Source organism: Sitophilus oryzae, unplaced genomic scaffold (assembly GCF_002938485.1).
Source record: "Sitophilus oryzae breed Bouriz unplaced genomic scaffold, Soryzae_2.0 scaffold_1576_pilon_pilon, whole genome shotgun sequence".
Lineage (NCBI taxonomy): Eukaryota > Metazoa > Arthropoda > Insecta > Coleoptera > Curculionidae > Sitophilus > Sitophilus oryzae.
Genome location: NW_022146254.1, coordinates 15,774,807 through 16,002,268, shown reverse-complemented (window position 1 = coordinate 16,002,268; position 227,462 = coordinate 15,774,807). Strand labels below are relative to the sequence as shown.

At 33.0% G+C, this 227,462-nt stretch overlaps 13 protein-coding genes across 17 annotated transcripts; 5 read left to right on the top strand and 8 right to left on the bottom strand.

Annotated features, from left to right (window-relative positions):
* Positions 1-1,079: 1,079 nt before the first annotated feature.
* On the top strand, positions 1,080-2,164 carry LOC115879336 (prefoldin subunit 5). Its single transcript, XM_030896111.1, has 4 exons — positions 1,080-1,284; positions 1,388-1,522; positions 1,597-1,671; positions 1,728-2,164. Exons 1-4 carry the CDS (start codon positions 1,183-1,185, stop codon positions 1,890-1,892), a joined length of 477 nt encoding a protein of 158 aa, XP_030751971.1. The 5' UTR covers positions 1,080-1,182; the 3' UTR covers positions 1,893-2,164.
* Positions 2,165-2,239: 75 nt separating this feature from the next.
* On the bottom strand, positions 2,240-26,870 carry LOC115879335. 2 transcript variants are annotated; one of them, XM_030896108.1, is made up of 5 exons: positions 26,682-26,870; positions 22,243-22,591; positions 15,894-16,034; positions 5,621-5,773; positions 2,240-2,380 (listed from the first exon to the last, which is right to left on the bottom strand). In XM_030896108.1, exons 2-5 carry the CDS (start codon positions 22,588-22,590, stop codon positions 2,258-2,260), a joined length of 765 nt encoding a protein of 254 aa, XP_030751968.1. In that variant the 5' UTR covers position 22,591; positions 26,682-26,870; the 3' UTR covers positions 2,240-2,257. The 2 variants fall into 2 exon arrangements, with proteins under 2 accessions (XP_030751968.1, XP_030751970.1); XM_030896110.1 differs by lacking the exon at positions 15,894-16,034.
* Positions 23,867-24,283, top strand: LOC115879189. Its single transcript, XM_030895881.1, has one exon. It carries the CDS (start codon positions 23,867-23,869, stop codon positions 24,281-24,283), a length of 417 nt encoding a protein of 138 aa, XP_030751741.1.
* Positions 26,871-30,504: 3,634 nt separating the features above from the next.
* LOC115879188 (lactosylceramide 4-alpha-galactosyltransferase-like) lies at positions 30,505-43,918 on the bottom strand. Its single transcript, XM_030895880.1, has 5 exons — positions 43,840-43,918; positions 35,785-36,084; positions 34,774-34,960; positions 34,287-34,529; positions 30,505-30,925 (listed from the first exon to the last, which is right to left on the bottom strand). The coding sequence occupies exons 1-5, from the start codon at positions 43,916-43,918 to the stop codon at positions 30,628-30,630; spliced, it is 1,107 nt and encodes a 368-aa protein (XP_030751740.1). The 3' UTR covers positions 30,505-30,627.
* An 18,727-nt stretch (positions 43,919-62,645) lies between these two features.
* LOC115879393 (glutathione S-transferase 1-like) lies at positions 62,646-78,116 on the bottom strand. The gene is made up of 6 exons (XM_030896214.1): positions 78,029-78,116; positions 75,442-75,613; positions 75,116-75,174; positions 73,391-73,532; positions 68,482-68,646; positions 62,646-62,896 (listed from the first exon to the last, which is right to left on the bottom strand). Exons 2-6 carry the CDS (start codon positions 75,595-75,597, stop codon positions 62,738-62,740), a joined length of 681 nt encoding a protein of 226 aa, XP_030752074.1. The 5' UTR covers positions 75,598-75,613; positions 78,029-78,116; the 3' UTR covers positions 62,646-62,737.
* A 3,868-nt stretch (positions 78,117-81,984) lies between these two features.
* Positions 81,985-82,995, bottom strand: LOC115879259 (S-phase kinase-associated protein 2-like). Its single transcript, XM_030895971.1, has one exon. The coding sequence runs from the start codon at positions 82,912-82,914 to the stop codon at positions 82,129-82,131; it is 786 nt and encodes a 261-aa protein (XP_030751831.1). The 5' UTR covers positions 82,915-82,995; the 3' UTR covers positions 81,985-82,128.
* A 1,627-nt stretch (positions 82,996-84,622) lies between these two features.
* Positions 84,623-85,440, top strand: LOC115879187. The gene is made up of 2 exons (XM_030895878.1): positions 84,623-84,759; positions 85,074-85,440. Exons 1-2 carry the CDS (start codon positions 84,725-84,727, stop codon positions 85,438-85,440), a joined length of 402 nt encoding a protein of 133 aa, XP_030751738.1. The 5' UTR covers positions 84,623-84,724.
* Positions 85,441-89,408: 3,968 nt separating this feature from the next.
* On the bottom strand, positions 89,409-110,791 carry LOC115879186 (lactosylceramide 4-alpha-galactosyltransferase-like). The gene is made up of 4 exons (XM_030895877.1): positions 110,499-110,791; positions 102,193-102,359; positions 96,192-96,451; positions 89,409-89,826 (listed from the first exon to the last, which is right to left on the bottom strand). Exons 1-4 carry the CDS (start codon positions 110,677-110,679, stop codon positions 89,526-89,528), a joined length of 909 nt encoding a protein of 302 aa, XP_030751737.1. The 5' UTR covers positions 110,680-110,791; the 3' UTR covers positions 89,409-89,525.
* Positions 110,792-117,039: 6,248 nt separating this feature from the next.
* On the top strand, positions 117,040-150,054 carry LOC115879248 (lactosylceramide 4-alpha-galactosyltransferase-like). The gene is made up of 5 exons (XM_030895956.1): positions 117,040-117,432; positions 117,573-117,734; positions 133,517-133,703; positions 139,835-140,077; positions 149,708-150,054. Exons 1-5 carry the CDS (start codon positions 117,249-117,251, stop codon positions 150,003-150,005), a joined length of 1,074 nt encoding a protein of 357 aa, XP_030751816.1. The 5' UTR covers positions 117,040-117,248; the 3' UTR covers positions 150,006-150,054.
* A 5,274-nt stretch (positions 150,055-155,328) lies between these two features.
* On the bottom strand, positions 155,329-168,848 carry LOC115879227 (lactosylceramide 4-alpha-galactosyltransferase-like). Its single transcript, XM_030895928.1, has 5 exons — positions 168,560-168,848; positions 168,347-168,508; positions 164,848-165,034; positions 162,704-162,946; positions 155,329-159,778 (listed from the first exon to the last, which is right to left on the bottom strand). The coding sequence occupies exons 1-5, from the start codon at positions 168,738-168,740 to the stop codon at positions 159,481-159,483; spliced, it is 1,071 nt and encodes a 356-aa protein (XP_030751788.1). The 5' UTR covers positions 168,741-168,848; the 3' UTR covers positions 155,329-159,480.
* A 339-nt stretch (positions 168,849-169,187) lies between these two features.
* On the top strand, positions 169,188-219,370 carry LOC115879086. Of its 2 annotated transcripts, none has more exons than XM_030895735.1 (3): positions 169,188-169,351; positions 215,375-215,947; positions 219,137-219,370. In XM_030895735.1, exons 2-3 carry the CDS (start codon positions 215,392-215,394, stop codon positions 219,289-219,291), a joined length of 711 nt encoding a protein of 236 aa, XP_030751595.1. In that variant the 5' UTR covers positions 169,188-169,351; positions 215,375-215,391; the 3' UTR covers positions 219,292-219,370. The 2 variants fall into 2 exon arrangements, with proteins under 2 accessions (XP_030751595.1, XP_030751594.1); XM_030895734.1 differs by having other exon boundaries at positions 215,375-215,994; positions 218,564-219,370.
* On the bottom strand, positions 180,665-200,255 carry LOC115879082 (lactosylceramide 4-alpha-galactosyltransferase-like). Of its 3 annotated transcripts, XM_030895729.1 has the most exons (6): positions 200,025-200,255; positions 193,804-193,965; positions 189,598-189,784; positions 189,192-189,302; positions 188,739-188,981; positions 180,665-181,043 (listed from the first exon to the last, which is right to left on the bottom strand). In XM_030895729.1, the coding sequence occupies exons 1-6, from the start codon at positions 200,215-200,217 to the stop codon at positions 180,746-180,748; spliced, it is 1,194 nt and encodes a 397-aa protein (XP_030751589.1). In that variant the 5' UTR covers positions 200,218-200,255; the 3' UTR covers positions 180,665-180,745. The 3 variants fall into 3 exon arrangements, with proteins under 3 accessions (XP_030751589.1, XP_030751590.1, XP_030751591.1); XM_030895730.1 differs by lacking the exon at positions 189,192-189,302; XM_030895731.1 differs by lacking the exon at positions 193,804-193,965.
* On the bottom strand, positions 206,040-211,818 carry LOC115879084 (lactosylceramide 4-alpha-galactosyltransferase-like). Its single transcript, XM_030895732.1, has 5 exons — positions 211,578-211,818; positions 211,356-211,517; positions 210,367-210,553; positions 209,877-210,119; positions 206,040-206,506 (listed from the first exon to the last, which is right to left on the bottom strand). The coding sequence occupies exons 1-5, from the start codon at positions 211,795-211,797 to the stop codon at positions 206,209-206,211; spliced, it is 1,110 nt and encodes a 369-aa protein (XP_030751592.1). The 5' UTR covers positions 211,798-211,818; the 3' UTR covers positions 206,040-206,208.
* Positions 219,371-227,462: the final 8,092 nt, after the last annotated feature.

The window sequence follows — 227,462 nt, the reverse complement described above, 5'->3', positions numbered from 1 at the left end:
TGCAGCAAATATGGGCTTCAAGGTCAGCCACCGGATCCAAACCTTTACCGACTATTCAATACTCTAGAACCAAAGAGCAGGGTTCGGAAGTAGTTAATTAAGACGTAATTTACCTGATTAACTACGTGTAGTTTTTCTTCAGAAACTACGTTTTTTCCCGTTCATAAACTACATGAAAACTACGTTAGTAAACTATGTATTGATATTATGAATAATTTTCCTTTGTATGAGGTGTAATAGAGATAATATGATGTAAATATTATATTTAACGCCATATTTCTTCTGTTTCCTTAAATACATTATGTGTTTTTAAAGCTTCAACTTAAACCTCACCTCAAACCTTTGATATTTGAAAGTTACATACATAGGTTAGATAAACTACACCCTCTACATAAACTACATTAGCTACATGTAATGTAGTTTATGTAGTTTTTTAAAGTAACATGTAGTTTTCCGAACCCTGCATGTAATGCAGTTTATGTAGTTTTTGAAAGTAACATGTAGTTTTTCGAACCCTGCCAAAGAGCAGATAAGATTATCTACTCTTTGCTAGAACTTATTTCACAACCCTCACGCTCTGCCCTAGATTCTGTTCTGTGGATTCTGTCACCTCCAAGGCCAAGCGTGGCCAAGCTCTCTAAAGCCCCGTTCTCAGAACTGCGACTGTCGCCAGCGACACGACAAAAGAACCAATCAGATTTGTACAAAATTTAAACAGCTGTCAATTTTAAATTTAGTACAGCTCCCATTGGTCGTTTGAAGTGTCAATCAGTGTCGCTGTTGACACGACGCAGTTCTGAGAACGGGGCTTAAAGCCCCGTTCTCAGAACAACGTCGTGTCGCGGGCGACAGAGTTTGACATTTCAAACAACCAATGGGAGCTGTACTAAATTTAAAATTGACAGCTGTTTGAATTTTGTACAAATCTGATTTGGTTTGGTTGGCTCAGAACTGCGACTGTCGCCAGCGACACGACAAAAGAACCAATCAGATTTGTACAAAATTCAAACAGCTGTCAATTTTAAATTTAGTACAGCTCCCATTGGTCGTTTGAAGTGTCAGTCAGTGTCGCTGTCGACACGACGCAGTTCTGAGAACGGGGCTTAACTGTCAGCTCAGTCTGTCAAATTTGCCTTAATTTTTTAGTGTAGTTTATAATTTATAATTGAAAATTTAAGAAAAATGGCACAAATATCTGATGTGGAACAACCTTATATGAAACAAATTGATTTAACCACTTTAAATCTTCAACAACTTTATACATTGAAGCAACAGCTAGATCAGGTATGTAATATCGCTCTTGTTAACCTAGTTTCAAATTTTAGTCAGATATTTTCCTTATATGGTAAACTTACATAGCTTGTACGGTTTTTACTTGTATTTACAGGAACTCAGTTTATTTGAAGAATCTCTAACATCGTTAAAATTGGCTCAAAACAAATTTCTAACATCAAACGAAACATTACAGAACATAGACTCTGATTCAGAGGGAAAAGATATATTAGTTCCCTTAACTGGATCTGTATCCTTTTACAAAATTTTACTTAAGATATTATGTGAATTTTATTTTGTATGTTTTTCTTAATAATTGAATAGATGTATGTTCCAGGTAAATTGGTAGATACAAATAATGTAATCATTGATATAGGTACAAGATATTATGTAGAGAAAGTAAGGTAGTCTGCAATAATTATTTAATTATATCATTAAGTTGTGCGTTTCTTTAGGATATAGCAGCAGCGAAAGATTACTTTCAAAGAAAAGTCAAATTTGTAACAGAGCAAATGGAAAAAATTCAAGTTTTAGGTCTAAAGAAAAGTAAGATACGCGATACAATTGTGGAAATAGTAGAAATGAAGTTGAGTGAAGAAAACAACAGCACCAGAGCTTAGTGTTCTTACAGTTTTGAATATTTTTTTGGCAGAATTTCTAATCATGTATAGTGGTTAGAAGTTAATTATTAATTTCTTAAAACTTAATTTTATTAATTTCTTTTAATTTTACTAAAATGTGATTTGTTGCAGGTAATAAATTTGTAAAGACAGTTTTAGCTATAAACATTATTATTTATTTTTTAAATACAAGTTACATTTCTTATATTGCACTTTATGTAGGATGTAATATTTGTATTAAAATCATGTTTGCAATAAAAAAATATATACAATTTCAGTCATTTTTTTGTAGTTATATGTACTATTAGAAGTAGAAAATACTAATAATATGATTTAAAGGCGCTATAAAGCTTCATATTTTCAATTTAGTGTTGTCCTACTGCCCTCTGTAGTCTTTGGTATTTTCCTATGGCATCTTGAACCAAGGCAGCTGCCGATGCAATCTTTTCTGGGGTCATCAAAGATCTTACAGTGTCCTTATTCAAGGCCTAGAAAACAATTTTGAAAATGTATTCAAACTTATTCCTATAAAGATTAATTATAGTATTGTTGGTTGCCTATGATGATAAGCTTATTGTACAGGGTGGGTCAAATTCGACGCTTTTAAATGGAAACACCCTTTTCTATAGGAGATAGACAAAAACTAATATCGGTGTCTGGAGCTCAATTTTTGTCAAAAACATGATGATGAAAACCGCATATCGATATCTGTTACCGTTTCGGAGTTACGGGGTGTTTTTCAAAAATATGCATTTTTAACAAATCGCTGTAACTTTTTTGCTATGGAACATTTTGTATTTTTATGAAAACATTTTCAAGGCACCTTTTTACTTAGAATTTAATGGTTTAAGTATATTTTTTTTTAAATTAATAATTTAAGAATTATCAATAAAAAATTTGATTTTTTATATGGGACACCCTGTATATTTTTAATTTATTGAAAAGAATTTAAAATTACCTTTCCAAAAATATAACACACGTGATATTTTGCTCGATTCCTCTTCGAGATATAGATTATATAAAAATTCGCCCGCTTTAAATAATTAGGCTTTGCACCGGCTGTAATGCAAAAAATTCTAGCTGTGAGCATCAATTAAAACGGAAATAATATTTGCTATGAGAGATGCAGAATTTTATAAAAATTTAAAATATATTTAACCAACATCAACACATTTAAACTATATCTAATAACAATAAAAATAAATAGCAAACCAAGACATGAGATTTTGCTACAGGTGTTCGACATATCGACCGTCTTTTGTTATGGACAGACGGGGCAGTTTTTGAACATTTCTCGCGGAATTCATTAACTCAGTCGGGGTGAAAGATACCCTTTCATAACTGCTAAGTATTTCTAATTCTTGTCTAGATTATACGGAAGAATAAGGAACCTTTATTCTTCCGCAAATATATCCATAGGATTAGATCCATGGGCACTATGTCAGGCGGGCTCGACGGCCAACGGCTGGGATCTTGGTTAGCTATTCAATTATTCTTGAAATTTGCTGCAAAAATTTGCTGATAACTTCAGCGTTCAAAGGCGGTGCGTCGTCTTGCTGGAAAAATATGTTTTCGAGTTCCATTAAGGGCATATCATCAATAAGGAGTCCAAAGCCTACTAGTTAAAAGTGGCCAACTTTTGAAAATTCTGTATTTCGAAGGGGACAAAATATCAAGTGTGCTATATTTTTGGAAAGGTAATTTTAAATTCTTTTCAGTTAATTAAAAATATAAGGGGTGTCCCAAATAAAAAATCATTTTTTCTGTTGATAACTCCTAAATTATTAATTTTAAAAAAATTATACTTAAACCATTAAATTCTACGTACAAAGGTGCTTTGGAAATGTTTTCATAGAAATACAAAATTTTCCATAGCAAAAAAGTTACAGCGATTTGCTAAAAATGCACATTTTTGAAAAACACCCCGTAACTCCGAAACGGTAACAGATATTGATGTGCGGTTTTCACCATCATGTTTTTGATGAAAATTGAGCTCCAGACACCGATATAAGTTTTCGTCTATCTCCTATAGAAAACGGTGTTTCCATTTAAAAGCGTCGAATTTGACCCACCCTGTACTCTAGTAAAATCACAGTCTGTTCATTAGACAGCCACTCGACTTAAGATAATTAACATGGAACTCTGCGTACCTACCTAGATATTCGCATATCTTATGTTATACTATAACGACTTATGCCGGGACTCCATTAGGCCACACGCCACGCGACGACACGTTTTCCCTGCACACGTGTTGCAACGTGGGGAAGAGTGTACATATATGAGATGTGGGACAGACGAATCGCCCATCACACGTGTGATAGCGTGGGGTGGCGTGTTGCCTAGTGTGTACTCAATACACGTAATTAAATGGAAAACATAAGCACAGATCTTCATGACGTGGGGTGGCATGGCGTGGCATGTGGCGTAATGGGGTCCCGGCATTATGCTCTGACTGCCTGCATGTGTACAAGGCCTAGAAATAGGCCTAAAAATAGGCCTAGCGGCGTAGCTAATATTCAAAAACTAGCGAAGTCATCTGAAGGGCATTTAATGATTAGACTGTGGTAATTTTAATAGCAGAATTTTATCATTTTATCATATTTTAAGCCACTATAATAAAATATAATAATAGTGGCATATACCGGGTGCGTTTCATAAGTGGCTCACTTCCATAACTTTTTTATTTTTTCAGATAAAAAACGAGATTTGTTATGTTATACTTTATGACATAAATTAGGATTGATTGACGTATTCAATTGCTTTCGGTCACTTCCTGTTTCACCGGAAATCACTACAACTTTTGATTGAACGTATTTGTTTACCTTATTCGATAGAAAATGACACTCTGAATAGAATAACATATCACATGTCAACTTTTGACATATTCGCATATGGTTTATTTCAAATTGTAACGTGCGGTTCATAACGACAATTATTTTACTAGAAAGATCAAATGTTTGGTACAAAATTATTCGTAAAAAAATGCTTTTTCTAAATATGCTAATAAACCACCCTTGTTCCATTTGAAAGCATTGAGATACGATTAAAAATACGATTTTGGCATCTTCTAACCAGCCAGATAAGACACGAAAAACATTAAACCATCAAAATCTATTTTTCTAAGGCTCTTTGATAAAATTAATTATTATTAGTATTTTTAACACAGAAAATTGAAATTTAAAACATTTTTTTTTTAAATGAAAATGTCAAAGATGACATATTACATGTCTATTCAGAGTAAAGTAAAAAAATCTATCGTATAAAGTAAAAAAATACCGAGGGTGTCATCTAAAAATCAAAAGTTGTACTCATTTCCGGTGAAACAGGAAGTGACCGAAAACAATTTTAGGCGTCAATCAATCCTAATTTATGTCATATACTAACATACCAAATCTCGTTTTTTTATCTGAAAAAATAAAAAAGTTTAATTGAATAAGGGTGAGCCACTTTTAAGACGCACCCGGTATAACAATTAATTACCCTTTATTTTTAACCCTTAAATTCTTTTGCAGTTGTTTTGAAACATCTTGAATAAAGGAAGTAGACATATTTAAAAGACTACAAAAAATACCATAAGATAGAGAAAAAAAAAACGGCGTCGGAGATGGCATAGAAATAAATAAGATCGCTATAATTTTACATGTAAAATTCTATCAATAATGTCAACGATCGTCATTTTACAGCCAACCGGACGCCGTTTTTTCGATTATGCGGTAGAATTTTCTTACTTTAAAGTCGTATCCGTTGAACGTTATAGTGCAAATAGGGGTTAAACTACACACGATCGTAGTAAATATACCACCAATCACTAACAAAGCTGCTCCTGCTATAGCAAATAAACCTACTTTAGCGAATAATTTTAATCCAGCCTGTAATGCAGCCTGCAAAGAAATAAAAATTTATTGTAAATGTTTTGAAAATCAAATAAAAGTGTCCAAAAAAGACCAAAATAGAAAATATTACAAATTTCGAAAGAAATGTTACACAATATACACTGATTGGAAAAAGATAAAAATTACCGGTACTTACTTCAAATAAATACTAGGAAAATACACAAGTATATATATTTAAAAAATTGACTTGTATTATATAATTGTATATAATATTATTTTATATTAATAATTGACTGGAATTATATACAGGGTGTTTCAAAACAAATGTGAAAAACTTCAGTGGGTGGTTCCTCGCTAAAAATAAAGGGTAGTTTGCTTTATAAACGTTGGGTCAAAAGTCAACCATTAGGGAGATATCGCGGTACAAAGATGGCGGAAAAATAATGTTTTTATTTTTTATCTTGAAAACTAAAAGAGATAGACTAATGACATTTTACGGAAGGATTACTGTTATGAAAACATACATTCCGGTAATTTTTTCATTTTTTTAAAATCAGTGGAAGAGGTTGAAATAAACTACCCCTATCATTCTTATTAACGAAATTTAAAGAAAAATCTTATTAAACACATGCAAAAAAATTAATTTCGATAGTTTAGTTTGTTAACTTTTTAATCTCTTCTGTTTTTTGGATAAAACTCACCGATTTGAAATTAAAAAATAAAATGTAAAGCATTGCCTGTCAGGACAAAAAACATTTTCACATAAAGAAAAAAGGCTTCGGAATAATTAATTGATCGTAAGATAATAACGTATTGCAGTACTCAGTAGAGTGTAATGTCAGATAAAATAATATTAGAAACATCCTAAAAAGTGACAGCGGTCAACTAGATTTTTTCCTAAAAAAATTACAGCAGCTCACTTGATTCTTTATTTAAAAATGTTTTTTGTCCTGACATGTAATGCTTTACATTTTATTTTTTAATTTCAAATCGGTGAGTTTTATCAAAAAAACACAAGAGATAAAAAAGTTCCTAAATAAACTAAACTATCCAAATTAATTTTGTATGTGTTTGATAAGATTTTTCTTTAAATTTCGTTAACAAGAATGATAGGGGTAGTTTATTTCAACCCCTTCCACTTATTTTAAAAAAGTGAAAAAATTACCAGAAAGTGTATTTTCATAACAGTAATGCTTCCATAAAATTTCATTAGTCTATCTCTTTTCGTTTTCAAGATAAACAATAAAAACATTATTTTTCCGCCATCTTTGTACTACAATATCTCCCTAATGGTTGACTTTTGACCCAATGTTTATAAAGCAAACTAGCTTTTATTTTGAACAAGGAATCAACCCCTGAAGTTTTTCGCATTTGTTTTGAAACACCCTGTATATGTATATCTGATACCAATTAAACTTTTAGTTGCGTAATCGAAGGCATGATTTTTAAATCCATTGTTGCCAACCATTGATATATTCGGCGCCGAATTTAAATTTTTCGCTGGGGATTCAAGTAGTAGTTCTGTTGTAAAAAATGTCAAGTTGCCACATTTATTTATTTATTACCTGACATTGTCATTCATTTTGGCATTTTAATTTTGTATTACGAGTTTTTGGTTTAAATAAATAGTGATACTTTAAACTTAAAAATGTTTACTAGCAGACCTTGCAGTCAAACATTGTTCTTTTTAGAACCTCTTTTAGTGCGAAGCGTATGAGATAGCTTAATAGCCGTAAAAACTCATTGCAACTTTATTAGAATATTTTGAACGGGAAAACAATTGCCCTTTATGTCCCCTAAGTGCTGTTAAGCAGGTGAGTTTTGTTGATGTTAATAATAACTGTTTATATATTTATAATTTATTTCTGTTTCCTAAAATATTTTGATTCAAAGAAAATATGTAAAAGTGGGCAATGCCGTGCCGGTCAAGCTTAATCACGTGACTAAAAGTTTATTTGACATGAACCATATAAATACCTTGGTGGCGGGTTCATTACAGGAAAATATCTGGGTATTTTGCCGCTGAAACAAAAAACTAAACAATAAAAAGTTATTTTTGTAAAATGCCACTGGCCACTGGGTTAGAATTCAAAGCAAACTAGCTTCGTCCAGCTTCTCAGTGGCTTGCTTAGTCTCGTAATCAAAATGGCCTAAGCAACAAAAAACTGTAAATGTTTTCACGAGTGTATATAGGGTGATTCACAGTAAGTGAAATCAAAGATGGTAGGTAGATGGAGCACCTTATGAAAAAAATCCGAAATTTCCTAAAAATCCGGTCAACGGTTCTCTAAACGTTTAACCTACACTACCATCGCCGTGTGAATCACCCTGTAGAGAAAAACTAATCAAATTGTCTAAATCTATTTATGTACATCATTTTGTATTTGTTAATTTCCTGATTCAGCAGTAAAATACCAAAATATTTTTCTATAACAATTATTATAATACAGTTTATATGAAATTTGTAACATTTTAGAAATGAGTGGTTGATAATGGAATATTAATACAGGGTGACCCATCGAAAACGTTCCGCAAGGTATAACTACCAGGGTAATTCTTTTTTTCAGAAACTTCAAAAACACGTCAATTTTGTTTGTGAGCGGGACAACTTTTGCCCCAAAAATGATTGCAAAATCTTCAACACTCTAAGCGGGGGTGTCATCCCCTAATTTTTTTCTAATGGGAAGGGGGGTCAAGTGGTACCGCAGTGAAAAGGGCTTTCTATTCTCTAAACTTTCCGGCTTCGTTTTTGAAAATCGGTCTAGTTATTGAGAAAATATGAAGGATTGAAATTTAAAAAGTTTATTTAAATATTTATCAGAGTAAATGATAAGGATAAATTTCTTTGACCAATTTGCTGTTTTTTCTTATTATTTCTAGATGTTTACGCATTTTTTCACTTGCAACAAGGTTGAACGATCAGGTGCGGTACTTGCTAGATAGCTGTTCTGTGACTTATACGTTGAAGTTCTTCTCAATATCGTTAAATTTTTTAACAATTATTATGGTGTACTCACTTGCAGAAAAAGTGGAAATAATCGAACTTTATTTTAAAAATAATGAATGTGGCAATCGGGTTGCGCAGATATTCAATGAACGCCATCCTGACAACCACCTTTATGGCAAAATTGTTTGCGAGTTAATAGCAAAGTGTCCAAAAGATATTAAAAAAAAACGGAAGTTCCACCCGTACAAAATTCTGTTGGTACAAGAACTCAACGAAGACGATTTTGATCGTCGCTTGCAATTTTGTGAAACTATGAGTGAACGAGTGGCGAATGATAATAATTTTCTATTTAATGTGTGTTTTTTGGATGAATGTACTTTCTTTTTGAACGGTGTAGTTAATCGCAGGGCCGTATCTAGACCAAAATTTCGGGGGGGGTTGCCGGGGGGGGGTACAAAATCGCTTTGGGCTACACTCAAATCTTAATTGAAAATAAAATTTTAAAAAAAGTAACAGGTAAAAATATTAATCTTAAAGGATAAACTGGTCTTTTCCCTGGAAAAACGATTGACTACCTCTTCGATATCGATATTTATTTCTCTATGTCCGCTTAATAGAGCAAGTCCTGTCAATCGCTCTTGACCTGTAGAGTTACGTAGGAAGTCCTTCAATCGTCTTATGCCGCAACCGCACATGCGGCATTTAGCGAACTCCTAGCGCTCGTCAACTACCGAATAGTGATGGTGAACGAATACTAGAACTGATCCCAGAATCTAATCCCTGACGCTCGGATCAGGTACCTGATCCCAAACGAGAAAATGAATCGGCCGAAAACTAGTACGCAACCGTAAACCGCAAAGACCGATCCAGGCTATCGGCACTGATACTGATACTGATACCTGATACCATTGATCCCCGTCGAGATGATACAGACGCACAACTGTACCGACTGTATGTAGTCGGACTCGATACTTGATTCCTGATTCTTTTTTCGCAGCGATTATCATCGGCGGACGGTATCAAAATGAGTTGAATAATAGTAACTGATCCGGGATTAGTATCGGTTGGATCAAAACATTTCATCTTTTTATTAGATTACTTTAAAGGCCAACTGAGTACATTAAATTTTAAGTGGATTTATTTTTTCGACATTCATATGGGAAGAAGATAATAATTAAACTAACTAATCAGACATGTTAAGTAATTCTTAGTACATACAATTCTTGATAATTTATGTAGGTATACTATAGTTTAAAAAAATGTTTTTTTTTGAATACCTAAATAAAACGTTTTCTTTTCCTAAATAAACGATTAGACTCAGAAAATGTTTAATAACTGGTTATTTCTTTAAAAATACTAAGGGCCACTACTATGTATGTTATTAATTTTTTAAAACTGCTTTCTCTATCTTCAAATTCAAATCTGACAAAGATAATAAGAGTTCTGATAGTGAGACGATAATGAATTTTGGAATATGATTTTAAGTTAAGATTTAGTTTTTAATGTTTTTGGTAAAACAGAACATTTAGTTTTTTTAACTTTAACAATTTTAAGGTTTTGAGAGGAATATCTTATTTTATTATTATTTTTAGTAAAGAATAAAATATAATTATAATTTTTATTATTCATATTTGTTTTTTTTTGCAGACCTTTGAAAAAATAACAGTGAAAATTTTTTTTTTAAAAAAAAATTTTTCGAGGTGTTAAAACACTAAGGTATAATCTTTTCATGATAAGGTACTGAGGAAATTGAAACCAGAAAAATTTGTTTATAAGGACTTTTTTATTTATATTTGGGAAACTAAACAAGTATAAAAATAAACTAACAAAAACGTAAGCTAGGAATGCATATTTCGCAGAAAACAACATAGATATATAAAAATCAGAACAAAAGACAACAATAAATAATACTAAACAACATGAAAAACAAGATAGTTAATTCAATATTTAATGAAATCGAGGCTATAGAGTGAATAATAATATTAATTAATTATATATATATATATATATATATATATATATATATATATATATATATATATATATATATATATATATATATATATATATATATATATATATATATATATATATATATATATATATATATATATATATATATATATATATATATATATATATATATATATATATATATATATATATATATATATATATATATATATATATATATATATATATATATATATATATATATATATATATATATATATATGTACTCTAAGGAAAAAACAAAATATAATATATTGTATAAATAGGAATAGATATATTTATAAATATCATTTAATTGGAAAATTGCAGTTTATATGTATTTAGAAATAAAAGTTGACTGAATTTTTTATGTGACATTCGGTTTCTGCGCTCTTGTAATAAATATTCTGCCTTCGAAAATATTCTTTCACAAGGAACTGAACTACCAAGGGTACAACATTTGTGCTTAACAATTTCACTAAGGTAAGGATAGTTGTAGTGGTTATTTTTCCACCAATCGAGAGGGTTACAGTTGCGATCTAAGATATCATCTTCCAAATATCGTTGCATCTCGATGATTGCGCGGCTTGATGCTGATGATGATTTAGGTCTGTTTTTAATCACATTTTTATCAATACAGTCCCAGAGTGTAAAAGTATTGGAACTGGATTCCTTCAAAGAGCTTTCAGAGCTTTTTTGGGGAGGTTGATTTGAATGTTGAAGGTTTTCCACATTATTCCTTTTGTTTATAATTTCTGTAAGCAGACTTATAAACTAATTTTTTAACGTTTTCTACGGCGTCGTCATGCTTAAATGGGTATATTTTAAACCTTGGATCTAAAAATGTTGCAAGAGCTAAGGTATTGCTGTATTCTACATTTCCTAGCCGATTTCGCAAACCATCTTCCAAGCTCTGTATCACAGTTTTGTTGAATTTAGAATGTTCTCAGGTCTTCATTCTCTCACAAATATTTAACAGACCACGTTGTAAAACAATCACAAGTGCAGCAGATATATAATTTTGTCCACTAATATTTTGGTAGCTTCGTCAAAATGTTTTAAAACATCACAGAGTTCTTTTAGTAGAGTCCATTCGTCAGCATCCAAATGTGGCAAACGAGCATCTAACAAACCCAAGTTACGGATCTTAGCGGATCTTGGAGTTCTACAAATCTTAGAATCATATGGAATGTAGAATTCCATCTAGTAATAACATCCTGTATTAACATTTTGGAGGATCAATACCAAATTGCTTCTGAAAGTTTTTTAATTTAGTGTTAGCAACGGTGCTTCTCCGAAAATGTGCTACAATATTTTTTACTTTGTCCAAAACGTCTGTCACTAATTTTAGAGAATCCTGTACGATTAAATTAAGTGTGTGGGCGAAACAACCAAAATATTTCAGACCTAACTCATTAGTTATTGCACTTTTAATATTTCTTGCATTGTCTGATACGACCAAAATAACTTTTTTCTCTAATTGCCAATCTTTTAAAACATCTCTGAATCTAGAAGCTAAATTTAGGGTAGTGTGGTTTTCTTCTAGTAAATCACAACTTAATAATATAGAGGACATTTTAAAATTATTGTCAATGTAATGACCGGTTATTGCCATATGTCCTTCATTTTTACAGATGTCCAACAGTCAGTAGTTAGGCAAATATTAACAACCTTTTTAATTTCTTCTTTTGCCCTTTCGTAACACTTTTCATATTCCAAAGGGATAAGAGTGTTTGAAATAGTTTGCCGAGTTGGTAAGCTATATGATGGATTTAAATGATTAACAAAATTTCTAAATCCGCGATCTTCAACTACACTAAACGGTTGGTAATCGAATATAAAAAGTCCTAACAGTTCATTGTCTATCTTGTGTTTCGCAGTTGTAGAAATTTTTCTTGGGATATACGATGTAAGAGTTTCTTGTTTTCTTTTAAGAATTTGCTGTTTAGAAGGCCCAGCCATAGGTTCAATTACCTCTGTTGCGAAATTCCCATCCGATGATGTTGATTCAGATGCCCCCTGTTCATTGTTGGTTTCATTTCATTTCCCGAATTTAAAACAGTCTCACTTTCAACACTACATTTGCCTTGGACAATTTTTATATTGGGATGTTGTTTAAAAAAATGTTTTTTTAAATTTGAAACAGAGTATTTGTATCCAATTTTCGTTTTACACACATCACATTGGGCAGTTTTTTTTTCGTCGCGTATCGAAAAATAAAGCCATATTGGACTTCGTTTCGACATTTTAGCTATTCACGTTCGTATACTTCTTCAAAAACAGAAACAAAAAAAACAAGTAACAAGATGAACGCACTAGAAAACGTATTTCGAATTTAAGAACTGACAGTATAATAGGTGTCGGAGATATATTTTGTTTTTATAAGTGAGGTAGCATCCCCCTCAAGCAAAAAAAAATGTTTGGAGTGCAAACAAAAACTAATTATATTCGCAGCACAGTGGTTTGATACTATGTGTAAAGTTTAAGGGCTATTCTATTATAATATTATACTTTTGCATAAAATATAACAAATTAATAAAAATTAACAATATTTATTTATTAAAAAAAATTATTTAAATAAATAAATACAATTAGAATAATTAGATTGTGAATAATAATAATTAGATTGTAAATGAAAATGAAAACATTTTTAACGTCGTAATTTTTTTACGACGTTAAAAAACGGTTTAACGTAACGAAATTAGTTAAAAATCAACAAATGAAAAAAAAAAAAAATTAAAATTGACAGTATTTTTTTTTTTTTTCGGCAACCTATTTTATATAAAAGTTCGAGAAATCAACGCTCATACGAATGCTTTTATTTTAAAATTGGCTGCGAAGAAAAATTTAAAACTTATTTAATTCATCTTAGTATGCCTATATAGAAATTAAAAAAATAATATTTGTTACTTTTGACAATAAATTTCAATACAAATATTTTCACGAAATTCAAATGCTATCAGTAGCAGTCATATTATATACCCTCAGGGGGGCATATCGTCTAGCGCCAGGGGCAGATACAGGAATTTATTTTAGGGGGGCCAAATAAAAAGTACTGTAGAATATGCTTTTTAGAACACCATTTTTAACCCAAAAGCCTAATATTTAACCCAATTTAGAGATTTTAGGGGGCCTTGGCCCCATGGGCCCTCTGTATACGCCACTGTCTAGCGCCGACTTAAAAACTGAAGAAAAAAAGAAAATATATATATATATATATATATATATATATATATATATATATATATATATATATATATATATATATATATATATATATATATCATATATATATATACATCACATCACCAGCGTTCGGTAGTACCGAACGCTCGTGATCGGACTTCGCCTTTCCATCCACACATGCGCGCTCTGATAGCAACAACATAGAAATAAGCGCTCGTTCTCGTAGCCGATCGAGTCGCCGAACTCCGACTTCCTCATCCACACACATAGGAAGTCGGCGAAGCCCCGATCGGAGATCGCCGAATACCGCATGCGCGGTTGCGGCATTAGGGTTGAAAAAGACCTTTCTGGTGTAGCTGTTGACGCTGGTAGAGTTGCTAGGATCATTAATAAAATGTATATATTTGGAAATATACACTGGTTACAGTCCGATTATCGTTTCGATGACGTTTTTAGGTCGGTCGACTGCAGGTAGCTGCTTCCATTTTGCCGTCACAAGTCTAGTTGTGCCGCTAAAGTGTCATAGCCCAAGTTCTTTGTCTAATAGCAGAACAATAACAAACGTTAATCACGTTAATGACCAGCAAAATTCACAACATTCAAAATCTTGTCCTTGTCTTTTGCTGTTTTAAACACTTGAATGTTGAAAGTCGAAAATCGAAAATAACATTTGCTTTCAAAGTGGAAAACTGAGGTTAGGGTGTATAATGTATATTCATCAATGACTAAAAAATACAAGGACAAATAGCACCCGAGACCAAACTGTGACCATTCTTCCAAACAGTGCCGTGGCACATATTTTACTTAACATTGCCGCTTGAAGGGATATTTATATTTTTGATATTATATGTTTTCACTACGCCTATGGTGTATCGGGTGGTATCATACTAATTAATTACGAAAAAAACGTATTAAAATGTTAACAAAAGGTACATAACTAGTATCGACGTATAGTACATATCAAGTACATATAATAGAAAAATAATTATCGAATTCAATAAAAAAAAGCTAAAAAGGTGTAGGGGACTGTTTATTTCCCTATAAAACGTAACTTCTGGCTCTTTCTTATCATTGCGCCTTTTACACTTGAAAGCTGAACAAATTACCATTGTAATAAAGTTTATACAAAGTTCACTACACACAACCAACTATTAAAAATCGCTAAAATTGTCGCTGATGACCAGCTGATGATTCATTCGTTATGTCTAAAAAGTTGGCGTCTAAGGTCACAAATTCTGCTGCAGCCCGTATATGGGCGTTCATGTCCTTGTATTCTTTAGTCATTGATATTCATCCATCTTCTTCTTCTTTTTTGTTTCGTTCTTACTTACTTAATAATCATTACTTTTTAAAAATTTTCGGCCATAATTTCGGGGGGGGGGGGTTTGAACCCCCAAAACACCCCCCCAGATACGGCCCTGGTTAATCGGCACAACTGGTCGGTACTGGGCTGAAGACAACCCCAGGGTTTTTCACGAGGTGCACACACAAAACCCTCATAAATTGAACGGTTGGACTGGTATTTTTGGAAATTCTATTGTGAGTAAGTTTAACGATATTGAGAAGAACTTCAACGCACAAGTCACAGAACAGCTATCTAGCAACTATACCGCACCTCATCGTTCAATCTTGTGGCAAGTGAAAAATGTGTAAACATCTAGAAATAATAAGAAAAAACCTCAAATTGGTCGAAAGAATTTATCCTTATTCTTTACTCTGATAAATGTTTCAATAACTTTTCAAATTTCAATCCTTCATATTTTCTCAATGATTCGACGGATTTTTGAAAAACGAGGCAGGGAAATATAAAGAATAGAAAGGTCTTTTCATTGCGGTGCCACACGAAAGGGGGTCATTTCCCATTTGAAAAATGTTGGGGGATGATACCCCCGCTTAGAGGATTGAAGATTTCGCAATCATTTTTGGGGCAAAAGTTGTCCCCCCCACAAACAATTTTTGGATTTAAAAAAAAAGAATACCCTGGCCGTTATGCCTTGCGGAACGTTTTCGATGGGCCACCCTGTATTATTTACGTTTAATTACCTTAGTAAGAAGAACGGAAGTTTCGTCTGTTATTAAAACGTCACGAAGTTCCAAAATCAGATTAAAAACTTTAATTAATTTTAATACGAAATATCTTATGAGAAAATACAGAAAGAGATTACGGATAATTTCAAATCCCATCTAAAAAATGCAACGATTAAAAAAATCAACAGCATTCAATAATGGCTGTACTTAAACTGCCGTTAAACGGTAGCTTACTAAAATACCGTTAATAGGTATGACGTCGTTGATATGACGCACTTGACGGCTTTATGAAATATAGGAATTCTATAAGGACTAACCAACGCTATCCACCCCACCAAATAACCAACTTAACCAACGCAACTAACCTCGACACTGATAAAAAAATTTAAAAGACAAATATAAATTAGGAAAAACCAACAAACCCCACCAAATAACTAACTAACCAATGAATTAACACCCTCCAAATAACCACGCTAACCAACCCGCCAAATAACTAAACCAATCCAACCAAAAAGAGTGAAACCAATGCAATAAGATCACGCTATAAGCAAAAAAAAATATAAAAAAGTCTTGGTCAGCGTGAGATTTGAACCCCGGACCATTCGCTCACGAACCAAGTTCAAGTTTCAAAGCATTTATTGAGAATGTCTCCTTAAATACAATAAAAAGGTGCTATATACAATATATACAATAAATAAAATAACATGATAAGATGGTATGTTGTTCTTCTGACGAAGCACTCAACCACCTAAGCGAACCCTGTGAACAGGGGGGCCGGTGTTTGCCCTAGGTAGCTCTTTTATTGACCGGGCGAGGACTGCATGTTCCGCTTTTGCTCACACATGCATTGGGAGTATAGAGGCAATGCCGACGTGTTTTACTTTAATAAATATGTTGGTTACTTAAATCAGATCCGTAGAATCGGAGGAAAAAACTCTTAAAAAACCTTCGTAATTCGCTCACGAACCGATAGCCTCAGCCACGGAGCCACAGGTGCTCTTGCAATATGCTTATGGCTAGGCATTACTTTCCGCCGACATGAACGACGTCACAGTATCTACTGTGGTATCTATTAAAGGCATTTTAGTAGGCTACCGTTTAACGGCTGTTTAAGTACATCGTTCAATAATTCTGCCAAATATGTATATACAGGGTGGCGCCTCTCATACGCCGCGGAAGCTCCAAGGAGAACGGTAGTTTATATCGAAATGAAATTTTAGCTATATAATATATATAGTTATACAGGGTGTCCCCAAAAAAAGTTACACATCAAAGTTGTGTTTTTTCTAATGGAACACCCTATATATTAATTGATTTTCGGATTCTAGGAAAAAAATAAAGGTGAGTTTTATTAACCTAGTTTTATACCTAAATCTAAGGATTTTGGCATATTTCACATTTTGTGATAATGAAGAGTAAATTTTAAATTTCGATAACAGCTACCTAAATTATTTTAGTTGACCTTGTATAGCCTGATATTTAATTACAGTAACCATTGTACGTTAAACCAAATTAAAATTTGACCCGAAAATGTATACAGGGTGAGACAAAATTAATATGGAACATTAGTCACTGTTAAAAGCAAGTTACTCCTTTATTTCACATGGAACACTCAGTATATTTTTTCGGTGTTCAATGGGGTATTTATATATCTTCAAAATATTATTAAGGTTGCCTACCCTTCAGACAAAGATTTTCCTAGATATTTTAATTTTTATGATTTTGCGTCAGTAGATCTTTATTATTTGAAAAAATCTAGGTGGCTGTGAAATACCTTTTGTTCATTTAACAAAAATTAAAGATTGTGTAGTACAATACTCAACAGTAATAAAAAGTTACACGTAGGGACTTTGTTTTCTTAAAAATGAAAATTAATTTAAAAAACACATGTTTTGAATAAAACGTTTACATGAATTTTTCTATCAATAAATTTCATAGACTTGGTTATCAAACCGTGTTCCTGTAGATTACTTAAATACCTACAAATTTTCTAAAAAAATAAAAATTAACACATTTTTTGAACACAACAAAATAATATTAACTAAACAAAACTAGAAAACGTCATTTTTACTGCATCACAAGCAAATAAAAATTAATACTTAGCCAAGAGTCATAATTCAGGATTTCTCTGGAGGTGCTCAGCAGCACCTGGGGGGGGGGCACCCCCGGGCTCTCCTGTAGTTACGCCAATGGTTCTACCTCGAAAAGCAGCTAGAGTAAACGCCACGAATGTTTGGGAGTGATTCATCGCTTGATGAAGTTAGAATCGACACGCGCGCTATCATTTTTACATTAAAAACGTAAATTTTTACCGCAGACGTAGGTTTTAAAGGCCCGGTCTAATCATCTGCCTGCGCTCCTCCTACTTATTCTAAAATGTTAGCGTGATTGACAAAGACGATACTATATCGCGTTTCTTTGATTGATTCGTTTTTGTGCGTCAGTCCATTGGTGTGCTTGCAGTGCGACCAATGGGGTATTCCATTTTATATTTATAACCAAATATATGTTTTGACAAGACTTTGACAGTTAAAACAACAAATTACAACAGATTATATATTGATTATTATATGACTTGAAAGACCACGGCACTGGAATTAAGTTTTATGTGACCTTGAACAGATTAGTTCACATGGTAGTGACCGATGAATCACTCCCAAACATTCGTGGCGTTTACTATACAATAATTTCTCTCATGTTGTCGACAATAGTTGGTTGAGTTTTTTAAACACTGTCTTTAACATATTCCCATAAAAAATAGATAAAATCAGGAGCATTTAAGTATTCTATTAATTGAAATTGCAACTAATAGAATCATATCAATTCTTTCTGATGTAGGATAAGTTTGCATTTTCGGCAAATTTCTGAGAAATTTTTTTGTTTTCACTGACACAAAATGATAACTAGTGTTAAAGTTGGACTAATTAGACAGCTATGTTGAAGTAACGTCAGACATATCACAGCCACCTAAATTTTATCAAATAATAAAGATCTACTCAAATCAAATCATGTAAATAAAAATATCTAGGAAAATCTTCGTTTAAGGGGTAGGCAACCTTAATAGTAATTTGAAGAGACATGAATTTTCCATTGAATATCGGAATAATATACTGGGTGTTCCATTTAAAATAAAAGAGTAACATGCTTTTAAAGGTGACCAATGTTCAATATTTATTCTCATCTCACCGTGTATAACTTTTTGGATCAAGTTTTAATTTTATTGTAATTTAAAAATTTTTCTTTATTTCTAGAAAATGTTAAATATGTCAAAAAACTTACAGTTAATAACTTACAGTCATAAAGTTCTCTTATAAAACTCAATTTTATTTTTCTCCCAGAATCCGAAAATCAATTAATATATAGGGTGTTCCATTAAAAAAAATACAGCTTTATTATGTAACTTTTTTGGGGACACCCTATAGAAATAGAACTCTTTATATTTTTAAAAAGTGCTCTGAACTAACCTACATATGCTTCGAAAATTTCATTTCTTTATAAGCTCCCGTTCTCCTTGGAGCCTCCACGGCGTATGAGAGGCGCCACCCTGTACAGGGTGGTCCGAATTGAATTCGTGAAGCTTTGACAACATAGTCGGCAGATAAAAATGAGTAGAAAAGTTCGTATAAATATATGCCCTACAATGCTGAGTTCGGAGATATAGGGTACATAGAAGTTTGATTTTTATTTACGATTTTTTCCAACTTGCCAACTGAAATGACGTCAATATTTGGATGAAAATTGTGTGTCTGGGAGTTTTTTGACATGAGTAATTTGATTTTGATATCAATATGACTTACTTACTTGTAGAGGGCCTCACCTACATATTTTTTAATTGGTTTGAAGAGTAATAAGTTTTCGTCCGTACCTGTATAAAACTACTGAGTAAAAAAATATACATTTACGACTTTTTTTACGTAAAAAAGGTCTCTTGGTAAAAATCGCTACGAGTAAAGGTACATTCAGGCTGAGAGCGTCGAGCGTCGCGTCGCGTTTGCGTCGCGTCCGCGTGTCGAAATGGAATCAATTCACTTTACTTAAATTAGACCGTTCAGGCAGACAGCGTCGCTTTTGGCATTGCGCTAGCGTCCGCTGAGCGTCGGGGTTCGAGTTTAATGGGGCGGACGCGACGCTAACGCGACGCGACGCTCGACGCTCTCGGCCTGAATGTACCTTAATGCTCTCGAGATTTTTGGAATCAAAATTATCAATACTTGTCATCATTGACTTAAATTAAACATGATGTTGACTATTATAAATAGTTATTAGACTGAAATCACAAATTTCAAATGTTTTAGTGCGAAAAGTTCAACAGAAATTGTTTTATCATCATTTTTTCGCAGAAAAATTTATGATTAGTTTAAAAAAATAATAATTTACCAAATTTATTATTTCAGTCATATCTACTTAACGTAGGTATTTATTTTTTGTCAATAATGACATGTTATTGACTATTTCTAATCTAGATATCTTGAGAACGGTTGCTCGCAGCGATTTTTACCAAGAGACATTTTTTACGTAAGTGGCCACGGAAATGCATATTTTTTCACTCAGTAATTTTATACAAGTACGGCCGAAAAGTTATTACTCTCCAAAACAGTTAAAACATATGCAGGAGGCGCCCCCTGCAAATAGGAGTCATACTGGCATCAAAATCAAATTTCTCTTGTCAAAAAAACACACATTAATTTTCATCCAATAAACGGCCTTAGTTCAGAAATAAAAAGTGAAAATAAAATTTCTACACCCTGTATCTCATAAACTAAGAATTTTACGATATAAATTTATACGAACATGTTTACCTATTTTTATCCGCAGAATATGCTGCCGAAGTTTCCCGAATACAATTCAGACCACCCTGTATATCACCGTACTTAATTACTATACTATAGTCTATACGGAAGTATAGATGTATCTATTATTTATGTATCTATTTATTTTAACCTGTATGGTCTATACAGAGAAGACCAGGCTACTAGTAACATAGTAAGTTGCAGGACGAATTTACGTTTACCCGTTTTGCGTTCGTACTCGAGAGTCACTGCCGGCTAGTCGGCTGGTCAGGCAGTACGCAGTTGCAGTTGTGCTTGGACGGATCGGTCGTGACAGACTAGGAATATGACGCGAGGAGTGCCGTGTATTTATTATTTTCATTTTAAGTGTTTACCGTGACTTAAGGTAACATTTAAAATAAAAATACTTAAATATTTATTATTTGAGTGTGATTACAAGCCAAAACTAAAAATAAATAAATTCTCTAAACCCCAAAAAAAACTATAATATTACTCTAAATAAAAAAAAAGTTATAACAAGTGTTCAAAAAGACCACCTTCTTATGCTAGACAGAAGCCTATGCGGTCCTAAAATCCCCGTCTGACATTGGCTAACATATTAGGGCTAATAGTTTGGAAAGCCTCTCGTAGTTTTACTTGAAGCTCATCCAGATTATTAGCCCTATTATACACTTTGGATTTTACATAACCCCACAAAAAGAAATCATTGGGAGAAAGATCTGGTGATCTAGCGGGCCACAAAGTAGTTCCATGTCCACTAATTAAACGGTTGGGAAAAGTATTGTTCAAAAAAATATCCTTGAACAATACGGGCATTGTGCAGGGCCACCACCTGAGCAATATGATTACTTGAAAACGTGGGATTTTGATCCGCGGTAGCACAAACGAACACTTGCCTTAACTCCTCTTCTTCATTAATCAACACATCAGGCTTTTTGTGTTTTTGTGGGGACACGCACCCATGTGTTTCAAAATTATTAATAACTCTTGATATAGTAGATAAAGATGGAATTGGTCTGTTTACAAAAGTTTGTGAAAAAATTGTTTGTATATCCCGATAAGACCTATTTTGGAAATACCATTTTACAATTTGAATTTTCTCACGAACTTCATAAACATCATTATTTTACTTAAAAAATAAATTTTACACGATAACTGTCGCGAGAATCTACGTATTCGTTTTGGCTATTAAAACATGAATAAATACAAATTCTGAAACATTCTTATCACATATCGACCTATTTTTATTTTACAGCATTTTTTCGCCTGCTTTTTATCCGGCGGACGGGTATACACTAATTCGTCCGGTTCTGCCTATGTTACTACTACGGTGGTCCGGTCTGTATAGATGATCCTTATACAGGTACTGACTCAAAAAGATGTATATCGGGTTTTGAATTTGAGATTTTCATTCGGATTTATCTGTAAACTATACGGACAATAGTTGGTTTGTTAATTTGAAAAATAATTTTATGAATATACAAGGTGATTTAAATATATATTTAAAGTAAAGTTTTCACTAATCACTATCCTAGAAAGTTTAGATACCCTGTATAATAAATAAAATAGCTTACCTGTGCTACAGGTAGTACCGAAGATAAATACGTGCCGCTATTTTGAACCTGCTGATTGGTCTCCATTACCGAATTAGGGTTGATACCTGGGTAAAAGTACCCTCCGGTATAAATAGGATAAACCGGCTGGGGCATGTACCCTTGTACAGGGTGTTGGGTGTTTTGGGTGGCCAGTGAGTTTTGCAGGGAGTTTTCCGGCACATCTACTTCTTTCTTTTCAACGTTGCTGTTGTCATTTTTAAACGGATCCGTTGGTGGGGTACTTGACAGTATTTCTAGCGTTTCAGCGTTAAATTCTCTAATGAGGAATGTGATGATTAACGTGAGGTAAAGTACGAGATTCTCCATGCTGAAATTAATGAATATTGTGTAGTTTTAATGATGTAAATAGTTCGGTAAATAGTTAAAATAATATTATGCATTCTGATCCCAGATATTTGGAAACTGTCCGGGACAAAAATGTATTTCATATGTTCCTCAGAAATTTTTATTATGTATACAGGGTGGCCCAGAGACCCGGAAAAGTTGCAATCCAGTTTTCTATTTGAAATTTTCACTATAACCTATTTTACACAGTATGCAAGCAAGTGTATAGCTCACATATAAAAATATATTTTTATACACTCAAATGCAAAAAAAAACGCAACGGAGAAATTTTTGGTTAAATTTAAAGTGTCATATTTTTGTTATTTTTAGCTCTATTTTCATGAATTTTTTAGCAAGCTGTATATAATTATATCAACTTTAATTCGTAAAGTCAGTTTTTTATAAACTTTTGTATTTGATAAATTATACAGGGTTAAACGAGAGGTTGTTTTTTACCTTAACTTTAAAACACCCTGTGCAAAAATTTCGTGTGTAAATTTTCCTAAAATATAATTTTACGGTCAGAACCATGCCTCCTGAGCGTTTTGTTTTTTGGAACATGCCTTGGTTAATTTTTAAGAGTGAAATGAACTTGCCACCAACAATTTGCAATTTTTTCAATTATCTTTTTGAAGTTATTTTTCACTATGACAAGGTGGCTTTGGTGATTATTGTGAACTATATACTACTATATGAACTGCCCATCATGTTCGACGTTTGGGAAATACGTGGCAGGAGATTTAGAGGTCGCGAAGCAGTGCCAACTTCATTAAATAAACTTCGCTTGGTCCTTAAAGAAGAATGGGAAAACATATCGCAATACGATATATGCAGCCTCAATGAAAGTATGAACAACTCTATGGTATGAATGGACGTATACAGACAGTTGTACTGTTTGACCAGCGGATCTGAAGCTACGGAAGGAATGCGAGAAAAAAAAATCGACATTGCCACGTTTATCTATAAAATTGCAAAATTGCCAGACATGAACTATAAATTTAATATATTTTTATTATATATAATGTGTTTAGCATATATTCTGACGTATATTACTAAGGAATTTTAACGTAGGTTGTTTACAACTGCGTTCCCCTGCCGATACCCGTAGCTACAGATCCGTTGGTCACACTATAGCAGCTAACGGAGAGGGGCAATACAAAGTACTATGGTATTTTTACAATTTTTTTCTGTTTATATAATTGAGTATTGATTCACTAGATGTTTGTTGAGTATATAGATACACTAGATTGGCCAAACAATGGTAGAATCGGTCTTATGCTATGGGAGTGAGATATGGGCCCTAAGAGAAGAAGATAAACGGAGAATATTGGCTGTAGAGATGGATTACTTACGTAGAAGCGCTAGAGTGTCCAGATTACAAAGAGTGAGAAACGAGGAAATCAGAAACAGAACATCGGCACAAGAAACAGTAATTCAACGAATAGAGAAAAGAGGTTTGAGATGGTTTGGTCATCTAATGAGGATGGAGGACACAAGATGGCCAAAACGTGTATTCAAATGGTCACCCACTGGAAGAAACAAAAGGGGACGCCCGCGTCGATCCTGGAACGATGGTATACGACAGGCGATGAGAGATCGGAATATCGAAGAAGATCTCGTGTACGACAGAGATGGCTGGCGATTGAGACTGGGAAGGCAACATTTAGTTGTATAATCTGTATAGTACAGTAACTGTATTTTTATAGATTAATCCCAAATATATATATACAGGTGTCTCAGATTTTAATCGGGAAATTTTAATAGACTATAGAACTTGCAAAATAAAACAAAAGTTCATATCAACTTGTAAGATTTAAAGCTTCCTTTTCGAGATACAGGGTGTTAAAATTACTTAAAAAAGAAAAAATATTAAGATATTTGAAAAACTATTTAATCGATTTTGATATAACTTGACCCGTTTATAATACTTACTATGGGACTTAATTTGATGTAATTAGATTTAAGCCTTTTTAAGTTTAATGGCCAGGGGCGGCGGTGGGGCATCACTGTTAAATTATTTTAAAAAAATAGGCAAGCCACTGCTTTTTAGAAGTTTAATATTATTTTGGATTTAGTAATTAAAAATATTATTTTCTTGTCTCCTGACTTTTTTTGCCTATCTTGCTTACTTCTTGCGAAAAAAGTTAAATACATTTATTCACTCCACCCTCGACAATAAATTAAATAATAATGGTTAGTTACAACAATTACAATAATTGTTCGAATTGTAATAATAACCACTAACATCAACGCATTTTCTGCAACGACCAACTACGGAATGTACTGCGCTTGAAATCTGGACCGGATTTTCATCATTGATTGCGTTTTGGATTCTAAAATTTATTTTTCGAAACTAAAGTTCCAAAAAAAGTCGTAATATATCTACAAATTCATTTACCCACTAGTAGATATAAAAAGCATTTTTGGTAAACTCTGTCTCAAATAGTTTCTGAAAAATAAAATTAATTTTCTTAAAAAGGTCCGAATAAATTTATATCTCCGAAACTAAAGTTCCAAGAAAAGTCGTAATATATCTACAAATTCATTTACCCACTAGTGTTAACTGCTGTTTCATACACCTTTGCTTTTATTATCCCCCACAAATAAAAATCCAAAGGGGTAAGGTCTGGGGACCTAGGTAGCCAAGCGACTGGCCCTAAACGACCAATCCAGCGCTCGTGGTTATCAATTCGAACAATTGTTGTAATTGTTGTAACTAACCATTATTATTTAATTTATTGTCCAGGGTGGAGTGAATAAATGAATTTAATTTTTTTCGCAAGAAGTAAGCAAGATAGACAAAAAAGTCAGGAGACAAAAAAACAATATTTTTAATTACTAAATCCAAAAATAATATGAAACTTTTAAAAAAGCAGTGGCGTGCCTATTTTTTCCTTTAAAATAATTTAACAGTGTTGCACCACCGCCGCCCCTGGCCATTAATCTCGAAAAGGTAGCTTTAAATTTTACAAGTTGATATGAACTTTTTGTTTTATTTTTGCAAGTTCTATCGTCTATTAAATTTTCCCGATTAAAATCTGAGACACCCTGTATATACACTAGACGTATTCTTTAATATCGTTAATTCTGTTATCGTTATAAATGTTTATTAAAACCACGACTGTATCGTTAGCCATTAACGTTTTTTTTTTAAATTTAGTATAGAGTATCCAATGTAGCGTAATGTGACGTTACGACATGGTCATCAAAACCATCTCATCATATAAAAAAAATTACATCAAAAAGTAATGACAATTGAAAAAATTGCAAATTGATTGTGATCAGTTCATTTCGCTTTTAAAAATTAACCAAAACTTGTATTGACTTGAATTAAAAAACAAAATGCTCAGGAGTCATGGTTCTGACCGTAAAATTATATTTTAGGAAAATTTTTACACGAAATTATTGCACAGGGTGTTTTAAAGTTAGCATAAAAAACAACCCCTTTGATTAGCCCGGTATAATATGCCAAATACTAAAGTTTATAAAAGACTTAGTTTACGAATTAAAGTTGATATTATAATTATATAGAGTTTTCTAAAAAATTCATGAAAATAGGGCTAATAATAACAAAAATGTAACAGTTTAAATTTGAGCAAAATTTTCTTCGTTGCGTTTTTTTTTGCATCATGATTGGAATGAAATTTGGAGAGTAAAAGTTACTATGAATATACAAAAAAATAATGGTATTTAAGATAATTACAAAAGGCCTATTCTTTAAATTTTTAAGAGTAACTTTAAAACTATGCATTTCCGCACCCATGTTTGTAGGAACTTTTTTTTATATTTTAAGTTCAAATTAAATAAGTCAAGTTAAATAACTCAGTTATTTTAAATTTATTTTAAAAATGGCAAATAGAAAATATTTATGTTTCATTTGTCTTATTCTATTATCCCTTAAAATACCTACACTTATTTAAGAGACACCCGGTACAGAATAATTGATGGCTCTTCTAATTTAATTTAAAAAAAAATAAGATAAATAATACTAGTTAGAGAATATGTGATTTTTTGAATAATTTAAATGATGCTGTTAAAAATATTTCTACAAAATACTTAATTAAATATCTTACCTTTTAGTTTTGCTTGTGGCTAGTACTCAAAGACACCCGAAGAACAACTGAAACTGACCATCCGCAAAATACCCCACGAAATATTTTGCCGAAATAATCTTTACAATTCTCGAAATCACTTAACTTTACAACTTAGTAACTTCCTGGGTACGTCCCTTTCCCTGATAAAATGTTTTATCATACTACCTGTCATTTTATTGACTAGAAAGACTGTCATGTTTCTAGAAAACAGATTTCTCAGTCAAAAAGTCGTTGAGAAACGTTTCAAAAGTTAAGCACTGATGATAACACAGATAACACCAGAATACTATGTTACCTGTGATGGTAAGTAAATTTTAGATCGTTTTTTTTTAAGAAATATAGGGTGTCCACATCTAAAGATGATATTACCCAAGTAGCATTTTCACGACTTGCGACCACATGTTTACTAAACACAACGTTGGATTAGTTACAAAAAATAGTTAGCTCCCTACCATGGGTATTAAAATAAATTTAAACGTTTTTATAACGTTGTGCCGACGTTGGACTAGTGCTACAGCAAATTAGAAGCTTCTGCGACGTCGAATAAACGTTGTGCTTTCTTCTTTGAAATTCTTGACATAACGGTAGCCTTTCTCGACGAAAAGTGAATAATCTGAACTGCGGCAGTACAATGTGTTGCATCGTGTGTACAAAAAATGGCTGTACTGCAAGCCGTACGATTTTCTTTACGATCTGCAGTTCAACGCGCAGTACGATAAATCGTTACGTGTGTAGGCCGTTTTAGGCTTATAGAGCTATTATCTTATATACAGGGTGGTCCGAACTGTATTCCGGAAACTTCGGCAACATATTCTGCAGATAAAAATAAGTAAAAAAGTTCGTATAAATGTATGTCCTAAAATGCTTATTGTCGGAGATACAGGGTGTAGAAGTTTCATTTTTATTTCGATTTTTTCCTTAATAATTTCTGAAGTAACGTCAATATTTGGATGAAAATTGCGGTCTGGGAGTTTTTTGACATGAGAAATTTAATTTTGATATCAATATGACTCCTACTAGTGGAGGGCGCCACCTACATATTTTTTAAACTGGTTTGAAGAGTAATAACTTTTCGTCTGTACCTGTATAAAACTACTAAGTAAAAAAATACACATTTACGACGTTTTTTACGTGAAAAAGGTCTTTTGGTAAAAACCGCTACGAGTAATGGTTTTCGAGATATTTGGAATAGAAATTATCAATGCCTGTCATCATTGACATAAATTAAACATGTTGACTAAATAGTTATCAGACTCAAATCATAAATTTGAAATGTTTTTTTGTGCCAAATGTTCAACAGAAACTGTTTTATCATCATTTTTTGCAGAAAAATTTATGATTAATTTAAAAAATTAAAAATAACCCAAATTTATTATTTCAGAGAAATAACTATCTACTCAACGTGTTTATTTTTCGTCTATTTCCATGCTAAATATCTTAAGAACGGTTGCTCGTAGCGATTTTTACAAAGAGATATTTTTTACGTAAAAAATCATGATGAGATGTATATTTTTTCACTCGGTAGTTTTATACAGGTACGGACAAACATTTATTACGCTTCAAAACAGTTAAAACACACGTAGGTGGCGCCCTCTACTAGTAGGAGTCATATTGACATCAAAATCAAATTTATCATGTCAAAAAACTCCCAGACATCAATTTTCGTCCAAATATTGACGTTATTTTAGAAATTATTTAGAAAAAATCGAAATAAAAATGAAACTTCTACACCCTGTATCTCTGAAACTAAGCATTTTAAGACATACATTTATACGAACTTTTTTACTTATTTTTATCTGCAGAATATACTGCCAAAGTTTCCGAAATACAGTGCGGACCACCCTGTATACAGGGTTGTTCACCATATACGACACCGAGTATTGTAGTTAAACGACTAGATTTTTACAAATTGTAAGTTTTGGGTTCGTTGAAGGACTATTAGAGCTACAATTTAAAAATATTTTTAGAAGATGTCGCAAATATATAAAAAATATCAAAGTTGAATTTTTTTAAATGGAACACCCTATATATTATTACATTTTTAGTTTCTACGATTAAAATAAAGGTAAATTTGATTAAGGTTTATTACACTTAAACCTTACCGTTTTTGAAATATTTTCAATTTTGTAAAATTGCAGTATAAATTTTAAGCAGTATAAAAATTAAGCTTCATTTCTCCGAGGCTATCAAAGTTTTTAATACTAAATACTTACTGAAGTTTATTTATTGATCAGTTATTGTGTTACAATAATAAAAACTTTACTACCTTATACAGAGTGTCTAAAAATGTATTTTAAATAATTACTAGCTTTAAACGACGATAACTTGTTTAATTTAAATGGAACACTCTGTATATTTTATGAGAATCACATGCACAATTTAATTGTCTATCAAACTGTATTATACCATTTTTTACCCATCTCTTCAAGTTTCCGTAGAAAATGCATTTTCTTGTAATTTAGAACTCATTTATCAATTTACCCATGGAATACTGACATTTTAGATTATTTTTAAAGATGTACTAAATTTTTAAAGAGTACAGATACTAATATTTTCGATATAGTTCGTTTATTTCATTAAAAAATAAAAAAAACTGTTTAAATATTTGCTAAAGAGGACCAATTAATATGATTCCAGTATTCAAACTACATTAATTGACTGTTTGCGTTGATTAATAATAATTGCTCCAAATACTAAAAAACTGAATTATGTAAGTGTATTAGACAGTGTGGTAAAAAGTAACACCTTAAAAATGATATTTAATTTTTTGACAAATGCTTATTTATAACAGAGACGTTCATTTTCATAACTTATTATTATATTGATTTCTGATTCAAATCCACATTTATTTAGAGTAATTTATTAACGAACACAATTAAGTATGTAGTTAATTAGTATTAGGGCGGAAATACTGGTGGTACACTCTTTTATAAAGATTTAAATAGTTTTCTTTTTGTATACAAATGGGCTAGTAATATTATCGTTTTACTAAAAACGATAATATATTTTACTAAAAACGATAATATTACTAGCCTGTACATTTTGTACATTTGTTGTTTTAAAAACAATCTAAAACGTAAATATTCTATGGGTATATTGATAAATGAGGTCTAAATTATAAGAAAATGCATTTTTTACGAAAACTTGAAGGAATAGGTAAGAAGTGTTATAATACAATTTGATAGACAATTAAATTGTACATCTGATTCTCATAAAATATACAGGGTGTTCTATTTAAAGTAAATAAGTTATTGCCGTTTAAAGCTAGTAGATAATTATTTAAAATTTTTAGGCACTCTGTATAAGGTAGTATAATTTTTAATATTGCAACACAATAACTGATCAATAAATAAACTTCAGTAAATATTTATTATTAAAAACTTTGATATCCTCGGAGAAATGAAGCCTTAAAATTTATACTGCAATTTCGCAAAATTGAAAATATTTCAAAAACGGTAAGGTTTAAGTGTAATAAACCTTAATCAAATATACCTTCATTTTAATCGTAAAAACTAAAAATGCAATAATATACAGGGTGTTCCATTTAAAAAAATACAACCTTGATATTTTTTATTTATTTGGGACACTCTGTATCTTGTAAAAATATTTTTAAATTGTAGCTCTAATAGTCCTTCAACGAACCCAAAACTTACAATTTGTAAAAATCTAATCGTTTAGCTACAATACTCCGTGTCGCATGTGGTGAACAACCCTGTATAAAACCTTTGATAAAACTTGTTTTAAAAAATATAAAAAATTGAATAACAAAAACGTTTATTTTAAATAAATAGTACATAAATTACACAAGTTATACACAATAAATATTTTCATTAACAGTGCAGATCATTTCTGTATTTATCCTCAGTTTTTTTGTAAACAAATACTTTACCATAAATCAAATCAATAAAATTAAAACAAAATTTCATTAAAAATATCTCTTTAAATGCCGAACTGTTCCCGGACAGTACTTTCTGGCAAAGTCCAAATAAGGTACATCGTCGTCAATAGGAATTTTCGCGTGGTAACTGAGTTTATTCCATACGTGTATGAGATAACTGTCTTGCGTTTTTTCCTTAACGTTGGCGAGTTCGCTATTGTTGAAAAACTGTTCCCACGTATGGAACGGAATGGCATAAAAAGCTTCTGGTGGATATATGTGGAAATCTTGGCAGGACTGGCCGATAAAGTCCTTAAAGTCTGCATTGCATAATCTGTTGCCTAAACTAAAATAAAATATTTAATTAATAATATTTGTTTAATTTTATACAGGGTGACGCCTCCCATACGACGCGGATGCTCCAAGGAGAACTGTAGTTTATATCGAAATGAAATTTTGGGAGTTTAACGATATTGGAAGAACTTCAACGCACAAGTCACAGAACAGCTATCTAGCAACTGCCGCACCTGATTGTTCAACCTTGTGGCAAGTGAAAAAATGCGTAAACATCTAGAAATAATAAGAAAAAACAGCAAATTGGTCGAAGGAATTTATCGTTATCATTTACTCTGATAAATGTTTAAATAAACTTTTCAAATTTCAATCCTTCATATTTTCTCAATGACTCGACCGATTTTCAAAAACGAAGCGGGAAAGAATAGAGAATAAAAAGCCCTTTTCATTGCGGTACCACTTGACCCCCCTTCCCATTTCAAAAAAGTTGGGGGATGACACCCCTGCTTAAAGGGTTGAAGATTTTGCAATCATTTTTGGGGCAAACGTTGTCCCCCTCATAAACAAAGTTAACGTGTTTTTGAATTTTTGAATTTTCTGAAAAAAATTACCCTGGCCGTTATGCCTAGCGGAACATTTTCGATGGGCCACCCTGTATATCATATCGTCCTATTGCTGCCAAAAGTAACTAACTAACATTTTTCCTAACAACCAAATTCAATCACTAACTATGTTTTGAAGCGGAGAATCGATTGCAAAAGTCATTAACTACGATTTCTGGCTATTTATGTTTTATTTTAATACCGAATAGTTACTAACTATAACATCTTTATGCAATGCAATTCATCTTTAGACGCATTTTTCTCGGAAGTAATAAAAAGTAAGTTAGTGACTTTTGGCAGCAATGGGACGATATAATATATCGTGGAGTGTTCGATGTGGGCACTTCCAACAGCCACATTCATTTCTCCCATGTTGTCGACAATAGTTGGTAGAGTTTTGTAAACACTGTCTTTAACACATATCACCATAAAAAAAAGTTCACACTACAAAATCAGGAGCATTTAAGTATTCTATTAATTGGTTAATGCACAATGCATTCACCAACTAATAGAATCATATCGCTTTTCTCTGGCGTATGATAAGTATCCATTTTCGGCAAATTTCTGATAATTTGTGTTTTGTTTCAACTAAGTTTATTTTTATATATAGCAATAATATTCCCCACCATGTTATACGGAAGCAAAACCTGGGTGCCGCGCCGTACCGCCGGCACATAAACGCATTAAACAAGTTACAACAGATACATCTTAGACAACTCTTAAGAATCAAATGGTACCACCATGTTTCTAACGTATCGGTCCTTGAAAAAGCTACCTGCGAGAGCACTAAAGTCATGATTACTGAATCCCGCTTAAGATGGGCTTGTCACGTATGCAGGATGCAAGAAAACCGCCTACCAAAATCTCTTTTTTACGGTGAGCTTGGTTAAGGTAAGAGGAAACTGGGTGGACAACTCAAAAGGTACAAATATATTTTCCACGAAGGAGTATATGAAAAGTTTATGAAAAAGGCAACAAAATAATGAGGTTTTTAATGTCCCCAGTGCGAAAGAGAGATAACATCACGAATTGGACTTTTCAATCACAGAAAAGTTCTTAAAAGAAAACATCCTGCGTAACCATATTCTGATGCGTCAAATACTCATTAGCGAGTAATGGCAGTAGTACCGCATGATCGAAAAAAAACGGCGTCAGCGATGGCTATGAAATGAAGATCGCTGTCATTTTATATGTAAACTAGCGGTACCAGCGACTTCGTTCGCGTCGAATTAATCATTTGTAATGGTGATGATAAAACAAAGCAAGAATTTCCATTAACTTACAAACTGGATAAAAATTTTCTCACATTTATGTCAGAATGAGAAAAAACAATATGGCGATATTATTATATAACTTGGTAATATTTGAGGGGTAGTTTCATTTCGTTGGAATTTGACTTTCGAAAAATCCGTTTGCCAAAAATAAGCTTTTTACGTCAAGCAGTTTAAGCAGAATCGTGGTTAAGAAATTACCCAACTTTTTGGAATACCTTGTATGATTTTTTAAAATATTTCGTAATATGTAAAAAAACCAAATAAATTATGCTTGTCCAAGCGTTTTCCCAAAAATCTATCCGTTTTTAAATAACAAATATTGTAATATTTGAGGGGCGTTTTCACCCTCTTGGAATTTGAGATTCGAGAAACCCCTCCTTATCGAACCTCTACACCCCACAGTCAATCTGTTTACTAAAAATCAGCTTTAAACGTCAAGCAGTTTAAGCAGAATCGTGATTACTCAATGGTCATATTTTATGAAACACCCTGTATAAATTTATAAAAATCTTAAAATATGTAAAACAACAAAATAAATTATACGTGTTTAAGAGTTTTTCCGAAAACTCACCGGTGTTTAAATAAAAAATATTTTAATATTTGAGGGATTAGTTTCACCCCCTTAGAATTCGAGTTTCGAAAAATCCCTTCTTATCGAACCTCTACACCCTAAAGTCAATCTGTTTTCCAAAAATCAGCTTTTTGCGTCAAGCGCTTTAAGCAGGATCGTGATTAATCAATGACCAGATTTTTCGAAACACCCTGTATACATTTTTAAAAAATCATAAAATTTGTAAAAAAGAAAATAAAATATACGTGTTTAAGCGTTTTTCGGAAACTTGACCGTTTTTAAATAAAAATATTGTAATATTTGAGGGTGGTTTCACCCTCTTGAACTGGAATTTCGAAAAAATCCCGTCTTATCGAACCTCTACACCCTAGAATCAACCTGTATGCCAAAATTGAGCTTCTTACGTTGAGTGGTTTGAGCAGGATCGTGATTAATCAGTATGTCAGTCACTTAAGGATTTTATATATCAGTATAGATTTATATGGGAAATGTCATCGATAGTCATTTCCCAGCCAACTGGATGCCGTGTTTTTTCGATCATACGGTAGTAGTAGTATTTGGGAGAGTACCATGCATTAGCGCCAATCCACTGGTATAATACACGATAGACGGTGGCGCCTCTCATTCAACGCTGAGGGCGGAGGCTCTAAGGAGAACGACAGTTTGTATTGACATGAAATTTTGTGAGCATATTAAGATTAATTTAGTGCACTTTTTTAAATTATAAAGAGTTCTAGTATATGGTGTCTCTAAAAAAAGTTACACATCTAAGTACAATGTTTTTTTGTAATGGAATACTGGAATAATATACTGCGTGTTCCATTTAAAATAAAGGAGTAACCTGCTCTTAAATGTGACCAATGTTCAATATTAATTTTACCTGACCCTGTATAACTTTTTGGGTCAAGTTTTAATTTGATTTAGAGTACAATGTTTTTAACTTCATTTTCTCCTAAAATTGCTTACTTCGTGACAACCAAAGGCCCATTTGCACTCCACGCATCCCCGTCAAAGTTTTCAGCCAAGTCATGAACGCAAGAGTTAACATACTGATGTCCTATCCCTTTACTGCTAAATCCCATCACGCCACTGGCTATGTAATTTGAGTCTTCCGCACCAGCAAAGTTTTGCTCCAGAGAGTCCAAGTTTTTCGTTACTATCACGTCGAGATCAATGTATATTCCTCCATATTTCCATAGAGTTAAATATCTGAAAGTTGAATAAGAAACTAAATTTATTACACTGAAATGTTTCACTATCATATTTTTCTACAAAATTCTTCCATACATGTCGGTTATATTCCCCAGTTTTAACCAAAAGGCAGGATTAAAAACGTTACTTTGAAAATTAAAAAGTTTTAAATATTTTTATTGTAATTCTTCGCTTTCTTTTTGTAGCTGTATATTTTGCTGTATTATAATAGAGTTGTTCTTTATACATATAATTTAGTTACCTTAAAATGTCACTCATATGCGGTAAAATATATTTTGAACGATATATTTTCTCGCTAGTCCAGAGCTTTTCAACTGGCGTTCCTTGAACGAACTTTTTCATATTGAGATATTGCAATTTTATATTAGGGTAAGCCATTAAGTTCTTGATTAGTTCATCCGATTGGGTATGGTCATCTCGAAACATACCTAAATAATAAATGCTTAATTATTTTAATATTTAACAATATCTATGAAATATCGATTAAATGTCAGTAATAAATAGGTTGATACGGTCATATTAGCTGGCAAAGTTCTACACATTCAGAACATGATGGACTGCATTGTTGAACATAACATAACTGTCATAACTAAACATATGTTGACTAAACTAAAATTGTTGTATTTTCCAAAACACCGAAATATGCACTCCTCAGAATTAACAACAAGGTGGTAGGTCCATAAAATATCTAGGAGCCCTCGTTAACAATGCTTGCAATCCCAAAACTGAGATTTTGGCAAAGATCGAACAAGTCAGATGTACATTTGCTTCTATGAAAACTCTCTTTTCCAGCCGAGCTCTATCTTATTGTTTTTGGTCTTCCACCAATTCCAGTGTCCAAAAACATGCCATTTAAAAGTCAGAAGTTGTAGTCATTTCCGGTGAAACACGAAGTGACCAAAAACAATTGAATACGTCAATCAATCTTAATTTATGTCATATATTAACATACCAAATCTCGTTTTTTTTATCTGATAAAATAACGTTAGTTATAGGGGTTTTGGGACATGAGTAGGTATACCTACTCTTGATTCAAGAAAATATATTTATCAGTGTAAACATTGAGTATAAGTGTATCATTACAGTGACACGGAAAATTATAATATGATTTTTTCTCAATACCTATTTTTTAGTTGTATAGCAAATATAAAATTTAAAAAGAATATCTATTGTATGTCTGTAACTGTATTGGAACAGTATCAGAACAATCTATTTTCCCTTTAACTATAATAAAGGATACTTAAACACTTACCAGGGGATGCATAAAGTAGATAAACCGTTTTATTTGGGTTCATTCTAGCTGCACTTTCAACAGCACATGCTTGCCGACTCCTTATTAAGATTTTTCCTCGATTATAAGAATTACAAGACGTTTCCAAAAAGAAAATCGACGTATCTTTCACTATTTTATCGTTAAAACTTATTTTTAAAAGAACCAGTGGCCAAAAATTACACGACTTCAATCTCTTACCTTTCACGCTGGGAAGTGTATCGTACACAGATAGAAAATGGCAATAGAGGTCATGTTTAGGCACGAAATATTTATGAGTAACTTTTAAAAAAAAATCTATAGACCTGATATAAATGATAGACTGAAATACGATAAACAGGAATAACGAACAAAATAAGATTTTTATACGAAATATCATAGTTTGTTTGTTGCGGAGATATACATTATTTTTTAAACTGCATAATGGTTACTGAAGCTCTGAAGTTTTACGCATATGCTGTTATCTGCTAGAATATAGATTAAAAAGGCATGAACTTTATCAATTCTTTTTAAAATCGATTGCAAAAGAAAAAACAACAATTAACTGATAATATTGTACACACAATAACAAAATGACCCAATACGAAAAAAATGCTGTTGAGGATGTCACTATTCATTTCTTCATTTCTAACTTTAATTTTTATATTTTAATTATTACATGATAACTTACTTTAAATATTACATGATAGCCGAGTACTCGGCCGAGTATTACTGTAAAGATGAAAAAATAATGCCAACCAATCAGCGGAAATGTGTAGATAATTGTCTCCTATTTAACCCTTCAAAACTCCCATTCGATCTCAGGGACGGAAGTTTGAAAGAAAACGCCGCCATCTTGGATTTTTTCGTTTTTTAAATATATATTTTTATAATATCTTCAAGTTTTTTCGAAAAAATCAAAATAAAAAAAAATGTTTTTTGTAGAGAATTCAATTTCCACTTCTTATAATTTTCTTCTTAAGTAAATATTAACGGAGATAGAGCTATTTTTTAGATTGTCAAAAATTAATTTTAGTTGGTCAGCTGGTGCATCATCTGTTGATTGGATATATACTTATTTTGAACCTTTTCCCACCCATACTGCAAAGGATTTAACTTGTTACCTATTCATTCTTGGATCTAAAAAGCAGAACTTCACATTTCCAATAATTTATTGTATCTTTACCGTTAAGAGGGTAAGTAGCTAAATTATAGATAGACTTAATGGCTTATCTTGATGCAATTCTTGCAGTATATAGAGTGTATCTCAGATGATTAAAACTTTTTATATAGCTTGATACAGTTTTAAAACACAATTTAATCTTCGAACCCTAATAAAAGGGAACGAAAATGAAGTTCATGATGACATCATAGCAAATTTTGTTGTAGTTATAAGAACATATAGGAACACAATTTTTTCCAATCCTTATTTTTATTTTATAATGCTTAAATTTATACTTGAACATCTTTTTCAAAATAAAGTCCCATAACTATCGGGGAATTTCGGTCACCAGCACCTTGAGTCGGCTTTATGGAAGGATACTGAGGAACCTAATTGAAGAGGAATACTCCAGCTACGAAGAAGAAGAGCAGAATGGTTTCAGAGGCGGAAAATCATGTACAGATAATATATTTGCATTGGAAACAGATAATCGAGAAGAAATCTGCAATGAACCAGGAAGTTCACATAACATTTATCGACCTACAAAAAGCCAATGATACAGTGCCAATAATAATGTTATGGGAAGTATTTCACGAATCCAGAATTAACGCAGCTCTGATAAAAGCTGTACAAAATCTTTACCATGGAGAAAAATCACAAATAAAAACGGCAAACGGTCTCTCAGAGGAAACTGCTATCACTAAAGGACTCCGACAGGGTTGCTGTGTATCCCCAACATTATTTAAAATCTACATTGCTAAGGCCTTACATTTATGAAAATAAAATGTCACGGAATGGGTATAGAACTAAATGACATATGCTTATACACCTTGCAATTTGCAGACAACCAGGCCATAATTGCAAATGACAAAGATGACATGGAATGGTGCGAAAAATAATTGAAGAATATTCTAAATGGGATCTCACAGTAAATACCGAAAAACGAAATACCTTCCAATAGGAGCAAATACAGAAAATCTTATTTTGGACAATAATATGGAAATTAATGTATGTGGAGAATACACGTACCTGGGTTCTATATTTACAGGAGATGGAACGGACGATAGAGAAATAAACAACAGAGTAATACAGGCACGAAGTGTTATCAGATGCATAAATGGGATTCTATGGAGCACTGAAATTACAAAGGACAGGAAATTTAATATATACGAGACATTAGTTAAAAAGCGAGATTACTCTGGATGTGAAACATGGCGACTCACTGAAAGGAATAAAAGGAAATTAGACAACAGAAATGGACGCCATTAGAGCAATGAGAATTTCACGAAAGGATAGAATCAGAAATGAAGACATTAGACTACAGATGGGAATAGAAGGAACAATAATGAGTGATATAGAACAAAAACAATTACTATGGTACAGCCACGTTCAGAGAATGCAAAACGAGGGAATTCCAAAACAAGTATGTCATTGGATACCACCTGGTAAACGAAAGAGAGGACGTCCCAAGAAAACATGGATGGAAGGAATCAGAAGATCAATGAGCGAGAAAAATCTGACTGAAGATCAATGGGAAAATCGCACAAGGTGGATGGAAGTTAGGCCCGAATGTACTTATATATATATATATATATATATATATATATATATATATATATATATATATATATATATATATACTCTTCTATACTCTCTATATATGAAGATCATTTACTGTACATATCAATAAGGCAATTGAAAAAGCAGAAAGAACAGCAGCTGCGCTAGCTAGACTCATGCCCAATCTAGGTGGGCCCAGAGGATCAAAAAGACGCGTACTTATGAGTGTGATCCATTCCCAACTTCTATACGCTGCACCAGCATGGCAGACGGCAACAAACAATAAGACGCTTATGAACCGACTTGCAAGAGTTCAGAGATCGGCTTGTATTAGGATTACCTCATCCTATCGTTCGGTATCCAGAGAGGCAGTTGGTGTTATAGCCGGAGTTCCTCCAGCTAGAAATTTTAATTAAAGAAAGATCAGAAGGTATACCGCAGCTTATGTAGAACTGAGGCACGTGAAAGATCACTGGAGAGATGGCAGGAAAAATGGAGTGCAGGAAAATATGGACGATGGACATATAAACTCATCCTAATAGTCTCGACAAATGGATTGCAAAGACCTTATGGGGAACAGACTATTTTTGACACAAGCTTGCATTGACGGGAAACGATTTGTTTTAAAAAAATACCTCTTTTGAAAGAAGAGGAGTACTGGTAGCAACTGCAATTATTGTAATGAAATCGACGATGTTGAACACACCATGTTTCACTGTCCAAGGTGGTCGACAGAACGAAACATACAATAAAGACAGGAGAAAAGTATTCACCGCAAATAATATGATAGAGAGTCTAATCGAATGCGAAACAACTTGGAAACATGCCTATGATACAATTAGAAAGATAATAGAACAGAAGGAAAAAAGACAAGAGTGAATATGCTCTAATTTCCTTGTGATGCCTATCTGTGATATATACTATTTATCTGTGATGAATGCTTACCTATCTGTGATACGGTAATATATATACCTATAGAGTTTTATACGTGCTACGTTATGTTGAACATGTACTATCAAATTGGTGTTTGATTTTGTTTTGTGTTGTCGTTTAAGTTATTACTGGAATTTCAACTATAGCGTGACTCCACCATAGGACATATGGAATGTGGAGGAGAGAGAGGCGGGGCGTATCGAAGAAATGCGAGAGCGGATTCCGATACGTTTTTCTGCGCCTTCGCTTCAAAGGGAAGTTTTTAGTCGGTAGGCGGACTTGTTCGAATCCGACACACGCCGGCTATCAGAACACCAGGTCGGTATGGTCTTTTGAAGATTTTTTACCCCTCCGAAAAAAAAAAATATATGAAGATCAATGAGCGAGAGAAATCTGACCGAAGATCGATGGGAAAATCGCACAAGGTGGATGGAAGTTAGGCCCGAATGTATATATATATATATATATATATATATATATATATATATATATATATATATATATATATATACTATATATATATATATATATATATATATATATATATATACTCTTATATATATATATATATATATATATACTATATATATTTTTTATTTTTGTAAAAATAAACCGTATTATCTTTAATGAAAATACACTTTTAATCGCCAAATACGTATTATAATTGATTGGTTCAATAAAAGGGGCGGAAAATTATTTCTAATAGATAAACTAAAAATAAAAATAGCTCTACAAAACCATTTCTTTATTTTTTTGAAAACAAACTTATACAAACGGAAATGTGTTGAAAAAAAACGGAAAAATTCAAGATAAGTAGCGGCCGTTTTTAACTTCTTCCACTAAGGAAAGAATAGGACTTTTGAGGAGTTAAACAGGAGGTAATTATCTACACATTCCGGATGAGATTAGTTGGTTACTAATTCTTTCCACCTTAAGGTTTGATTCCTCACTATACCTTCCGTTTCTATTCCATATCCAATCCATATCCGTTCGGTATTTTTTTATTGTATTGGCGCTATACATGCTTCCGTTCATATCAGTTCCATACTTGTTATTGTCCCCTGCAATTTATATCATTACGAAAGTTTTATTTTAAAAATTTGTCTTCTGAAAAAGGTAATAGATTTTTTTATAGTAAATCTTCTGAAAAAGGTAATAGATTTAATTAAAAAGTGGAAGAATAAATAAATATCAGCAAAATTTTAACAAAGCTGGTACAAATGTAAGAACTTGACAACTCTGTTTCTGATACGCTTCAGTCCGTCCATAAAATGTATGGAAGAAAGGATATGGAACGGAAGGAAACGGAACGGATAGTGTGCATTGTCTATTCATTTACATGATATAATATATATTTTATGTAATTGCTTGTCAAAAACTGCTTTTCTGTAGCTACTTTTTTAAGTATTTAATGGGTGCCGAAAATGGGTATATAAATATTAGTGAATAATCCAATTTTCGGCAGATATGCCGATAATTGGTTATACGCATTGAACTGTATTTGGGTTGATTTTGTCTTTAGCCCTTAACGTACCAAAAGAAGTGTTTGGTCATTCTATGGAATATAAAGCCACAAGATTTTACACCAATTTTTGGCACCCTTTTTTATTAAATTAAACCTAACTTTTGATATAATAGTAGTGCCGAAAATACATACACTCACGTGCCGATAATTAGAAATCTATTTTTTCAGATTTAAATTACACGACAATGGAAATGGAAAAGAAAAACGGATTCTCTATTCTGTGGAAGACCTAAATAAAGCTGTTAACGCCATTCGATCTGGAATGCCATTTAAAGCAGCTAGTAAGATATTTAAAGTACCCAGGTCGACCCTACAAGACAAAGTTAAAGGCAGAACGGCTTTAGAGAAGAAATGTGGACCAGAAACCATACTAACAAAGAAGAAAAAAATGTATTGGCATGGCTATTTCGGATTGCAGCCCGTGGATTTCCTGCAACAAAAACAATGTTGTTAGATAGTGTTCAGCTGTTGGTTAAAGAACTGAATAGGCCGAATAATTTCACATACAATAGGCCTGGACGTAAATGATACGAATTGTTTCTTAGAAGGCATCAGGAACTGGCTCCAAGGATTTCTCAAAACCTTTCATCTGCAAGAAACAGCCTTACAGAAAATCGCATTCGTCAGTGGTTCATAGAAGTAGGGGCCTTCTTAGAGGAGTCAAACTATCTTCGTATAACTGATGACCCTCGTCGCGTATTCAATTGCGACGAAACGGCTTTTTTCCTCAGTCCCAAAGGACCAAACCAAACCAAAGGAGACAAGGTTTTAGTTAGAAAGGGTGATAGAACAGTTTACTCATTTGTAAGTAATAGTGAGAAGGAGTGTCTAACGACTTTGGTAACTTGTAGTGCCTCCGGTCAAATTTTACCATCAATGATCGTTTTTAATTAAAAAGAGTTCTCAAATCAATTGCCGAAAAAGTACCAGAACATTGGGGTATCGGAAAGTCAGAAAATGGATGGCTGACCGGTGAAACATTTTTTGAGTACGTCGCATGCAAATATATTTCATCCTTGGCTAGTCGCCCAAAAAGTTCAGTTCCCCGTTATTTTGTTTTTGGGCGGACTTGGGGCGGACATATACCAAATACAAATATTTGACGTTTAGTTTAAAAAAAAACGTATTTTATTTTATTTTTATATTTTGTAAGAGGCCAAGATATTTACCATATTTTATTAAAGACTAAAAATAAAATGCCATTTTTAGCAGTTATATCATAAATAAAATAAAAAAAAAAAAAAAAAAATACCAAAAACAAACAACCCCGACGACTGCTTGCGTACGACGCTGCTCAAATGTTTCACCGTCGGCGGCTTTCAATACTGTGTTGAGCCGCTGCATTAAAGCGATCGTGTGGCGTGACGGAAGAAGCGCAGGTACCAAGCACTATTGCACCTGATGGCAAACATTCTATCACCTTTAAACGCTTATGCTGGTCCGCTGAAGACTGAAAAAAGCAAGACTCGTCTGGTGAAATACGCGACGAGAGTCATCGGTGCCTACGAAGATGGACTGACTCGCCACTGACGAATGCGATTTTCTCTTCTTACGGAAATGAAAGGTTTTGAAATCGCAGACTGCTTCACAAGCTGCCGACCATCCGGGTAACCGGTGAAACCAGCCGATATTCGGTGCCATCTAACAACATTGATTTTGTTACGAGCTAATCAACAACCATGCCAACCGCCCCGCCGCTATTGGTATGATTTCTGGTCCACATTCTCTGAAAACAGATTCTGCTGCTGGCAAGTAGCGCAGCACTGGCGTTAACTGCACCTTCCCGACAATAGTGTGATTAAATCTGAAAAAAACTGAATTTCAATTATCGGCGATATCGAGATTGGGACTAGTCTAATAAAGAACAAAATTGATGTGTGGCTATATTCCATAGAATGACAAGCTGCTCTTTTGTTACGTTAAGCCGCTAAGGCTCAACACCCAAGCCAGCTGCGGCTGTCGAGGTGGATTGTTCACTGTATTATACCCATTTTTCGCCAGTAAATACTTAAAAAGTAACTACGAAAAAACGGTTTTTGTTGGCAACCCATAAAGCCATGACCCTTAATAAATAACAAATGAATAAGGACAATACACACTGTCGTTCCCTTCGGATCCATTTGACGTGAACGTATCAGGCTGAGTTGACAGCACTGATTAAGGCACGGTGTTTGTTATTTCACTTTTTGGTGGAAATCTATTGCCCCACTAGCACAAAGAATCTGTTCCCTCGAGAGACACAGAGGTACAAGGTAAGGCTTTAAACAATGTAGGTATTGCAATGCTGAGGAGTTGATACGGAACAGGCCGATATAGCCAATACAAAAGAGCCGAACAGGTGGATATCGGAGATAGAGCCGGAGAGACATGGTGAAGGTGGAGGGGTGTGTCCAGCTGTCTCGTCGGAATGTGTGGTACCTCCTGTTGCTCCTCAAGTATTCTTTTCCCCGGTCAGGCCAAAAGGCGACCGCTTCATATCTTGATTTTCCTGCGACAATTTGAAAAAACAGAGAACATTTCAACTAGGCTATTTTGTTCCACCCCCAGTTTATCTGACCAGAAACTCATTTTCCACCCAATCAATCTATATTTACAAAGCATTTTATAAAGACCCAATATATATACTTTATATATATATATATATATATATATATATATATATATATATATATATATATATATATATATATATAACCTGCTTCTTCTCTTCTTATATGCTGCTCATAACAACATATATATATAACAACATATATATATATATATATATATATACTACATTCGGGCTAACTTCCGTCACATTCCGGTATTCTTCGGAATAATTTTTCGTCGATCTTCATATATTTTTTTTTCGGAGAGTAAAAAACTTCGAAGACCATACCGTCGAAATCCGCAAGCTTTTCCCCTTGAAGGCGCGAAGCAATCGAATCCTCATTACGCCGCTGTCTCCTCACGTCCATATGTCCTATGATGAGTCACGCTAATTCCAGTAGCAACGCAAACAGAAATCAAAACACTAATTTGATAGTACATGTTCAACATAACGTAGCACGCTGTAAAATCTATGGTATATGACCAATATTATATCGTAGACTCATCACGAATAAATGAGCTTATATATCACCGGGCCGTCACAGAGAAGCGTAAACGCATATTCCCTTCTTGTCTTTCGCTGCATTCAACCATCCAGCAGCTCGCTGTTTCGAACATTTCTGGGCTTCTCTATCTTCGTATTTGCGGTGAGCAACCGCTGCGGGCTGGATTGCGGCCACGAACGAAGGCGCCGGTGTTGGCATCGTCATTTCGACCAATATTGCGGTTATACCAGCCCTGTCTTTCAAAAGTATTTTAAAACGGCCGCCGATAAGCCTGGTCTGATTCCCCATAACGCTGTCGGGCAGAAGATGGCATCGTCGCATTTTCCTGCGCTCACCTCCGGTGATCTTTCATACTCGGATAGATGATCTTTCTTTTAGATTAAGGGCTGTTGGAAGGAACCGGCTATAAGCGCAACTGCTGCTAATCTGTACAAGCCGTCTCTGAAACTAGTCATTCGCCAGCATCTTGTGTTTGTTGCCATGCTGTGCAGCAGTTGAGATGGATCACCTCATAGCTCGTCTTTGATCTCTGGGCCACTGAGCAGGCATCAGGCACGGCTATTCTTTTCTGCTTTCAATTGCTGACTGTCTGATGTGATGTCATATATGTATGTATATGTAATATGTAGCCTTGTAGCCAATATGTAGCCAGCCATGCTCTCGGGCCTTCCATCACCTGTGCAGTGATCCGGTCAGGCTGCTCGCTGTTCTATTCACTCAATGTCTTTCGTTCAGGTAATCAATGTTTGCTCACTATACGGGAGGCGATGACCATGTGTTACATTTGCTATCACTCGTGCCTATTCCATCTCAGCAATGGCTTCGTTTCATTATCGCTGGTAATACTCATTGCTGCTTCTAATGGCGATCCATTTCTGACGATGCTCTGGTCGCATTCCTCGGTGAAGTCGCCATGTTTCATCCATGAAGTAATCTGCGCAACTAATGATAGCGATCGCTGCCTTCATCTGTTGTTTGTTTCTGTCGTCATTCCATCTCCTGAAATATAGAACTTGGTACGATAATGATCCACATACGATACGCTGTGTCGATAAGATTTTGTTCTCTGACGGAAGGTGACTCGTTACGTGACTGTGGATGTTCTTCGGTGACCCACTGCTATTCATCTTTGTCGTTACTGACCATGACCACTGATTCATCTTACTGAAACGAAGATATAACATATGTCGATATACTAAAATGACATTTAAATAACCGGAACGCAAGCTAATGTTGAGGTTACAGCAACCCGGAAGTGTGACTGCTGTCGGCGTTTCGTTGCCGTTCTCCATGGTAAGGAACACGACGCGGCTTATCGGGGAGGCTGCAGATGATTCTGGTTCGTGAGCTCCCCGCTGTATTGACGCTGTATCGTGACTGTGACTGCGGTTCGTGCGGACTGGCACCGTGCAGCCATTATCTGCGCATGCATCTGAAACCGTTGTAACTGCTGAGCAGACATTTCTCAACATTGGGTTCACTCGGTATCAGCAAAACTGAAACTCAGGCAAACGAACCGACAGGATCGCTGACACGAAAGACAAACAAGTAACAAATTTCGTTAAAATGAGTTGAAAAAACCTCAGTTCCTCTCCATGTTCTCAACTACAACAAATCATGAACTTCGTTTTCGACAAATTTGTTTTAAAACTGTCAGCTTATAAAGTTTTAATCATCTGAGGCCCCCTCCACTGCTGCAGGTAAATCGAAAGCAATCTATCTGAACAGCTGCCCTAGCAACGGCTGAAATACAACCAGAGTATTGAATCTTCAGTTCTGCGTCAAGCATAATGGGCTGAAGTCGCCCGTAGTGAGGACTGCTCAATCGGCAGTGATGCACCAGCGACAACAAAATGGGCACGACAATCTAAAAAAGCTGGCTCTATCTCATTAATATTGCCAAGAAAGAAAATTATGGAAGGAAATGAATATGGAAAAAAAATAAAAAAAAATTTTCGAAAAAATACTATACAGTTTGTTCCATTAAAAAAACGAAAAAAATATGCAGCGTATCTAACTCGTCAGAGGTTAATAGGAGACAGTGTGCATTCCGCTTGAGATGGTTGGTTACTGTTTCGTCTTACTCGGCCGAGGGGGCATGTAATGACTAGAAATGAGATATCAGCCAATAATTAAAATATAAAATTAAAGTTAAAATGAAAGAGGAGCTATCCTCTAACAGCTTCATGTGCGTCTATGACCAGCTGTATTATCAGTTAGTATTATTTTTCTTTACAGCTCATTACAAAAAAATTGATAATGATAGCCATCTACTGCCAGACTATTTGCTTTGCTGTACTTCAGCGGGCCCAAAAAAACAATAATATATCTCCTGGCTACTTTTAAACTATATTCGTATATATCTTTATTTTGACGTGTTTATCATCATCTCGTTGCTGTAGTCTTTAAAAAAGCCTCGTGCTAAACTACCATTATCTGTGACCACTCAGCGTAAAGCCAGAAGTCGTATTTTGGCCGCTATTCTTTAAAGCAAGTTTGCAGAACGATAAAGCTAGTGAAGGTCGTCGATTTTCTTTATAATCGAGGAAAAGATGCAATAAGGGTCGGCAAGCATGCTGTTGGGCGGCTGAGCAAGCGCTTTGTTTATCCTGGTAGGCGGTATCGCTATTATAGTTAAAGGAAAATAGACGTTCTGTTCAATACGATTACGAAACATACAATAGATATTCTTTAGAACACATATTTGCTGCTACAACTTAAAAATGAGCCGAAGATAAATCATGATGATGCGTGATACCAATGTTTTGACAAATATAACGCAGCGATCCCAGTATGCCTACTCGTCCCAAAACAACGTTGACAGCTCGGGTAAAAAGCAATAGCTGTTAACTATATGACCGTAGACCCGATCCGACGTATTCAACGTTTTTTGCTAAATGTTCACCGAAGTAACAGCTCTGACTTTAAGCGTAATGTTTTGGTTGCTGGAGCAGTGGAAGACAAAAGCTGGCAGAAACTCGGCTGAAAAAAGTTTTCGCCAAAGCGCAAATATCTGATGATCGTCTTTACCAAATCTCGGTTTATTACTGCGTGTGGCGAAGCTCAAATGGACCTACCACTGCTGTTGATGCAAATTTTGTGTTTTAAGCTGAGCCCCAGATTTAGTCAACATATCTTTGGTGCCGGTATGTTATGTTCAACAATGTTCTGGCTGCCAATATCACTGTATCATCCTCATATCGGATATTATTAAATAATAAATATTAAAATAATTAAGCATTGTGTTTTTATTTTGCTATAAAAAAAAAAAAAAAAAAAAAAAAAAAATAAAATTGCAATATCTCAATATTCGTTCAGAACGCCAGCTCTGGACTAACGAAAATATGCTGTCGTTACGCATTATTTAAACTAAAGTACATCTTAACATTAAAAACTCTGTACGGCAAACTCTACAGCCCCACAAAAGCAATCCCAATAAAAAAATATTTAAAACTTTCTTCAAGTAACGACCGCAACTCTGCTGCTATTAAACGGGAGATAACTTCGACATGCTATGGAAAAGGCCCGCGGCAAGATGGTCTTCCATTCCCGGTATGTAATTTCGCTGTCAGCTGTGGAATGGAAGGAGACGATCTCGACGTGGGCAAACTTGGACTCTGGAGCAAGACGCGGAAGACTCAGAATACATAATATGGTAGCGGTAAGTTCCTCATTATGTTAACTTTCTTGCGTTCATGTTGCAACTGACGAATACTGAAACAATTACGGAAAATAAAAACTGTGTACTCTAAATCAGAATGAAAAAGGCAGAATCAGGCAAAATGGCATTGGGCTGATGATTTTCCTTTTAAATGGAACACCCAATATGGCGGTATTCGACCACAAACGTGCGAATGTGTGGCTTTGGGAGCACCAGCAAACTGTGCTCTGCGTGATAAAGCTCTTCCAGAACTTCCGCCCTCGGCGGTGGATGGCGCTGTGCATGGTGCTCTCTGAGCGCTGCTACCGCTTGTGATCGAAAAAGGCGCGGCCAGGCGGGAAGGCTGTCGATGAGCATTTCCCCATATAATCTGCTGATATAAAATCGCGGGAGCGACATACTGTTGGCACGATCTGCTAAAACCGCTCGGCGCTCAAATATTTTGAGACGGTAGAATGAAAATTCGATAATTTGAGATTTCCCTTCCAGTTCAGAGAATGAGAACACCCTCAAATATTACAATATTTTTTTATTTAAACAGTTTTTTTATTTTTTTAACAGTTAATAAGTATTGTAATATTTGAAGTTTTGTTTCACCCCCTTGGATTTGGAATTTCGAAAAATCTGGTCGGTGGTATCACGTCTGCTGCGCGACACAAAAAACGATTTTGAAGCTGCTGGGAATGTAGAAAGGCCGACAAAGAGACATGGGGGGCTGGCTGTCCAGCTATTTTTATTTAAACACCGGCGAGTTTCAGGCTTCGCCATATATTGTTTGTTCGGTACCACATATTTTAAGATTTTAAGAACTATACGGAGTGTTTCATAAAATATGACTGTTGAGTAATCCGATTCTCTTCAAACTTGCTTGACGTTAAGCGACTGATGACAGGTCCAATGAGGTGTGAAGGTTGTCTCGAATCAGGAAGGAGGTGAAGCACCTCATATTACAATATTTGTTATTTAAGATGGGAAAACGCTGGTTTAAGCACTTGGGAACATGTTTGAGAGACAAGGCATCCTTGGAGGCTGTTCCAAAGATTGCGTAGTACCACGATTCTACTTGAGATCAAAACTGACCTGGCAAACCAGGCCTCAAGCTACCAGGGTCCTGTAACTGTCGCCATGTGGCCACTGCCTCATGCTGATATAAATGTGAAAAAGAGGTACATCCAATTGTTAATGAAAGAGAATTCTTTAACACTATCATCACCATTACAAATGTTCGACGCGAACATCGCTGGTACTGAACAACGGCGATGCTGTTTCGCCTCATGCAGTACTACCTGCCCACTGTCAGCTGACTGACACACATCAGAAATATGGGCCACACTGAGATATTTACACTTTTCTGTATGTGAATTCTAAATGATGTCCTCTGCACTGAATAAACTTCGTGCTTGTTGCCTTTCATAAACTTTCATACTCGCTTCGTGGAAGCTGTACTGCGTTGTCACAATCTCTTACCTTAACCAACTGCCGTAAAGACACAGTAGGCATTTCTTGCATCACACACCATGCAATGTTTAATGTAATCACTTTAGTGCTCACAGGCTGGACCATTAGAAAGTATGGTGACCTCTGATTCTTAGAAGCCATCTAGATGTCTGTTGTGGCTTTGTTTAATAGACATTTGGCAGAACTGCTTCCGCCTAACCCATCGGTGGCTGGCCTTGCTATAAAAATAGGCAGGCTAAAAAACTCGAGACACCGAACACCTTATACGCCGAGCGATATATTCTGTATTGGTGAATGCGTGTGCATTAACAATTAATAGGAGCGCAAATGCTCTGATTTTTTATGGTGATAACTCTGTTAAAAGACGGTGGAACTCTACAGCAATGTCGGCAACATGGGAAAAATGAAGTGCCTATCGTCCCCATGCCTGCTCGTACGGCCACTTCGAAATATAAAGGTATAGTTAGTAACTGACTGGTAAAGCAAAACATAAATAACCGAAATAAGTTATTTTGCAATCGATTGCTCACTCAAGCTGAAAGTGATTGGTACTGGTGATGCACGGCAGCAATAAGATGATATATTTGAGGCCCATCGCTTCCTCTTGAGCCGCAAAAACACGTTTATGAGGACAACGTTGCTAAACTCAGCCTGGCGTATTTCAAATGGAAAATGTACGAAAAAGAGCACTCCGGCTTCATTTCTCGGCTGGAAACGAGATTAGTAGCTAACTAAACATTTATCCGAAAATATTTCGACAATGCTGTTTTGACCTTCTAGATGTTTACGCGACCCACCACTTGCCACAGGCGATCGGGTACGGTAATTGGGCCTTTATTCGGTGACTTTCCTTCACGGATGAGAGTTCAGCGTTAAACTCCCAAAATTTCGATATAGGCGGTTCTCGGGCGTCGCCTGCTGGAAACAGGTATTATTAATTAAATATTTTGGGCAACGAAACCAACCAAATGCAGGCTGGGGCATCGCCAGTCCTGGGCTGCTCCATCCGCCGGAAAGCTTTCATTCCATTCCATGCGTGAACGATTTCAGCTGTGCGCCAACATTCAAACTGGACAGTATCTCGCTCACGCGTAACTCCGGACCCACTGCGAAATTGTGTTGACAATATTGAACTTTTTTTTTTTTTTTTTTTAGATATTTTAATGAAATTTTGGGCACAGCTATGATTTGGAATATTTGTTTGGCTTGAGAGTGCATCTGAAATGATCTGCACTGATATGAAAATATTTGTGTGAGGCCCAGCCCTATTGTTAAAATAAGCCATTATTCAATTTTTATATTTTTAAAACAAGTTTATCAACTGCTGGACCCAATTCACCATGCGACGGAATGACAACTAACTAAACGATTAGATTTACAAGAATTGTAAGTTTTGGAGTTCGTTCGAACTATTAAACACAATTAAAAACTGACACACAGGCTGAAGTGTCCCAAATAAAATATCAGGTTGTGACACAAATCTTGTAATTAACACTGTAATTAACATTTTTCTAAAAAAAAATTAAAATAATTATATTTGATTTTTTTTTTTTTTTTTTTTTATTTTGCTAATATTTTTCAATTTTGCTGATTACATTCAACACAGGCTTCATTTTTCCGAGGATATCAAGTTTTTATTGAAGTATTTATGGAAGTTTATTTATTGATTTTTTTTTTTTTTTTTTTTTTTTTTAAATATTTTTAAACTGTTGCCTAAAGGATTTTTAAAATAATTAATTTTTTTTTTTATTTATAACTTATTTACTTTAAATAAAAAAAAAACACCCTGTACATATTTAAAGGAATCAGATGTACAATTTATTGTCTATCAAATTAATGGTTCTTGGTAAAAATCGCTACGAGTAAAAAGGTACATTCAGGCTGAGAGCGTCGAGCGTCGCGTCGCGTTTGCGTAGCGTCCGCGTGTCGAAATGGAATCAATTCACTTTACTTAAATTAGACCGTTCAGGCAGATAGCGTCGCGTTTGGCGTTGCGCTAGCGTCCGTTGAGCGTCGGGGTTCGAGTTTAATGGGGCGGACGCGACGCTAACGCGACGCGACGCTCGACGCTCTCGGCCTGAATCAGCGCGTAGCCTCTCTCGAGATTTTTGAGTCAAAATTATCAATACTTGTCATCATTGACTTAAATTAAACATGATGTTGACTATTATAAATAGTTATTAGACTGAAATCACAAATTTCAAATGTTTTAGTGCCAAAACTTCAACAAAATTTTTTTCATCATTTTTTTCGCAGAAAAATTTATGATTAGTTTAAAAAATAATAATTTTACCAAATTTATTATTTCAGTCATATCTACTTAATAGGTATTTATTTTTGTCAATAATGACATGTTATTGACTATTTCTAATCTAAATCTTGAGAACGGTTGCTCGCGGCGATTTTTACCAAGGGCATTTTTTACGTAAGTGGCCACGGAAATGCATATTTTTTCACTCAGTACATACAAGTACGGCCGAAAAGTTATTACTCTCCAAACAGTTAAAACATATGCAGGAGGCGCCCCCTGCAAATAGGAATATACTGGCATCAAAATCAAATTTCTTGTCAAAAAACACACATTAATTTTCATCCAATAAACGGCCTTAGTTGAAATAAAGTGAAAATAATTTCACATATCTCATAAACTAAAATTTTACGATATAAATTTATACGAACATGTTTACCTATTTTTATCCGCAGAATATGCTGCCGAAGTTTCCCGAATACAATTCAGACCACCTGTATATCACCGTACTTAATTACTATACTATAGTCTATACGGAAGTATAGATGTATCTATTATTTATGTATCTATTTATTTTAACCTGTATGGTCTATACAGAGAAGACCAGACTACTAGTAACATAGCAAGTTGCAGGACGAATTTACGTTTACCGTTTTGCGTTCGTACTCGAGAGTCACTGCCAGCTAGTCGGCTGGTCAGGCAGTACGAAGTTGCAGTTTGCAGTTGTGCTTGGACGGATCGGTCGTGACAGACTAGGAATATGACGCGAGGAGTGCCGTGTATTTATTATTTTTGTTTAAAGTGTTTACCGTGACTTAAGGTAACATTTAAAATAAAAATACTCGTATTATTTGAGTGTGATTACAAGCTAAAACTAAAAATAAATAAATTCTCTAAACCCCAAAAAACATAATATTACTCTAAATAAAAAAAAGTTATAACAAGTGTTCAAAAGACCACCTTCTTATGCTAGACAGAAGCCTATGCGGTCCTAAAATCCCCGTCTGACATTGGCTAACATAATAGGGCTAATAGTTTGGAAAGCCTCTCGTAGTTTTACTTGAAGCTCATCAAGATTATTAGCACTATTATCTACTGGTTATAACCCTAAAAAAGAAATCATTGGGAGAAAGATCTGGTGATCTAGCGGGCCACAAAGTAGTTCCATGTCCACTAATTAAACGGTTGGGAAAAGTATTGTTCAAAAAATATCCTTGAACAATACGGGCATTGTGCAGGGCCACCACCTGAGCAATATGATTACTTGACAACGTGGGATTTTGATCCGCGGTAGCACAAATGAACACTTGCTCTTGTTGTTCATTAATCAACACATCAGGCTTTTGTGTTTTTGTGGGAAAACGCACTCATGTGTTTCAAAATTATTAATAACTCTTGATAGTAGATAAAGATGGAATTGGTCTATTTACAAAAGTTTGTGAAAAAATTGTTTGTATATCGCGATAAGACTATTTTGATACCATTTACATTGATTTTCTGCGAACTTCATAAACATGTTGCCAAAAATAAATTTTACACGATAACTGTCGCGAGAATCTACGTATTCGTTTTGGCTTTACGCGAAAACATGAATAAATACAAATTCTGAGACTTTCTTATCACATATCGACCTATTTTTATTTTACAGCATTTTTTCGCCTGCTTTTTATCCGGCGGACAGGTATACACTAATTCGTCCGGTTCTGCCTATGTTACTACTACGGTGGTCCGGTCTGTATAGATGATCCTTATACAGGTACTGACTCAAAAAGATGTATATCGGGTTTTGAATTTGAGATTTTCATTCGGATTTATCTGTAAACTATACGGACAATAGTTGGTTTGTTAATTTGAAAAAATTTTATGAATATACAAGGTGATTTAAAATATATATTTAAAGTAAAGTTTTCACTAATCACTATCCTAGAAAGTTTAGATACCCTGTATAATAAATAAAATAGCTTACCTGTGCTACAGGTAGTACCGAAGATAAATACGTGCCGCTATTTTGAACCTGCTGATTGGTCTCCATTACCGAATTAGGGTTGATACCTGGGTAAAAGTACCCTCCGGTATAAATAGGATAAACCGGCTGGGGCATGTACCCTTGTACAGGGTGTTGGGTGTTTTGGGTGGCCAGTGAGTTTTGCAGGGAGTTTTCCGGCACATCTACTTCTTTCTTTTCAACGTTGCTGTTGTCATTTTTAAACGGATCCGTTGGCGGGGTACTTGACAGTATTTCTAGCGTTTCAGCGTTAAATTCTCTAATGAGGAATGTGATGATTAACGTGAGGTAAAGTACGGGATTCTCCATGCTGAAATTAATGAATATTGTGTAGTTTTAATGATGTAAATAGTTCGGTAAATAGTTAAAATAATATTATGCATTCTGATCCCAGATATTTGGAAACAGTCCGGGACAAAAATGTATTTCATATGTTCCTCAGAAATTTTTATTATGTATACAGGGTGGCCCAGAGACCCGGAAAAGTTGCAATCCAGTTTTCTATTCGAAATTTTCACTATAACCTATTTTACACAGTATGCAAGCAAGTGTATAGCTCACATATAAAAATATATTTGTATACCTCATTAAAAAAAAAAACGCAACGGAGAAATTTTGGTTAAATTTAAAGTGTCATATTTTTGTTATTTTTAGCTCTATTTTCATAGATTTTTAGCAAGCTGTATATAATTAATTCGTAAGTTTTATAACTTGTGTTGTCATACAAGGTTAAACGAGAGGTTGTTTTACCTTAACTTTAAAACATTTTTTTTTAACTTATAATTTCTGTGTAAATTTTCTAAATATAATTTATGAATAAAACTTAATAACAATAATTTAAATTTTTTGGAACATGCCTTGGTTAATTTTAAGAGTGAAATGAACTTGCCAGCAACAATTTGCAATTTTTTCAATTATCTTTTCTTTTGAAGTTATTTTTCACTATGACAAGGTGGCTTTGGAGATTATTGTGAACTATATACTACTGAACTGTATCATGTTCGACGTTTGGGAAATACGTGGCAGGAGATTTAGAAGTCGCGAAGCAGTACCAGCTTCATTAAATAAACTTCGCTTGGTCTTTAAAGAAGAATGGGAAAACATATCGCAATGCAGCCTCAATGAAAGTATGAACAACTCTATGGTATGAATGGACGTATACAGACAGTTGTGCACTGTTTGACCAACGGATCTGAAGCTACGGAAGGAATGCGAAAAAAAAAAAAAAAAAAAAAAAAAATTATATATAAAATTGCAAAATTGCCAGACATGAACTATAAATTTAATATATTTTTATTATATATAATGACGTATATTACTAAGGAATTTTAACGTAGGTCATATTGTTCGATATGTTTTATTTAATAACTTATATCTTTCATTCTGTATAATCTGCTTATTATGAAAGTTAAAGATTTTTCAACGATATCATTGGCAAACCGGCATCGCCGCGCATGGCCGCCTATTCATCGAACATGATTGGCGAGAGTACGTCACAGGATTTGTTACCACGCGGTTGCCATGGCTTTTACGCCTTTCCTATTCGCTTGCTTTATCCCAACTTCACGGTCTCTTCTGAAAAGAGTAGGAGTATTGAATACTATTGAAATATCCAGTGGCGGTGTCATTCTTTTGATAATTATTACTTTATTTTGTTATTTTTATACCGGTTATCCCTCTTTTATTCCTATATTTTTCGTATATTTGATAGTTAAATTTATGTTTTATTGTTTTGTTATCTTGTTATAATGTTTTTCGTTCGTAGTTTTTAATTATTAATATCCAAAATTTGATCGTATATTTGTGTTTAAAGTGAATAAATTTGTTAAGGGTAAGACTCTACATAGCCAGACAAGAGAAATAATAGCCAATTTATATAGGTAAGTAGAATAATAATAATATAATTAGAATATTAAAATTAAATATTGGCGAAAATGAAAAGCACACATTTTACCTAAATATTTTAGCTTAACTAAAATAAATATAAATAAACGTGGATGAAATCTCATTTGGTTTATTACCTTGTGTTCATAGTAGGGTTTGCGACGAAGAAGCCACAGAGAGTTCACTTAAGTTGCCGCTTAAACGTAAACTTGAGCGGATACCTTGAGCTTTTATACCGGAGTTAGCGTATCGTCTATAAAAATTCACACAGAGAAGGTGAAAGGCTGAAACTAACCCCGATAAAATGATATCCAGCCCTGGAAAAAACGACCACGTGAGACTGTTGAAACACGACGACTTTTTCCAAGTGGTCAGGAATATGATAAATAGATTTTATCTCGAATTCAAACTCGTCCCACAATTAGAAAGCTTTTGCAAAATTGCAGGAAGAATCAAATTTTCCTTTGGCAGGGGAACGCTAAGGGGTTATTAAAAATCAAATGAATTTTTTGGCGTAAATGTCAAAATAACAGATAAATATTAATGGAGCGGCCCATTAAATTGCAGAGATATAGACGCGAAATTCGAAAATATATATAGCCAAGTATTATCTATTTGGATGAAACATATGGGTCGACAATGACCTAACCTTTAAAAGTGCTGGCGGAGCGATACCTTATCTGGTGTAATAGGCAATATTGGATCTGGGTGGTAAAATTATGTTTTGTTTGCGCTTCCAAAGTTAACTATTTTTCAAGATTTTTTGCTGGAAATAGTTATATCTAAAATTATGTATTATAGAAAAAAATATAGTTAGTACAGGTATATAAATAAATATACCTCAAGACTCAGTCTTGATCATCTGCTGATAGCAGACATGGTTAGCGAAACGTGCGTCCAGTGTAAATTAAAAGTGTTTGGGTGTATTGTACTGATTTAGTGTTTTTATTTTGCTGTGTAACACCAAGGTTCCAACCCCAGCTGTAATTATTTCTTCTATTATATTAACAACACATAATAATGATTCAAATTTAAGGGAGCTTTAATAAAAGCTTTTAGTGTGTTTATCTGCTAACTCAACAGTAACGATTCAAACAGCATAAAGTTTTTTGAAAAAATTATTAATCTGAATATTATATTTATGATACACATTATTTTCATAAAACACCGTACGCCCATGCCTATTTTATGAATGAAATTGGGCGTGTTTTGTTTACAACTGCGTTCCCCTGCCGATACCCCGTAGCTACAGATCCGTTGGTCACACTATAGCAGCTAACGGAGGGGGCAATACAAAGTACTATGGTATTTTTTACAATTTTTTTTCTGTTTATATAATTGAGTATTGATTCACTAGATGTTTGTTGAGTATATAGATACACTAGATTGGCCAAACAATGGTAGAATCGGTCTTATGCTATGGGAGTGAGATATGGGCCCTAAGAGAAGAAGATAAACGGAGAGTATTGGCTGTAGAGATAGATTACTTACGTAGAAGCGCTAGAGTGTCCAGATTACAAAGAGTGACAAACGAGGAAATTAGAAACAGAACATCGGCACAAGAAACAGGAATTCAACGAATAGAGAAAAGAGGTTTGAGATGGTTTGGTCATCTAAATGAGGATGAAGGACACAAGATGGCCAAAACGTGTATTCAAATGATCACCTACTGGAAGAAACAAAAGGGGACGCGCGCGTCGGTCCTGGAACGATGGTATACGACAGGCGATGAGAGATCGGAATATCGAAGAAGATCTCGTGTACGACACAGATGGCTGGCGATTGAGACTGGGAAGGCAACATTTAGTTGTATAATCTGTATAGTACAGTAACTGTATTTTTATAAGATTAATCCCAAATATATATATACAGGGTGTCTCAGATTTTAATCGGGAAAATTTAATAGACTATAGAACTTGCAAAAATAAAACAAGTTCATATCAACTTGTAAGATTTAAAGCTTCCTTTTCGAGATACAGGGTGTTAAAATTACTTAAAAAAGAAAAAAATATTAAGATATTTGAAAAACTATTTAATCGATTTTGATATAACTTGACCCGTTTATAATACTTACATGGGACTTAATTTGATGTAATTAGATTTAAGCCTTTTTAAGTTTAATGGCCAGGGGCGGCGGTGGGGCATCACTGTTAAATTATTTTAAAAAAAAAATAGGCAAGCCACTGCTTTTTTAGAAGTTTAATATTATTTTTGGATTTAGTAATTAAAAATATTATTTTCTTGTCTCCTGACTTTTTTTGCCTATCTTGCTTGCTTCTTGCGAAAAAAGTTAAATACATTTATTCACTCCACCCTGGACAATAAATTAAATAATAATGGTTAGTTACAACAATTACAATAATTGTTCGAATTGTAATAATAACCACTAACATCAACGCATTTTCTGCAACGACAAACTACGGAATGTACTGCGCTTGAAATCTGGACCGGATTTTCATCATTGATTGCGTTTTGGATTCTAAAAATTTATTTTTCCGAAACTAAAGTTCCAAAAAAAGTCGTAATATATCTACAAATTCATTTACCCACTAGTAGATATAAAAAGCATTTTTGGTAAACTCTGTCTCAAATAGTTTCTGAAAAATAAAATTATTTTTTTTAAAAAGGTCCGATTAAATTAATATCTCCGAAACTAAAGTTCCAAAAAAATTCGTAATATATTGTTACGTTTTTCGTCGGTTCCGTGTGGATAGAAAGTCACAATTTATTTAAACACTATTTATTTAACACTAATTAACAAAAATAATAACGATAAAAGTCTTATAGAACTATTTACAAACGATTTATAACTACGAATTTATTTTGAATTTTAGCGCGTCAGCTGTATATTTATAACTGCCCCCTGTAGGCCACCGCCGCCGGCTTTTATACCGACAGGTAAAGAACTCTAGAATTGTCCATAGATCGTTAGGTGCGTAGAGAAGGTTTTCGAATGTTCTCGTATGTACTAGTCCATTCCAGTGGGACTCGATTCTTCTCGAACGAATGAATCATTGCGGTGTCTATGCGATGTTAAGGTCATCCGAGGGCGGGCCATATTGTGAGGTTAGGTCGAGTCCACACCGGCCCGCAACAATATCTACAAATTCATTTACCCACTAGTGTTAACTGCTGTTTCATACACCTTTGCTTTTATTATCCCCCACAAATAAAAATCCAAAGGGGTAAAGTCTGGGACCTAGGTAGCCAAGACTGGCCCTAAACGACCAATCCAGCGCTCGTGGTTATCAATTCGAACAATTGTTGTAATTGTTGTAACTAACCATTATTATTTAATTTATTGTCCAGGGTGGAGTGAATAAATGAATTTAATTTTTTTCGCAAGAAGTAAGCAAGATAGACAAAAAAGTCAGGAGACAAAAAAATAATATTTTTAATTACTAAATCCAAAAATAATATTAAACTTCTAAAAAAGCAGTGGCGTGCCTATTTTTTCCTTTAAAATAATTTAACAGTGTTGCACCACCGCCGCCCCTGGCCATTAAACTTATATCTAATTACATCAAATTAAGTCCCATAGTAACTATTATAAACGGGTCAAGTTATATCAAAATCCATTAAATATAGTTTTTCAAATATCTTATTTTTTTTATTTTTTAAGTAACTTTAACACCCTGTATCTCGAAAAGGAATCTTTAAATCTTAAAAGTTGATATGAACTTTTTGTTTTATTTTTGCAAGTTCTATCGTCTATTAAATTTTCCCGATTAAAATCTGAGACACCCTGTATATACACAAGATGTATTCTTTAATATCGTTAATTCTGTTATCGTTATAAATATTTATTAAAACCACGACTGTATCGTTAGCCTTTAACGTTTTTTTTTTAAATTTAGTATAGAGTATCCAATGCAGCGTAATGTGACGTTACGACATGGTCATCAAAACCATCTCGTCATATTAAAAAATTACATCAAAAAGTAATGACAATTGAAAAAATTGCAAATTGATTGTGATCAGTTCATTTCGCTTTTAAAAATTAACCAAAGCGTGTATTGACTTGAATTAAAAAACAAAATGCTCAGGAGTCATGGTTCTGACCGTAAAATTATATTTTAGGAAAATTTTTACACGAAATTATTGCACAGGGTGTTTTAAAGTTAGCATAAAAAACAACCCCTTTGATTAGCCCGGTATATATGCCAAATACTAAAGTTTATAAAAGACTTAGTTTACGAATTAAAGTTGATATTATAATTATATACAGTTTTCTAAAAAATTCATTAAAATAGGGCTAATAATAACAAAAATGTAACACTTTAAATTTGAACAACATTTTCTTCGTTGCGTTTTTTTTGCATCATGATTGGAATGAAATTTGGAGAGTAAAAGTTACTATGAATATACAAAAAAATCTACAAAAAAATAATGGTATTTAAGATAATTACAAAAGGCCTATTCTTTAAATTTTTAAGAGTAACTTTAAAACTATGCATTTCCGCACCCATGTTTGTAGGAACTTTTTTTTATATTTTAAGTTCAAATTAAATAAGTCAAGTTAAATAACTCAGTTATTTTAAATTTATTTTAAAAATGGCAAATAGAAAATAGTTATGTTTCATTTGTCTTATTCTATTATCCCTTAAAATACCTACACTTATTTAAGAGACACCCGGTACAGAATAATTGATCGCTCTTCTAATTTAATTTAAAAAAAAAATAAGATAAATAATACGTTAGAGAATATGTGATTTTTTGAATAATTTAAATGATGCTGTTAAAAATATTTCTACAAAATACTTAATTAAATATCTTACCTTTTAGTTTTGCTTGTGGCTAGTACTGAAAGACACCTGAAGAACAACTGAAACTGACCATCCGCAAAATACCCCACGAAATATTTTGCCGAAATAATCTTTAAAAATTCTCGAAATCACTTAACTTTACAACTTAGTAACTTCCTGGGTACGTACCTTTCCCTGATAAAATGTTTTATCATACTACCTGTCATTTTATTGACTAGAAAGACTGTCATGTTTCTAGAAAACAGATTTCTCAAGTCAAAAAGTCGTTGAGAAACGTTTCAAAAGTTAAGCACTGATGATAACACAGATAACACCAGAATACTATGTTACCTCTGATGGTAAGTAAATTTTAGATCGTTTTTTTTAAGAAATATAGGGTGTCCGCATCTAAAGATGATATTAAATTGATATTCCAAGTTGATACTATATTATATATGACGCCACGAATAGTTTCTGCAATGATCTGATGATGAGTTTCTGCATTTTTAATTTAAATTTTATTTTTAATTTGTTTTTTTCTTTACTTTTCTTCTTTTTATTTTAAACATCAGGCCTCCTTGAGAAAAATTGTCGTCTTCTTTTAACCTAAAAACAATACGGGAGAATTCTTTCAAAAATAAAAATTTATAATGGAGGATACCAGCGCAAAAACGGCCTAATCCACAAAATCGCAAATTTGAAGTGAATGATATTTATTTTATTAAATTCATTTTGTATCTAAATAAAAATAAAAGTTTTAATTTACTGTTGCTTCAAGTTGCTTCATTAATAGTTTTCATGCAATTATTAATATTGGCCTAATATACATTTTTTTTAGTATCAACAGTTATTATATCTAGAACGGAGATTTTTTGCACATCATTGTTTCACAATGCCATCTATCAATTAAAAATATTTTCAATGTGGTAGCAACTTTCTTATTTTAAATGGGGACCCCAATTTTTTATTACATACTTAAATTCTCTGTAAAATTTTATGAATTTTGATATCAAACACTTTATACCTAACATTAACCGTTTTTGAGAAAAAAATATTTAAAATTTTTGTAGGAAAAACTGCCTGCAAAAAAATGTGTATAGCCTAAATGTCAAATTTAGTGATTACTAGAGCTACTGTGACATAAAGAAAAGATATTTCGCTATCTATTTCAAAAATTAAATTGTTTGAATGTCATATACTATTGGCCGTAGCGCCGTAGCTGTCATGGAATTATGAGGTTAAAAAATTATGATAAATCATTTTGGAAATCCACTTTTTTATTTTATTAGAGAAATAGATTTTCAATTCGTTACTTTTTGATTATACCCCACATTCCTCACATCGTTTTATATACCCTAAATATATTTATATACCCTTTATATACCATAAATTGTTTTTAAGTTATGTAAAATTTAGTTTTAAAGCGTAATTTTTCTTGATTTTATCCACAAAACATCCCCCTTTAGAACTTCGTCTATCATGTTAAGAAATGAAAGTAAATAATAAAGCGCCTCTCGTGTTTGTTCGCACTCAAAAAATTTCAATTAATGCCTGTATATATTTTAAATATATTTTTTAAATTTACATTTTTTTAATTGTAAATTAATATATTACATTTAAATGGAATATATTACATAACAATTATGTCAATTACAGGATTACAAGCTTGTTTTCTAACATTTTTTAAATAAAACGAATTATAAAATTTCAATATATGTATATTTGTCATAGGTATGAAAAAAGTAAAATATAAAATGGACAAACGCTTACTTACATTGCAATAAAACTTCCACTCTTAGTTTTGCAATCCAAACGCAGTATTTCTATTTCACAAATAAAAATATCCGACAACACTAAAATCACTGAAACTTCCGCGGCTGACAACGAAAACTGAAAAATATAACGGCACTTTTTGTTTTGGACCTGCATATCAACATTACGCTCTACTATTATGTATTTGTTGTTGAAATAATATAAAATATCTAATTATAACTTGTAAATTTTAATATCTTAACATGCTTTTAACTACTTTTGACAATAACTAACTTTTTGTTATCAAGATGACATTTTAGACGGCAACTGACATATATGACCCGTCATAATATTTAAATCTTAAATATGTATGTAATATTATTTAAATTACTATAATGCAACTTTATACCGTATGATCGAATAAAAACGGCGCCAGCGATGGCTATGAAATGAAGATTTAAAATGCCAATTTAAATTAAGAATGTTGCTATCAACTTTCGGTATTTCCGGAAGTGCCGCCATATTAAAACTATTTTTAATTGATAGATCTCCTTGTGAAACAATGATGTGCAAAAACTCTCCGATCTAGATGTTGTAGTTCTCTAGAAACTTCTAATGCACGCTAGCTTGAGACAGCCTGTATACTTATATATAAGTTTTAGTTCATTAGGTCTTAATATTGTTCGAAAATTAAACTAGTAGCGTTATTGTCACTAAACTTTATTCCAAGTTTTCTCAAAACAAGCTTTTTGGGGTTGGGCGGTTTTTACGCTGGTAGTCTCAATTTATGGTTTGGTAGGAATAATATACACAAACAAAAATAATTTTGGGTAATTTATAGAAAGTGCCTTTATTTGAAAATAGATTTTACCAACTATAAATAAACAAGTGATTATCATGTTTATAAACATGAAAAAACTTTTTTCGTTCATTTAATACTTGATAATTTAGTCTTGTACATCTGACCAAAGGCCGATGCTCCCGCCTGATTGACTTCTTCGAATCCATATTCTTCCATGGATTTCTTACACCGCTGGTACCACATCCATATGTTCGGGTAAGATCTTAAATCTACGCTGCCGGCTGCCTAAAAAATACATATTAAAACATTAATATCAATAAAAGTTATCATGGCTTTGTTATCTGCAGTAGAATATAAAAAAAAATAAAAAAAAATAAAAGACATGGAAAAAGAACTCAAACTAAGTTGGCGTGATTGTTAAAACTTATAGAAATATAAGTAGTCCCCCCTATATGTAATTGAAATCTTTGTAAAAGTACAGTGTAATCGAAAAAAAAACAGCGTCAAAGACGGCTCGGAAATGACACTCGATGAAAATATTGACGAGGTCAATCTCTAGACGTTATATAGTAAAAAATTGACATAAACCTTGTTAAAAATTAACACTAATAATTATAGAAAGATTAAAAAAGGATATAACCCCCCCCCCCGTTTTCAGGCACACAAATCTATTTCTAGACTCGGAGACAGTGAAGATTTTCGGTACCTACTTATTTTCCCAGTCAGCAAACCGATAGATTTACTCGGTATTTTATTCTAAGCAAATTTCATATACAGGGTGGTCCAAACTACATTCCGGAAACTTATTCTGCAGATAAAAATAAGTGAAAAGTTCGTATAAATGTATGTTCTAAAATGCTTAGTTTCGGAGATACAGGATGTAGAAGTTTCATTTTAATTTCGATTTTGTCCAAGTAATTTGTGAAGTAACGTCAATATTTGGATGAAAATTGGTGTTTGACTATTTTTTCACACGAGAAATTTTATTTTGATATCGATATGACTCCTACTTGTATCCACCTACATATTATTTAACTGGTTTGAAAAGTAATCACTTTTCTTCCGTACCTGTATAAAACTACTGCCGGGTGCGAAGGTATCTTGGTAAAAATCGCTACGAATAATGGTTCTCGAGATATTTGGAATCTAAATTATCAATACCTGTCATCACTGACGTAAATTAAACATAATGACTAAATAGTTATTAGCAGGGGCGGGAAAGTGAAATAGCAAAAGCGGTTCCACCGTTTCCATGGAAATCTCAAATAAAATAGTTCCAGCCCTAGCCACTAGGTGGTAGTGCAATTAATTTTTAGGTTAAGAAGTTGCTACTAGTTATTGCCAGATGGCGTTAAATCATAATTTTTTTGTAGTTTCCATAGTTTCCAACGTCCATTTGTCATATTATTGTCAAATACTCAAAAATATTGTCGTTGTCCTTAGCGCCGATCATAATATTATCAAATAAGTGATTAACATAGATAAATGCAAGATTTTATGACGTCACGCTAGTTAGATATAACGGATTAATAAATATGTTGTAGAATTACATGGAAAACATAATTATTCCTCAGATTTTTTGGTTTGTATTTTTAAAAATGATATAGTTTAAATGAAATATACATAATATACAGTTAATAACTTTACAAGCATATATACCTATTTATAGTAATAAATGCTTTGGCAAATAAACTATAGACCATACAAATGCAGCAAATGTTTTTACAATGTACAAATAATGTATGGAATTTTTATGGCAAGATAATGGGTAAAATCTTAAATATATTTTTAAATTTTGGGGTTTGAAAATCAGTCTAATTTAACAAAAACATTTAATATCTACTAATAGTGATGTATTATTATTTGCATTCACGGGTATATGTATATATTTTGCAAGAGTATCAATGTTCGAAAATTATATTTACAAATAATACAATATTATCTAAAAAGGCACGTCAGCGATGGCTATGAAATGAAGATCGCTGGCATTTTATATGTTAAATTATTCTAAAATTTTTGATTTTCTTGGGATTTTTTAGGTTCAGGAGAAAAACGCTGATTAAGTTTTTTCATTTGGGTTTTCATTATTTTTATTTGGTTTAAAAACGTTTCGGCTAACTATAGCCTTCACAGTGTTGTGTGTCATATAGGAAAAATAGTGTCGAATATAATCCAAAAATTACATATACAATGTAATTCACCTCATAATGTTTACCACCAATTAATAAACTAATATAAACTTATCAAAAAGAAGATGACCACATATTTTTAAATTATTATTATTCTTAACACTAAAATTATCTACATTGACTATGGGTACGCAGTATTAAACATTATGTGCGTGGTGTGAATATTTGATATGCAATTTTTGGATTATATTCGACACTATTTTTTCATATGAAACACAACACTGATGGAAAACTACAATGTTAACCAGACCATTCCACAAATAAATAAAATAATGAAAAAACAAATGAAAAATCAATCAACGATTTTTCTAACTAAATTAAGAAAATCAAAAAATTTAAATATTTAGAATCAAAGTTCAAGAATATCAAATTTTCCAAGATTGTAAAATTCTAGTTAATTATTTATGTGTACAGTTATTTAGGGAATGTCATTTGATGTTCATTTCAAACCAACTAGACGCCGATTTTTCGATGATACACGGTATAATTCTTACGTAAAAGATGCTAAAATAACATTAGACCAGTCAAAACAAAGAAATATGAATTTCTTAGTATTTTTTTTTAGTAACACCTTTATTGTTAAAACTTAATTTTGTATTATGCAAATATACCAATTTTATTGTTATTTTATTCATATTGTATTCAGCCATGCTTAAAATATTTGATATTTATTTGGTATTATAAATAATCAATACTATTCATTAAAAATTACTGAACAAATATATGTTATGCTTAACTTGTACATTATATATTATCAAACAAAGGAAACACATTCTTCTTTTTAAACTGTGTATCAGTCTTGTCTTTACAAAATCTTTCTTTTAAAATTTGAACTCAAAATAATAATCTTTTTCATGATCCTCTAATACACACATATTCTTCTTCCCTAGATCCCATGAAAATACCTACTTACGTGTTTGAATCTATCGAAGCTGAACCAGCAACACTTGAGAGTGGGGAGATTCCACAATAAGGAATAGTATAAACATAATTGTCCAGTTTTCATTAGCCACCATCATGGGAGAATATTATTTTTAAATTTATTAAAGATATTTTCAATAAAATTCTCTTTGATTTATAACTCGTAAATTCCACTTTTCTTTGCTCTTCCGGACACTTTAGGCTGCCTAGTATAATAACTTATCCTTAGTAACTATCCTTTCCAACCAGGAACACAACAACAAAGATGAGGCATGTGCAACCAAACATACCTCCCACTTAAGCTTTGTATTGATGTAAGATAGTTTAGGAGTCTTAAAAACACACACAAAAAATCACGATAGAGGTAAAAATGTATGGGCACTTTTAGGGTTAAATCACTTACACTGCTGGTGCGAAGGGATCTTTGGTAAAATCACTACGAATAATGGTTCAGATATTTGGAATTCTAAATTATCAATACCTGTCATCACTGACGTAAATTAAACATATACTAAATAGTTATTAGCATGGGGCAGGGAAAGTGAAATAGCAAAAGCGGTTCCACCCCGTTTCTATTAAAAATCTCAAATAAAATAGTTCCAGCCCTCCAGCCACTAAAGGTGGTAGTGCAATTAATTTTTAGGTTAAGAAGTTGCTACAAGTTATTGCCAGATGGCGTTAAATCAGAATTTTTTTGTAGTTTCCATAGTTTCCAACGGCCATTGTCATATTATTGTCAAATTCTCAAAAAATATTGTCGTTGTCATAGCGCCAATCATAATATTATCAAATAAATGATTACCAAAACGCATAGATAAATGCAACAAGTTTAGATTGGAAAGCCCGTAAAAATTTTAGGTCGCGAAATTATTTTGGGTCGCGACCGTTATACGCGATCTGGCGCTGCTATAGAGGTAGCTAAGAACAACGACAAACAAAAACAGAAATAATTTTCTCTTATCAAAGTCAGAATCTTCAAAAATCATAATAATCTTTCAAAATCTAAACCGCTCTCATTAAAGAAATTCCGAAAAGTGTTTATATAGCGTCTATTTTCAAAGTAATTATTGCTATCTTGTGAGTTCAATTCAAGTTTTATTTACTCCAACAGGTGATAATTGTGAAAAAGTGGCATTAAAAACTTAAAAAGCTGTGGTGTGAACTGTGAACTGCAAAAACCATCGTGGATCGTGGCATAACATCGATTTCCAATGTTTCATAGGTATTTCATACATGCGTCCTTATATAAAATAAAGTTTCTTGTATGCAACACACTGTATTTTATTTATAAAATTTAACGAAAATAATAATAAATTTGAATAAACAATATTTGGCGATATAATTCCGGAAAAAGCCGAACCGCTCCGAAATTTTCAAAAGTTTTGGGTCGCGACCGTTGCAAGAATAGCGCCAAATAGTGTTTACATTGTCCTTATGGGCACTTTCCAATCTAAACTTGTTTCATTTATCTATGGTGATTAAATTGGCGTTTACTATATCAAAACGTTTTTCAAACTATAATTTGTTATATGTGTTTTAATTAGACAATTCCTTTGTTTGTGGCTCTAAAAATATAATGTAAGTCTTTTATTTTTGCCATCATTTAAGTACCTATTTATATTTACTCCATTTACAAAACTTTGGGCGTATTACGTTGGTCTTGTTTTATTATAATAAACGATGTTTAAATATTGGACTTATAAATAAGAACTTTAAATAATAAATAATATTTCACTAATTCAATAATATTTTATTTAATAATTGTATAAATTATACTGTTAAATCTTAATTTTTACACATCACAACGATACTGGTTATTAGTATTGTTGAATTACCAGTTAACTGAATAATCGCATTAAATACATCCAAATGGTAATTTAATATTGTAAAAAAGCAAAATTGTTGTAAATCACTTGCCAGGACAGCCCGGCCGGCTTCTTTGTTGGCAAAATGGCCGCGGTATCATGATTTAAGCAATGTGAGTGACAAAGAAAGCCAATGCCTGGCAGATGTTGCTTTCTTTGTCGTTGGTCCTGGCACGTTTAAATTTGACTGTTGCCTGTTTTCCCATACAAGTGACACCCCCGTGTTTGAAATGTTTTTGTGCCAAAAGTTCAAGAGAAACTGTTTTATCATCATTTTTCGAAGAAACATTTATGATCAATTTAAAAAAATAAAAAGTTCAGTCAAATAACTATCTATTCAACATGTTTATTTTTTGTCAATAATGACATGTATTGATTATTTCTGTTCTAAATGTCTTGAGGACGATTCTTCGTAGTGATATTTACCAAGAGACATTTTTATACGTAAAAAATCACGGAAATGTATATTTTTTCACTCAGTTTTTTTATACGGGTACGGACGAAAAGTTATTACTCTTCGAAACAGTTAAAACACATGTAGGTGGCGCCCTCTAAAAATAAGAGTCATATAGACATCAAAATCAAATTTCTCATGTCAAAAAACTCCCAAAGACCATTTTTCATCCAAATATTGACGTCAGTTCTTCAGAAATTATTTGGAAAATATCGAAATAAAAATTAAACTTTGTATCCACCCTGTATCTCCGAAACTAATCATTTTAGGACATACATTTATACGAACTTTTTTACTTATTTTTATTTGCAGAATATGCTGCCGAAATTTCTGGAATACAGTTCAGAAAACCCCAGCATTACAGCAACCTAACCTGTAGAGGTGGTTAAATTAAGGACCCACGGAATCTGTAACCCCATAGATAATGTGACTTATACTTACGTCGATGGTTGTTATGAGAGTAATGTTAGCGAAATCGGCTACAGTTAGTGTGGGACCAGCTACGTACATTTGGTTATCTAAAAAACCGTTCAGGTGTTCCAAAACCTCTTTGAGTTTTTTAAGACCTTCTTCTGATGGTAGTACTCCATGAAACATAGTAGGGACCTGTAATTTCATATTTCATATAGGTAGGACATTTCTATTGGACAAAGATCAGTGGTCTTTTGTGGAGTGTCTTTACAATTTTTTTTATTATTGACATTCTCAGAAAATTGAATCCTTTATAATTTTTGTTTCTTGTTCTAAAATGGTTAATCCTGTTTATACTTTTCCAAATTTCCAAATATCTACAGGGTGTCCCACTGAAGATGGATACAAGCCAATATCTTGATTGTCAGCGGCGCTTATTACGGCAGTGAGGCCGTGCGAAAGATAAAACCAGTTTGTTAGAGCGCACCAGACGGCAGCTTAATGGGATTTGATATGCTGAAGAGCAAACTGGCTACCCTTAGAACAGTATTTATTTCAAATCTGATAAATTATATTGAATCCTCCTTACCTAAGATACTTAAGTTTTAATTTTTATAAATATTGATACAGGGTCTGTCATTAAAATAAGACATTTTTATTTTTATTATAATTTTTCTAGGTACTTACGACGCCAATGGATAAACAACTGGTTTATTATCAATAACCAATTACCAATTAATAATCGATTTAAGTTTTCAGATAGCTTCCATAATAATTAAGATACGATACAAAAAAACTAAATATTTTCAATTTATTTTGTTTACTTTAAAAAATTGTTTTTTTAGTTTGCTAATACAAATGAATAAAATGAGCTACAAAATAATTCAAAAACCCTGTTTTCAATGGAATCTGAAATATGATTTTTATTCGTTTTATTGAGGAATATTTAAAAAAATCCATATAGTTATTTAAAACAATCACTATTAACTTTGGAAAATATGCTCTAAACAAAGATTTATAAAACTATAACGTACTAAAAGTCATCATCTTCGACCAAACTTAAATGGATTATAAATTGATAATTAGATATAATTGGTTATTGATAATAATCCAGTTGTTTATCCAGTGGCGTCGTAAGTACTTAAAAAAATAATAAAATTAAAAATGTCTTATTTTAATGACACACCCTGTATCAATATTTATAAAAATTAGAACTTAAGTATCTTAGGTAAGGAGGATTCAACATAATTTATCAGATTTGAAATAAATACCTATAAGGGTAGTTTACTCTTGACTCGAAAAATATCAAACCCCATTAAAACGTACGTCTATGAGGTATCGCATTTCTTACCCTGGGCAAAATGTACGTCTTATAGCCATACAGCCTCCTGCCAAAAATGAAAAAGATCGCTCAACATACAATCAAGATATTCGCTTGTATCCATCCTAAGTGGGACACCCTGTATATAAAAATGAAAATATGGTTGAATTCAGGGGCCGGAAAGTGAAATAGCAAAAGCGGTTCCACCGTTTCCACGGAAATTTCAAATAAAATAGTTCCAGCCTCGGGCGCTAGGTGGTAGTGCAATTAATTTTTAGATTAAGAAGCTGCTACTAGTTATTGCCAGATGGCGTTCAATCAGATTTTTTTTGTAGTTTCCATAGTTTCCAACGGCCATTGTCATACTATTGTCAAATTCTCAAAAAATATTGTCGTTGTCATAGCGCCAATCATAATATTATCAAAAATGATTATCAAAACGTTTTTCAAACTATAATTTGTTATATGTGTTTTTATTAAACAATTCCGTTTGTTTGTGGCCCTAAAAATATAATGTAAGTCTTTTATTTTTGCCATCATTTAAGTACCTATTTATATTTACTCAATTTACAAAACTTTGGGCGTATTACGTTGGTCTTGTTTTATTATAATAAACGATGTTTAAATATTTGACTTATAAATAAAAACTTTAAATAATAAATAATATTTACACATGTTTGGCTTTAATTTTATTTAATAATTGTAAAAATTATACTGTTAAATCTTATTTTTTACACATCACAAAAATACTTGTTATTAGTATTGTTGAATTCGTGTAAAAAATAAGATTTAATAATCAAATTTAATTATTTTAGAGTAAAATTCAATAAATCCTCTCATTTAAAAAGCCCGCGCTTTGGTCCATTTAAAACAAGCCCTACTCAATAGACGGCGCCACTTCTGTAGGACCATTTTTCAGTAGGGGAGAGCGGGTACAGTTGTAACAGTTTTTAGAAATTTATTTTTCAAAAATAGAATGAGAAATTTCGCGAAGTATACTTATTATCTTTAGATAGCCTAGACATTTATCATCAAAATGCACATAAGAAATCGAAGGTATATTCACCTATGTAGTCTTAAAAAAGGCAACAGTGGTGTGATGACATGTGTTACAATTGTACCCCGCGGTGGTACAGTTGTAACATAGAGGAGGGACAAATGTAACGTGTTTAGTATATTGATTTTTCATCTGAAGCAAATAAAATTTTAGCTCCTAGAATCTGACAAACGTTAAGATATGATTTGGATGCATTCAAATAATAATAATTGCTAGAAAATGAATGCCAACTTTTATTTACAATATGTGAAAAAACTGGTGCAGACAACAATCTTCAAAAGTTATACCTATTCTATAGAATTTTTTCTAAGAATAATTCTAACCTAGTCACAATCGTAGATTTTTCCAAACAGCGTTCTAAAAAAAACTAATGCGCCTATAAAAAATACAATATTAAAAACAAGATAATTAAAAACTTTAAAAAAATATCAACTTGCGAATTTCCCTTTTTTCCAAAAATGCTTTTTCTTGTTCGGGGGATAAAATTCGAGTATGTGGATTGTAACCACTTTAGGAGTTTCACCAGCTTGTATTTTTTTTAAATAACGGAAAAGTGTTACATGACAGAGGTCCAAACTTCTAGCAACTTGTCGAAATCCAAGATTTTCGTTCACAACCAAATCCGCAGCTCTTTTTATAAGTTGTTTTGTAGGTCCCTTATCACTATTAATTATTTTTACTTAGGCATGTTAATTAAAAAAATGAGTACATCTAACGAAACAATGGGTAGGTATCACTGTAACATGTTACAGAAGTACCCTTTGCAATTGTTACAATTGTACCGAACTGACAACCCTGCACTTTTATTGAAATTAAAAAACTAGAGCAAAATTCTACCTTTTAAACTGAACATATGTTAAATATACATGCATAGGGCTACAAAAGTATATACTATTGACTGTAAACTATCAGATATGATAGTTATTTAAGAACTGATAAAATGGCTTAAGTTTTGCTTTTGTGTCGATAAATAGATATAGCTCTATTGTTATGTCACTGCACCATTGCAAAAGTCTCAACTGTCGTCAGATTGTACTGAGTCTTGAATTTGAATAACTGACCAGGTGCCATAATAATGTATTGGAATTTAAAAAAGTTATGGTACCTGTTACATTTGTACCGCGTTACAATTGTACCCGCTCTCCCCTATGGCAGAGTCCATTCTTTTTCTAGCTAGGTATATTCTTTGGTTGAATTTTTTGAAAGCCCTAAGACTCAGAAGGCATTTCTATGGTAATATAAGTTCGATTTCATTCTTTGATAGTTGGTTATTATTAATTTTGAAAGACGTCATATTTTTTACCGTTGTTGAAGTATCACATTTTCTGATAACTATTATCACTCTTTCCGTAGCATTGAACTAAATAAATTTTGTGCTTTTTTAACATTTTAAAAGAGCAGAAATATGACGTTAATTAAAATTCTATCAATAACAACCTATCAAAGAAGGAAAACGAAATTATTTTACCATAGAAACGCGTTTTGATTTTTAGGACTTTTTTTTATTTTCTCTAAAGCGGTATGGAACTTTGGAAAGGTATAAACTAGATTAAGCATTTTAGAACAAGCAAAATTTTTACTGAAGAATACACTTTTTTAAAAGGTCACTGATAAAAAGGGGTTTCCTCTTGAAAATACAATCCGGGGACATACTTACAGTACAGGGTGTTCCTTAATGACATGCTAATATTTAAGGAAGCGATTCTTGGACCTATTTTAAGAAAAAGACTTCATATAAATATCTGTCCTAAACATCTTAACTTTTTTTTTAAGATACAGGGTGGTAAAATTTTCTTTTTTTTTTCAAAATATCTCTATGTTATATTTGACAAACGTCTTCCATGCATCAAAATGCATGTTTTGATACACAAAAAAAAATTATTTCTTAATTTCCTTTCAACCGACTTCCACACAACAGTCACTGCATCAGATTTACAGCGATTTTACCCTGATGTAAACTGATTTTATTTTTTTTAAGCAAAAATTATGGGTCGGACGAAAAAAAAACAAGAAATAGAAAATTAAAAAAATTAGAAATTAATGGAAATTTTTAAAATAATTTTTATTCCAGGAGAAGTCAGTAGTGTACCACTTTTTTCTCCAAAAATATTCAATGTAAAACCTGTATGGACGGCATTGGTTGAAATAAATAAAATCCTTTGTACACCAAAAAAGATATTTTGATGTATAGAAAATGCGTATCAAGTTTCATAAAGATTACTATAATAAAATCAGAGTTATTGTGAAAAAAAGTTTTTTTTAGAAAATGTTACCACCCTGTATCTCAGAGATTAAGAGGTTTAGGACATACATTCATATGAAGTTTTTCTCTTATAATAGGACCAAGAATCACCCCCTTAAATATTAGCACGTCATTAAGGAACACCCTGTATAATGCATAAAATAAATGACTGATTCAGTATTATAAATCTATTTTTTAATTTTTTCAAATATCAGATGTATTTATGTTAATTATTATCTCTCTATTTAAATATTTTACTCTCCAAAAATGTAATTCTCCTAAAAAAAGAGATAGGTATTTGAAAATGTTTTATACTTACGTGATATTCAGCAAATCTCGGAAATAGATAGCACGCGCTAAAGTAACATCTTAAATTTACAATGGCTCCTTTCTTGGGATCTTTAGGAAATAAGCTGTCGTCTTTTCCATATACATCCACCAAATATTTCATTATAACGTGACTAAAAATAAATTTATTTTTGAACATTTGGTACAGACAGTGTTTTCTATCTCAATATTTATAATCCCATAGTCACTCACCCCAACCCAACGCATCGCGTCAATGCGTCGATGCATTGGGTTGGTTGACGAATTTCCAAACGAACTAACGAATGGCATCAATGAACCGCATCATACTCACTATGCGTGCATGGGCGCATGGACGCTTCAGATCAACGCATTGGGTCATAGATTATAGAGAGTATAGGGCTTTAGTCTGAACACACACTTTTTGCTAAGTATGTGAACATTATTGTTATAACTAAAACTAAACAAGTAATGGATGTTAATTATCTATTAATAACTTTAAAGGTGTCCATTCACATAGAGTTTGCCGGCAGTTCTAGGACTATACTGCCTGAACCCACAAATAGAAAAAATCCTCCCAGAATCGCAAACGGATTTTCGCACCAACCGCGGTACCGTCGATTCCATATTCCCCATCCGGCAACTACAGGAAAAAGTAAAAGAGCAGCAGTCTAAAGTTTACGTTGCATTCATCGATCTAACAAAAGCCTTCGACTCTGTGAACAGAGATGCACTTTGGACAATTATGAAAAAGTTCGGAGTACCCATCAAATTTCTTACAGTGTGTAAAAGCCTCCATAACAACAACAAATCAAGAGTGTCATATCATGGTTCACTGAGCGATCCCTTCCTAACAAACACAGGCGTTAGGCAGGGATGTGTCTTAGCGCCTCTCCTATTCAATATATTCATGGCAGCGCTCTTCCATCATAAAATATAAACAATAGTAAAAAAAATCATAAAAATATACATAACAATTTTATGATTTGAAATATCCGACCTTAGTGCGGTCCTGGTTATATTACTACAGCGTTCCTGTTCACGTGCTTGCCTCATGTCTCTGTTTACGTTTGGTGCATCTTGGGGTTGAATTTACTATAGTTACAAATACGTTACAGCAATTGCAAGAAATGTTGAACACATATACATGGGCATACGAGGCCTTGGGACTTATGCTGAATATAGATAAAACTAAAATCATGTGCACTCCCCCGGAAGATCACAACAATGCAATAAAAATTGGAGATGAGCTGTTGGAATATGTAGCGGAATTCAATTACCTCGGCAGTTTGATTTCGGAAAAGGCCAATATCGACTCTGAAATTCCGCACAGGATTAGCAGCGCCTCAAGAGCATGCTGGAAATTAAAAGACAGGGTTTTCTACCATCATGACTTGAGCACAAAAACGAAACTTGTGATAACTCGTAAACGAGCTAATCAAAAATATGTAAAGTTATTCTTTTGAATGTGGGTTTTAGTGCTCTTCAATTAACCTAAATAGAATTATTCTCTAAAATAATTAGGGAAGCCAATAATTGACCCCATTAAAATTTACATGGGATTTCCTATGTCCCGTCCGACGATGCAACACCCGGTATACAATTCTCTAGACATATTTTATTGAAACATTTTATACATTATTTCTAATTCATAATAATGGTCTACTTAGAAAAATAGATAATTTATTGATTTTAGATACATGTGTTTCCATTATATATAATACGTATTTTCTATTACCTCTCATATAAAGTAAAGCCATTATCCTCAATAACAGGTATGGTATGCAAAGGATTCAGCTGGAATAAAAGGCTCAAATTATTAACTAACTTTATTTTACTTTTTTTAAAGTCTATCCAACAAGAACATACTCGGTAGTTGCTATCTCTCATTTTAATTCAAAATTAAATATAACTTTTGTCATCTTTTGGATGTCGTGTGTCCAAATCTTTTCTGTATTGTTGGATAGACTTTAATAATATTTGGTATTATAAAAATAGGTATATTTTTTATTGCCATTGCTTTAATCAGCGTATTTTTTTACTCAAGAAAAAAATATATCTTACCTTTAAAAATTCGGGCTTCATATGTTCACCATTTGGCAAAACGACAGTTTTGACATTGTGCTTCAAACCGAGAGCTTTTATGAGCATCAGAGCTGCCCTCGATGGAGCACTTGGAGGGAAATAGTAGATATCTATAGGTTCGTTGCTTCCCGACATTTTTAAATTGATCACCCTGTAAATAAACTTTAGTTGTATTACCTGTCATAAATTGATCCTGACAAAAAAATATGTACTTTTTTTAAGAAAAAACCTATAAACATAAGCTCTTCATTAGCTCTATATTATCCGGTACGGATATAAATATCATGAACGTAATATGTTGCATGTTTTACTTTAATATTATCGATATGATAGTTAAACACATGCTATATTTTAAGCTACATTTCTAATTTAATTAAATATGACTTCCATGCTTAGGTGTACATGTAGATATATATCTTGCAAAGTGTCTATCCTTCATTTCGTTACTGGAAAGTAAAACACGCAATTCAGTAATGGTATATTTAAACAATTAATCATAATATTGTTTACTTAGTAATATTGTATAATATTGTGAACATTAGACAACTATAGGCTTGGTCCATTCCCCGACGGTGCTGCCGCAATCGGAGAATATCGTAAACAACTGATATATACAAATACACGGGTTTATACATATAGCGAGTATACGAAAAATTGTATTACTGTCACAGTGCATTTTAATTGAAAATTATAATCGGTGTTCTGTTACAGTATATTATGACGATCGATTTCCAAGCCAACTTTGATACCGTTTTTCTTTCGATCGTTGAGATAATATTATGCAAAACCGATAGGTGCATTGTTCATTTTTATATAAATTTATAATAAGATATTTGAAATCATTTAATATTAAACCAATTTGTAACGACCTTGCAGGAAAATTTGCTGTATATTTTTTTAATTTTAACCTGTATCGAAAGAGAAATCAATGAGAAAACAGCTCATTGTTTGAAATAGCTTAAATATTTCATGAGAAAATAAAATCGATATCTTAAAATTACTGCAATAATTTTTAATAAATTCTTAGAATAGATACTTTTCTTCTTTTTCGTCTTTTTAAATTTAGTGTTGGTTCAAATGAACTTATCAATCATTTTGATTTTTTTCTTCATACAATTCATTTATTTTTTATACTGATTAAAATTGAATCTAGAATACCATGGAAAAAAAAACGACGTCAGGGGTAGCTGGCAAATAAAGATTGCTGTCATTTTGTGTGTAAAATTATACAGTGAATGTCATCGATCGTCATTTCCAAGCTAACGTTACTTTGCTAACTTCCAAGCTAACTTGTCGCCGTTTTTTTATGTATTTGGTAATAAATTTTTAAGCTTCATTCAGAACATCAGAATTAGTGGAATAAATTAGTGGTTTCAATAATTGTATTATAAGTTTGTTCCTCTAATAATTTCAATCTAAGTATTTAGTACGTCAAAATTAGTAATTTAGTAGTAGGTAGGTAATAATAATACCTACCTAGTAATTTTCAACTAAGAGCAGTAGAAAAAAGCCTCACCTTTCACCTTGAAAATTTGTAATTTTCTTGATATAGCGTATTTTACTTTATCTCATAAAATAAAGTGGTGAGGGAAGTTCAAACTTGCTTTTATTAAAATAAGGATACCTTTGGTTTGGTTATTTAAACACACTAGGGTTCCTTTAAAAAAGCAAGAAATAAACTAGAAATTAGTGGTTTCAATTATACTTTATACTTAAAAATTTACGATCATTCACCCCCGATGTCTAAAAAGATATAATTAAAATTAATAGAATATCCTAGCAACAGCTTGCGGTAATCAGTCTCGTCAGTATTCACCGAGAAAGCTTAATAATTAGTTTATAAAACAATAAACTTCATTTCTAACTCTTAATTAGTGGAAAGGTGAATATTTTGTTAACTTTTTCTACTAAATGAAAATTACTACCACTAATTTTGACGTTGACTGTATTGACAAAAGCACTGTCGTATGTAAGAGCCTTAAATCATTCCAACTTACTTTGGAAGTACTGTACCTATAATTTTTAAAATGGCGTAGGAAAAGGCATTGAAAGAAGTTATACAGGGTAAATCTTAAATAAGTGCAAATATTTTCAGAGCTGGTAGATCTCGATAAAAAAATACGTTTTCTCTATACCATTTTTTAGATAGGTCCAAAATAACGGAGATATTTTACATAGAAAATAAAAAAAATATATTTTTAGCTCAAATTTTGACAACCACTGGATCTCTTCTGTTTTTTTTTCGAGTAAATTTAATCTACTATAGGTATATATATTGCGATTTTATAAAGATAATATTTTTTTTAAGGATTTTTTTTAAATTTTGAATTTTTTGAAAAAAATATTATCAATTGTCATTTTAAAAGCAACTTTGTCTAAAAGAATATTTACTAAACATAAATTTATATAAAAATGATTAATTTAGTAAAAATAAATAATTTACTTCATGCCATTGACAAATTTTAAAATCTTCACTTTTTCTAAGCAAGTTCATATTTTGTTTCATCAAATTATTAGGCATTTCGAAAAATTATATATTATGCAAAAATATTTAAAACATACTTACCCGTTATTTAAGGGTGCTATGCCCTCGTTTTCTATACAATTACCCAGATTGAAAAAAACGATTTCTTGCGTTTTGAAAGCGTCGTAACACTCATAGAGTCGATTTCATTATGTAGCTGCTTGTATTGTTTATTGCGGTTTTTTACATAGATGTTAAAAGATATAGAGTCTATCTATTCGCTGGCGCTGCCTTGAAAACTCTATTTCTTGATTTTTTGTTATAGATATATTCATTAGGTATTATATATTTATAATTATAAGTTGATTTTCGGATTCCAGAAAAAAAAATTAAGGTGAGTTTCATTAAAGAAGCATATGCCTAAAATGTATGAATTTTGACGTATATTTCCAATTTTGTGAAAATGATGAATACATTTTAAATTTCAATAACAGCTACCTAAATTCTAATTTACCCTGTATTTAGCCCGATATTTAATTTTAATAACTATTGTATGTTAAACCAAATTAAAATTTGACCCGAAAAATTATATACAGGGTGAGACAAAATTAATATTGAACATTGGTCAGTTTTAAAAGCAAGTTACTTCTTTATTTTAAATGGAACCCCCAGTATATTATTCCAGTGCTCAATGGAGAATTCATATATTTTCAAAATATTATTAAGGTTGCATATACCTCAGACAAAGATTTTCCTAGATATTTTCATAAACTTTCGTAAAAATCATCTTTATTTTTCTGCTAGAATCCGAAAATCAATTAATATATAGGGTGTTCCATTACAAAAAATACGACTTTGATGTGTAACTTCTGTTGGGGACACCCTGTAGAACACTCTATATTTTAAAAAGTGCTCTAAATTAACCTGCGTATGCTCACAAAATTTCATTTTAATACAAATTGTTGTTCTCCTTGAAGCCTTTAACAATAAAATATAAATTATAATTTACAAGTCAAAGCTAACAACATATTTTTTAGTTCTAACTTCGAACTAAAAATAAAAATTTTGGATCTTATCAATAACGAATTGATCTCTAGCTGTCTGAACTCGTTTAATATTTCTATAGAAACCAAAATCCAAACAAAACTGTCTATTTTCTTTTCCGATCTTTATAGTTTTTCTTTGCGATATTCATTTATTGGATCATTAACATTTGTGGGGTATATAACAGGCGGAACTTTTTTATTTACAGCTAATATTAATTATATGGGCGTATCATTTCTGGTTTTTTTTGTGGTTAGTTTCCTGATTCTTTTTGGTCTATTATTAATTATTAAATTAAGGAAATTACCAAATCAAAACTTATATTAGATATAAATCGATTTCTAATTAATTACCTTAAAAAATATTGAATTTGTATTATCTTCTCTTGTAGTACTAGAACGAAATATTTCATTCATTCTCATGAAAAATTATTTTCAATATTTTTTTGATAAGAGCATATATTTATTATGATATTATCATGATAGCCCAAAAATAAAGGATCAATCTTGAATAAACCAAAATATTCATATCCAAAATGTTTTCAAGATTTACATCCCAAACAAAGATATTTGTATCTGACAAAAAATGAAACGTCAATATACCTTTATTCAATTTTCACAATACTCTAAACGTTACTGTAACTGCAACAATAAGTTACCTCTAGATTTCTTATTTATACTAAATAGATCACACAACCATTTACGCTGTCAGGTACTTGAAGAGCTTTATTTATCTATGATCCGTTTAAATGTGTTTTGATTATGGTACTCCACACCTGATGAACTATTAAATGAGGTGGAGTACCTCCAACGTTGAAAAGGCGACTATCAACAATTAGTTCAGTTTTCGATCCAGCGCTCAGCGTCGACAGATAGTAGTGTTTCCGAGTTGCGATAGCTTCCAGCAAGGCTTTTATCTGATTCTCACTGATCGGTCCGGAATATGAGCACTTGGTGAACCTGGCGTACTTCTTTCTGGCAGCTAAAAGCTTAAAGAACTTGGTAGATTTGATTCTAGTTTCTGCAAACACGAAATTGTTTAGACTTTCGCATTTATTCAGTGTTTGACAAAGCCTGTCGGGGGCCAGGGGCGGCAAAGCTAAATGTGCCCCAACAATTCTGCACTATTTTGCAATCGAGGTGAATATTTGATGAATGATTGATGAATAATGGTTCACAAATCATTTATATACTGTACTAATTTTTAAAAAGTAAAGGATATTATATATAACCATATATATATAATATATATATTATATATATACTATATATCTATATATATATATATATATATATATATATATATATATATATATATATATATATATATATGAAATGAACAAAATTCTTACAGCTTTAGTGTATATTAATAAATAATATTTTCTTGCCTTTAGCTGTGTATTTTTCTAATTTCGAAAAATCGAAAGTTAAACGATTAAAACGCTTTGGTAATATATTTCGATGAGAATTTTTTGATAGATCGTTATATTTCATTTTGATTAACGTCATATTTTTTTATGTTAAGAATATCACATTTTCCGATAACACAAATCCTTTCCGTAGCATTTAACTAAATAAATTTTGTGTCTGGTTTAACATTTTAAGTCAATGAAAAATTATAACTTTTATTAAAATTTGTCAATAATAATCTATCAAAAATTATCACAAAGTTATATTACCATAGAAAGGCGTTTTATTTTTATTAGTTCTAAAAATTCAACTACATTTTCATGTTTTTTTATTTTTCTCTAAAACGGTATGGAAATTTGGAAAAGTATAAACAGGAATTACCATTTTAGAACAAGCAAAAATTTTTATGAATTTAATCCGCGGACATACTGTAGATATAAATATGTTATTCATCGGCAGTGCCGTTTTTACGTAGGGACCCGACGTGCGACGGGCCCCGACCAAAGAATTAAGGGCCCCCCAGCTTCAAAAAGGTATCAGAAACGATAACATCATTTTTTTAAAGCTTATAATAATACATTTAAATTGAAAAACGAATGCAATTTGACGTAATAAAACAATCCCCGAAAATCGCGGTATACTCCTATATAGGTCCAAGAATAAATAATAATTATTCGAATATAAAAAATAATAATTATTCGATATTCTAAACAATGAAAATTACCCCTTGATTTAATTTCGTAAATAGGAAAATGCCATTGACAATTACTGGGGCCTAATAATTGATAATTAATAATAATTATCTGCTTCCATTTATACTGTGTTTAGTTTGCGTATACTTATGGTTTGCATACTCTAACTACAAATTGCTGTATAACTACTGAACACATATTGGCCTGTTTGCCAGTTGAATAAAAAATTACTTATTAAGATTTGGAGCCCCCCTAGAAGAAGGGGCTCGGGGCGGACCGCCCCTTCCGCCCCCCCCCCCTTTTTCCGCCACTGCATTTATTAACTAGTTTGTAAAAGGCTTTCGCCTGGATAACGTTTGATTTTTCGTTGCCCCAACAATTTTTCACTATTATCATTTGCAATCGCGGCGTACCTATATTTCGAAATCTTGTTGATAATAAAGTTCATATCATTTCTGTTCAAAAACGCCTTTTTAAGTAAAGGAGCGTATTCCAACCATCCAGACAAACTGTTGGTAGGGATACTATTATCTGCCGATATTGTTTTCCATAAAGTTGGTGTATAAACTACTCTATGCTATCTAGAGCACACGCAGCTCACGCTGTCAAACAGTTCTTGGTGGGATAAGAATGAGAAAATGTGCACGAGTATTTCGTCGGGTATGAGCAGCGTGTAATCGAGTAATCTTGGTTTCTTCAATGGAACTGGACTTACAGAAATGATCTCTCGTTTTATAAACGATTAAGGGCGCTTTTGACATCGATTTATATGAGAACTCATCGCGGAGTGATCTTTTTTTAATAGAAACTGATGAAAATTTGGCAAGAATAGGAACTAAATAGATTACACAAAACATATTTGTAGATTTTTACCTAAAACGCTATTTGCGTCTGGTTGAAAATGAAAAGTCAATGAAATATTATACCTTTATTCAATTTTCACAATACTCTAAACGTTACTGTAACTGCAACAAAAGGTTACCTCTAGATTTCCTATTTATACTAAATAGATTACACAACCATTTACGCTGTCAGGTACTTGAAGAGGTTTATTTATCTATGATCCGTTTAAATGTGTTTTCATTATGGTACTCCACACCTGACGAACTATTAAATGAGGCGGAGTACCTCCAACGTTGAAAAGGCGACTATCAACAATTAGTCCAGTTTTCGATCCAGCGCCCAGCGTCGACAGATAGTAGTGTTTCCGAGTTGCGATAGCTTCCAGCAAGGCTTTTATCTGATTCTCACTGATCGGTCCGGAATATGAGCACTTGGTAAACCTGGCGTACTTTTTTCTAGCAGCTAGAAGCTTAAAGAACTTGGTAGATTTGATTCTAGTTTCTGCAAACACAAAATTGTTCAGACTTTCGCATTTATTAACTAGTTTGTACAAAGCTTTCGCTTGGATAACGTTTGATTTATCGTTGCCCCAACAATTTTTCACTATTATCGTTTGCAATCGAGGTGTATATTTCGAAATCTTGTTGATAATAAAGTTCATATCATTTCTGTTCAAAAACGACGCTTTTTTAAGTAAAGGAGCGTGTTCCAACCATCCACACAAACTGTTTGTCGGGATACTATTATCAGCCGAAATTGTTTTCCATAACGTGGGCGTACAAACTACTCTAAACCATCTGGAGCACACGCATTTCACGCTATCAAACAGTTCTTGGTGGGATAAGAATGAGAAAATGTGCACGAGTATTTCGTCGGGTATGAGCAGCGTGTAATTGAGTAGTAATCTTGGTTTCTTCAATGGAACTGGACTTACGGAAATGTTCTCTCTGTTTTTCAATGATCGAAGGCGTTTCTGACGTCGATTTCTATGAGAACTCATCGCCGTGTGATATTTTTTTAATAGGAACTGACAAGAATTTGGCAAAAAAAGAAACGATCGTGAACTAAAATGATTGTGTCAATGTCAGTGAAAAAGTTTAGGGTTAATTGTCGGGTAAGGTCGGGATTGGTGTACAGAGATAAAAATAAGCAATTAGTTAATAAAGACCTCGTCGGCTTATCTACCTCGTATGCTACTGTCAAACTTTGAATAAAAAGATTGCTATCCATGTATTCGACGATTCATTTGACACATTTGAATTTGATTTGAAATTTTGTGGATTTGTCAGTCTTTACTGAGCTTATTTTGTTATTTATTATTTATTCTACTACTGATAGTTGTTTAAAGGTAGTAAATCTAGAAGGAAATTGTAGCAGAACACTATTGCAATTTATCGAAAAAGACTGTAAAATAGTTGTTTGTGTAGTGTGCGGATGTGTAGATCTCGGTCAAAAATCGAGGGAAAACATGGAATAACTTTGCACTAGTAAGTGGCTATATAATATACATAGGTGTAGTAAACCGATGACTTATGAAATTCACTTAAAATTAACTAATTGTATATATATATATATATATTTATTTTGAATTTTTACTTTTATTTACTACTTGTCAAATATTAGATGCCAAAGAATTTAGATACGTCAATTTGACTTACCTGTTTCATAGCGTATCGGATGTTTGTGTTAATAAATAATTATTATAATTTATCTATTTTTATTATAATTATATATTTTTATAAAAAAATTAATAACTACCAACCCAACTAGCAAATATAGTTCCCAGTCCTTTTTAAAATGTCACTGCCCCTAAAGCATAATTCCTAGGCCCACTCTGCCACTTAAAATGTTACTCAATAAGGAATAGTCACTTTGAAGTATATTTCGAGAGTGACCGGTTAGTGCCTACCTACCATAAAAGTGGAAAATAAACACCCCGATTGCAAGTCGCAAACATGTAATTTAAAGAAGTGGCTGCTTACTATCCGAATCTTCGAATATGAGACCATAAAAGACCAAAAACTTTATAGTAACTTTTCAAAGTAGGGGTTACCAACAAGTGCTACCATAATGCCTCCATTAAGTTTTTGTTACTTTATAGTAACAATTTAAGTTACAGGGTAGTCGCGGCCACGACACCTAGTTACTTCTATTTTATAGTAGCATTGAAAGTAGCAAAATGGTTACTGCTACCTTCCTAGGTCACTATAAAGTAGCCGTCGCTCATCCATTGCCACTAAAAAGTCACGCGGGTCAAAAACGGCTACTTTATAGTGACCGTAACTTAATATACCCTAATAAATGTAATTGCCTCAGATTGCATCGTGTGCTGCTCTGTTTTAGTGTTTTCTTTTAGTTGCTTTTAAGCTTTATAAAATTTTGTAAAATTCCTAAGGTGAATAAAAAGAAATTTAGATATTCTAATACTTTCTACCGAAGAATTAAATAAAAGGAATCACTGCGAGCCGATGCATCAACATCAGAAACAAAAATCTACATCTTTCTATAATTCTACTGATGAACATCATAAATCAGGCAATGACTGAGACATTTTTGAAGCTGTTTTTGTAGATGAGTGTAGTGTTAGTTCATCTGAAACTGAATCTCAGAGGAGAACTAATTTGAGAATCAACAATATAAAACAAGAGCTAAAAGATTGGGCGTTAAAATACTCTATAGGGTAGGTGGGGGTAAAGCCCTGCACGGGGCAAAGCCACGCACCGCGTTTTGAAATAGCGCGGGAATCATTTCGGGTTCGCCCGTCAGGCGGCGAGTTGGTTTTAATAACGTTCAGTGCGACAGAGAATTTGATGGTAGCCGGCAGCTTGTGTACCGAGAAAATGAGGTTAGTTCATCTTTTGTAATTTTAATATAATAACTACGTCACTTTGTTCAAATATAGTGTGCATGTATTTAGAATATCTGGAAAAGGCGACTTCTCGGTTGATAGCATGTCACCTAAGCTTTATTTTCGCGTGGTAATGATTTCTTGAACGTGATTTTAAAAATGTTATATGAAAGATTTTTTCGAGAATACAAAATGGTGCAAAACGCCGCAGCCTTTTAGGGGCAAATCCCTGCAGTGCGGGTTTTGCCCCTGTTTGTTAAAACATGCATTATGCAGCTTTTAAATTATATTCACGGGTATTTACTTTTTAGGAACTACAAAAGAAAAACTCAGTACATGCCTATGACCGAAGATCAACTCGCTGCGGCACGTACACTGATCGCGAGAGGTGTTTCTATCAGTCAGGCGGCCAAAGAAATCGGGTTTCATGAATCGACACTAAGGGATCGACTTCAGAAAGGGGGAGGAACTAAGCTTGGGAGATTTCGAGCCACATTTTCAGCAGAACAGGAAGCTCAGCTGTTAAACCACTGTATCGACCTGGATAAGCGATTTTTCGGCCTTACTTTAAAATCTTTGCGATTCCTTCTATTTAAATATGCCGAGGAGAATAACATTCCCCATCAGTTCTCGGTTGAAGCGCAACTTGCAGGGAGGATTTTACACGAGCCTTTATGAAAAGAAACAAGTTATCTTTGCGTGTTCCCCGGAAGACGAGTGTTGCCCGAACAATGGGGTTTAACAGGATTCAGCTCACTCAATATTTTAACAACTTAGAGGCCATTATGAAGAAGTACAATTTTTCTCCTAACCAAATTTTCAATATGGATGAAACGGGGGGTACAAACGGTCCCAAATATACTTCCAAAACACGTAGCCCCCACGAGAAAGAAGGAAGTCGCTAAGGCTGTAGCAGCGGAGCAAGGTCAAACAGTATCCGCCGTGTGTGCAGTGAGTCCTATAGGCTATTTTGTGCCCCCTTTTTTATATACGCAAGAAAAGAGAAAATCGGCTTCTTATTAAAGGTGGTCCATTAGGATGCGAGATGGCTGTAACCGATAAAGGGTACATGAACACTCCCACTTTCATCAAATGGCTGAATCATTTCAAAAAGTATGCCAAACCAAGTGACAGCAACCCCATTTTATTAATACTTGACAATCATGTGTCACACACAAGCCTGGAAGCAGTTTCTTTCGCAAAATCAAACAATATTCACCTCCTTACTTTGCCACCTCACAGCAGCCACAAAACCCAGCCTCTTGACCGCTGTATATTTCGACCACTGAAGGCTTATTACGATGCTGCCGTAGATTCATGGGACGTTTCTCATCCAGGAGAAACCTTCAGCGTTTACAACGTTGCTGAATCATTCAAGATAGCTTTTGAAAAAGCAAGCTCGGTTGAAAACGCAGCTCAAGCTTTCAAAACTACTGGTATTTTTCCATTTAATGCCAATATATTTTCGGATGCTGATTTTTTGCCATCAGAAGTGACAGACCAGTCTCCAGGAGAAGATCTGGATGAGGATGATCGAATGGTATTATTTAATGAAGATAATGATGTACAAAAAGATGTGACTACAACTTCAGATCTTGCTGTTGGAACAGAGCAGCCTATGCAACAAGGCAACAATCATCCTGACATTGCAACACCTACGGTTGATACCGACCTTGTTCAGACTCCGCCAACAGCTCCTGCCGATATAATCCCTTTACCTAAAATAAAAATTAAAAGGAAACGTAAAGGAAAAGGGTTGAAGTCCGAGTTGCTTACGTCAACACCGAATAAGGAACGTTTGGAAAACGAAGCAGCTGAAAAAGAAAAGCAAGCTACTGAAAAGGAGCAACGTTCAATAGAAAAGCAAAAACGCGCTAAAGAAAACGCAACAAGGCAGCTCTTCTCGCCCTCCAACACAAAGAGAAGAAAGACAAATTCTAACGAAGATTCTTCTGACACGGACGCAGATTACTCGATTCATGACAGCAGCTCTGATGGTGATTTTATAGGTGATGATGATGGAAACGATCAAGTTGAAAGTTTTGAGCACTCACAGGATGAATCTGCATTGATGTTGCCAAATGACTATGCTGTAATTAAAGTGGATGGCAAAACAAAAAATTCTTTCAGACACTTTGTTGCCAAGATCGTTTCTATTTATCAAGATGGTTATGACGTAGTATTTTACAAGCGATTACCAAATACTTACAAATTTTCGGAAACAAATGAAGAGTCCTTCGTAGAAGTCAAGGATGTTGTTTTAAGATTGTCAAAACCTATTCTTAATCTCTCTGCTAGGTTTCACAATGTGCTTACTTTCAAAGAAGATTTAAGAAGTTTCCGTATGTTTTAATCAACTTGTTTACTTGTTCTTCATTGATCTTATTCTTTTAATAAAAAAAGTTTTTTTTATGAAACTGTTTTATTATTTTACACTTTATTCATCAATGGGGTAAACCCCCGCGCGCGGGGAATTGCCCTATTCGGTGGGGCAAAACCCTGCATTTTTGTTTTTTTATATAAACCTAAATTCTCCGTAACTGACAGACCGACGCCAGAATTTTCATTACTAGACCAAAGATAAAATATGTGCGTAAGACTTCATGTAAAAACGACAAAAAAAACTTTTCCCGGTTCCAAAAATTATGCAAAAGATAAATATTGCGGGGCTTTACCCCCACCTACCCTACCTCATGTAACTCTGCATAATATAGAAACACTAATAATAAAAAATGCACAATAAGTAAAAAATAATTTCAAAGGACAAGGCGGAACGTTATAGTGGCACCAATGGAATGTATAGTCGCCACCACCGCGATCAGTGTAGCAACGCTCCAATTAAGCGGCAATTTGGTGGCGCAGGGAACTTTCTTGGAAAAATCACTTTATGGTTCCAAAAAATCGTTGACCATGTAGTTCCAAAAAAGTTATTGTTTCTATAAAGTCGCCTTTGGATAGCTACAATTGTCACTTTATCAATCCGAAGATTTTAAAGGTCCAAACGGGTAGGGTTGGCCTAAGATGTTATTGTTCCCGGTACTTTGTAGAAGCATATGGAACTATAAAGTATTTTTCGGTTTAAACGGCCATATTTTTTCATTAATTTTTAGACGAACAGCCAAATGGCCCAAACATTATGCGTTTTTAAGCTAAATATACCTAGATTAAAGCTTTTTTCCTTAGTTATTTTGTTATTTCTGACGGTGGACTAATATTTTAAAGTTTAACCCCGGTTTCAAGCAAATTATTATTATTTTTTAGTTACAAACATGAGTTTCTATTGCAAATAATATAATAATTTGAAATATTTTGAGAGGCGCTCGAAAATTTTGTTATATAAACCCACTATTTTATTCAGTAAAGTTGATTGCGTTCTGTAATTTACCTAAAAAGGCGTTAAAATCGCACTGTAAGGCAAATCGCATAAATAATGAAAAAATAATGACTTCCATAATTATTTTCCATCATGACATTTATTTTTATAAAATGTGAAATTGCATGAAGAGGTCGCTGCGAATAAAGTTCAACTAAAGTCCCTAGATATATAAAGTACCGCAATTACCGCCATATTGGCTCCAAAACTAGCGGCAAATTTAAAAAGGAGGCCAACATTTCGCTGTTTCGGCTTTTTAAGCAGCTGGTCGGTCCGGCGCCAATGTGGCCGACCAACATTGACAGGCGAGCCGTAAAATAAAATATTTATTAATTGTAATAGAATTACGTTTATTATCTACAGTTTACCTTCATTTTAACGTAATATCAGGTGGTATATTAATATTGAATTTGCGAACTTCCCAGATCTATTGTGGTCTTGTCTTGTTCTATAATGAAGTTTGATGTACCAATAGGTTATACTACAAATAAGATTGTTAAAAATATTCACTGGAGCATAAATAAATTCAATCCACTACCTAACGTGTATTGAATATCGACGATGTTAGAAAACACATCAAATGGCGGCCTTTTCGTGTAATACACATTTCTTCACTAAAGATATCGACGTTTATACATTATTAACTAATAAATTTCTAGCATTTTAGTTGCTTTATAATTATTTTAAAATATGTGGATAAATATTTTTACCCTGAAATTGACAGCTTCTCAACATTTGACATGACAAATTCAGACAAATGCACAGACAAATGTGACACTTAAACAGTCCTACCACTACATTCTTACCAGAAATACCCCAAAAATCCGCCATTTTGGCGCCAATAACATTGAACAAACCAATTGCGGTACTTTATATATCTAGGGACTTTAAGTTCAACAGTTTAACGAAAGTTCCACATGTCGGTGGCTAACACTTGGCTGCCACGAACCCGCGACTAGGCAGCTTCGTAACGGATAAGTCGCATTCACCAGTAGGCCATTTACAGTAACACATCATAGTAATTCTTGTAGTAGCAAAAACTACCCAAGACACTACCCGGCTACTCAAAATCTTTCCCCATTTTGGTCGCAGTTACTTAGCAGCTACGAATATACGACGCCGACGTAGCCGTCGATGGTCACCGCCCACTTTGTAGTGGCTTTGATAGTAGCAGTTACGTATCTGCCACTATAAATGCTAGTTGGGGAGTCATACCAGATCATTTTACTTCACGCTACTTATGGACAATGAGGTAGACAGTAGACGAAGGAGGTAAATAAAAAAAATAATTTATTTTATGAAACCAAAATAAATACATTTTACAAAAAAATATCAAAATTATATCTAGAATACAACATCGGTTTTGTATGCTTCTTAAATCACATTGTTTTTAAAACGCTTCCTCCAAATTTCTCACAGTTTCGGGACAGTACTCCCTTGCTAACTTCAAGTATGGCGACTCTTCATAGAGATGAACTCGTTTGTCTTTGCTCAGCTTATTCCAAACATGGACAACGTAGCTGTCTTTGATCTTTTCCATCACGTGATCCATCTTGTCCGGATTGAAGTAGGATTCCCAGTCCTGCCAGGAAATGGGATAGAAGGTGTTCGATGGATAAATCTGGAAATCCTTGCAGGTTTGGCCGGCCATTTTTGATACGTCACCGGTATTGCAGAGTCGTTTGGCTAATCTGAAAAAAAGAATAGAAATAATTATGTAATTTTATTATGTTTAATTATAATTATGTTATTTTTCTCTATTTTTATAAAACATCGAACATATTTTATAGAACGATAATAGAAAGGGCTACGTAACACAATAATCTTTATTAGATCGTTATCAGAACACGAGTCAGGATCATTTATTACAATGCAATAATAAAAGGTACATTATAAAGGGTATTCCAATAAGAGATTTCGGATGTTGATAACGAATAAAATAAAAGTTTCATAACATACCTAAAAGTTATTTAGTGCGTAGAACAGTGTATTATTATACGTGGAACACAATATCTACCAAATGGCCATCACGACTTTTCTGGCAGTACACAATTCTTTTTTTAAAATTTTCCATTACTGCTGAACACAGTCCCGGAGTTACATTGTCACGAATTATTCGCCTAATTTCTTCGTTCAATAATAATTGTTATATTATGATTTGCCACGAAATCCAGACAGATCGTATCACACGATTGTCACACCATGTCACAGTTTGGTGCGGTTTTTGGACTGAGGGTATCATTGGTTCATTCAACAATTGAAATAAGAAATTAGGCAAATAATTTATAACATAACTCTCGAAATTTGTTCAGCAGTAATGGAAAATGTCAACAAAAGAACTGTGTGCTGCCAGAGAAGTCGTTGTGGCCATTTGGCAGATATTGTGTTCCACGTATAATTCTACACTGTCCTGCTATACAGGGTGTCCCACTAAGAATAGCTCTCGGCGGTATCTCGGAAAGTATTAGCCGTAGCGGCTGCGGAAAAAAATATTTATAACTAAAGAAGCTATGGGAAATTGCTGGAAATTATTTTCAAGTTTGTAGAACGACCGCTAGGGGGCGCAACTGCAACAAAAAATAAGAAAATGGAGTTTTTACACAATTTTTCTGAGATAAGGTGTACTATAAGTAATAGCTTCATAATCTTCAGTAAATTTTGAATATCTTTTGTTAGAGCCATTTTCCCCTATCTACCAAAAAAAGTGGTGGGGGAAGGTTAGATCTGTTTTTATTTGAATATCAATAACTCTGGACTGGATGATCAGAATCCAACAAACGAGGGCTCGTTTAAAAGAGCGTTTCTTACTCTATATTGTACCATATAAACAATAATAATAAGCTTTTGAACGTAGACGCTAGGGGGCGTTGTCATACAATTTAACAAACATTGCACGTTTTTTCAAAAAAATTAAATGCAATAATTAATTTTAACTGATAGTAAAGAGTAGTAAAAGCTTAAAAAGTCGAAGATATTAGCAAACCGAAGATATTAGCAAAATTATAATAAATACCAAAAAATAAGCCCTTAATTACCTTACACGGTATCAGTAGCCCTCCTGATTATGCCCATTCTAACCTAAAAATAAGATAGAAACAGTTAGTTTATTTTAAAATCGACGATATACCAGAATATCATAATATCAGATGTATTAATATCTAATAATTAAGATATTAATAATAGTGAACAAGAAACGATGATTCAGTGAAGTCATGGTAGGCTTTGGAAAAAAGTTGCTTTTGACGTAATTAGTATAAACGTCAAATTGTTATTAGATCAACAATTTGATAGTCTTAGCAGCGTTTTTTATCTTTTGATTGCTTTTTCAAAATGCCAACAACTTCAACTACTTCAAATAATAAAGGCACCAAACCAAAACCTTATTATTATTATTATGGTATAATGTTAAGTAAGAAACGCCCTTTTAAACGAGCCCTCGTTTGTTGGATTCTGATCATCCAGTCCGGAGTTATTAACATTTAAATAAAGATAGATCTAACCTTCCCCCACCACTTTATTTTAGCAGATATGGGAAAATGGTTCTAACAAAAAAAAAAAAATTACTGAAGATTATGAAGCTATTATTTATAGTACCCATTATCTAAGCAAAATTCTGTAAAAAATATATTTTCTTATTTTCCATAGCAGTTGCGCCACCTAGCGGCCCTTTTACAAACTTGAAAATAATTTCCAGCAATATTACATAATTTTCATAGCCCCTTTAGTTATTAATATTTTTTTCCGTAAGCCCTACGGCTAATACTTTTCGAGATACAGCCGAGAGCTATTCTTAGTGGGACACCCGGTACACTGCCATAAATAACTTTCAGGTATGTTAAGAAACTTTTATTTTATTTGTTATCAACATCCAAAACCCTCTTATTGGAATACTCTATATAAGCTCAGAATTTGATTAGATTTCCTGATGAGTGATGAGAGCTATTATCTAGTTAGCAAATCTAAATCTAATAACTACGAGACTATTCCACATAGTGCTTTGCAAAAAACTTCATACTTGCCAGGCTATTTCACTGACAAAATTAGTAATGGCTAAATGCAATACCAAAACCAAGACTCCCTTGACTACTTGTAAGTCTTACATTTTTTGAAGGCATTTTTACTAAAGAGTAGTTTCTACATAGGCTATATATTTAAACAAATAGTATTTTTAGTAATTTTATGTAAATAAAACTTTAATATACCGGGTGCGTCTCAAAAATGGCTTACCCCCTATAACTTTTTTATTTTCTCAGATAAAAAAACAAGATTTGGTATGTCAGTATATGACATAAATTAGGACTGGTTGGCGTATTCAATTGGTCTTGGTCACTTCCTGTTTCACCGGAAATGACTACAACTTTTGATTTTTAAATGGCACCACGCCCCGGTATTTTTTTACTTTATTCGATAGAAAATGACAGTCTCAATAGAATGACATGTTATATGTCAACGTTTGACGTTTTCGCATATGGTTTATTTCAAATTGTAACATGCGGATTATAACGATAATTTGGCTCGAAATACCAAGTGTGTGGTACCAAATTATTCGTAAAAATGCTTTGTCCCATTTAAAAAAAATTGAGATATGATTAAAATGACGATTTGGGCATCTTTTAACCACAAGACACGTAAACATTAGATGATCAACATTATTTTCCAAGGCTCCTTGATTAAAAATTAGTATTTTTTAACACAACTGCTCTAGATTGAAATTTAAAATATGATTTTCTTTAAACGAAAATGTGAAAAGTGAACACAAAGGTAAAACATATTTTGGTACCGACTTGCCACTTTTTGTCCCACCTAAATCAAAACCTCATCAGTGTGACAGTCTGACAAATGTGGGGTTCTTTTTGTATTAGCTGATGACATGCTATTGGCAAAGGACTATATGTATTAAATATTCAAGTTCAAAAAATCTCCAAACTATTAGTCTCTGTGAAAAGGATACAACTGCAGATGCAGAATAATTCTAATCTAATGAAACCCTATTTTTTTGTTTGAATAGATACATTTGTTTACAAGTAAAGATCCACTGCGAAGTTAATTTCTACTGGATTCTAATTATTAAATAATTAAAATATTCAAATTATTTTATTTCTTTCTGTTTCAGTGGCGAAATACACAGCTGTTTTCTAGTAATGAGCTCTCTACAAAAGTAAAACTACTTACGTTGTGGTTATATCTGGTCCATTCCCTGTCCAACTGTCCCCTTTGTACTTGTCCGAGAGATCCTCCAGACTTACTTGAACGTGATCGTGGCCTTTTTGCTGAATCCAATAACATCGTTGTTTATTTTTTGAGGCCTAGATTCAGCGGCTGCAGAAGGATGTTGGAGTAAAAGATTCTAAAAGATTTTATTACTATCACGTCCAAGTCCATGTATATGCCTCCATATTATTTCTAATAACAATAACCTAAAAAGAGTAAGATACTAGGAAGATATTTTAATTTAAAATATATTTAGGAAATTCTCACGCAAAAAATTTCGAAACAAATACTAAATAAAAGTTAATTGCGGACGAATGACGTACAAAGTGTTACGTTTTTCTGACCTAACGTGTATTGAATATCGACGATGTTAGAAAACACATCAAATGGCGGCCTTTTCGTGTAATACACATTTCTTCACTAAAGATATCGACGTCTATACATTATTAACTAATAAATTTGTAGCATTTTAGTTGCTTTATAATTATTTTAAAATATGTGGATAAATATTTTTACCCTGAAATTGACAGCTTCTCAACATTTGACATGACAAATTCAGACAAATGCACAGACAAATGTGACACTTAAACAGTCCTACCACTACATTTTTACCAGAAATACCCCAAAAATCCGCCATTTTGGCGCCAATAACATTGAACAAACCAATTGCGGTACTTTATATATCTAGGGACTTTAAGTTCAACAGTTTAACGAAAGTTCCACATGTCGGTGGCTAACACTTGGCTGCCACGAACCCGCGACTAGGCAGCTTCGTAACGGATAAGTCGCATTCACCAGTAGGCCATTTACAGTAACACATCATAGTAACTCTTGTAGTGGCAAAAACTACCCATGACACTACCCGGCTACTCAAAATCTTTCCCCATTTTGGTCGCAGTTACTTAGCAGCTACGAATATACGATGCCGACGTAGCCGCCGATGGTCACCGCCCACTTTGTAGTGGCTTTGATAGTAGCAGTTACGTATCTGCCACTATAAATGCTAGTTGGGGAGTCATACCAGATCATTTTACTTCACGCTACTTATCGACAATGAGGTAGTCAGTAGACGAAGGAAGTAAATAAAAAAATAATTTATTTTATGAAACCAAAATAAATACATTTTACAAAAAATATCAAAATTATATCTAGAATACGACATCGGTTTTGTATGCTTCTCAAATCACATTTTCTTTAAAACGCTTCCTCCAAATTTCTCACAGTTTCGGGACAGTATTCCCTTGCTAACTTCAAGTATGGCGACTCTTCATAGAGATGAACTCGTTTGTCCTTGCTCAGCTTATTCCAAACATGGACGACGTAGCTGTCTTTGATCTTTTCCATCACGTGATCCATCTTGTCCGGATTGAAGTAGGATTCCCAGTCCTGCCAGGAAATGGGATAGAAGGTGTTCGATGGATAAATCTGGAAATCCTTGCAGGTTTGGCCGGCCATTTTTGATACGTCACCGGTATTGCAGAGTCGTTTGGCCAATCTGAAAAAAAGAATAGAAATAATTATGTAATTTTATTATGTTTAATTATAATTATGTTATTTTTTTATTTTTATAAAACATCGATGGGGAAGCGGAAACCGGCCCGGGAAAAAAATTTTCCAATTCACAAAAACAAAATGACCATAACGAAGAAACATATTTTATTTATTAATATATAAGTAAGGGTGTTTTTCGCTCGTGCGATAAAGCTGCTCCCTTGTCCATGGCCTTGGCACAGCCTTGGTCTTGATGCAAGACTCTTGTAAGTCTTACATTTTTTGAAGACATTTTTAATAAAGAGTAGTTATATATATTTAAATAAATAGTAATTTTATGTAAATAAAACTTTAAAGAAATGATAAATTATTTTTTAATATACCGGGTGCGTCTCAAAAATAGCTTACCCCTATAACTTTTTTATTTTCTCAGATAAAAAAAGCAAGATTTGGTATGTCAGTATATGACATAAATTAGGACTGCTTGGCGTATTCAATTGTTCTTGGTCACTTCCTGTTTCACCGGCAATGACTACAACTTTTGATTTTTAAATGGCACCACGCCCCGGTATTTTTTTACTTTATTCGATAGAAAATGACAGTCTCAATAGAATGACATGTCATATGTCAACGTTTGACGTTTTCGCATATGGTTTATTTCAAATTGTAACATGCGGATTATAACGATAATTTGGCTCGAAATACCAAGTGTGTGGTACCAAATTATTCGTAAAAAATGCTTTGTCCCATTTAAAAAAATTGAGATATGATTAAAATGACGATTTGGGCATCTTTTAACCACAAGACACGTAAACATTAGATGATCAACATTATTTTTCCAAGGCTCCTTGATTAAAAATTAGTATTTTTAACACAGCCGCTCTAGATTGAAATTTAAAATATGATTTTTCTTTAAACGAAAATGTGAAAAGTGAACACAAGGTAAAACATATTTTGGTACCGACTTGCCACTTTTTTTGTCCCACCCTAAATCAAAACCTCATCAGTGTGACAGTCTGACAAATGTGGGGTTCTTTTTGTATTAGCTGATGACATGCTATTGGCAAAGGACTATATGTATTAAATATTCAAGTTCAAAATCTCCAAACTATTAGTCTCTGTGAAAAGGATACAACTGCAGATGCAGAATAATTCTAATCTAATGAAACCCTATTTTTTTGTTTGAATAGATAAATTTGTTTACAAGTAAAGATCCACTGCGAAGTTAATTTCTACTGGATTCTAATTATTAAATAATTAAAATATTCAAATTATTTTATTTCTTTCTGTTTCAGTGGCGAAATACACAGCTGTTTTCTAGTAATGAGCTCTCTACAAAAGTAAAACTACTTACGTTGTGGTTATATCTGGTCCATTCCCTGTCCAACTGTCCCCTTTGTACTTGTCCGAGAGATCCTCCAGACTTACTTGAACGTGATCGTGGCCAACACCTTTTTTGCTGAATCCAATAACATCGTTGTTTATTTTTGAGCCTGATTCAGCGGCTGCGAAGTTGTTGGGTAAAGATTCTAAAGATTTTATTACTATCACGTCCAAGTCCATGTATATGCCTCCATATTTCCACAATAACAATAACCTAAAAAGAGTAAGATATTAGAAAGTTCTTTTAATATAAAAAAATATATTTAGAAAATCTTCGCAAAAATTTCGAAACAAATACTAAAATAAAAGTTAATTGCGGACGAATGAGGTACAATGTGTTACGTTTTTCGTCGGTTCCGTGTGGATAGAAAGTTTAATTTATTTAAACACAATTTATTTAACACTAAGTAAAAAAAATAACGATAAAACTACTTAAAGAACTATTTATAACTTATTTACAATTTATCTACATATTTATCTAAAAGGAATTTATTTTGAATTTAGCGCACGGCAACTGTACACGTTGAACGTCTGTTTGTTCTCTGTCCTCTTCAGACTCCAGGCGTCGGCTTATACAGAGAAGACCAGGCTACTAGTAACATAGCAAGTTGCCGGACGAATTTACGTTTACCCGATTTGCCTTCGTACTAGAGATTTACTGCCGGCTAGTCGGCTGGTCATGGGCTGGTCAGGCAGCACGCAGTTGCAGTTGTGCTTGGACGGGTCGGTCGTGACACTAGGGATACGACGCGAGGAGTGCCGAGTATTTATTATTTTCATTTTAAGTGTTGACCTTTACTAGGTAACATTTAAAATAAAAATACTTAAATATTTATTATTTGAGTGTGTTTACAAGCCAAAATTAAAAATAAATAAATTCTCTAAACCCGAAAAAAACTAAAATATTACTCTAAATATAAAAAAGTTATAACAAGTGTTCAAAAAGACCTTGTGCTAAGCAGAAGCCTAGGCGGTCGTAAAATCCCCGGCTGACATTGGCTAACATATTAGGGCTAATAGTTTGAAAAGCCTCTCGTATTTTTACTTGAAGCTCATCCAGATTATTAGCCCTATTATGACCATACACTTTGGATTTTACATAACCCCACAAAAAGAAATCATTGGGAGAAAGCAGGGCCGTATCTGGGGGGGTGTTTTGGGGGTTCAAACCGCCCCCCGAAATTATGGCCGAAAATTTTTAAAAAGTAATGATCATTGAGTAAGTAAGAACGAAACAAAAAAAGAACAAGATGGATGAATATCTATGACTAAAGAATACAAGGACATGTAACGCCCATATACGTGCTGCAGCAGAATTTGTGACCTTAGACGCTAACTTTTTAGACATAACGAATGTTCTAATTTTGTTATGATTTATAACTTATAAAAAGACAAAATATATTATTAAACGGCTCTTTACAATTTGCATTACACAAACTAAAACTTAAGAAATAATATCACTACAAGTTATTTTAGAAAATTTTCAAAAAATCCGCAATTGTTTTGAGTACATAAATGCATCTTTTTAAAACTGAATTTCTAGCTATTCTCACAGAACGACCGGTCGACTTAATTAAGCTTCTCCTGTTTCGCCTCTTCGAGTGCTTCTCTCAATTCATAAGTTCTTTTGTAAACCTTGTTGTTACCCATACCGCATAAAAAAATCTAAAATGGATAGGTTAAGTGACCGAGGAGACCCATGCAATTGGTCCACCTCTTTCTATCCCTGAGTCAACATAATTATGATATAAATAATTTTTAACATTTCTTTCATTGTGGGGGGGGGGGTTTAGTGTGTCATAATGAAAGTCATGTTTGAACCACTCTATTAATGCGCTAGTTACAGTTGAGGGTTGGAACATTTGGTGTTACACAGCAAAATAAAAACACTGAATCACCACAATACACCAAAACACTTTTACTTTTACACTGAAAAGTACAGCATCATACAGTGCCAGTATAAAAGTAAAAGTGTTTTGATGTATTGTGGTGATTTAGTGTTTTTATTTTGCAATGCGCTAGTATCAAAATTTAACTTTTCTAACATGTCTTGAAAACCGTTCTCTAAAAAACGAAGTAACGTTCACCGGTCAACGGCCAACGTACCTTCGAAACTGTATAGCCAAGAAAAGTTGAACCAATAATCCTACACGCTTTTCTTCATTTGAAAAACTCTTATTTACAATTTTTGTTTATTTTAATCAACGATTGAACTTGTTTCCATGGCTAACTAAGTGAAATTAGTCAAGAAAGATAAGAATTGGCTATAACTCAGTAATTTTGCGAAAGAAACATATTATAGCTTATATCGCTGAAAAGCGTAAAAAATGGCGCTTTTTATGAAGTCATGGCCAACTATGGTTTCCATTTAATAAAACATATGTTTGTGTCATATGTCAAAAATGACAGGCTTTAGAAAAAGTCGGAGAACACAATCTCATTAGGGATGTGATTATCTACAACTTTTATCTGAAAACTTTTTGTCTAAAATAGATTATAATGGAATTAGGGACAATTTTTAAAATAGCCAAAATTTGTTTTTTTCGAAATATCTAGTAAGCCATGAACTTTTGAAGGCGCATATTTATGACCCCACAAAACTGCAATTCTTTCCCCATTTAACCGACTCTCTATCTCAAGTAGTTTCCGAGATACCCATAGAGAACATCGTAGGAAACTCACCCTGTATAGGCCAACTTATTTTTTTTTAATACGGACCTGCATTTTTTAGTTAATTTTTTGAACAAATTCAGTCTCCTGAGTGCAATGATATGCCACGCTTATTTTTTTTTTGTTTCAGGCATTTAAACACAATTTTTTAAACTAATTTCAAGTCCGGCTATGTTTGTTTAAATATTTAATATATTCATCGTTACAATATTGATGAATTTAGAACTTAACAATGACGTGGCGTAAAACATTAAATACGGAAAATCACATACAATAAAACTACTTACAACACAGAGTACAAAATGCATTCGGAAGAAGATCTGTTGAAAGGGCTATACATAAAATTGAACGAAAAATAAATTTGTGCAATATGGAGGGTGGTAACCCATTCAAAACATATAGAGCATTAGAAACTAGTTTGCAGAAATTGATTTATTTATAATAACTACGATTAATATTATGCATATTATTAGATCGTACATTAAGATTTCAAATTCACAATAAAAAAGTCAAAAATAATATTTTTAAATTGCTGACCTGGATATTATTTATCCCATAGACTTAAAATTATTTTATTTTAAGTTTTATTTATTCAAATCTTTCAATTGGTCCGATTTTCCTTATTCAATATTAATTAGCCCTCATCAATATTGTTGCAATGAATACAGGGTGGCGCTTCCGATACGCCGCAGAGGCTCCAAGGAGAACGAAAGTTTGTATTGAAATAAAATTTTGTGAGCATATGTAGGCTAATTCAGAGCACTTTTTAACGATGCGATGTAAGCTCAAACTATGAAACTCAAATTATGTATGAAACAACTTTTTTGAACAGCGGGAAGGTACAGCAATGGGTAATCCATTGTCTCCATTTTTGGCTAATTTATTCATGAGCAGGTTTGAAGTGGAGGCTAAGAATCAGTTTGAGTATTTTCCAAGAGTATGGTTTAGGTATGTGGATGATATTTTTGCTGTTTTTGACACACATTCAGACACCATAGATAATTTTATTTCTAAGCTAAATAATCGTTTTCCTTCCATTAAATTTACGCATGAAATTGCGACACATTGAAATTGCGGAACAACGACAGATTACCATTTCTAGATGTATTAGGAATTTGATATCTATAGGAAAAATACGACCACACGCAGATATATTCCTAATGAATCACATCATAGTGTTGAACATAAAATGGCTAGTTTAAATTTCTTAGTTCATAGATTACTTAGTTTCCCACTTTCCAACGAAAGATATGCAATAGAAAGAGGTTACATTAGGAATGTAGCTGAGTGTAATGGATATTCTCCTTCACTAGTTGATAAATTAATTAGAAAAGGTAGATATAGGTTAATGATTTCTGAAAATTCGACTTTTCAAGTGGAGAAAGATACGTCTAAATATTTTTCGATACCATTTGATAGAGAGTTATCCCGTGGTCTAAAAGGAATTTTTAAGAATGTCAATTATAAATTTGTGTATAGTGCTAATAATAAATTACAACAATTATTAGGTAATCCAAAGGATAAAACACCTCCACTGGAAAGGTCGGGTATTTATGAAATTTCTTGTAAAGATTGTAATCAGAAATATGTTGGGCAAACTAGAAGATCAATATTAACTAGATTTAAAGAACATTTAGCTCAGATAAGATATGGTAGACCGGATAAATCTTGCGTTGCCGAACATATTGTTGATAAAGAACATTGTATAGATCTTAATAATTTAAAATTAATTAAACAAGTCTCAAATTACAGGCAATTAGATGCATATGAAAGCATCAGAATTAATAAATGTAAAGATAGTATGAACAGAGACAACGGTCCAATTCCTTCAAGTTCTTTGTTCCTACTACTCTAGTGGCGGAAATCTAACTGTTACGCTCAGTGGGCTCTGACTCGGTTGGCTAGATTTTGCGACGCCCTATCGGTGCCCACTGAGCGAGTATATAAACGCTGAACTTGTAGATTGTACTTTAGTTTATAATCATCTGCTGATGATGCTAACATGGTTAGCGAAACGCGCGTCCAGTGTAAAAGTAGTGTTTTGGTGTATTGTGGTGATTTAATGTTTTTATTTTGATGTTTCGATTAGTTAAATTAGTAATAGAATACTTATATATAAATGCTTCTGATTTTATCTAGTCTGTTTTTTATAGGGATAATATGTTAAAGACAGTCTTTACAAAACTGGACCAACTATTGTCGACAACATGAGAGCAATTATTGTAGCTGCTTTTCGAGGTAGAACTCCACATAATGCCTTTAAAAATGAGAAGGTCCTTTTGAAAAGACAATCATTTTATGCAGTTAACAGGAAAGGAAGCATTTTAACCATTTGGTTTCATTTAGCTGGTTTTTGTCACATAATTATGGGTTTATATCTAGTTTTAATTCTGTAATAATTAAAATATGTTTTAAACGTGTATCTTTTTACTACCATTGAGTATTTTACTCTACAATCGTTAATTTATGTTAAATTAACAAAAGGTATATCACAGCCACCCTAGATTTATTCAAATAATAAAGATCTACTGACGCAAAATCATAAAAATTAAAATATCTAGGAAAATTTTTGTCTGAAGGGTAGGCAACCTTAATAATATTTTGAAGATATATAAATTCCCCATTGAACACCGGAAAAATATATTGGGTGTTCCATTTAAAATAAAGGAGCAACTTGCTTTTAAAAGTGACTAATGTTCCATATTAATTTTGTCTCACCCTGTATAACTTTCCAGGTCAAATTTCAATTTGATTTAACATACAATGGTTATTATAATTAAATATCAGGCTATACAAGGTCAACTAAAATGTAGTTAACTGTTATCGAAATTTAAAATTTACTCTTCATTTTCACAAAATGTGAAATATGTATGTCAAAATTCTTAGATTTTGGGTATATGCTTCTTTAATAAAACTCACCTTTATGTTTTTCCTAGATTCGGAAAATCAATTAATATATAGGGTGTTCCAGTAGAAAAAAACACAACTTTAATGTGTAACTTTTTTTGGGGACACCCTGTATAATTCTATATATTTTTGTCAAATGCTTTCAGTTAACCTACATATGCCGCCAAAATTTCATTTCGATATAAACTAACGTTCTCCTTGGAGCTTCCGCGGCGTATGAGAGGTGCCACCCTGTTATAATCAGTTTAAATAATATTTAAAAAAACAGAGTTGGACTTGAAATTATTTTTAATATTAATTCAATAGTTTTGTTGTTGTTAAAGTACCCAAAACAAAAAAAACAATATAAAGTGTGTCATATGGTTGTAAAACAATATACATACTATTTATAGAAATATACCTGGTGACGCAAAAAGAAGATATACTATTCTGTTAGGATTCATGACGGCTGCACTTTCTACAGCACAGGCTTGACGTGGTGTGACGACTAACTTTCCATTTGAAAAAGAATTACAAGATGTATCCAGGAAAAATATTGACATGTCATCTAGTACTTCGGTATCTGAAATAAAATTGTATTTTTTTTAATTTAAATTATTTTGTCGAACTTAAGAGTTTTTAATAAAGGCTGTGTTAAAACTACTTGTACTGTGTGGAAACTACGTGCCTAAAAGTAAAAAATTAAACGTTAGAAACAATGAAAATATTTATTTATTATAAATCTTAAAGGTACAATTATTTAAATTATTAAAGTGAATACAAGGAGCATCCAACTTTTCGTCTCTAAGAGAAATGCAAGTTGTAGGAGTCGGAATAAGTAAATTTCTTGTACTGGCAATGCTTGGAAGCTTCTGCTTCTATACACGTGAACTGCTTTTAATTTCTTATTTGGCGTATCTTTCTGTCCCATGATTCTTTTTGCTATTTCGGTTTTCTGTTCAATTGAATTTTCAATGTAACCTTCAGCAACCGAGCTTGATCGCCAACCTCCATATCGCTTTAAAACTGTTATGTCCGCTCTTGAATCTGCCAGCATTGTTGCAGAACTGCGCCGGAACCAATGACCAGTGTATTCAATGGCGTTGGAGAGTCCAAGAAATTCCGCTATCTTTTTTGGCATACCCCCAACTGTATTGATTCCAACTTGCAGGGTACACCATTGATTTTTCCGATACATCAAGAAAAATCGCTGATGCGTCACATTGAGTGGTCGAAGTTTTGCGTACTTACGAAATACATGTAAGAAATTGAGACACCATCTATTGGTCTCTCAGTAATCGTAAACACTCTTGGAAAATGAGTTTTTGTATTCGGAATCTTCACACTAATAAATGACCGACAATCTTTAATGGCATCTACGGTCAAAAACGTAATTTCTTCCCTCCTACATGCTCCAAATACTCCAACGATTAAGGCAACTTTAGCTAACAGGAATTCTTTGTCATCGGCTTCTTTCATAAAGCGTTCTATTTCCAGTTTTGTAAATACCTTTGATTTATTTGCCTGATATCCGGAAGCTTCTCTTTTTAAAAATGCAATAAGGTTTGTGAATTTGCTAATATCTACGTTTCTGTTCAGGTAAATCATGGTGCGGAGCATCGAATATTTACTCCACAGAGTTGGCGGCTTTAAGGTAGTTGATAACTTCAGGAAATAGGCTAGCAATATCTTTTCTGTGAAATTCTCAACATGTTTTTCTTTGACCCAGGTTTCAAAGTTGTTGTAGGTGGTCTCGTATAGGTTTTTCGACTTCTCGGGCACTAACGTGGATAGCGCAGTTTCAGAAGCTTGTTGGATATCGAAAGACTCGTCATTATGACTCATTTTTTCACAAAACTTTGTAGGAAATACGGCGACGTTTGAACCTGACAGAACTTTGTCATTAAACAATGGATAAACAACCGATTACCAGAAACCGATTACCAGAACATTTTAAAAAATGTTTAAAAAAAGTAATAGTAATAGCATGAAAATCTCAAATTATCCGCTTTCACAAAAAATCTTGTATGAAATTCGTTGCGAAAAGAGTGTTTTAAGCACTCGACGCATTGTCCACAATTTTGCGTCCCGTGCTTAAACCACATTCATTTCGCAAGTTGTTACATAAATAGCTATTTCCACTCTGAAACTGATATCGTAGAAACATGGTTTTGAAAATTTTCAACAGCTTCCCCAGGTGATAAAAATCGCTGTCCGCGCATCTTTTGTTTAACGGTAGGAAACAAGAAAAAGTCATTAGGCGATAAATCGGGTTAATACGGGCAATGAGACATTATTTCGATATATTCCTCCTTCAAATATTCAGTTGTTTGACGTGATTTATGGGAGCTGGCATTGTCGTGATGAAGAATGATGCGACGTTTTTTGTTCTATTTCCTTATTTCATCGAAGACCATTGGCAAACAAATTGTTGTACACCATTCGGCATTAACAGTTCTTCGATCATCTAATGGAATGGTTGCGATATATGACCAGTAGGTACAACCGAAGAAACAAGCGATTATACATATACTGCCATTACTCGCTGACGAGTATTTGACACGCATCAGAAGATGGTCACGCAAGGCGTTTTCTTTCATGAGCTTTTCTGTGACTGAATGCCCGATACGTGATGTTATCTGCCTACCGCATTCCGGACATTCAAAAATCATTGCTTTGTTGCCTCTTTACTTTTTGGTTATCGCTGTTAACTGAGTTTACATTTCTTCTCCATTTCTCTTTATTCACTCTTCTCCGAGTTCTATTGTAAGCTGCTTCTTCCCACTCATTCTGCGTGTTAATCCCCTTTAAGTTTTCGTGGAAAATATCCTTATATCTTTTGAGTTGTCCACTCGGCCTCCTCTTACCGTCTACAAGCTCATCGTAAAGCAGAGATTTTGATATGCGGTTTTCTTGCATTCTGCATACGTGACCAGCCCATCTTAAGCGGGATTTTGTAACCATGACTTCAATACTTTCGCAGTTAGCTTTTTCAAGGACCGATATGTTTGAGACATGATGGAACCATCGGATTCTTAAGAGCTGTCTAAGGTTTTTTTTTTGTGAGGGGGTGGTTGAAAAATCTTTTATAGACGAATAGTGATCATTTCCATGACCATCTCGAGAGAGACGGTCATAGAAATAACCCCTAGACAGTGTGGGACTCGGTGTTGATACCCACTAAAAAAAAGTCCACCTCCGAGAAATCAGCCGCCGAAGAATGGTCAGCTATTATTCCTGCTAATATGTGGGGAAGAAAAAAAGGGGGGTGTGTGGGGTAATGGGAGGACTATATTATGAGAAGGGGGGGGGGACAAAGTTAATTGTCTAGAAGAATGGTTTTAAGGTATTTGAAGTTTCTATAGTCCTCGGGATTGTAATCGAAGATTTTTAGGGTACTATTGGGGATAGTACCGATTTTCTCGTACAACTTCAAGGCACGATCTCGAAGGTACTTGGGGATGGGGGCTGTCTAAGGTGTCTCTGTTGCAACTTGTTTAATGCATGCATGTGCCGACGGTACGGCACTCCCATATAACATGGTGGGGATTATAATTGCTCGGTACACTGCAAGTTTCGTTTTTGTACTCAAGTCATGATTGTAGAAAACCATGTCTTTAAATTTCCAGAATGCTCTTGAGGCGCTGCTAATCCTGTGCTCAATTTCAGAGTCGATATGGGCCTTGTCCGAAACCAAACTGCCGAGGTAATTAAATTCCGCTGTTAAATTTATGATCTTCAGGGGGAGTTCACATGATTTTGGTTTGCAAGCGATTGTAAAAACTTAAAAGGCAACCTACATAAAATCAATAACTACGAGCCCTAACAACTATATGTTGGGACAAGGTCTTTTTTTGCAATAAAAATAATAATTTGTTAAAACGACTCAATTTATTTTGTTTATTATTCTAAATTCAAACATTACAATATGATCTAGACAATTTTACTATATTTTTATAACTTTGCAAACAAATCACTTTTGATAATACCTTATTTTGCCAAAATCAAGCCAAATTTGCTGACAACTATATATTGGGACAGCACAACAAGAAATTTGTTTAATACGGAGTTACATCACCTTTCGCCTTAACAACTGCCTGAATTCTTAATGGCATTGTATTTACCAAAGATTGGCACATTTGAGGAGAAAAATTATCCCAAATTTCCTGCAGTTTTGAACGCAAATCAAAAAGTGTTCGTTGAGGGTGGTTTCTTAAATATTGCTTCATTTTATGGCCACACAGTTTCTATAACATTGAGGTCCAGACTACTTGCAGGATGGGATAGAACTTTTATATTATTATTACCGAACCAATTTTTAGTTGATTTTGCTGAATGGCACGATGCTCCATCTTGTTGGAAAATATAGTCTTCGTTTGGAAACAATTCTTGAGCACTAGGCAAAAGTGAGGTCTCAAGTATATGTTGATATTTTTGGGCGTTAACAGTGCCATCTATAAAATTTAATTTGCCCAAACCTCTTGCTGACATGCAACCCCAAACCATAATCCCCTTAGGAAATTTAACAACCCTCTTCAAGCAATCTTTATGAAAGGCTTCTGCTTTATTTCGTATAATTCGTTTTCGATGATCTCTAACGCAAACATCAAATTTAGACTCATCACTAAATATGACGTTATTCCAATCATTTTGTGTCCACGATAATTTAGATTTTGCCCAATTTTAGCGATTTTTCTTTTGAATTTCTGTCAGTAGCGGTTTTTCTTCGGCCTAAATAAGAATTTGTATCAATAATCTTCAGGTAATTGATTATCCACACAAAATAAAGTTTACCTTGTAAAACCCCAGACCGCATTTATGGATATATTTTCGGCAACATTCTCATGATATATTTAAACCAGTTACAGTATTCCATTTAACTGTTACTTCGCGAAGAGTACTTCTTCTCGCAGACTTGCAAAATTTTACTACCTTTTGTCTCTCTGAGATACAACTCTTGGCCTTCCCGAATTTTTACCTCTAACGTCTACATTGGCAAATTCGCCGTATTTTTTTATTATTTTAAAGACCGTGGTTTTTGGAATAATTAAATCATCAGAAATTTTTCGAATTGTTTTTCCCGTACTGTATTGACGAATGATAATTTCGCGTAGTTTTTGATTTGTAGCTTTTCCACGGGCCATTACTTTGAATTAAATTAACAAAATTGAAAATTAAAAAAAATAAATTACTTACAGTAAATCTCACTACTCGAAGTATCGAGTCACTTACAAGCTGTCAATGCTGAAGTAAACAGTTTGCGACATTTGTGACGTTTATAGCAAAGCCGCCTATGATGATATTAATTATTTAAAAATACTTGTCCCAACATTTAGTTGTCAGCAAATTTGTCCTTTTATGAACAAAATCCGCTACTATAAATATGGATTAATTTACAAATTCATAAAAATATTGTCAAGTTGTTTAGGATATATGGCTATGTTTATATTTAAAAAAATAAACATATTTTTTTTTCAGTCATTTTGAAAAACCAGGGCAATAATTCCAAAATATGTCCTTATCTCAACATATAGTTGTTAGGGCTCGTACACTGGATGGTTTTACTCTGAATGATTCATTTTGCATTTACATTAAAAGTGTAAATCCCGCTTAAGGAGCAAAATTATAACACAAGACAACATAATAACACATAAGTATTTTTGGACTCTTACGCAAGCTCTTATTTTATTCTTATAAGTATCTGCTTTATTTCAATAACATTGCTTTTTCGAAAAAAAAAAATTTCGCAATAAAATCATACTCATAATTGTTGTCTAAAAGAACAACGTTGATGTTGAAACATCCTATTTTTTGCATTTTAATTATTGTATTATTGGACTTGACAACATAAATACTTAATGTATTTATAAGTGGATTTTGAAGATACTTATACAGAAATATTGCATTGCATCAAGGTTAATGAAGTTACATTAACACACATATTTTACTTGATTAGATTAGATTAGCAACATTTTTTAATGCCAAAAATATCTAAATACTTAACTATTAATCATGATATAGATGAAAAGACCCCCATAGCATACAGGGCGAGTCTTAAATAAGTGCAAAAATGTTCAGTCCTGGTGGAAAATAAAAAAAGAAGATTTTTCGCTTATATTTTGAGTACCGCTGGACCCTTTCTGAGTTTTCTTTTATAAATTTAATCTACTATCTATGTTGCCATATTATGAAGATACTATGTTATTAACTGTCTATTCTATGTCTGGTCCGTTTTGTTATATGGTGTGGAAGCATGCACACTGAAGGTAGCAACAATAAACCGAATTGAAGCCTTCGAAATGTGGACCTTACGACGAATGCTACACTGATAAAAAAGATAGACTTGAACTAAAGTCGTCATCGTTCTTGAAAAAAAAAATTAGTGGCAAGAGAATTTATTTTAGCGTGAAAGAAAATATTTTGCCTGAAAAAAAACTCTCTTAACTCAAGAAAACTTGTTCTCTTGAAAAATTCGAATATTTCTCTTGAATCTATTTTCATTCAACCAAGTGCAAGTTACTTTGTTTTAAGATAATAACAAAAATACGCTAGGAAGTACTTCATTCAAGAAACATGGTCATTTTTCCAATAGCTAAATACTCTTTTGATGAAAAATAATAACGACACGCAAAGACGATGACGATGGACGGTATATACAATCAGTCGGCAGTCCGATCAGTCTCACGTCGGATTTCATAGGTCGCACATCATAGTACGCACGGGTTTTGTTGCTTGGAATTTTCCACTTGGAATTTTGCATAATTTGCTTTTTAAACGCATATCATATAACAAATTAGTGATCGTTATTAACATGCATTTGTCATTTTTTATGGACAAATTTTAGGATATATGGATTCCTTAAAGGAATTTCTGAAAAAATGGAAATTAGAGCATTCATTGGCTATATCTGAAGGTAAGAGACACTTACCTAATGCATTTGTATAGATAATGCATGCATGACTATAGATAGAATAAGAATATAGGTATCGATTTTTTTATGCAAATAATTACAAAAACTTTAGAATTTCAAGTCGTATCAAAAAAACCAAAATGTGACCAAAGCTTATAATTTTAACAATCTGTTTGCTTTACTTTGATTAATCGTGATGTAACATTTTTTTGTAATTTGTAGAGTGATGAACCACCCCAAAAAATACCAAGGAGTGAAGAAGCAGAAATTACAACCTACTATCGAGGAAAATAATATCACTTTACTTACTACATAATATTATAATTTATTATAGTAAATTTTAGTTGAGTCAATGGTATTCGCTATTGGTTTAAGAAAAGTGCCTCTTTAATCAAAAAATGTCCCTTTTCAATCAAGAATTTTTGCATGAATCAAAGAGACTACTGTTCATGTAGCAAGAACTTCTTTGCATATTAATTTTGGGTCAAGAGTGAAATACTTTGGACAGATAGATTCTTCTATTCTCTAAAGTAATTTTTTAAAGCTTATGAAAAGATAGTTAATGCTTTGGGTAAAGAAATGTCGTTCTTCGCCCTATTGAAAAGCGCCAATCTTTTGGGTCAGAGTCATATTCATTTCGACTGAGAGATCCTTTTTCTCAGTGTAAGAGTGCCCTGGGTCGACCGTGTGAGGAATGAAGACATTCTCAGAAGAGCTGGTCTAGAAAAACGTGAACTCTTCGAAATCACCAAGAAGAGGAAAATAGCCTATTTAGGACACATACTACATGGAGAACGCTATCACTTTCAGCGTCTGATTCTCCAGGGTAAAATAGAGGGGGGCAAAAGGGGAATAAGCCGAAGGAAGCTATCCTGGCTGAGAAATATTCGTTATTGGACAGGTATACAGGACTTCCAAGCACTCCAAGTCGCTGCAGTTAATAGAACCATCTGATGAGGAAGAAAAATATGAACGCCTACGCAGGAATCTGCCCGGTACCTTAAGAAGAGTGTTATTAACTAAAAATTAAAAAAAAATAATTTTCAAAAAAGAATTTGCACTTATTTAAGAGTCATCCTTTATAGTATTGAACAAAATTTACATATTACTAAAATTAATGCATATATCCCCAACATCTAGATATTTCGCCACTAGTAACAAAATATCAACGTCTTCAAGGCTCTAAAATTAACGATATTTTAATATTATAATATAATTAATAATATTTAAACACTATATTTCAATCAAGGAGCCTTAGAAAAATAGATTTGATCGTCTAATGTTTTTAGTGTCTTGTCTTGAAATTTTCTTGGATGAAAATTGATTTTTTGACATGATAAATTTGATTTTGAATCAATATATGACTCCTACTTGTAGATGACGCCACCTACATATGTTTTGACTGGTTTAAAGAGTAATAACTTTTCATCTGTAACTGTTTTTTACGTAAAAATGTCTCTTAGTAAAAATCGGTACAAGTAATGGTTCTTGGGCTATTTGGAATCGAAGTAATCAATACATGTCTTCATTGGTATAAATTAAAAATGTTGATTAAATAGTTATTATTTAACAAAAACTTTTGTTTTATATTCCACAAATCAGGCACTTAATAGGTTCAATGTTCAATGGCACAAAATTCTTGTATTACTTTGACAATACATGCTCACCAAGTCAAAGAACTGTTTTAGATTAGTAACAAGGATACGTAACAAATCATAAAAAATACTAAATAGATGAACATGAAATCTATATTATACAATCGTGTAAATAATAATACAACGGTAAATTTATGTCTATGCTTTTTTCACTCACCTTGTATATCTCTGAGCTTATCGACCACGTTGAGGGAATAACAAAACACCGGATTGGTGGGTTCCACAATTTTGTGATACTGTTTATAGAAGGCTATAGTCCTGATTTTCATTAGGCAATATATAATGATACAAATTAATATCACAATACACGCGTTTTTTGTACAGACTTTTCTAACCATTGCCGAATTTTTTCTACGACAACTTTATAGGCTAGGCGCTACGTAAATGTTATTAAATACATTAAGTAGTATCGCGCGCGCTTGATTCGGGTGATAAGGAGTTCTTATCGCTTTTCCAGCGTTTTAAATTCATATAATACTAATTTATTGATAAAGATTACAGGTGAACTTGTTAATTGATTTTAGTTGTTGTTAAGCATCAGCTAGATTGAAATATAGTTCAAGAAAATAGGCCTTTTGAAAAGACAATCATTATATGCAGTTAACAGGAAAGGGAGCATTTTGAGCATTTGATTTCATCTAGCTAATTTTTGTCACATAATTTTAGGTTTATATCTAGGTTTTAATTCTGTAATAATTAAAATATGTTTTAAACGTATATCTTTTTATTACCGTTGAGTATTTTACCCTACAATCTTTAATTTTTGTTAAATAAACAAAAGGTATATCACACAGCCACCCTAGATTTTTTCAAATAATAAAGATCTACTGACGCAAAATCATAAAAATTAAAATATCTAGGAAAATCTTTGTCTGAGGGGTAGGCAACCTTAATAATATTTTAAAGGTATATAAATTCCGCATTGAACACCGGAAAAATATACTGGGTGTTCCATTTAAAATAAAGGAGTAACTTGCGCTTAAGTGACTAATTTTCCATATTAATTTTGTCTCACCCTGTATAACTTTTCGGGTCAAATTTCAATTTGGTTTAACATACGATAGTTATTGTAATTAAATATCAGGCTACACAAGGTTAACTAAAATTTAGATAGCTGTTATCGAAATTTAAAATTTACTCTTTATTTTCACAAAATGAGAAATATGTCAAAATCCTTAGATTTTAGGTATATGCTTCTTTAATAAAACTCACCTTTATCTTCTTCCTAGAATTCGAAAATCAATTAATATATAGGGTGTTCCATTAGATAAAATATAACTTTGATGTGTAATTTTTCTGGGGGACACCCTGTATAATTCTATATATTTTTATAAAATGCTTTCAGTTAACCTACATATGCTGCCAAAATTTGATTTCAATATAAACTACCGTTCTCCTTGGAGCTTCCGCGGCGTATGAGAGGCGCCACCCTGTATACAGCAATATTGTTATTATTCTTGTTGGCAAATTCCGCAAATCATTCACTTTATATCTACGTTCCATCACACTAAATTTCGATTATACTTTCTTCAGAATATAGTCTCCCAACGTACAACTACAAGCAAAGGATTTTTTACAAGAGCACGTATAGTAGCTAGTAGGGGGATTCCGTATTATTAGTAGTACGGGCTTTCATTAGTATTAGTAGTACGGGCTTTCCAATCTAAACTTGTTTCATTTATCTATGGATCACTATGACAACTGTTTACTTTGTTACTCGACGTAGCCTACTATCTGCTAAGTAGATATTTTAAGAAAAAATTGAAATGTTGAGGCTAATAGTGAAAATAAATATAGAGGGTTATATATTTTCGAGAAGCCCATGCAGGGGGTTCTATTTAAAAAAACATAAGTATAGTTAATATCTCAAAAAATATTTTTTTCGAAAAAAGTCTGACTACGCGACTACTTCGACTTTTCGAAAAAAGTCTGATTACCACAGAAAAGTGCCTTTAGAATGTATAATTCATTTTTCCGTGGTTGCTGAAATAAACAAACTATCGAACATCTTCAAAGAGTACAAAATTCGAGAATCCCTCTGTAGCTTCCCCCGTGTGGATCCCCCTGTAGAATCCCCCTGTAGTAGAAGAACACGTAAAATGAAAATTAAAAATGCAAATAAAGCAAAATCCCCAAAGCCTTAACCCAAATAAACAACTGTGGTTTTGTCAAATGGAATTTTGAAAAAACTGACGTATTATGAATTTTCAAATGTTTCAATTCTAAATTATTACACAGAAAAAAAAACATTTTATTATTACATCAATAGTTAAAAAACTATAAATCTTTAAATAAAAAGTATGGAGAAAAAATCTTTATAATTTAAAGAAATATTATAATTAATATTATCCCATCTAAACTAAACAAAACAAAAATAAGTAATGTATTTCTGTTCAAAAAAGCCAGGTTACTACTCTGAAAACCGATTATTACTGCGAGCGATATGCGATTAAGTGACTAAACGGTTATCCTCTATCTCTATACAGATTGGACTAGACGGTTACTTATTGGGGAACAGAATGGCAACACTACCTACATTCCAAATGAGTACTAAGCCATAGACAAACTAACAAAAGCAAGACATTTCAAAGGATTGAGGAAGTCGAATTATTGTTTTTGCGCTGGCCAGTTGAGTCAGAAATCATCGCGCAGTCGCACTCGTCAAACCTAACCTAAATAAAACGAAAAACGTTTTTGCCTTGAACCATCCTTGAACGAACTGTTGAATTTCGTTTACCATAACTGTTGTTTTTTATCATCTTTTTGTTATTTTAATAAGAGGAATACGTTTTCGTTTATTTAACTTTTGTTTCTATATCTGTTATGTCCAGAAATTATTGTTTATTTTACCGATGGAAATAAATTTATTTGATTTTAATAAACGCTTTTTAATTAAACATCCTTGTCTAAAAGGCTACTACAAAATACACAATCCATAAGTAAACCGTCCTCGTCTAAAAGGCCAGTTGACGCAAGCGCGGTAATAAACTCTTATCAAACTTGTTACCGTTTTGCAGTACAGCGTTGACGCGTCTTGCTTTTGTTAGTTTGTCTATGTCCTAAACCGAAAGTTCAAAATTTCTAATTATATTCTGATTATGATATTGTCGCGCCATCTAGTATTCTATTTGTGCAATTTTAGCTCTTTCATTTCGAGTATTTTTCTGTTGCGTAGCTAGATATTCTGTGCTACCAGCCTTTATGTGAAAAACATATGAAATGGGATACCTTGTACAGATGTGATGCGCAGTAGTGAACCGGCAGCCTGATGGCCCGCACTTTGAGCAGGAGAGCATAGCAAAAGATATATTAAGGAACCAGTTTTCTTAAAATTCTCGTTTTTCCGACGTTGCTAGCTCTTGTACTTTTATATTTATATTAAGGTTAGATTAAATTTGTCAAACAAATGTCAAAATGTCCGATATCGTACGATCTTTCTCCGTTGACCAGCTGGAGTAAAAAAATTACGGATGAAAAGTGGCGCGAAAACGCTATGACCAATCAGAGAGCCATCGGACTATCGTATCAACGAATAACGGACGCCTGAAAATCAAGCTTTAATCCAACGAAGACTAATTGCCAGTAGTGGTTTACTAATAAACAAATATGCCTAACGGACAAAGTTACGTCGTCGGAAGCAAAAAAAAACACAAAGGACAAAGAAAAAAACTATTTAAAATATCTAAATGCAACTATTCGACAACACTTTAGTTTCTTCAAAATAGAAACGTACGAAAAACGTTGACGTTCTGTTAAAATTTTATATTGTAGATTTTCTTTCAGTGGCGAAATACCCATAGGACATTTTTATTTTACTGCTTAAACATGAATATAACATTATTTCAGTTTTGAGTATTTAGATAAACCTTCTGTAGATATATTTTTTGATAAATGCTTTAATTTCACGGATTAACATTTGATGGATGTCAAAATGGGTAATTTTCGATTAAAATATAAAATAATATGACTCAATAAAAACAATTCAAAAATTATAGTTATAAAACTTAAATAATCATTAAATAAACTCTAGTTGTAATCTAAAAAAAAAGAAACTTATCTAATAGTTTATAAAGCTCAAGGACTTTTAATTTTTGCAATTAATTGCAATTATTGAAGTGTATTTTTTCTTTTTCTGTGTCCGGTTCTATCGCCATAGTTTTAAATGATGAGTGTTTTGTATGGCGTACTGCATAATTTTAGATATACATATAAATTGTAAATTAGGATTTTTGTCATTTTTTATTAAAATAGTCAAATACTATTGTATATTTTTCTCAACAAGCAAAATTATTTTGTTTAACATTCCTGAAACTTAAAGAACGCAAAGCAAGGTACAATATTGCTTTTTTAGGATTCATTTCCTTAATATTCCCATCCGTAATATTTCCCCCTATTTCTTAATATTTATTACAAATCTATTGTGTCCTCATTTTTTGAGTTATTATATAATCTCAAGGCTTTGACAAAAGCCAGGATCTCAGACGGCTTCAAAGAAGCTAGTTCTCCATCTTCGATATCAGTCGTACCAAAGTTTATGACACGAAGGGTTGTCGTCTCGGCGCACTCAGTGATCAGGTGTTCTAGTGTTCTCCCATTTTCCCCACAGAATCTGCATTCGCTGTTGTTTCTTAGCTTCAATGAATAAATATTACTTGTGGTTTTATAATTAGATTAGGAATATATACTTTTATCCTGGTTTTATCCACTTGAACTTTTCAATTGTTTAAAATATAACTAGGAAAAGCCCGGATGAAGTACATGTTGAGATGCTCAAATTGATAAATGAAGAAAACATCCCCATGCTAATTAGACTGTTAAACCAAATCTACAAAAGCAGTGAGATCCCACAAGATTGGCTGAAGTCAATTTTTGTCCTTATCCCAAAAAATCACACCGCAAAAAGATGCGAACACATCAAATAAATAAGCCTAATGAGCCTAATGCCTAATGAACTTCTTAAAAGCCTAATGAACTTCTTAACTTCTTAGAAGCCTAATGAACTTCTTAAAATAATTCAACACAGAATATTCAAAAAATGTGAAATTGATTTAGATGATGGCCAATTTGGCTTTCGAGAAGGAATAGGGACCAGGGAAGCAATGTTTGGCCTGTCTGTTCTCTTACAGAAATGTAGAGACCAACAAAAAGACGTATACATTTGTTTCATCGACTACGAAAAGGCCTTTGATAAAGTAGAACACACACTGCTATTTAACATCTTGCAAGACAAAAGTCTAGACAAGAACGATATCCAATTCTTAAAAACACTATATTGGAATCAGACAGCATACATAAGGCTAGGGCAAGACTAAACAGACGAAATACACCGTGGAGTTCGTCAGGGAGGTGTACTGTCTCCCTTATTGTTTAATATATACTCGGGATATATATATTCGATAAGGCCCTACAAGATAAAGGCATTGCCATAAAAATAAATGGCGTCCCAATTAACAACCTTAGGTATGCAGCCGACACCACGATTATCGCTGACAACCCTGAGGCTCTTCAAGAATTTCTAGACGACATAGTTCAGGCAGGAGATCTATGGGGACTTAAAATAAACACGGCAAAAACCAAAATAATGGTCGTTAGTAGGAGAAATACGAGTACACCACCATACGAGTATACGGACAATGCGTAGACACGGTAAATAAGTTCAAATACCTGGGATCCTGGATCCTGGCTAACATCGGACCTTGACCCCGACTTAGAAGTTACATCGTCGTCCATTGTTATGTATACTCAATCCTCTTATACGGCTGTTAGGCATGGACGATTAAAATGAACACCATGAGACGGTTGGAAGCTTTTGAAATGTGGATCTACAGAAGACTCTTGAATATACCCTGGACAGATCATATACGCAATGAAGAGGTTCTTGGGAGGCTTAACAAGGAAAGGGAATTACTTGCAAATATAAAAAAACGAAAGACAGCATATCTGGGCCATGTCATGCGCAATAGCAGAGCAAAGCTTCTGAAGTTGATTATAGAAGAAAAGGTAGAAGGCAGAAGAGGACTTGGGAGGCGCAAGCACTCTTGGTTGAAAAACTTACGGGACTGGACTGGACTGAACTCACACGAACTGTTTCGAGCTGCATAGGACAGACAGTGTTTCGCCGCAATTGTTGCCAACCTTATGGTACTATAAGAAGAAGAAAATATAACTATTTCAAAATTTCACTTAAGCACAAACTACACACGGTTTATTCATGGCTAAACTATAGCTTATATATTCAACAAACTCAAATACAAAATGCATACAATGTGATCTTTTATTTAAATATTTGTTACAATATGTAGAAAAAAGCTGTGAGAAGTCAAACATAATTAGGTTTTAAAAACATATTTAAAACAATATTTAGTAGTCAACGTTGCCTAGAGTACCTAGTCAATCTATGTTTCTTTGCAAGCTTTTATCAACAACGATGCAACGTTTAGAAATCAACAATATAAAACAAGCTGTTTGGGGATTGATTGGAATGTTGTAAAATATAATGTGACTTTTTTTACTGAATGGGTAGGTTTTTTGACAAATATACGAGATGTCACAAATGGTAATATTTAAAAAAAAAACATTGTCTACGCCACTGGATTTCACGTAGAGAAAGAATAAAATCCCAGCGTTTATCTTGACAGGCACATGAGATAAAAGGGCGTCTAAAACTGCAACATTTTATTTTTGTTTCGCTCTTTTTAAAATTAGTTATTAGTCAACTCTCTCGCGCCTTATATAACAAATTTAGCGAAAATGTATAGATTATTATAATAGATAGTATCAACAATAGAATCAATTAGGATACTAAGAATGTTATCTACTAATCTACCTAATAAATATTGAAACAAGGAAGAATAAGGACATTATTTAGTTTGTAGTTCATTAGAGTTAGTGCAAGACCATTCAAGCTATGATATCGTATAAGAAGCTATTGCTTGCATGTTTAATTTCATGTATCTTAGTCGTCTTAGTTCAGTGTATTTTTTATGTTAAGTCTATAAACTTTTATAAACGCTATTATAAATTATATTCTCCGAAAAATGAAATGTACTGCCATTTTCTACCTGTCTTGGATACACTTCCTAGTGTAAACGGTGAGATATATTGGTATTATTGATGTTAATAATAATAATTAAATATAATAATAAATAATTAAATAAAATAATTATTAATATCTCGATGTTCCTATAATAGTTTTCACCATTGGTTTTTTTTTCTATAAATATTTTTATAGACGACGAAATAATAAAGGATACATCTATTTTCTTTCTGGAAACTTCTTGCAATTCGTATTATGGAGAAAAGATTTTAATACAGAGTCGACAGGCTTGTGCCATAGAGAGTGCAGCTAGGGCTAACCCAAATAAAACAGTTTATTTATTCTACGCATCGCCTGGTAAGTTTTTCACATTGTTTTTAAATTTTAAAATGTACTTTTCAAAATACATATTATATAAAATATTATGTTTGAACCGCTTAAAGCTGTACACATGCACACTGGCGCGATCACGGCCGCGATCACGATCGCGATCAGGGCAGCGATAACATGAGCGATCATTCCTACAGGATAGCTCACTACATATAGGTGCGGCGGTGAACGTGAATGCGTCGGTGTGTGCTAGAATGATCGCTCATATTATTGCTGCCCTGATCGTGATCGTGATCGCGGCCGTGATCGCGCCAGTGTGCGTACAGCTTAACCAATCTTTTTTTTTCTGCTTTCATACCACAACACCGTTTTTTTATAATTTTCAAAATTCTTCTATTCAAATTGCACATTCTTATAGCAAAAAAATACAGATTACAGTATCTATAATTACGCTGTATTTTAGTGCAACGAATGCAATGAAAAATTGTCCTAACAGTGTCTTATTAAACTTCATAAATGGGGTGAGAGAGAGAAACTAATGGAGAGTAACTTATTAGCCATTAGTTAGTTAATTATTCTAAAAAATTCTCCAGTTTTATTTTATCATTAGAGTACAGGGTGGCGCCTCTCATACGACACGGAAACTCCAAAGTGCGCAACAGTGGATATTGAAATGACATTTTGTGGGCACGTGACCTTCAGCAGAGCCTTCATATAAGTTAATTTAGAGCATTTTTACTAAAATACAGAGTTTTAGAGGATATCCCAAAAAAAGTTACAGGTCAAGAATGCGTTTTTATAATGGAACACCCTATATATTAATTGATTTTCGGATTTTAGAAGCGAAATAGAAAGGCGAACTTCGTTAGAGAAGCATAGGACTAAAATGGGATATACATTTAACATAAGAAATAAAAATAAATATATTGCTCATGCATCGGTAGATGTTAATAATGTATAGCAATCGCTTCTTTGATTTTAAAGAACATAACATTCATTGAATCTTTATCGTAAGTTTAGTACTAAGATTAGGTTATTAGGAGCAGATATTTGGTTTCTTAAATCATGCAAAGCCAATTCAGTTTATCCTAGTTTTATTAAAGTTGATATTCCGAAAAGTAACGTTAGTGATAAGGTAGAGAAAATTGCAAAACAAAAATGGCTTGATTTAGAAATCAAATTTCTAAAAAGTATTTTAACTGGTAGTATAGTACAACCCCAGAAACACGCCTATGAGGTTTTTTTCACAAAAAAAAATTTTGAAAATTCGAAATTTTTTGAAAAATTTTTTGTAATTTTTTTAGTTTTTAGTTAAAAAACATAACTTCTTGATAATATGGCAACATAGGTATTTAAGCCTTATTAGAAGATTTACCTGATCATGAACCTTCTTTCGCAGTTAAAAATAATATTGAATTCATTAACAAAATTAAAGATATAACATTGCATGAAGGTGAAATTTTGGTCTTCTTTGATGTATCTTCGTTGTTCCCAAGTGTTCCAATTCCACATACTTTAGGCTACTTGAAGGAATTACTGAACGCAAATGGTCTCGACAAAAAAACTGTGATTGACTATATTGAGCTTACATCGTTATGTATGAAACAAAATTGTTTTCAATTTAATAACAACTTTTTTGAACAGCGGGTTTTCATGTTTTTACAATTATTATCAATAGAACAGTTTATTTGTATTTAGTAGGTATTTAGTACAAAATAAATGTTTTACAATTTTTTTTTCTCTTTGGCTGTCATCTAAACAGAACTCAAAATGCGTGAGTTAAGAGCTTCTTAACTGACTGACGTAGATAAATAAACATAACATATACGTATACGTAAAAATTAAAACAAATTTAAAACAAGCTTAGAGAATGTTTCAAGCGTTTTGGTTTTACCTACCTTATTAAGTAATTGTTATCAAGTAGTAATTGTTAATTTTGAAGTATAAATTGGATATAATATGCTATTTTAACAGAACGTCAACGGTTTTTGTAGACTTATCTCTTATCTGTTTAAAAAAAAACTAGTGTTCTCGAACTGCTGACAATTATTAGTCTCAGTTGGATTAATGCAGCAGTGTTAGTTAGTAAAAATAACTATTTTATTTTGTAGATTTTCTTACAGTGGCGAAATAGCCATAGGACTTTTTTGGAGAGATGAATCGGCCACAAAGGTATAGACATTTTTAGCCGACCATCTGTCTGTCTGTCCGTCTGTCCTTCTGTCTGTCCGTCTGTAACACGAAAAAAACAAAAACCGCTAAACCGATTTTAACCAAATTTGGCACAAAAATACTGTGGCACCCGAGAATCTGGCCATTAGTTTTTGGTGGGAGTGGGGGGTTGGCAAGGGGGTATGGGAGGGGTTAAACATTTAAAAAATCGTAACTCCAAAATTACAGTAGCTAACGAAACGCGGTTTTCAATTTAAGATTAGGAATAATATTTGCAACAAAATTTGTAATAACATCAAAATCAGTCATGGTCACAGTTTTTGAGATTAAAAAAATATCAAGTATGGGCGGCTATACTTGCCTCCCGGTGCCATTTTTTTAAATTTAACATTATCTAAAAATGGAAAGCAAATTTTAAAGTTCGATAAAAGTTATCTAAATTGGAATTTATCTGGTATAGCTTAATATGAAAACTACACGGGAAAAACCAAATATGCCACTTTTTCATAGAAATTAAGATAGCGACACGCGACACAACTTTATTTTGTAGGCAAATATTAGCGTTAAGCCGCAGTCACACGTATCAAGTAGCTAAAGCAAGCTACTAAAGCAAGTAGCTAAAATTTAGCCCGTTCATTTTAGTGAGCGTCTACATTTTAATTTTTATTGCTGTTTACATAGTTGTTGGTTTAAACGGGATTTTACACTGGGGACACAAATATCCTTCGAACCTGCTCCCGATTTCATAAATGCTTTATTTTATTTCTTTTTTCTTGACAATAAGTTGATCTCAATGCCCGTATTTTGTTTTTAATTTCATGAAATCCGAATACTTCTATACCCATGATCTCCTCAATTTCCTTATACGCTGTGTTCCGAGTCCCGAGCTTTTTTATTTTTATAAACGGCAGCCCTTGTATCCCATAAGCATCGTCTTTCACGATATTTTTCCACAAACTTATTCAAGAGACAAAATGAATTATTATGGTCTACACTTGTTTATTTGGCGCTTTAGTTAGGAATCGAGGCACCATCAAAGAAAGCAATAATACGCTTAGTCCCAGAGATATTACAGTTTTTGATTATTTTGCCGTACAAGGGAAAAACCAGAGTAGTCTACGCGTAAATGGTAAAAACCAGATATGTCCTTACACATGGATGATAAAATCTTCTATATAAGAGCCAACCTTAATGGTATTTTGAAGAGATATGAAAGCTCCATTGAATATCGGAAGAATATGCTGGGTGTTCCGTTTAAAATAAAAGAATAACTTCCTTTTAAAAGTGACCAGTATTCAATATTAATTTTGTTTCGCCCTGTATTACTTTTCGGGTCAAAATTTAATTTGGTTTAACAATTTTAAGTCTATGGTTTGACACTCGGTTTAACATAAATGATTATTTTAACTAAATATCAGGCTACACAAGGCAAATTACAATTTAGGTAGCTTTTATTGAAATCCATTTTTCATTTTCAGAAAATGTTCACTATGTTAAAAACTTTACATTTTAGTCATAAATTTCTTTAACGAAACTTATTTTTTTCCTAGAATCCGAAAATCAATTAGGTAATATATGTATAGCATGTGCCGTTCCAAAAACCCATTTTTGATGAATAACTTTTTTTGATAATACCCTGTAGAACTCTATATATTTAAAAAAATATATGCTTTCGATTAACCTACATACTATATCTGATATCTGTAAAGCCCCATACTCACACTTCGCTTCCTTCCTTCGTCGCGTCCCTTCGTCCAAAAATCTTATATTTACTATGGGAAATGTCGATGCGACTGTGTGTTCCTTCGTGCCTTCGTCAAAACGCTCCTTCGTCCCTTTACTTCCTCGAAACGCTCCTTCCCCGTACTGTCGGTTTTTGGACGAAGTAGCAAAGGAATTATCACAAACACAAAAAATATTAAAATATATAAAATATATAAATCGATCTTAGATTTCATTCGTAGTTGATTTCTTGATTTGGCAGTACGTCTGTACAGGGTGTCCCATTTTCGTGTGTTTTGCAGGGTTTCTCGTTTATGAGTCGAGATACAAAGATACGGTTTTCACATTACGCTGTTACTTTTTTATGAAACTAAAGATGCTACATACAGATATATCCTAGCTCTCTTACTTCCTAAAATACAGGGCGAATCTGAAATTATTGCATTTTTCGATCCCCTTTGTATCATAACTTATCGAAAAGATGAAAACGGTCTCCCGTACAGTTTTTCACGTAGAATGCAGTGACGTAACTAATTCTTCGTTGGAATTCTTTTTTTAAATTGACTAAAACTTATATGTTTTTTTAAATACGATATTTTGTATATTATTTTAATTTCCTTGTTACGAGCTTTCTAAAATACTTATTTTCATAAACGGGGTAAAAATGCATTATTTAACTTTATTACATAGTCGGCCGGTTTAAATTAGGTAATCAAAACAATCAACTAATTTATTCGACGTAAATGTTGTTGGTTATTGGCATGTTATTTAAAAGCACAAGTTCAGTTTCCGTGTAGTTTATCAAAATATCACGATGCAAAGCAAAATTATCTGGTAAAATTAAGTTAAATAAAATAAGAGCCGTTTAACAGTTTAGCAGTACCTAAATAAATAAATATAGAGTATATTATAATTTTCGAAAGCTCATAACAAGGCAAATAAAATAAAAAATAATATATAGAGCGTCCTGTTTAAAAAAAAGAACATAAGTTTGAGTCATTTTTCGAAATAGACAGCTCCCAACGAAGAACCACTTTCGTCACTGCCATTCTACCTGAAAAACGAGACACGGGCGGTGAGTAAGTACTCAATGGGTAGAATAAAACAAAATCAGGGTATCCGGTATATACCTGTACATTTAGATGAACAGTCTAATTTTATAAAAGATATTTCCAACAACCGCATAGTAAATACCCGGTATAATAAGTAGAACAATGATGTGAAAACAGCATCTTTATATCACTACTCATAAATCCCCATAAAACACACAAATATGGGACATCCTGTACATCTAGCAATCGCCAGTCGATATAAAAATAATTCACACATAATAGTTTAAAAAATGGAAGAAAAAAACAATATTATCTTCATATTTTTGAAAAAATGCATGTCCATATTTATGTAATCGTAGCGACAAAAATTAAAAAATAGAAATAGTGTACATGATGCCTTTACAAAAATATCTGAAGAAATAGGGATTGACGTCATTAACGTTTAATTAGAATGTCATATTTCATGGTTTCGATATAAATTACATAATAAACTTTACTCTATTGTTGACTCGCCTTGTACATTCATACTGATATACCTTGTACATGATACTGAAATATTCGGATTTATTAAAAAAAATATATATTATTAAAACTCAATTTTTATTTTTGACACGACAAAGCAATAATTGAGCAATTTCCAAGCATCGAATGGACGAAGGAAGGAAGCGAAGGGGGGAACGCGAGGAAGTAACGCAAGGAAGTAAGGCGAGGAAGGGACGAAGGAGGAAGTGTGAGTATGGGGCTTAATAATATGCTCCCAACATTTCATTTCAATAAAAACTACTGTTCTCCTTGGAGCTTCTGTGTCCTGTAAGAGGCGCCACCCTGTATAGTTCATATCAAATAAACTTTTAGTCAAGTAATTAAGCTTGACCACTTTTATATATTTTAACAAACTAAAAATAAATTAATTATAAATATATAAACAGTTATTATTTACATCAACAGAACTCACCTTCTTATAACAGCACTTAAGAGACATAAAGGGCCATTACTACCGTTTTCCCGTTCAAAATATTCTAATAAAAATGCGATAAGTGTTTTACGGCTATTAAGCTATCTTGTACACTTCGCACTAAAAGAGGTTCGAAAAAGAACAATTGTAAAACTTAGAAAATAAGTTCGTCATAATAATGCTTTTATTTATTCACTATTCTAATAAACAATATGCATTCCTTCGGAAACTCTTTATTTATTTATCTAGTAATGCTAAAACACTCTATTTTAAAGTCTTCTTCTTCCTTCCTTCCTTCTTCATACTAGGCGAATCGCCTGTTTGGTTTCGTCGTCTCTACCGGTTAGACTGACAAGTTGTCGATCCATCGTTTTCGTGGACGTCCTAAGCTTCTGCGACCTAGCGGTGATTTGTCGCGTGCAACTCTCACTATCCTTCTGTTGTCCATTCTGCTGATATGCTCGTTCCATTCTTCCTTTCTGCTGAGTACCCACTCATTTACATTTTCCACCTTGCACGCTCTTCTTATGCTTTCATTTCTCTCCCTGTCCAGAAGCGTCTTTCCAGCTATTCTGCGTAGTACTCTCATTTCGGTTGTTTCTAGTAGTTGTTTAGTTTTCGCTGTATCAGGTCGAGTTTCTGCAGTGTATGTCATTATTGGTCGTACCGTTGCCTTGTAAATTCTCGCTTTAGTTTCCTCCTCAATGTTTTTATTTCGCCATATTGTATCATTCAGGCATCCTGCTATTCTGGTTGTCTTCGTTGTCCGTTCTCGCACCTCCGCTTCTACATCACCATATCCTGAGATTTCTATGCCTAGATACTTAAACTTCATCTCTTGCTGAATAACATTGCCCGCGACCAGTTTGCATCTTAGTGGTACTTTTGATGTCGTCATGCATTTAGTTTTCTGGGTCGATATTATCATATTAAGTGATTTGGCAGTGCAATTAAATCGATGTAATAAGCGCTGTAGATCGTTCTCATTTTCAGCTACCAATACGGCGCGGCGTCATCGGCATAGCATAGAATAGTAATTTCCTGGTCGCCCATACTGTATCCGTTCAGTAAACGTACATTTCCTATTATTTCGTCCATAATGATGTTGAAAAGAAGAGGGCTCAGGGAGTCACCTTGTCGGATACCACAGCCTACATTTATTGGTTCGGTCAGGACCCCGTTAATTTTAGCTTTAGTTATTGGTTCGCTTCATATATGTTTTGTATGGTTTTAACGAGGTTGTGTGGGATTTGCCTATTGTAAAGAAGGTGTACAACGTCTCTTAGCTGCACACGGTCGAACGCTTTTTCTAAATCAATAAAACACATATACGCTGGTTTGTTATATTCGATTGATTTTTCTGTTATCTGTCTTATGACAAAAACCGCGTCTGTGCATGATCTGCCCGATCTGAAACCTTGCTCTTCATCTGCTAAGCATGTTAAGTCATGTATTTTGGTTGTTATCACTTTTGTCGTAAGTTTTAGTGTGGTGCTTAGAAGATTTATGCCTCTATAGTTTGAGGGCAGCTTCTTATCTCCTCTTTTAAACATCAAGATAGTGGTGTTGGTTTGCCATTCATCGGGTATCCTGTGTTGGTAAAGAATTTTTTGAATCAGGGATGTTAGCTGCTGTATGAGACTTTGGCCGCCATATTTAAGTATTATAAATTAATACTTATAAATAAATCACTCCGACTATTTGAAAGTCGATTAGAGAAAATAGTATGATTCATTGGCAAGCGATATAAATATTTACGATCAGGTAAAATTGTGATGTAAGAGGACAGGCTTAGCTTGTCGGCACCAGGTCAGTAGTAGACGGACCGGCCGGCTGTTGTGTTGGGTTTTGTCATAGAGCTGATATTTGGGGGTTGAGAGTCTTTTGACTATAAACGTTGCATGTACTGTAAGGCAACGGGTCGTTTGACCAGAAGAAAACCTCTTGTGGTGTGACGTCTTGATTTCGAGGTTGGTCTTGAGAGTTTGAGGTCTCCCTTGTCTTCTCGATTGACACGATGCGGCGTTGGGGTAGTGAGCTACCCCAATTAGCTTATTCGATTGGGATGCGAATCTGTTTAGCGGCAGAGTTGCGTCGGGGGGAAGCCCCTATACTATTTCAGGTGACACTAGCTAGTTGTTGAAGATGATTAACCAATATATAACCGAATGATATTTGAATTAGATGGAAAATATGGAATGGGATATATTGAATAGAATATATCAGTGGCTAGGGGGCGGAGTACCCCCGGGTGACTTTTGCTATTTAACTATCAATTTTATCCAGATCAGTAAATGTGTGTTTTGTTATTTTCATGTACAATGAGAGAGTGCTTGCCAATGACCAACTAAATGGATATTTGAGGTGAATTTGCATTGTGAGACCCGGTTGAGTAAGCCCCAAAAATAGCGATTTTACACAATGTCGACTGCTAGGTCGGCTAGTAAACATTTTTAAGCTTAAAGTATCACAACACTATTTATTTAAATCAAAAACTCGTAATACAAAACTAAAGTGTCAAAACGAATGACAATGTAAGGAAATAAAAAAATAAATGCGGCAATTTGACATTTCTACAGCAGAGCTACCACCTGAATCTCCAGCGCGAAATTTAAATTTCAATTAGTCAGCCCGGCGCTGAATATGTTCATGGTTGGCCCCAACAATGAATTTAAAAATCGCTCCCTCGATTACGTAACTATATGTTTAATTGATATCAAATATATGTAAGTTTCTTTTAAATTTTTTTAAAGGTTTATAAAACTATATCTCACCGGCAAAAAAAACCGGCCACCAAAAACTAGTCCCAATTTCAAAGTTGGATTTCTCGAGAGCCACTCATAGAAGATTGTAAATTAGTTCCTTCTTAACGGATGCTATGTCAGAAATTTCTATTCCGAATTGATTTTGAGCATATACAGGGCACAACAATAAGACGAAGTTTTTTGCCCGAACTTTGTAACACCCTGTAGGGTGTAGCAGCTATAGTAGCTATCGCTAAATCAAATCACATTGTAGCGTCATCTTTTGTGAGTATTTTGTTTTTTTAATCACGACATTATCTCTGTTTGCATTGGAGATACGCTGCTTTAAAACGAACGTCTCGGAAAAATGCTTCGCAGGCAGAAAGTTTTATCTACAGTGTGACCCACTCAAGACCGGGCACCCTCCATAAAATCTGTGTTTATAGTCCGATTTTGATGATTTTTTTTCAAATATAAAGTTTCAAAAAATGTACTTTAGGGCTCAATGTCATGTTATTTCACAAAAAACAAGGCCTACTTAATAAAGTTTTTGTGGTGAAAAATTTGCAAAATCATATTAGCGATTTTTTTTCAAAAAATTTGAGTACACCTCTACATTCGGCATCCCCCAAAACAGTTCTGTACCAAATTTCGTTTAAAAATATTAATTATTAATAATTCTGCAGTTAAATTAAATAATTCCCTATTTTTGCCAATTTAACGATGAGTTATCACGTAACCCTTGAAAAAAACAATCCACAACAATGGGTTTTATTAGCTGTCAATTCTTGCAGCGTAGAATTGAATATTAATTTAATAGCACGCAGAAAAGTGTTGTATCAAGAAATATTATTTGCATTATGGAACAATTAAATATTAGGGATAAAATTGAAATTATTCGTTTAGTGGGTGATAACTATCTTCAAGCAGGAGAAGCTGCCAGAGAATTTAACAACAGACATCCCGACAGACCTGCAGTAAGTAGAAGCACGGTTCAACGAATAAATAGAGTTTTTAATGAAACTGGTTGTGTGTCAAAATACTTACTAAAAAACAGAAGGCCGGAACATCGAATAAATAGGCGGAATGAGGAAATATTAGAATATTTTCGTAACAATCCTCGTGCAAGCATTAGAGGCGCCAGTGTTGATTTGGATATACCAAGGGAAAATATTAGGAGATGTTTGCGAACTAATAAAGTTAAACCCTTTAAACCAAAGATTTTACACACTTTGGAAAACGGAGATGATGTTAGACGATTAGAATTCTGCTTATGGGCTCAAGCAGAGTATTTAAATAATAGAAATTTCTTAAAAGAAATTTTATTTAGTGATGAGGCAACATTTAGTACAAACGGAGTAGTATCCTCTCAAAATTCGCGATTCTGGGCAGTCGAAAACCCTGAATGGGTGATCAATACAAGAAGACAGTATTCTCAGAAATTAAATGTGTGGTGTGGCATACTTGATGATAGAATCATTGGTCCATATTTTTTTGAGAGAAATTTGAATAGTCCAACGTTTTTGAATTTTCTGATTAATGACTTTTGGGATGCAATACATAATTTACCATGCCAAACCCGTTTGAATTTAAAATTTCAATTGGACGGATCACCTGTGCATAACGCGGCAGTTGTCAGGGAATGGTTAAATGAAAATTTTGAAAATAAGTGGATAGGTCGAAATAGCCCGCTAATTGAGTGGCCACCGAGATCCCCGGACCTAACACCCCTTGATTTCTTTCTTTGGGGTTTCTTAAAGCAACAAGTTTACAAGTCTAGACCTCAATCTGTAGATGAATTACGTATTAGAATTACAGAGGCTTCTGCAAATATTACACCACAGCAGCTTAGGAATGTAACTGTTAATCTAAGAAAAGATGCGACAAATGTATTGAACTGAATGGAGGGCTGGTAGAAGCAACTAGAATTATTTGAATATGTTTAACTTATTATTCGGTTATTGTGTTGCTTGTAGTATTTTTATCATTGTTTGTAATAAAACTCGTTGTCGTGGATTGTTTTTTTCAAGGGTTACTTGATAACTCATCGTTAAATTGGCAAAAATAGGGACTTATTTAATTTAACTGCAGAATTATTAATAATTAATATTTTTAAACGAAATTTGGTACAGAACTGTTTTGGGGGATGCCGAATGTAGGGGTGTACTCAAATTTTTTGAAAAAAAATCGCTAATATGATTTTGCAAATTTTTCACCACAAAAACTTTATTAAGTAGGCCTTGTTTTTTTGTGAAATAACATGACATTGAGCCCTAAAGTACATTTTTTGAAACTTTATATTTGAAAAAAAAATCATCAAAATCGGACTATAAACACAGATTTTATGGAGGGTGCCCGGTCTTGAGTGGGTCACACTGTATAAATAATCAAGGCGACATAGACGAAAAGGGATTTATGAATATTTGCAATAAGACAACAACGGTTGTCAAATTAAAAAAATGCCATTATCTGTGATGGCTTTAATTGAGGATGGCCGAAGTCAACGTTATGTGTCCGATGCCCTGGGTATACCTCGAACAACAGTCCAGGATGCCTGGAATCGGTATATGGAAACGGGAAATTTCACCAGCCGAGTGGGTTCCGGAAGAAAACGGAAGACAAATGCAATTGACGACCGCTTTATTTTTCTGAATACTTTACGAAATCGTAGAATTACAGCTTTTCAGAATCAACATCTGCTACAAGCCGTGCGTAGAACGGTTATTAAGATATTCCTTGCAGTGCCGGCGGAAGGGCCGGGCGATCCGGGCGGCCGCCCGGGGCGCCGGATGTGAGGGGCGCCACGCCAGCAACTAAAATATTTAAAAAAAAATTGTTCGTGGTATTTTACTTATAACTGAAAAGCTATCAACTTTTTGTAAATAACCCTTCTTTCTATAATTCTTGTTTTTATAATCAAGAGCCAGCAAAATTGAGAGTTTTAGACTGCTTGTTGCTCAAAATTGCACTTCGTCTACTACCCACACCCTTTATTTGTTAATGGCTGATTTGCCCAAAAATTATATGAAACAAATATTCAATTCGCAAGAAGCTAAATAGGATCCCGATATCATTATCAAAAAAAAGCGTGAGGCAAACTTACAATTGCCTCATTAATTTATTAACAGTAGTGGGAAAAATACCAATCTTTTGGTAATTTTGATTGTTCTGGATTGAATATGTAGTAATACATGGTAAATGGTAGCAGAATCGTAGAAATTTCTCATTGAAGCAAGACAAATTAATTCATCTCAAACCTCAAACACTGGCTGATCCTCATTGTAAAGCCGACAAAACTGTATCTGATCATACCTATTATACTGATTCTGCACGAAATAATTGATTGTGAAAAAGAAAAGAAGTTTTTCTTAAATTCTTATAGAAAAATAATGCAATTGCTTGCAACTAAATAGTAATGTTTTCAAAGATCACTTATACTTATCATTTATATACCGGATGCGTCTCAAAACTGGCTCACTCTTATAACTTGTTTATTTCTTCTGATGAAAAAACGAGATTTGGTATATTAGTATACGACATAAATTAGGATTAACTGACGTATTCAATTGTTTTTGATCACTTCCTCTTTCACCGGAAATTAATAAAACTTTTGATTTTTAAATGTCAACCTCGGTATATTTCTACTTTATGCAATAGAAAATGACAATCTAAATAGAATGACATATCATATGTCAACTTTTGACATTTTCGCATAATATGGTTTATTTGAAATTGTAACATACGGTTTGGTTGTGAACCATAACAACAATTTGACTCGAAATATCAAGTGTTTGGTACAAAATTATTCGTAATTTTTTTTTTCCAAATATGCAAATGAGCCACTTGTTCCATTTGAAAAAATTGGCATATGATTAAAAATACGATTTGGGCATTTTTTTAACCCACCAGGACAAGACACGAAAAACATTAGACGATCAAATCCATTTTTCCAAGGCTCCTTGTTTAAAAATTAGTGTTTTTAACACAGCCATGGCACTCTAGCTTGAAATTTAAAATACGATTTTTTTGAGCAAAAATGTCAAAAGTTGACATATGATACGTCATTCTACTCAGAGTGTCATTTTCTATCGAATAAACCAGAAATATACCTACCGTCGCGTCGGTACCTTTTAAAAATCAATAGTTTTTCGTTGAAACAGAAAGTGACCAAAAACAATTGAATACGTCAATCAATCCTAATTTATGTCATATACTAACATACCAAATTTCGTTTTTTATCTAAAAAATTAAAAGAATTATAGGGGTGAGTCACTTTCAAGATGCACCCGGTATAGAAAAAACAACAACCGCGGACTAAGATTGAACGAAGAGAAGAATTTTGAGGTACCTTTAGTGAAATTTTATTGTTAAAGTAGCATAAATATACTTAGTTTTAGACTAGATTGTCACGCATGGCGGGAAATTCAAAAAAAATAAAAAATTTAATTCTTCATTTATTTTTAATTATGACATAGATAAAAACACAAAAAATACACCATTTTTTAAAAATATGTTTAATATCAATATCAAATATACAACAGAAATTAATTTCACCACAATAAATTAATAAAATTAAACGAATAATGTTACAAGTAGATCAAGAGACAAAATTAATTATAACAAAACTGAAAACTATGGCGTCATAGATGGCTTAGAAATGAAGATATATATCATAATTTTGAAAGTAAAATTATATGGGAAATGTCATCGATCATCATTTTTAAGTCAACTGGACGATTATTTCAAACATACAAGCTGAGTTCGTTCATAGTGCTCTGCGAAATCTAGATAAACAAAGAATAATAAATTAAAAGTATTCCAGGGGAAACGAGAGGAAAAACCTGTATCGTCTCTGATATCTGTCAGGGTATTGTTGAAAGTGTCATCTTTTTGCTCGAAGTTTTCAGGTCGATCGAAAAGATGACATTTACAACAATACTTTGCCGTAACTTTCACAAATGTCAGAGAGAGTACAGGTATTGCCTCTCTTTTCCTCTGGGATAGTTTATATCTGTTGTTCTTTGTTTATCTATATTTCTCGAGTGCCGACAGTATATAATTTCAATATCCTAAGTGGAAAGAAAAAAGGTCACCTTTCTGTTTTGTACTATGGTCCCTTTCTTCCGATGGCTCATCTCGTTGATATTTAGGAAGGTATGCATAAAATATATATTTTACTATCGGTCCTGAGATGAAAAAATATAAAATTCAATTTGATTTGATGGTCCTTTCTGTCACCTAAATCAGGAGAATGACAATGAGCATGTTAAGATGAAAAAAAATTATTTATCAACACTTACCTACACGTTAGTTCGAGAAGTTTTATCAAAAACCTATATTTGCCTAAATAATTTATGTATTAAATTTGCAAAGCAAACTGCAGCTTGTAAACAAAAGAAATAAAATGGCGACAAGTCAACGTCAACGACCCGACAAGGAGAAAAGTGGTATTCGATTAACAAATTATGGGTCACCAAAATTGTTTTTGTCTCCTTTCAACGCACACTTTAGAAAGAAAAAGAAATGAACTGTAATACTGAAAGAACGTCAAGGTTTTATCTGTCACTCTTGTCAATAATTTATCGGTAAGGAAGATTCCTAGAAAATCGCTTGTAGTCAAGTTTTCAACCATTGCCAGTTCTCCCATAAGAAGTGTCATCCACCTGACTCCGACGAAGACTAAAAGAAAACAGCTTGTCTGCAAGGAGGCCTGCCACAGGACCCCAACTACTTCCAATCGTCGAGCACGTCTTCAGTTTGCGCGTTTCCATGTGAATTGGGATATTGAGTTATGGACTAAATCTTTTTTCGAGGCGTTTGTTTTAAAGCAGCGTATCTCCAATACAAACAGAGATAATGTCGTGATTAAAAAAACAAAATGATCACAAAAGACGAGGCTGCAATGTGATTTGATTATAACTACAACAGCTGCTGCACCCTACAGGGTGTTACAAAGTTCGGGCAAAAACCTTCGTCTTATTGTTGTGCTCTGTATATGCTCAAAATAAATTCGGAATAGAAATTTCTGATGTAGCATCTATTAAGAAGGAACTAATTTACAATTAAAAAAAAAATACATCAAAATGTAATGAGTGGTTTGCGAGAAATCCAACTTTGTAATTGGGACTATAGTAAATTCAACCCCAAGATGCATCAAACGTAAACAGAGACATGAGGCAAGCACGTGAACAGGAACGCTGTAGTAATATAACCAGGACCGCACTAAGGTTGGATATTTCAAATCATAAAATTATTATGTATATTTTTAAGATTTTTTTACTATTGTTTATATTTTATGATAGAAATTTATATTATATAAATGGGTAATTATTGGGAAAACTGGAAATCGTCCTATTTTCACCAAAATTGGTATACACCCTATTTTGAGGTCGTAGATTACGAATCTGACCAAACCTAACCAACCAGCGGTCTCTTACCGTTTTTCAGAAAAACGGAAAATAATTCAACATTGAATTTTTCTTTATTTCAGCCCTATAAAGTAAGAATTTTACTATATTTTTATTACATCATAGTTTATCTAAAAGCCACACTTGATTGAGGATTGAAAAATGTCCAAAATTTTACTGAAAAATACTTTTCTTAACAAAATAACAAAGAAAATTGAGACCAGATGGAAGTTTGACATTTCATATATTCTTCTTTCTCTCTCCTATGTAATGAGAGAGACAAATATTTGAATTTTTTCGGGTGATTACAAACATTACATTAACATTTACAAAATAATAATTTTATATAAAATATATAACTTTTGACTTTTTGTAGTAGGTACGTGTGTACTAATTGTAAAAATATTTTATGCAAACATAAATATTATTTTCTCTATTTGTAACTTGTAACTTGTACGAAGTGATCAACAATTATTATTGAAATAGTTGACCGTTCTGATGTTACTCGCTTTATTTTATCAAACAGTATTCCTTAACGCGCTATGCAAGCCGACCCTGTAAAAAAATCTCAACCGCCCCACCTCAACGGCTCTATGGCTGGCCGGCCAATCAAGGTAGATTTCGCCGCTGATCACGCACAGTGCATTTGTTTATACTGGTGCTTTTTGAATTTGAATACAGTTTAGTTCTTAGTGGCCGGTTTTTTTTTGCCGGTGAGTGTATTTATATCCTTTAGACAAATATTATTTAACCTTAGGTAAGTTTCAAGATGACCAAAGTGAATCGGATGGACTAATCCGGAACTTAATGTCATATCCTAACGTCAAATTAAAATATATCAATATGAAAAAGTTCGTCCAAGGAACACCGGTTGAAAAACTATGGACTAGTGAAAAAATATTTAAATCTCAACATATTTTACCGCACATGAGTGACATTTTAAGGTAATGAAATTATATTATTAATATATAGCCTCTTGGTCCGATACGATCGAAAAAAAAACGTCGTCAAAGACGGTTGGGAAATAAGAGTCGATGATAGTTTTGGCGACGTCAAACCCTAGATGTCGTTTACTTGGCCAGTACTCTTCTTTATTTTTAATGGCGCTTACTGCCAGTTGACCGTAAGAAGGTTGTGTTTTATTTTTATAGCGGGTGCGTCTCTAAAGTGGCTCACCCCTATAACTTTTTTATTTTTTTAGTTAACAAAACGAAATTTGGTATGTTAGTCTATGACATAAATTAGGATCGATTGACGTATTCGATTGTTTTCGGTCGCTTCCTGTTTCACCGGAAATGACTACAACTTTTGTTTTTGAAATGGCCCCCTCGGTATTTTTTTATTTTATTCGCTAGAAAATAACACTCTGACATTTTCGCATAATATGGTTTATTTGAAATTATAACTTGCGGTTCGTAACGAAAATTTGACTCGAAATTCCAAGTGTATGGTATCAAATTATTCGTAAAAAATGCTTTTTCCAAATATGCTAATTTATTTTTATTTATTTATTTAGCTTATGGCATTGACCAAACAAAATACAACACCATCACTGAAACACTAAATGTATAAACATGTAAATAGATAGACAAAAAAAAACAGTAGATCAATATACAAACATAAAAAAGTAAATAGGTATGTATACGTAATTTCTGACAGCTCCATATTTAGCTGGTTAATCCATTGGATTGCCTGAGGTGTTGCGTGCAAGAAATAGAAAAGGCTGTCATCGGACACTCGTAGATTATGTGCTGCATTGTTTGAGAAGTAACACCGCAATCACATTCTGGACTCATGCGCATTCCCCATTTGGGTGTAAAGCCGAGCCGCTTCTACCATGGTCAGTCCGAATCCCGTTTAGCCGAACCCAGGTTTTACGGGGCATGTTAAAACCCTTTGGAGGATTTTCTACGTCTAGCAGTGTATACCAAACTGAGCTTACACTGCTCTGCCAGTTCGAGATCCATTCGTGATGTCCGTTAAAGTAATCAGTAATATGCTTTTTGGCTGTTTTAACAGGTGGTTTTCTATTTTAACCGGTTGAATCTTATTACGTCTTGATGGATTGGTAAATCAAGATTTTCGCAGATCTTTTTAAATTCTCGAACTAATATTTGCTGCCTGCTGGAAAAAATAATGGTTAAATTCGTCGATGCCAGACGATTGTTAGGGTGAAAACAACATGTCTTATGCTAATTAATAACCTATAATATGCTATTGAGCCACCCTTGTTTTATTTGAAAAAATTGAGATATGATTGAAAATACGATTTGAGCATCTTTTAACCGTCCAGGACAAGACACTGAAAACATTAGACGATCAAATCTATTATTTTTCCAAGGCTCCTTAATTAAGAATTAGTGTTTTTAACATAGCCAAAAATTGAGATATGATTGAAAATACGATTTGAGCATCTTCTAACTGGCCAAGAGAAGACAAAAAAACAGTAGACTATCAAATCTATTTTTCCAATGCTTTTCTTGATTAAGAATTAGCTTTTTTAACATAACCATGGCACTCTAGATTGAATTTTAAAATACAATTTTTTATTAAGCGAGAATGTCAAAAGTTGACATATGATATGTAATTCTATTCAGAATATCATTTTCTATCAAGTAATCATTTCCGGTGAAACAGGAAGTGACCAAACACAATTGGATATGTCAATCAATCCTAATTTATATCATATACTAACCAGGGGCGCATATACGGGAGGGGTAATGGGGGTAATTACCCCTACCAGAAAGAAATTTATAAATAGGAAAATTTGGTATAATTAAAATTGTCACAAAATAAATTAATAATGAACAAGAAAGAAATAGTGAGGGAAATGTTTAAAAAAGAAGAAAAAGATTAAACGGCTCAGTCCTCAACAACTCGTAACCGTATACACCAGTGTACACCAGTGCAGACACGTACACTCACACACTCACAGAACCACACCTACACTAGTGTACACTGATGTAACTGCCTTCAGGCTTCATCAGTACGGTAAGGAATCCGGAAGCGATGAAACCGATCCCAGGAAGCAAATATAATAGTATACGGTTACGAGTTGTTGAGGGCTGAGCCGTTTAATCTTTTTCTTCTTTTTTAAATTAATAATAACAATCAAAATAGAAATCCAGAACAATATAAGTTTATTTTTTTATGGTCACAATAAGTTTGAGCGAAAATTTAATTTAAATCTATTACTTTATTTAAATATTTCCACTACCCCTCCCAGATACAATCTCTGGATGCGCCACTGATACTAACATACCACTTCTCGTATTTTTATCTGAAAAAATAAAAAAGTTATAGGTGTGAGCCGCCACTTTTGAGACGCACCTAGTATTGATTAAAAATGATTTTTAAATGGTGTAGATAGTAGTTTAAAATTCGAGAAAAAATAATTTTTTGGAAATAAATTTATCTGTCTGGTAATGTTTTATCCTTGTTTAATCCTTCTACCATTAGTTTTAATTTTTGATAAGTTTTATATCGATTTTTAGTAGACGTCTAGAGATTGACCACTCCAAAATTATCATCGATTGTCATTCCCCAGCATTTAACACCGTTTTTTTTTCGATCATACTGGATATTTTTTGATATTGTCTGATTTGACAACTGTCGAAATCATCCCCTTTCAGAGCTGCGAGCTCACAGAAAACTTAAGGTTTTTTGTGATTTAAATCATTTTAATGGCTTAAGTCATTTGATTCATTTTCTTTGCTGACTTAAGGCTTAAAATTTTAGTAATTTTCAAGATGATTTATGGTTTTAACCTTTATTCCCAAATAGAAAAAGAATCTGATTTGGTTTTATAAAAGACTTATTCTATTCTCCTGCCCTCTTAGGCCCCGTATTTATAGTTGCGTCTCGAGACGCCAAGACGGTCTTGGGCTCTTGAGAGCGGAATCCACAGAATACACGAGCAAACGTCATTTTGGAGATTGCGATTTTCATTTTGGAGATTGTCTTTTTGGATAGTTTATGTGATCTGTGGATAGTTTCTTAGCCTAATTTTTTTAGTAAACAAAGTAAATCCGTTTTGTCTGATTAAACAGTTTTGAATATGTTAGAAGAGTTTGAGGATATTTTGGACCATGTGGAAGAAGAAAATCGTCTTCGAGTTCCAAAAAGATATATACGGGATGCAGGAAATCCAATAGAAATGTTTAGCGAGAGGGGATTTATGCCGATATAGGTTTAACAAGGCTACAATTACAGAAACTATTTTACCTCTTATAAATTGAAGACTTGTAAAAACCTACCAATCGTGGTTTACCCATTCTCCCCGTTATTCAATTACTATGATGACTGATGAATACTATGCGAATTGTAATTTTCAGATGGTAGATGAAGATTTGTGTGGTGTTAGCCAACCAACAATAAGCCAGATAATCAAGAATAATGCAATAATGTGGAAGTATTTCAAAATCGCAAACGTTTTTTTAGTCTAAATGTTCAGGTCCCAAAAGGGAAATTATGGATATTATAGTTGGATATCCAGGGTCAAGGTGTTATATTCGATCGAAGTAATTAAGAATGCTAATGGAAAGGCGTGATATTCCTGGTTTACTTCTTGGAGATAATGCATATAGATGTAGGCCATTTCTATTGACTCCTGTTCTACAGCTAGGTAATCAACAAGAAACCGGGTATAACTTTGCCCATAGAAGAATGCGAAATGTGAAAGGCTATTTGGGACTTGGAAAAAACATCTTCCATGTCTCCGAGGTTTACAAAACAACTGTTGCTATTATGTGTGCAACAGCTGTTCTTCATATTGGTTTAAGGGAAAATTTAGATAATTTTGAAGATGCTAATTTACACATTCCAATTATAAATAAAAAGGAAGAGGGTTAGATTTTTGAAGAAATCTTATTCAACATTTTGCAAATTAATGTATTTATTGTATTGACATATGTATATCTAGTAATTATGTAATATGTTAAGTGATGTTCCAAGGTAACTAGTACCTATATAATAATTTTATTTACTTTTCTATTAGTGTTTATATATTTACATGTAACATATTTTAAGTAATTTTTTATAGTCTATTAGTTATCTTAAAAATACTGTTTTTCTATACTTAAATAATATATGATTTCTTAGTTGTTTTATGCTCACTATGACCAGACAGCTAAGTGCTTGTTTTAACTGGTTACACAGAATTTTCCCACTAATACATTAGAACTAAAAAATTGTCTTTTTATTTTCATCATGAATATTTACATAAATATCATATCAAATAATATACAATATTGGATGTATACACTGTATACCTATAATTTTCAAGATTTTATTGCTTGGTGAATTCTGTATTCTTATTGAGTTGACCACTCTATATAAAGTCGATACTCCATGTTTTATAGTTTTATTTCAAATAATATTTCACAATACACATTCTATGATTATTGCGTTTTTACTGCTTCCTTATTTCTTGTCGTCTAGATGACATTCTTCTCTTTTCTTTTTTTGCTAGTCTGCTAGCCTATAAATTTTTTTATACTTCCTTTGTTCCATTTCTATATGTTCTTTGACCTCTTCTCTCAATTTTTCAGGTAATCGAGTACTTTTCATCCTCTACTGCCAATAACCTCACTTGTCCATCTTCAAATAAATCTTCAATCCTCGGAATATATCCATATAATAATTCAGGTGTTTTTTTCGCCAGTGAATTTATTCACAGATGTATTTATAGCTCTTTCTATATTCTTAATATATGTATCCCATTTGTTGTCATCATCTGCACAAGCTGAAGCCAGTATCATTGGAATAATAATGCTGTTCAACCATTTATGGTTGTATCACACAAATTCACTCAAATGTTCTGCTATTAAAATGGACACCCTCTTGATAATCTGGCTTATTGTAGGTTGGCTAACACCATGCAAGTCTCCACTTACTATCTGAAAATTAGAAGTCGCATAAAACCGTAAACAAATTAATAATTGAATAACGGGGGAATAGGTAAACCACGATTGGTAGGTTTTTGCAAGTCCTCAATTACAAGAGGTAAAATATTCTCTGCAATTGTAGCCTTGCTAAACCTATATCGGTATTTAAATTCCCCTCGCAACATTTCTATTGGATTTCCTGCATCCCTTATATATCGTTTTGGAACTCGAAGACGATTTTCTTCTTCCACATGGTCCAAAATATTCTCAAACTCATCTAACATATTTAAAACTGTTTAATCAGACAAAACGGATTTACAAAAGATTTATTTTGTTTACTAAAAAAGTTAGGTTAAGAAACTATCCACAGATCACATAAACTATCCAACATGACAATCTCCAAAATGAAAATCGCAATCTCCAAAATGACGTTTGCTCGTGTATTCTGTGGATTCCGCTCTCAAGAGCCCAAGACCGTCTTGGCGTCTCGAGACGCAACTATATATACGGGCCTTAGCTTATGCCGCCGACATATTACATAGTGATCAAAACATATCACCACTTTTGAAAAACAAAATTTGACCGATTAAACAAAACAAGACCGTTTTATTTAATGTGGTTTTAGTCTCATTTGTACCTACAATAAATTAATAATATAGGTAATAAGGAAATAGGCAATCGGTAATACAAGAACATTTATATTAACATTAAAAAATAGGTACTTAAATTAAAAATGAATATTGGTTATGTTGACTTGACGGTAATTATTTTGGTTTAAGTCATTTTGCCGACTTCCCTCGCAGATCATCATGATTTAAATTAAAATATATACTTAAGTCATAAAAATTACTTAAATTCCATTATATCCATTTAAGTCTTTACGAAAATGACTTTATATGAAAGAAATTGAAGATATAATTTAAGTTAAAGACTTGAAATTTAAATAATTTAAACTTTATGTTGAAATTAACTTAAATTTTAAATCATTTTGATTTTAGAAATGACTTAAAGCTTTAGATCTAGGTCTTTTTGAAACTGACTTGTTGCAACTCTGTCTTCTTTCTTGTTGGAAAAACTTTAGAAAAAAACTAACATCAAAGTCAACTTTCTACCATACATCTCATGATCTAGACTTTTTGATTTGTTTCACAACTTGTATAGGCTACAATTTTATATTTTTATGCATTTAGATATTTAACGCTATGGAAATATGGAGGAATATACATGGATCTCGACGTAATAGTAATGAAAAATTTGGAGACTATCAGTAAAAACTTTGCAGGAGCACAGGAATCCGAGAGCATAGCAAGTGGAGTGATGGGGTTTAGTAGTAATGGGATAGGGCATCAATATGTCAACTCTTGCGTTTATGATTTGGCTGAACACTTTAATGGAGATGTTTGGGGTGCAAACGGTCCTCACATTATCACAAGGTGAGTAAGAAGTTGAAGAAAAATATTAAGAAGAAAAGTTGTGCGACTGTGTGAGTTTGTAGTTGTAGATTTTTACAAAAACTACTCTATGCACTGGAAAATTAAAAAAAAAATAATATAGATACATTATAGTATTTTTAACAAATAACTTTTAAAAATCACATTATATTTTTGCCTATTTTACCAAAAAATATGCATTGTTACCTATTCAGTTTTAATTAAAATATAGATGCATGTTGGTCCAAAATTGTTCAAATTTGGTATGTGTATTCAGCATACGCAGACCACGGATAGAGCTAGTGGAGGTCTTTTTCACCTGGTATGGTTAAAAGACGTTAATGTAGAAATTCTAAATGCAATTTGATCCCCTTTGTATTTAAAAAAATTGCCGAAAATGGAAAGATCGGTTTCTATTTTTTTTTTCATTCTCTATGTACTTTTTTTGACAAACCTAATCAAACTAAAATAGATCTGCAATCGGCAACGATTCAAGCCCAAAACTCTTTCAAATCGGAATAAGTGACAAAAGCTCGATGGCACCCTCCCATGGCCTATTTTTCGTTTCTTACGTTTTCATAAGGACTCATAGAAAACGATGTAAAGTTGACATTTTGTCAAAATCGAAAAACGCAAATATCTCGGAAACAATAAGTAGTTAAACGACCAGTGAAGCCTCTACGGATAGTGTATCTCTATAATCGCCCCATTTAAACTCGAAACTTCACAAATTTTCCCGGCCAAAATCAAGTTTTTTTACTTATTCCGATTTGAAAGATTTTTGGGCGTGGATCGATGGAGATTGATATGTTAAGTTTTTTAGTATACACAGTTTGGCAAAAAGTACATACTGGTTGAGAAAAATAATAATTGAAAACTATTTTTTAAATTTTGGCAATTTTTGTAAAATACAATACATACAACATAACCTAGAAAGAGGGCGAAATTGCATTAAGAATTCTTACATTAACGTCTTCTAACCGTACCAGGTGAAAAAAAGCGGAAAAAGTTAATAAATAAAAAAATCGATTCTTTTCAAAGGGGTATATCCAGAAAATCGACATTGAAATCTTTAAAATTAAATAGTAGGTATTTCGGAAACTATGCATTTTCAAAACACATTATACAGGGTTGTTCACCACATATGACACGGAGAATGGTAGCTAAACGATTAGATTTTTACAAAGTATAAGTTTTGAGTTCGTTGAAGGACTATTAGAGCTACAATTTAAAAATATCTTTACAAGATACAGACTGTCCCAAATAAATAAAAAATATCAAAGTTGTATTTTTTTAAATGGAACACCCTGTATATTATTGCATTTTTAGTTTCTACGATTAAAATAAAGGTAAATTTGATTAAGGTTTATTACACTTAAACCTTACCTTTTTTGAAATATTTTCAATTTTGCGAAATTGCAGTATAAATTTTAAGGCTTCATTTCTCCGAGGGTATCAAAGTTTTTAATACTAAATATTTACTGAAGTTTATTTATTGACCAGTTATTGTGTTGCAATAATAAAAATTATACTACCTTATACAGAGTGTCTAAAAATTTATTTTAAATAATTTTTAGCTTTAAACGGCAATAACTTGTTTAATTTAAATGGAACACCCTGTATATTTTATGAAAATCAGATGCACAACTTAATTGTCTATCAAATTGTATTATACCACTTTTTACCTATCCCTTCAAGTTTTCGTAGAAAATGCATTTTCTCATAATTTAGACCTCATTTATCAATATACCCATGGAATATTGACATTTTAGATTGTTTTTAAAACAACCAATGTACAAAATGCACAGGCTAGTAATATTATCGTTTTTAGTAAAACGATAATATTACTAGCCCATTTGTATGCAAAAAGAAAACTATTTAAATCTTTATAAAAGAGTATACCATTAATTAAATATACCACCAGTATTTCCGCCCAAATACTAATTAATTACATACTTAATTCTGTTCATAAATTATTCGAAATAATTATTAATTATGTTAATAATAAATTAATGTTAATAAACTATTCTAAATAAATGTGGATTTGAATCAAAAACGAATGAAAATGAACGTCTCTATTGTTATAAATAAGCATTTGTCAAAAAATGAAATATCATTTTTAAGGTGTTAGTTTTTTACCACACTGTCTAATACACATACATAATTCAGTTTTTTAGTATTTGGAGCAATTATTATTAATCAACACTAACAGTCAATTAATGTAGTTTGAATACTGGAATCATATTAATTGGTCCTCTTTAACAAATATTTAAACAGTTTTTTTTTATTTTTTAATGAAATCTACGAACTATATCGACAATATTAGTATCTGTACTCTTTAAAAATTTGGTACATGTTTAAAAATAATCTAAAATGTCAGTATTCCATGGGTATATTGATAAATGAGTTCTAAATTACAAGAAAATGCATGTTCTACGGAAACTTGAAGAGATAGGTAAAAAATGGTATAATACAATTTGATAGACAATTAAATTGTGCATCTGACTCTCATAAAATATACAGGGTGTTCCATTTAAATTAAACAAGTTATTGCCGTTTAAATCTAATAATTATTTAAAATAAATATTTAGACACTCTGTATAAGGTAGTAAAATTTTTATTATTGCAACACAACAACTGATCAATAAATAAACTTCAGTAAATATTTAGTATTAAAAACTTTGATACCCTCGGAAAAATGAAGCCTTAAAATTTATACTGCAATTTCACAAAATTGAAAATATTTCAAAAACGGTAAGGTTTAAGTGTAATAAACCTTCATCAAATTTACCTTTATTTTAATCGTAGAAACTAAAAATGTAATAATATACAGGGTGTTCCATTTAAAGAAATACAACTTTGATATTTTTTATTTATTTGGGACACTCTGTATCTTGTAAAAATATTTTTAAATTGTAACTCTAATAGTCCTTCAACTAACCCAAAACTTACAATTTATAAAAATCTAATCGTTTAGCTACAATATTCCGTGTCGTATGTGGTGAACAACCCTGTAGATAGAGCGAATATACAGGGTGCATGCGTCTCAAAAGTGGCTGGTCCCTATAACTTTTTACTTTTTCAGATAAAAAAAAACGAGATTTGGTATATTATTATATGACATAAATTAGGACTGATTGACGTATTCAATTGTTTTTATTTGTCACTTCCTGTTTCACCGGAAATGAATACAACTTTTGATTGTTAAATAGCACCCTCGGTATATTTTTATTTTATTCGATAGAAAATCACATTCTGAATAGAATGATTTATCTTTTGACATTTATGCGAAAATTCTTTATATAAAATTGTGACGTGCGGTTCATAACGAAAATTTGACTCGAAATACCAAGTGTGTGGTACCAAATTATTCGTAAAAAATGCTTTTCCCAAATATGCTAATGAGCCACCCTTGTTCCATTTGAAAAAAATGAAATATGATTAAAAGAACGATTTGGGCATCTTTTAACCGACCAGGACCAGACACGAAAAACATTAGATGATCAAATCTATTTTTCCAAGGCTCCTTAATTAAAAATTAGTGTTTTTAACAAAGCCATGACACTCTAGATTGAATATTAAAATACGATGTTTAAACGATAATGTCAAAAATTGACATATGGGTGGTCCGAATTGTATTCCGGAAACTTCGGCAGCATATTCTGCAGATAAAAATAAGTAAAAAAGTTCGTATAAATGTATGTCCTGAAATGCTTAGTTTCGGAGATACAGGGTGTAGAAGTTTCATTCTTATTTCCATTTTTTTCCAAATACTTCGTGAAGTAACAACAATATTACGATGAAAATTGGCGTCTGGGAGTTTTTTGACATGAGAAATTTGATTTTGATGTCATTATGACTCTTATTTGTAGAGGGCGCCACCGACATATGTTTTAACTGATTTAAAAAGTAATAACTTTTCGTCCGTACCTGTATGAAACTACTGAGTAAAAAAATATACTTTTACGAAGTTTTTTACGTAAAAAATGTCTCTTGGTAAAAATCGCTACGAGTAAAAGGTGCGTATTCATTATCCGAACGAACGAACGAACGAACGAACGAATGAAAGTGCGGTATATTAAGACGGGGACCGAACGCATGCGGCCGTTCGTTCGGTCGTGCTTTCGACCATCCGCTTCGAGTCGGTACATCAAAGGCGTTCGCCTGCGTGCGCTTTCAGATTTAAGGTGCGTATTCATTATCCGAACGAACGAACGAACGAACGAACGAACGAATGAAAGTGCGGTATATTTAGACGGGGACCGAACGCATGCGGCCGTTCGTTCGTTCGTGCGCTCGACCATCCGCTTCGAGTCGGTACATCAAAGGCGTTTAGACGTCATGGTAAAAGAATACAAGGTATGATCGATAGCGGCTCCAATTTCGTTCAGTTCGCGCATACCACCTGTGACGTCACTAGGAAAATAATGAATAAATAAAAAATAAAGAAAGTTGACAGGAGATCTGCAATTTTTGGGGTTATGGTTAAGAATTGTTTATTTTAAGACTTTTTAGTTCGTTTAATTTAATAATTACTAAAACCAGCAGTTCCAAAAATATATTTAAAAATAATAATTATCTATTAACATGGATTTGGACGATAGGTAAGAATACTGAATTTATTTCTATATTCGGTATAAAATTGTTTATTAGGTTTTTAGTTTGCGATGTTTATGGTAAATAATTTTCATTTTCATTGCCTCTGAATTCACATGAGGACAGAGTTGAGGATATCTATGGAAAAGTAACCACAAGAGGAATTGTTACATCATTTAAAAAATATTGGGAAGTTTATTGTTTCCCATCGAAAAGTAGAAAATGCCAATGCAGATGAACGTATTGTAATTGTGATAGAAGTAATTCTAAGGGTGAAGTTTATTATAATTAGTGGAAGTAATACCAAGGGTGAAGTTTATTATAATTAGTGACCTCTGCTTCTTTTTATATGTAGAAGTTTCTGGTTTTGAGAATAAATCGGTTGAACGACACCCAAAATTTAAAGGAAGTATTTGCATACCCAGAATATGCCCATCAAGGATTATATAGCTCAAATTTCCTTTAATGGTAGGCAATTATTCAATGCAAATTAACTTTTTAAGTGACTAAAATATTAAATAGTTTACAATATGGTATATCACTAAAAATATATTACTTTTAGGTACAATTAGGGCCCGATACATTTCAAAAAGTAGAATATTATTTTATATTAAATGAGGTATTGTACTAACAATCAATTTATATTAATAACGGAGATTAAAAAATAACAGAATAAATAGTTCTTTTTCTTATACTACAAAAATAAACTATAGAATACAACAGTATTTAAAAAAAAAGTGATGTTCCGGCCGAGATTCGAACTCCGGTCTCTCGCTTCCTAGCCCGACTCCTTATGCACTGCTCCATAGTAAATTGCTTAGCGATAATTCAATGACGGTATATAAACAAAAAAAACAGGTTTATAACAATATCTTGACGATTTGATTTGGCGCGCGAATGAAAAAATGCGTGCGGTCATCTCGTGCGGTTCTATCGTGCGGTCCCCGTCCATACCACTAGCGAACATTCGTTCGTTCGTTCGTTCGTTCGTGCGGATAATGAATACGCACCTTAATGGTTCTCGAGATATTTGGAATCGAAATTATCAATAATACCTATCATAACTGACAAATTAAACATGTCGACTAAATAGTTATTAGACTGGAATCATAAATTTGAAATGTTTTTGTGCCAAAAGTTCAACAGGAACTCTTTTATCACCACTTTTTCGCAGAAAAGTTTATGATTAATTTAAAAAATAAAAAATTTCCAAATCTATTATTTCAGTCCAGTAACTATCTACCAATGAGGTTATAAGGGGGGGAGGCGACATAAGCTATCGAGAAATGTACCCAGTTACGCCATATTGGTACTGGCAATTCTGACAGTTCAGTTTTTGAGGTTAAGTGCGTTGCTGCGAGTGTTTTTTTAATTTTCCAAGACTATTTTTGTGTTTTTATTTGAATATTTGGACTTTCCGAACATGTCTTCGTGTGCTGTAAGTAGTTGTTGCAGTCGACAACGTGTAGAGAGGAAGAAATCCACTGAAATTGGTGTTGAATCACAGGTAAGTGTAAACATAATACAGGACCTGATTAAATTATTTTCGTATTTTCCATTTAACTAGTTATGCGTTTATTAATTAAATATTAAGTGTTTCTATATTGACAAAGTGTTTAGTTATTTAATACTTTGTTAGAGGCAATTAAGTAATTAAAACATGCCTCGACTTCTATTCTTTAAAAAAAATTCTTAACAATATCTGTTATTTTTCTACATATACTTTTTTTGACAGGAAAGAGTATTTGGCTAGGCCAAATTTAAAAGTTTTGTTTTAACTACGGTTTATTTTTCTATTTTTACACTAAGATTTTGTACTTAAACATTTATTTACATTCCTTTTTAGCATCTGCTAGCATATACTATGTACAAACTTTATATAGTATAGCTTCAATTTTTAGATAAATATTATAAAATCAACAAAGTAAATTTACTTTTTGCAGATAAAGTCTTAACAACTTATATTTATTGATAAACATTTATTATTTTAATAAAATTTTATATCAGAACATTTTAAATTTAGTACGTAGTATATAAATTTTGCTCTCTTTAGAAAATTTTTATCAAATAAATATTATATTAAATTTGATTTTTAGGTTTCAAAAATCCCATCCGTCGAGAAGCTTAGGTGAAGTTTCTGAACAGGAGAAACTGGCAAGCTACATCAGGTAGTGTTCTATGCTCGAAACATTTTTCTGATAGCTGTTTTGACAGAACATCTCAATAAAATATCTCAAAGAAATAATCATTTCCTAAGATTTCTAAATTTTAATGATTATCAAAATGTTAATTATGGTAAATCAGTAATCTTGTTTAATTATTTTCCGCTTTTTTCTAATTTTTTTTTAAAATGTTAAGGTTATTATTGTTAGATACATCAATAAAAACAAGGCAATTAGTTTAAGACATACTAGCAACAAAACAGTGTTATTTAGTGAGCAATAAAATTTAATTTATTTAATGTGTATTATTTTTTTGTGTTTACTCCTTAAATATACATAGTATATAGTCATTAAAATTAATCTTGTAATTTATATTTTTGAAAAAATTGTAGGTTTTGTAGTTATTTTGATTAATTAATTTTTTATTTAAAAAGTTGAGGTCGTCATATTGTGTAAAATAAAATTTTTCAAAGAAGTTTCTGTAATCCGGCCCTGCTAATCCCGCCATATTGGTGCTGGCTTAAGCCACGCCTAGTGTTACCATTTTTCGCAAGCACTTTAAATGCTCATAGCGTCTCCCTGTATATAACCTCATTGCTATCTACTCAACGTGTTTATTTTGTCAATAATATGTTGACTATTTTCATTCTAAATATCTTGAGAACGGTTGCTCGTAGCGATTTTTATCAAGAGATTTTTTACGTAAAAAATCTCGGAAATGTACATTTTTCACTCTATAGTTTTATACAGGTACGGACGAGAGAGAGAAAAGGTATTAGTCTTCAAAACAGTTAAAACACAACTACAAGTAGGAGTCATATCGATATGAAAATCAAATTTCTCATGTCAAAAAACTCCCAGACACCAATTTGCAAAAAAAAAAAATTTTGGAAAAAATCGAAATAAAAATGAAATTTCTACACCCTGTATCTCCAAAAATAAGCATTTTAGGACATACGTTTATACGAACTTTTTTATTTATTTTTATTCGCAGAATATGCTACCGAAGTTTCCGGAATACAGTTCGGACCACCCTGTATATGTCATTCTATTCACAGTGTCATTTTCTATCAAATAAAGTAAAAATATACGGAGGGTGCCATTTAAAAATCAAAAGTTGTAGTCATATCCGGTTAAACAGGAAGTGACCAAAAACAATTGAATACGTCAATCAATCCTAATTTATATCGTATACTAACGTACCAAATCTCGTTGTTTTATCTGCAAAAATAGAAAAGTTATAGGGGTGAGCCACTTTTGAGATGCACCCGGTAGAGCTCAACTAGCTCATTTTATTTTAAGTCTATGACGGATAGAGCTCTATCCGTAGAGACCTCACTGGTCGTTGGAGTTACTTAAAGTTTCCGAGAGGAAACATGTTATTTTTTTATTTACACCTTTATTTTTTTCTACTGGTATAATGTAATGTAGCGACCAATGACTAAAGAATATAAAGGACATGTAACGCCCACATACGGGCTGCAGCAGAATTTGTGACCTTAGACGCCATTGTTCTGATGGCAAACAATGAGTCATCATCTGGTCACCAGCGACAATTTTAGCGAATTTTAATAGTTTGTGTGTAGTGAACTTTGTATAAACTTTATTACAATAGTGATTAGTTGTTCAGTTTTCAAGTGTAAAAGCAGCAGCGATAAGAAATTGCCAGGAGTTACGTTTCATAGGTAAATAAACAGTCCGCTCCACCTAATTTGCGTTTTCTTATTAAATTCGATAATTATTTTTCTGATATTATATGTAGATACTTGATGTGTGCTATACGTCGATACCAGTTTTGTACCTTTTGTTAACGTTTTTTTCGTAATTAATTAGTATGATACCACCGTATACACTATAGGCGTAGTCAAAACATTTATCAAAAAATATAAATATCTCTTCAAACACAGCTAGGTTAAGAAAAACGGCACTGTGTGGTGACATCGTCACAATTTGCTCTCGGGTGTTATTTGTCCATGGATTCTTTAGTCATTAGTAGCGACCTTAGACAAGGAAAGAGAGGGGACGGGTAACACGCATATTCTCCTGTGATCGGTTAGTGAGGCCAAAATTCGATCGGCGGCCATACTTTGGTGACAAGATTTCGAGGTGACACCGAGCGAATTTTTATGTTTTTTTGTCTGACAACTGTTTTGTTTTAAATTTACAAACTGTGTTGTTTAGTACGGTGAGATGTTCAGCGTATGGCTGCAAAGACCGAAGCGAGAAAAAAGTGGCTGGAATTACATTTCACAGGTAAAAATCGATATTCAACTTTTGTTATGTGGTCATAAAATGTACATTTTTTTCATTATAGCAGTAAAAATAAGTAAAATGCTTTTAATATGTCTAGTACCACATCCAAACCAAACTATTTTTAATATTACTAAGTAGTATTTTTAATATCCTGTATTATAATTAATGTTTGAAACTATAAATATTGCTACTCAGACCGGATTTCACCAGTGGCGTAGGGAATTATAATCAGGGAAATACAATTTCCGCAATAAACGTTTTTTTATATATTTTACATGTAAAAAAATGTACAAAGTATTGTTATCAAATATGTAAAATAATTGTAAACTACAAAAAAATTAAAAATTCTAGTGATAAAAAATCTATATGTATAGTTGTTGTATAAAACTTAAATTTATCTGCCAAGATTTGTTGGGGGTCATTTCCTTGTCTAAGGTAGCGACCAAATGCCTAACCTAACCTAACCTTAAAAATTATTTAGAATCATAAAAAAGATCCCCTTCTAAAAAAACACGGATTTTGGTAACTCTACCGAGCTAATATCTGGCCAGTTCAAAATTTGCATGCGATTTCTTATGTTTCCAACGACGATACAACACCCGGTATATTATTTTTCTTTTAGATTTGCAAGTAAACTGTGCAATGGCAACGTAAAGGACTTTTTAGACAAATCTTGTGAAGATTTTCATATATATCCAACAGACGCTTTTTATTCCATTCCTTACCCTGCTTGGGGACTTTTCTACGACAGTAAAGAACTTGCCAATGTTAGGGAAAAAACCAAAAATAGTTTCCTAATACATGTATGGAATAAACTGAGTGCCGGTAAAAAAATACCTATCGACGATGATATACCATATCTGGATTTTGCTAGGAAATATTGTCCAGGGACTGTCCTAAATTTAAAGAAGTATTTTTGAGGAAGCAGTTGTATTTGAAAAAACCAATAAAATTTTAGTGAAATTTAAAGTGATTTGTTAATCAAAAATGTATGTTTCAATGAATTATGTTCTATATATAAAACACAAATTTTAAAAATATATATGTATAATAATATATATATATATATATATATATATATATATATATATATATATATATATATATATATATATATATATATATATATATATATATATATATATATAATATATATAATATATATATAATATATATAAAACAAATTTTAAAAACAATTATTGTAGGGTCGAAGGAAAAACTTGATAAACGCCAATTTTTTAATTTTAGGATTTTACAATATTATAGTAGGTCTAAAGGTGCGTCCAGATCTGACGAGACGAGAGCGAGACATCTTCTATCCATTTTTGAGGCAAATCTGCCACGAGACAAGCAAGTTGAATCATAGTGAAAAGAACCCAGAAAAGTTATAGGGAAGGTTAAGGAGCACATTTTAAAATAATTGTAGGGTATACAGGGTACTTCACAGAAGTGTTGGGGATATAACTTTACAGAAGTGTTGGGGATTAACTAACTAATATATTTTTAATGGGAATACCCTATTTTTTATTTTATTATTAGATTCTGGGTACAATTCGGTAACTTTTTAAAAAAAAAGTTTTAGTTCATCCTCAATTAAATATGGAAATAATGTGGATTTTTGCAAATATTGTGAACCTATAACTTTCGATTCTTTCTCGTGATTTCTTCTTCTTCTATTAGCAAGGAGCTTATAATTTCTTGTTCGTTGTCATTGTCGAGAAATATTAAAAAAAACACGCTTATCACCGCAGACAGGACTCTTGAAGCGACTGATGAGAAATTCGATTGGCAAATACGGGTGTAGTAGGGGCAAAAAGAACCAAAATAGCGAATAATGCGGCGCGTGCGGCGCGTTCGGTGCGGCTCAGTGTGCGCGACAAGAAAAAAGTGCGATTCGTGCGGCGCATGCGACGAGTGCGGCGCTGGTCAGTGTGCGCGTACCTTTATCAGGAAGATTTCTATATGGATATCTTTGAGCATAAGCCCTTGAAGCCAAGAAGCAATTTTCCTCACAAAATAAAATCACTAGTAACATATCTATTCGATCCGCCGCGCTAGCAGATACTGCTTTATTTTTCTTAAAAAAATGAATACTTACCAAAAAAATCCTTTATGAGTATTTCGCCACTGCACTGCAAGGAAATCTACAAAATAAAATAGTTATTTTAAAATAGCATTTTTTGCTTTCTTAGGCAAATTTGTATAACTGTAAACATAACTTCTGACAAGCAGTGTCCGTTTAGGTTTAACGCAGAAGTGTTTACAAAAAATAACTATTTTATCTTGTAGATTTTCTTGCAGTGCAGTGGCGAAATACCCATATAGGATATTTTTGGAGAGATGAATCCACCACATAGGTATAGACATTTTTTAATGAATACTTACTTATTAAACTATTGTAGGTAAATTTAAGTAAACTGTTATAAATTATAAATAATAATGTCCATAAACTAATGTCGACTTTGAAAATAGTTACTGTCACTAGAAAATTACCATGGCGACACCAGCCATCTTGATTGCAATTTTATTTAAAAATCGTTTTTTATTCAAAATCTGAGCAAGATAGGTATAGAAAACCCTAACATAGTTTGAAAGAGCATTTCAATCTGCTTCGATTTATATTAAAAAATACAGGGTGTTGCATTTGAAATAACGAAGTTTTTATATAAAATACATCCTTAAAATAGATCGGCAACTTTTGATAGCCATTTTTCAGAAAAGTTTATTTCTCTACCTTTAAACTCCGCATAAGAATTAATTCTGAAAAGTAATGTACAGGGTGTTAATAATCTATTCTATTGTAAGATGCAAATTTAAATATCTTTAAATATCTCAAAAACCAAAGATTTTGGACATATTAAATCTTTATAATAAATGCCTTTTTTTGGGCCCAAGAATCCAAAAATTAAATAAAATACCGGGTGTTCCATAAGAAAAAATATAACTTTCGTATAACTAACACCCTGTATATTTCAAAATAATTTTAAATTGAGCACATTGTCTCCCCACAAATACCCATAAAATATTTTGTTTCTACATCTTTCCGTTTTCGTATATCAACAGAGGCGAATGAGGTGCGCCACCCTGTATATCTAAAATTAATAGATTTTGTAATAATTCAATTTGTTTAAAGAAATATTAGATTTCCGTAGAGTAAAAAAATATTAGTGTCGCAACATTTGTAAATTGTATCAGAAAAAATGATAATACATAGGGTGTACTACTATTCAAAAAATTTGAGATTATTTAATTTTAAATAGTCGAAATTCATAAATATATGTTAAACACGCTGTAGCATCCAACTCACATATCTTTACATGTATCTTTTTTTTTTCGCTTATATAAAACGATCCTAACAAATTTTATTACTCCAACAACAGAAACAATAGCATGACTGACAATTTTTGACGACACTGAAATCTAAAGCCGGGTCCAGAACAAGCAGACAAAACAGCGACAAGACAGAAACATGCATGTTTTACGACAAAGTTGCGATAAATCCAATACATTTTTGCGACATTTTTGTCTCATTTTTGTTTTGTTTTCAAATTCGGAAACTTTCAAATGTCCCGTCTCTAGTCGGTAAAGAGTAAAAGTTTTGAGTCGGTAAAGAGTCAAAGAGTCTCTGTTTTGTCGTGTATTTTACGACAAGTTGTCGGCGCAGTGTGGATATCGTGCGTTGCCAAAAGTAGGAAACCAATGAAATCACACAAAATTACTGTGGAGTGCTGGTACTGCTAATATATGACATTAGTACTGTGATAAATAAAAAAACACGGCGTCAGCGATGGCTATGAAATTAAGATCGCTGTCATTTTATATGGGAAATGTCACCTATCGTCATTTTTCAGTCAACTGGATGCCGTTTCCAGAAGAGAAAAAAGGGAACACGGAAAATACCTGCAAACTAATAGAGCTTTATAGAACGCATTTATTATTATGGGAGCGTAAAAACTAGACTACAAAAAATTGTTACAAGAAAACTGATGCATTAGAGGAGATTTGTTAGGTTAATTGAGTCTGCTGACAACACTACTTGCTGTTAGTAATATACCTTTAACTTCTTCCTTGTCGATAGGTCACATGATTAATAAAACTGATTCGCATATACTCAACTTTGTTGTAGTTTTGTCTTCGCGGTATAGACACTTTTGTCTCAAATTTGTCTTGTCTGAATTTATCATTTTTGTCGCGGGTTTGTCTTGTTTTTGTCTCAAAATCGTGTTCACTTTCTGTCGCCTTGGTCTGGACCCGGCATAACATTTGTTTAAACAAATTGAAATATCACAAAACTATTAGTTTTAGGTAGAATGTAGAATGAGTAAGAGGGGGGGTTAATCACTGCGACCTAAAAGATCTACTGTGCCCCCCTTCCTTGAGTCATCACACATCATACCCCTGTTGTAGAGAGGACAGAGTATTTCCCATCCTCCTCTGACAACAGTTCTTCCTCCGAGGGTACACACCCTTCCACGGTTGGAGTTTAGCCCTCCGTGCCGCTCGTCACAGTCGAGGAGCTTGCCTCCGGCTGAGAAACCCGTGAAGTGGAGGCTGGAGCATTATATTTAATTGTATTATATATTATTGTCTCCATTTTCTCCACCTCTTTAACTTGGTCTCTCCTTAGACCTGATACCGGTGTTGTCCCGTATCTATAATAGAGGATATGTTCCTCTTTCTCTATTGCCTCCTTGAATTTGAGGTCAATTCCTATTGTGAGGACCTGACCATGACCCTCCTTACTCGAGGTGATGACTCGCCAACTCGATGATGATGATTAGGGATGTTTTCTCCCTTGACTGCAATCAGTTCCGGCCCTTGCCAAATTTTAAGCTTAGGTGCGATTTCCACCAACCAATTCGCCAATTCTTGAGATACACAATCTATGAAGATCATGCCCACCCGAAAGTGTATCCCCGCAAAACGCAGCTGACCCACATTTTGTAAATCGTTGTGTTGCGATCCGATCGCCACTACTTCGTCCAGTATATCTACTACTCTTCTAGAGACGTTTGCTGGTCGGTGGTCAGAGCAACCTCTGGGAAATCCTTTGGCAGCACCGCCATTTCCACTTGTCCAGCAATAGCGGCAAAGCTGGTGATACGTCCCTGCTTGCCTCCCGGTGTTGGACGGCTTTCCATCCTGTCTTTTTTCTTTCCCTGCCGGAGAAGAGGTGAGAGGTTCTCGCTCCCTCTCTTGCCCTTTGATGGAGATGGGTCAGGTTATTTCTTGGTTTCTTTACTCTCCCCTTTTCGGAGGAGTGTTGTCGCTTTTGCTTCCTCTGGATCAAGTCCTTCGTGGAGCAGTCGGAGGTCTCTCCGTGCTTCTGCTCCGCTAAGACCTACTCTCAGAGAATCTTCTAGCCCGCCTGGTTAACCCAGGCCGGCTGGAGAAGGTGGTAGCTTGTGTGCCACTTGAGGATGATCCCAAGCAAGTGTCAGCCACCCCTCCTGTAGTTTCCTTTGAATTTGGTCCTTTGGAACTTTCATTTGTAATGTTCCCAGTGTCGCTAGGGGGCTTCCCCGGTGGTGTTTTTAATACTAGATCTCATAGTGTCCCCACGAGTCGCTATGGATAGTCGGTCCACTTCTACAGAGCCCCGCATGCAGAAGTAACGGGTAAATACAATGGGGTGCCTCCTGATGCCCCAAAGTTGAGGCCAGTAATGGCTAGTCCGCTATCTAGCCACGCAACCCTTTGACCTGGTCCCGCCATTGTAGGATTTAGGTTTTTGGTGAGGTTGTCTCCTCTTGGTCCAGGCGGTTAAGCCAAGACCCCCCCCCACACCCTCTACTTGCGAGACATGACCACAGTCAGTAGAGGGTACCTGGTATGACGGACAGGGGTAGCCCCGTCCGGCATCGTTATATGTCTTGGTGCAATTCCCTAGCCACGACACTACAGTTACAAGACAATGAGTAAGATGCTTCTTAGACCAAGCCAAGCGCTATTGGGGATTTCCCCCAGCACCTGACCAGGAGCTTCCCCACCAACGACAAGGCCTTGAATCTCCTAGGGGAAGACTAGTTTTAGGTAAATAACATTACCTAAAACTCATAACTTTCCCGAATCCTGGATCCGCCTCTGACCACACCGGTTTAACCAGAGTGTGTATATGCAGAATTTATTTTTATTTTAAATAGCAAAAATATTGCTATTTTCGATTTATTATTTTTTTGCTATTTTACCTATTTGTTTATTGAAAATTTGAGAAGAAAATATGGTCTTGAGTAAAACTCTGAATTTGGATTTGTACTGTCTTTATTAAATTCTAACAACGTTTCGAATAGGGCAATCACTAATCATTATCAAGCAAAAACTAAAATACAGGAGCATCTAAAACAATGGGCCCTTATTTCAGTTGGATGGATTTTTCTCATGCAATAGGTCATCAAATATTGTAAATGTCTATGCTAGTCTGAAGATATCCGAATTAAACTCTATATGGAGCATGTTTAAATTTCCTGTTCTTCCAAGGTGTCCATTTTGAAATAGTTTTGTACCTGACGAAATCATGCGGTGATAGTTGGTCCACATGCTTATTTAAATCATTAAAAAATATCTAGCTACACTAGCTTAAAATAATTATTCTTGAACTCGTTTTATAAGCTTGTCAAATAATATAGGATGATACGAAATTCTGCCACGCACAAAAGACAGAATAAAGGCCGTTTTACATACTGCAAGACTCTTGCAGCAAGAGATTGCTAGCCGCAAGATATCTTGTGCGATTATTCTTACAATTTACTTTACATACTGCAACTCTATTGTAATCGTCTCTGTCAACTTGAACTAACAAACAAAACTAACCTTAACCTTACCACAGATTTTAATTGTGATTATTTTTGCTTATGCGTGGGAAAATTCAACAGCAGCCTCTGAAGTAGCTCTAAATCCGTTTTCTTGTTAATTTATAATCAATTAATTAATTATAAATATCAAAATACTATTTATTTTCAGATAAAAATAAATAGTAATTTAGATCTAGTGACAATTTTTTTCCTTGGAAAAACCAAAATTGCTAGATTTTCCCCCAGATAAGTTGTAAGAGAGAGACTTGCAGATATCAATCAGCTGGGCCACAACTGCATCATGGTTTTGGGAAAGATTTGTAGAAAGTAGGGATGTTCGGTCCTAAGATTTCAGTATTGGTATCCGGTATCACGAAGTACCGGTCCTACAACCGGTATACCGGTTCCAACAATTAGATTGTTGGGATCAAAGACATCTAAATGGGTGGGACAATTTTAAACTCTACAGGTGGTACCGATACTGAACCGGTATACCGGCTGGACCGGAAGACCGGTTGGACTGTAAGACAGGAATATCGGAAAGACCGAAATAATAGTTTTAGTTGTTGTGCTTGTGCTAGTAAGCATATACCTTATGATACGGTATTAAAAAATGTAAGTAGGAAGTTCTCGTGCCTGTAACGTTAAGTAAATACGGTAACGTAATAAATACGGTATTTTGCGGGATAAATTAGATTTCTCGAAATATATCGTAAATACATCCGTTACCGTTATAACGTTATTCATCTATCTTAAGATTCTCATTCTTTATGTTCACATTTCCGGGATATTCTTGATTTCTTGTTCAACATTCTCTTTACTTATGAAAAATCGATAAAGTACTAACTGGTATCTGCTGTTCTTGGAGATATAAATGCCATAAAACGCCATAAAAAATATCCTGTATGTTTGCGTATTGATAATCATATTCAAGTGGTACTAATATCAACTTTATTAATCCTCACATATAAAAAGTTGCACAACACAAATAATAATAAACCAGTATTAGAGATATATGTAATAAACTCTTGAGTCCAGGGAATAAGGGTTTATGTGAAATGTAATATAAACTCTTATTGCAGGCAACCAGGTTGTTCATAGATGATTAAGCACATTATCGGGTATTTATTACTGTAAAAGGATGAACTTGTCTACATAGACCCTTTTTGTGGAAAAATCCCAACATCTGGAAAATTACAGTATTTTTTTAACATAAACCCTTATTCGAGGGAATGCTTCAATTAACGAGAAGATTCGTAAAATTAAACAAAATTACTATAAACCACTATAAATACGAATTATTGGTTAGGTTCAAAATTTTTTCTCTTCTTAAATAAATTTAAGCCTTAATATTATTAGGCATTTGCATAAAAGTGTGTATTTTGGGTGGTATTCCACAAAACTTGCAGGCTGTTGAGGAAACAGAAAGTGTACAGATTACCGACCCAACTAGCAAATATAGTTCCCAGTCCTTTTAAAATGTCACTGCCCCTAAAGCATAGTTCCTAGACCCACTCTGCCACTTAAAATGTTACTCTATAAGGAATAGTTACTTTGAAGTATATTTCGAGAGTGACCGGTTAGTCCCTACCTACCATAAAAGTGGAAAATAAACATCCAGATTGCAAGTCGCATACATGTAATTTAAAGAAGTGGCTGGAACTACCCGAATCTTCGAATATGACACCATAAAAGACCAAAAACTTTATAGTAACTTTTTAAAGTAGGGGTTACCAACAAGTGCTACCATAATGCCTCCATTAAGTTTTTTGTTACTTTATAGTAACAATTTAAGTTACGGGGTAGTCGCGGCCACGACACCAAGTTACTTCTAATTTATAGTAGCATTGAAAGTATCAAAATGGTTACTGCTACCTTCCTAGGTCACTATAAAATAGCTGTCGCTCATCCATTACCACTAAAAAGTCACGGGGGTCAAAAACGGCTACTTTATAGTGACCGTAACTTACCTAATATACGCTAATAAATGTAATTGCCTCATATTGCATCGTGTGCTGCTCTGTTTTAGTGTTTTCTTTTACTTGCTTTTAAGCTTTTTAAAATGTTGTAAAATCCCTAAGGTGAATAAAAAGAAATTTAGATATTCTTGTACTTTCTACCGAAGAATTAAACAAAAGGAACCACTGCGAGCCGATGCATCAACATCAGAAACAAAAACTACATCTTTCATCTTTCTATAGTCCTACTGATGAACATCATAAATCAGGTAGTGACTGAGACATTTTTGAAGATGTTTCTGTAGATGAGTGTAGTGTTAGTTCATCTGAAACTGAATATCAGAGGAGAACTAATTTGAGAACCAACAACAATATAAAACAAGAGCTAAAAGAGTGGGCGTTAAAATACTCTATACCTTATGTAGCTCTGAATAATATAGAAACACTAATAATAGAAAATGCACAATAAGTAAAAAATAACTTCAAAGGACAAGGCGGAACGTTATAGTAGCACCAATGTATAGTCGCCACCACCGCGATCGGTGTAGCAACTTGGAAGAATCACTTTATGGTTCCAAAGAATCGTTGACCATGTAGTTCCAAAAAAGTTATTGTTTCTATAAAGTCGCCTATGGATAGCTACAATTGTCACTTTATCAATCCGAAGATTTTAAAGGTCCAAACAGGTAGGGTTGGCCTAATATGTTATTGTTCCCGGTACTTTGTGGAAGCACATGGAACTATAAAGTATTTTTCGGATTAAACGGCCATATTTTTTCATGAATTTTTAGACGAACAGCCAAATGGCTCAAACATTATGCGTTTTAAGCTAAATATACCTAGATTAAAGCTTTTTTCCTTAGTTATTTTGTTGTTTCTGACGGTGGACTAATATTTTAAAGTTTGACCCCGGTTTCAAGCAAATTATTATTATTTTTTAATTACAAACATGAGTTTCTATTGCAAATAATATAATAACTTGAAATATTTCGAGAGGCGCTCGAAAATTTTGTTATATAAACCCACTATTTTAATCAGTAAAGTTAATTGCCTTCTGGAATTTACCTAAAAATGGGCGTTAAAATCGCACGGTAAATAACAAATAACGAAAAAATAATAATGGCTTCCATAATTATTTTCCATCATGACATTTATTTTTATGAAATGTGAAATTGCATGAAGAGGTCGCTGTGAATCAAGTTCAACAGTTTAACGAAAGTTCCACATGTCGGTGGCTAACACTTGGCTGCCACGAACCCGCGACTAGGCAGTTTCGTAACGGATAAGTCGCATTCACCAGTAGGCCATTTACAGTAACACATCATAGTAACTCTTTTAGTGGCAAAAACTACCCCAGACACTACCCGGCTACTCAAAATCTTTCCCCATTTTCGTCGCAGTTACGTAGCAGCTACGAATATACGACGCAGCCGCCCCACTTTGTAGTGGCTTTGATAGTAGCAGTTACGTATCTGCAACTATAAATGCTAGTTGGGGAAAAAATTGAAAATAATATTTATATTAAAACAGCATCATATGTCACTTTTTCAAATATGTCCTACAAATCCTCCAATTTAGTAGCTGCTGGTAAGAAGTTTCACTTCAAATATGCACACATAGTGCCCACACACTGTATAATTTGATCTTTAAAAATACTCCTCAAGATATCTAACAGTTCCCGGACAAAACTTCCGAGCAAAATCCAAGTAAGGTACATCGTCATAGACGGGAATTTTTCTTTCGAAAGATAATTTATTCCATAGATGAATTATGTAACTATTTTTCGTCTTATTCTTGATAGTATCTAGTTGATTGTTGTCGAAGAAATCTTGCCAGCTAAGAAAAGGAACAGCGTAAAATACGTCTACTGTGTATATATGGAAATGCGAACACCATTTGCCGAAAAAATCTTTCACATCGCCACCGCAAAGTTTACTAGCTAACCTGGAAGAACAATGTTATACCAACGTAATTTTAAATTGTATATGTTACAGTAAAGTTGAAAATCAGTGATAGTTAACAATTACTAGTAAAAGCTCACATTCACTGATTTGCTAAGACTACGCCAGTAAAAGTTCAACAGCTATTTTTGAAACCAAGTTTTGTTTGTAGAAAACTGTTTTCTTTTAAATTTATTGCCCCCTATTATGTAGTAGCGAAACTACCACATCAAAATATCTGATTTGGAGACAGACTTTTAAAGCCTGTCTCCTTTTGCTACCTACAATTTTATACATGTAACGAGGCTTCTGTTGCGTAGCTAGATATTCTGTGATAATAGGCAGTATAACCAAAGTTTAACATTAAATTGGGCTAAACGATGGCAACGTATAATTGTTTTGTTATCGTTGTAAAAAGTGCTGTGCGGTATTTTCCCTATGGAAGAAATTTTCTATGAAAAATTAAGGTAAACTAGGCACTCGCAAGAATATGAGAGAATTTGTTTTTCATTTTTGCAATATAATGAAGTCATAGCAAAAGCTAAGCATGCAAGAGAAAAATATATTTTAAGGAACCTAGTGACCATGCACTTATTAAACGTTTTGATGTGCTTGAAGTACCGGGTTGGAAAAGGCGAATAACTCCCGTTGAAGAAAATTCGGGCATCATTTATTTTGTCCATGATGAAGAACTTCTCTTATGAAAAAAAAACTCTTATGTTTATTAATGTTTAATCTTATGCTTATGAATGTTTTTTTGAATTGTTTTGTACGCTTTAAAACGTTTACTATGTTTTCTCTTTTAATATTTAGAAGGTTATGTCGTTATTTTCTATAATTTTTAATAAATATACTAAAGAAGTAAATTGTAATTTTAAGATATGTAGATCAGCTTGAATACTGAGGTGATCCAATATTTTTAAAAGTTTTATTTATAATAACTTCTACCAACATTCTTCCTCATACACACTCGCCCTGTGCAATAGAATAACTTTTACTGGCAACCTTTAGTAAATGTTACTTTCACTAGTGAATGTTAGAAATTACTAGGAAAAGTCGACAAATCTCTTTAATATACCACATTTACTGGTCCAATGCGTAATTGGTTAGCATTTCCTAGTGAATGCTAACAATCACTGAATTTCCGACTTTCACTGTAACATATATATAGTACAGTGTGTCACATTTTCGCCGTCCTTGCGGGATATATCCGTTGTTTTTAAGATAAGCCATTACAATGTCACGTCTGTAAAGCCGGGTCTCCACCAAAGCAACATTTGTCGGCGACTGTGTCGCCGACTAGTGTTGTCGACAATGTTGCTGAAAATTCAGTAAAGTCGTCGACATTTTATGTCGCAGATTTAAGTCGCCGACTTTGTTTCATGTTTCGCTTGAGGAGCGCTACATCAAAAAAAATCGTGTCGACGACAATGTTTTTACAAACATGTCGAAAGACGTCTTCACCGAATCAACTCCTATCGTAAGTAAAGTCGTCGACATTTTATGTCGCAGATTTAAGTCGCCGACTTTGTTTCATGTTTCGCTTGAGGAGCGGTACATCAAAAAAAATCGTGTCGACGGCAATGTTTTTACAAACATGTCGAAAGACGTTTTCACCGAATCAACTCCTATCGTAAGTAAAGTCGTCGACATTTTATGTCGCAGATTTAAGTCGCCGACTTTGTTTCATGTTTCGCTTGAGGAGCGGTACATCAAAAAAAAATCGTGTCGACGACAATGTTTTTACAAACATGGCGAAAGACGTCTCCACCGAATCAACTCCTATCAGTAATTTTATCGGGTATATTTTGCCATTTGTACTCGTGTAGTTCACAAGGCCAGAAATTTGTTTTCGATTCTGTTGCTAAAAATAAATTTGGTATGGAGTGGAGCAATGATAAAACAAGAAATCCGATTGAAAAATATCAAGCCCACCCCGAATTTTGGGACACTTAAGCATATTTAGTATAAGAACAGAAATAGAAAGTATGATGCCTGGAATGGTATTGCAACTAGTTTAGAAGTGGAGAGGGTGGAAGTTGAGAGAAAAAATCGTCTGCTTTCCACATTTGAAAAGATAACCAAGACTAGTATATGAATCCCCAGAAGCCAAAAATCTAAGCGTAATAGCCAGACGCTCCTGGACAGGAATTGCATTTCGATAATTTGTGTCCATTTTACAAATCCTGGGACCAATAATTTGGAGCAATGATTCAAAGTCAGCTGAACTCATTCATAGAAAATTCTTGAAACTACTTCGGCTAAGATTATGATTACATCCTCGTCGTTCCACATGTTGATAAACACTAAATAAACTTTCGCTCTTTAGTCGAAAAATGAAGTCGAGCAACAATATTTCTTTGGTAGGTACGATCTACATTTCTCGACAATATTTATGAAAATAGTAACAAAAATTGATGACAATGTCGTCGACATATGTTGCTTTGGTGGAGACCCGGCATAATACTTAAAATATAATTATTTTTGTGAATATTAGAAAATTTTTAAAAAATTTCTTTAAATTTTTATTACTTTAAGTAATATTTGTGGTATTATTGAAGTAATATCAATTCGTAGCAAAAATCTAACTACACCACTGGATAAGGATAACATAAAACACAAAACGCAATATTTTTACCCCGTATCTGTAACCATAAAATAATAAATATACGAAGTGTCAAGTCAGAATAAGACAATTTTGGTTGCGGTATCGTTAAGTTCCACAAAAATGTATAGACAACGTTCGCGAAAATCACGATCTTCAACAACGGAGATATCCGGCCGGCAAAGATGGGAGATCTTGTATAAGGTGTTAAAAACGTTTAAACACATAGGACGACTGTGATTTTCATTTTATTCTGTCATACCCTTCTAGAATTTATGTGTAGTTTTACAGACGTGGTATAAGTAAGTTTGACTGTGTGCTTACTTTGTGATAATGTGAGGACCATTTGCGCCCCAAACATCTCCGTTAAAGTTTTCAGCCAAATCGTGAACGCAATCATTGGCATACTGATGCCCTTTACCTCTACTACTAAACCCTATCAGGGCACTGTTTAGGGAATCTGCATCTTGAGCCCCAGCAAAGTTTGTTCCAAGAGGATCCAAATTTTTTGTTACTATCACGTCGAGATCGATATATATTCCTCCATATTTCCACAGTGTTAGATATCTGAAAAAACAAACAAGAAAATAAGGATGTTTTCTTTTAAAAGAACAACAGAAAATTACAGTTGAGGGTTGGAACCTTTGGTGTTAAACAGCAAAATAAAAACACTAAATCACCACAATACACCAAAACACTTTTACTTTTACACTGGACGCGCGTTTCGCTAATCATGTTAGCATCATCAGCAGATGATTATAAACTAAAGTACAATCTACAAGTTGAGCGTTTATATACTCGCCCAGTGGGCACCGAGTGGGCGTGGCAAAAACTAGCCAACCGAGTCAGAGCCAACTGAGCGTAACAGTTAGATTTCCGCCACTAGAGTAGTAGGAACAAAGAACTTGAAGGAATTGGACCGTTGTCTCTGTTCATACTATCTTTACATTTATTAATTCTGATGCTTTCATATGCATCTAATTGCCTGTAATTTGAGACTTGTTTAATTAATCTTAAATTATTAAGATCTATACAATGTTCTTTATCAACAATATGTTCCGCAACGCAAGATTTATCCGGTCTACCATATCTTATCTGAGCTAAATGTTCTTTAAATCTAGTTAATATTGATCTTCTAGTTTGCCTAACATATTTCTGATTACAATCTTTACAAGAAATTTCATAAATACCCGACCTTTCCAGTGGAGGTGTTTTATTCTTTGGATTACCTAATAATTGTTGTAATTTATTATTAGCACTATACACAAGTTTATAATTGACATTCTTAAAAATTCCTTTTAGACCCCGGGTTAACTCTCTATCAAACGGTATCGAAAAATATTTAGACGTATCTTTCTCCACTTGAAAAGTCGAATTTTCAGAAATCATTAACCTATACCTACGTTTTCTAATTAATTTATCCACCATAGTGTTCAACACTATGATGTGATTCATTAGGAATATATCTTCGTGTGGTCGTATTTTTCCTATAGATATCAAATTCCAGGCAATTATTAGCATTTCTAATAACTAATACATCTAGAAATGGTAATATGTCATTGTTCTCAATTTCATGCGTAAATTTAATGGAAGGAAAACGATTATTTAACTTAGAAATATATCAGATAAATTATCTATGGTGTCTGAATGTGTGTCAAAAAACAGCAAAAATATCATCCACATACCTAAACCATACTCTTGGAAAATATTCAAACTGATTCCTAGCCTCCACTTCAAACCTACTCATGAATAAATTAGCCAAAAATGGAGACAATGGATTACCCATTGCTGTACGTTCCCGCAGTTCAAAAAAGTTGTTATTAAATTGAAAACAATTTTGTTTCATACATAACGATGTAAGCTCAATATATTCAGTCACAGTTTTGTTGTCGAGACCATTTGCGTTCAGTAATTCCTTCAAGTAGCCTAAAGTATGTGGAATTGGAACACTTGGGAACAACGAAGATACATCAAAGGAGACCAAAATTTCACCTTCATGCAATGTTATATCTTTAATTTTGTTAATGAATTCAATATTATTTTTAACTGCGAAAGAAGGTTCATGATCAGGTAAATTTTCGAACTCCCTTGATAACCATTTTGCCAAGTGACCAAAAACAATTGAATACTTCAATTAATCCCAATTTATGTCATATAGTAACATACCAAATCTCGTTTTTTTATCTGAAAAAGTAAAAAAGTTATAGGGTATAGGTAAGCCATTTTTAAGACGCACCCGTATAGTTTATTTGTTGTATTGATGTTTTAAATGTTCATTTCGATATTGTGTTTTATAATTTATTTTAAACAATAAAAATTTTTGAAGATGCCCAATATTAAAGGCGAAACGTTAAGATGTTTTAAAGGAAACTAAATTTATTTTATTAACGAACTTCTTTCAATCCAAGAAAAGATGAATTATTTATAGTTAAGAAATGGTTCAAGAAAACTTCATATCACCTCCTTACCTTAAGATATCACTCATATGCGGTAAAACATATTTCGATTTATATATTTTCTCGTCAGTCCAGAGCTTTTCAACAGGAGTACCTTGAACGAACTTCTTGATATTAAGATATTGTAACTTTATGTTAGAGTACGACATTAAGTTCCTGATTAGTCCATCTGATTCGCTTTGGTCATCTTGAAATACCCCTAAATGATATAATCAAATATCGTAAGTATTGTATAATCAAAAATGTAAGTAATAAAATAATAATAATAACTATAATTTTAAAAAGAACGTTATTATAAAACATATTGACAAAACTACACATTCATTCGTTGTTATAATGAATAAATAACATACATTTATTGCAAGAGCAAAAAAAGATTAAATATAGTAAGCGCAAAACAATTTCCGATGCACGTGATCAATTTTGAGTGACAAGCGATGACGACAGCGATGCCAGATTGTGATGCATTTATGAGATTACTTATTACATATTGGCAAAAAACTAGTCCATTATGAAGGTTATTCTAAGCGTTATTATGAGTTATTTATTTATTTATGCGGGTCATGACAATATAACAGGAGAAATGTTGAAGAATTTAAGGGAAAGTGCTGTCACTGTTTTCACTGATTTGCTCAATAAAATTATAAATGAAGAGGAGGTACCCCGAGACTGGGAATTGGGAATTATTTTGCCTATATTCAAGAAAGGTGATAAAACAACATGTGCAAACTATAGAGGCATCAACTTTGCTTAGCATACCATCGAAGGTGTTTGAAAGAATTCTGGAACAACGATTAAAGGGGGACACAGATGAACTACTCGATCAAGCACAGAGTGGTTTCAGAAAGGGAAGAAGTGTGCAGGACCATATATTCACGCTCAAACAAATGACAGAAAGAATAAAAGTAACGGGGAAAAATATATATGTAGCATTCGTAGATATCGAAAAAGCTTTCGATAGGGTTCCTAGACAAGTCGTGTGCAATAGTCTAAAGAAAAGGAATGTCCATTCAAAGCTGAAGAGTGCCCTAATGTGTTTATACAAAAACACAAGGAACTATGTAAGAATAGACAATGTGGTTTCGGATATTTTTACCGTAAATGAAGGGCTGAAACAAGGTGGAGTCCTCAGCCCGGCACTGTTTAATTTAGTTATAGATGAGACATAATAAATAATACAAGTGCAGCTGTTACAAGAGTATACGCCGGTCATCTACAACCAATTTGGATAAAAGAATGTGCATTTGCAGATGACTTGGCAATTTTGGCTAACAGCGAAAAAGAACTGAAAAGAAATTTAGAAATATGGCTGGAAGCTCTTGGAGAGAGAAATTTAAAAATCAATGAGATTAAAACAAAAGTTATGATTTTAGGTAAAACAGAAGTCAATGTGAATATAGAGATAAATGACATCAATTTGGAACAAGTCGATTCATACAAATATTTGAGAGTGAACATCAGTAGCACAGGAGAACAAGAGATGGAAATCATCGAAAGAATTGGCAACACGTCCCGCTTGTATCAAGCCATTAAGAAAAGTTTCTTAAATAAAAAAGAAATCTTGAGAGCAGTGAAGATGAGTGTATACAAGAATTATATTCATACTGACATTGATTTTTGGCTGTGAAAGTTGGGTATTAACTAAAAAATTGAAGAGTAAGATTCAAAGAATGGAGATGTTATATCTACGAAGAGTACTTGGGGTAACAAGGAAAGATAGACTAAGAAACAGCTTTATAAGAGAGGAACTACAAGTAGACTCGATCCTGAATAAAATTGAGCAATGTCAGCTTAGGTGGTACGGACATTTGATCAGAATGAACAACGACATACCAGTAAAAGGCGTGTGGGAAGCTAAAATGCAGGGAAAGAGACCAAGGGGAAGACCAACTAAAACATGGAATGACATAGTAGAGAAGATAGTGCAGGATAGAGGACTAACATTAACAGAAGCCAAAAGTTTAGCAAGAGACAAAAATAAATGGAAACAATTTGTGTATAGTGTAGCAATTAAGTGAATTTATTTAATTTAGTATACCTTACACCTTCGGGTAGAAAGGTTTTTGATTATGTATATATATACCGGGTGCGTCTCAAAAGTGGCTCACAACTATAACTTTTTTATTTTTTCAGATAAAAAAAGGAGATTTGGTGTGTTAGTATATGACATAAACTAGGATTGATTGACGTATTCAATTGTTTTTGGTCACTTCCTGTTTTACCGGAAATGACTACAACTTTTGATTTTTAAATGGCCCCCTCGGTATTTTTTTACTTTATTCGATAGAAAATGACATTCTGAACAGAATGACATATCATATGTCAACTTTTAACATTCTCGCTTAATAAAAAATCGTATTTTAAAATTCAATCTAGAGTGCCATGGCTATGTTAATAACAATAATTCTTCGAAAAATAGATTTGAGCCTCTCATGTTTTTAGTGTCTTGTCCTGGCCAGTTAGAAAATGCTCAAATCGTATTTTTAATCATATCTCAATTTTTTCAAATGGAACGAGGGTGGCTCATTAGCATATTTGGAAAAAGCATTTTTTCACGAATAATTTGATACCACACACTTGGTATTTCGAGTCAAATTTTCGTTACAAACCGCAAGGTATAATTTCAAATAAACCATATGCAAATATATCAAAAATGTCACTCTATTCAGAATGTCATTTTCTATCGAATAAAGTAAAAAAATACCGAGGGTGCCATTTAAAAATTAAGTTTTAGTCATTTCCGGCGAAACAGGAAGTGATTAAAAACAAGTGAATACGTCACTCAAATCTCGTTTTTTTAACTGAAAAATAAAAAAGTTTTAGGTAGTATATATTTATTTATTTATTGGTGTACATTTTACAACACCACAAGTGGTAATAACAAATAAGAGGGTGCTATTAATGCACAAACTAATAATCACAGAATTTACTAAAAACTAAGGTAGAAATAACTTTGAAAGTGGTATAATGTGCTTACCAATCAAACTTAGTACTTCTCTGACTGCAGTCAAGGGTAATAAAAGACCTTTATTCTCACGTTCTCGTTCAAAATACGTAGTTTATCAGGGAAGCTACAAGCTCTTTGCTTCGACTCTTTAAATGCTCCGGCATATTTTCAACACACAATTTCAAGAAATGCATTACAAAAACTCGAAAATTTAGTTCTTAAAAGAACTGTTTGTGTTTAGAAGTACAGATTTCAAAAAAAGACTATGAAAATCGACAAAAAAACGAGAATTACTCACAAAGATTACTCACTGACATTATGATAATTGTCAAATAATAAAATTCGGTTTAAACTAATGTTTGCAGTTTTAATCTAAATAAAATATCTGTTACAATAATTTACTCTATATAAAGTAAAATGAAGAGCTGCTCGGTAACTTAAACTATACAACAAATTTAAACATTTTTGGCAAAATTTCATTTAGACAGGTTTATAGGGTTTAGTGTCAATTTCGATATGATTGATGACGTGCATCGGAAAATGTTTTGCGTTTAGTTTACTTACCTGGAGATGCGTAAAACAAATATACAGTTCTGTTTGGGTTCATCCTAGCCGCACTTTCTACAGCACAGGCCTGTCGACCATTAATTAAAATTTTCTCGCTATGATACGAATTACAAGAAGTTTCCAAAAAGAAAATCGATTTGTCTTTTACTATATCTTCGTCTAAAAATTTGTGTTTTCATAGCAGCTGTTATGTTAACATTAATATCTCACCTTTTACACTGGGAAGTGTATCAAAGACAGGCAGAAAGTGGCAGTACACTTCATTTTTTTCGGGATAATATTTATGATAACGTTTATAAAAACTTATAGACTTGACATAAACGAAACACTGAATTATGAAAACCGTAAAGAGGAACGCAAACACTAACTTAATATACGTACTCTTGTGCATGATTTGTTTGTTGTAAACTCTTCCACTATTTTAATCTATTAAATTATGCTGCTTATGCATCGGAGTTTTGCCCTTTATTTTCATATCTACCTAATAATTACTTTAGGAGATATGAATATTACGAGTACACGGAGAAAACGAGTCTCGAAAATATAGTAAAAATTACAATATTTTAGTAAATTTTACTAAACGTTTTGGAATATTTACAACATAAAATGAACTTATTCCTTTCTGTTAGTAAATTTTACTAAAATATTGTAATTTTTACTATATTTAGACTCAAATATTCCAAAACGTTTAGTAAAATTTACTAAAATATTGTAATTTTTACTATATTTTCGAGACTTGTTTCCCCCGTGTACGTAAATTATCAATCAGCAAATATCCCAATCAGTAATAGGGATATTTGCGATAAACGATTTAAAAACTAACTGATAGTTAAACATCGAATAAGATAAGTACCTCGAAAAAAAATGCATATCGTATTTTAGAAAGAAAAAATATCGAAAAAGAGCGAGAAATATAAATTTTATTGCAGGGACGCCGCTTTTATAAAATCTTGTGCTTGTGATAAAATTGGGTGCTCATCAGATATGGGTATAAAGTAAAATGTAAGTATAGACAAAGAATATCTTAATACCCTAGAAGTCTCGTCTCGCATCAAAATCTGACCTGTCGATGGGGCCTCGCTTTGACGAGCGAGGCCCCAACTTCGTGGAGCCTCAGGTCGGTCAAGTTTGCCCCCCGTACTAGAAAAAATTGAAAAAGAGATATACCACTATTTTGCACAATTTTGCACACCTTAAATGATATTTTGCACACTTACCTAAGAGAAACTAGAGCCGTTTTTTAAACGGGGGGCAAACTTGAACCGTTCCCCCCCATTTGTTACGAAATTGATTTATTTCTATGTACATCGATTCGGCTAATTTTGCACAATTTTGCACACCTATTTTTAAATTTTGCACACCCTCCTGACGAAAGTTATAAGGGGTTGAAAATTTGAAATTTCCCCCCCCCATCTGTGACTAAATTGAATTTTGTTTATATCAAACGAATGGGCTAATTTTGCACAATTTTGCACACCTGTTTTTGAATTTTGCACACCATCCTGATTAAAGTTTTGAAGGTTTGAAAATTTGCAATTTCCCCCCCATCTGTCACGAAATTGAATTTTGTGTATATCAAACGAATCGGCTAATTTTGCACAATTTTGCACACCTGTTTTTGAATTTTGCACACCCTTCTGACGAAAGTTATAAGCGGTTGAAAATTTGCAATTTCCCCCCCATCTGCTACGAAATTGAATTTCGTTTACATCAAACGAATCGGCTAATTTTGCACAATTTTGCACAGCTACTTTCGAATTTTGTTCACTCTCCAGACAAAAGTTATAAGGGTTTGAATATTTGAAATTTGTCCCATTGTGTGTGAATTGTCTCATTTAAAAAACATAGTCAAGTATGAGTCATATTTGAAAATGACAGATCTCAGCGACGCGACGTGGAAAACTGGAACCCAGACTTCACCTTTTCGATAAGTTATAGGATAACCGAGATATAAGGGTTGTCAAAAAATGCAAAATTTTCAAATTTGCCAGATATTTCAAGAAGTAAGAGGGCTAGGACAAATCTGTGTGTAGAATCTTTAGTTTCATAAATGTTCTATGCAAGCTATAAATTATCGAAAAGGTGAAATCTAAGTTCCGTGCAGCTTTTCACGTCGCTAAGATCTATCATTTTCGAAATATACTCATACTTATGTATTTTTAAGTGGAACATTTCACACACAATGGGACAAAGTTCAAATATTCAAACTCTTATAACTTTTGTCAGGAGAGTGAGCAAAGTTCGAAAATAGCTGTGCAAAATTGTGCAAAATTAGCCAATTCGTTTGATATACACAAAATTCAATTTCGTCACAGATGGGGGGGAAATTGCAAATTTTCAAACCTTCATAACTTTAATCAGGATGGTGTGCAAAATTCAAAAATAGGAGTGCAAAATTGTGTAAAATTAGCCGATTCGTCTGATATACACAAAATTCAATTTCGTGACAGATGGGGGAAATTGCAAATTTTCAAACCTTCATAACTTTAATCAGGATGAGGTGCAAAATTCAAAAACAGGTGTGCAAAATTGTGCAAAATTAGCCGATTCGTTTGATATAAACAAAATTCAATTTAGTCACAGATAGGGGGGAAATTTCAAATTTTCAACCGCTTATAACTTTCGTCCGAAGGGTGTGCAAAATTCAAAAACAGGTGTGCAAAATTGTGCAAAATTAGCCGATTCGTTTGATATAAACAAAATTCAATTTAGTCACAGATGGGGGGAAAATTTCAAATTTTCAACCGCTTATAACTTTCGTCAGAAGGGTGTGCAAAATTCAAAAACAGGTGTGCAAAATTGTGCAAAATTAGCCGATTCGTTTGATATACACAAAATTCAATTTCGTGACAGATGGGGGGGAAATTGCAAATTTTCAAACCTTCATAACTTTAATCAGGATGGTGTGCAAAATTCAAAAACAGGTGTGCAAAATTGTGCAAATTTAGCCGATTCGTCTGATATACACAAAATTCAATTTAGTCACAGATAGGGGGGAAATTTCAAATTTTCAACCGCTTATAACTTTCGTCCGAAGGGTGTGCAAAATTCAAAAACAGGTGTGCAAAATTGTGCAAAATTAGCCGATTCGTTTGATATAAACAAAATTCAATTTAGTCACAGATGGGGGAGAAATTTCAAATTTTCAACCGCTTATAACTTTCGTCAGAAGGGTGTGCAAAATTCAAAAACAGGTGTGCAAAATTGTGCAAAATTAGCCGATTCGTTTGATATAAACAAAATTCAATTTAGTCACAGATGGGGGAGAAATTTCAAATTTTCAACCGCTTATAACTTTCGTCAGAAGGGTGTGCAAAATTCAAAAACAGGTGTGCAAAATTGTGCAAAATTAGCCGTGGGGGGCTACAAGTGGGGGGAACGGTCAAGTTTGCCCCCCGTTTAAAAAGCGGCCCTGGTTTCTCTTAGGTAAGTGTGCAAAATATCATTTATGGTGTGCAAAATTGTGCAAAATGTGTGCAAAATAGTGGTATATTTATTTTTGAATTTCCTCTAATACGGGGGGCAAACTTGACTGACCTTAGGGCCTCGCTATTTTGCTAGGAATTGAACGAATAGACGCGCGGCGTTGCCTTGTTTTGTGTGTACTTTCTTGAATAGTTTTAAATTATAGTTTTAAATTTCATCTATTGCTATAATCAGTCTTTCCGCTTTCCGCTCTCCGCACTCCGCAGTTTTCACATAATATTATCTATATAATTTCCGTGTTACAGTTTTGGTTACCGTACTCCTCCGGAACGGCTTAACCGATTTTGATGAAATTTTATATGTATATTCAGTAGGTCTGAGAATAGGTAGTTATATATTTTTTGTACCCTTAAGTGATAAGAGTAGTCCACCCCCATTTTTTTATTTTGTGAAAAAAAAAATTATTGTTTTTATTTGGCATTAAAAAATACAAACAACACTAAATTTTCACCGTTCTACCTTCATCCCCTATTTTTTAATAGGGGTTGTTTTTTTAATTTTTTGTTACCATCTCCGAAACGGCTTAACCGATGTTGATAAAATTTTATATGTATATTCAGTACGTCTAAGAATAGGTTGTTATCTATTTTTATACCCTTAACTGATAAGGGTAGCCGAGAGAGAGAGAAGCCCACCATCATTTTTTTTTAGTTTTTGAAAAGAAAAAAATGTTTTTATTTTTTTATTTGGCATTAAGAAATACAAACAACCCTAAATTTTCACCGTTCTGCTATCATCCCCTATTTTTAATAGGGGATGATAGCAGAATTTTTGTTACCATCTCAGAAACGGCTTGGCCGATTTTGATGAAATTTTATATGTATATTGAGTAGGTCTGAAAATAGGTTGTTATATATTTTTTATACCCTTAAGTCATAAGGGTAGCCCACCCCCATTTTTTTTATTTTTTGAAAAAAAAATATTTTAATTTTTTTTATTTGGCATTAAAAAATACAACAACCCTGTCGGAGCCCTTTAGTGATAGAGGTTGCTGTATATCCCCAACACTATTTAAAATTTACATTTTTGTACAAATTTTCATCCCTTATTTTTTAGGGGATGCATGCCTAAAATTCGCTTCTAGGTACTCACTTTCATCATTTAAGGGACCTCTGAACAGAATTTCATACTCCTAGTCCTAGAACGGATTTTACATAAAAAATTATACAAGTTTTCACCCCTAGTTTTACCCCCTTAAGGAATGAATTCCAAAAATCACTCTAATTATTCAATTACGCTACATAAGGAACCTCTGTGCAAATTTTCATATTCCTTCAACAGAATTGTGTCAGAACGTTCACACCCTCATTTCACACCCTTAGAGGGCGAATTTCCAAAAATGGCTTCTTAGTGCTAAATTACGTTACATAAGGAACGTCTGCAAAATTCATACTTCTAAAACCGATTGTAACAAACTTTTGTACAAATTTTCATCCCTTATTTCAAATGTCAAATGTCTTATTGATGAATGTCAAAAATTACCTTCTGGGTACTCACTTTCGTCACTTAAGGAAACTCTGTACAAAATTTCATACTCCTAGAACTAACATTTTTTGTACAAAATTTCACCCCCCAGTTTCACTACCCTTAGGCTATACATCCACAATCGCTTATCAATGTTCAAATGCGCCAAATCTGTGCAAAAGTTCATACTCCTAGTAGGTACAGATTTTTTTGTATAATTACACCCCTTTATCTAATTACACCCCCTTATGGGTCGAATTTTAAAAAATTACTTAGTAGTGCTCATCTTAGAGAACGAATTAATATTCTCCGTATTTACTCCAGTTTCCTAATACTAGCACAGATGACACATAATCATACTAGTTAATTTTTTATTGGAATAGAAGTAATTTTTATTAGAAGGTACAAAAAAATTAAAAATCTAAAATTTTATTTTCATAGCTACGTTTTTATAGCCAGGATGCCTCATGTACAACGAATACGAAATATATAATCAATACATATTTCTTTAATATCGAGAAATAAAATATGTTTTGGCAACACCGTACGAAATATCGCGGCGCGTAGTCCTCAAAATTTAAAATATTAGCATTTTCAGGCTTCGATTATGTTCAAAAGCGCCACCGTGTGACAAATCACTAAAACTTCCACACGAGAGTTCTTAAAACTATAATATTCTTTGGTATAGAGTATAGACCATCTAAAGTAAATATCTAATATATAGTTTTGATTTCAGAACAGTTCTTGTATTTGTAATAATTTTTTAAGACTGAAAAACATATATATTTTATTTATTTATTAATATCCCTGAAACTATCGAAATATATTTACCTATATCTAAGAATTACGTAAAATGATCTGAAAGGAAGCCAAAAATGCAATAATATATAGGTTTTTTTTATTTAAAAAAAATCATCCTGATCCACTCTCTCTTTTTTAAACCACCCTATTGATGTTAAACTACTTTTCGGAAATACATCCTAGCACATACTTTAGGTTTGCACTTAAACATAATTCGCAATTTTGTTATTTTAGGAGCTACAGATGCCCGTACAAAAGCTAAGGAATCAGTTAAACTGTGTTCTATTTACAATATTATTGCATATTTTAAATATGTTAATAAAAAGTTGGTAGGCAGTTCTTTTAGTTTCAATGTAAAGGAATTTTTCCAATTTTTTTTATCTCAAAAACTGCGACTTCGACTGATTTCGATGTTGTTACAAATTTTGTTGCAAATATTATTGCTAATCTTAAATTGAAAACCGCGTCACTGTAATTGGTATAAATTGTTTATTAGGTTTTTAGTTTGCGATGTTTATGGTAAATAATTTTCATGTTCATTGCCTCTGAATTCACATGAGGACAGAGATGAGGATATCTATGGAAAAGTAACCACAAGAGGAATTGTTACATCATTTAAAAAATGTTGGGAAGTTGAAGTTTCCCATCGAAAAGTAGAAAATGCCAATGCAGATGAATGTATTGTAATTGTGATAGAAGTAATTCCAAGGGTGAAGTCTATTATAATTAGTGACCTGTGCTTCTTTTTATATGTAGATGTTTCAGGTTTTGAGAATAAATCGGTTGAACGAAACCCAAAATTTAGAGGAAGTATTTGCATACCCAGAATTGACCATCAAGGATTATATAGCTCAAATTTCCTTTAATGGTAGGCAATTATTCAATGCAAATTAACTTTTTAAGTGACTGAAATATTAAATAGTTTACAATATGGTATATCACTAAAAATATATTACTTTTAGGTACAATTAGTGCCCGATACATTTCAAAAAGTAGAATATTATTTTATATTAAATGAGGTGTTGTACCAACAATCAATTTATATTAATACCGGAGATTAAAAAATAACAGAATAAATAGTTCTTTTTTTTATACTACAAAAATAAACTATAGAATACAACAGTATTTAAAAAATAAATAAAAAGTTATGTCCCGGCCGAGATTCGAACTCAGGTCTCTCGCTTCCTAGCCCGACTCCTTACGCACTGCTCCACAGTAACTTGCTTAGCGATAATTCAATGACGGTATATAAACAAAAAAACAGGTTTATAACAATATCTTGACGATTTGAACTGGCGCGCGGAGAGTGCTGACCAATAGCGCCAGTTATCACCTGTGACGTAGCGACCAACCTGCGCAATATCATACCTTGTATTCTTTGTACCATGCTTTAGGTTTGCACTTAAACATAATTCGCAATTTTGTTATTTTAGGAGCTACAGATGCCCGACCGCACTATTGCCGAACCCTGTTTTTGCTACGAAAAATTAAAAGCCAAAAGCTAAAGAATCAGTTAAACTGTGTTCTATTCACAATATTATTGCATATTTTAATATAAAAATAATTGGTGCCGGGAGGCACGTATAGCCGCCCATACTAAAATATGTTAATAAAAAGTTGGTAGGCAGTTCTTTTAGTTTCAATGTAAAGGAATTTTTCCAATTTTTTTTATCTCAAAAACTGCGACTTCGACTGATTTCGATGTTGTTACAAATTTTGTTGCAAATATTATTGCTAATCTTAAATTGAAAACCGCGTCACTGTAATTTTGGAGTTACGATTTTTTAAAATGTTCATCCCCCTCCCATCACCAACCCCCCACCCCCTCAAAAAACTTATGGCTAGAATCTCGGGTGCCACAGTATTTTTGTGCCAAAATTGGTTAAAATCGGTTTAGCGGTTTTTGAGTTATCGTGTTACAGACGGACAGACATTTTGAGCGAAATTAAAAAAACTTTTTTTTTGCCGATCTTAATAGCTTACCATACCTATTGGTATGGTCGGCTAATGCCATACAGAGTAAGTCTCAAAAAAATACAAATATTTTCAGGGCTTTTATTTTCATCTTTTGTTGAAAAAAAATATTTTTTCTCTGTCATTTTTCAAATAAATCCAAAAGAGCTGAGTTATCTTAGTTTCAGAATTTAAAAAGAGAATTGATTTAAATTTCTTAAATTTTCAGAACCACTTCCTACTTATTTGAATGATAAATCGATTATCTAGAATCAATATTTATTTAATCACTATCTTAAATATACTTATAGTTTTTTCTTAAACATAGTTTTAAGACGACCCAGTCACTTCAAATAATATTAGATTCTAAGAAATTAAATTAAAAAACTTTACCAGGGCACTTAACAGAATTGAATTTGAAATTAACAAAATTGAACTATACACAAGAAGGTAAAAAAGTCCATAGTAACAATAGTAATATTTACATTCAACTTTGAAACCACTGTTATTTTTAGAATATACTGGTTTGCAGCTTTTTTAAAGCTCTCTCAAAAATCTAATATCAAGATTTTTACATTATACGTACCGTAAAATAGTATCTTCTTTAAAATTCGGCTTAACAAAATATGCAATGTTGTTTAATATACACGGTGAGTCTTAAATAAGTGCAAATATTTCCACAGCTGATAGATCTCTATAAAAGAAATTTATTTTCTAAACAAAATACGAGTAGCTGAAAAAGGGGCCAAAAAATCCTACATATATGCTTATTCTCTGCATTAGGGATGCACGATTCGAATCGATTTTAATCGAAGATCGATCTTTTTGCCCAAAATATCGATTAAAATCGATCGATTTTTATCAAACGATCTTTTGGTAGAATCGATCTTTTTTCAAAATCAAAGATCGATTTTATTTATACATTTTTACAGGTTTATTTATTTGTTAAAATCTTTGAATAAGAAGATTAAGGAAGGAGCATATCAAAAATCTTAGGTACACCGCGATGGGCCTCAAATATGGCCGACTTAAATTCCGGTTTATCAGTGCCGTTCTAATTTTATTTAAAAAATGTAAAACTATGATGTAGGGTAGACGTGGGGTAGACTCAATAATTTGTTATTTTATTTTACGTTGTGAATAAATGTTGGTAGTTATTAAAATTGTTATAAAAATATATAATTCTAATAAAAATAGTTATAATAAGTATTTATTAACACAAACATCCGATACGCTACTGAAGCAGGTAAGTCAAATTAACGTATCAAAATTCTTTGACATCTGATCTTTGACAAGTAGTAAATAAAAGCTAAAATGCAAGAAAATATATAATTTAGTTAATTTAAGTGAATTTCTTAAATGATCGGTTTACTACACGTATGTATATTATATGTATAGTCACTTACTAGCGAAAAGTTGTTCCATTATTTCACTCAATTTTTGCCGAGATCTACCGCACGCTACACAACCAACTATTTTAGAGTCTTTTTCGATAAATCGCGATAATGTCACTGTTAATTTAAGTTCTGCCACAATTTCCATCTACATTTACTACCTTTATACAACTATCAGTAGTAGAATAAATAATAAATAACATAAAATAAGCTCCGTAAAGACTGACAAATCCACAAAATTTCAAATCAAATTCAAATGTGTCAAATGAATCGTGAAACAGAACTGTCAAGGATCCCCACCCTAGAGAGCTTTTTCCGCCCACCATGCATGAATACATGGATAGCATTATGCTCATTCCTTAGTGTTAAAATAAAAAAAACACTTTAGTTTCTGGTTTTGCTTGAATATTTGATTCCAGTGCATCTCTAATAACAACTACAGCGAACCTAACCAAAATTCCGCCATCTAGCAATGAATTGAAAAATTAAGTGTACGTGCTCGTTACCGCATGCGCCGATGTCTGTTTACCACTTTGATATTAGGTGTCAGATTTTTGTCGGTGATTCCCATATTTTTATATTTTAGATAACAGAATATTTTTTGATTTTAGCTTCTTTCCAACCGACTGATATATCAAAATTACAGAATTTACCGGTACATATTCTGTGTCAAAATCATCATAAGCATGCAAAAAGCCGAATAATTATATTTTAACATTGTCATAGTATTTTTAATTTTTACAAGTATGTCTCGGTTTGTGGGTGGCTCTGATTCAGTTTGGGATGACTGTCATTCAGTTTCAATTTTAAATGTGTTAATAAACGGTTTTACGATTTTTATGTATCTAATTTTTTTATGATTATATCGTATTTTTATTATACCAGTACACCAATACATTCAGAATCGAATATCGATATTTAATAAGATCGATCTTTTGTTACCGATTTTTTTCTGGTTCGATCTTGTTATGGCCGATCTTGAATCGATTCAAAATATCAATTTATTTTATTTTTGGGACATCCCTACTCTGCATTAAGTTCATCAGACCGAAGGGAACAGCCATTCGACGACCGGTTTCGGAGATTTTTCTCCATCGTCAGGGCGACTTTGCTGTAACCCTCGATCCATAGACAAACAAATAAAAAGAGACTGGCAAATTAAATGGCAAAGAGAGGGACAACGTTCCCGTAGCGCAACTCAGAACGCAAAATTTCGTTCTATTTATGTTGATCTGCGCATTGCGTCCATTGGGCCCACTATCTCATTCTAATATAACAAGAGAGAAAGAAGCAGCCATATAAAACGTAATTTCTAAATAGAAATTAGAACAATCGCTTTTCGTTTTCGTTATCATGACAACCAAGATGACAAATCATGACAATTCGTCATATTTGTTAATTTTTTTTGGTGATTTACCTTTTTTTCTAAACTCTCCATTTTATTGACTTATGAATATGGATAGGGAACAAATTCTTTTGTTCCAGATAGGTATTTATATTTTCTTACTTATAATTTTAGGTTTTACTATTTGTTATTTTATTTGCTGCAGGAGCCAGTATCGTCTATTTTTTTATATGTATTGGTACCCCCTTTCTCTGATAGATATGTTAAACACACCCGGTAAAATAAAAGTAAGTAGTTATATTTATCATCTTATTAAGAAAAAAGTAGAAGTAGTAGTGTCAAAAATATTTCGAACCCCCTTTTTTTTGGTCCCACTCTTTACCATGGGATTTGTCAGTCTCTTTTTATTTGTTTGTCTATGCCTCGATCTGACCAACGAAAAGCAGAGAATAGCATTTGAGTAATGTACTGCTATGGCGAGAGTTCTCTGCGCCATCTAGCGGCAGCTGTGACAATCACAGATCGTACCGCCAAAATTAAAACCAGCGGCCTACTGGACAAACATGCTTGCTTCATCCGCGTTACCGTAGATGGAGCTAAGAAGGCTTATGTAGGGTATATATAAATAAACAAAATACGAGTAGCGGAAAAAGGGACCAAAAAAAAATGTTGGCGGTACGATCTGTGATTGTCACAGCTGCCGCTAGATGGCGTAGAGCGTCTAGCACTCGCGCCATAGTAGTACGTTTTGTACTCAAATGCCATTCTCTGCTTTTCGTTGGTCAGATCGAGGGTTACAGCAAAGTCAGCCTGACGATGGAGAAAAATCTCCGAAACCGGTCGTTGAATGGCTGTTCCCTTCGGTCTGATGAACTTAATGCAGAGAATAAGCATATATGTAGGGTTTTTTGGCCCCTTTTTCCGCTACTCGTATTTTTTTTAATTACTCCATCTACGGTAATGTGGATGAAGCAAGCAAATTTATTTTCTCTCTGTCGTTTTTTAAATCCAAGTCCAAAATAACCAAGTTATTTTACTTTGAAAATTTAAAATAAAAATGATTTTTTGCTTAAATTTTGACCACCACTGGATTTTTTCTGGGTTTCCTTCCTTGTAAAGTTAATTTACTTATGGTGCCATTATTATCAAGATAGTATAGGTATTTTTTACTGAAAATTAGAAATATTTCCAAAATTTTGTTTGAAAAAAAACATATATTTAAAAAAAATATTTTCAAAAAAAACTCATAGACTGGTTTCTGCGGTCAAATACACCACCCCTAAAAAGATTTGCAGTTATATTATAATCACCCATGTATAGAGGGTGAGTCAAAACTAAATGTTGATTTTTTTACCACTGTTACTATTCACCCTGTATTTTTTATCATAAGCAAACTGAGTTTTATTTAATCCTTTTATTTTATTAAGCACTTTTATATACCTAAATTATTATACGATATTTATTGCGAATATTCTGTTTTTTTTTCAATATTTGACTTGATTTTTGCTGATTTAGGGCTCAAACGCACTGACGACCATCAGGTCGCAGCGACCAGCATTTAATTTAATGTTATAGCAAACAGTGCAGATTTAATGTTATAGCAAACAAAATGTTACAGTCCCTAAATTTAAACATTTAAAGATGATATTTGTAAAAAGTAAAGATGTCCATTGTCAGTGAGGGCGAGCATCCAGATCTAACAAGAGAGAATATATGACAGTAACAATTATTGCTGTATGTCATTTTAATTTAAAAACGGGTTTGTTTTTTTACTATCATTTTCATATGTATTCAGTCGAAATCATATATTCTTTTACTGAACGAACTATACTTAAAATTGTTTAAGTCGTTTTCTATTAGAGTATTGATTATTTTTATTTACAAATTTTTGATTACAAATCACTATATATTTTATTTAAATTATATTAGGTTTATTCATATACAACTGCTTCTTCAAAAATACTCCTTTAAATTTCGAACAGTTCCTGGACAATATTTCCTAGCAAAATCCAGATATGGTACGTCATCATTTATGGGTATTTTTTTATCGGCACTCAGTTTATTCCATACATGTATCAGAAAACTATTTTTCGTTTTTTCCTTAACACTGGCAAGTTGACTACTGTCGTAGAAACGTTGCCAAGCAGGGTAAGGTATTGCATAAAAAGCATCTATTGGATATATATGGAAATCTTCACAAGACGTGTCAAAAAAATCCTTCACGCTGCCATTGCACAGTTTACTTGCAAATCTAAAAGAAAAATAATATACAGAGAAGACCAGGCTACTAGTAACACAGCAAGTTGCCGGACGAATTTACGTTTAACCGTTTTGCGTTCGTACTCGAGATTCACTGCCGGTTAGTCGGCTGGTCAGGCAGTACGCAGTTGCAGTTGTGCTTGGACGGGTCGGTCATGACAGACTAGGAATACGACTCGAGGAGTGCCGAGTATTTATTATTTTCATTTTAAGTGTTTACCTTCACTTAAGGTAACATTTAAAATGAAAATACTTAAATATTTATTATTTGAGTGTGTTTACAAGCCAAAACTAAAAATAAATAAGTTCTCTAAACCCAAAAAAAACTAAAATATTACTCTAACTAAAAAAAGTTATAAAAAGTGTTTAAAAAGACCATCTTCTTGTGCTAGATAGAAGCCTAGGCGGTCGTAAAATTCCCGTCTGACATTGGCTAACATATTAAGGTGCGTATTCATTATCCGAACGAACGAATGAAAGTGCGGTATATTTAGACGGGGACCGAACGCATGCGGCCGTTCGTTCGGTCGTGCGCTCGACCATCCGCTTCGAGTCGGTACACCAAAGGCGTTCGCCTGCGTGCGCTTTCAGATTTAAGGTGCGTATTCATTATCCGAACGAACGAACGAACGAACGAAGAAAGTGCGGTATATTTAGACGGGGACCGAACGCATGCGGCCGTTCGTTCGTTCGTGCGCTCGACCATCCGCTTCGAGTCGGTACATCAAAGGCGTTTAGACGTCATGGTACAAAGAATACAAGGTATGCTCGATAGCGGCTCCAATTTCGTTCAGTTCGCGCATACCACCTGTGACGTCACTAGGAAAATAATGAATAAATAAAAAATAAAGAAAGTTGACAGGAGATCTGCATTTTTGAGGTTATGGTTAAGAATTGTTTATTTTTAAGACTTTTTAGTTCGTTTAATTTAATAATTACTAAAACCAGCAGTTCCAAAAATATATTTAAAAATAATAATTATCTATTAACATGGATTTGGACGATAATAGGTAAAAATACTAAATTTATTTCTATATTCGGTATAAAATTGTTTATTAGGTTTTTAGTTTGCGATGTTTATGGTAAATAATTTTCATTTTCATTGCCTCTGAATTCACATGAGGACAGAGTTGAGGATATCTATGGAAAAGTAACCACAAGAGGAATTGTTACATCATTTAAAAAATGTTGGGAAGTTTATTGTTTCCCATCGAAAAGTAGAAAATGCCAATGCAGATGAACGTATTGTAATTGTGATAGAAGTAATTCTAAGGGTGAAGTTTATTATAATTAGTGGAAGTAATACCAAGGGTGAAGTTTATTATAATTAGTGACCTGTGCTTCTTTTTATATGTAGATGTTTCTGGTTTTGAGAATAAATCGGTTGAACGACACCCAAAATTTAAAGGAAGTATTTGCATACCCAGAATATGCCCATCAAGGATTATATAGCTCAAATTTCCTTTAATGGTAGGCAATTATTCAATGCAAATTAACTTTTTAAGTGACTGAAATATTAAATAGTTTACAATATGGTATATCACTAAAAATATATTACTTTTAGGTACAATTAGGGCCCGATACATTTCAAAAAGTAGAATATTATTTTATATTAAATGAGGTATTGTACTAACAATCAATTTATATTAATAACGGAGATTAAAAATAACAGAATAAATAGTTCTTTTTCTTATACTACAAAAATAAACTATAGAATACAACAGTATTTAAAAAAAAATTAAAAGTGATGTTCCGGCCGAGATTCGAACTCCGGTCTCTCGCTTCCTAGCCCGACTCCTTATGCACTGCTCCATAGTAACTTGCTTAGCGATAATTCAATGACGGTATATAAACAAAAAAAAACAGGTTTATAACAATATCTTGACGATTTGAACTGGCGCGCGAATGAAGAAATGCGTGCGGTCTTCTCGTGCGGTTCTATCGTGCGGTCCCCGTCCATACCACTAGCGTACGTTCGTTCGTTCGTTCGTTCGTTCGTGCGGATAATGAATACGCACCTTTAGGGCTAATAGTTTAGAAAACTTATCGTATTTTTTACTTGAAGCTCATCCAGATTATTAGCCCTATTATGACCATACACTTTGGATTTTACATAACCCCATAAAAATAAGTCATTGGGAGAAAGATCTGGTGATCTAGCGGGCCACAAAATAGTCCCATATCCACTAATTAAACGGTTGGAAAAAGTATTGTTCAAATATTCGTAAACAATACGGGCATTATGGGCAGGACAACCACCTCAGCAATTTGATTACTTGAAAACGTGGGATTTTGATCCGCGGTAGCACAAATGTACACTTGTTTTAACTCCTGTTCTTTATTAATCAACATATCAGGCTTTTTGTGTTTTTGTGCGAACACGCACCCATGTGTTTCAAAATTATTAATAGAGAACAATGGTATACGGTCGAGTCGGCCGCTGCTGGCACGTATACGTAGACGTAAAGAATCTTTTACGTGTATAAAAAATAAAAAATATAAAAAATGCGCATGCGTACGTAAACGTTTACGTGTTTGTAGGCCGACTCGACAGTATGCCGTTGTTCTCTAATAACCAGGGCTCAGTCACTCTTATGGAGCATTAAATTACAAATTGACGATTCGGCCCACTATAGATGGTGCTAATTTACGTCGTGTATATATGGTTGCAGAACAGTTCTTCGTGTATGTATGGTTGCTTCAAACGTTACGATTGGTTCGGTCTTTAAATTCATTTTATGAATTTTGCGATTGATTTCCCTTTTCCGTCCACACAGTACTTCAAATACTCCTATATTTATGCTTCAAACTATATTTAAGCTGCCTTTATTTTGTTTTTAATACAAAATGTATTTCTCGTGCTTTTTGTATTCCAACTTTTTCATATTATATTATTCAAAGGTAGCCATATTTCTTGGTGCTTCTTGAATTATACAACTGTGATGAACTGCAACGAGATGAATTTTCAAAGTATAAGCAGCCTCTAGGATAAATTTTACATATCCGTTGTAGCAGGCTGAATTCATAATTTATTACCACAAAGATATAATTCTCGTCAAGATATCTGGTGGTGTAGGGGATAAGGCTCTCGTCTAGCAACACGAAGGTAGCCGGTTCGAATCGTGCCGCCGACACGACTTTTTTATTTAATAAATAATTATTTTGACCTTGAAGCCCTGAGCCGCACTCGGCCCACTATAGATGGCAGCAAAAATTTTGTTCGCTTTTTTATTACATTGACTGATCGTTCTGTAGTTATTCTGTGCTAATAACTCTTGATACAGTAGGTAAAGATGGAATTGGCCTGTCTACAAAAGTTTGTCAAAAATTGTTTGTATATCCCGATAAGACCTATTTTGGAAATACCATTTTACAATTTGAATTTTCTCACGAACTTCGTAAACATCCATTATTTTACTTAAAAAATAAATTTTACACGAGAACTGTCGCGAGAATCTATGTATTCGTTTTGGCTATTAAAACACGAATAAATACAAATTCTGAAACATTCTTATCACATATCTACCTATTTTTATTTTATCGCATTTTTTCGCCTGCTTTTTATCCGGCGGACGGGTATACGCTAATTCGTCCGGTTCTGCCTATGATACTACTACGGTGGTCCGGTCTGTATACTGCTATGGACGTATTTCCATCATTAATTCGCCTCGGATTATACGAAAACGGAAAATATGTGGGAAGGCAATGTGCATAATTTAAAATTATTTTGAAATGTACAGGGTGTGTTAGAACTAAGATCCATACCAAAGTTATATTTTTTCTTATGAAACACCCGATATTTTATTTCATTTTTGGATTCTTCGGCATAAAATAAGGCATTTATTATAAGGATTTAATTTGTTTAAAAGCTTTGGTTTTTGAGATATTTAAAGATATTTAAATATGCATGCTATAATAAAAAAGTTTGTAAACACCTTGTATATTACTGTTCAGAATTAATTCTCGTGCTAACTTTCAAGCCAGAGAAATAAACTTTACTAAATAATTTGATTGCTTTCTTAAATGTATATGTTGGGGGCAGATGCCGAATTCGGCATATAGCGATTATAATTAAATATACCTACCTATATCCACAAAGTTACGCGAAAGAGTTCTGATTGCATTGGTTTCAACTTCTATGCGGAGGATGTTAATCTTTTGTTGTTATATTATACCAAAAAAAGATTAACCCCCTCTGCAAAGAAGTTATATAAAGACTATTTATAACCACGAAGTTGCACGCGTCTGGCAAGTATGAACAAATCACCATATGTCTAATTATTTCGGACATAGGCCGAATTTGGCATCTGCCTCCAACATAAAAACTTCGTTATTTTAAATACAACACTATGTATTTTTTTAAATAAGTCGAAGCAGATTTAAATTCTCTTTCAAACTATATTAGGGTTTACTATATCAATCTAGCTCAGATTTTAAATAAAAAGCGATTTATCAATAAATTTGTAATCAAGATGGCTGGTGTCGCCATGGCAATTTTCTAGTGGCACTTAAGTAGCTATTTTCAAAATCGACACTGAATGTTTCTAGTGATTTTATTTTGTGAGGACAATTGCTTGTTGGCCTGAAGTGTTTATGCTCAAAGATATCCAAATAGGAATTTTCTTGACAAGCCTTCCTTTGAAAAACTACTTTTCTTATTTCGCAGAGCTGATAGTGTGGTATATGAAAAACCTATTAGGCAGAAATCTGTCGTTGTAAGTGAAGAAAATGATTTATCTCGATTCAAGTTAAAGAAAGTTTTTCAAAGATATTTTTAAACTTCAATGGGGAACAATAGCGAACATAAATATATGGTTTAAGTGAAAACCTATAATGTGTCCAAAGATGTCTTTCAGGAAAATATTTTCACTTGTACAGCCAGGTTCCAATAAAATTGAATACGATTTAAAACATATTTTTATTATTTCGGGCAGTATATTCTATGATACCAATCCCCTATTTCTCTACTCATGTCATGCTGACGTTCTGAAAAATTTATCTGCCACTTTGTCAAAAGCTTTGAATAAGAAGACTAAGGAAGGAGCATATCAAAAATCTTAGGTACACCGCGATGGGCCTCAAATATGGCCGACTTAAATTCCGGTTTATCAGTGTCGTTCTAATTTTATTTAAAAAATGTGAAACTATGATGTAGGGTAGACGTGGGGTAGACTCAATAATTTGTTGTTTTATTTTACGTTGTGAATAAATGTTGGTAGTTATTAAAATTGTTATAAAAATATATAATTCTAATAAAAATAGATAAGTTATAATAAGTATTTATTAACACACACATCCGATACGCTACTGAAGCAGGTAAGTCAAATTAACGTACCTAAATTCTTTGACATCTAATCTTTGACAAGTAATAAATAAAAGCTAAAAATGCAAGAAAAATATATAATTTAGTTAATTTAAGTGAATTTCATAAATGATCGGTTTACTACACGTATGTATATTATATAGTCACTTACTAGCGAAAAAGTTGTTCCATTATTTCACTCAATTTTTTGCCGAGATCTACCGCACGCTACACAACCAACTATTTTAGAGTCTTTTCGATAAATCGCGATAGTGTCACTATTAATTTTAAGTTCTGCCATAATTTCCATCTAGATTTACTACCTTTATACAACTATCAGTAGTAGAATAAATAATAAATAACATAAAATAAGCTCCGTAAAGACTGACAAATCCACAAAATTTCAAATCAAATTCAAATGTGTCAAATGAATCGTCAAACAGAACTGTCAAGGATCCCCACCCTAGAGAGCTTTTATGGTGGCTTTCCGCCCACCATGCATGAATACATGGATAGCATTATGCTCCTTCCTTAGTCTTCTTATTCAAAGGTCAAAAGCAAAGTTGTTTTATACAATGTCACAATAACCTTAAAATGTCAAAATACTTGACACATAAATATACACTGCCCAAATGTTCGAAAAAAATGTGTAAAGAGTCATATTCATTTTTTTTGGAACCAGCTGTACATGGTGGCCAAAATTGGACGCTATAGGATATAGGAGATGGACGAAAACTAATATCGCTGTCTGGAGCTCAATTTTTATCAAAAACATGATGGTAAAAACCGCACATCGATTTCGGAGTTTCGGTGTGTTTTTCAAAAATGTGTTCAAAAATTGACGCGTCTCACAGTGCTTCGAACATATGGCTCTAGAGGACAAAAATCCAAAACTTCTCTTTTATTGTAGGCAATTTATTCAAACTAGGTTTATTTGACACAAATGATGAGTACTCTCATTGTACTAAATGATGATGTTCTTAGTCCCACGTTTATGAAAAAAAAATCTTATAAATAATAAAAATGTTGGAGCTGTATTCCATCTAAGCAAATAATAATTTATAGTATGAAAACGGTGTAAGTATAAAATAAATCCCTGTGATAAAAAGAATTGAAATAATATTAGAACATGATTCCTAAAATATAAACTTCATATAAGATAAAAATATTTTTCTTTAATGAAAAAAAAACATTAATGTTATATTTAATTTAAGAAAAAACTTAAGATACTATAAATTTACTTTAGGACAACAAAATGCATAGATCGTAACTACTCTGATTCAGAAGAATCACTGCTGACAGAATCTTCCAAATTTATAATATCCAAATCACAGGTAGATGAAGTATCCTCACATATAAGATATTTCTGTACATTATTTTCTAATATGTTACTTTTTCGCGTTGTTTCTGTTCTTTTTGTTGGTATGAGGGGTTCGGATGTTAATAGTTACCTCTTTAATAGACCATATCCATATAATATTTTTTCCTTTTCTTGGGTATGAGGTTTTATAATAAATTGAAAGATTGAAACTTTTTTTATGCGACGTTTCGCTCCAACATAGTGGATTTTTTCAGGCACAAGTGGTGTCTCATTTGACTGGAAGGTTCATCAATATCTAATAAAGAACACATTTTTTGAAGTACAAATAATTTAGTTCTTGTCCTTATGATCAAGCCAAGTATTAACCAGATTGGCATAGCTTATCAATTTTACTCCATCTGAAAAGTATTATAAAATAAAGTTCGTCGCAAGCAGACGCAGGTGAACTATACAAAAATTAAAAGTGTATGAATATGACAACACAAATATTCAATAAATACGATATGTTTTGATATGTTTTTTTTAAATGCCTTTTTGAAGTTTGAAAACGTAAAATGTTTATACCCATTTAAGAATCATCTTAAAAAATAAATAAAAACTAAACAATCACGAATTTGTTTAGAAATAAATTTAAAGTACATACCTTGTTTAACAATATCCATAGTAGTTTTCAATTAAGTACGTACCGTCTGACTTCATAATATACAGAACTACTATGAATGTTATTCTTTTCACTGATAAGATAATGATCGCAAAATTTATTTTTAGTGAAAATATTTGCTAACAAAAAACGCTGTTTATGAAAAATAATATACGGGATGGTTGAACATTGCTATAAGTATAAAATTACATATTCAGATATTAGTAAATTTTAACTTTTTTTTCGATTTTTGTCCATGGGACGAAGCACTGTGCGTCTTCCCGATTTCTCATATTTTTAACTGAAAGAAAGTTATCCAGGTTGGGGTGTTTTAGAATTGACACAATGTATGTAAAAATCTACAACACAAGCACAAACACGCGCAACTTTTTTTCTTAATATTTTCCATCAACTAACTACTTACTTTGTGATAATGTGAGGGCCATTCGCAGCCCAAGCATCTCCGTTAAAGTGTTCAACCAAATCATAAACGCAGGAGTTGACATATTGATGTCCTATGCCGTTACTACTAAACCCCATCACTCCATTAGCCAAGCTCTCGGGCTCTTCTGCTCCTGCAAAGTTTTTACTCAGTGTGTCCAAATTTTTCATTACTAGTACATCGAGATCCATGTATATTCCTCCATATTTCCATAGCGTTAAAATTCTAAATGCATAAAAATATTAATTTGTATCAGTGGCGGCTTAACCATAAGGTCAAATGGTCAATGCCCCCCAAAAAAATTAGAAGAAAATTAGGAAAACCCTATTTAAATTATACTTTTTGTAAATAACTTTTTTTCGTCCTAAGATATTCTAAACTATTCCCAAAAACCATCAATTTGTCAAATTTTCGCTTCAAAACGTTTTATTTTACCCATTTTCTCTACTGCCGGTCAAAATTTCATTTTGTCCTTCGTTCCCGCTATGATTTGCACGTATTAAACTCCAAATGCCGCGGCTCGTAACGCCAACAAGGTAAGGTATACTATGTATAGAAGATATAACGGTTTAAGGTGCGATAGATATAGTTTATTTTGGCCATTGACAGCGTCATTCATAAAAGAATTTCAGTCTTTGGAAAAATTTCGCCGTTTGGGCTGTTTGGGTGTTTATAAAAACTCGGGTTTGGGAAATATTCCTTGCTCAAAACTAGATTTGCGTATTTTTCTCAGGCATTGCCCGAATTCGACTATTGAGCGTATAATATATACGAACAAGGCGAATCAAAACTAAATGTTGTATTTTTCTGTTATTATTATTTTATTATTATTATTATTTACCTTAAAATATCACTTATATGCCATAGAAGATACTTCGATTCATATATTTGTTCTTCGGCCCAGAGCTTTTCAACAGGAGTTCCCTGAACGAACTTTTTCATATTGAGATATTGTAACTTTATGTTAGAATAAGACATTAAGTTCCTGATTAGTCCATCTGATTCGCTTTGGTCGTCTTGAAATACACCTAAATATTATTTGACGAAATGTATGTAATAAAGTTAAGTAACAATTTAAAAAAATATATATTTAAAGACATTCTTTATTCAATAGTTCTGTAAAAGTATGTTAATCTACGACAATGTCATTATGACACATTTAACATTGTCATTTGGATGTCATTATGGCTTTCATAACAGCACTAGTGCTATTATGAATTCATAATAACACGCAAATTTTAAAATAAGAAACAAGCAAAAAAAGGTACCTAAATACGTTTATTTATTGTAAACATTAATTATAATATCAGTACAATTGTTTAAATTAATTCCAGACGATGACAGGTGAGTTGAATTTTTAGAAAGTAAATTTATTTCCTGAGTGCTTGAACTTGTTGAAGACCCATCATTGCCAAAAATGTTACCCAAAATATTACCTGACACTTTTTTCTTATTTTCTTTGGAATTTTCTATATAGCTCTCTGCCACTGTATTAGAGCGCCAACCACCATGTCTTTTAACAGTTAAAAAATCCACTCCTGAATCTGCAAGCAACGACGCAGACGATCTACGGAAACAATGTCCAGTGTATTGTTGTGGATTTGGAAGACTTAGGAACAATACATTAAACTTAATTACATTTTCCATTTCTGTACCCCACAAAAAATCGAGTATGCTCTGTGTTACTTGGCCGCATAGCTATATATCTTCGAACCATTTCCACCATATTTATTCCTTCAACATTCCCTTTCGTTATAAAAAATCTCGTGATATCTTTGTTTTCGTAAATGGAATAATGACATGAATGCATTGTCCTTTATCTTTAACATTTTGCAGCTGTAGATTTGCCAACTCGATACGCCGGCAGGCTCCCGCAAGTCCCACTATCAATGAAACTTTTGTCAGGAAATAAGTTTTATCATCGGCTTCCAACAAAAAACGAGTTATGTCTTCTTTTCTTAAAATTCTCGATTTTTTTGTCCGAAATCCTTCCGATTTTCTTTTTAGAAATGCAATTAAATGGACGTACTTACTAATATCTGTATTTTCCTTCACTGCTATAATTGAACGTAGCATGGAATAATATACCCAAAGTGATGAAGCCTTCCTATGTTTTGAAAGATGTTCAAAATATGCCAGGAGAACCTTTTCATTACTACTATTCTTGATTCCTTTCCCTTTATACCAATCTTCAAGTTTTACATAGGCTTGATCGTACGTTTGTCTTGATTTTTCGGGAAGTAGGGAATCGACAACGTTTTGCGCAATGCCTTAAATATCCGTAGGGACACTTTCAGAATCAGAATCACCCATATTAATATTATTTTTTGCTTTTTGCTAAAACTGAAAGTTTAACACAAAACTGAACATCAATAATTGTGTTGTCAAAGTCAAAATGGAAACAGTCAACAAGCACGGTTACCACGGCGCGGCGTCGACTAATATGGGCACCTGATAATTTTGATTTTTAATTTTTATGAGGATATCTCTGATATTTTAAATTAAATCAAATCTCTTTGGATCGTATTGATTAAATTTTGAATGATACACGTTCGATACGAACTTTTTAATTAAACTTTTGTAACGTTACACGCGTTTCATTATGATGTTCGTATCGAACTTGTATCATTAATAACTATTAGGGTCATGTAAATGATTACTGGATTGTTGCCATACTAATACTAATTTATTCTACCTTCTTATAATATAAATTCATATTGTTCAATGGATTATTGCAATGGTTGTAAAATATTAAAACTAGGTTACATTAATAATAATTATTGTTAATAGCAGAGTTTACTGAATAAGCATTTCATTTGGTTGCACCACAGTTCAGTTTTGTAATGAAAATAAGAATTTTGGCAGTGCCGAAAGTTTAAAAAATAAGTACTGACATGGGGTACTATACCCAAATCATCAGGTCTCAAAAGTGGTTCACCCTTATAACTTTTTTTATTTTTTCAGATAAAAAAACGAAATTTAGTATGTTAGTATATGACATAAATTAGGATTGATTGATGTATTCAATTGTTTTCGGTCACCTTCTGTTTCATCGGAAATGACTACAACTTTTGATTTTTAAATGGCACCGTCGCACAGTGCTTCGAACATATGGCTCTAGAGGACAAAAATGCAAAACTTCTCTTTTATTGTAGGCAATTTATTCAAACTAGGTTAATTTGACACAAATGATGAGTACTCTCATTGTACTAAATGATGATGTTCTTAGTCCCACGTTTATGAAAAAAAATCTTATAAATAATAAAAATGTTGGAGCTGTGTTCCATCTAAGGAAATAATAATTTATAGTATGAAAACGGTGTAAGTATTAAATAAATCCCTGTGATAAAAAAGAATTGGAATAACATTAGAACATGATTCCTACAATATAAACCTAATATATGATAAACATGTTTTTCTTTAATGAAAAAGAAACATTAATGCCTATATTTAATTATATATATATATAATAAATTTACTTTAGGACAACAAAATGCATAGATCGTAACTACTCTGATTCAGAAGAATCACTGCTGACAGAATCTTCCAAATTTATAGTATCCAAATCACAGGTAGATGAAATATCCTCACATATAAGATATTTCTGTACATAATTTTCTAATATGGTACTTTTTCGCGTTGTTACTGTTCTTTTTGTTGGTATGAGGGGTTCAGATGTTAATAGTTATCTCTTTAATAGACCATATCCATATATTATTTTTCCGTTTTCTTGGGTATTAGGTTTTATAATAAATTGAAAGATGGAAACTTTTTTTATGCCACGTTTCGCTCCAACATAGTGGGCTTTTTCAGGCACAAGTGGCTGTCTCATTGGACTGGAAGGTTTGGATATCTAATAAAGGACACATTTTTTGAAATACAAATAATTTTGAGTTCTTGTCCTTATGATCAAGCCAAGTATTAACCAGATCGGCATTGCTTATCAATTTTACTCCATCTAAAAAGTATTATAAAATAAAGTTCGTCGCAAGCAGACGCAGGTGAACTATACAAAAATTAAAAGTGTATGAATATGTCAACAAAAATATTCAATAAATACGATATGTTTTGATATGTTTTTTTGTAATGCCTTTTTGAAGTTTGAAAACTTAAAATTTTTATACCTATTTAAGAATCATCTTAAAAAATAAATAAAAACTAAACAATCACGAACTTGTTTAGAAATAAATTTAAAGTACATACCTTGTTTAACAATATCCATAGTGGCTTTCAATTAAGTACGTACCGTTTAACTCCATATACAGAACTACTATGAATGTTATTCTTTTCACTGATATAACATAATGATCGCAAAATTTATTTTTAGTGAAAATATTTGCTAACAAAAAACGCTGTTTATGAAAAATAATATACAGGATGGTTGAACATTGTTATAAGTATAAAATTACATATTCAGATATTGGTAAATTTTAACTTTTTTTTCGATTTTTGTCCATTGGACGAAGCACTGTGCGTCGGTATTATTTTACTTTATTTGATAGAAAATGACACTCTGAATAGAATGACATATCATATGTCAACTTTTGACATTTTAGCTTAAAACCACCTTAATACCGAGGGTGCCATTTAAAAATCAAAATTTGTGGTCATTTCCGGTGAAACAGGAAGTGACCAAAAACCATTGAGTACGTCAATCAATCTTAATTTATGTCATATACTAACATACCAAATCTAGTTTTGCGTCCTCCAATAAAAATGTGTTAATTATTTAGATTTTTATTTTGTTTCGTTTTGTATGGCTTTAGGTTTTGAAGTTTTACGTTACACTGTTACCTAAAGCAATTTTGCTTGCTGTGGTATTATTCAGAATTATACTTTATTTTGTTTTATGTTTCGTGTCATTGTGTGTAAAAAAAGAAATATATGTTTTTAATTTATTGCGAAAAAGGAAAATTAGAGTAAAAAATTGAATTAAAAAAAGAACATCGATTCTCACTAAGATCGATTTTTTAGCTTGCGATTTTTGTATCGATTCGCGATCATTAATTCGATCTAAATCGATCCAAAAAAATCGATAATGACTTGCCTGGAGATGCGTAAAGCAGGTAAACTGTTCTATTTGGGTTCATCCTAGCCGCACTTTCTACAGCACAGGCCTGTCGACTTTTAATTAAGATTTTCTCGCTATGATACGAACTACAAGAAGTTTCCAAAAAGAAAATCGATGTATCTCTTACTATCTCTGCATCTAAAAATGTATGTCTTAAGAGAACTAACTAGTAGCAAAGATTATGTTAACCACACAGAGCTGCAAGCTCACAGGAAACTTAAGTCTTTTTTTGATTTAAATCATTTTAATAACTTAAGTCATTTGATTTCAAACTGAAACTGACTTTGATGATAACTGAAGTCTTAAAATTTAAGTCTTTCTGAAAATGATTTGTGATTTAAATCTTCATTTCGAAATAGAAAAAGATTTAAGTGTTTTTAGAAAAGACTTAATTCGTTAAAAAGATTTAAGTATTTTTGTAAAAGGCTGAAGTCAGATTTTTATACAGGGTGTCCCAGAAATAAGTGCAATTTTAACTGGTAGTATAGTTCAACACCGCAACAATCGCTAGAAGCAATTCTGGACTTGCAATCAATCAACTGGCTCATGAAGGATCTCGCCGCTAAGGGTGCCCTAAGATTAAGGGAATCCAATCTGTGGAACCAGACCAACTACGGTCACTCGAGGATATTGCCAGTGATAGGGAAAATCATGGTGAACACGAGTCCACATCTGCTAGATCAGGAAACGGACTATACGCTCACTAAACATGATTTTGGAGAAAAGATAAAGATTCGCATCCCGACAAGAGAAGAATGGGAAAGCAACCGAGTAATGAACACGCAAGAGATAGCACTCTACACAGATGCTTCCGCAAATTCAGAGGGCACAGGTATAGGCATCTTAGGGGATATAGTAATATACTCTGACAGCTTGGCCGCTTTACTAAGCATCACCATGTAATCAGTGAGATCGAAAACTGTTATGGAATGTCGAGAAGCACTGTCCTGGCTGCGTCGGGGCGGGGTTACTCGGTGCTGGGTGCCAGGCCACAGCAATGTGGTGGGCAATCAGGAAGCCGACAGACTCGCCAAAGACGGTGCCAGGGGAGAGGCCGTGGCAGATGACCCACCACTTGTGACGATCAACACACTGAAGGAGGCTATAGGAACTGCCATCAAAGCCAAGCAGCAAGAGACGTAGCAACACCGTGAGGACTGCGCTACAGCTCGAAGACTATGGCCAGTGGTAGATAGCAAAAAGACAAAACAACTACTAGAGCACAAAAAGCACCTAGTACGCATAATTGTAGGTGTCGTCACTGGAAACTGTCCCACGGGGGTAAACCTCGTGAGATGGAAAATTTCCGACGACGACTACTACAGAAAATGCGGAGAGGAAGAAGAAACCATAGAGCACCTGCTGTGCCACTGTCCGGCACTGGAATACCGACGCGACGCTTTAAAACTTTAGGAAGCTTTAAAGCTTTAAGGCTTTTTGGCGGGACTATAGGAAGCAGCAGAAGCTAACATCAGCGACATCGGGAACTTTGCAAAGAGCTGGAAGTGCTTTAACGCAAAGAAAGAATGAGATGAAGGTTTGGTAAAACAATACAGGGGTATCGCAATGGGCCCAAGGCCTCCGAGTGAGGGATCAAATATGATCCCTAACCCCAGCAACCTAACCTAACCTATAGTTCACCCCCCCCAGAAACACGCCCAAGAGGTTTTTTTCGCGAAATTTTTTTTTTGAAAATTCGAAATTTTTGAAATTTTTTTATTAGTTTTTAGTTAAAAAACATAATTTCGTGATAATATGGCAACATAGGTATTAGATTAAATTTACAAGAGAGAAAATCCAGAAAAGATCCAGTAGTTCTCAAAATTTTAGCAAAAAATATTTTTTTTTGGAAATTTTCAAAGTAAAATAACTCTTATTATTGTATATCTATCGTATTGTATCGATACTTATCGAGATCTACCACCCCTTAAAATACTTGCACTTAATTCTGGAACACCCTGTATTATAATATAATGATCAAAACATATCACCACTTTTTAATTAGACACGTATTCGATGACATCTATCTGTAATGGATAAATATAAATTACTACAAAATAGGTTAAATTTTATTAAAAAAAAACAGTTTTTGTGTATCTACAATCTACGAAAGCGTAGAGCTGCCATCGCAACAATGAAATATAATTTTAGCAAAATTTACACTTTTTCTGTAAATTTACAGATTTTCTGTAAATTTACACTTTTCCTGTATGTGTTAAATTTACACTTTTTCTGTAAATTTACACATTTTCTGTAAATTTACAGATTTTCTGTAAATTTACACTTTTCTGTAAATTTACACTTTTTCTGTAAATTTACAGATTTTCTGTAAATTTACACTTTTTCGTAAATTTACACTTTTTCTGTAAATTGCATGCGAAATTTACTACCCAGCAGAATGACGTCTCGGCATCGACCTGCTCGTTACTCACTAGTTACAAGTGAGCATTGTTCTGCGCTGATTAAGTTGCTATTGTGCCTAAGTAGTACATATATTCATCAGAGATTATGGACGAATACATTAAAACCTACTTTCATATCGGATTAAGTCATAAAGAAATTTTGACATGTCTGCTAGAGGATGGTTATGTTAAGTTTACATCATTTGCAGACGACAGTTTACGTCATCCCAGAGGTGGAGGCCATCAGATCCTCTTGCAAACAGTAATGCATCGGAAAGGGTGAAAATACTTTCCGGGTCGATTAAAAGCATATTAGAAAACATATTAAACAAAAAAATGCCATACTATTATATCACACACATTCGAAATTTAATACATAATCCCTAAAATAAGAGATCGCCCGATTTCCTGTACTATGTTAGACCCAGGTTCAGTATAGACGATGAGGAATAATTCTTCAAGTATTTTTGAAGAGAGTGTGGTTTCAGAACAAAATATATCTTTGAATATACTGGGATATTGCTTAATCTTTTCATATAGTCCGCATGTCTTCAATCCTCCAATTAATTGCCGCAGTGGTTCCCTAATTCTGTCTTTACTAGTAAAGACTTTTGTGAATAAACTGGCGTAGAACAGAATTCGATGGGAACTACTCGTAGAATAACGCACCACAGTTGCCACTAACGCATAAATTAACAGAAAAAGTGTAAATTTACAGAAAATCTGTAAATTTACAGGAAAAGTGTAAATTTACTGAATATCTGTAAATTTACAGAAAATCTGTAAATTTACGGAAAAAGTGTAAATTTTGCTAAAAATATTTTTCAATGTTGCGATGGCAGCTCTACGCTTTCGTAACAATCTATACTAATATATAAAATACTGATTAATCACGATCCTGCTCAAACCACTCCACGTAAGAAGCTCAATTTTGGCATACAGGTTGATTATAGGGTGTATAGGTTCGATAAGAAGGGATTTTTCGAAATTTCAGTTCCAAGAGGGTGAAACCACCCCTCAAATATTACAATATTTTTTATTTAAAAAACGGTCAAGTTTCCGAAAAAACGCTTAAACAAGTATATTTTATTTTGTTTTTTTACATATTTTAAGATTTTTTAAAAATGTATACAGGGTGTTTCGGAAAATCTGGTCATTGATTAATCACGATCCTGCTTAAAGCGCGTAAAAAGCTGATTTTTGGAAAACAGATTGACTTTAGGGTGTAGAGATTCGATAAGAAGGGATTTTTCGAAACTCGAATTCTAAGGGGGTCAAATTTTCCCTCAAATATTAAAATATTTTTTATTTAAAAACCGGTGAGTTTTTCGGAAAACTCTTAAACACGTATATTTTATTTTGTTTAATTCAGTTTAATTTATACAGGGTGTTTCATAAAATATGATGGTTGAATAATCACGATTCTGCTTAAACTTCTTGACGTTTAAAGCTGGTTTTTGGCAAATGGATTGACTGTGGGGTGTAGAGGTTCGTTAAGGAGGGGTTTCTCGAATCTCAAGTTCCAAGAGGGTGAAAACGCCCCTCAAATATTTCAATATTTGGTATTTAAAAAACAGTTAGTCTTTCGGGAAAACGCTTGGACAAGCATAATTTATTTGTTTTTTTTACATATTTTGAAATTTTTTAAAAAATCATACAGGGTGTTCCAAAAAGTTGGGTAATTTCTTAACCACGATTCTTCTTAAACTGCTTAACGTAAAAAGCTTATTTTTGGCAAACGGATTTTTCGAAAGTCAAATTCCAACGAGATGAAACTACCCCTCAAATATTACCAAGTTATATAATAATATCGCCATATTGTTTTTTCTCATGCTGACATAAATGTGAGAAAATTTTATCCAGTTTGTATGTTAATGGAAATTCTTGCTTTGCTTTATCATCACCATTACAAATGATTAATTCGACGCGAACGAAGTCGCTGGTACACGCTAGTCTACAATAAATTAATAATATCATACTTCTGAAATCGCATAATTGGCAATGCAAGAAAATTAATATTAACATTTAAAAAAATATACTTAAATTGAATTCTGATTGTCTTGACTTGAGGGTAATTATATTGATTTAAGTTATTTTACTGACTTAACTTAGATCATCATGATTTAAGTCAAAAATATAGACTTAAAAGTCTAAGTCATAAAAACAACTTAAATAACGTTATATTGTCTTTACAAAATGACTTGCCTTGAAATAAAATGACTTAAGTCAAAGACTTAAGATATAAATCATCTTGAATTTAGAAATGACTTAATTCTTAAGTCTTTTTAAAACTGACTTGTTGCAGCTCTGTAAACCACATTAATATACATTGGCCAAAATTAGTGCATATATTGTTTAAAAATATACGGAAAGGAATTTAAAGAATCTTTTTTTATACATAGCTTTGATAATCTGTAATAAACATTTGTTTGTTAAAATGGATATGGTAAACAATGTTTATCGTTCAGACCCAATATTATTGCAAATTCTTGCACATTTCGATTTGTGGTCTCTTGGGTTTCAGAAGAAATTTGACCATTGTTTTGGCCTTAAAATGCCTAGAAACATTATTTCACAGTTTAATAGAGTCAGAATAGTAACACTGTCTCAACAGGGCTACCTGCAAGTTGCAATAGCTGAAATTGTAGGAGTTAACCTAAGCGATGTTTCGCGAATATTAAAAAAAATCAGGGAGATAAACGAGGTTACAGACCGGCCTGTAAGAGGTAGAAAGAGAGTTACTACTGCTTTGCAAGACCGTCAAATATCCCTAATTGCACTACGCAATTCCCTGCTTTCTAGTACTGGTATTAAAAATGAGTTAGCTCGCCTTGAAGGAGTAAATGTTTCAAGAAAGACCATAGCAAGAAGACTCCATGTCAGAGGATTACATTTAAGGAGGCCTCTACGTGTTCCGAAGCTTGCAGCACAAAATTACGCGACTACAATGGGCTGAGGAGATGAAAGCAAATGGACCTACTTGGGATTTCGTTATGTTTAGTGATGAAACAAGAATAGTCCTAGTGTCAGACTCGCGACGAACTTTGGTCTGGAGAGCATCTGGAAGACGACCTAACCGTGTCCCGTTTCAAGGGGGAAGCATTATGGTATGGGCAGGTATAATGCACGGTGCTCGAACTCCTCTTGTTTTTATTGATGGCACAATGACAGGTGCCTCATATCTTAGAGACGTTTTAGAGCCTATTGTGCGTCCATTTCGAGGGACAGTGGGGGATGAATTTTCATGGACGATAATGCTCCTCCCCATCGCACTTTAGCGGTTCGCGAATTTTGTGAGGAAGAGGGTATAAGAAAACTGTGGTGGCCACCGATGTCTTCAGATATGAATGTGATCGAGCATGCTTGGAACATGCTAAAACTCCATATTGCCAAAAGGAATGATCCCCCCCGTACCTTAAATGAATTGAAAATTGCTGCGCGCGAAACATAGGAAGCCATTCCTCAATATCTTCTGGACAACTTAATTGAGAGCATGTCACGTGGTCTCACAGCTTGCATTGAGGCTCGAGGAGGCAATACAGACTATTAGTTGTGAGAAATAATTAAAATTGTTTTCAGTATTTTCTGTTTAAAATGAAATTTGTTTTTGTTGATTTTCACTCATTATGAAATAAAATTATAATAACAGCCTAGTTGCACTTAGATTTTTAATTTTATATTAATTAGTCATGTAGTAAGCCAATATGTCCAAAAATATAAAAAGAATCATATTAGGTCCAAAATAAAATAAAAATATCGTTATATGCAATAATTTTTGCCATGTGTGTAGCTCACCTTTTACACTAGGAAGCGTGTCGAAGACGGGTAGAAAATGGCAGTACAATTCATTTTCTTCCGGATAAAACTTATGATAATGCTTATAATAAGTTATAGACTTGAGAAACATAACACACCGAATTATGAAAAACGCAAACAAGGATGCCAGCAATAGCTTGATAAACGTACTCTTATAATGTGTTGCTCTCATAATTTGTTTGTTGTTGAACTCTTCCACTTTTCTAGTAAAATAAATTACGCTCCATATGCGTAGTGATTTTTCCCTTTATTTCAATTTAACTAGTAATTTCAGAAATTTTCGCCTTAGGCAGGAAATACACGAGCCGGTGATACGACGCTTTAAGGTGCGTATTCACTATCCGAACTAACAAACGAATGTTCATTCGTTCGTTCGGTAGTAGTATGGACGGAACCGGATTTTAGAACCAAACGAAAACACCTTAACCTATTCGTTTGCGAACGCCTTTAATGTACCCACTCGAACCGGATGGCCGAGCGAACGAACAAACGAACGACCGCATGCGTTCGGTCAAAGAATATTATAGTTAACACAATCGTAGTAGAATTATCTTTGGTTCGGTCCACCGTCCAAATATACCGAATTCCATTCGTTCGCTCGCTCGTTCGTTCGTTCGTTCGGATCTTTGAATAAGAAGACTAAGGAAGGAGCATATCAAAAATCTTAGGTACACCGCTATGGGCCTCAAATATGGCCGACTTAAATTCCGGTTTATCAGTGTCGTTCTAATTTTATTTAAAAAATGTAAAACTATGATGTAGGGTAGACGCGGGGTAGACTCAATAATTTGTTGTTTTATTTTACGTTGTGAATAAATGTTGGTAGTTATTAAAATTGTTATAAAAATATATAATTCTAATAAAAATAGATAAGTTATAATAAGTATTTATTACCACAAACATCGATACGCTACTGAAGCAGGTAAAGTCAAATTAACGTATCTAAATAATTATTGACATCTAATCTTTGACAAGTAATAAATAAAAGCTAAAATGCACGTAGAAAATATATACTTATTTAGTTAATTTAAGTGAATTTCATAAATGATCGGTTTACTACATATGTATATTATATAGTCACTTACTAGCGAAAAGTTGTTCCATTATTTCACTAAATTTTTGCCGAGATCTACCGCACGCTACACAACCAACTATTTTAAGAGTCTTTTTCGATAAATGCGATAGTGTCACTGTTAATTTAAATTCTGTCACATTTTCCATTCAGTGATAGAATATAGGACGAATTTATTTTTAGGTTAAATTTATAATACTACTAAATAATTCGAATTATTAATTCGATTGTGAAATATGAATTATTACTAATTATTCGATGGTGAAAATAATTCGATTATTCCCATCACTACTCGAAACGGATGGCCGAGCGAACGAACAAACGAACGACCGCATGCGTTCGGTCCACCGTCCAAATGTACCGAATTCCATTCGTTCGCTCGCTCGTTCGTTCGTTCGTTCGGATAATGAATACGCACCTTTACGCGCGCCTTGTTCCCTGAATATGAATATACAGGGTGTTTCAAAAACATGTGCCATCTCTCGTGGGGAGATTCCTCACGTAAAAATAAGATTTACTTTTCATATCAACATAGATATAGGTTCGATTCTGCTTTGTTTCGTAGCTACAGGTTGTTAAAATCTTAATATTTTTTCAATTTATTATAATTTTCTTCCAAGTTTTAGGGTTTAGAATGAAATTTTGAGGGTAAAAGTTACTACAAATGCGACATATTTTAGAGCTAAAAAAATATGGGTTATCACTGGAATATTTTACTAAAAGAGGCATGTACGCCACTGACTTTTTTCTCTTGTTAGCGAAGTCACAAGCGAAGTAGTGCAAGCTAATAAAAGTAAGTTATATATTTCCTGACACTGACATTCGTTTTGGCATTTTAGTTTTGTCTTACGAATTTTTGGTTTAAATGAATTATGTTGTTATACTTTAAGCTTAAAAGTTTTACTTAATTTTACGTTATCGTTGTCAATTTATGGAAGCATATCTAATATGGCTGATCGTGGCAACTTGTATGATTAATTATTCGCGGGTTCAAGCAGTCATAATAAACAATGAATTTTTTTAAACATACTTTATAATACTGCTGTCAAGTATCTATCACAGCATTTTTGATCGTGTTATTTTTTTAATAAAAAAGTTTTCTAAGACTCTGTTGTAGGAATTCGGGGCTCGAAAATTTCTGGCAACTCTGCGTTCATTGCTCCTTCAGTAAAGTAACACTGCTTCAGTGAGACTGTCAAGTGAGAACCCGCCTTTAGGTAAATATGAATATTCAACACATTCAAGAAATTCGCGGTAAACTATTTATAAACTAACTGATAAACAGATAAACAGTTAAGTATATGTATAAAAAAATGTGAATAGTTAATTTTAAGGTTAACGTGGAGTTGTTTTTAAAAACATTTATTTAACAAGCGTTACAAGGATTTCTCTTGCTTGGCGTCGTGCAGCGACTTAAATATGAATACAAGTGCTGATGAATATAGTATTTCTACCGTATAATCGAAAAAAAACCGCCGTCAAAGAGAATGGTTGGGGAATAATAATAGATGATAATTTCGGCTAGGTCTATATTTCTAGATGGTCTATATCTCTAGATATCACAAGAACGGGCCAATTAATGGCGTCTAGGGCTTGACCTCGTCAAAATTATCATCGATTGAGATTCCACAGCCGTCTTCGACGCCGTTTTTCTTCCAACATTTAGAAAGTGTTTTATATTCCTTTTATGAAAATTAATGTTCTCTAAAACTTGTTTTCTCATTAAACACTAAGCCTACTTTCTGCGCTTGTGCTTTTAATGAGAAGAAAACGAAATTTATGGTGTGGTCAGATAGGGATTTTGAGAAGGGAAGATGTCTACATATAGATTCTGAGAGAGGTAAACGATAGAAGTTTGAGGAAGTAGATACATTCACATATCTAGGAGCCGTATTTCTAAGGAATCCAAATGTAACTCAAGAAATTATGGCAAGAATAATGACAGGAAATAGATGTGTCAGCGCACTACAGAAAATTATTAAGAGTAAGAACATTTCTAGAAGTTTTAAAATCAGAATGTACCAAACAATGATACGACCAATAGTGCTGTATGCATGTAAAACGTGGACGTTCAATGTAAGGGAAAGTTCGAGGCTAGCTACTGAAGAAAATTTTTGGAGGAAAGAAGATAGACAACATATGGACCAGAAGAACAAATGAAAAATTAAAGCTATATCGGGCACCGAGTATAACGGGAGCAGCAAGAACACAAAGACTGAGATGGCTGAGACACATTGAAAGAATGGCTGAAGCAAGAATTCCTAGTATGATAATGAAACGTGAAATAGGTGGAAAGAGAAGGAGGGGCAGACCGAGAATCAGATGAAAAAAAGATGTATAAGAGGACTTGAGAAGGATAAGAGTGGATGGGTGGAGAATAAAGGCGAAAGGCAACTAATCAAGCCATGAGGCTTTTACAGCTATACCGGGTGTTGCATCGTCGAGCGGGACATAGGAAATCCCATGTAAATTTTAAAGGGGTCAATTATTGGCTTCCCTAATTATTTTAGAGAATAATTCTATTTAGGTTTATCGAAGAGCACTAAAACCCACATTCAAAAGAATAACTTTAGATGTTTTTGATTAGCCCGTTTACGAGGTATCTCCAATTTCTTTTTAAATATTTCTCCTTTCTTATGGCCCTGTATTTACTTATAAGCACCAGTCAAGGTAAAAGATAACTGTCAAATGAAGTTGTCATTTCAGAAATTTATCTATTTAGTGCTTTATTATTATTATTAAAAACTCATACCTACATCGAAAATATTAGCCATCAATTACACTACCGAAGAAAAAGTATTGATGATTAAATGGTATTAACAAGGAAATAGTTATCAAAAGGTGGCGGACATGTTTGCTGCTCTGTATCTGAATAGACCGATACCTGGAAAATCTACAATCGCAAGGAATATCCAGAGATTTGAGACCAAAGGTACCCTAATAAATAACTGCAGATCTGAAGCAAGGCAGGAACAAAGAGAAGATGCAAGAAATGATACCGACTTGGAAGTTTTATTGTGCGTGGAAGAGAACGATGGAAAGATCAGCACAAGGAAACTTGAGGATGAAATAGGAATAGATCACACTACAGCATTTCGAATTTTGAAACGACATAAATACTATTCTTTCAAACATGAAAAGCACCAAGAGCTACGAGATGGGACGAAATACGGCGGCAGGCGTTTTGTTTTGATATGATGGAAAGAGCAAACACGGATAGGGAATTTTTAAAAAACATATGTCATTTCAGAAATTTATCTATTTAGTGCTTTATTATTATTATTAAAAACTCATACCTACATCGAAAATATTAGCCATGAATTACACTACCGAAGAAAAAGTATTGATGATTAAATGGTATTAACAAGGAAATAGTTATCAAAAGGTGTCGGACATGTTTGCTGCTCTGTATCTGAATAGACCGATACCTGGAAAATCTACAATCGCAAGGAATATCCAGAGATTTGAGACCAAAGGTACCCTAATAAATAACTGCAGATCTGAAGCAAGGCAGGAACAAAGAGAAGATGCAAGAAATGATACCGACTTGGAGTTTCATTGTGCGTGGAAGAGAACGATGGAAAGATCAGCACAAGGAAACTTGAGGATGAAATAGGAATAGATCACACTACAGCGTTTCGAATTTTGAAACGACATAAATACTATTCCTTCAAATATGAAAAGCACCAAGAGCTACGAGATGGGGACGAAATACGACGGCAGGCGTTTTGTTTTGATATGATGGAAAGAGCAAACACGGATAGGGAATTTTTAAAAAACATATGTTTCACTGACGAATGCACGTTTACCTTAAATAATGAACCCAATGTTCAAAATTATCGATGTTGGAACAAAGAAAACCAACACAGGTTTGTCGAAACAAGGACGCAATATCCACAGAAAGTAAATGTTTGTGCAGGGATATTCCGACACAATATTATCGGGCCATTATTTCTTACGCGAAATTTAAATTCAGAATATTATTTGGAACTACTCGAAAATCATATTTTACCTGCTTTACATGATGCCGCTAGGGAAAATCAGGAAGTTTGGTACCAAATGGATAGCTGCCCGGCACATAGTACCCTGGCTGTTCGGGAATATTTAGACAATAGTTTTAACGGAAACGTTATTGGCCTAAATCATACAGTAAATTGGCCAGCAAGGTCTCCTGATATTTCGCCAAATGATTTCTTTCTCTGGGGCCATTTAAAAAACAGGATATACAAGGATAAAAAATACCCAAATCTAGACGAGTTAAAAAATGCTATTTCTGCCAAATGCAATAGAATTTCAGTTTACCAACTAGCGAATGTAAGAAGAGAATTTTATGATCGCCTGGGTTATTGTCTAGCAGTCGATGGCAAGGAATATTTGAACATCTTCTTAAATCCTAAAGTTCTAATAATTTAATAGTACCTAAATTAATAAGCTATTGAATATATTGTAATCTATACTAATAATACTATAATTAGCCTTGTAATTGATTACTTTATTTTACTTTAATTCATATTAATTTGTATTTATAAATACATCTTTAAGATTTCCGATGTAGGAATGAGTTTTCAATAATAATAAAGCACTAAATAGGTAAATTTCTGAAATGACAACTTCATTTAACAGTTATCTTTTACCTTGACTCGTGCTCATTAGTAAATACAGGGCCACAAGAAAGGAGAAATATTTAAAAAGAAATCGGCGATCACTCGTAAACAAGCTAATCAAAAATATCTAAAGTTATTCTTTTGAATGTGGTTTTTAGTGCTCTTCAATAAACCTACATAGAAGTATTCTCTAAAATAATTAGGGAAGCCAATAATTGACCCCATTAAAATTTACATGGGATTTCCTATGTCCTGTCCGACGATGCAACACCCCGTATATATTATATATATAAAACTTGTTTTAAAAAATATAACAAATTTAATAACAAAAAGTTTATTCTAAATAAATAGTACATAAATTACACAAGTTATACACAATAAATATTTTCATTAACAGTGCAGATCATTTCTGTATATATCGTCAGTTTTTTTTTATAAACGTATAATTTATCAGAAATAAAGTCAATAAAATTAAAACAAAATTTCATTAAAAATATCTCTTTAAATGCCGAACAGTTCCCGGACAGTACTTTCTGGCAAAGTCCAAATAAGGCACATCGTCCTCGATGGGAATTTTCGCGTGGTAACTGAGTTTATTCCATACGTGTATGAGATAACTGTCTTGCGTTTTCTCCTTAACGTTGGCGAGTTCGCTATTGTTGAAAAACTGTTCCCATGTATGGAACGGAATGGCATAAAAAGCTTCTGGAGGATATATGTGGAAATCTTGGCAGGATTGGCCGATAAAGTCCTTGAAGTCTGCATTGCATAATCTGTTGCCTAAACTAAAATAAAATATTTAATTAATAATATTTGTTTAATTTTATACAGGGTGGCGCCTCCCATACGACGCGGATGCTCCAAGGAGAACTGTAGTTTATATCGAAATGAAATTTTGGGAGTTTAACGATATTGAGAAGAACTTCAACGCATAAGTCACTGAACAGCTATCTAGCAACTACCGCACCTGATCGTTCAATCTTGTGGCAAGTGAAAAAATGCGTAAACATCTAGAAATAATAAGAAAAAACAGCAAATTGGTCGAAGGAATTTATCCTTATCATTTACTCGGATAAATGTTTAAATAAACTTTTCAAATTTCAATCCGTCATATCTGCTCAATGACTCTACCGATTTTCAAAAACGAAGCCGGAAAGTATAGAGAATAAAAAGCCCTTTTCATTGCGGTACCACTTGACCCCCCTTCCCATTTGAAAAAAATTGAGGGGATGACACCCCCGCTTAGAGGGTTGAAGATTTTGCAATCATTTTTGGGGCAAACGTTGTCCCCCTCATAAACAAAATTGACGTGTTTTTGAATTTTCTGAAAAAAAAAATTACCCTGGCCGTTATGCCTAGCGGAACGTTTTCGATGGGCCACCCTGTATATCATATCGTCCTATTGCTGCCAAAAGTAACTAACTAACATTTTTCCTAACAACCAAATTCAATCACTAACTATGTTTTGAAGCGGAGAATCGATTGCAAAAGTCATTAACTACGATTTCTGGCTATTTATGTTTTATTTTAATACCGAATAGTTACTAACTATAACATCTTTATGCAATGCAATTCATCTTTAGACGCATTTTTCTCGGAAGTAACAAAAAGTAAGTTAGTGACTTTTGGCAGCAATGGGACGATATAATATATCGTGGAGTGTTCGATGTGGGCACTTCCAACAGCCACATTCATTTCTCCCATGTTGTCGACAATAGTTGGTAGAGTTTTGTAAACACTGTCTTTAACACATATCACCATAAAAAAAAGTTCACACTACAAAAATCAGGAGCATTTAAGTATTCTATTAATTGGTTAATGCACAATGCATTCACCAACTAATAGAATCATATCGCTTTTCTCTGGCGTATGATAAGTATCCATTTTCGGCAAATTTCTGATAATTTGTGTTTTGTTTCAACTAAGTTTATTTTTATATATAGCAATAATATTCCCCACCATGTTATACGGAAGCAAAACCTGGGTGCCGCGCCGTACCGCCGGCACATAAACGCATTAAACAAGTTACAACAGATACATCTTAGACAACTCTTAAGAATCAAATGGTACTACCATGTTTCTAACGTATCGGTCCTTGAAAAAGCTACCTGCGAGAGCACTGAAGTCATGATTACTGAATCCCGCTTAAGATGGGCTTGTCACGTATGCAGGATGCAAGAAAACCGCCTACCAAAATCTCTTTTTTACGGTGAGCTTGGTTAAGGTAAGAGGAAACTGGGTGGACAACTCAAAAGGTACAAATATATTTTCCACGAAGGAGTATATGAAAAAGTTTATGAAAAAGGCAACAAAATAATGAGGTTTTTTAATGTCCCCAGTGCGAAAGAGAGATAACATCACGAATTAGACTTTTCAATCACAGAAAAGCTCTTAAAAGAAAACATCCTGCGTAACCATATTCTGATGCGTGTCAAATACTCGTTAGCGAGTAATGGCAGTAGTACCGCATGATCGAAAAAAAAACGGCGTCAGCGATGGCTATGAAATGAAGATCGCTGTCATTTTATATGTAAACTAGCGTGTACCAGCGACTTCGTTCGCGTCGAATTAATCATTTGTAATGGTGATGATAAAGCAAAGCAAGAATTTCCATTAACATACAAACTGGATAAAATTTTCTCACATTTATATCAGCATGAGAAAAAACAATATGGCGATATTATTATATAACTTGGTAATATTTGAGGGGTAGTTTCATCTCGTTGGAATTTGACTTTCGAAAAATCCGTTTGCCAAAAATAAGTTTTTGACCTCAAGCAGTTTAAGCAGAATCGTGGTTAAGAAATTACGCAACTTTTTGGAACACCCTGTATGATGTTTTAAAAAATTTCAAAATATGTAAAAAAACCAAATAAATTATGCTTGTCCAAGCGTTTTCCCAAAAATCTATCCGTTTTTTAAATAACAAATATTGTAATATTTGAGGGGCGTTTTCACCCTCTTGGAATTTGAGATTCGAGAAACCCCTCCTTATCGAACCTCTACACCCCACAGTCAATCCGTTTACCAAAAATCAGCTTTAAACGTCAAGCAGTTTAAGCAGAATCGTGATTACTCAATGGTCATATTTTATGAAACACCCTGTATAAATTTATAAAAAATCTTAAAATATGTAAAACAACAAAATAAATTATACGTGTTTAAGAGTTTTTCCGAAAAACTCACCGGTGTTTAAATAAAAAATATTTTAATATTTGAGGGATTAGTTTCACCCCCTTAGAATTCGAGTTTCGAAAAATCCCTTCTTATCGAACCTCTACACCCTAAAGTCAATCTGTTTTCCAAAAATCAGCTTTTTGCGTCAAGCGCTTTAAGCAGGATCGTGATTAATCAATGACCAGATTTTTCGAAACACCCTGTATACATTTTTAAAAAATCATAAAATTTGTAAAAAAAGAAAATAAAATATACGTGTTTAAGCGTTTTTTCGGAAACTTGACCGTTTTTTAAATAAAAAATATTGTAATATTTGAGGGGTGGTTTCACCCTCTTGGAACTGGAATTTCGAAAAATCCCGTCTTATCGAACCTCTACACCCTAGAATCAACCTGTATGCCAAAATTGAGCTTCTTACGTTGAGTGATTTGAGCAGGATCGTGATTAATCAATATGTCAGTCACTTAAGGATTTTATATATCAGTATAGATTTATATGGGAAATGTCATCGATAGTCATTTCCCAGCCAACTGGATGCCGTGTTTTTTCAATCATACGGTAGTAGTAGTATTTGGGAGAGTACCATGCATTAGCGCCAATCCACTAGTATACACGATAGACGGTGGCGCCTCTCATTCAACGCGGAGGGCGGAGGCTCTAAGGAGAACGACAGTTTGTATTGACATGAAATTTTGTGAGCATATTAAGATTAATTTAGTGCATTTTTTTTAAATTATAAAGAGTTCTAGTATATGGTGTCCCTAAAAAAAGTTACACATCTAAGTACAATGTTTTGTTGTAATGGAATACTGGAATAATATACTGCGTGTTCCATTTAAAATAAAGGAGTAACCTGCTCTTAAATGTGACCAATGTTCAATATTAATTTTACCTGACCCTGTATAACTTTTTGGGTCAAGTTTTAATTTGATTTAGAGTACAATGTTTTTAACTTCATATTCTCCTAAAATTGCTTACTTCGTGACAACCAAAGGCCCATTTGCACTCCACGCATCCCCGTCAAAGTTTTCAGCCAAGTCATAAACGCAAGAGTTAACATACTGATGTCCTATCCCTTTACTACTAAATCCCATCACGCCACTGGCTATGTAATTTGAGTCTTCTGCACCAGCAAAGTTTTGCTCCAGAGAGTCCAAGTTTTTCGTTACTATCACGTCGAGATCAATGTATATTCCTCCATATTTCCATAGAGTTAAATATCTGAAAGTTGAATAAGAAAGTAAATTTATTACACTGAAATGTTTCACTATCATATTTTTCTACAAAAATTCTTCCATACATGTCGGTTATATTCCCCAGTTTTAACCAAAAGGCAGGATTAAAAACGTTACTTTGAAAATTAAAAAAGTTTTAAATATTTTTTATTGTAATTCTTCGCTTTCTTTTTGTAGCTGTATATTTTGCTGTATTATAATAGAGTTGTTCTTTATACGTATAATTTAGTTACCTTAAAATGTCACTCATATGCGGTAAAATATATTTTGAACGATATATTTTCTCGCTAGTCCAGAGCTTTTCAACTGGCGTTCCTTGAACGAACTTTTTCATATTGAGATATTGCAATTTTATATTAGAGTAAGCCATTAAGTTCTTGATTAGTTCATCCGATTGGGTATGGTCATCTCGAAACATACCTAAATAATAAATGCTTAATTATTTTAATATTTAACAATATCTATGAAATATCGATTAAATGTCAGTAATAAATAGGTTCATACGGTTATATAAAGTTCTACACATTCAGAACATGATGGACTGCATTGTTGAACATAACATAACTGTCATAACTAAACATATGTTGACTAAACTAAAATTGTTGTATGTTCCAAAACACCGAAATATGCACTCCTCAGAATTAACAACAAGGTGGTAGTATCGTCCATAAAATATCTAGGAGCCCTCGTTAACAATGCTTGCAATCCCAAAATTGAGATTTTGGCAAAGATCGAACAAGTCAGACGTACATTTGCTTCTATAAAAATTCTCTTTTCCAGCCGAGCTCTATCTTATTGTTTTTGGTCTTCCACCTCCAGTATCCAAAAACATGCTATTTAAAAGTTAGAAGTTGTAGTCATTTCCGGTGAAACACGAAGTGACCAAAAACAATTGAATACGTCAATCAATCTTAATTTATGTCATATACTAACATACCAAATCTCGTTTTTTTATCTGATAAAATAACGTTAGTTATAGGGGTTTTGGGACATGATTAGGTATACTCTAGATTCAAGAAAATATTTTTATCAGTGTAAACACTGTGTATAAGTGTATCATTAAGTGACACGGAAAATTATAATACCATTTTTTCTCAATACCTATTTTTTAGTTGTATAGCAAATATAAAATTTAAAAAGAATATCTATTGTATGTCTGTAACTGTATTGGAACAGAATCATCTATTTTCCCTTTAACTATAAAGGATACTTAAACACTTACCAGGGGATGCATAAAGTAGATAAACCGTTTTATTTGGGTTCATTCTAGCTGCACTTTCAACAGCACATGCTTGCCGACTCCTTATTAAGATTTTTCCTCGATTATAAGAATTACAAGACGTTTCCAAAAAGAAAATCGACGTATCTTTCACTATTTTATCGTCTAAAAACTTATTTTTAAAAAGAACCAGTGGCCAAAAATTCCACGACTTCAATCTCTTACCTTTCACGCTGGGAAGTGTATCGTACACAGATAGAAAATGGCAATAGAGGTCATGTTTAGGCACGAAATATTTATGGTAACTTTTAAAAAAATCTATAGACCTGATATAAATGATAGACTGAACTACGATAAACAGGAATAACGAACAAAATAAGATTTTTATACGAAATATCATAGTTTGTTTGTTGCGAAGATATACATTATTTTTTTTAAACTGCATTATGGTTACTGAAGCTCTGAAGTTTTACGCACATTCTGTTATCTGCTAAGTAGATTAAAAATTATGAACATTATCAATTCTTTTTAAAATCGATTGCAAAAGAAAAAACAACAATTAACTGATAATATTGTACACACAATAACAAAATGACCCAATACGAAAAAAAATTGCAGTTAGAGGATATTCCTGTCATTTCTTCATTTCCTAACTTTAATTTTATATTTTAATTATTATATGATAACTTACTTTAAATATTACATGATAGCTGAGTACTCGGCCGAGTATTATATGTAAAGATGAAAAAAATTAGTAACCAACCAATCTCAGCGGAAATGTGTAGATAATTGTCTCCTATTTAACCCTTCAAAACTCCCATTCGATCCCAGCGACGGAAGTTTGAAAGAAAACGCCGCCATCTTGGATTTTTTCGTTTTTTTTTCAAATATCCCCGTTTGTATAAGTTTTTTCGAAAAAAATTAAAGTAATTGTTTTTGTAGAGAATTCAATTTCCACTTCTTATAATTTTTCTTCTTAAGTAAATATTAACGGAGATAGAGCTAATTTTTAGATTGTCAAAAATTAATTTTAGTTGGTCAGCAGGTGCAACATCTGTTGATTGGATATATACTTATTTTGAACCTTTTCCCACCCATACTGCAAAGGATTTAACTTGTTACCTATTCATTCTTGGAACTAAAAAGCAGAACTTCACATTTCCAATAATTTATTGTATCTTTACCGTTAAGAGGGTACGTAGCTAAATTATAGATAGACTTAATGGCTTATCTTGATGCAATTCTTGCAGTATATAGAGTGTATCTCAGATGATTAAAACTTTTTATATAGCTTGATACAGTTTTAAAACACAATTTAATCTTCGAACCCTAATAAAGGGGAACGAAAATGAAGTTCATGATGACATCATAGCAAATTTTGTTGTAGTTATAAGAACATATAGGAACACAATTTTTTCCAATCCTTATTTTTTATTTTATAATGCTTAAATTTATACTTGGTTTGTCTTTTTCAAAATAAAGGATCCCAATAACTATCGGGGAATTTCGGTCACCAGCACCTTGAGTCGGCTTTATGGAAGGATACTGAGGAACCTAATTGAAGAGAAATAATCCAGCTACGAAGAAGAAGAGCAGAATGGTTTCAGAGGCGGAAGATCATGTACAGATAATATCTTTGCATTGAAACAGATAATCGCGAAGAAATCTGCAATGAACCAGGAAGTTCATATAACATTTATCGACCTACAAAAAGCCAATGATACAGTGCCAATAATAATGTTATGGGAAGTATTTCACGAATCCAGAATTAACGCAGCTCTGATAAAAGCTGTACAAAATCTTTACCATGGAGGAAAATCACAAATAAAAACGGCAAACGGTCTCTCAGAGGAAACTGCTATCACTAAAGGACTCCGACAGGGTTGCTGTGTATCCCCAACATTATTTAAAATCTACATTGCTAAGGCCTTACATTTATGAAAATAAAATGTCACGGAATGGGTATAGAACTAAATGACATATGCTTATACACCTTGCAATTTGCAGACAACCAGGCCATAATTGCAAATGACAAAGATGACATGGAATATATGGTGCGAAAAATAATTGAAGAATATTCTAAATGGGATCTCACAGTAAATACCGAAAAACGAAATACCTTCCAATAGGAGCAAATACAGAAAATCTTATTTTGGACAATAATATGGAAATTAATGTATGTGGAGAATACACGTACCTGGGTTCTATATTTACAGGAGATGGAACGGACGATAGAGAAATAAACAACAGAGTAATACAGGCACGAAGTGTTATCAGATGCATAAATGGGATTCTATGGAGCACTGAAATTACAAAGGACAGGAAATTTAATATATACGAGACATTAGTTAAAAGCAGATTACTCTATGGATGTGAAACATGGCGACTCACTGAAAGGAATAAAAGGAAATTAGAGACAACAGAAATGGACGCCATTAGAAGAGCAATGAGAATTTCACGAAAGGATAGAATCAGAAATGAAGACATTAGACTACAGATGGGAATAGAAGGAACAATAATGAGTGATATAGAACAAAAACAATTAATATGGTACGGCCACGTTCAGAGAATGCAAAACGAGAGAATTCCAAAGCAAGTATGTCATTGGATACCACCTGGTAAACGAAAGAGAGGACGTCCCAAGAAAACATGGATGGAAGGAATCAGAAGATCAATGAGCGAGAAAAATCTGACCGAAGATCAATAGGAAAATCGCACAAGGTGGAAGTTAGGCCCGAATGTATATATATATATTATATATATATAAATATATATATATATATATATATATATATATATATATATATATATATATATATATATATATATATATATATATATATATATATATATATATATATATATATATATATATATATATATATATATATATATATATTGTCTTTATTGAAAATACACTTTTAATGTAAATACGTATTATAATTGATTGGTTCAATAAAAGGGGCGGAAATTTTCTAATAGATAAACTAAAAAATAAAAATAGCTCTATCTCCGTTAATGTTTACTTAATAGAAAAAAAAATTCTCTACAAAAACCGTTTCTTTATTTTTTTGAAAACAAACTTATACAAACGGAAATGTGTTGAAAAAAAACGGAAAATTTCAAGATAAGTAGCGGCCGTTTTTTTTAAACTTCTTCCACTGGGAAAGAATGGGACTTTTGAGGAGTTAAACAGGAGGTAATTATCTACACATTCCGGATGAGATTGGTTGGTTACTAATTCTTTCCACCTTAAGGTTGATTCTCACTATACCTTCCGTTTCTATTCCATATCCAAGCCATATCCGTTCGGTATTTTTTTTATTGTATTGACGCTATACGTAAGCTTCCGTTCCGTATCAGTTCCATACTTGTTATTGTACAATTTATATCATTACGAAAGTTTTATTTTAAAAATTTGTCTTCTGAAAAAGGTAATAGATTTTTTTATAGTAAATCTTCTGAAAAAGGTAATAGATTTAATTAAAAAGTGGAAGAATAAAAAAATATCAGCAAAATTTTAACAAAGCTGGTACAAATGTAAGAACTTGACAACTCTGTTTCTGATACGCTTCAGTCCGTCCACCAAAAAAATGTATGGAAGGAAAGGATATGGAACGGAAGGGAAACGGAACGGATAGTGTGCATTGTCCTATTCATTTACATGATATAATATATATTTTATGTAATTGCTTGTCAAAAACTGCTTTTCTGTAGCTACTTTTTTGAGTATTTAATGGGTGCAGAAAATGGGTATATAAATATTAGTGAATAATCCAATTTTCGGCAGATATGCCGATAATTGGTTATACGCATTGAACTGTATTTAGGTTGATTTTGTCTTTAGCCCTTAACGTACCAAAAGAAGTGTTTGGTCATTCTATGGAATATAAAGCCACGAGATTTTACACCAATTTTCGGCACCCTTTTTTTTATTAGAATTAAACCTAACTTTGATATAATAGTAGTGCCGAAAATACATACACTCACGTGCCGATAATTAGAAATCTAATTTTTTTCAGATTTAAATTACACGACAATGGAAATGGAAAAGAAAAAACGGATTCTCTATTCTGTGGAAGACCTAAATAAAGCTGTTAACGCCATTCGATCTGGAATGCCATTTAAAGCAGCTAGTAAGATATTTAAAGTACCCAGGTCGACCCTACAAGATAAAGTTAAAGGCAGAACGGCTTTAGAGAAGAAATGTGGACCAGAAACCATACTAACAAAAGAAGAAAAAAATGTATTGGCATGGCTATTTCGGATTGCAGCCCGTGGATTTCCTGCAACAAAAACAATGTTGTTAGATAGTGTTCAGCTATTGGTTAAAGAACTGAATAGGCCGAATAATTTCACAGACAATAGGTCTGGACGTAAATGGTACGAATTGTTTCTTAGAAGGCATCAAAAACTGGCTCCAAGGATTTCTCAAGACCTCTCATCAGCAAGAAACAACCTTACAGAAAATCGCATTCGTCAGTGGTTCATAGAAGTAGGGGCCTTCTTAGAGGAGTCAAACTATCTTCGTATATCTGATGATCCTGGTCGCGTATTTAATTGCGACGAAACGGCTTTTTTCCTCAGTCCCAAAGGAGACAAGGTTTTAGTTAGAAAGGGTGATAGAACAGTTTACTCATTTGTAAGTAATAGTGAGAAGGAGTGTCTAACGACTTTGGTAACTTGTAGTGCCTCCGGTCAAATTTTACCATCAATGATCGTTTTTAATTAAAAAGAGTTCTCAAATCAATTGCCGAAAAAGTACCAGAACATTGGGGTATCGGAAAGTCAGAAAATGGATGGCTGACCGGTGAAACATTTTTTGAGTACGTCGCATGCAAATATATTTCATCCTTGGCTAGTCGCCCAAAAAGTTCAGTTCCCCGTTATTTTGTTTTTGGGCGGACTTGGGGCGGACATACATACCAAATACCAAATATTTGACGTTTAGTTTAAAAAAAAAACGTATTTTTATTTTATTTTTATATTTTTATGAATGAATGTTACCATATTTTATTAAAGACTAAATAGGTACCTAATATTAGTATTTAGTTAATGAGATTCAAATCATTCAATTCTGTGCCGATAAACGGATCTTATGTTTGCCGAAAATTGGAATATTAATTTATTTTAGTATGCCGATAATAAAAGCACAGCATATTTTGTATTTAAATACGTTTGTAAATTTTATGGTCTTTTTTAGGTTTAAATAAAAACATTTTTCGTAGTATGATACCTTTAATTAGCCAAATTAATAATTAGAATGTGGGATCTTCGGGCTTCTATTTACTAAATTAATTTAAATGGTGCTTCTGGTACGCAAAGGCCCTTAAGGTGCCGATAATAGGTACGTTTACCTTATTATATCAATAAAAAATCAATATATTTCACAACAAGACCTATCTCAATATTTTAATTAAATGCAAGTCGATATAAATAAGTATATTTAGAATCATATAAACGAGAACAATAGACAAGATAAAAATTTAAAAAAGCACTTGTTCCGATACTTTTCATCACGCAAGACTCCACTGTGAGCACTTTTTAATTATTTTAATTTGGATGCACTAAGTGTGGAATTTTCCAAAAAACCAATTTAAAATTTTTTAAATTTTCTAATATTTAAAAAAAATATTTTTTTTAATAAAAATTAAATATGTATCTCAAAGTTTATTTATTAATAGTACCTAATTCACAGAGTACTACAAAACTATTTTAAAAAACAAGCTACTTGAGGACATTAATAAAGAATATTTAAAAAATATACTAAATAACGTACTACAACAAATCAATATAAACAGTATTTTACGAAATCGACTTTTTAACCCTGCAATGTAAGAAATAAAATTGTTCTTATTATATGGTCACTTTGCTATAGTACTTATTATGGCTTATCAGGAGGCTGCAATGCTTTCCGAATAATTTTCTAATATGTAATATGTAATACTATAATACAGTGTGTCCGATATTATCTGTCGCAATGAGATACCAGGAAGTTTCCGAAAATGTACAGTAAAAGAAAAAACACCACTTTATTAAATCATGTGAACGCTGTAAATGAAAATTAACAATTACGTCAAGTCGTCAAAAATAAGTAATTATTGAATTGTTTTAAAATATGCCTCGCTTTATAAGTCAAAATGCTTGGTTTTTAGAAAAATAAATCTGCATTCCAAATAAAGATAGCTCCTTAAAAAATATTTTACTACTGCCTCAAGTAGAGAAATTATTTTTCCAAAAATTATTACCAAATTACCAATATACAGGGTCCGGCAATAGTGCGTCAGGCATCTGTAGCTCCTAGGATAAAAACTTGAGAATTTTGTTTAAGTGCAAACCTAGAGTATGTACTCAGGATGTATTTCAGGAAAATATTTTAACTTCTATAGGGTGGCTCAAAAAGTGTGAGTGGACCTGGACGATTTTTTTTAAATGGAACACCCTGTATATTATTGCATTTTTGGCTTCCTTTCAGATCACTTTACATAACCCTAAAAGAGATGAATAAATATATTTCGATAGTTTCAGAGATATTAAAAATAAATAAAAATATGCATTTTTCAGCCCTTCTTTAAACATATTATTAAAAATACAAGAACTGTTCTCAAATCAAAACTATATTAGGTATTTACTTTAGATAGTCTGTTCTTACATTGCTATAAATATGGTAATCGTATATCATACAGGATGTTCAATATTCTAAGCCAAACTTTCTAAGATATAAAATAATTTTTCTTTGTTATTTTAAATGGAACACCCTGTATATTATTTTTTTATTAGATGAAGGGCGGGGCGTATCGAAGAAATGCGAGAGCGGATTCCGATACGTTTTTCTGCGCCTTCGCTTCAAGGGGAAGTTTTAGTCGGTAGGCGGACTTGTCCGAATCCGACACACGCCGGCTATCAGAACACCAGGTCGGTATGGTCTTTTGAAGATTTTTTACCCCTCCGAAAAAAAAAAAATATATGAAGATCAATGAGCGAGAAAATTTGGTTATTCGCATTGAACTGTATTTGGGTTGATTTTGTCTTTAGCCCTTAACGTACCAAAAGAAGTGTTTGGTCATTCTATGGAATATAAAGCCACAAGATTTTACACCAATTTTTGGCACCCTTTTTTTTTATTAGAATTAAACCTAACTTTGATATAATAGTAGTGCCGAAAATACATACACTCACGTGCCGATAATTAGAAATCTATTTTTTTTCAGATTTAAATTACACGACAATGGAAATGGAAAAGAAAAAACGGATTCTCTATTCTGTGGAAGACCTAAATAAAGCTGTTAACGCCATTCGATCTGGAATGCCATTTAAAGCAGCTAGTAAGATATTTAAAGTACCCAGGTCGACCCTACAAGACAAAGTTAAAGGCAGAACGGCTTTAGAGAAGAAATGTGGACCAGAAACCATACTAACAAAAGAAGAAAAAAATGTATTGGCATGGCTATTTCGGATTGCAGCCCGTGGATTTCCTGCAACAAAAACAATGTTGTTAGATAGTGTTCAGCTGTTGGTTAAAGAACTGAATAGGCCGAATAATTTCACAGACAATAGGCCTGGACGTAAATGGTACGAATTGTTTCTTAGAAGGCATCAGGAACTGGCTCCAAGGATTTCTCAAAACCTCTCATCTGCAAGAAACAGCCTTACAGAAAATCGCATTCGTCAGTGGTTCATAGAAGTAGGGGCCTTCTTAGAGGAGTCAAACTATCTTCGTATAACTGATGACCCTCGTCGCGTATTCAATTGCGACGAAACGGCTTTTTTCCTCAGTCCCAAAGGACCAAACCAAACCAAAGGAGACAAGGTTTTAGTTAGAAAGGGTGATAGAACAGTTTACTCATTTGTAAGTAATAGTGAGAAGGAGTGTCTAACGACTTTGGTAACTTGTAGTGCCTCCGGTCAAATTTTACCATCAATGATCGTTTTTAATTAAAAAGAGTTCTCAAATCAATTGCCGAAAAAGTACCAGAACATTGGGGTATCGGAAAGTCAGAAAATGGATGGCTGACCGGTGAAACATTTTTGAGTACGTCGCATGCAAATATATCCTTGGCTAGTCGCCCAAAATGTTCAGTTCCCCGTTATTTTGTTTTTGAGCGGGGCGGACATACATACCAAATACCAAATATTTGACGTTTAGTTTAAAAAAAAAACGTATTTTTATTTTATTTTTATATTTTTATGAAATGAATGTTACCATATTTTATTAAAGACTAAATAGGTACCTAATATTAGCATTTAGTTAATGAGATTCAAATCATTCAATTCTGTGCCGATAAACGGATCTTATGTGTGCCGAAAATTGGAACATTAATTTATTTTAGTATGCCGATAATAAAAGCACAACATATTTTGTATTTAAAAACGTTTGTAAATTTTATGGTTTTTTTTAGGTTTAAATAAAAACATTTTTCGTAGTATGGTACCTTTAATTAGCCAAATTAATAATTAGAATGTGGGATCTTCGGGTATTCTATTTACTAAATTAATTTAAATGGTGCTTCTGGTACGCAAGGTGCTTAAGGTGCCGATAATAGGTACGTTTACCTTATTATATCAATAAAAAATCAATATATTTCACAACAAGACCTATCTCAATATTTTAATTAAATGCAAGTCGATATAAATAAGTATATTTAGAATCATATAAACGAGAACAATAGACAAGATAAAAATTAAAAAAAAAGCACTTGTTCCGATACTTTTCATCACGCAAGACTCCACTGTGAGCACTTTTTAATTATTTTAATTTGGATGCACTAAGTGTGGAATTTTCCACAAAACCAATTTAAAAATTTTAAATTTTCTAATATTTAAAAAAAAATATTTTTTTTTTTAATAAAAATTAAAAATGTATCTCAAAGTTTATTTATTAATAGTACCTAATTCACAGAGTACTACAAAACTATTTTAAAAATTCAAGCTACTTGAGGACATTAATAAAGAATATTTAAAAATATACTAAATAACATACTACAACAAATCAATAACATCCAGTATTTTACGAAATCGACTTTTTTTCAACCCTGCAATGTAAGAAATAAAATTGTTCTTATTATATGGTCACTTTGCTATAGTACTTATTATGGCTTATCAGGAGGCTGCAATGCTTTCCGAATAATTTTCTAATATGTAATATGTAATACTATAATACAGTGTGTCCGATATTATCTGTCGCAATGAGATACCAGGAAGTTTCCGAAAATGTACAGTAAAAGAAAAAAACACCACTTTATTAAATCATGTGAACGCTGTAAATGAAAATTAACAATTAATAATGTATCAAACGTCAAGTCGTCAAAAATAAGTAATTATTGAATTGTTTTAAAAATATGCCTCGCTTTATAAGTCAAAATGCTTGGTTTTTAGAAAAATAAATCTGCATTCCAAATAAAGATAGCTCCTTAAAAATATTTTACTACTGCTTCCAAGTAGAGAAATTATTTTTCCAAAAATTATTACCAAATTACCAATATACAGGGTCCGGCAATAGTGCGTCAGGCATCTGTAGCTCCTAGGATAAAAAACTTGAGAATTTTGTTTAAGTGCAAACCTAAAGTATGTACCAGGATGTATTTCAGGAAAATATTTTAACTTATATAGGGTGGCTCAAAAAAGTGTGAGTGGACCTGGACGATTTTTTTTTAAATGGAACACCCTGTATATTATTGCATTTTTGGCTTCCTTTCAGATCACTTTACATAACCCTAAAATATGAATAAATATATTTCGATAGTTTCAGAGATATTAAAAAATATGTATTTTTCAGCCCTTCTTAAAAAAATTATTAAAAATACAAGAACTGTTCTCAAATCAAAACTATATTAGGTATTTACTTTAGATAGTCTGTTCTTACATTGCTATAAATATGGTAATCGTATATCATACAGGATGTTCAATATTCTAAGCCAAACTTTCTAAGATATAAAATAATTTTTCTTTGTTATTTTAAATGGAACACCCTGTATATTATTTTTTTATTAGATGAAGAGTTAAAAAATGAACATTTTTTGTATTTAGAGTATTTCAAAATTTTGAACGGTTTCGCAGATACGCGCAGTATTATTTCATATGGCGCTTTCAATGGTAAAATACGAGAGAAAAATCAATAGGTAGCTTTGATAAAAATTTACTGTGGAAAATGCCATATGAAATATAAAACCGCAAATATCTGCGAAACCGTTAAAAATTTTGAAATATTCTAAATACAAAAATGTTCATTTTTAATTCTCCGTCTATTGAAAAAATAATATACAGGGTGTTCCATTTAAAAAAACGAGGAAAAATTATTTTATATTTTAGAAAGTTTGGCGCAGAATTTTGAACATTCTGTATAATTTACGATTTTCATATTTATAGCAAAGTAAGTACAGACCATCTAAAGTAAATACCTAATATAGTTTTGATTTCAGGACAGTTCTTGTATTTTTAATAATTTTTTTAAGAAGGGCTGAAAATACATATTTTTTATTTATTTTTTAATATCTCTGAAACTATCAAAATATATTTATTCATATCTTAGGGTTATGTAAAGTGATCTGAAAGGAAGCCAAAATTGCAATAATATACAGGGTATTCCATTTAAAAAAATCATCAAGGTCCACTAACACTTTTTTGAGCCACCCTATAGAAGTTAAAATATTTTCTTGAAATACATCCTGGCACATACTTTAGGTTCGCACTTAAACAAAATTCTCAAGTTTTTTATTCTAGAAGCTAAAGATGCCCGACGCACTATTGCCGGACCCTGTAGAGACAAATTTAATACCTCGATTTTTTGGACTTTACTTTTTCAAAATTTTATAATCTATTTCAAAAAATATATAAAACATATAGGATGGGGTAAAAAAGATAAATAATTATATTTTTGAGATATAAACAATAAAAAATAGCTTGCACAAATCTTTAAGTGTGTCTGGGAAAATATATATTTTTAGAAGTTATTACAAATTTATTTTGCAAATATTAAAATAAAATGTAACCTAACCTAACCTAACCCTACTAATTTCCTAATATCATGGTCCCATTTCAGATTCGGTCTTCCTCTAGGTCTCTTAATTCCTTGTGGGTACCATGCTATTATTCTTGTGGTCCGTTTGTTGTCTGTTCTTCTTGCCAGGTGTCCTGCCCATTGCCATTTGAGGGATTTGACTCTCTGGATGACATCTATCTATTACCTGGGTCTTTTGTCGTATCGTCGTCTCTCTTGGTTATTCCCAGATATTTCGTTCCATTGAGCGTAGTGCGACCTGCAGTTTCCTATGATATCCGTTTTAAATGACCAGGGTTCGCATACATATGTTATGGCATTTTAGTTTTGAATATGATTGAATTGCTTCCGTAAGTACTCCATGGTAACTTAATTCTTCTGTTGATTTCTGATAGTAGATAAGAGAGCAAATATAATAAACTATAATTTACAAATTCAGCAAATAATAAAAATAGGTGTATCTTGTTGGGACTTTTTTATAATCTTCCACATTTTCTTATAAAATCAATCAATCATTATACGGAATTATAGTTAAGGAAAATTACTTAATTCTCAGTAAGCAGAATTACGCATCTTTCAGCAATAAAAACCTTAAACTAATCCCTAACGAGTTTGTTGGTAAACGGGCTAAATCAATTAAAATACTTAAAGATAAGCCGTGTGAAATTCAACTCATTAGAATTATTATTTTTGATTTTACCTCCTGTTAAGATTTAAAGAAATATCGTTCAAAAAGTTGTGCAGCTTGAGTGGATTGATAAGTTCTAAACAACCAATTGCAGTATAATTATGGGAAATAATGATAAGAATGTCTAGCGGTGTTATTAGACAATTTCTTTATTGAAATCAAGTCGATTGTGAAATAAAAAATAAATAAAATTTGCTTGACAAACATTTTTATTTTAAAAATATCAATTTACTAAATTATTTTTAATTCGATAATTCAGAAAAATATGCAAACAAATTAAAAAATTAAATTTGAATTGCCTTTATATTTAAATTTAAAACAAAATAATAAAAAACATATCATCAATATTTAAAATAAAGGAACAAAATTTAGGGTAACAGGTTTTATACTTAGGTTTTATATCTAAATTATTTTTCTATCAGTGATGGCTTAACCATGAGGTCAAATGGTCAATGCCCCCCCCCCACCCAAAAAAATAAGGAGAAAATTTGAAAAACTTATTTAAATTATACTTTTTGTAAATCACTTTTTTTCATCCTAAAATATTCAAAACTATTCCCAATATCTCCAATTTTCGCAAATTCTGGAATTTGGGAATTTGGAAAATCGTGCGGTTAAAATAACTGATTGCTTAAATTTCAAAAAACGTTTAGAGAAACAAATGACTTAAAATATAAAAAATGTGAAATAAAACTTTTAGAAATGTGTATGTGTAAACATAATTTATATTTTTATGACATTATTATTTAAGTGTCTTTTAAATCCTACCGTGGAAAATTTGTGTAAAGAACATTGACTGGATTTTTAATGAAATGGCACTAGACCACCTGTTTAAAAATGTAAGGGTAGGTTTCATTTTAACATAATTTGTATTTATTTTTAGATTTATTTTCATTTGACTAAACGTACAGGGTGGGTCAAATTCGACGCTTTTAACGGATAACACCCTTTTCTATAGGAGATAGACGAAAACTAATACCGGTGTCTGGAGCTCAATTTTTATCAAAAACATGATGGTGAAAACCGCACATCGATATCTATTACCGTTTCGGAGTTACGCGGTGTTTTTCAAAAATGTGAATTTTTAACAAATTGCTGTAACTTTTTTGCTATGGAAAATTTTCTATTTTTATGAAAACATTTCCAAAGCACCTTTTTACGTGGAATTTTATGGTTTAAGTATATTTTTTTAAAATTAATAATGTAACAGTAGTTATCAACAGAAAAAATGATTTTTTATTTGGGACGCTCTGTATATTTTTAATCAAATGGAAAGAACTTAAACTTACCTTTCCAATAATATAGCACACTTGATATTTTGTTATAATCCCCTTCGAAATACAGAATTTTTAAAAGTTCGCCACTTTTAACTAGTAGGCTTTGGACCCCTTATTGATGATCTGTCCCCTATAACGGAACTCGAAAACATATTTTTCCAGCAAGACGAGGCACCGCCTCAGAACGCTGAAGTTGTCAGTTAACTTTTGCAGCTAATTTCGAGAATAATTGATTAGCTAACTAAGATCCCAGCCGTTGGCCGTCGAGGCCGCCGGACTTGGATTGCCTATGGATTTTATCTTTGCTGAAGAATAATGCTTCTTATCTTTAAATTGCCTGTATAATCTAGACAAGAATTAGAAATACTATGTAGGGTATCTTTCATCCCCATTGAGTTAATGAATTCCGCGAGAAATATTCAAAAACGGTCCCGTCTGTCCATAAGTGAGGACGGTTAATATGTCGAATACCAAACACCTGTAGCAAAATGTCGTTTTGGTTTGCTATTAATTTTTATTGTTATTAGTTATAGTATAGTTTAAAATGTGTTGATGCCGTTAAATATAGTTTAAATTGTTATAAAATTCTAAATCTCTCATTACAATTATTATTTTTATTTTAATTGCTGCTCACAGTTACAATTTTTTTGCATTACAGCCGGCGCGGTTCAAAGCCTACTTATTCAAAGTGAGCGAATTTTTAAAAACTCTATATCTCGGAGAGGAATCGAGCAAAATATCAAGTATGTTATATTTTTGGAAAGGTAATTTTAATTTCTTTTCAATGAATTAAAAATATACAGGGTGTCCCATATAAAAAAATCAAATGTTCTATTGATAATTCTTAAATTATTAATTTTAAAAAATTATACTTAAACCATTAAATTCTACGTAAAAAAGGTGCTTTGGAAATGTTTTCATAAAAATACAAAATTTTCTATAGCAAAAAAGGTACAACGATTTGTTAAAAATGCACGTTTTTGAAAAACACCCCGTAACTCATAAACGGTAACAGATATAGACGTGCGGTTTTCACCATCATGTTTTTGATAAAAATTGAGTTCCAGACACCGACATTAGTTTTCGTCTATCTCCTATAGAAAAGAGCGTTTCCCTTTAAAGCGTCCAATTTGACCCACCATGTACAAGATCCTTGTAAGAAAAAAATTAAATTTGGTCGCGTCTTAAAAAAAAGGCGCAATATTTTTAGATATTGACCTCCCTACAATAATAACCACGAGCCGCCACTGTTTTCTATTCTCATTCACCCTATACATATACCTACCGATCTGGTCATCGTAACTGCGTGGTCAGGATTTAAGTGTGTAAGTAAGACAGTGATGGTAGACAGTTCAATGAAAAATCAAATATATTAAAAAGAGATAAAAGTTGGGTTCGTTGGGTTCTTCTAGGCGGTATTGCCGGATTTTGCATCAAAATCTTAAAACCGCGCAAGTAGCCGTTTACGACAAATGTTGCATCTAGGGTTGGAATTTTATTTTTCACAATTAGTTACTCATTGTACTACAGCTGTAATAGATATATTTAGCTTAGATATATTATTTTCATTTCAGTAGCACACATGAAAGTTTTGAAAATATAGTTTTTTTCTATACACGTAAAAACCGGCAACACTGTATGACGCTATTTATTTTGTCTCTCTGTCTGTCAACCGGTCATTTATATTTATCTCTATCGCATGCATTAAATTACCAGACCACGTAGATGAAGTGTCCAGAATAGTATAGCAAGTAATACAGACAGCCACTGTTTTTTAATATAATTAAATCTGAATATGATTAGTATACCTTATAATTATTATACCATATACATATATACAGGGTTGTCCACCACTAACGAGTATTGTAAATAAACTATTAGATTTTTACAAATTGTAAGTCTTGTTAAGTTATTTTTACAAGATACAGAGGGTCCCAAATAAATAAAAATATCAAAGTTATATTTTTTTAAACGGAACACCCTGTATGTTATTACATTTTTTGTTTCTACGATTAAAATAAAGGTAAATTTGAATAAGGTTTACCGCATTTTAATCTTACCGTTTATGAAATATTTTCACTTGTAAAATTGCAGTAAAAATAAATTTTAAGGTTTTCTCCAAATAAGGGTATCAAAGTTTTTAATACTAAATATTTACTGAAGTTTAGTTATTGATCAGTTATTGTGTTTCAATAATAAGATAATACTACCTCACAGAGTGTCTAAAATTTATTTTAAATAATTTCTAGCTTTAAACGGCAATAACTTGTTTAATTTCAATGGAACACCTTTGTATATTGTTGCGAGCCGGTGTGGACTCGACCTAACCTCACAATATGGCCTGCCCTCGGATGACCTTAACATCGCATAGACACCGCAATGATTCATTCGTTCGAGAAGAATCGAGACCCACTAGAATGGACTAGTACATAAGAGAACATTCGAAAACCTTCTCTATGCGTCTAACGATCTATGGACTATTCTAGATTTCTTTACCTGTCGGTATAAAAGCCGGCGGCGGTGGCCTACAGGGGGCAATTATACAGTTGACGCTGAAATCAAAAATAAATTCTTAGTTATAATCGTTTGTAAATAGTTCTATAAGTCTTTTATCGTTATTATTTTGTTAATTAGTAAGCAAATAAATAGTGTTTAGATAAATTGTGACTTTCTATCCACACGGAACCGACGAAAAACGTAACAACAATTCGGTGTCGGAAGTGGCGTGTGTGATAGACAAAAAAAAAAAAAAAAAAAAAAAAAAAAAAAAAAAAAATTGTTGAAAGACTTGAAGTGTCCGAACTGAAATGCATTTTGGAAGAGAGAGAGTGCGAGACAGATGGAAGGAAAAGCATTTTGCAAGCTAGACTGAGAGACGTTTTGGTGGAGGAAGGTGAGGATCCTCACACATTTTGCTTTGAGTTTGAAGGTGACCTTGACTCGTGTCTACAAAAATTAGAAAATAAAATGACAGAGAATTCTCAAAAATTAGACGACAACTTGAACAATTTGATCAATAAAGTAATTAACTTGGAAGACAGTTTGAAAGATAAGATTATGGAAAATTCCCAGGATTTAATTAATATTTTAGAAGATAAGATCGCAGAAAATTCTAAAGACAGCAATACGTAACTAAACGAAGTACTGAT

Bases quoted from the DNA above. Each gene is read 5' to 3' on its own strand.
- LOC115879082 (XM_030895729.1), bottom strand. From the start codon at position 200,217: ATGAGAGCAACACATTATAAGAGTACGTTTATCAAGCTATTGCTGGCA. The intron at 193,966-200,024 runs GTGAGCTACACA...ATACATTTTTAG, and splicing joins CACGCTTCCTAGTGTAAAAG to ATGCAGAGATAGTAAGAGAT. The intron at 189,785-193,803 runs GCAAGTCATTAT...AATAATATTTAG, and splicing joins CCTGCTTTACGCATCTCCAG to GTGTATTTCAAGACGACCAA.
- LOC115879189 (XM_030895881.1), top strand. From the start codon at position 23,867: ATGGTAGAATCGGTCTTATGCTATGGGAGTGAGATATGGGCCCTAAGA.
- LOC115879227 (XM_030895928.1), bottom strand. From the start codon at position 168,740: ATGCACAAGAGTACGTATATTAAGTTAGTGTTTGCGTTCCTCTTTACG. The intron at 168,509-168,559 runs GTGAGATATTAA...ACAAATTTTTAG, and splicing joins TACACTTCCCAGTGTAAAAG to ACGAAGATATAGTAAAAGAC. The intron at 159,779-162,703 runs GTAAGCACACAG...TTGTTCTTCCAG, and splicing joins GGTCCTCACATTATCACAAA to GTTAGCTAGTAAACTTTGCG.
- LOC115879259 (XM_030895971.1), bottom strand. From the start codon at position 82,914: ATGAGTTCTCATAGAAATCGACGTCAGAAACGCCTTCGATCATTGAAA.
- LOC115879186 (XM_030895877.1), bottom strand. From the start codon at position 110,679: ATGGTTAGAAAAGTCTGTACAAAAAACGCGTGTATTGTGATATTAATT. The intron at 102,360-110,498 runs GTGAGTGAAAAA...ATTTTATTTCAG, and splicing joins TAAGCTCAGAGATATACAAG to ATACCGAAGTACTAGATGAC. The intron at 89,827-96,191 runs GTAAGTAGTTTT...TCTTTTTTTCAG, and splicing joins GGACCAGATATAACCACAAC to ATTAGCCAAACGACTCTGCA.
- LOC115879393 (XM_030896214.1), bottom strand. From the start codon at position 75,597: ATGTCGGGAAGCAACGAACCTATAGATATCTACTATTTCCCTCCAAGT. The intron at 75,175-75,441 runs GTAAGATATATT...CTTTTATTCCAG, and splicing joins TGAAGCCCGAATTTTTAAAG to CTGAATCCTTTGCATACCAT. The intron at 68,647-73,390 runs GTAAGTATAAAA...ATGAAATTACAG, and splicing joins CGAGATTTGCTGAATATCAC to GTCCCTACTATGTTTCATGG.
- LOC115879335 (XM_030896108.1), bottom strand. From the start codon at position 22,590: ATGGAGAATCTCGTACTTTACCTCACGTTAATCATCACATTCCTCATT. The intron at 5,774-15,893 runs GTAATTAAACGT...ATTTCTTTGCAG, and splicing joins CTTCCGTTCTTCTTACTAAG to GCTGCATTACAGGCTGGATT. The intron at 2,381-5,620 runs GTAAGAAAATTC...ATTGTTTTCTAG, and splicing joins TCAACGGATACGACTTTAAA to GCCTTGAATAAGGACACTGT.
- LOC115879084 (XM_030895732.1), bottom strand. From the start codon at position 211,797: ATGCAGTTTAAAAAAAATAATGTATATCTTCGCAACAAACAAACTATG. The intron at 210,120-210,366 runs GTAACTAAATTA...TTCAACTTTCAG, and splicing joins CATATGAGTGACATTTTAAG to ATATTTAACTCTATGGAAAT. The intron at 206,507-209,876 runs GTAAGCAATTTT...ATTTTATTTTAG, and splicing joins GGGCCTTTGGTTGTCACGAA to TTTAGGCAACAGATTATGCA.
- LOC115879188 (XM_030895880.1), bottom strand. From the start codon at position 43,918: ATGGACGTGAGGAGACAGCGGCGTAATGAGGATTCGATTGCTTCGCGC. The intron at 34,961-35,784 runs GTAAGTGTTTAA...TTTATTATTTAG, and splicing joins TCTACTTTATGCATCCCCTG to GTATGTTTCGAGATGACCAT. The intron at 30,926-34,286 runs GTAAGCAATTTT...ATTTTATTTTAG, and splicing joins GGGCCTTTGGTTGTCACGAA to TTTAGGCAACAGATTATGCA.
- LOC115879187 (XM_030895878.1), top strand. From the start codon at position 84,725: ATGGTAGCCGGCAGCTTGTGTACCGAGAAAATGAG. The intron at 84,760-85,073 runs GTTAGTTCATCT...TTTACTTTTTAG, and splicing joins TTGTGTACCGAGAAAATGAG to GAACTACAAAAGAAAAACTC.
- LOC115879248 (XM_030895956.1), top strand. From the start codon at position 117,249: ATGATATCGTATAAGAAGCTATTGCTTGCATGTTTAATTTCATGTATC. The intron at 117,735-133,516 runs GTAAGTTTTTCA...ATTTAACCTTAG, and splicing joins TTTATTCTACGCATCGCCTG to GTAAGTTTCAAGATGACCAA. The intron at 140,078-149,707 runs GTGAGTAAGAAG...TTTTTCTTTTAG, and splicing joins GGTCCTCACATTATCACAAG to ATTTGCAAGTAAACTGTGCA.
- LOC115879086 (XM_030895735.1), top strand. From the start codon at position 215,392: ATGGAAATGGAAAAGAAAAAACGGATTCTCTATTCTGTGGAAGACCTA. The intron at 215,948-219,136 runs GAGACAAGGTTT...TCAGTCCCAAAG, and splicing joins TTTTTTCCTCAGTCCCAAAG to GACCAAACCAAACCAAAGGA.
- LOC115879336 (XM_030896111.1), top strand. From the start codon at position 1,183: ATGGCACAAATATCTGATGTGGAACAACCTTATATGAAACAAATTGAT. The intron at 1,285-1,387 runs GTATGTAATATC...TTGTATTTACAG, and splicing joins TGAAGCAACAGCTAGATCAG to GAACTCAGTTTATTTGAAGA. The intron at 1,672-1,727 runs GTAAGGTAGTCT...GCGTTTCTTTAG, and splicing joins CAAGATATTATGTAGAGAAA to GATATAGCAGCAGCGAAAGA.